This window comes from Balearica regulorum, chromosome Z, assembly GCF_011004875.1.
Source record: "Balearica regulorum gibbericeps isolate bBalReg1 chromosome Z, bBalReg1.pri, whole genome shotgun sequence".
Taxonomy (NCBI): Eukaryota; Metazoa; Chordata; class Aves; order Gruiformes; family Gruidae; genus Balearica; species Balearica regulorum.
The window spans coordinates 60158701-60401588 of NC_046220.1; the positions used below are offsets into that span (position 1 = coordinate 60158701).

At 42.3% G+C, this 242888-nt stretch overlaps 6 protein-coding genes across 11 annotated transcripts; 5 read left to right on the top strand and 1 right to left on the bottom strand.

The window, feature by feature from the left end:
• Positions 1 to 2239: 2239 nt before the first annotated feature.
• Positions 2240 to 128694, top strand: IQGAP2 (IQ motif containing GTPase activating protein 2). 5 transcript variants are annotated; one of them, XM_075741144.1, is made up of 38 exons: positions 2240 to 2317; positions 23467 to 23566; positions 65759 to 65915; positions 67179 to 67256; positions 69004 to 69080; positions 74175 to 74242; positions 74604 to 74717; positions 78453 to 78631; positions 79285 to 79372; positions 79960 to 80123; positions 80648 to 80735; positions 83176 to 83339; positions 83861 to 84021; positions 86498 to 86622; positions 88726 to 88889; positions 97271 to 97361; positions 101636 to 101797; positions 102989 to 103131; positions 104119 to 104289; positions 105831 to 105914; positions 106604 to 106675; positions 106841 to 106910; positions 107227 to 107435; positions 108169 to 108318; positions 109078 to 109241; positions 109896 to 110120; positions 110733 to 110873; positions 111211 to 111295; positions 112877 to 113109; positions 115260 to 115392; positions 118122 to 118224; positions 119114 to 119255; positions 122585 to 122672; positions 123563 to 123775; positions 125176 to 125336; positions 126189 to 126332; positions 127191 to 127299; positions 127776 to 128694. In XM_075741144.1, exons 1-38 carry the CDS (start codon positions 2272 to 2274, stop codon positions 127887 to 127889), a joined length of 4980 nt encoding a protein of 1659 aa, XP_075597259.1. In that variant the 5' UTR covers positions 2240 to 2271; the 3' UTR covers positions 127890 to 128694. The 5 variants fall into 5 exon arrangements, with proteins under 5 accessions (XP_075597259.1, XP_075597260.1, XP_075597261.1 ...); XM_075741145.1 differs by lacking the exon at positions 83861 to 84021 and having other exon boundaries at positions 86526 to 86622; XM_075741146.1 differs by lacking the exons at positions 79960 to 80123; positions 80648 to 80735.
• Positions 90994 to 95270, bottom strand: F2RL2 (coagulation factor II thrombin receptor like 2). Its single transcript, XM_075741149.1, has 2 exons — positions 95049 to 95270; positions 90994 to 93342 (listed from the first exon to the last, which is right to left on the bottom strand). Exons 1-2 carry the CDS (start codon positions 95104 to 95106, stop codon positions 92255 to 92257), a joined length of 1146 nt encoding a protein of 381 aa, XP_075597264.1. The 5' UTR covers positions 95107 to 95270; the 3' UTR covers positions 90994 to 92254.
• Positions 128695 to 134017: 5323 nt separating the features above from the next.
• Positions 134018 to 142708, top strand: F2R (coagulation factor II thrombin receptor). Its single transcript, XM_075740167.1, has 2 exons — positions 134018 to 134284; positions 141256 to 142708. The coding sequence occupies exons 1-2, from the start codon at positions 134197 to 134199 to the stop codon at positions 142449 to 142451; spliced, it is 1284 nt and encodes a 427-aa protein (XP_075596282.1). The 5' UTR covers positions 134018 to 134196; the 3' UTR covers positions 142452 to 142708.
• Positions 142709 to 174434: 31726 nt separating this feature from the next.
• F2RL1 (F2R like trypsin receptor 1) lies at positions 174435 to 180687 on the top strand. The gene is made up of 2 exons (XM_075740450.1): positions 174435 to 174607; positions 178792 to 180687. The coding sequence occupies exons 1-2, from the start codon at positions 174508 to 174510 to the stop codon at positions 179895 to 179897; spliced, it is 1206 nt and encodes a 401-aa protein (XP_075596565.1). The 5' UTR covers positions 174435 to 174507; the 3' UTR covers positions 179898 to 180687.
• A 21345-nt stretch (positions 180688 to 202032) lies between these two features.
• S100Z (S100 calcium binding protein Z) lies at positions 202033 to 204418 on the top strand. Of its 2 annotated transcripts, XM_075741150.1 has the most exons (3): positions 202033 to 202104; positions 202914 to 203071; positions 204260 to 204418. In XM_075741150.1, exons 2-3 carry the CDS (start codon positions 202931 to 202933, stop codon positions 204416 to 204418), a joined length of 300 nt encoding a protein of 99 aa, XP_075597265.1. In that variant the 5' UTR covers positions 202033 to 202104; positions 202914 to 202930. The 2 variants fall into 2 exon arrangements, with proteins under 2 accessions (XP_075597265.1, XP_010301542.2); XM_010303240.2 differs by lacking the exon at positions 202033 to 202104 and having other exon boundaries at positions 202778 to 203071.
• Positions 204419 to 217474: 13056 nt separating this feature from the next.
• Positions 217475 to 226396, top strand: CRHBP (corticotropin releasing hormone binding protein). Its single transcript, XM_010303239.2, has 7 exons — positions 217475 to 217626; positions 218075 to 218168; positions 218787 to 218944; positions 220984 to 221194; positions 222524 to 222672; positions 224039 to 224156; positions 225657 to 226396. Exons 1-7 carry the CDS (start codon positions 217546 to 217548, stop codon positions 225812 to 225814), a joined length of 969 nt encoding a protein of 322 aa, XP_010301541.1. The 5' UTR covers positions 217475 to 217545; the 3' UTR covers positions 225815 to 226396.
• The last annotated feature ends 16492 nt before the right edge of the window (positions 226397 to 242888 follow it).

A 242888-nucleotide genomic window follows, 5' to 3' on the forward strand; every position in this document is an offset into this window, starting at 1 on the left:
GGGCAGAGTAGGGAGAGGACATGTTGCAGGCACAGAGGCTGGGAGACAAGGATGAGCATTTTCTCAACAGCAGTGTCAACGTATGTGCACATGACACCATGGCTGCACACACCCTCATCTTTCCAACCACTGTGAGTGAAGGAGCAAATAAACGCACCCAGACACTGTCGGTTTGTCATAGAGAACTTTTGGGGCTTTGCCAGACAGTTCCTCCAGAAGAGAGGCCACCATGTCTCACAATAGCTATGCACCCTGCAGACCAGGTTGAGTGCTTTTCAAGAGAGAAGTGTTGTGATTTAAAATGTGATGCAGCTCTGTCAAAAACAAGCTCTTAAGGGGGATAAGGCCACTTGATTTCAGTCAGAAAATAATATTTTAAAGAAAACTTCAAAGTGTCTGGTTTTTGCTAAAGAATAAAAGAAATGGAGGGAGAAAATATTCTTAACTATTTTCTTGACCTAGGCTAAGTACAACAGTATAAAAGGCAGTAAAAATGGTCATTTACAGCAAATGTAATCCTTTCAGTCAACTCAAATGCACTTTAAATTGTGGAAGCCAATTTCTTCATTTCCGTGTTGGGTATGATCACTCTCTTTCTTTTATAAGAGGAGAAGCAGGTGGATGGATGATAGTTTAAAATTCAAGAAAGCATTCACAAAGCCAAGTGCAGACTGCAGCTCTGCTGATGCCTGCATCACACACCTTTACAGTAAGTCATCATCCCTGGGCTCTAGGAATGGAGGAAAAGGGAATAGAGAAAATCAAAATGACCTCAAAAAAAGTAATGGTGTTTCCTGTTGGGCCTAATTTTTGTCCTGTATCCTTTCAGTCCTTTGCTCCTGAATAATTCATGTTTTGATTACCATCAGGAGTGTCTCCCGCCCCCATGATGTTTTCAACCCATGAGCCATACCCAGCACAGCCAGAGATAGGGAATGAGCAATGCAAAGGCCTTGCAAGCAACATACAGCCGTCCTCAAACATGTGGAAAACCACAGAGGAGACTCTATAGATCCAGCACTGCTTTATTTTGAAACAGAAATGACTGAAATCTTCCAGACAGTTTGCAAACACCCATCAAGAGTCACCTGGCACCTGGCTATGCATTAAACCACAAGCATGTTCAGGTGCATTGTGTCCCACGGGCTCTGTGAGGCAGGTTGTGGCTGTGCACAGACACTGTTTCACTTTTCTGTCTTCCAGCAAACTTCTGTCAGGGGCTTAGAAACTGCCAGAAAAGTACAGTCCTGCCCTATAATACACCTCCATTTGAGAAATCCTTGCCCCTGCCCATCCCCAGATGCATTTCAGATGTCACCTGGGAGCCTATGACCACAAAACTTGAACCTCTGACCCATGGATTTGTTACTCTGCTGTCTGAAATCAAGCCCTCTCTGAGTGTACCAGGGCTACCCTGCAGGGAAGCCATGAACACAGGCACGTGTCCTGCTCTCTCACAAAAGCCCTTGGAAAGGGGCATCAACATGGGACAGGCCTATGTGGGCACACCCCACTCCAAATTTGCCCTGCAGATTGTGACAGTGTCTTCCTGGCCTGGCAAAAACTCTGTTTGTGGAGAGTGAGAGTTTCTCTGAAGAGCAAAAATTGCAGGAGAGGGTCCTAGGCTTGGTTTGTCATCTCTCTTCACAGCCCGTTCTGCCAAAACGCCAGAGGGGAGGTGCCTTGGCCTTTCACGTTGTAGGATTGGGGTTTTTTAATTGCTTTTTTCCTTCCTTTTTAAATTGCTTTTTTGTAGTTGTTGATGATGATGGAGTTGTATTTTTCCTTTTTTTCCTTTCTCTGCTTCAATTTGCCTTTTTTTTTTCCTTTTTCATTTTTTGGTTTTGCTTTGCTTTGCTTTTTTTGCTTTTTCTTTGCTTTTTGCTTTGGGGACTTCCCCCCCCCCCCCCCCCCCCCCATTAATATCTGGCGTGGTTTTTTCCTTTCTTTTTTTTTTCCCCTTTTTTTCTTTTTTCCCACCTTTTTTGTTTGTTTGTTTCTTCCTTTTACTTTCTTCCTTTCTCCTTGCGCTTTTTTTTTTTTAAATTTTTTTTTTTTTTTCCTTCCCCCTCGCGGCTGTACCTCGCCCGCGGCACACGCACGTCTCCCCGGCGGCGGCGGCGGCGGCGGGGCCCTTCGCGGAGCCGCCCCGGGTGGCCTCGGCCCCGAGCGGGGCGGGCGCGGCGGCGGGCGGCAGCGAATCAGCGGGGCCCAGGCCGCGCATAAGAAGGGCGGGCGGCAGCCGGCGCCGTCCCTCCCGGCGGCGGCAGGATGCACCATGAGGAGCAGGCGCCCCTGCAGCGGCCCCGCTATGGCTGTGAGTGGGGTCGGGGGGGGGCGCGGGAGGCGCTTCGGGCCTTTTATTTATTTTTTTTTTTTCTTTTGGTCCCTCTCCCTTGCTGACTTTCTCGGTTTAATATTAAGAAGAGGGATTTGAGGGAAAATAAAACCCGCCCAGCAAACTCTTGCAGCGCTCCGACTTGTTCTAGGTTAGCTCGCAGCGAGCTCCGGCTGGGTTTTGAACAGGTTTTCATGCGGCTAGGTTTTGTTCAGAAACTTTCTGAATGGATTATGGCTGTAAATTCCGCACTGCAACTTGGGAGCTTTAGTTAGAGCTGGAGCTTTTGGCTTTAACTTTGTAACATGGTGTTATAGGTATCGCTTTGCGTTGTAACTTTATAACTTGAGTTGTGACTATAGCTTTGAGTTGTAACGTTGTAACCTTTGGATTATAACTGTGGAATTTAGGATTATAAAATTAAAACTTTGCTTTCGAATTTTATAACTTTGGCTCAGAACTTTGTAACTTTAAATAACAACTGGGGTGAAGCGAGAAGCAGTGCAGGTGCCAGGCATCTCTTTTCAGATGAGCTGTATTTACTTCCCAAACCTGTATTTAAGAAAAGACCTGAAGCACCTTCTCTCTTCCTGCTGCAGGGCTCTCTCAGCATTGCTATGCCGTGCTGGGATCCGGCACCGGGCTGGATTCCTGTGGGCAGAGCGGTGCAAGCCCTTGGCTTTGCCATTGCTGTAAGAAACTTCTCTGATATTTCAGGCGTTACAAAATGTGAACATGCAAATTATTTGCAAAGCTCGCAACAGCCCTGGCATCCTGCGGTGAGCAACTTCCCAGGTCTTAGCATAGCAGCTTTGTTTAAAAATGGTTCTGAAACCTCTTTTTTGAAAGAAGCACAAAACCGCTTGACAATATCAGGGATTCTTTGACTTCCACCCAGGACAGACAGAAAAGGTGGTGTTTGGCCGTGAGATCTTCAGACTGGAGGATGCCATGCCCTGCTGAGCATTTCCCTCTATTGATGCCTGTCACTTGGGGCAGTCTGTGGAACTTGCCTGTAGATTTCATTTTTCATTTGTACTGCCTAGTAGGTGTATGAGAGACTTTTGAAGGTGTTTTTACGGTTGTCAGTACTGTTAACATTTTTTGGAGTGTTTACTGCAGACATAGGCTGGGTGCCCATGCTAGCCTGTTAGTAAAGGTGAACATTTTGCTTGTGAAGCCAGTCTCCCAGTCAGCTGCTGTGCCATTGCCTGTGTCAGAGCAGCACCTGGGCAGTGTGCTGTTTGGTGCTCCAGCCCCAGGCTGGTGCTCTGTCTGCTTGCATGACATGCAGAAACTCCTCAAATGGATGTGGTGGGCCCATCAGGCCCCCAGCAACAGGGGCTTTCCTGTGCAGATCTGGTCTGGCTCATATCAAAACAGGTGAGTCTGGATGTGCGGCACTTGCTAGTCTGCCATAAAGTCCAACATGGTCAAAGATGAGTCTTTGACTCGAAGCATAGGGGTCATCCTTTGTGCCTTGGTTTCTGCCTGGGCACTGGTGATTTACCTTATTGCCTGAGCTGCTCAGAGTATTTTAAGAATCTCAGGCCTTATTTATTGTGGGGACAGAATGACCATGTTCAGGATGCTGAATACAGTTTTGAAGATATGGTCTGTCCTCTCAGTTTTTATGCTTTGCTGTGATGGTTCAGAGCTTTTTGCTGTGGTTACCGGGGACAAGTTGGTGTTTCCAGTTGTAGCCACTCCTTTGGTGCTTGATCTCCTGTCACAGGGACAGGAGTGGATGACAGCATCCTTCCTGGCTTTTCTGATGCCATCTTTCCTCTGATGCTGCCTGCTTGCTCAGGCTCCCATGGCTAGTCTGTCCTTCCCAGAGTGAGAGGCTGTGGCTGTACCGTGCTGCATCCTCTTTTTCAGGATTTTTTTTTTTTTTTTTTTTTTTTTTTTTTTTTTGCTGCAGAAACCTTTGAGATAACATTCCTTTCAAGGGACTGGGCAGACTTCTCAAACATGCCATGTTGATGCCTACATTTTTAAGAAAATATACCAGAGAACTCCATACACCAAAGAACACACCATAGCCTTATCTGTAGTGATATTACAAATATGGGTGCACACTTGGTTTTTTAACCTGTGTCTAAAAAACCAAATATGCTTCATATGCACTGTATTTGCCTGCCATTTTGGAATAAGGACAGAAGCAGCATCTTAGGGGAAAAAAAAAAAAGGTCCCTAACTAGAAAATTTACAGTAGCATTATCTGAGCTCTTATGAAGCCCATCATAAGTTTTATGTTCTCTGTATACCTAAAGCTGCACTTTGGATCACTGACAAACAGTTCCCTGTGTTGAACACCACATCTACGTTGGGTTTCCTAGAAGAGTTAATAAGTTGTCCAAGTTAGGTTATCAAATTGCTAAGACTCCTTGCTTTAGCGTCCTAGTACTGTTTTAAACATTCAACTTAGCTTGGACTTTTGACTTTGGCTTCATGCTCCTGGCAGAGTTCGTGTGTTGCTGTGAAGAAGGTTAGCATTTTACTAAGATGATTATCTGCTAGGAACTATATGAACCAGTGTGTGGTTATCAGTAACATTTCATTTTGATAACTAGAGAGGAAGACACATGCAAATCTTGGCTACAAAATATAGCCTTGATGGATACCACTGGGGGGAAAAGGTGTCCCTGAGCATAAGACCTTGTCGCACAAAGTGGATAACTAGGAAGACATATCCCAAACTTAAAAACTATCTTTGCACTGTGAGTTTTGCTGATGTAGTAACTCAGATAAACATCTAGAAAAATTTCTTAGAACTGATCATTTCATCTTTGAAGTCAGAAATAGCTGAATGAAATCAAAGAGGAGGATCCATTTCTGGGTCAATGCTAGTTCAGAATGAACATGGTTCTTTGGGAGAAACAGGAGCTCAGAGCAAAGTCTTTGAGCCTTCTTTTAGCCTGTTAGGGCCAAAGCCCTGTGGCTCCCTGGACTGCTTATTGAAAGGTGCCTCCACCTCTACACCCTGTCAATAGCTTAAAAAAGATGCAGAAGAGGTTTCTGTTGGTGATCCATTGAGTCTTTCACATAATTATGTGCAGTACCAACTCAAGTGAGATCATACAAGCACAAGGAAGCAGCTTATACAGCAGAAACCCTGTTAACAGGCACACTGCAAGTGAATTTATGTAGCTGGTTTCCAGTCTGGCTACAGCTGTTGCCTGGTTTATTTCTCAATCCCAGCACAATCAGATGAAGAAGTTTACAGAACTGCAGAGTATTGGGACTTGTAATACAACTCAAGATATGAGCCATTTTTACAACAAAAATGCTTGGTGCTGTTGAAGATTATGAAGACAAAAAAGATAGATCTTGGATGTGCTTCACAGATTAAATGTGAGGTTTTGAACATAGGAAGACAGCAAATCCAGCAGCAGTGTGTCTTTGAGAATGCCTTTTTTTCTAACACTCTCAGGTCCTTTACAGCTCATTTCCCCTGAAACCTGTGTGCAGAAACAAATACTTAATTTTTTAAGAAATGACCGAATGGCTTCACAGCACTTCCAGGAATGCAATAAAGCTACAGTGAGTGAGGTCATGAGTGTCTGGATTTGCAAAGGATTTCAGACATTTCCATGCTCAGAGTAGCTAAATTAACATATGCCCAATGTCCCTGTATGTGAGAGAGAAACTAGATGCTTCAGCATCATCAAACACATCTATTGGAGACTAGCATCTTCATCTCTCCCATTGAAGCTGGAAAGTCAGCTTCCCTGTATTTACCCATCTATGCCCAGTGGAAACTTGACTTTGGTATCCACTAATGAGGGCGTTGCTTGTACTTCTGGTCCTGGCTCCCAGGACTGCTTCTGTTTGGCACTAGGAGCTAGGAGATGAGACAAATAAGCAGCATGAAGCTTCATGAGTGAGAGCTGCCCTGCCTGTGGAGACAGGCAGGGCAAACCTAAAGCGAAATACAGCCTATGGCTCTCTATGAAACTGCACCTAGCTTCTTTCTTTAGCAGGATGTGAAAACTTGCAAACCAGTGGCTTTTCAAAAAGCATTCATCTTCAGAAACTATAAATTTGTCTCCATGTCTATTAGGCACAGGGAAACAAATGTTTTTTTTCAATTTGAGAGGAAAAAAAAAAAATCTTTTTGTAGAAGTTCCAGAGGATTTTTCTAAGTGAAAACAGATGGGGTTTTTAAAGCTTAAAAAAAAAGCTTAACCGTATCCTATGCATATATATTCTTTTGGGTGTATACTTTCTTGCTTATGAGAACACTTTCCTTCTCCTTTTTTATTGATGGGTGTAATTTGGCAACCAAATACACTGTTTATCTCTTCCACTCTTTTGTAGGTTGCTAATAATTAAACTGCTGAATGAGAACTTGAAAAGTTTAACTGCTTTGTTTAACCAAGTGCACATAAATCATTCGGTAGGAGTGGTTCTCTGTGTGCTTTTTGTACAAAGTAGGCTCATCTCCCCTGAAGTCTCTTGGTAAAGAAAGGACAGAGCTATGTTACAGCATGCTAAAAGCTACTTGAACACTGTTGAAACAGGAAATATTAATATTGTGCTGGAAACGGGATTTATAGCACACGCGAGTGTGCTAGGTCAAGTCCAATACTTGACGCAGAGAATAGGAAGTATGCAGATTTGCAGCTTGCCTCCTCTGTTCAGTGGTGTTTCTGTTACGTAGTTGTCCTAGCTCAAGATTTGCTTGATACTGCTGCTGATTTAAGCTGACTATGATTTACTAGGAATAATCTTACATGAAGGTGGAATAATAAAATGCCTGGCAGTGATAAGCAGGACTGGGTCATATTTCAGTGAGATGATAAGCGAGTGTGCTGTCCTGTGCTCTGCTCCTTGCAGGAAATTATTAACCTGCTGTGTTTGTTTCACTTGGTCAAGCTGTTTTGGGGTTTTTGGAACAGGTATCCTTGAACTGCCACGTGTGGAATGAAAGAGCAGGTGCTGGACAGAGGAGAAGTGGTGCTCACCCTGGCCTGAGGATCTTGATTGGGGATGGCAAGGGCTGGGTGACTGCATCCTGGGGAGAGGAGGCAAGCGGGGAAGAATGCCTGCTATGGGCATCTCGTTTGCTGATCCTTGATGAGTTGGGACATGAGCTGTGCCCGCGTGGCTCGTTCATGGATCAGCACTTCCTGTACCTCGGTGCTTGCATTCACCTTCGGAAAACTGTGATGTCCTCTTCAGCCTGGTGCCAGCTGGGTTTTGAAGAGAGTTGTCTGCAGGACATGTACTGCCTTATCTTCACAGCTGTGGGGAAAAGGGGGCTGCTGAGCACCTGGAACAGGGGCAGGTTTGTGCTAGTGCCCAACACCTTGCCCCTGGCACTGCTCCAGTTGTGTTTTACCAGCTGCTGTGGCACTGGCCAAGGGTACCGTGGTCTGTGGTAGTGATGGGCTGGTGGGGCAGGCAGTGCCTACAGGGTGCTCTGTGGTGGCCAAGGGCCTTGGTAGGGTGTCAGGGTGGCCCATGTGGCAGGAGAGGGAGGAGATGGGGCCATGGTCCTTGTGTGGAAGTCTTTGGAGTGGAGAAAAGGGATGCTTTGGTTTGGAGATCAACTTCCCTGGTACCCATCAAGAAGTGAGATAGTGAAAAAGGTGGTGTTTATACAAACTCTGCATGGCTCCCAAATAACTTTTGAAATATGTAAACAAACAAACAGTCATTAAGAACCTGTGCTGGTGGCCAATTTCAGTGTTAAATTACTGATTTGTTCAAATGCATATGCACTAGCAAGAAACACTTACCTGGAGGAATTATGTCAGTTCTTCGTTATCACTTATTGCCCAAGTTAAGAAGTTGGCCAGGTATAAATTCTTCAGCAGTCAGATTCAAGCAGCACCTTAGAGCTCTGACTCACAACTGCTGGCAAAACACTGCCAACCCCTCAGGACCTGCTGCCTCAAGGTGTGGTGCCTGCCCTGCCTGCCAACCAGGCTCCAAAGCTGGCAGAAACTACTGTCCTCATCCCAGGTGCTTCTCATGGCTTGGGTATCAGGGTAAGCAGTTTGCAGCTTCAGCTAAAGTGGCTGATGAAGGATGTGGTCCCTGCCAGTCCTCCCTTGTGGACTCTAACCTGGTTCTTTCAAAGTGCAGTAAAAGCTCTTGTGACATCTAGCAAGGTATTTAAATTGGTTCTTGCCAGGTTCCAAAGTCTGATGGGAAATATGTAGTCATGCGTGCTATCTGTCCTCTACTGACTGTTCCTCCTGAAAATCAGGGTATCCTTCTGCATTTGTGCTTGATTTGTAAAGCTGCTCATTACACTTGTTATTCATAGGATTGGAGCCTCACAGCTTCTAGAAGCACAGCCCAGATTAATTCAGGGGCAGATGGAATGGGAAATGCCCTAACTCTGTACAGAAATGTGCTTCATTAAGGCAACCAATTGTTTACAGGATTGTAATGTCAAACTATAGGCCAGTAAATGTTTTACTTGTGTTTTTAAAGGGACATTTCAAAGGTGTTCTGGGGAATCACAGATAAGTACAGGGGGCATCTGTTTGATAGTTGAAGTGATTAGAAACAAGGTAAAAAGCTTGAAAACTAAACAGGTTTGCTTTGCTGAAAACATGAGCCTGTATCTAGGGTCATCTTCTTTCATGAGAGAAGTTGCTGTTTTTAACTGGTGTTAATTACATTGGGATCCTAGCTCCCACCTTGCTGCTGGCTGTTGCAGCTGGTGAAGTTTCGACAGCCTGAACTTGCTGAGGTGCCTTCAGCTGCTCTGTCAGGCTGCTGTGGTCTTCACTTCTTGCCAACACTCATATGATTGTATGGAGACCTAAGCTGTCAGGAAGCTAATCTCTCCTTGCAGAGCTAATTTGCATTGCCGGATTTGCAGTCACTTCAGGCCTGTGCTGGGACTGGCTGCAGATCTCAGCTGTGCCTGCTGGCCCAAGGCGGGGGGAACTTTCTGGCCAGGTGGGACGGTGGCAGCCAGAATTTAAATGTGTTTAAATTGCTCTGGAACCGCACCCTGAAGCTGTGGTTTTGCATGTTCTTTCAGTCAACTCTGCTGGTGGAAGAAGCAACCTTGACTCCTTCTACAAGATTATTTTTGGCTGGAGTAGGTCCTCAGTCTGGCTCGCAGCATGAACCCGCAGGCAGGTCTGCCAACACGATGTAGTAGCTGGAGCAAGGATGAGCACAAGTGGTTGAGGGAATGGCAGGTTGAGTTGATTTAAGTTGTGTTACTGCTGCATGCAGAGCTCTGGAAAGTATGTGTGCAGTGGGGCAGCAAAATGTGCAGGCAGCACACGAGTGTGGACTGGGGCACATGGGAAGGAGCAGCATGCATGACTGCGGTCTCTTCCCCCCCTCACCCCCCCGCAGCCTCTGCTGCAGTGTGACTGCCACCCTGGTATCGCGCCTGCCTGCCAGGGCTGGGGCTGCTCTCAGGTCTCCTGCTGCCCAGGGAGTTTTGAGTTAGAAATGTTTTTTGAGGGAATTTCATCTCTAGCACTGTAGTTTCATAAATGTGTTAGTATCAGTAAAGGCATGGCAGTGTTCACCAGGCAATGCCACAGCAATAAGAAAATAGCATAAATACTGGACTACTTGAATAAGAAAGAAAAGTAAATGCTTTTTCTAAATAAAGTAAGATTCAAGATGCTTTTCCAACCTTTTTCCTTTGGTAAAATTACTCTTGCAGGGATCTCAAAACTGTAGGGATAAGATGTGATTTGTGGTATGTGCTGTTTATTTCTGGGATTTTTAGTTTTTTGAGCCCATCTGATTTACCCAATGAATAGCTGGCTGGCCTCTGTTCAGTAGTAAAGAAGTCTGAAATTCCATATGTTCTCAATACAATAAAGCAGAATAAATAATGCATTGAAATATCAGTATGAATATGTGCTGGTGTAACTGAAAAGGAACATATTATGTTTAGATGAAAAAGGTCAGCTGTTTTTACAAAACCAGGCATGTGGTAAACAAACATGATTTCACTACATCTGAGCTTAAAGTTGTTTTGAATACTGCTTTTCAGACCACAGCAGAGCACAGATTTCTTCACTGCGATTTAGTGGAGCCTGGGAGATGAACTAGCCTTGGTTTGGCATTGAAGTTGTGTGGCAGTTGATTCCCACTGAAGGTGGGCGGACAGCTTACCTGCAAGGATTGGACATGATTGCCTGCCACTTTGAATTTATATCACTCTGTTTAACAAATGGGTTAAAATGCTCCAGAAAATACACAGCTTTTATCACATATAAAGCAAGCTCTTTGCTTGTGCTCTGATTTTTATCTTCATATAGATCACGAGAAGTAAGACCACATGGTTTTGCTGAAGATTTCACTGATCTGAGCTATTTTAGAACAAAATGAATCAAATTTCTTAGTATTGTGGGTAGCAACAGGCAAAACAAGAGCTGGTGCTTCCTATAACACTGAACCATGGCAATAACACTCAGTAGTCGTGTCGTCGTCCCCCCCCCCCAACAAAATTAAGTAGCTCCATAATGGTTTACAGTGGCTTCTGATAAAAATAGAGGTGAATTTCTGTAACATTCATCTGTATACTTTTTCCTAAAACTATGGTGGGAGGGTTCTGACTGGTAGGCTGCTTCCGTCCAGGCTGCAAATGATGCCCATTGACAGGCTTATCTGGACTCCACAAAAGGGTGAAGAAATGAGCAGTCAAGATTTTTGGGCTCCTATAGCAGTAGCAGAATTGGTCTGCACTAGCTTTCTGGGCACATTTGAGATGCAAATTTACATCTGAGCAAGTTATTTAAATTTAATTTCCTCAAGTTCTAAAGTATAGATTTTCCTGGATGTTGACCATTTGCATGAAAACTGTTACCGTTAGGTAGAAGTATTTTACTTGTGCTCACTCTTGACAGCCTTTAGCATACAGGACAGGAGAAGCAAAAATACAGCTGATGAACAAGGCTTGTTATGACACAGGGTCTCCACAGAAACAGTTCCCATACAGAACAGGAATGGCAGAGGCTCACCTGGGCACAATACTGCTGATGGAGTAGCTATTTTTTTAGACTGCTCTGCTCCCTGTAGCAGCGATAAATGCCCTATTATAATGAGGCTGACCATGGAGCGTGAGCTGGACATCAGGGCAAAGCTTGGAGGAAGAACCATTACAAGTCCTAGCAAAAGTCTTGGTTTTTGAAGTAGTGCTTCAATGAAGAAAACAGACTGTGGCTACACAAAAGATAAGTCATTTGAGCATGTGAAAATCCTTGTTGGGTAGAAACTTCAAAACTTGCAAACACATAGCTTAATTTGATGTTAAGTTTATGGATGTTGGCTGTATATGGTTGCCATAACAGTGACTGAAAGCTAGTTACACTTCCTTTATTTTAGTGGTCTTGGGATTGCTATTTCAAGCAGGATGCTTGTTTTGGGGTGTTTATACAATGCTTCTGATATGCTCCTGATAATTTATTCACCAATGATACTTAGCAGTGCTTTCATCAGTGGAAATGGATTCAAGGCAGTGAGGAGGTTGACCTGTGGTCAGTATTTGCTGCATTAATCCAAACTTTACTTTGGAATGGGCTATGGAGTAGACACAAGCAAATAAACTGAAAAATTAAGTTCTTCAATATGAGATTGACAAAGTTTTGTGTCAGTTTAGAGGAAATATGAATTTAGTAGAACTAATAAAATTATACTTAGAAACTTGTGAGTGTGTGATTTGGGTGAAAACTTATCTTGCGAGTGCAGCTGTCAGTGACTTGTTCTGGAAATGGAAATACTCAGTTTAGTGATAAGTTAGGAGGAACATCTGGCTCACTCCATATCTGATGATTTTGCAGTGATATGTGCAATGGTAGATGTGTCATTGTCACTGAGAGCAGTTTTGAGTCTCAGTATTTAGGTACTGGATTTACTGAGTGGAAGGGTGTGGTTTTGTCTGCTCTTTTCAAACCTTGCTCATGGGTCTGTGACTAGAGACTGAAATCTTTTGCGCTTTCGTTCTATCCTATGGTTCCAGCTCTTCATGATAAAGCAAAAACTAATTCTTATTACTGGGTATGTATGTAAATGAGAAGTAAGGGCTGGAGCTGTCCAGAAGCAGTGTAGGCAATAGCCCCACAAGCAAGATTCGCCTGCCTGTGTACTGTGCTCCCAAAGTGACCTAGCAGGGAGCACTGGGAGGAGGTTACCTTAGAGCCAGTGGTGCCAGCTCCAATAAGTCTGCAAGCACTTGCTTGCCTGTGGTGGAGTGGAGGCAGCCAAGCAGGCTTCAAGTGTCAACTGAGGTCATTGCTGGCATGGGACTGCCTCTGAACTGGTTATTTGTATGGATACACTGAGTTTGCCTTCCTCCTGCTAAAATGTATTGTCTCACCTGTCAAGCAGGAGCAAAGTAGGTGTGTGTCCATTCCCTGTGCCTTTCTGCACCTGTGTGGGCCAGTGCAGTGGCAAGGCCAAGAGGTTTTAGGGTGAGATTCTAGTTTGTGAATATGATGCTGCAATTACATCCTCTTTTTTTTTGTGGTTCCTGCTTGTGCTGGGCCATTTCAGCTGCAGAAAAAGCTGCTGTGCACAGTGGTTTTGGCAGTTGTTTCACAAGCAGCTCAGCTGCCTTCCCAGGGTAGCCAAGAATGTTGGAGGGAGGGCAGGAACTATTCAGTCTCTGTCTCTGGGTGCCCAGGAGTCCTGCTCATCACTTAAACTTACTGTACCCATATGTTGATGTTCTGTATCATACAATATTTCTTGGGAATTTTAAACCATTTTTTGTGTTAAAATTGTCCAATCTCATTCTACGGCTCTGTAGATGCAAACTAAATTTTCAGATGTATTATCCCTAATGCTAAGTTTTTTCTTCCCACTAAGATTAGAAAAAAGCTATTGTGCCTTTAAATCGAAGAATTTGAATTACAAACTTCAAAGATATTATGACTGTAAGAATTATTTAGGAATGATAAACAAGACAGAGAAATGTGTTCTCCAAGTTTAAGGCTGCAAACCTCATGGCATATGTACGTTTCTATTCACATGCTTGTGTTTGTGTCTTGAAGGAAAAATGTGCTGCAACACTTCAGGTGTTTTCTGGAGCTTCTTTCAGAGTATGGAGAGAGTGAAGCAGATCATTTGTTCAGACCTTGGTAGGACTCTGCAAAAGACTGGCTGGGGAAGGAGCAGGAAATATGAATTGTCAAAGGAAGAGTTAAGACCAGATATCAGGGCAGAGTGTTTCTACACTGCAGTCTTTCTCATGGTAATTTCAAATTAACTCAGTGCTTAAGTTATGCTCTTACGACTTTTTCTAGACAGGTGTTTCAGTCCTCCTGAGTCTTATAGTTCAGACCCTGAGACTTAAGTAGTTCTTGCCTGAGTTATTCAGTGACACTCAAATACAGCTTTCTCCTCAGGTTCTCTTTGTCTTTCACTCCAGCATTTCCTTCTGTTCTTTAAGCTACACCTTACCACATTTCTTCCAGCTGGTTACTGTACTGTGAGTTTGCTTGTAAGGAAGCTTTTTGATGTTAGCCTCCCAGTGATCTGAATATTGAATCCATTTGGCAACTGTTCCCTCCCAAACAGAATATCTTGCTGGACTTTTTTTCAGGAGGTGAGAGGGCCTCTTTCCTTCCCCTCTCTCATTCCCCTATCCATGTTTTTTCTAGTCTTCTTCCTTTATCACAGCTAAGAGTAGCCCTTCCTTAACTAACCTCCAGCTAGTAGGGGTTTACTACAAGGGTATCTATAAATCACTGTTCTGGTCTCAGACTGTAACACAGATAAGGTTTTTGACACTTTCAAGACTGAAAAAGAAATTGGACAAGGTTCTGATTTAGCAAAAAATCCTGTGCAGCATTTGCAGGGTGTTATCTTAATTGGTTACAGTTTAAATGGCCATCAGTCTTTTGAATTTCTACTAAAGAATAATGACAGTGACTGAAAACCTCAGTGTTACGTTCTTCCTTGTGGACTTCAACTAGTTTGCCTTTTGTTGAAGCATCAGTAGCTCTTGTCAGACATGCTTACCTTCTTCAGGCCCTAGGGTCCCCCTTTGCCACAGTAAGCCTCATACTTTATTCTGGTCCTGCATGTTGGCTAAGAGGTCTCAAACAACTTAATTTGGGTGATCTTAGCTGCTGTTCACACAGCAGAGCATCTAAACTGGCAGCAGTAGGAGTATGGTAGAGCCGTGGATCAGCATCAATGTGTGTGAACAGATGAAGGGTGGACAAATCTGAATTTGGGTTTCCTGCTGCCACTGTGGCAAGTTCAGTCTGTGCCCTGCCCTTCCTTGTGATGGTGTCCAACCCTCCCTTTCCTGTTCTTCTACTCTGCTTCTGCAGTGGCTTTCTGCCCCATACTTGATTCACAAATGTTTATGGGTGGGGTTGTGGCTACAGGGGTGGTGGTGTGACTACATATAATGAAAGTGGGCTTTGGGGTTCAGCAGAAGGCTGCAGGCAGGTATCCTTTTGCTGTTAACTTCTTGTGGCTCTGCTTCCAGCTCCTTGCATAGGGATGAATGCTTTTCATATGAGCTTTTCTCTTTTTTGGATAATCTTCAGAGTATTTCACCCTCCAAGTCACTCCTCCTTTTATGTAGGTGTGTGTATGCACTTGAGTTATTGCTATAACTGCAATTCTTTTCAGAGAAAAATGAAACAAACTTTCTTGTGCTAGAAGTAAATTTGATGGCACTTGTAGGCAAGAGCCTTACCATTTTCCTTCTGACTAAACCCAATTACAGAGTTGATACTGAGGCATGCTGTAGATGCTATGCCTTTCATAGTTGAGTAGTGTATTTTACTAGCCTGGCAATATTAAACTGTCCTTTTTATTATTTCATTTACATTCTGGTTGTGTTAAGTTGAACTGAGGTCACAGTAGGTAAAATGTAAGGAAATGGAATCCACATGGTAAAATTTTGGCTCTTTTATTGAGGATTGTTAATGTATATTGCTAATAAAAAGCAAACAGGTTAAAGTAATTCCAGTGAAATGAACATAGAAATGGTAAATGTGTCAAAATACATGGAATTTGAATTACAAGTTCCTTATTTAAGAAAGCAGTGAATTTATAAAGCTGACAGAGGAACCTTTCATGCTTTACTATTTGTTTCCTCATGAATTAACCTCTGGAGAAGGAAAGCCTGTTGGAAATTCCTGCTGGAATGTGCAATATTATTTTGAATGCCTCGAGCCTCCAGTGATGTGCTAATCTGACCAACCAGCCTTTTCAGAAAAATTGCTTCTTTGAAAGCCCGCATGAAAAATGTCACTCTTGCTGTAAGCATGTGGAAACTAAGCAAACCTTCCAGTCAGACCGACTACTTACTAGTGTAGCCTTTTCCAAGCTGCCTTCAAGCTTGGCCATGTTAACGGCTTTTGGACTAGACAAGTGCAGATAGGACAGCCTGTAAGGGAAAGAAATAACTTGTAATTGGTGTTCTTCATTTGAGTGTTTTCTCAGGCTTGCAACTTATTCAGGAACATAGACTGAAGGGTTACTAGCAAGGAGTTTTAAGGTCAACTGGGTAGCTCATAGAAAAGAGGTAGAGTTTAAAGGTGTTCTTTGAGCATCTGTACCTTGGGGAAACCTGTTGTGCACTTGAGGTGACCAGCTAGCAAATTATGCAAAGATAAACAGTACAATTTTATTAAGGAGTTATGTGAAGTATTGCTGGAGAGTGAGACTGGCAATTAAATGCAGGTGGAAGTGGTTTGGCAATAGGCTGATAAATTTTATTTCTTGTTTGTAATTGTAGATGGCAACACTTGAAGCTAACTGAAATTGTTTGGAATTGGATTTTCATATACTTCAACTCCATTACTCTGTCTCCTTGTTCTTCCAAACATATGGAACAATTATATTGAAGTTAAGACAAAATGAACCATGTTATTTTTCTGCACAATGTTAAAGGACCCTACTAGAAAAGAGATGGTCATCCTCTCTGTTAGCATTATACAATAAGATGTCAGAACTACTTAATGTCTTTTGATGTGTTGCCTCTACTAAAGTCTTGCTTGATGGTACTGTAAAAAGCCTGAGGTTTAAAAGTAGAGTAAAAGATGTGTATACCTATAAGCAGAAAAATGAATGTTAAACATTCTGGCAGTGCATGCGGTTACTTGCTGAATGCCAAAGCTGTCTTGTGTCTGTGTAGTTAAATGAGACTTTTTCTAAACTTTGTGGGAATTCAAGTGTCTTGAGCCATGTCTGAGGACTCCTACAGCCTTCTGCTGGTGTTGGCAATTGACAGACTGTGAAATTCAGCAGCTTTGACACTTGGCTCCAGAAGCATGGGCTGTGGTTGCTGATGCAGCACTGTATCCTTGGTATGATAGTCTGAAGGTTCGTGTATTATAGTAGTGCTCAGTCTCTGCAAATGGATATGGTTGGACTTTTGTAGTAGCAGATAGAGTGAAATAAGACCTTTTTCAAGGACTTGGGGAGATGAGGACTCAGGACAGTGAATGCATAGGAATAAGTCTCTATGAGAAAGCTTAAGAGAAGACTGGTTCAGCAAACACTTGTATATCAGGCTGCCTTTTTACTGGACTTCAGTACTCCCATGCTAATGGTGTGTGTTTGTTTTCCCTGTTGGCACAGTGTCTGGCAGTGCAATCTGGTCCAGAACAGTGGCCCTGTAGATCCTGTGTGACTCACAATTTGTGAGACCGGGTAACGTCTGTCTGCTGGCCAGAAGATTGTGTATTTCTGTACAAAAATCTGAGCCTGCATGCTTCAGACAATCTGCAAGTAGACTAGGAGATATATAGCTATTTTTAAGGGAAGGGGGGAGTACTTCAATGTTGGAAAGATCTGAAAAATGCCATATTGAAGAGCCTCATAATTTAATAAATCGTATTAGTCTACTATCTCAAGTGAATCTGCCCTCCAAGTTCACAGCTGTGGTAAATTTTTGAGTGCTTGCAGTGTCTGCCTTTGTGCAGAGCCTTGGGTTTTTTTCTGAGTAAATATTCAAGGAATGGACTGAATTCCCTTAACTGGAGCCATAGAAAATGGCTCAGGCAATCTGGTTTTATTGTTGTGGGACATGCATTAGCTGCTTGTGACTGTGCTCTTTGACAGAAGACTATAGAAAGCTGTTTTGATTGCAGCCTTAAAATTTTCATTCAAAAATAAATCTCTTCCAGCATAACAGTAGACCTGTAGGTACTAATTATCTTAACAGAACAACCATTTTTTTAGTAGCCTATTGAATGATCTTTGTTCACATAGTTAAAGTTGGCATATTTTCTTCTGCATATTTAATAAACTGTTGTGTTAGATACCTGTGAGTCAATATTGGGAGTGGAGGCTCGGGAAGGAACTCTTGCCTCTTTAGGTTTTAGCAGTGTTTTTCTGATATACCTGTACATGTAATCCTGTCCACGTATTTTCCAGTTGCCTGGCAGTGCTGTAAGCTCCTGCCTTACCGCAGCAAGGGCAGCTCAGAACATTGCCAGCTCAGACCTGCTCCGGTTACGGGGGTTGGCTGGTGCTGCCTTGGAGCAGGAGCAGCACCTGAACTGCCAACCTAGGAGTGACTGCGGAGCTGAACTGCCCTGGGCAGGCACTCCTGGGGTGCTGGGTACCTGAAACTACAAATCTTACTAGGAATAAAAAAATGACACTGAATTTATTTTCACATTAGGACAAAATAGTTATATGCTCACATATACCCAAATGTTTTAAGTCACCTTGAGCATCTAAAATGCAACTAGCTTTTTCTTGAAACTATAGCACTGAAGTGTGAAGGCAAATGCTTCACATTTGCAGCTTGTCTCATGGTACAGACATACATAAATGTGATGCTGCCTAGAGACCCTTGTACCAGGCTCAGATTTTACCAGGGCTGGATATGACCAGCAAAGTCTGCGGATGGGCTTGGGTGGAGTAAGCAGGAAGGTGTGGGGGGGATATGCTGAATTTGAAGAATGTCTCACCAGTGGACTGGAGCACTGCTTTGCCTTGCCTACTGCATGGCCAGGATAGCACACATCTAGGACTGCCAAATGGGGTTTAGCTAATGTTTCATATAAATAATCTGGTGAACAACTTTTATTCCAGCATTTTACAGCATTTGCTCATGCATCTCTTCTCTCTCAGTCCTGATTTTATGAATTATTTTCTGTCACTATAAGAGGATTTTGTCCTTGCCGTCCTCTGTTACATCCTATGTATTGAGCTCCCCTGTTGTTGTGCCAAAAGCTGCCCTCCTCCTTGTTCACGTCTCACTTTCTGTGGGGAAAAAGTCTTTAGTTGCAGGAAATTGAGCAGGATTGGCCCTGAGAAATAAGAAGTCTTTTGGTACATCTGTGGCAAACACCTTATTAAAGGGTCTGTCTGCTAGAAGAAGCCACGTGCTGTTCTGGAACTACTGCAGTTAGTCCTATGCCTGAGTGTGAATGAATGACCAGGAAACCTTAAACGCTGCTGTAGGTTTTGCACGTTTTTTTCCAGCCTTGGTTTAAGATAATATAAACTGTCTGTTTGGGGAATTGTTATCCCTGAATAACTTAGAATTATGCCTTGTAAATGTTCCAGAAATTAAAGCACATGTTACTTTTCCTTGCATGGTCTTTGGTTACATATTATAGAAGTTTCAAGTTTAGCTTAATTTAAAAATATAATCCATGGGCTCATTTCAAAACTGTTGCAAATTAAACCTATAAAAGACCTCTTATTTCATGTCATCTCAAGTATAAACATACTAATGGGAGAGATCTGGTAAGCACAGTGTTGATGTGGATTAACTCTGTGCCCGTGGGACCTCCAAAATCCTTGCTATGGTTGTGATAAGAGGGTTAACTGAACTTGGGCAACATTTACGCAGCCAGGACTGGTTCTTAAATTCCTGTGTAAACTGAGCATATCTTATGTGAACCTGAAGTTTTGCATCTCATTCCAGTCACTGTTAGTGACTCCAGTGGCCTTTGCACACTTGGGCTAATTACTAGTTTCAGTAATTATATTGCAGGTTCAGAAGTGGTGGCCCTATTTCTGAACACTTACTCAAATTCAGAAGGTTGAAATGCTTTTATGTTTTCTACTAATGCTGCGTCAGACTCAGTAAACGACGCTTGTGCCACGTTGACTGTAGGTGCATGGAGCACCTTGGGTTTTGTTGGCAGCTCTGCAGTCAGCAGCTGACAGAGCTCCAAGTATTTGTCAACAACTGGAGTAGCTGTCTTGGATCAGGGTGCATTTTTTTTGCAATCCATAACGAAACCTCAAACATCCACTAGTCCTAGCTACTGCCTTGCCTGTTCTTCTGCTTCTTCCATGATGGCGGTACATAGGACAAATATTTCAAACAAAGATGAGGGTGGATGTAAGTGCAATATCAGCTGATGGAAGATGCTGAAGTCTCTCAATCTCTGAACGCTCCCTAGTAAAAAGACTTATTTGTGAGAAATATGTGGAATGAGAATATGTAGGAAGTTGCTAATAGAACATGACTTTATTTCTATTGAATCAATTGTATGAAGAATTTACTTAGATAATTCATGCATCATACAGAGTGCCAGTCTGTTCTCATGTTTGTTCAAAATCAGGTGTAGTGATTTAAGCTTTAGCACTGCATGTTGCTCTATGCAGTGTTTTGTACATGCTCTTCCTTTAATGTTTTTCCATGAAGGAATATCTATAATGAGGGAACTTGGTGTCTTAGCACATGTGCTTTGTATGTATTGACTGTTGGCGAACAGGGTGGTAACATCTAAAATGAATTGAAATGGAGAGCTTTAGGCTAGCTATGATGGCACTTTTATTAGTTCTTGTCAGTAGTCCAGACATACTCTTAACTCTTTGAGGGAATATTTGATATTTTTTCCCTCTTTATTACAAATCACAAAATTGATGAATTGAATCATAAGATGCTATTTGAGATGCCTTTTTTCCCCTGTATAGCTTCTATGTAGTGTGCATGTGCCTTGTTCTGTGGTATTCGGATCTTTTCAGCTGCAACATCGTGTCTGCCTGGATCCTGCTTGGCCTTACCAAGTGGGCTGGAGGTCTTCAGGTGAAGCCCAGCCCTGCTTATTCTGCACATAACATCCTGTGTTGCAGCACTCTTTTCCCTTGTGAGTTGAGCGCTATTGAGAAGTTACCGATACAGTAGAAATGAGAAATGTGTTTATTTCATCAATATTCCCAGTCTTCTGACTAATACTTACCCTGTTAGGCAGAAAGACAGATTTCTGTCTTCCAACCAAGCTCATTTGTGTGTTGAAATTGGTGTGACTGGATTGATGGATGCATTCATAGACTGTCTGTGTGAGGTTATGGAAAGCCATATGCAGGGCTCTAGTCATAGACTGAAGCCTTTGCCAAAATATATTATAGTAGACTAGACTTCAAGGGCCCAAGTCTTCAAAGTAGTTTCCTCTGCAGCTCAGTCTCCGGGCCACGTCTATCCTACAGGTTGTCACTATTGTTTCTAAAAGTGTCTGTAACCATTTATTTGATGCGATAGCGCTGTTGCTTTGAAGCCAGTACGTGCTGGAGGGGGAAAGCGTGTAATCAATCTTATCAGAAGCCAGTGTTGCAAGAGACTACTCCCTGCATAAGCGCTGTAGGTATTGGCACTCCTTGTGTTCTGCCTTTTTGGTGCTCAGATATTCAGCCCAGAAACAGCTGCTTAGGCCCTGGCAGGAAAGAATTCTTATTTCCTACCTGTGAGCTGCTGATACAGTATCTTTTCTAGAAAGGATGTAGGTTTTCCACTTTTCAGTGTCTACAAATTACTTGTTCTTGCCTCTTGCCCTTTCCCCTTATTACTGGAGGGTTTCCTAAGCAGAACATTTACTACAATCTCATGATATCTGTCAGTGCCTTCATCTCTCTCTGAAGCAATATTTGCAAATAATTTTAATGAGGGATTTGAGGCTGGCCAGGGCTGCTTGATCTGGGATGTCCTTGTTGCGCATGGGAGGGACCTGTGGATGTGTAGATCCAGGACTAGATTGTAAAGCATTAGTGTTATCCAGGTAAATTCCTAGATTGATACTTATCAAATGGGTAGAGTGGTTTTCTTACTCCTACTTTCAGACAGGCTGCCTTTTTTGCTGCTTTGCTTATGGCTGTGGTGAGTTATGTTTGGAGGGCAGGAGCAAAAGGCTGTTTAGTGAGCTAAGAGGAGCAGGTCATGGGAGCTGTGTCATGGAGGGGGATGAAGACTTGGTCTGGTATTGGCTGTCTCATCCTGGCTGATGGGGCCACAGCCCAGTAGGATGGCCATCTGGACTCCTCTGGCACTTGTCTTCATCTTTGGGCCTTTCATAGCTGAGGGAGATATGATGTTTGAGAAGTGGCCCTGGAGCTGAATGTCACAAGTAATGAAGTGATATATTGAATTTCAGCACAGTTGCTCATCTATGCTTCTCCCTTGCTCTGGGGCACCAGGACCCCTCCACAGCAGAGGACCTGTGTCAGAGTGGGAGCAATCTGTCCTGGGTGTGCTGATGGTGGTGTGGGTAGGAGCAGCCTCCATAGCTAGTTTGCCAGGCTGGCAAACATCTGCATCTCATGTTTGCCTCCAAGCAAATGTTTTGGTTCATAGCAAGTGATGACCTGATTACAGTATCTGAGAACTCAGTGAGTCACGCTTATTGGAGCTACCAGACTTAAAAAGGACTTGGAGCAAGACACATACCTGTTTTATCGGTGTATGAAACTTCTGGGTAATTAAGAGGAGCCATCTTAAAAGCAAAGGAAAATGAGAGATATCAATGCTTGTGGTGATTAAAACTGAAACTATAAAGCTTAAAGCAGCTATATGATACATTAACAAATGTATGGTAGCATCAGCCCAAAACATGGGCGAGTAGTGTAATTTCTTTTGTGTTCTCAGTAAGTGCGTGTGGGATCATTTCTGTGCTGGTTTTCTTGAGGTACAGCCTTCAATGTATGCATGTACTCATAAAGTCCAATCTTCTTGCCTTATTTTAGTATCTGTTATTAGAGTTGCTTGTATCAGCTACCGGAAGGTGTTTACCCACTACATGAAGCAGTTGTGTCAGGAAAACATTGAAAACTTGCTCATAGCATGTACAGTCTGTGTGGCAGTCGAGCTAACAAAGCATCTCAGTGTGTTTGAGAAGGCAAGGGGCCTGCGGTTGGTTTTTTGTTTTTTTTTTACTGAGGATGTGTCTTGATGTTCTCAGCTAACTGGCTTGTAGGCTGCTGCAGAAAGCAGCTGGCCCAGCCCTGTGTTTCCGTCCCCTCCCTTGTGCCTGCACCAGCGTGCCCGCAGATGCACAGTGGCTCAGATCAGGGACCTGATCTTCCTAGAGTGGGTCTCTTCATAGCTGTCACACTCTCGTAAGGGCTGTCCCTTGTTCTGGTTCACCAATGCAGCCGCAGGATTTCCATCTCTGACATGAGAGGTGACAGGAGTATGTGGCTGAGAAACACTGGGGAGGGCAGGGCCAGCTCTTTTGGCAGCCAGTAGCGCAATAGGGTGTCACTTTGGTAACTGGTTTGTGCTGAAGGTTGTTTCCAAAAGCCTCACATACTGTGATTGAAATTCAGCCAGAAATTAGTGCTACTGTATGGTCCTTCAGATTCATTGCTAGAACCATTCAGAAGAATTGCAGATTTGCTCACAGAGGCCCTGTGTACCCTACAAAGAGAGGAAGACCAGTCATGGGGTAGAAGTTAATAATCAGGGTTGTTTGCAGCTGGAGATGTGCGCAGTCATCTTTAATAGGCTGGGAGAGTGCTTTTATGGGAGGTGATGTGGTTGCAGCAGTAAGTAGGGATGTGAATACTGCAGCTTGTTCATTTGATTTATAGCCCTCATCACCCCCATCAGTAGAAGGCAACTTGGTCTGTTGTAGTCTTACAGGTTCCTGAAGCTGCAGCTTGTTCTCAAGTTGCCCTTGAGATACATTCGCAGTGCACTGTTGTCTTCATCTCTACTGCTGAGGGTCTAATTGGCACAGGGCTGCTCCCTCCACTGCTTGCTTTGAGCTTTCACATGGGAGTCCTCACACTCCTCTGAGGATGTGTAAGCTGAAACTCTGATCTAAATATCTTTGTGCACCATGCTATAAAAGGCCTCTTTTGAGGAGGAGGGATAACTGTTCTAATTTCTCTTCTGTAGTAATTTGCCTAGGTTCTCAGCAAAATTGCTCTAAGAATCAACCCTGACTCTTGTGTAACTTGGTGTGGATTTCTGCTTGCAGCTATTGTGGATGATGAAAGGCTTTCAGCGGAGGAAATGGATGAGAGGAGGCGTCAGAACATTGCTTATGAGTATCTGTGCCACTTAGAAGAAGCAAAAAGGTAAGTAAATTAAAGCACACTTATACCTGTCCTTTAAATACAGAAGTTCAGGCCTGTTGTGTTGTTGAGCATTGTAACTTTTAATTCAACATCTGGAATTACTTGGATTAACTTAATGTTGGAATTCTATAACACTTAGTATGAGGAACTAATGGCCAATGTGAAAAGTTTAATCCAAAGAAGGATTTAGAAATAACCAAGACAATCTCCTCAGAGTTAGTGGTGACCATCTTCAATGAAAGTAGGGTCTGGGTACTAAAACCGAAGGCTGTGAGAAGCTGAGTCAGGCTTATGTGACTAACTGGGGAAAGTCTTCTGTTCCTGGCTGTGTGGTTGTGCTAGTGCTTGTGGAGTGACTCAGTTTGCTAAGATGGCAGAAAATCATTTGGGCTCTTACTGAGTTAATGATCCATATCACATGTCTTTCAGTGGTAAGTGGAGGCAGGGCAATAAGATTATCCAGACTCTGCTCTTCCTTTAGTTCGTCTAACCCGTTGGTACTCCTCTCTTGAAGTGACAGCCTGTGATGAAGCACTAATCTGCAAGCGCACAGGATTTTTATCACCTTTGTGCAAATGTACTGTGCAATGTACACTTCTCAAAACAAATATTCAACAATATTCTCATAATCACTAAGCAAGGAAACAAGGTGCAATATCCTCATGCTTTTGAAGTAGCTTGAATAGCTGCTGTTATCATATGTAAAAGCATATTTTACATCCAGTCTGGTCAGAATTTTCCTTTGGTACTCAATTTATAGCCCTGGGCACCACTGGTAAGTATCTTGCTTCTGCTCTGCATTTGTTGCTGATGGTGTTTTTAGTCCTATACTTTAGTTGGATGACTTTCCTAGGAATTTCTGAAACTTGAACTTTGACTAACAGTGCGAGCTGGGAAACATCAGTGTGATGATAAACAATAGGATCTCTAGAATGGAGTAACCCAGTGTACTTCAGTCAGGAATCAACCGTAGAACAGTGCCCTGGGCTTTGTTTCCACACCATTCCCCCTGCCATCACTGTGTGGCACTGACAACTACCTATTTAGCAGTCACAGAGCAGCTAGCTGCCAGTGATCTCATCCTAGGGGCATTGTTATAAAAATCAACCACTTCCTATTCTCTACACTGTCTCGTTTAATGTAGCAAACATTGCCTCCATTGCTCTTTCTTCCTCTTTCCGCTGCAGAGTGGTTCCCCATTCACTTATTTAAGATGGCAAGTGTCCTGCTGTTGCCAGAAAGGACTGTCCTGCTTCGCACACTCCTGCTGCCTCTGTTATGCAGTTGCGAGAGATTGCTTTTGGTCAGCTGAGTCAGCTTGCTACACTGGCAGGAAATTTGTAGCCCTCTTGCTGAGTTTGCTAGTGGTTTGGTGAGCTGATTGGTCTGATCAAGGGGTCAGTGGAGAATCAGTGCTGTCAAGAGGAAGGGGATGGGGTGCAGTCGCACACTTGAGAGCAGGAAGGGAACAGGTCTGTGCCTTGCTTGTTGAGACATTAGATCAACTTCACCTTCTCACAAAACATCTGAGTCAAGCTTCGATTTTACTCAAGATTCCTCCTTGGTTTGTTGCAACTCATCTACCTGCTGGCTTCTGACAAGACAGGAATAACAATTAGTCTCCAAATCCAGCATTTTCTCTTCTATTACTAATTTATCTCCCTGTCTTTTTTCACCCTTCCCAGGGCTACTTGTCACTTTGAATTCAAAGTTTGTTTGAAGCATCTCCCTTGATATTTCACAAGGAAATGTAAAGTTTTTACAATTAATGACTTAAATTAGCATCTGCTATGAGTAACCTCCTCTTCTTCCTTGTATATTTTCCTATGGGTTCATGCCATTAGTAGCTTTCTAAAAGAAACACTCCTTCAGCTCTGCCAGCAGGTGATGGGACTTGGCAGCCAGAACAGTCACTCCCAGGGTTGCAAGGTACCTGTAAGCATTTCTGGATCTCCATTTGAAAAACTGGAAATTATTGGTAATGTTCATGGCCAGTGCTTGTTGCTGCTTGAGGTGGGGATGAGTGCTGCTGAGTAAGGAGCCTTGTGCTTCCCCCACCAAGGGGTTGGGTTGTCATGGGTGGAGCTCATGTGGCAGCCCGATGCTGTTGGATGTCCTCCTCCTGTGCCACAGTGCACCAGCCCCAGCGCTCATTAGGGAGGAAAGGATGGTGATGGTGGGGGTGGTGAAGGCTCTGAGGGGCTTTTGGGCAGACAGAGATGCTGGAAAACAGAGTGAAGGAAACTTCTCCCTTCAGAGAACTCTTGGGATAATTCAGTTGCACTATGGGACACTGCCTCAAGACCGACTCTTACTAATGTGAAAACAACCTCACAACAAACATGTACCGAACAACTTGCAGAAACAAGCAGAAATGCCTGTGTCTCATAGCTGTGTAGGCAGCAGCCCTGCTTCCTCAGGAGGCAAGTAATGATGTCCAGGGGCCTGGGCCGGTCGCAGGGGCAGGCTGAGGTGGCAAAGGTGTGCTGCTGCTTTCTCCCCAGCCCTGACCTGGTGAAACAGCAGCATGAGAACATGCCATATTTCTTCTCACTGCAGAGTTATCACCCTCTCTGTGTACTTGATTAGGGGTCAAACACATTGCTGTGCGGTCTCTGTTCTGTAACTGCATGGGTATAGCATTTTCTTTCTCACAACAGAGCCTGAACAAAAGTGGGGACTCTGGAAAGTGATATAGCAGCCTTGAAGGAAGCAGTGTGGTCATAATTCAAGCTGTGGCAAAATAAGACCAGCACAAGCTTCGAAGAGAGCGCAGGCTAACTCCACAGCACACCGCAGGTCCTGCCCTTCAGCTGTGCTGGGGGTGCAGTTTTGCAGGAGGAACCAGCTGATGGATTGGATTTTTCTGCTGCTGAATGGAGGGTTCACAGCTGGGCACTCACCCCTGCTCCCCAGTGCTGGAGCAGCCCCCGTGGGATGCACAAGACCCCTCCCTCATCTGTGTGCTTGTGGCAGTGGGTCTGGGTTGAAGGAGGCAGGATGGTGCCTTTGGCCTCAGGTGCAGTCACTGGTTGTCAAATTGCCTGGAGCTGTGGCTGCTGCCTGCTTGTTCCCAGCAGTGCCCTCCTGGGTGTAACCTGGGAGTGGGAACTGTCCCTCTGACATATTTTAATTTACAGATGCAAGCTTTCTTTGCTTCTATAAAACCTGAATGCATGGAGAGGATTTTTTAGTATTCAGGACACTATGGGCAGCAATGGCAATAGACTGAAATGGGTAAAGCAAGGTGAGTTTTTTCCATTCAGTTGATAGTGGCTGAAATGACAGCAAATACTGTTTCAGCTGATCAGCGGTGTGCAAACACAATGGGTTTTGGCCCATATTGAAGAGTAATAAATACTGAAATAAACAATAAATAGCAAAAGATTGAGGTAGAGCATTGCTGAGACAGTACTATGGTGGGAGTTAAGTTTTGTAATTGTAATCAAAATAATTTATAGCAGCTCTGCATTTTGAAATACCAGAGTTAATTAAATGGGTAAAGAATGTGTACTTTCAGCTGCTTTTCAGACCATTGTTTGTTCACTTCACTTACTTCCTGTAGCCCAGCTTTAATTAAAACTTTCAAAATTTAACATGAAAGAAGAATCCTGTTGCTGGTAGCTGACGTTTCTTCAAATACCTTCTGTGCTAGGCACAGTACCTTTTATATGTATACAGCACAAGAAATTGGTTTTTAAACACAATGAGCAGGCTTGTAGTATCTGCAGAGGTCAGTAATATTTTAGTAGTGTGCTATATGTGATACTGGAGAAAAAAAATTGTGGTGTTAGATTGCTGACCCCTTTCTCCCCAAAAATCACCCACCTGAGGTTTTGGATGCTTATATATGTTGTTTGATTTATTACTTTTGTCTTTAAGGAAAGTTTATTTTAAAAAGTAGAGAAATATGTATAGTATCCGGTATCCTTGAAATTCTGAGAAGAATAACATCAAGAATAAGCAATTAGGAGTAGGGACTTTCTCACTTCCAGCAATGTAGCCATGGGTGCCTCTAAGAGAAGCTGTCCAGACACTATAGCAACACATTTCCAGTATTAGGAAATTGTCCTGTTAAGTAACAAAGGCTTGAGGTGGGCATGAAGGGCTGTGTCACAAGCCCTAATGTCTTACTGATTGGGTTAATTTTAATAGATAAAATTTACCACAACATCCTCCTTTTGAAAGATTATCTTTGTAATACCCATAACATCAGATTCTGCCTTGAGTTTGGCTTTTGTTGTTGCTTGCCTCTTTGCAGATGTGCAATTGCTATGCTGTAAATGATGATACAGATTTGAGGGGGTTTAACCATGATTGAAGCTTTGGCATATGATGCAAATCTAGTTTACAGTAAATCTGTTGTGGCTGGCTGGGGTTATAATCACCCATAATTAAACAGACACTATTTCTCTTGGCTTCTTGGAAATTATACCTTCTTATGCTAAGCTTGAATTTGAACCATGGAGGCCTCATTTTACCAACCTTGTATCTCTCTGCGTGAAATGGAATACACTTTGTTTCACAAAGTACATGCTGCAATTTCATAACCAGAACTGCCAGCATTTGTCTTATTTCTTTTCACCTTTCTTACTCCGCCATTCAATAGGACAGGAACAAATCTTCAGTGTTAGGACAATGGAAACATAGTGAAGGAAAACTATCCAGGAAATTTATTTTGAGAAGTCATTTTTTATTTTGAAAATGTAAATCCTCATTCTTTTCCCATTTCTTTACAACAGAAAGAAAAGCAATCCATTTTAGGTGCCAAAACCTGTCTCCATTATATTGTTTTTTTATTAAATTGGTTTGCAATGGCTAGTTGCAGTATTGGTCACTGAGGACATCATAGTTGGAAGCTGCTGTGTAAAAATGTACATGCGGTTTAATACACTTAAAAGGTGAAATGCTGAAGTGCTTAGTTGGCTTCACTTAAAGCTAGCAGTTTTGCAGTACCATAGCACAACAGAAAGCTCAAGTTGCTCCACTTGTCAGGATTGTGGGACCATGGAGGGTTGCTTTGGAGCCCACCTCATTCCTAGGGGGAGTATCAGGGTCCTATGAGAGCTTGGTACTACAGGGCAATTCTGCCAGGTTTCATGCTGCTCTTTCTCCATGATCAAAGTTGTGGCAACCATGCAGCCCTGGCAGCTCATGGGTGAATTAATGTTACTCATATGCTCTATTTTAAGTCCATCTCTTTCAGACTACAGGAACTCTTTAAAGTTTTGCGCTTAGAGGTAAGCGCATAAAACTGTAATGTAGTTGTACAACTAGCTGACTATAAGAAGAAAATGTTAAGATACTTCTTGGCAACCTGTTTTGTACAGGTTTGTCAAAAAAAATCATTCTTCTGGGAATGGTAGTCTAGTGACACATTGTAGGTTATGAACTTGAGCTCGTTTCCCCCTCTGTCTGCCTTAAGTCTAATAAAGCACCAGTGAACATGGCTGGCAGCAGCTCTGTAAAGGCCAAATGCTTGAAATTAGAGTGCTTCATAAGATTAAATTCTTGGAAGAATCCTACTTAGCTGGGATATACCCATACCTGAAGTGGCTCAGTCTGCACAGAGGTATTGATCAAGTATACTTGCTGTTTCATGTCTGAGCCTCAAGCATACCTACCTAGCAGACAGACTGTCCGCTATTGAGTTGAAAAGGTTTTTATTTTAGATAGTTATAAAACTGTGCAGATATGCTGGAGTTTTCATATACACGTGTCATTGATATTAATCAATTCAATAATTGTTTCAATACAAAAAGTCTTAATAGCAAGAACAGAAGGAGAGAGAAGCCTTTGTGCTAGTTGCTGTACAGGACACAATGACCTGCTCACTAAGATGTTGAGGTAATTTGTGCACATGTTATGGGTCATTGCTCAGCGCGTATAGTTGTGGAATAATGCTGTTGAGTAATGATGGATGTGACCTTTGTTTTTGGAGACTAAACCATATGATGCTTTACCATAGCATGCAGTGAAACTAACATGTTCACTTCAGAGGCAGTTTTTTCCCAAAGTTTTCCACCTTTCTTTTGGCACCACCCTCTTGTAAAAGGAATTGTTATTTATTTATTTTTTTAATAGAACAGCAAACTTGAAGCTAGTTCAGGCTCTGATGCCCTCATATTGGTGTAGTTTGTAGGCTCAACTTCACCAAGAGAGCACACGGCATATTCATTTCTCCTTTACTTTTCCTTTTGCAATTTGGATTATCTGTGATGCAACTTGAAAGCCTGTTTTACTTTATACTCCATTTGTAAGACTAGCTGCATGTCAGATCAAACTGAAGGCTTCATTCTACTTAATATTACTTAATATTAAGTGCTCTTTAATATTAAGAGCTCCTACTTAATACTAAGTGTAACCTGAGGTGGCCTCCTTAAGGTATCAGCAGCAGCTGAGTTGTTACAGTACTGTATGGAGTACACCAAGGAGTAGGGAAGCAGGCTACCAGGGAAGGCTGTCAGGGATTCTTGCACATCACTGACCAAAACTTTCACATCTGGAAGGATGGTAAAGGAAAGCTTGAGGCTGTGCTGTGCAGGGAGGAACACAGCTGTGGGTATTAGAAGTAGCAGAGGTACTTAAGGTTTGCACCTTGCCTAAGGGATTTGTATGACATTGCTCTTGCAAAGAACCTGTGACAGTAACTGTGAGATGGAAGGACACTGTTTTATCCTTTGCTTAGTGGGATTAAGTGTTGCTCTTAATGTTCTGCGCTGTTTGGACTCTGATCAGTAAGTTGGAGGTGTAGTTCCTATTTGTCTGAGAGCAGCCAAGGCCTTTGCTTCCCTGTGTGTTGATGGAATAAACCATGACATGTGCCAGGGTGCATGTGCTATGTGCCCATGCCACCGTGCTGGACTGCAGTCTGTGTTGGTTGCATGCTGCACTGCTGGTGTAGCTGACTGGCAAGTGGTGCATTCTGCCTGGCACATATCCTGTGGTGCTATAATTATTGTAGCATTCAAAAAGCTTTGTTTTGTCGTCATGGGTCTGTTTGCTCTGGACTGGAGGAGGAAATTACCTGGGCTGATAGAATCAGCTTTTTAACAGCTCCCTTACAGGAGTGTACTTTTCACATGCTGAGATCCTCCTTTCCAAACTGCCATGTCCTGGAGAGCTGTTGATATTTGGAAGAAGTGTTTATTCAGGCTCTTGCAGGCACTGCTATGGGGAGATGTGAATGGCACCTCATAGATCAGAATAGGTGAGGCAGTAACTTTACTTGGTGACCTTTATAGCACTAATTTGTGTAGACCACTGTTGCTGGTGAGGAGCCCACAGGTATGTGCTGGTGGGATCCCAATGTATTGGAAACAGGAAACTGAGTGTTCACAAGAAACGTGCTTCTAGTGCAGGAGGCGTTTTGCTATAGCTTTGTGGATGCTAGAAATCCAGGTCCCTGCGACTTGCTTAGCTACTGCTTTGGGACTAGAGATCTTAAAATTGGTCCAGTAATTGTTGAGATTTGCAAAAGAATCAATGTGCCACTATACATCCACTTCTAGATTGGAAAAACAACCTAGCAAGTGGAGAGGTCAGTGCTCACTGAATGTGTAGGTGTGACCTTGCACCTGGCTTTTACCTTCCAGCTACTGCCAGCAAGCACTTTGTGGGATAAGGCAGCTGCTGAGAGATAGAAGTCTGTACTGCATGGTGCTTTTGATTGCTGTAGGTCTGTTTCATGTGCTTTAAGAAAGATGTCTTTCTACTCACCTGCATTTAAATTCAAGGATCTAATAAGAGGTGGGGTATAGCAGTGTCCCGGAGTTGCTAAGAACATGTATGCACCTTGCAGGAGCTCAGATATTTCTAGGACTACCTCTTATTGATGTTCTAGAGCCACTTTCTTCTGAAGGTCATAGTGTGACAGCCTCCCATACTTGCTTTTGCTATTTTTGTTTATAGATGTAGAGATAAGCATGTGCAGGCTTCTATGTGGGGCCAAGTAAAACCCTCAAATTCTACCTCACTTGAGGTACAGAGGGGTCTGAAAGTAGCTTTCAGTTGCCTCACTGTCTGCTTGTTGTCCACCTGACCATGTTTCTTCCAGCTGCTTATGCACTTTCTGTAGTGCACAGTAAGAGAGATTTCAGGGTAATATCTTCAATCCCAGGTTTAACACTGACAGGGGAAAAGGTTTTTTAAGCCAAACCATTCTTTGGAAAATTTAAGTGATGTATCTGTTTTTCAACTGAGTTCAGGAACCGGGATTCAGTTGTGAATTAGTACAACTTAAACTAATTCAGTTGCATGTGTGAAGAAATGTTTTCTTTAAAACCCAAACAAAAAATATTCCTTACCAAGGCTTTTATTTTGCAGCTCTAAATCACATGAGGTGGTCAGAGCACTTCTTAAATACTGGTGCATGTGTAGATGAGAAAACAATCCATGGAGTTACCTGTTTCTGTTTGTAAAAAGAGAAATGGTAGCCCAAAATATCCTTGCTGTAATTGCCTACAGTGTACGTATCCAGAATTAGCCATGAGTTAGCCACAAAATAGAGGTGAAATAGTGGTTGTCTGTTTCTGCAGTGGCAGCAGGACATACCCTTGAGCGCTTTGGGCAGTGTGGTCTAGTGGAGGGTGTCCCTGCCTGCAGCAGGGGGGTTGGAATTAGATGGCATTTCAGGTCCCTTCCAAACCATTCTATGATTCATGTATTCCACTGTTTTCTACTGCACGCTAGCATTGTTCTTGACAACTAAGGTCTGAAATTTATTTCAGAAGTAGAGGCTGAGAGCTGTGAATGGGTTTTGAGCCTGACAAATTTGAGTCTGGGGGAAGGGCTTTAAATGAACCCTCTCAAGTGAATGAATGGAACTGCTATCAAGCTTGAAGTGCTAGGAAGGATTTCACATGGCTTCCAGTGACTATAAATACTAGGCAGGTTCTGGCTTGGGAGACCTCCACTAGTGGCAAATGTAACAGGTCTACCAGCTTGAAGCGGAGAATCTTGCAGGTGTTTGGTTTTTATTTGAGTTGAATTGAGAACTGTTGACAAGTGAGTTGTTATAGTAGCATCAAGTACAGATTTATTCTGGCAGGATGATGGTTAACTGCATGCATAATTTTTCAGCTACCTAGTGGACAAAGAGCTAGCCTGCCCTAGGATGAGAGCTCATAGATTTGCAATTGTAAAGATGTGCTATAAATGCCTGCAGGGCAGGAGTACCCTACTTGCTTTGTGAGGCAGCAGAGATGAGAGTCTGGATTCTACTCCTGGCTCTTAACAACTCCTGGATTGTTAAAGCTTTTGGGTTATGGGTGGTACGCTTGCCCCACAAGGGAAGTGATAAAGCTAGTCTGATAACTTGAGTTCTTCTGCCATATATAGCACATTAACTATTTCTAAAACTCTGTTACCATCAAAGCGGATGGGAGCATTACAAAGTTTGGTGCAGTGAGTAAGAGGAACTCTTGTAATGAATGAAACTGCCTTAAAACCAATGCTTTTCATTACCCCTGTTGTTCTGTTCCCTAGCAGTCTGCTTATTGTAGGGCCAAAGGCAGAATTTTTTTGTGAAGGCAATAAAAGCTGCAGTGGCTCCTGCAGCCAAGCACCCCTCACTGCAATGGAATTGCCCTGCTACAGTGTAATTACACTCAGGGCACTGGTGTGTTTGTTTCACAGTGCAGGGAAGAGGGAGAAGTAGTGGGAGCAAGGAGACAAAGTGGAATGGTTCACTGGAGTTTTGCAAAAAGTACCCCAGACTGGAGGCTTAAAAGTGGGAGGAATTTATAGAGGGCCATTGAATGCAGGGTATGGACCCTGGCTGCTGTTCCTGGACTGTGAGGTTGGGTGCGTGCATGGAGGATGCCACTGCGTGCCAGCCACGCTTGCACACAGGACACCCTGTCACTGGTCTTACAGAAAGTGTCAGAGCATCAAATGCATCATAAGTGATGTTCCGACAGGATTGCCTTTAAAGCCTGGCTGTCAAACAAGTTGGTCTAAGATGGGTAAATAGCATGATTTACATCAAACATCTATCTACACATTGTGCCAAACCTCCCTCTTTCTGTTAAAGAAAAAAACCCAGTGAAATAATGCAGTATCAGTGGTCATTAAAAGCTGGAACCTCTTCCTTTCCTGACAGCTTCCGAGCTGTGGTATTGCATCACCTCCCTCTCCATGGCCCATGGAAAGCACAGTGTGCTTTATTCAAGTGTGTCTGCCCTTACGGGATGTACAGAGTCTGTCATGTGGGATTTGTGTTGCAGCACGGTTGGGGGAGTGCCAGCCCTTGGTCTCAGCTGCGCTCTCTCTTCACTGGAACAGAGTTCAATGGGATTCGTGACTGAAGTCAGGTTTTAGGGCTTCCCGTTTTTCTGATGAACATCTACAGAATAGGGAAGAGTCAACTTGATACACCCAGTAACACTTGAGGCACACTTTCTTCGGCTGCTTTCAAAAACAGAAATCAAAACTCTTCACTTCTTTATGTTGGGAGAGGAGGGAAAAGTGGTTGTTTTTTTAATAAAGTATTGATGGCACTGAACAGAGTCTTGTGTTTGCAGGTTTGGGATTTTTAATAGCATGCTTTTACAGTATTTTCACATCTCCTGTTCACGATCCCTTCCCCTTGTTTTCCTCCCCAAGAGCACTGATCTAACCTTGTGATTAGCTTAATACTCAATACTGGGATGGCTAGTATATTTTTTGGGAGAGGTTATACTTTCGTTGAAGTCCTAGTAAATGCAAGAGTAAAGTATTAAATGGTATTGTCATATTTCTGTGTTCAGTTTATAAAAGTGGTGGATACTTTTTTAATATTCCTGCTGCTTTCTGTCCCCACAGAAAGAGACCTTGATCTGTTGCTGCTAAATATTTTTATTCCAATTTCAACACTTTCTCCACTTCCTCAAGGTCAAAGTGGTATCACATGATGGTTAGTAGCACATATTGTTTTCTTTAGTGAGAAGTAATAGGAGAGAACATACTTTAAAACACGAATTTATTCCAGAAGTTATTTACTTGTGGGCTTATGCCCTCTTACTAAGTTAAGGAGAAACTAGGAGTACAGGGAGACTTCTCAATATTTTTCTAGCACCTCGTGTTCTTTTTAAAAGCTGTTTGTTGTCAGAGAAGACGAAGTAAGAAAGAAGGTGTCTGCTTGAGTTTTCAGTGCCTGAAACTGGCATGGACTAACCCATTCGCTGTGGTGGTTACTGGCAAAGATTGCAATGGTATTTTCAATGTCAACAGTAATTATTTTGTTTCTTAGGAAAACATGTTAAACAGCATTTTCAGACCTTTGTAGAGATGTCTAAGAAAAGATTGAACTTGTCCACTACCATGCAAAAAAAGACTAGGAAAGCAGGGGTAACTAAGGGATTAACAAGATTGATCATAAATAATCTGACATGCCAAGGAAGAGGCAATAGGCTGCAGCTGCTGAATTGAGACCTCCTCTGAATTCTGTAAAGGGCTTGCTGAGCATTCATTGGAGTCAGCAAAGCTGTTATTTGTATTTGCTCTGCTTTCTGAAAGTGAGGCCAACATCTGTATGTTTGGATTCTGCTTTAGTGAAGAAAGAATTGGATCTGTCCATCTCTAAGGACTTTTCCTGTGTTGTGGCTTGTTGTTAGATTTCAAAATATAGGGTTGAACCCTACTGTTGCTTCACAGGCTTCCTAAAAACATTGATAGATACATTGCAGTGCAGAATTTTCATCAATGCCTCAGCTTCCAGCAAGTTCAAAGATGAAAGATGCATGCAGCACTTCTGACTTGTACTGATGTCAAGATCCATGTGTTGCAAAAGAAGCCACTTTCTCAGGGTAGAGTTCACACGCATCTCCGGTTATTCTGTTTCTGTACTGTGAACTGGGTGTCACGGGAGGAATTATATCTTCCATGAAGATCTGCTTAGCTGGTACTTTGATAATGTGATTAGATCAATAATTAATGCTGAGTGTGCTGTGTTGTCTTTCATGTAACCCAAGATGTGAATAAGCGGGTGACCTGCAGCATAACTAAGGCTCATGGTTCATCAGCAACAACAAAAAAAGTAACAAGAAATTTCTACAATATTTTGTTTTTATATGAGTCTTTAACTTTCTCTTGCTTACAGGAGTGACAGGGACTAGGGCTGAGAGAAAGTGTAAGGACCACTTGGGAGTTTTCAAGGACGAGCAAATTCCTTCTGGCAACTCTTTTCTTTTTTTTTCCTTCCTGGTTGCCTTACAATTGATGAAAATAAAACTGATATGAAAATGGCTTTCTGGCCTTCCAGAAGGCTTTAAGAACAGTATACCAAAACAGCCTTTTTTTTTTTTTAACCAAGAGAGTGACAGAATAAGATGAAGCAATTTTTGTAAATGCTATGACAGCTTCTTGTGCTTTTGGCAGGCATGAAAAGCAGTCCAGTTCTTTGAAGGAAAAAAATTTTGAGCTCTTGACTGATGTCTGTGCTAAGAATGCACCAAAGGAATTACTTCTTGTCTGCTTTAGGTCTCATACTTTTCAGTTTCATATTAAGAGGTGGGTGAACAAAGTTCCTGACCTTTCTCTGCTGGCCACTTTCTTCTTTTTAGCTATTTGTTTCAGGCCAGACAATTGTGCTGGGATGTGCAGCAGTGCAATGGAGTGGGCACCTTGCAGGTGTAGCAGGGGTTTGCTGAGCACCTGTAGCAGAGTAGTGGAAGCAGATAGAGCAGAAGCAGCTGGGGTTTTCCTCCTGTTACAGGAAAGGAACATCTGCTTTTCTCAAGACTAGTCAAGCAAGGATTTGGGAAAAGGATGTGCAAATTCATCAGCTGAACTAGGCATCCAAATATTTAACATGAGGCATTCAGCTTTTTGAGTGCTGCTATTAATATAAGCATGTGTCCAGTGTAAAATGGCTATCACCTTGAAGCAGTGAATCCTTTCACATGGCTGCCTGCTAGTCAAACTGTCTGGGGAGCAGTAGAGCATGCAAGTAAAACAAGAAAACTGCTTTGTTTAGAAGTACAGTTTTGGTAGTGTCTGATAAAGCACTTTCTAAAATAACAGTTGTTAGAGTTTTTGCACAATACTGCTTTCATCCACTTCTGACATTTAAACGTTGAAATACTATTGAGTCAGTGTTGCAGAATGTTTTCGTGATGACTGTATTACTCCAAGGAGTCTGATCAAGAAGCCCAAAAACTGAATAACCTCAGGCATTTTTTCTCCTGCTGCATCATCTATTGGAAAGTTTTTCTCAAGGCATGCATTCAGAAATTGCGATGAAGTACCCTGACATAATGTGTCCTAGAAAGTGGCTTAATGACTTTAAAGTGCAATCCTAACTGGAATAGAGGTCATGTTTTAAAGGTCAAAAGTGCTTGAGTTGGTGATAAAAATGAGCCTTTGTTGTAATTCACTTGTTAGCTCTGCTGGCTTATGGTGCTGCAAGTGAACTGTACTGGGTTTTCCTAAAGGTAAGGTTTCTAACTACAATTTAGTAATTGAAGTAAACCTGTCAAGGCAGATTAAAGACTTATTACTTGAACTGCAGAAGTGTTTTTTAACAGCTGCAAACAATAGGTGAAATAGCTTGAGTCCCACAGTGGATTTTCAGGGTTGGAGACTGGAAGTGTTTTGAATTATAAACTTGGCATACCTGCACGGGAGTCAAAGATGGACTTCTGCCTCTTTCCTGAGTGAAACTGTGTGAGAAACACTCAGCAGGTGCTTTGTAGTGAACCCGACCTGTTCTTCCTCTCACCCTGGGAAAGCGCCGGGATACGTGAGAGGGGACCAATAGCTTTGTTCCGTTTGACTTGTTCGTGTATTCAGCAAGCTTGACAATTTTCCATGATGTGAATGGTAAAGAAACATGCACCCAAGTCACTAAGGAGCCTGTTAACAGCTTCTTTCAAAAACTTAAAAAATGCATTCTCTTGGGCTTAACTGTTTACATGTTCATCTCTGTGCCTGCCCTGTTAAAGTCAGCAGCAGCTCTGTCTTTTCTGGTGTGGAAGAATTACAGCTGGCAAGTCTTCACCCCGATCATGTGTGTTGGAGGGACTAAAATATTTTTAATATAGACCTGATGCTAGCTGCTGAAATATTTCACAATCTTTTTTTCTGCCGCTTCTTTCCTTCCACTCTGTTAGTTTTCATTAGAAAAGTGCTTCACTAACATGGTATTACAACTGAAGATATAAATCTACAGATCAGGAGGACTAAAGGTTCAGACTTTGACATAGTTATTGCAATGATTAAATCTGTTGTGTTTTTTTTTTTATAGGTAGTCACAGTGATTGAGGCTGCCTTTGTCAGGCTTTTTCAGAGCACTCGAGAAAATACTGTATTCCAGATACCCTGTCTGGCAGTGGTGTGTGCAACACTGAACTTCGAGTGACCTATTTGAATAGATTAGGGATGAATACAGTGAATATCCTGTCTCAACCTATAAAAGACATTGCACAGTAAGTAAGGCACTGCTGTAACGCACATGGCTTTCTGCTAAGGCAGGCGGAGAATGAAAACTTTTGAACATGGTGCAGTGCAGATGGCTTACTGCTGTCATTGTGTGTGTCAAAGCATGAGGTTTGAAGAAGGAAATGGCAATACTTAGACTGGATTTGTGTTGGTAAAAAACAGGTGAAAGATGTTTGATGTTCCCTCTGATATTGCAACCAAATGGTTTTGTCAGCAGTGAAGGAGGGAAGGGAAAGATGAAGAGCTGTTCTGGATGTGAGGTTTGATCAGGCCCTTCTGTCCCATCAGCTGGGTCTGAGGGTTAGGAACAGTCAGGTGTCGTAGTTCTCTATGTGCTGTTGATAAAGTCTGCTTCCCAAGTTTGAAGAAAGTTTGTCTTGTTTATCTTCTTTAGCCTCAGAGTCTGTCCTGAGAAAATCAGCTGGCAAAGTTATGAATGGTCTTTATGGCAGAAATTAGACCAGAATGATGTCAGGCAAACTGAAGTGCAAGCTTGAAAGAGAGGAAACAGATGACGAGCAGAGGCAAACATGTGGCTTGATGGTGTGTGGGGGTAGGGATGGCCCACACAGGGACCAGGGGAACAGTTCCAGCAAACTCTGCAAGCCTGTCCCAATAGGATCACAGTCAAGCAGTCCAAGAAGCTGGAAAAGCAGAGGAGGAGGGGATGGGGGCCTGAAGATGGCTTTTAGGATGAGGAGAGAAGCTTCCTCAAAATGCCTTAAAATGGCAGGTGGGAGGTGGATAGACAGGAATGCAAAGCTGTGCTGTTGAGGAATGGGCAGAAGGGGTTGGTGTTTAGTGTGGTGAGACTTGTCATCTTTCCCTACCTGGTCTGCTTGGAGCTGCCATGAATGTGATGGATAAAGACTCAGGGAGTACATGGTGTGCAGGGAGATAGCAGCCTGGAGGACCATCAGGTGAAGCAGGCTTGCCCCATGGGGGGCATCTGGGGGCTGCCAGAACATACTTTTAGTGGAACACTCTCTCAGTTTAGCAGCTGGGGTGGGAATATTTTATGTAATGCTATGAACAGTGATATTCATCTTGGTTTTTTTAATTCTTTGCAGTTTTGGAAATTCTGAGTTGGTACAGTTCAAACATTGCTCCTCCCTCAGAACAAGTGCTAATGAGTGCTCATTTCTGTAGGGATAAGAAGATCTTTGTTCTGCTCTATCCAAATGTTGAGCCATAAACTGTCTACTCACGCTGTAAACAAGGATTTGCATCTAATAATGTAATTGTTAAAGCACACTGTGTTCCTTGCTCTTTTAAAGTAGCCTTTAGATGTGCTTTAACTATCTATGCTAGCTATGTGGTGGTTAGGGGACTCAGGGGAACAAGGTCTGCCTATGCTTGGCATAGCTTGGATTTCTTGGTGTGTATAAGGCCTGATAGTCACTGATCCCTAGATTAAACAACTTCTGAATTTGTCAGATAAAACTGTTCCTATAACCAAGATACCTGACAATCAAGTAGTAATTCTGACAATTAAATATACAGTGTTAATATACTTAATGTAAATGTGCTTTCTGGCAGTGTTTCTTGTTTTGAAGATGTGCATTATACTCATAGTTAATGGCTCAATAGCCAAGACACTTAAAGTGAACAAAAATTTACCAAAATAGCACTTGAAAGACAGACTTCTACCATTTATAGAAGCACAGTTAAAAAGCCATCAAACCAATGAAGTAGTGTGTGAATGGGTAGAGATAACAAAACCTAAGGAGTCATCAAAACTTGGGATAAGGATCATTCTTGGGATGAATGGAGTCTGCTTGGCCAGTATTTTGTAGTGTCCTGGTAAAATCTGTGACCTATGAACTGTCTAAAAAGAAAATTTCAGCCAGATAAAACCTCATGTGATGTATTTGCTGAGTCAGCTGTTCAGGATCACTCATTGCCTCCTGCTTAACTTTGAATCTGCTCCTGATTTGCTATTTGTCATCTCTGAGAAGTGAATGTGAAACTGATGTTCCAATTCTTGTCCTGTGGTTTTTGCCTTCTCTTATTTTGACTTTGTATGGGAGGAAAACTTTAAGCATTTGACTTACTGCAGATGTCTCTTGTGGAAACTCAAGCAATGTTTCCTGAGTAAAACATGGCATTATACCAGTTATTCAGATTATATAAGTTATCCTTAACATTGAGAAGCAGAAATATAATTGGTGTAAGAATATTGAGCATTTCTTCATGCTGTTTCTATTTTTCTCTGCTTTCATTTTAAGAAATTCTAAAATCCAAGTGCTTTGTTTCTCACTTGCCATTTACTAACTGATGCAGTTTTACTCCCCTGTAAGTACAGCATTGCCTGATGTATCCTTACTTCAAAGGCTTTCCCTTCTGCTGTCTCTCCCATCTGCCTCAAATTGGTATGCCTGATCTAGAGCAAGCTGAAAATCCTTGGCTATTTGGGTAGCCTGAGCAATATTTTAAAAGACGCTTGCTAGCCAGTGGCAAGCATGAAAAGCAAAGTGTGCCCAGGGGAGCACCTTAAGAAGCACGCCTCATCATTGGGAAGGAAGGTGGTTGTGGGCATGAAATCTTGGATTTTTTAACAGGTCTTCTTCCCAGCCCTAGGTGAAGGCTAGGTAGTGTCTCTCCATTTTTTGGAGGAGAAAAAAACCCAATAAAAACCACAACCAAAACCCCCCCAAATCCCTAAACTTTCCTGAAGTTTTCTAACTCCTATTCTGCCTCCTCATTTTGGTTCAAGAAAGAGTAGTTTTTCTTCTGGGTCCTTTCCTACTATTCTCTCTTACAGCTAAAGCCAGTTCTTCCCTCTATCGCATCTTCCTTTGCCTTTGGTTTTGGGAGTGTTAAAAGACTTGCTGCCTGTTTATAACTGATAGTTAGCCTCCCACCCTTTATTGGTATTCCCTGCTTTGCCTCAAACAGCTATGAGTCTGTCTTTATCCCGAATGTCAAGAGCAAAAGTGATACTGATTCTGAGTATCTCCCTGGTTTTGTAAAGACAGTAAATGACTAAAGCACCGTAGCATTCTGTCTGCATGCTCAGAAACTTGGTGATACTTTTAAGCTACGTTTCCTTCACATATTAAGCTTTTTGCTGTAATGAGAAATAGTAACTATATATTTTAAGGAGATCTTGAATTCTAGAAAAGTTCATTCCCCCAGGTCAAAAAACTTGTTTCCAAGGGATGGAGGTTTGCCAACATGCTGTGCTTGAAAGCAATCATTGTGCAATATTTCTACTTTTAAGTCACCCTACCCTATAATTGCATGCTATCAACTCAAGAATGCCACTTTTTACATGAGAACAAGCATAATGACACAGAAAACAGATCTGCATCTGTTCATTCTCACTTCATGTTCAGACTGGGGCTTAGTAGGTGCAAAATTTGTCAAAATGTTATCTAGACATTTGGTTTACACCTTGGTGTAGCCTGTTTGAGGTTTTTTCATGCAAATCACACTTGCTACAGCCTAATCCTCCCTGGCCTGAGTAGCTTTCCTCCTCTTTCAGAGTCAAACCCCAGCAGCTGTGATGCAACCTGGGAGAGGTTTTCCTCCTCCTGGCTCCAGCCGCTGGGTCCTGGGGAAGGAAGCAGCTGCCATAGCACAGCTGCAGTTCCTGCACTGTATTCCTTGCTGGCCTACACTCTTTATCCTTGGAAAAGAGAAGTAATTTGGCTTTGACACAGCTCTTCATTAACTTCTGCAGGGCAGATACTATGACTGTGTTGGCAGCAATATATTCTGGCAAGGGAAACACTAAAGTGAAGGTGTAAGCCATATGTAGTCCTCCTTACAACAGAGATGCATACTAGGTTTGCTTCTGTTTGTGCAGTTCCTGTTTCCCTCATTCCTGCTGCAGGCAGCCTGGTGGAGGAGGGTTAAGAGATCTGTGGCTAGTTCTCTGGAATTTATTTTTAGCTAGGAGGTCATCCTGAAATGGAAATCCAGAGTTAAATTACATCTGCTCGTTGTTGCTCCAATGCTCCTTTATATCTGTCCTGTGGATAGATTATTAATCCCTGTGACACCTTTTGGCTCTACTGTGGAGACCAGAAGGGAAGTTTTATTGGTGACTGATTTTTCCAATTGCTGTGCTTGAAGGTAAAAACACCAGACACTTTTGGTTCAGCTAATGCTCTCCTCTGATCCTCAAAGGGTGATTTGATGGTAGCCAGATGTTAGTCATTGTTAATCTTCATCCCACAAGTTTCAGGCATTAAAACAATGATTGCCTTTTATCCTTGAATTTGGAAGCTATTGCAATTCGCTTGGTCTTTCAGCTCAGCATTTGATGTAGGAATGGTGAACGGTGCTATACAGTCAGTGTGCTGGGCAGTGAAGAAAAATATTGCTGGTTGTGCCTTTTATTGCATCTAGAAATTAAATTAGCATTCAATATTTCTAGGTTGTGGTCCCATCTGATTCTCCCCATGGGTGCACATATGCTTAAATCCACGTACCATCACTGACTTGCTGATAAAACATTGTCATGACTAAGCAGGAAGTGTGTAAATAAATCCCAGTATCCATGGCCTAGCTATTCTTACTCATGAGTGTTATCTCAAATAATGGAGAGATGTTTGGCTTCCCTTTTACTGGGGGACTCCATGGTGCTGTGGAGATCAGTACTGGAAATGCCAGTAGTGAGTCAAAGGCTGGTTATAATATGTGGAAAAGCAATAATGAAACTTTATGAAAATAACTTTCTGCTGGACACCAACGTTGTTCCCTAGGCACTAATCACTTGTTTGAGGTTATTGCTGCTTCTGTCAGCGTAGTTGAGGAATCTCAGCAGATGTAGTAGCCTGCTGTGGATCAGAATGGGTTAGGCTCAGTTGCTTTAGTTTGGTTCAGTAACCACACTTGGTCAGAGACAGTTTCCAAGCTCTTTTCTGTCCAAGATTCATTTCCTCTGAAATGGATGTATTAGAGAAGACCTCTGTGCAAGCACTATTGAGCAGATGAAAATTCATCATGAAGGGGTTGTGTCAGGGCTTTGAAAGGAAGAGAAAAAGCCCACCCATACTCTTCTCTTTAATCTTAAATGATTCTAAGCATCAGCTTTGGGTTCTTAGGAAAATAATTCTTGTTTTAAAATTATTCCCATCCAGGTTGCAACTAAATATTACTTAGTTACAAAAAAAAGGTATAAATACAGGTTAAGCATAATATATCTGGTGTGTTCAGTGACAGTGCTGAGCCATTTTATTAGAAAGCAGCCTTTGCAGGTTGGTGTGCTTGTCACTTGAAGGAGTAGTGATAAGGACACACAGCCTTTCTATACTTGTTCTTGTTGCTAAAGGTAGATGGGTTACACAGCTGCAGCCCCTGATTTGCTGTGTCCAGATGGTCAACTTCAGATGCTTTGTATGTTGTATCACTTTTTTTGTTAATAACACAGATATGGCCCATAAATCCCAGGTTAAGAATTCAGTCAATGATGTAAACTTACTTTGACCTGCACAATAGCTTTGCTGGCTCTAGCCATGTGTGCCTTGAAAGCAGAGTAAAGCATTTTCAGACGATTATCAGTATCATTGTCCTCAGGTACATGGCAATGCCCAGGTTTGTAGAGGGGTTGCTAATAGCAAGCATACATAGAGCAAGTATTCAAATCAGGTAAAACAGCTGACTTGTGAATATATCACCTAATGAAACACATTGACCTCCTTAAAGAGCAGACATGTAAATCTTCTTTAAGATGTTGGAGTAATGACCTATAATTTGGTGACAGCCTCTGTTATCCATGGAGCTGAGGAGTTCTCATCTGTTGCACTAGCCAAAAAATTGAGCAGCAGCTCAACTTTCCTAAGGATAATCAGACTACTTCCTCTTAATCATTTGTATATTCTATGTAAATGCACACAAAAACGTCTAGACACATTTATAAAAAAAGTATTGATTGAATTTCAGCCTGACATGGCTTTAACTGCTGTGTTTCAATGCCTTTGGAAGCAAAAGAGTAATTTTGAGTCTTCAGTCCTTGAGAATGGTGCTTTTCTTGTGCACCATCTGCACCCACCTGTGTGTTCTCAAGAGTACAACTGCTGGAATAAATGAATGTGCTCTCCAACAGCTGTTTGAATAGTGTCCAATATTGTTTGTGTGTGAAGAAGCCCAAATTGTTGTCCCTTTAATTTAGAGCTAATGGTACTCAGAACTGAAGCCAGTTACAACCTGCTGTGTTTCTTCAGGCTCTGGTTATACCTGCATCCACAAGTTGTCCATAAGTCTGAGTTGATCCCCTGAAGTAGGTACTTTGGAGAAATGACATGTTTAAAAGAAAATGCTCTGTTTTTCCGAGAAATTGAGACTCAAAGGGTTTAGATACTAACTAGTAGTACTTGCATGTACTTCACTTGTGTTGAACGTGCCGGGGAGCAAAATACGGAACTATGGGATCTGTTATCCAGTCTGTGTAACTGTTACTTCAATTTATATTCTCTAGAATGCTTCTAATACTCAGGCTGTTGTTCATAATGAAGTTTGAAATTAACACAAACGTATCCTATTCAGAAGGCAACCTTTTAGATACAGGGCTGGAAAACTATTTGCTTTGTATTCTGACAGTGTACCTCCCTCTTCCTGATGGCAGGAAGAAACTGCCTTGAATTGGATTTGCTCTGTGAAGTGTGCAGTTAACTTTCACCTTTGGATACCAAGAGTCCAGTATGCTTAATCATAATGACAAACCTTTTTCTGAGACTGGGTTAAGAGGAATATGAAATTAAGATACTTGCTCACATAAGCAGATGAGAACCTGGTCCTAAAAGTAACAATTTCAGATGTAGACAGAAAAAAGTGCTTTTTGTAAGTATTTGGAGAGGATTTAGCAAAGCAGGCAACAGATCTGGCTACTCCAGTGGTTTGACTTGACTACTGGCCTTTGAGTGTAAGACTAAACAGTAAATACAAAACTGTGCAACACTTTATTCTGGTTGACAAGACCCAAAATGGCACTGTTGACTAGCTTTTCTAGGTCTCCAGTTTCTCATCAGAAATACAGTTATCTCCTCTTCTGGTTTTCACTTGCATATAGGTATAGTAGATGTGGCTGATTAGACTCGACTCCCGCAGGTGGGCATTGGTTACAGCTCCTTCTCCAGCCAGCAAGCAACCTCTGGCAAAACTGCTCTTTAATCAAAGACCTGATCTGCCTAGTAAGAGCAGGAATGGTTGCTGCACCCAGATTCAGTGAGCACAGGAACTGGACAAAGCTTTTCCTCCACTCCTTTGAGCCATGCTCTCCTCTCACCTTCTACCACCTTCACAGGTGTGGAGAAGACCCAATTCTTTCCACCTTTTTCAGAAGTTATAAGGCTCATCTAACTTTGTTTTTAGCTTACCATGCAATTTTATTGTGGTAAGGTGTAGCCACAGGCAGTAGTGTTGCATTTTAGAAAAGCAGATAGAAAACTAACCCTGATTTTGTCCATCTTGAAACATTTCACTTTGAATAATGTGATATATAAATACAGGGACCAGTGGGGTTTCCTGGCATTAAAATTAAATGGAGGTTTCTGGATATTAATTCATTTTTGTTAAAAAGCAAACTGTACATTTGTAAGTCTGTTCCACCCCTGCATGAAAACACACCATCACGTTTTAAGGAGTATATTTTTTCTAACATTAAAAAACAGAGCTTTAAAAGCATCTAAGTGTAGAACAGCTTAGATCAGGGAGCCTGCCTAGTGATTTTTTTTAAAAAAAAAAAGTACCACTAATGTAGCATTCCACAAGTCTAGCAAAACACCAGGAGGTAGAACTGAGGCGGAGAGGGGGAGTTGGTAGCTGAACATGATACAAAAACCAGAACATGAAGTCCTCTGTGCTTTCAGTGACTAAATGTGAAGTGGTATTAGTAGCCAGTGGGGAACATTGGGCTGCTGGTCCTGTTGCGATCTGACAGCTTTGCACTTCTGCAGAGTGGTGCTGTGGTTGATGTGACAGCTGAGCGCACGCAAGATTTTTTTTCTTTTATATAGGTCTAAAGGCACAGATAATAAAGCCCTTCCACTGCTCTTCTGCTGTCAGAAGCACAGCTGCAGCAGAGGGGAGAGCTTGGGGCTATCTGGATGATGTCTCAGTGACTGGCGTGGACTGACTCAGGGTAGGGTGGAAATGGGACAGGGCAGAGCTGGCTTAGCACCAGCTTTGCTCCATACCCTTCTGCTGAGGACTTCTTGGCCCATGGAGGGGATCTGGTACATGTGTCTGAATAGAGATCTAGTGCTGCCTGTCTGGGAGAAATCAGTGACTCCATGACTGGAGCCCAAGGTGCTTCAGGATGGTGTGCTCTCTGCTACAGTTGCAAGTATATAGTATAGCTTTGGCCTCTTCTTGACGAGAGGTCAGAAAGGTGAAGTAGCAAATGACTTAAAGTATAGCACACTATACAGTACTGTAACATAGGGACTTTTTAAATGGTAATTGGTTTCTTAATGTTGTGAAGAGCAGAACCACATGCAAAGTATGTAAGTTGGATATAAATTGTCAAAATTGTGGTTAATTTTAAACAGTTGTTACTACTTTAGTGACCAGAGGTAGCAACTTCTGGAAAAAGTCTGAGCTTTTGGTGTCATGTGAAGGGCATATGCAGCAAATTCAGTCACAGCATTTCTGGTGTTTTCAGGTGCCCCTGTTATTTGGGAGGGGAGAAAATGGTGGTTTGAGTCTGAAGTGGGGAGACGTCAGTACAGCAAACCTGTGTCTTGCTCCTGTATGCACCACTGCCTTCAGTGAGCAGTGCTTGTTCTTTCTTGGAGTAGCTGTCTCTTAGGCTTCCCAAACTTAAGCAATTAATAAATCCATCATTTGCATTGCTTAGCATTTAAAGTGACTGACTTAGCATACAGTTACCCTTCCCCATTAGTAAATACTTTAAATGAGACTCTGCAGGTGTGCAACATCAGATGCTTCCAATATACCTTGAAAAGAGGAAAAGAGTTAGCTACAAAATAAAAGTGAAAAAGAAAATAACATATCTTAATGTGCCCCATCCTTTCACGTAGGGACAATGTTTCCAGTGTCTCTGTCAGTTCTGGAGAGGCATTTTAATCTTCTGCCCCCATAGTAACCTGGTTCCCAACTGTGTCAGACTTAGAAACAAAGATTGGCTTTACAAACAAGATCCAATTAGTGACTCAAGAGGAAACATTCTTCTCAGGGTGGATAAGTGTCTGGATTCAGTGAAGAACTGGAAACACTTCTGTGAAAATTAGCATTATTCCTCAAAACAGTCTGTAATGAGAAATTGTTTCCATAGTCTTTTGGGTCTCTTTCCATCTCATTAGTTGAAGGGTTGGACAGGGTTGAATAGAGAAGGCTTCTTGTAGTCCTGTGGCCCTGCCTTGTGCACAGGGCTAGTGAAACTGCTGCTTACAGCTATGGAAACTCTCAGCTGGCAAATGTAGGTAAAGTAACTTGCAGCTCAATATGTGCTCAAATACCTGGTATGCATTGACCATTAATAAACCAATACATGCAAGCATGTGATCACGTAGGTCCAGTTTGGGGGATGTACAATTGTAACTGCCTGTTCGCTTCTTAGAGAAGCTTCTCTTCATTTAAGTCAATAGTGAGATTTTCAGCTGCTCTTCTGTACTGAGCAGGGACTGAATTTGTGTGGACCCCATGGTCTGCTAGAACAATAGAAACCTTTGAATTGCGTGTTCTTCCCTAGTGTGGCTCTCCTCTCGTTTTGGAAAGTGACTCACAGGCTAGGCCTGCCATAGTTGCCAGAAAATGATGTAATTTGGATAATGTAATATCCCACGTACAAACCAAAGTCTATTTAGAAATTGGGCTGATGAGAACAAAAAGGAAATAGCTGCATATCAGATGCATATCAAATTTTAAATCAGCATAATTGTGTGTGTGCTTATTAAATACAGAGGTAGTGCAAAAGGCATAAAGAAAAGCTGCAGTGTTCCTTGAACCATATTTTCAGATGATCGCAGGGTGGGTAATCCTTCTCCTGCCGTCTGCCTTGTGCCAGGAGTAGTTCATGCAGCCAGGCTGTGTCAGATGAGGGAATTGATCTGGTCAAGCACTAACATATGTATCTTGTGGTGTTGCATTAGTTCTCAGCAGGATCAGTTCCCTGGTCATGCTCTGCCCATAGTCCCTGGGGTACTGGTGTGGCCAAAAAGTGGAGGAAAAAATACAGGCAAGAATGAACAGCAGATAATGGGGAGGAAAGAGGGGAAGCATGTTAACTTGACCAGTGACCATCTATCTGTACCTTAAAAGAGCCATGAAATGATGGCCTTAGCCTCACTAGAGTGGCTTGATGTAATTTCACATGCAAATGTCTAATGTATTGACATGAGATGTTTCTTGGTGTCCCATTCCCCACCCTGCTGCATGGAGCAAAAAGCCAATTTTTGCTGATGGCCCTAGTGCTGTTGGTGGGACCCAGGGAAGGGTTGCCCTGGGCAGTAGCTTGCCATCCCCAGGACTCCTTTGCTGCAGCGGCTCAGGGTGGTCTAACCCTGACACACAGCAGATGGGGCTCCTGGCCAGTGCCCAGCACAGGCAGGTGAACTGCTGTGAACCTGCATTGAATAAGACTGGGGCTGAAGTCTTCTCCCTTATAAAATGGCAAAGGCAAAACAGGCCAACAGGTAAGATTTGGTAAACAGTCTTATATGCTCAATTTTTTTCCTTCTCCTTTTGTTCCTATCCTGTCGCTGGCAGATGTATCATCTTGAATTCTGCTGCTTTGGGAATGTACAAGGCATTTCATTTGCTACTAACCATCATGATTTCAGATGTCTGACCCTGGCCTGGAAATATAGTATACAGTGTATCCCCAATATAAATGAACTGAACAGCACGTTTCTTATTACTTCATCTCTGTGTTCTGTATTAAAAACTAAACAGTGAATAAAAACTGGCATGTAAACTGACCCACCTGTATTAAGCACAGCACTAAGCAAGATAAGTCTACATGTTCAGCCTGTGCACTTCATTTCCCTGTGTGATACAGTGCTGGCTCTGTCTCTTAGAGCAGTGTGCATTGCTGCTCCTGCTGCTCCTGATTATTGCAACCAGAATACAAACAGATGTGCCTGGTAAGATTGTTAAATATAGTATTGAACTCAAATTCATAATTTAAAACTATTTCTGAAAGAGGTCTTTGCCTTTTGACTGTCCCTAACCCAGATCACATCTTGGACCTGTAACTTAAAAGGAGTTAGAAGGGGTTGTTATCTGACTGCCTTCCACTTCTGGAGCAGGGTTTCCTATTACACACTGATGTGACAGGTACCATTGGAAAAGATTACTCTTCCACCAGCCTGTAACTAAAAAAGCATTAAACATTGGATACTGTTCATCTCAATTCTGATAATTGTTCTTCAGAGGTCAGAAATGCATTGCCCAAGAGATGTCCACAGTGCATGGTTTTAAACAGGTGTAAAAACCCCAAACAAACACATAAATTAAATGTGTTAGGTATTAGGAGAGCAAAGTACTGAACTGCTTGATACAATTTCTGCAAAACTAAAATGGGTTGTGATGCATTCCTCTTCTCAGTCATTTATTTCAAGCCCTGACCCTGAGTTGCATCTACCTTTGATATTTCTAGATGCTTTTGAGTGTCTGTACACACTGTGCTCTCCCTTGAAATGTATAGTCCCAGCTCTGAAAAGTCTGGCAATGCAAACTCACATGTGTTGAACAGAGCTGAAACAATATCAACACTTCGACTGGAGCTTCACTGCATCAAGATTTGTGGATCCAAAACTGGGTAACTCTGGGGCTGTTGGCCATGTGATGCATGTGCTCGTAAGCGTACATACTACTAATGGAGGTTACTACAATAATATATTTTTAGTCTTGGCAAAATAGCAATAGACAGAGTCAAAAATTCTGAGGGGGAAAAACAACACCACCAAAACTTCTGGCTTTTTGAGAAGATGCAAGATGAAAGCAGTGGCAATTACTGAAAACTAAGAAAACAAATAGGATTAAGATTTGTCATGCAGGTATTTTGTCATAGAAAATTAAGTCATTTGACAAGAGAATGAAGGAGAGACTGAAAAAAACTTACTTAAACCAAAGAATTACAATTCTTTACAAGTTTTTGTTCTTACAGACAGTGCTGCTGTTTCATCTAAATAGCAGAAATGGTTACAATACAAATAATACAAAGGCAGCATTTGAGTTCTGGCTGCTGTTGAATGGTGGTAATTGGCAATATAAAGACAGTGTTTCAGTTTTGCTAACCATCATTTTCTAATAAAACGCCTCAAAGTAAAGGCAGATGTGTGGTTACAGCTATATAGCAATTACTCTGTTGTATGGTGCTGCCCCTTAAGTAAGCAAATATCTTCATTTCAATTAAAACCAAAATTGTGCATGTAAAGTTTATTTGATTAGGAGCCCCATAGAAATGCTGCAAAAATTAGCATATAGGAAGGTCTAATTAACCATAACATCCAACATGAGAGAGATTTGGAGTTGATCATTTGCCAGTAAGCACTGCCAGTAGTAGAATACACATCTATTGAAATTAGTTTTAAAATGTAGTGCATGAGAAAAAACCCACAAAAACCTTTCTGAAAAAATCTGTTTAGTTTCCTTTTAAATCTAGAGTTTCCTTTACTGTTTCTTACTCCACATGGTTGGTGTTTCTCTGTCCAGTTGTTGTAAATACTTCAGCCTGAGATGTGGTGTGCTTGTTGTACTGTGCTGCAGTGACAGGAGAGTATTTTTTCCAAAGCAAGCCAGAATAGAGCAGAGGGGCAGTGTTTACATAAACTAAGCTGTGTGAAAGGAGTGTGCTATAATTCAAGAACAACATACATATTTATAAATGCAGAATTAAGTGACTCCAGGATTTTGCTAACAAGTTCTTTGTATCTTAAGACTACATCTGCCACCAGAGTGGTATTGAAAAGAACAGTATATCTTTCATTTAACATGCTTGTAAAAGAATCAATCAGCAAAAGACAAAATCTTACTTCAGAAGGATAAATGCTTATACTCTTTCTCTGACCAACAATAATGAACACAAAGCACTTCTGTGCAGATATCTAGAAAAGAATAACTTTCAGCTTTCTGAGCGAGGGGGATACTTTGAGTTAGGACATTATGCTGTGTATAAGCTGAGCACATTCTGATATTTTTCAGTAGTGCTAAGAGAAATAAAGACTATGTACTTGCAACAATCAGTTGATGGACAAAAAATCAGTCTGGGAGTTTTCTCAATGCCTGGTTCACTGTCTGTTACTGTGTATAAACATAATTTATGCTTATTGAATAACAACGTAAGCTATAAGAGTTGCTGTTAAATACTTTGGTTTCCAGTAGCTATTGAGTTCATCAAACCTACTGCTCAGGTAGGAGCTGTGCATGTCTCATCCACACTGCTTATTTCCCATCCCTGTTTGGTTCATTAGGTTGAACATATGTTTTGTTTTACTTTCTTAAGCTTCCCTCACCTCCCACTTGAAACTGTCACCTTGATGTGCTCGCAGACTGCCTGCTCCTCCCAGCAGTGCCCAGCAGACATATAGTATGAGTGACTGGGTGGGCAGCTCTTGAATGCCCTTTGCCCAGACACTTGCTTGGCTTAATTGCCATGCCTCAGATACTTGTCTTGTATGTTGGCATCAAAATTCCTCAAATGTATGTTATAGACATTTATATGCCTATATAGACTTCCCACCTAGATTCTGGATTTTAAGGTTACTGTAAAGAATTTGGTAGTGCTGTTTATGGTTTCTTCTGTATGAATTCTTATTAGTTCCTTTCATGAGAAGCCTACTTCTGATAGATCCATAACAGCTGAAATGTTGGTTTGATTTTTTTAAACGAAACTTTTAGCGTGCTACTGCATAGTCTCAGTAGGGCTTAATCTATGGGCAGTGTTGAGGTGGGGGGTACAAGGAAGGATATGTGCACGTATTTTCTGAACACTTTTTTTGAGTTTCAAGAGACTGAACATTTAACACTAGGGTAAACCTACAGTCCTCTGATAGCAAATATGTTGAAAGTAGCTGAATGCTTAATTATAAGTTTGGATTCTGTTGCAAAAGTTTGGTTTGTTTAAGAACTTGATGCCATGGGAGATGGGGTCACTTTGCCTTTGGGCGAGATGTGATTTGGCAACCGGATGGAAATCTGCTTTTCCACTTTGGAGAAACTCCCTTTAGTGTGGTGACAAAAATGCACCATCAATCTACGCAACTTGGAAATGGCTGTCTCCAGAAATGTCTCCTGCTTGTAAGCTGATACTAGAAGCAGATGAAGTTTTAGTGGCTGACTCTGTTATGAGGGAGCAAGAATGGCAACAGGACTACGCTCATTCCCTTTTTTCCATTTGAAGTAGAGGAAAGTTGTTGTGAGGGGCTTTGGGTGTCTTTGCAGCCTAGTGAGAAAAAACAACTTGCATCTCTGCACAGGAAAAATCTGCATCTGTGGACATGATACTTCAGCTGGGCTTTTCATTTCATTGCAAGAACAATTACACTCCTGAAATGCTTAGAGTGTAATGTTCAAAATTAGGAGCAACTGGGCTGTTAAGTTTCTTTGAATATACATATTATTTTTCCTGAGGAGGAAGAGAAGAGTACAGAGATATTTTGATTATGTTGCATCTTTATATGGAAAGCTGAAGTAAAATATGCTGTTTAAGGACTTGGCTGGGTATCAAAGGAAGTGCGCAGAAGTTCTGCAAGACCTACTTTTTAAATCTTAGATGAAGAGAAATGTCTAAGGATGAAGGCACTCTGTGTCAGAGTTAGAACTGTGTTCCTTAGTTACAAGTTGTATCTGCTAGTGTAATTTTTCATGTACTCCAATGCTCTCTTTCAGGCTCTTTCCTTCTTTTTTGTAAGAAATTCTTGAGCAATTTTAGATTCAATGTTTCAGCAAAATCTACTGTGACCACAGGCAACTCCCCCGCCTTGGTCAAACACTTCTTCCAGTGCTCATACCCAGACTTCTGATAATGCCAGATGAGTTGATCTGACTGTATGATCTTGTGCGTTCCTTATAGTTGGGCAAATCTTCCCTTTGCTGGGGTACTGCTGCATCTTGTTCTTCACCTTGGCTAAGGGACATCACCCCCCACACCCTCTTTCAGACCTCTGTCAACATTATCTACTGGACTTTCTCTTCCCCACTGTAAATCTTGCTGTCCTGGCATCCATCCTGCTGGTCCCCCTTATCTGGCTGCTGCTGTGGTTGGCTCTTCCTGCCCCTTTTGCTTGTTGACAGGAACCATGTGGCACAGTGACAGTTGCACTCCTCTTCCTCTCCCCCATGGCAGTTGCTTTCCCAGCACTGGTGAATGACTAGCATCTCCACACTCTCCATTGCTGCCTTGCCTGCCACCACACAGGCTGGTTGATTCATCATTTGTATTGTTTCTTAAATATTCTTGGTTAAGTCTTCCACATGCAGCAGGAGAGACTGCCGTGAAAGCTTGTAGCATCTCTGTGGCCATCTTTTACAGCAGGACTTGTACTGCCCACAGTGATCAGGCTCTGCAGACTGCAACTACTGGTAGCTCAAAACACTCAAGCCCTCCTAAAACCATACAAAAACATGCCCTGCAAATCATAGGAGGAAGTGGGGATCCAGTTTGAGAGTTTTGTGGTTTCTGGCTGTAACTGCAGCAGCACCTTCCCAGCCTCCATGGCCAGCACTGTGCAGGTGCAGTACTTGCTTGGGATAAAATATGGAGAAATGGGAAGAGAAAAGAGAGGAGCAAATTTGCAGGTCAAAATAGCAACCTAAGGCACTTGGGTCTCAGTCTATGTCTGAGAGTTAACAAGCTGGGATGGCTTGCTGATTAACTTGATTGAAGTATCTAGGTCATTAATAGGCTTGGCAGCAAGGTAAATTGACTTAAAATGTTTTTTCACTCAAGTTCATGGGTATAGGGGATTTTTTTGTGTTAAATAGCTGGCTGACTGTGGATCAGAGACCCTGAGTTAACAGCTGTTTGTTAAGAAAATCAAGAGAGTGCTCCTGTAAAGCATTTCAATGTTTGTACTCTCTTGTCCTATTAATTTCTACTTCAGTAAACACAGTTGCACTAAGTACCTTTGCAGGAGTCTCATTAAAATAATGATGTGTCATCTTTTTAATGTGAAATTGCATGGTAGACCCTTATGCCTTTTTAAGGTGGAGGAATCTTTTTGTGGCAATAGTACAGTGAGCTTTACCAGCCTAAAAACTAGTTTCCTAATGAAAGGAGGCTGATCACGATGTATGGGTGTCTAGCCTGTGTTTCACTTCAGCGATTTCAAAATAAAAATGACTGGCACTACTTCCATCTTCTAATACAGAGGTTTTTGTGCTAATTCCTGTGCCTGAAAGCACTTGGACATCTTGGGGGATGTGGTACAGGAGTGTTTCCAAAAAGGGCACAGTGTTGGCTAAGGCAGTTTGCACCAGCTTTGTCTCCACTGGGCTTCTCTGTAGTTTCTGCTTTTCAGAGAAAAGACTTCTATAGAAATCAATGAGCAAGCCATTCTCTAGGGTTCTGAACATGAAGGTTTGCTAGAGGGTTAGAGCAAGCTGACACAGCTGGAAATGCAGTTGTGATAAGCTCCATAACTAGTTTGAAATAGTGTCTAGTACTCGTCAATTTTTAGAGATTCTGATTTTAAATTTCTTATTTATTTCCCCTTCATGTATGAACAAGGAAAAAGGAGTAATTTGTTTTACATTTACCATTTTGTGTAAACCACTGAGGTTTTCTATAAGTAATCTTAAACATCCAAAAGTGGGTTTAATAAGGCTTTTCATGCATATGGCTTCTTGTGTTTAAGCAGTATGACCAGAAATAGCTATAGCATTCTGGCTAGGGATGTGCAGCTGCTGTGTGCAAAACTGTTGGCTTGGGGTATCACTGGCAAGGAGTTGTCTGCCTCTTTGCTTTTCTGCTGGTGGTTGGTGTGATAACACTGAATATCCAGAGGTATTCATGGCTTGCCCTGAATGGCAGCTGCAGTGGGAATGGTGTTACGGTGCAGCAGAGCCTGGGTCAGCTGTGGACCATCAGTGGCGGCTGCGTTACAGGGTGAGTTAGCCACAGCACGTGGGCTGGCGGGGGGGAGTAGGTGCTGATAGCTGATTTGCCCATTCAGATTAGTGAAAAACACTTTTGGGGTTTTTTTTTTTGGTTGGTTGGGGAGTTTTTTATAGGATATAAGAAAAAATATTTTTATGCACTGGTTCTTTGGTCATGTGGCAGTGTGGTTCTTGATTGGTGCTACATGCCTATATAAGCATGTTTGCCTTTGCATCAAGTGGTGTCCGAGTAGCTCATTTTTGCTAATGCCCAATATCTTGTGACTGGCAGGCTCTTAGCTGATTAAGTGTTAATCGAACCTCTTTTACTCTGAGTAATCTGAATACTATGGCATAGATGGTTGATTTTTATCACTTGGTGATTACTCAGATGGACAGGGATATTTCACTGTTTGTTCTTGGAGATGAGATTGTCTCATGTGCACAGATGTTGGGAACGGTGATTTCAAAACCCTTAAACTGAAGTGCTGTCACCAGACACTGGCTATTTGTTGCATGAGATATGATTAATTACACCGTTAAATTTTTACCATTCTGATCACAATCAGTTTTTTCTTCCTAGCCTGAACTACAACCTTGATTTCACTCTGTTCTTCTATTCTACTATTGCTTCCTAAGTGCATTAATGTAAACTGTAAATGTAAAGGGAAGATTTTAGAGTTTTGCAGTTAAATCAGCTTGTTTTAACACTTAGTTTCTCAGGTCCATTTTCTAAAAGGAATGGTTTTGTTCCTGACTCTTAAATACTGTCTAGAAAGATGTGAGATGCCTGTGACTATTTTATGCATCTTTTAGTCATATGTCCTCAATAAAAGTTCCAGCTTGCACTGACAAAATTGTAGCCGGGTCGTCATGAAGACCTCAAATCTACATATTGTAGAGAAATTTCGGGTATCTTCCTTAGCGTAAATTGATGTTAATTGGCTGCCTCAGCTTGCTCTAGAAAACACTATGTAGTTTTGAAACTGGGATAATGGTATAGTCCTGAAGGATCCAAAGCTTTGTTCAATTCTTGGTTTATGTTCTGATGATAAAGGTCAGGCTGCAGAGCACTTGTGACTTTTTTTCTGTTTTCTGTAATAGAAAGGCTCCTTATCTTCACTAGTATAAAGCAATACCATGATTTTCTTGGATTTTAATTTCTTTGTGTATTATTAAATACTGTTATACTACTGCCTACATTTTTCTCATCTACTTCGGGCCTGATTTGTACGCATATGCTTCTCAAAATTTTATAGTTTGTTATCGAGTAAGTAGGCGAGTACTGTCTTTCCAGCCACTGAAAGGGAAAATGATGGAGGAGAGCATTGCTTGCATAACCATGGAAAGAAGAAAACAGGGAAAACAGAACTGTAGGTGCTGTGCATGGAGTTTCTCACCTAAATGCCTTGGTTTTAAATTTGTTCCTCTGTCTTGCGTTTCTTTTTGACATGGGACAAAGTTTAAACTTTGCAAACTCCCTCTTGTTGCTGTCTTGCAGTGTTTACATAACACTAAATGCTTTTAACAACAGTTCAGCCTTTCACAAGCAGGCTCTTTCAGTCTTTTCACTTCTTTAACATCTTGTTCTCTCATCCATGTCTTTCAGTTCCTACTTGGCTGCTGCCCTGCACCTTTCTTTAAGAGTCTTAGCTGCCTGTCTAGTAAACTTACTTCTTGGGTCCTTTTGTTGTTTCTGTACCTGCTGCATACTTGCTGCTAGCTGCTTTTCACAAAAGTAACCTTTGTCAGATGTTACACAGTAAAATACAAATACCCGAATCTGAACCAGTGGACTTGAACTGGTCAAGGAGTCAGAACGGCACCCTGCATTCTGCCATGCTTGAGTTTGGTTTCTTGCTCTGCAAAAGGTCTCCTGTGTGGCCTTGACACACTCTTTAGACTGCACCTCCTTTGGGGGTTTCTGCTGACCCAGCCGCATCAGTTGCATTATCAAGTTACATTAACAAGTAAATATGTAGGTCTGCAGGCAAGAGCTGTGTCCTTCTGTTGCTGGTCTTGAATCACAGACTTGGCTTTAAACACCCACACCACATACAAGCTGAATCTGCACTGGAGGTACTTCCCTGGGTCACTTTTCCACCCTAGAAAAGTGTCAATTAGACATGATTGTCATGTTTATGCCTGTCATCTTACCTGCAAAGAAAGGTAATAGTGTATCCCTTTGGACAGCTGAGGACTAATACTTGCATGGAATGCACTGTGCAGTGGTAACAGGCAAACACATAAAATACCAGATCTTGATGTAAAAATGACTCTGTTTTGATGTTTCTCTAGCTGTCCTCCCATGTGTGGCTAGCTTGACAGCTGCTAGAAACAGCACATCTGGTGATGCAGTGGAGTTTGGGAGACAATGAACAAAAGATGCAGGTTCCCTAATGGACAGGTTTGGTTTAGTTTTAGTAGTAGCTTCATCAAAGTTACTGTTGGATAGATCACTCTGTAGAGACTACAGCTCTGTTTTCTATGAATTGGGGTAGTAATTACTGCCATGGCAGGGTAAAACACTTACTGTAACTGTGGCTTAAGGTTAGTAGGGCTGCTGCACAATAAAACTGTGAAGATTATCTGAAGGATCTGTTATTGGTTATTTCACTGTAACATTTTTGTGGCTTGGCAAAGGCATGTATCTCTTGCTACTCTTCTGAACACGTGGGTTGCTTTGAGGAATATTAGATTATGCCAGGCCAGAACCCTTTAAATTGGTAAGTCTGAAATACCATATGCTGAGTTTTTTGAGGGTGCCTTAAACTGAATTGCCATACTGCAGCTGTAGAAGACATAACAGGGCAAAGCGAACTGTAGTTGTGTGTAGCAAGACAGTATAATGTGCAAATCTAAACTATGGTCTTGGAGTCTGCAATCACAGTGTTTTTCTAAAGCAAACATCTTGTGTTTGGGGGAATAACTAGTCGTCTTCTGCAACATTTCACACCAACACACCAACAAATGCTGCACTGTATAACAAGGCTTTTATCATTGTGTCCACTTCTGTTTATCAAATTAGTGTCTATACAGACTGGCAAAATACTAAGTTTAGATAAATTCACATGCCAAATTTGAGCTTCCCTCCTTTTCACATAAAAGCATTATTTGATCTGTAGGGTTCGAGGGACACCCTTTTTGTTTGCATGTAGGATTTGCTATGGAGCTTGTGTCTGCACTACCTGAAATTTCATTAGTGGTTTGAGTCTGTCATCTGTCTGAAATTATGCTTTCCAGGGGCCACCGAGCCACCACTGCCAGACTAGCACAGGAAAGACTTGTTTCTGCTGCTGTGGTCTCTGCTGCCTGTTGGCTGTTAAAACAGGTCTAGACTCTGCAGCCAAGTGATGCACATCAGTCTGAGTTGTCTTAACTTAGTTGCACAGAGCATGCAAGGTTTTTAGGAGAGGACTGCTCTGTTTCATCTTTTTTCCCCTTTTTATCCAAATGAAAACCCAATTCTTCCTGTAAAAAGGGATACTTCAGACCATACCTTCCCCAGATTTCCTCCCTGAGACATTTGAACACTGACTTAATATTTCCACCTCATTTGCTCAGGTAACCTGTTGGGTTCCGTTCTTTCCAGTGAGAAGAATTAGGTGAGATCTCTTAGGGAGAAATACTTGCTGTGGCTGTTCAGCCTCCACCAGTGTGGCGAGCTGCCCTCCCAGTACTGCTCTCTCTTTGGCCTCTTCAGCGTTTGTCCCCAGCCCCTGGCAGCTTGGAGCCAGGCCAAGAGCAGGGAGATAAGATGAGGCATCCCTGTGATCATCAGTCCAGGCTTTGTTAGCTTTGGCTCCTGCTCAGCACATTGTCTCCAAGAGCAGTCCTCGAGTTTGTGGCTGATACCTGGTGCTAAATCTTAATGTCTCTGCAAACAGAGAAGACAGCAAAACAAATAATTTCTGATTGCGAAGGTTGGGGACTGTCGAGAAACACAGGCGTAAGTGCTGCTGTTGCCTGTTGGGGTGTTGCTGGAAAGTCCATATTCTGCCCCCCCCCCCCCGCCACCCTGCACTGTAGAAGTGCTGAGTAAACAGGAGTTGGCTGCTGCTGGGTGCCCAGCAGCCTGTGATGGCCATGGGGTCGTGCCGGGGCTCCAGAGTGGGTTTCCTGAGCAGCACCTCGCCTTGTGGACTCTAATCACTGATTAACCCACATAAGGGATGATTGGAATAAAACAGATTAAAACAACAAGTAGTATTTGTGCTGCCATCTTGTGAACCAGAATTTTATAACACCTTTAAGGTTATTTTGTAAATATGGCAGTGTTGCCATGGCAGCAGAATTCTGCTGTGGAAAAATGTTGCTGAAGTGATTTATTGCTGTTTTAGTGTACTGTACAGGGTGGGCAAGTTGTCACTGCTGCTCACTTCTACTCATCTCAATTGAATATGATGTGCATCAGAAGGGCTTTGATCAGGGAAACGAATGTTGCAACAAACTTCATGCAGGTGTCCACAACTCAACAAAATGCAGTAATGCACAATATGGATCCCTAGCATTTTAATACCTATGCACAAAGAATCCATACGTGAATGTTTCATAGCTTTCAGTGTGGCTCTTACTACAAGTCAGTATCCTTCCTGGTGAAATCATAATGACAAAAATATGTTGAGATGCTGCTAAATCCAATACTAGCTGGAGGCAAATTCAAATTTGAACTGACTTATGGAAGGGTAAAAAATTATGCACTACAAGTTAACCTAAAATCACTTGCTAAAGGATTTGATGCTCATTTTAAGTGTGGAAGTTCTGAGATCTTGTGTAGCCAAGTGATTCATGGTGTCCTCCACAATACTATTGCCTTGTTCCTTCTATGCAACATAAGCAGAAACTGGAATGACCTGCATCACACTTTCCTTCCCCACACTGCTTTGGTCACCCATGATCACAAAATATTTACCTCTTTCAGACCAAGTATGTTTTTAGGATGGATAAAACTTGAGATTCAGTAGAGACCGTCACTGGAGTATGAATCTAGACCCTCACATTTATAAGACTATTTCCAGGGTGTCTGCCTCCAGGTGTAAGCTGGCAGCAGAGGACTGTAGCACTGAATTGAGCCAAGGCTCCCAACTGTAAGGAAGATTTGGGGCTGAATGCACCAGAATGTATGTATGTGTGTCTGGGGAAGGTCTGAGGAAAGTAGTTTTCTCAGCTGTCTGCTCTGTCACAGCTCTCCACAGCCTCTTAAGTGGAGCCTCCAAGCTTGTGCAGGTTTTCTTGTGTAATGCATACTTTTTGCAGTGATGGTGTTCAAATTGTTTGTATCTATTTTCATGGAATGGCTAGAAACTCTGCATGCGCTTGCACTGGAAACAGCCCGTGGTTGTTTGTGGAACAACATTTTTATAAGGTTTCTAGTTTAGCAGTTGTATCATGCTAAAGCTTGCAGTGTAAGGAGAGCAAATTCCAAAGTTAACCCACAGTCTTTCCTTATAAACAAATCAATGCCACCACCACCACTCCTGCTCAGCCAAGCAACACACCTAGCTTACCTCTGCTACTCTCACCTTCCTTTTAAAGCAATATTTATGGGACTGCTGGTGGGGGGGGAAAATATCTTTTTTTGTATTAAAAAACAGAAGCAAATGAAGAGTTAAGAGCAGAGATTTCTTAACAAATCTTCAGATTCAGAAACTAGAGACATAATAATGTGGAACTCTAAATGGTGAGTTTTCATGCTTCAGATTATTGTATATTTCTAAGTATCTTCAAACAAAAGCTTTGACTTTAAAATAATTCTACCACTATACAGACATTTAAAGTTAGAATCTAACATTTTGTTTTGGGACTGTTACTCTTATTTTCTAGCAACAAGATTTTTTTTTCACCCCTTGTTTGGAATGAGAAACTGTATTGTAATCTCTAGGTCAACAGTCAGTTTCACTTCCCCACAGTATGTGTGTGCTGAACCAGACCGCAAGGCTGCGGTTGTGAGCCAGGGAGGTAGTAAATGGGTGGTAACTTATCTTTACCTTGTCCTTACTATACTCTTTTCATAGCGACACCCAGCATCCTGAGCTTTGGCTCTGGAGTCCTGACTTTGCTTCTCCAAAGGTCTTCTTCCCAGGAGGTCAAAACCTGGTGTCCTTGGATCTACAAGTTGCAGCACAAATTTGAAAGAGCAGGGCAGCGCAAGTATAAATTTTGCTGCAATATCCAGTGTGTGCCAAATATAATGGGTTTTGGGTGGATATACAACGTATTCTCTCCTTTCTGCCGAGCACAGGCTACAGATTTTTGCTGACCACGCAAACTGTCAATGACAACTTCATACTAATGAAGTTCATAGTGCAGCACTGATGCTTCCAGTTCCCTTCACCCTTGCCCTGAATGAGATTCAGGGAGTTTTTTTGCTTTTAAAGTGCAAGCCTGAGCTCACTATACTACCGCTGTTTTGCATGGTGAAGTGTGGAAACTGGAATCTCTTGGTGAGCAGCATGCTGTTTACTGCTTGTGGGTCTGGCACAGAAGTCATCATTGTTATCTTGCCAGAAACTCACTGCTGGACTGCTCTGTGTCAGATTGCCAAGAGTCAAACCAGAATTGAGCAAAGCAAAAGGAAATTGTACCTCAATACTTGCCCCTGACAGGCTTTCCAGTACTATGTATTGGAATTAAAGTTTTGGAGATACATTTCCATAGATCAGGTCTGGGTTTGAGTTTTTGTCTAAGGCAAATCCTTTGTTTCTGTGCTGGCAAGCACTATAGTATTATGAAAATAAAAGCAGACTGTATTTATGCATACTGGTGTATGATCCCAAGTATCTCTCTTCAGGAAAACATCTATTTATGCATGTTTGAACCCAAATGGTAAGACTAAAACTGGCATGGGTAGTTCTGCAGGGCTGTTGTAACGACAGCTAATTTTTGAATTCCCCAGGAATTCAGGGATGTTACATGGTTTGGTCTGCTTCCTGAGATTCCCACACCATGGAGTGGGCTTTGGGCTTAGCTGTAAAGAGTGACCCAGTCAACCATAATGTTCACCCCTGTTGGCAGTTTTTCATGGCATACATCTGTCAGTAAGTTAAGGCTGTTAAAAACACAGTACTAGTTACGGGATTGCATTGTAGAAAAAGAAATGGCAGAAATGCACGTGCACATTTGATAGCTGTAATACTCTTATTCCACAGGCTTCATATTGAAGAAAAACATACCATCAAACATTGAATTACAGGCCCTTCATCTTGTATAGCCATGGTATTAACTAGTTTTTGTGGGGAAGAGTTTCTGCAAAAGACTTAAATCTGATGCTGCAGTACTGTGTGTTCAGGAAAACAGTGTGTGAGCCAAAGGCAATACTGCTTTTTTAGCCCCAAAGAAAAATTAATTGCTCCAAAGGTACCTATAAATCCTTATTGTCAGGTAGATATTCTCTGTTTCACTTACAGAAACAGAAGTAGAAGGATTTCTGGTTTTTTTCAGTTCAGTCTACTCCTGCTGTTGGCACCATGTCATATAATAACTTTCATAAACTCACCGAACTGTGTCTTAAAAAGCAAAACCTCACAACCTTAAAGTAATGCTTCTTTCTGTTTAAAACCACAATTCCCTTTTAATTCAATCAGTGTAAAAGGGACAAAACTACTGTAATTGCAAGCATTGGGGAGAAAAGTGCTACAGATGTCTCAATAAACACTAGGAGAGAGTAACAGAGTTAGGCAGCTGTTTGCATAACTAAAACTTACAAGGTTGTTTGTATATTTGCAGGATTTCATGCAAATCCTGAGGATTTTCCCTCCTCTTATTAAACATGTGCAAGATGGAGTAAATCCTTTCACAGTAGATCTTCTTGTAGCTAAGTTCCACAACTTCCAGACATTGGTAAAATCTGTCTTATTTGTAATACAGCTGTAGCTGTGTTTTCAGTCTTGGAGACTGATTCTCAAAAGCTGTAAGTTACAGTTGCCCTATTGCAGACTGGTCAGTTTTTCTCGAATGGATATCACTTATAGATTTGTAGCTATAAATGGAAAGAAACTCTCTCCATCTTTCAGGTCTGCTTCATTTGCTTCTCTCTGTTTTTTTCCTTTTTTCCACTGAGTTACTAACATTCTCATTCTAAAAAGAGATTTGTTTGCTTGTGTGTTTTTCTTGACTTCTTAGATTCACAACTGTATTCTTCATTACCCCCCCCCGCCTTTTTTTAATTTTACTGGTTTCTTTGCTTCCTCATACAGTTTCCTGTTCGTTCCTCAGTGTATTGCATTTGCCCACTAGACAGGGTAGCCTCCCTATCCAGAACAGAATAGTTCCAGATTAATCTTAAAGGCTCATCAGCATGTTGGAAACAAATCTGAAACAGTTTGTTGCTGAACAGGAGATTTGAAAAGCTAAGGAGTAGCTGTCACCTTTGATTAGCATGTTGTTTAGAGCTTGGGGAATAACTCAATTTTATATGAACCCTTTTATAAAACCAGACCAAACCTACTCAAATGCATCCTTTCCTCTGCCTGCCATTATGAATAGCAAGCTCTTTGTCACTAGAACAGGAATTTGGAGTGTTATAAATTATAAACTAGGCCTGCTCTGAAGGCTGCTGTTCTCTCCTAGTGCCATGCCCAGGTTGCTTTTAGCCCTTTCTTCTTAGCACCAAGAGATGCCTTGCTAGTGATGTTCAGCTGTAGGGCTGTTAAATGTAAGACCTGGGGTACCGCTGACACATGGAGCTCTTTCTGCTGGTCAGCCTCAGTTGTATGTGAAGGAAAGCCCAAGGAGGAGCTGCTTGAGGGAAGGGCAAACAGCAGGGCTTGGCTGGCTTTCAGGGGGAGCTCCTGCACCAGCTGATTTTAGGCCAGGGGAAAGTTGTTAGGAAGGTACCAGAGGCTGCTCTGGGGGCATACAGTTCATCTCACTGGAGATAGTCCTTTGGAGAACAGGGTCAGCTTCAGCTCATGGTGAATACCTTCTGTGGCTCAGCAAGCTCCTCCTGCTAGCCATACAACTCTTCTTCCAGAAGGCACATTTTAGGAAATAACTTTCTATAAAAAGAGCTAACTGGCTCAGGTGAAACCCACATTTGCTGGGAGTACATGTTCTTTCTTTATTCTTCCTTGTCCTCTGTTTGAGAAGACAAATGTTGCAACATTTTGCTTTAGTGTGTATATCTATTTAGTCTATAAAATGTCATCAGTAAGGATGACTTTTGGGACCCTTGGCATGGACCCATAACACGTGAACATGCAATGCAGGATGGAGCAGGGAAACTTGTCAGGGGTAAGATTCTCCTTACCGAAGCAGCTTTTATACTGCAAACTACAGTTCCCTTAATGATACTCGCTCCATGCAGTTTTGTGTGATATTGTCCCAGATTTATGGCTGGTGGTTTCCTGAAGAGCTATTTGGGTAGTCTGTGCTTCAGTGAAACAACTTTCATATGTCTTGTAACAAATCCAAAAGTGTAACGGAGTAGGTCATTTGTCTTGAGTTTTAATGTGAAACAAAATGATGTAGTGAGCTTTTTTCTTCTCCATGGCGGGGGAAAAACTGGCTCATTTTCAACTTGGATCCCAGCTTTCTGGTTTCTGAAGTCATCCCTGTGGAGGTGATGTTAGATTTGTAATGCTGTCTCACGCAGCATACAGCAAGGCTGCCTTAGTGACAGTAAGTAAAGCGAACTAACGTCTTCAGCTTTGTGCTTGTCCATTTGTAATGGTATTAATGTCCTAACAACAGCAGAGATTGCTTAGGAAAGAAAAAACCAAACCAAAAAACCCACCAACCAAAAGACAAACTAACCAGATTTATAGCTCTTATAATGTGATTTAGCTGCTAGAAATAAGAATAATATCACAGGACAAAAACACTTGAACCACCAATGTAAGGAACTTCTGGTCCAGTGATTAGGATGCTTCGGAAGTGCTTTGGTAGCAGTTTCTCTTGGCTACTCAGTGTAAACATCCTGGATAATACAGTTTTATGTCTGTTACTGGGCTTTTGAACTGGTTATGTATTTCATAATTACTGTTTTCTATCTAGTACCATATATATCACATCTAAGTCTCAAAAACATAACTAGCTTACCACCTTGAAGGATTTAGTCACTGTTTGACCAGAAGCAATCTCACCTGTTGGGCAGTGGGAATGTTTCAGTCAACTCACTGCCAGGCAGACCTGAAATACATAAAGCACCTTGGGCTGTTTCAACAAAAATCTTCACTCCTTCCTCCAGCCCCGGTACCATGTGTTTCACAGGTGAACATGGAGAGCTTCCAGGTGTTGTGGGAGGAGGATGAGCTGCAGGAGAGCTCTGTACTGAGATGAGCATTGCTGCAAGCTTGGGTTGCAGAGCACATCGGATGCAGGAATCAGCCTCGCCCAGCACATTGCTGGCCTCAATGCTCTTGAGGTTCAGCCCTGGAATAGCTATCACAGAGATTTATTTTTTTTAAATAAAGACATCAGTAATACCTGGCACTCCATGTTTTCTTCTGGTTTCAGCTTAAATTACTGTCTATTTAAAAAACCTAGTCGTGTTCAAAAGATCTGAGTTAGACCCCTTAGGGGATGTATACTTCAAAGCATGTTGTTTGGTTATTGATGGGTCACAACCACATGGTGCAGATATGATTTTCTAGTCATTTTGATCTCCTATGTGAATGAATACAAGAATTTTCTCCTTAGCCTGCACCCTTTTCTCTTATGATTATGTTGTGGTAATGACATTAAAAGTGTGACAGTTGTGGGTGAAAGGTGTCATTTCTGTTAAAATCACAAATAACAATGGTTTCTCAAATGATGTGTCTGTAGATGGATGGAGGTCTGCTTGGAAGAAGAGCTGCCCCCGACTACGGAGCTGGAAGAAGGCTTAAGGAATGGTGTTTACCTTGCTAAGCTCGCAAAATTCTTTGCCCCTAATGTGGTGTCAGACAAAAAGATCTACGATTTGGAGCAGGCGCGTTATAAGGTAATGACTTTCTCAGTTCTTTCACTGACAAGACAAAAAAAATGTAATGTCTGTCTTCCAACTCTTAAAGATACCCAAGCATGGTTGGTTAACTTTCTGCATCTCTCTTGTAAGACTGTTGGGACTAGATGGAAGAGACACAGCACTAAGAAGCCAGCATGATAAGTTCAAAATATTTTACCTTTAGAAAAAGCATGTTAGTGTCACTTAATATTTTTAAAGCTGAACAAATTACACCTCTGGCTCCAGGGAGTATATGAGACTTACCATTTATACAATTATTTTTCATTAAGAATAGGAGCCAAAAGCAATTCAATAATTAAACTTGGTAACTATTCCAAATTTTCCCCATCTCGTATGAGAGGGCATTTACTTCATTATATCTGTGTGTTTATTTTTCCAAATTTAATGCTGAGAAGCAAAAAAACAAGCTACCAGTAATTAAGCTTAGCTTGCTTCCTGTGTGAGCTGTTTAACTCCAAGATCCTCAATAATATAGAAATATATACATGCATATGCAGTATTCCCACTATGGAATGCATTATCTTAACATGTAGAGGAGACAGAAAAAAATTTGAAATGGACATTTTAATGTGTAATCACTGGCTGTTGTTTAAGAATTGAGAAATTAAGCTGTTCTAGGTGCCATATGGTTAACAGAACCATAGTTAAGAATACTTGTTACATTTAAATGCTTCTCTTGGAAATCTCCAAAATTTGAGTTCAGGCTTCTGTTACCCCCTTTACCCTCCTTAAAAATTAAATAAATAAACCTCCAGACTTTCCCACTTTGCTCTTTTAACTGCTGCTTGCGTAGGTTGTAGGGAGGGTCAGGTATTCAGGTAGACTTGAAGAGCGACTAAGAATTCCTTGTCTGTTCTCTTTCACAGTAGTGTTGAGCAGCATTACCCCGTCTGTGCTTTGGAGGTAGTGGTTCCTGGTATTTGACAGACAGCCCTTGCCACCCAAAGATTACTGAAGGGCTGTACCAATGGCTACTTCAGTCACAGTCCACCCAGATGGGTACAAATCTGGCTTACGTTATGTAAAAGAATGAACTGGACAGCATGGGGTTGCTGATATGTTAGGATGCTTCATTAGTAGGATTGTGGCTATGATGCATTGTTCTCAAAGTTCAAACAAGGGAAAATTCCCTAAACTTGACTTCAGGACATAAAATTGGAAAAAAACCCAGCAGATTCAATAATTACAGAATTTGCTTTATGTGATTTTAATCATCTTTTCCTTCTATGTTTCCAATAGAGATCTGGCCTTCATTTTCGACACACTGACAACACTGTGCAGTGGTTAAGAGCAATGGAGTCCATTGGTCTGCCTAAGGTAAGCCTTCCAAGTTTAGCAAAGAAACTGGCTCAGGCACCGACTCACTGAGATCCCCTTTCATCTGCTTGAGCATAAATGGTTTCTTACAGTAAGTCTACGGGGAAGGTGTAATTCAGGGAACAAATCTGAAGAGAAGGTAATTCTGAAAGCAGTGGGAGTGTCAGTTATGTGCTGGTGTGCATGGGCTGAGGCTGCTGTGGATGGAAATGGTGAGGGTTCTTCTGTGCAAAGACAAATGGGGACACTAACAGTGTTTTAGCTGTATCTTATTGCTAGTACAGTCTCTGCGGGGGCCTGAAAGGAATATGGCTTAAACCAGAAAACTTAAATATTTGCTTCCTTTAGGTTACTACCTCTCATCATGTCTCTTGCTGCCTCTTCCTCTTAATGTACGTCCCAGTTTCTCTCTCTACCCTGTTTCCAGACTGTCCTTGCACGCTCCAGTGCATCTGCGTGGCTATACTGCTGCTCCTCTTCCACCAGCTGTTTTCTTGGGTCACCTCTCATATTTATCTTCCTCCTTGTGGGTCTTCGCTTGCCATCTCCCCCCTCTGCTGCTGTTTCTGGGCACCAGTGAGTCTCTTTCGGATGAAAATTCTTTAAGAAAGAGCTGTGTGGAAACATCTACTCCGCTTGTTTTGGCATTTTGGCCCCCACGCACAGCCTGGGGCAAGTAGTTCCCTACCCAGCCAGCTGCCCTGTGGTACCTGGGTGGGGGCAGCCCCAGTGCTGCCCCATGCACTGTGGTCTGGCATGGGGAGATGCTCAGATGGCTGCCTAAAGGGCTGCAGGGTCTAAGTCACTGCAGGCAAACTCTCTGCAGGTGCCCATAAGCAGAAAAGGGCACCCATGCCTGCCATCAGAAATGCCAGAGATGGTGGAGTTCTGCCTTTTGAGGTCAGGGTTTTTTTGGTTTAACCTGAGTCCTCTGTTTGGCTGGCTGATTTCAACCCTGCCGTGCTTCCTCTAAAAGGTCTCACTTCTGTTGCGGAGGATGGTCATGGCCAAAAGCTTTCTCTAGTCTCCCTCACAAAGCTGTTGTGAGCAAATTATGAAGAGGGCACTGTGCTCATGACTTAGTCTTGTCCCATTAAGTGTGGGACAGCACAGCCCCGAGTGCCTGGCCTGGGCTGGAAGCACGCTGCCAGCTCTCACGGTTAGCTAAGTCTTTTATTTTATTTTTGTGGAGAAACTGTGTTTAGTGACTGGGACCGAGGCCAGGAACAAATTAGTGGTAGAACCAGAATTGGAACTTATGATGTGACTTCTTGGCTAAATTGCTTAATATTTCTCTCTCTGAATATCTTTCTCTGTAAATGATATATTCAGAGTTAGGGGTGCTGGCAATTAGAATTTTGCATTTTTTAACCGTACTTGATAGGTTTGATTTGCAATGAGGTTTTGCAAATTGTTATTGTGTCCCAGGTTTTGGGTGTCTGTAGGAGGACAAGCCCTACTGGCTGAGTTTGTGCAGAAGGACTTTTTCTAAAAATCTTGCTGAAATGCTGTCTGCTTATCTTTTTTTTTCTCCTCTTAAGTAGCTTTTATGCTTTATTAAATCCTTCCGTATGAAAACTATTGATAAAGTTAAAAAAACATCAGAAGATACTTGATTCATAACTGTATAAAAATAAGAGCTGAAATTCCATAAGTTTAAGGTACGGTTCTGCAGAGAGTTCATTTTAGCTACTTTTCTGCTCAGTAATATATCTTCTATTTTAACTGTGTGCTCTTTGGTTTTTAGATCTTTTATCCGGAGACTACAGATGTTTACGATAGGAAAAACATCCCTAGGATGATATATTGCATTCATGCTCTAAGGTAACTGGTGATGGGAGTAAAAAAGTAACTGCTAAATCTAGAAGTGTAAGTCTTGAAATGGCTTTAGGGTAACCAGTATATCAAATTCTGTTAGAATTTACAAGTTAGTTAATTGGCAGTTGGAGATAAAAGTCCAACTTTGTCAGGACTATTGGCCAAATGATTTTCAAAATAGTAATGAAGGACTATTGAATTTAGTGCAGACATGCCCCTCTCAATAAGTACATCCCCTCACAAAGTGCATGTAAGATTTCAAAACACATACTGCAACAGAAACCAAATAAAAGAACAAAACCGTCGCAAAATATTAGTATAACTATGGGGCACATGTGCTGATGGGAGTGAAAATGATGAACTGACATCTTTCTGTCCCAAAAAAGGAGCAAGTAACTTCTGTATTCCGAAGTCATTAATGTAAAAATTAATATCTTCCAAGATTTTAAAATTCTGAGCAACTTGATTTTGAATGTAAAGTCAGGAAGGCTTTGACCACACCACTTAAGGTAGAGCTTAAAAGTCTATGTCCTGCCTTAAGGATTTTCTTGATGTTTAGCACTAAAAGTAATGAACATCTGCCTTGTGCTGTCCCTGGTATGAGGGGTAGAGGGGTTCCCAGGCAACTCCTCCCTCTTCTGCCTCTCCTGGCACATTTCCAGCACATGGAGACCTTTTCCTTCCATTACTTGCTTGCAACTAGGCTTGCAGAGAACATAATTAACTTATGCTCCAAACTCTTCTACTTTCCTAATGGTGTTCAGAGACACATCAGCTGCTCCAGGCTTATAGGTTAGAAACTATTCAATATATGCTGTGATTTTTTTTTTAAGGTCTAATCCTTGAAATGATGTGCCCACTCTTGCAGTCTATGTGCACTCACTGCAAATAAATAAGGCATACCACCAGAGTTCATCATATTTCTTTCAAATGCTAGGTGTTTGGAGTTAACAGCCCTGGTATTTTTTTGTCATCTTTGACAAGTGTTTCCACTTGAAATTATTATGCTTGGTGTAATATTAACTGAACAGTATCACCAGGACTGTTTGCGGGCAGCTCTTGCCTAAAATTCGGTAGTGCAGTCTGTTCCGTCAGCGAGTGTCTTGTGTAAGCTTGAACAGATTTCCTGAAGTGCATGCACGGGGGTCTAATGTTCACCAGCCCAGGCTGACACAGTCGGCTGCATGCCCCTCAGGCCTTGTTATGGGCCAGCTCAGGTGTTTCACAGGGGATGCATGAACACAGTAAGATTTTCTGATATTTGCTTCTGTATGTATGGAGGAGGATTTTCTCAACTGTGCATTCGAATGCTACATGAACAATAAACCCATCAGTTTTATACCTTCTTAAGAGCTGCCTAATTATTGTAATGGCAATAACTCTTTTAATCTTGAACTGAATTTTGCAATGGGTTGACCTTTGGTAGAAGTTTTCCATTCTCCATCTTGACATGCCCCAGGATTTAGTCTGTGCTGTCTCAGCTTTCACTTCCAAGTTTGCTGTCTTTAAATTACTTTTCCTTGCTGTATATCAACACAAAGCTATAACTCTGTACTTACAAGCTATTATTTTAGAAATGGACTTCATATCAAGTCTGTCATGAAGGGGATAGGTCTGCAATGTTTTTGCTTATGAGGCACAAGTGTAGGGCCTTGTGCCTGCATCCCATGCAGGATGTAAGAATGGAAGAAACAATTGTTGACCTTCATTTGTTTCCATGCCTTTTCCTAAAATACATGTTTTAAGTACTCCACTGGACTTGCAAATCGAACTCCAGTGTCAGTATTTGAGTGGTCTGCAGCTTACATTGAAAACAGCCTGGGAAACAACAGAATTAAGGACAGGACACTTGCTTGCCCAGCAGTGTTCCCAGTTGGGTTGGCATCAGAGGAACACTGAGCTGCAGGAGTCCAGTTATGTTCCGCTTCTGCTGTGGTTGTAACTACTGACCTGCTGGCATCTGTGTGCACAGCTCCACATCGTACACCCCACCTGCTCTGCTCTCTGGCTTTGTCAGAGCATCCTTTCCAGGGAATCAGTAACAGGGTTCACCAACTATGGAAAAGTCCATGTCCCTGTTGTTCTTGGTGTCCAGCACCACAACATCTAGAAACAGCAAATGCAAGCAGGTTTTTCACCTTTGCAGCTGTAGCATATGCACATAACCACTATATGAAGAATCACCATTCGGTTTAAATGCTAAATTCTAATGCATCTCGGAGCACAGGCTAAAATTTCAAAGGTTTATAACTTGCAAAAACTGAGCACTTTCTCAGAGAGATGAGGGGTTGACCTACTTCCCATTCTTTCTTAGTTGTTACCAAGTCATTATTCTGAAGCAACAGGATTCTTGAGCTTTCCAACAAAACTATGTAAATTTAACACAAAATGTTTTCTTATTCTCATTCTTGGAAATCCTGAAGCCATCTTTAGTTAGACTTTTGCTACATTAATTCATTTATGCACAGCCAGTGTGCATAATGTAAGTGCTTAAAATTGATAAGATTATTTTTAATTGCCCCTTTAAGAAGCATGAAATAGCCTTAACTGTAGGTAATAGGAGCAAAAAGCTCTGTCTATCCAAAGGGTCTGTTTGACATATGAAATGCTAGCATTTCACAGGGAAAGTATTTGGTTATTTGGGGTTTGGTGATCTTTGAGCTGCCAGAGGGCCTGAAGATAGACAATGACTATAAAGAAAATGGTTTAAATATATTTTTAGGGTACGTCCTGGTTCAAGTCTGAAATGAAGACCATTGCACTTACAGTATATGGAACAACTTGCACTGTCAAATGCAGCACTGCTCTGGCCAGGAAGGGGTGACTTACTAAACAATTTGTAGACTCCTGTTGAATATAATTACCCTCTTGCTTTTCTCCTGTTGAAACATCAATACTTAAAGCCCGACTTGAAAAATACAATGGCATAGGTCTGATTTCTTGCACCATTTATCTTGTGAAAGCCAAATTGGATTTGTTCCTGGACTAAATATGGTTAAGAACTGCTTTATTTAAGATGCTAACAGTGATTCTTGTTCATAAATAGCAGTGCGTAGGAGAGATTTTTTCCCTGAAAAATTTAGTTTTCAAATGATCTTTGCAAGCGGATCACTGCTACATGCTGGACAAACTATCCGTCTAATGCTGGACAGCTTAAAAACATCATTTTCTTAGGAAGCAGTAGAATAACAAGCACATTGATTTAAATCAAAGTGGACTGTTTTCATATCTCTTTTTTATGGCACATTATACATGAGCTGAGCATAAAACAAGACCAGGAGCCCCTGCCTGATATGAACTGCAGTTCTGTGTGGGCAATGCAAAGGGAACTTCACCTGGAAACTGCCCTTTCCCCTTTGTTTCTCCCCTGCCCCTGATGTCTCATATCTAGCTTTCTTAACCCCAAGACCCCCTGCTTTTCATTTTATGTGGGTTCCCTGAGGTTCAAGTTACACTATAAAAGCATTAAACAAGCTGTTTCAAGTGAAATTATACCTTAATACAGAGTAGAAGTGTCTTTGTGTTCCCTGCAAGACTCGAAGCACATTTTCAGCACCACCTGGTGGTTAATAAGTTTATCCAAACAAAGGAGCATAGGAAGTGTAACGCACATGGCTCAATATCCTCCTGGAAGTGCTGAACAGCAAAAATATGAGTCTCTAATGTTCATGCCATTTTTTCCTTCCTCTATCTTTTTATTGTGGTGACCCCCAGAAAAGCCAGCATAGCCCCGTGGTGCTGCTGATCTCCATAACTGTTTGTATGACACCCAGCGCTTCAGCTGGGACTGCATCCCTGTGTCAAACTTAGAGCAAAATCTGTTTAAAAGCCCACAGGAAAAGACTGGCAGGCAGATCGGGGTAACGGAGGAACCTGGTTCATTACTTTAGCTGTGTGGGGGTTTTTCTGCTATAGCTAACTTGCATTTGCAGCTGCTTTCAAAGGTGAGAATGGCGGCAGCGGCAATGATTTTGAGGGGCTGCAGCAGTCAAAAGACTATCAACCTACATGAGATGTGATGTGTCCAGCCAGGTCGTGACAGGGCAGAGGAGTAGCTGTGGTAGCATGGAAAGTGAAATGCTGTTTCTATGTGCTCTGAAATAAAATTGACAGCTACAAATACTTGCTTTGAAATCTCATCCTGTAATTTCCTAATAGCAAAAAAAAAAACCACCCAAAACCCAAAAAACAACCTAATAACAAAACACAGAAGGGAAATGTGCCCCTCTCAGAAAAAACCCTGAAGCCACAATACACATTTGCAATGTATGAAGTTGGGGTGAAGTCATTTGAAAAAGAAGATAAAAAAATCCTTTTGGAGGAATGCGCTCCTGAAGTCTTTTTTTTAAAGTCTACCTTTTTTTATCCCTGCTTGCAAAACTCACTTGTTTATTTAATTTCACTAATGAAGTATAGAAACACCAGTCTCTTGTAGATAAATACCTATCGTGTTTGGAAGATATTGAGAAAATATGGATGTACTTAACTGTTTTTTCATGCTATATTGAAACAAAAATATTAGTTCCTGGATAGCACTTTAAATTGAGCTTTCTTCATTTTTTCAAAAGCTAAATAGCTAATGACATAAATATATTTGAGGCATGCTTGGATAACATGGAAAGATCCTTCTTCCTCTACACTTAGTAAGAAGGGTGTCAGTGACTTGTGTGTCTTCAGCTATTAATTACAGGGATATAACAACACAAGTCAAAACAGTACATAGATCCAAAGCTGTGAGCTGTACTAAAGTGTGTTCACATCTTGATTTCACCCTCCCTGCCCCCCCCAATACTAGCTTTTGAATTTCCTTAAATGTCTTCCACTAAGGTTTTCTACTTGTTTACACAGCCCCTGTGATCTGAAATACATTGACAGTGCCTCTCTTAAAGATGGTTCTTTGAAACACCAAGTCAAAAAACACTTTTATTTCTGTAAGACTTAAAATAACAGCATAAAGAACACTAAGGTTCATTTCTCCTGTATCAGCCCATGAAAGTCAAGGGTTAAAGGATGATCTTCATAAAAGCATTTTTCTCTTGTACAGAAAGCAAACACCTCAACCACACGCAGAACTCTAAATTCTAATTTTCTTCTTTGCAGTTTATATCTGTTCAAACTAGGATTAGCACCACAGATCCAGGACCTACTGGGAAAAGTAGACTTCACAGGTAATAAACTGCTTATCTAATCATACGTTAGCTGGTTTCTTCACCCAGTAAATCTGCTAACATTGTACATATTTTCTATTGTGGTCTTTCTCCTCCTACAAGGTTGTTCTGAACACATCCTAATTAAATAGGTGGGAGGCTGCCATTTTTAATGAATGTCTGTCTCTGAAGGACAGAAGGGAGTGAATTTGCATGGAATACTTGTCATGTCTTAGATTCCTTAAAAACGGGGAGGAAAAACTTCTAAGAAGCCCTAGCCACTAGTGCTTTCAAAAACATTGTTCCCATATTTGTAGGAATGGTGATTCATAATGAAATTCTTATGCTTTTATCTGATAATATTTCTTTTTTATGTGAACAGAGGAAGAAATCAGCAACATGCGAAAGGAGCTAGAGAAGTATGGTATACAGATGCCATCTTTTAGTAAAATTGGTGGGATTCTGGCCAGTGAATTATCAGTGGATGAAGCTGCATGTAAGTGTGGCTCTTGATCTGTTTTCTGCTGCATAATTTGACAGAACACTAACAAAATATTTTCCGTGGTTTAATTCACCTCCTTTGCCACCTCTTAGTGAAAACTCGCTTGCTTTTCTTGTTATTTATTATCACACTGCATCATTGTTACAAGACCTCTTCCAATTTTTCAGTCTGTGTTCTTGAGGACCTCCATTGAACCATAGGAAGTGCTACCAGGAACAAAGATTTCTTACAATCTTTTGCGTTAGTTTAAAGTTTTGGTAACTGTGCCCCTCTAGAATGATGAATTGAGCTCTGTGTGTGCCTCTGCGCTGTAGGGGGTACAACGGAGATGGCCATGGGAACAAGGTGTTTTCGCCTGCTTCCTGTGCTGGCCTCTTGCAGTTTTCCTCAAACACCTGATCAGGTTGCTATGAGGACAAAGCACTGTTCCAGATAGACAACTGTCATGTACCGTGGTGCATATGTGGAGGAACCACTTGCCTCCATAGGCAGCTTTCGATCTGTCTGACTGCTGGTGTGTGACTCACAGCATGGTAGAACCGTACTGGAGGGCATTCCTGCTGGTGCAGGAACAAGCTTTTCCTGTTCAGGGGGATTGATGCACAGTTATGGTCCTTTTTGAGTGTGTCTTGAACAGCTTCCACCCAAAACCAAAATTCAATGCTTTTTTGCTGCCCAAGCCTATCCATCTCTAAATCTGTTTTTTTTTTTTTCTCCATTTCCATTTTTTTTGTGGAATGAAGTGATATATTCAAAATAAAACAAAATTTGCTTGATCTTGAATTATATGAAATTAAGTGTGTCCACTTAACTAGAGCTCAAGTGTGGATTTATTTTCTTCAAAATCCTAGCCTTTTTCAGAAGGGCAAACTGAAGGAAAGGGCTGGCTTGAGTATGTTCAATGGCACAGTGGGTCATTGATACAAACCAGTTAACAGTATCACAGATCATACACGGGGAGGTGGAGGGAATAAAAGCTGTATTATAATTAAGTGCCATTACAACTTTGTTAAACCTTGGAAAGTAGTATAATTGAAACAAGATGATTCACAATGTACTTAGTGTGATGAAATTTCCAGACCTTAATTTAAAATACACTTCCTTACATTGATTCGCATTGTCTATGTTGTATATTTTGGAGCCTGCTATAGCTTAATACGTGCATGCTTCTGCAAAGCTAGCTCTTAAAATACTGTCTTTGGAAGTGGGGGTAATTTGTCTCCTTTTTTTAGCACATTTTCAGAGATTTGGTGACTACCAAGCGCTTTTCCAGGGACCTTCCGTCCTTCCCTGAGGATAAAAGGGCTGCAACTTCCTTCTCTGAAAGCTTATTATAGTTTGTGTAGGATTTCCTTTAACTTCTGAAATGTTTTCAGTCTTCCATAGAAAAGCGGGGTTTCCTGATGCTGGTTTTGTCCCTGTGGGCAAGGAGTGTGCCGTAGATAACATGCCCTGCCCCTGAACAGGAAACATCTGCTATAGGAACCCTCTCACACTAGTGAGGTTGGATGTGGAGATCCTGTCAGAGGAAAGGGTTTACTACCCTACTTCCGAAGTGGAGTAAGCAAAAGGACATATTAAGTGAAACAACTGCTGATGACTCCTGCTGTGCTGTCAGCAATAGTAGAAATCATCATGCAAAGAGTAAGCTTAAGTGCTTTCAAAGCAACTTGTTGTGCAAGTAACCCTCTCTGTTATTCCATGCCTCCAGATTACTCTTTCAAGTCCAATCAGGCTTCTCACTGTTTCTCTTGGTAGGTGCGTTCACAACATCCACCAATACCTGTTCACATCTCTCCTAACCTTGTACCTACCTTTTGACTACTTTTTGCTAACTCCATTTAAGTCAGTGAGAGATTGCATCCTTACTATGTGTTTTGTTAGATGAGGATGTGGGGGTGATACATGTGTCTAAGAGTGGCACAACCTTGAAGTTGATCTGGGTGTTCATAGAGTATCTCAAGTTGGAAGTGACCCATAAGGATCATAGAGTCCAACTCCCTGCTCCTCACAGGACTACTTAGAAGTAAACTATATGACTAAGAGTGTTGCCCAGATGCTCCTTGAACTCTGACAGGCCTGATGTTGTGACCATGTCCCTTGGGAGCCTGTTCCAGTGATCGACCACCCTCTTGGTGAAGAACCTTCTCCTAATGTCCAATCTTAACTTCCCTTGTTTGTAAAGTTCAGTGTCAAAGGAACCAGCATGTGTCTCTGCTTTTCCTTCATCGTCCCAGCTCCTTGTTTCCCATCTGATGCTGCGCTGGACTGAACTAGAGCAAAATAAATTTGGAACCAATTTCTAGCATGAATTTAATGCTAAGCAATGGTCCATCCACCTAACAGCTAGGCAAGTTGTCTGAGTAGCTGCCCTCTTTGAGAACGTGTAGCTTCACTTCACGCTTCATTTGCCCATGTTGACTTTCCCATGGTGTGCTCTTCTGTTCTACTTCCCTAAATTTGTACACCCCTTTGTTTTTAGAAATACTCAAATTTCCTAAACATTGACAAGCTTCTTTCATATACTGAAAGAAACTGAAGGCTCTAAACTCAAAAATATAGACCCTCATTAAACTTAATGCAAAAATGTGTTTTTTTACTGAATACTTTTCTCTACTTTAGCAAAACCATACAAGGCCATATAGCAAGTAAATACTCATAGAATAAGGAAAGATGGCATTTGTGTTTTCCCTCACATATCTCATGATTGCATGACAGTAAATCCCAGACAAACTGTTGTGAAAAATGGGAAGCTGCTGTGTACCTCCTTTGGGGTAAGATCTAGATAAGGATTTTACAGATGTTACTATATATGATGTAATTCCTGATAAATGTTTGAGATGAATGTGCCACCAGACAATTGTTGGGGTCTCTTTGTGGCATGAAGGTCCAGAGAAACTGTAGCTCTAGTGAAAGTCCTTTATTTAGACTGATCTTAGGGCTAGATGTGTGCAGGGCATACCTGGGAGGGGTGTGATAGCCATTACTCTACACCTCATTTTGTACATTCATGTAAACTTGCTGTGTAGAAAAGCAAGCTTTTCTGACACTTAAAATCTTGGAGTAAAGCACTTGCTTAGTATTTGTTTTCTTGTTTTCTCAAAGGGAGTGTTTAACACTTAAGCTGATCAATGGCTGTAGTGAGTCCCATGATGTTTTTTCCCATTTTCCTATGCAATAATGTTTTGGAAACCCTGTCAAGACCTTTGAGTGTTCTTTCCTCCTGTTACATGTTTGCTGTCCTGTGGCTTTGAAGGTGGCTCTCTGGTTCTCCAGCTGGTCATGGTGATCCTCGGTTAGGAAAGGGGCCAGTTCACCCCAGGCAGAATTACAGGCTTAGGTGTGGGGTGCAGGGCACCCTGCCTGGGGAGTCTTAACTATGTTTTCTGGAGGACAATTTTCATGGACTTTGAATTTCCCTATTCTTGTGTAGCATCTTTCAGATACAGTTAGTTTACGCAAAACTGTCATACATCTTTCTGTCAATAAAATAGTAACTGCTGGTTGGGAGAAGGGAGAACATGGAACAGACAGCAATGTGTCACCTTTGAGCAAACATTATGTGCTTTTGTTGCTGTAGTCTAGGGGAAACATTACGAGTGGGATACTCGAGGGGCAATATGCAAACTGTTGAACATATATTAAGCACTCATTTCAAATAAATCAGAAAACAGTAACAGTTTTGAATGTTTTGCTTCCTGAAATTTAGGATTGTGCTTTTAATTTTAGTGCATGCAGCAGTAATAGCAATTAACGAAGCTATTGAGAAGGGAATAGCTGAGCAAACCATTGTAACTCTGAGGAACCCAAACGCAATGTTGCTAAATGTGGATGAGGAACTTGCACTCGACTATCAGAATGAACTCTTTGAAGCTAAACGGAGAAAAGCATCAAATGCAAGACTTAAGGTACTGGTATTTTATTAGCACTCCTAGTATGCATGTTCCTTCATGTTGCTTCTCCTGCTGTAGTATTACTGTTTTAAAAATTAACTTAACTTTAAAAATTAGTGCAATTAGGAAAAAAAACCTAACACTTTTAAATTAAATAAGATAATAATAGTAATGCAACAAGCTGACAGTCAATTTTATAAAAATGATTACTATGAGTATGATGTAACTTAACTTTGACCAGAGGATAAAATATTTGAAGACTAAAACCAAAAAGACTAGTTTTCCTCTATGAACTGCCTTAGAAAAAAACAATTTTTTTAAAAAAAGTTGCAAGAAAATTACACTTTTTTGAGCATAAATTATAACCTCTGCTATAGATCTTTAATGTGAAATTATCTGATTTGTTTTTTTACATGAGAGCTAATGCTTTCTGTAGTTGAAAAACGCTACACTATATTTACATGGCTATTTTACAGGAAACAGAAAATGCTTTAAATACTGCTCGTACAGTTACCATGAAGTGCTAATTTCATTAGTTCATGTGGTATACAAATTATTTTGTAAATATATCCAACAAATTTCAGCTGATGCAGTTTTAATGACTCCTGCTAATAGCTTTTCTCTCTGCAAAGCTTTTGTGTGTACTAGCAACAATTTTATTTTCTTAGAATGGCACAATTTCTGAAGAAGAGAGAGACGTCTATGAGGAGCTGCTGACACAAGCTGAGATTCAAGGCAATATCAATAAGATAAACAGTAAGCCGTTCTGGATCTTTATGGAAGTGTGCACTTAACACTTGATCTCCCAGATTCCAGCTGAATGCGACTTGAATCCACACGAACAAACAAAATACTTCTGTGGAAACTTATAAAATATGCAGATATAGCTAATGTCTGTCTACAACAGTGTTTTTTTTTTTCTTGCTGTTCCTTCTCTACTAATCTTTTGGGGGGCTAATGTCTGCATTTGTGGGTTTTGCTGTAAGGATTTCTCAGTTCAGAATCAAATCACTTATTGCCTGCTCTGTTGCCTTATGTTTGAATTTCTTTTATGTGCAGAATACTGTAAATTTTGACCCCCTCTTCTATATAGAGCCAAAATTCATTCATAAGCTTCCAGGTGGCTGTGGGTGAACTGCTCCTACACAGGCTCGCAGAGAGCCAGAGACTCCCTTTGCAGGACTGATCTTGAAATAGATAATCCTCTGCTGGATACAGTTTGCCATCCTAGCTGGCTTTTACAAAAAGCGAGATGCTGACAGCAACGGCCTTTCCGCTCCCCCCCCCCCTCCCCCGGCCCGCAAAAACGTATTTGCTGTTTATAAGCATTGTTTTCATTTCAGTTCATGTAGCTTTAGTCCAAGTGAATGAGGCTATTGACCGGCAAGATGAAGTGGCACTGATGGCAGGTTTGAACCGTCCTGCTCTGAGCCTACTTGAAGTTCTGCCGCAAAATTCCTCATGGTACCTATTGCAATTGTGTGATTCTAAAGAACAGAAAATGCAGGTAATCGAATGAAACAGGTACTACACATCAGTTTGCATTTTCTTTAGCTGATTTCAATCCACAGACAAATTGCCTGTGTTCTGCCTTCAGCATCACTTATGAAATAGTTTTATAAAGGTTTTAGAATAATTGATGTACTAACTGACACCAAAGTATCTGCATTTACTCTAAAGAGCATGATGTCCTTATAAGTAGTTACTAAGATAAAAGAAGAAAATTTGATATATAGCATGACGCCCCAATACTAACTTTGCTTTGAAAATAAGTTATAACTTGAGTACAACAAAACATAATATCGAATCATTAACAGCAATGAAAAAGTCAATTGGGTTTAAAGGAGAAAATTCCATCATTTTGAGTAAAATAAAAATCACAGGGAAAGATTAATGCTGTTTTTAATGTGACATTGTATTTGATGCACAGGGGATAGTATAATCAAATCCCAGTGTCCCATCAAGGGGTTTTATCCCTTATCTCCCAACAAACTTAAAAGCATAATTAAATCTTTTTTTCTGATCTGTTAGATAGCAGGGGTCCCAAATATGCTCGACAAAAGCGAAATACAGAAAGAAGTTAGTGTTGCCAATGTGGAAGCTGAGGCTCACAAGTTTAGTGAGTAACTGTTTTAATACTCATTTTTTACCATCACCATTTAATTATGTTAAGCTGATTAATTGAATCCACAACTTCTTGCATGTAAACAAGGTTTCTCAAGCTGAAACCATTTGTGTTGCATTTTACTTTTGTAACTGTTCTTCCCAGTGTCATAATTGCCAAGTCACCAATCTGTGCTGCATTAGATATACTCCTATCTGAGGTAGCTAACACTTTTTTCTTTGAATAACTTGAGCCACTGGTAAACACATTGGCTAAAACTGAAGACAATGCATGGCTTGATGGCTTGATCAAATACTTATCAGTGCAATATTAATCATCACTTGGGAGCAATGACCATCCTTGTAGAATTACAATAGAATGATCACATGGAGGAATATTTTGCAGTCACATAGCAGAGGAAAATTATTCCCATTTTTAGACACATGTATCTAAATCTAGACCTGTTCTTAGCCTGCTAAGAATATCACAAGACACAAGTTATAGTTTGTGGAAAAAAATAAAAAATATATAGTTAAGGGGGATCTAAATTTGCAGTGCATGTATTGCTGCTTTTGACTGGAAACCTCTTTGCTAGGAAGTTCAGCTTTGGTTAAATGGCTGTCACTTCATTCTACGTCTGGGCATGGCTTAGCGGCTGTTTTGTCTCTGGTATTATTTCCAATGCTTTGAATCCAGGCTGATTGCTCTTCTAACGTGACTGAAGGCTGTACTCTGAGGTCAACTTAAGCCAGAAGATAAGTTTGACTTGCTACCTCAAATGTTAGTCTTTTAGATTTAGGCATGGTGAGCAGTACTTTCTCTAAAAGACTTGCTCCTTGGTAAAGGAAACAAGAAGGAAAGAAGTGATGTATGAAAAGCAGTAACAGTGATCTGAAGAGCATTCTTTGTTTGGTTTGAAAAGGAAAAAATAGTGGAGTTTGCTATTGGTATGTGAACTATGTAAAGTGTGGTTTGCAAGTTGCATGCGCAGTTCCTGAAATAGAAATCAGTAGCTTGGTTATTGCCTACAGAGCTAGTCCAGTCCATTTGTGGACTCTGACTCTTTTCCTCTGCTCTTTTCCGTAAAAAAGCATGCACGCTGTAGCTTTGAGAGCCTTTCCTTTTTTTAACCTCAGGAACAGCCAATAGAGAAAACCTTCAAGAACAGCATGGCCTCGTGTGACCATGCTTCAGAGTAACTGAAATGAGAGGTGAGGGGCTTGTTTATGTGGGTCTGGTTATTCAGAAACATTTTCAAAGTCTTTGTGTTGTATAATAAGTTCTGAGGGTCACTGCATAGATGAATTGTGGATGGTGTCTGCTATACAAGCAGTCTTGTACAGACTTGAGCAGTCAATGGTGACTAAAAGCATTCCCTGGGTAATAGTAGAGAGAGAAGCCATAAGATAAGGTGGAGGAAATGAAGGTTATTTTGTTGATGGAAATGACATTTACTCTGCCACATAAGCTCTAACATTCAAGGTTGTTTCCCTTTGCGCAAGACCAAGTCCCTTGTACAACATGTTCCTGGGTGCGTCCTGGCCTGGGTTTTTTCAGAGTTGGCTCCTCCAGGTGTGCAATTACGGTGGCTGTGACTAAGCTAAGGGGTGTTGTTAGGTTTCTGCAGCTGCCCATGTGGGAAGTGTTTTCCAGCATTTTTGTGCTGGAGTTCAAACCTCTGCTGAAGTCAGTGCAGCAAAAAGCAAAACAGGCAAGTTGTTCAGGTGCTGAAAAGGGTTACGCTCATACCCCTCTATGGTGGTCTGTTTAACTTGAAATTTGAGCTGTAGAGGAGGAGATAATTTCTAGATGGCAGTGCTTGTGAGAGCTGATCTTCCACACTGTTAAACAAACGAACAGGTGATGACATGTAGAGGAAGTCCTAGAAGCTCTAGCATGTGATTTTCCATCAGTTCAGCTACTAAAAATCCCAACCCTCCAACAAATCTGGCTAATTTCTACTAGGCCTCCTGAAATGGACAATAAAAATGTTGTTGGTGTTGCAGGACAAGTTTGGTCTAGCTAGCTGAGTTAGGTCCTGCCAAAAGGAGGAGGCGAAGGAGGAAATGCAGCACAGAAGGAAAGGAGCATTTGGGGTGATGCAAGACTGAGGTGCTGGAGCTGACATACCCAAGCAAACCCAGGATGGATGCTAGGTCTTTCTCTGTGCCAGGGTGGGATCAGCTCCTTGTTTTGGGTTAATGGTACAATAAACATTCTCTAATATCTAAAAGTTGAGAAACTTTAATGTCCTCCAGTCAATTATTTGCTGCATACCTTTGAATAGACACTATTTTTGCAACATTCAGCAGTTGTCTGAAGATTCTCACACAAATATGTTTTCTCTCTGACAGCAAGTTATATTCTTTGGAATAATCTAATTGTCATCTGCATGGCATAAAGAGCAAAAGGCATATGAAAGTTAATAGGCTTTTCTTTCCCTGCTGTTCTCTAGAACTTATAGCAGTTGACAATATCAATACTGCAATTCGTAACTGTGATCCTAGTAAAACACTGGTTGCACTGATGAAACCGGAAGCGCAGCTACCTGTTGTTCACTCATTTGCTGCTGTTGTCTATCAGACTGAGCTGTTCAACCTCCAACAACAGAATGCTGTGGTAAGAGTGAAACGACCTGCTCACTGATGTTACATAGAAAGAGCACAAACATAGCACATTGTGTAAAATCAGACTTAGTTCTCTTGCCATGGTGTTATATATTGCATGAATGGTTTTGGTTGAATAGGGGATATTGAATCACAGAATTTGTTTCTTTGCACACTTTGCTCCGGCTAAGCTCTTGTGTTGCAACAGATCAACTGATATTTTTTAATAGTTGCATGCTCTTAATAAGGACTAACCCTGTTATATATATTATGAGCAAAAGTAATCCTCTGCTATGAGGATAAGACCAGAATAGATGGGACTGTGGCACAGAAGAAGGAAAGGCTGAAGGGGATGTGTGGCAAACCCAGTAAGCTCTACCACCAGTGTTGTGTTAATCTGACATGCCTGTGACTAGGAAATTTGCCAGGCTTTTTAAATCAAGTCCATCTCCTTGATGGTATCTAGACTGTGTAACTTAAATTCGTTACACTGCTTATTTAGCTTCCTGACTGTGGTACATTATTGTCCTACAGAACTACTTGGCACATGATGAACTGTCTATTGCAGTAGAAATGTTGTCAGCTGTTGTGTTGCTAAACCAGGCCTTGGAAAATAAGGACATCCTAATGATAAAGAATCATCTCAGAAACCCATGCATTGGCTTCAATAATCTGGAGGAGGAAAACTTTCAACGGTAAAGGTTCATTTTGTCTTGTCTGGATGAGACTTGGCAACTTTTGCAAAAGGATAAGTAGGCATTTTACTAGGTAGGCTGTCCTGTGTTGTTGCTATGAAGTCGAAAGACCTGCAAGATAAACATCTGTGTTATAAGTTAAGAAGGGATAATGTGACAATTGCTGAACTAGTTGTGTATCCATAAGTATAAGCAATCACACAACCTCAGATGTCTGAGGGCCAAGGATATGTGAGGTGTAGGGAAAATATCCTCAGAAAGCAAACATTAAGATCTGGCAAGAATTTTTGCAGATGCCAAAACATAAACCAACTGTAGCTGGGAACAGTTAATTAGTAACCTCTCTGCAATACCACAAGATCATCTTTGGAATGAAGTTGTGTTTCATGCCTTAAGGTCCAGGAGGTCCCTGATAATTACAGTTGACCTTTTTTTTTTTGCTTAAGAATTGCAAAGCTCTGAAAAATATAGCAGTCTTGCTTACTAAAAAGCTGAGTAAAATGCTGTGGCACACATGCATGTTCAACATTACTTAATAGCCTTGGCTCAGCTGCCAGCTGCTTTCACTGCCACATGCCTGACATGTCATAGCCATGTGCTGCTACCTCTGCGCTCTTCTGTGTACCTGCAAAACATATCAGGTAACACTACAATTTGTGAGAGACCTGAGCCCCTAGCATGTGGGGGCATGGACTAGTTCTTGCCTTGTCACAGGTGGTAGAAACCTCCATGTGCCGTTTGAAGGCATTACTAGGCAAAACAGACAGCAGTGGCTGAAGATCTTCCCTGGCAGCCTGGTGAACATGAATCTGAGAGCTGCCCTTGCTAGGTGTCTCACCTGGAAGGTGTCTCCAAGCCATCAGGATAGGAGTAAGAGGCCAGTGGTTTGGTTAGAGGGAGCAGAATGCCATAAGGTGGAGCAAAATTAATCTGCTACTTGGCCTCTGCTAATGTAAAGTGATACTTGTGGGCAAGAGAAGCAACATTATAAATATATAGAAATGGGCCCCAAAGTGACCAAATGCAGAATTTTTGGCCGGTATTACTATGGCCTGTGCCAGTCAATACAAATGAAACACTAGGAATTAGTTGGAGTAGAGACTAAAATAAAATTTTATTAATCCATTACATAAATCTGTGCTGCCAACCATACATTGAATATTGCAGGAAGCTTGGATGGCACAATACCAGAAGGAATAAAGTAGAGTCAGAAAAAGTGCAATGTGGGACATAAACTTGTTAGGAATGTGTTTCCTAGAAAAGAGAATTTAGGGGAAATATGACATAGGTCAGCAAAAGTGTGCATGTTGTAGGGAGGGTTAATAAAAGTTGCTAGTTCCTCTTATAACTTTAGTTTTCATTTTTTTTATGAGAATTGGAGGGAGAAGATTGGATACTATCAAACATCAAGTTTAAAATTTACATAAGGAACTGCTATCTCACAAAACACTTAAATAGGAGGACTTGTTCCTCAAGTACATATAAGATTTTAAATTAAATAGATTAATGGAGCACAGCATTGTTTGCAACTATTAAAGTGATCATAGAATGGTTTGGGTTGGAAGAGACCTCAAAGACCATCTAGTTCCAACCCCCTTGCCATGGGCAGGGACACCCTCCACTAGACCACGTTGCCCAAAGCCCCACCCAACAAACACTTCCAGGGATGGGGCATCCACAAACTCTCTGGGCAACCTGATCCAGTGATACGTAGCCTCTAGCTCAGAAAGCACTTAAATGCAGGCTGCTGAATTCTGGAATGGCAAATCAGAGTGGGAAATGATTATTTTTGCCTGTATTTTTTCTGGCAACTGTTAATTTCTCAGGCTTCTGCTGGAAATAGAAGACAGGTATTTGATTGTGGCAGTTGTATGCTTGATTCAGGAATATGAAAATTATTTAACTTATGTATACCTGAGTTTACTACAAAGGTTTCCAGCTCATCGTGATCTGTGATCCTTCTAAGAAGAGTAGACACAGGCTACAGAGCCTGTGCTTGGAGGACCTTCAGTTGTGGGGAGAGGAGCATGATTTTTTACTCCCTTCTTCTGTCCATGGCCCACTATCCTCCACATGGAAGGAGCATGGTGGTAGCAGGAGGTGCTGCTACCTGATGCTAGGGCAGAAATTCTGGTCTTAACTTAAGGTAGCAAGAAGCTGACCATAGTTTCTCCCAAATTTATCTGTGGTGCCATACAGCAATGTGTATGTTCAGTGTATGTATTACCATCACTCCATGTTGCCAGGAAAAGTGCTCTAAATTAGTGTACAGATCCTGAAATGCATGTGTAGAACCAGCAAGGCAGCTTGCATGTCTGATAATTTCTGGCAAGAGATGAGTTTCTCCAAAATTCATTAATTGAAAAAAAAAAAGAAACAACTAGGTACTAAATGATGGATGATAGAGCTGACTAATTTTTTATGGCAGTGTATCTTCTATATGAAAGACACTTATATATTTTATATCTTCTTATAGTTATGCTGATACACTATTGTCTATTAAGTCAGAGGCTTCATCTCAAGGCCAAGATTATTTAAGCTGGAATGATATCCAGAACTGCATTGACATGGTTAATATGCAAATTCAAGAAGAAAATGAAAGTAAGTAATTCTTCCTCTACAGCGCCTGAAGAGATGATAGTATGGTCCTTGGTACATAAATTTCTGTGCTGAATGGACTTGTACAGACACTTTTCAAGAGAGAAGACCATTAAATAATTTTCAATGCCCATTAGTCTTTAAATGTCCTTGAAGTATTCCTGGTTGTGTTTTGGCTGTCTGAAATACGAAGACATTGTAGGGTGCCTGCCTTCTGCAGTGTTACAAATGCCATGGTTCTGCCCACTTGGCAGTATCTGTCAGCATTTGCACTGGATGGTCTCACTTTGGGGATTTTGCAGAAATTGTAAGCAAAGAGCATATTGGGCAAGAAATTACAAGCAGTGTCCTATGGAAAATTTTTTAATTGTAAATGATTTTCAAGCCCTTGATTTTCACAAGGGACTTGGTAAGAAGTTATGCAGTGCAACCATCTGTCCTGCTCTCCTTTTATGTAAGTTGATTTCCTATCTGAGAGTAGCTTTTTATGCCTACTTTTTCTAATATAAATGGATTTAGAGTTTATTTTTGAAGCTGAATGTAACTGCATTGCCCTAAAAGGGTGGTGGTGTCTTAAATGTGATAGCTGGTCATTTGGGCTTCAAAAATGCTAAAGGACCAAGTTTCTACACTAGATATAGAAGTACGATTTTTTTTTTACTAAAATTTGAGGCTCTCAAGTTAGATCTGATTTGCTGGAGCAAGGGAAGGAGAGGTTGGCATTTGGGAAGCAGTCTGGAGTATAATTTGAGAGCCTTTGTAAGGTGCAGGCTGTTTCCAGGGTGTCACTGATGCATGGTGCGTGTGCCCTTCCTGCACTGCCGTCAGTGTCATGTGTGCTACTGTTTCATTACTGGTAAGAGCAGCTTTATATTACAGAAATACTAAAAATGGATTGTTGCTTCCTAAATCTAGTTAAGTGGTTGCCATGGACTCTTGCAGCTTGCTCACAATGCATGCCATCCGGCAGGGTGGGATGCTGGGCAGCTAATTTGACCGACATAATTGTTCTTTTGTCTGAATCTCTGCGGTCACTAGGATTGAAAGAGGCCTTAAGAAAGGTGGTCTTACATTAGGAGAGCCAGTCTTTAGTACTAAAACAGCTCCACTTGTTTTCAGTGACATTGGCCTCTGCCTGGGACATGGTTTTTTGGGGCAGAGAGGGGAGGAAGAAGGGTGGCCTCTGTTTCCATAAGCAAGCCCACATGTCTGCATGGTCCCTCATTTGTGGTAGCACCCTAGAAAAATTGCTCATTCCCAAAACCTTCTGAGGGTATGGATCCATGACTCCACTAGCTGGGCTGCGGTGGGTCAAGGAGAGACTTGGTGAGAGATGATCTGCTGCTGGCAGGGATGGCATCCCTCACAGGTGGTGGGGAAGCCTGTGGCTGGTGGCCTTCTGCAGTGGCTGCAGGGAGAAAGTACCCCGAGCAGCGCGTTTCAGCATTAGGGCTAGGAAGAAATTGATTTTAAAATGTTGAGACCAGTCTGAAGAAAATGAGTTAGAGGTTTTATGGGACCATGTTATCTGCTGACTGAAGTCTTGAGTGCCACTGGGTCTAAACAATCAAGTGATTTCTCTTAAGGTCAATATTATCAGATTGGTTATTTAAGATAAAATTTAAAGAAATGAAGCTAAGTTGCTGTGTAATGTTGTAGCTAGGAGGTCAGTACGTATGTGTTTGTCCAAGTCAGGGTTTCAAGTTATCTGGTCCGAAATCACTTGAAAATAAGTTTTTTCAGCACTGAGCCAGTATGTAGGTGAACATATTTAGATGTGACACCCAACCTTTCCTTAAAGCTCACATAGATACTCTTGCCCTGAAAGTAGGGAAGGCTGTTTTCCTTTTTTCAGCAAGGATAAAATTTGATTTTTATGAAGAGGTAGATTCAGATGAATAAATAACTGTGGCAGAAAGGAAAACTGTACAACTTAATAGCTTCACAATACTTGTGCTAAAATATTTTTAAATCAGCTGCTGTTGCTGCCTCTGCTTATTGTTACTTGATTTTTCTCTTCTTTATGTCATTGCTTTGTTTGTACCTGATATCGGATAAGTTGCATCTTTCTTTGACTATGTGTTTAATAACTTTTCCATTTCATAGGAATCATTGCAATCGGCCACATTAATGAAGCAATTGACCAAGGAAATCCTGAGAAAACTCTAGAAGCCCTACTGTTGCCCACAGCCAAGCTGCAAGATGTGAGACCAGTAAATGCAAGGCATTATCAGGATGTTCTGCACCACGCCAAAGCAGAGAAATGCAAGGTTAGAGCTTGGACTTTTGCTGTTTGTCAGAACTGAAATGCCATGTCTTTTCATCTACATGTGTGTCCCTGTCGTGTTTCCCGCAATGTTAGGATGAGCTGTGCCAATGGCCTTGAAAGTAAGCCAATGACCACAAACTGGCACTAAGTAATTTTTCACTACAACCTATTCTTACTGGCCAAGGGGATTAATTCTCCATGTATTTATACTAAGATATATTCTGCATGTGTGTCACTACTGATTTGACACAACCTTGCTTATTTTTAATTCTACTAGGTTGCTGTAGCTATTGTAAAATGTGGGAAGCAGCGGCCCTGATGTAGTTATGAATTTGTGCAAGGATCTAGTTACTAGACTGTGTCAGGCAAGGACTTACAATGTGGATGGGAATTGAGGTTTCTGCCAGAAAGGAGCTGTAGTCATGCTGAAGGAGTCATGGTGTTCCTTAACAAACCTCTAGGAAGTACTTTGAGGAGTCTGTTGCTTAAATCTGGTGTTTTATAATGGACCTTTGTACGTATTTCTGTTCTGGCTTTATCTAGCAACAACAAGCTGGTTGTCTTGTGTGTGCCTTCAGTTTAAACCTCTCTCAGCAGGATATGGCTATCTGCTTCCCCAAAAGCAGTGCCCTGGTTAGCATCACAGCTCAGGGAAGCGTAAACAAAGATCAGCCTAACAGCTTGCAGGATGTGACTGAACATGAGATTAGCTAAAGCTACTAGCACAGCACTTAAAATGTCCAGTGCTTGGAAAAGATGCTTAAAATTCACATAATGCTTTCCTAAAGTAACATGGTCAGCCGGAGAAAGTCCCTGAACTTGTAGAAATATCTTCTGGCTATCTTGCCACCTCACCTGTGGTACCTGCTGTGAAACTGTTTCTGCAATCCACTACCAGAGTTTTCAAAAGGCGTTTGCACATCTCAATTTCTTGTTTGGGTTCCCAGGTAAGGGCTGGTTTCACCAAGCCCTGGATCCTGAAAAGCCTCCTCCCTTGCCATGTGTGCTGGGGAGGGTTTAGGGCATGCTGACTACTTTACCTGCCCTGGAAGGGCCAGAGTTGGTACTTGCCTGCAGAGAGTGTCCATGCAGGTGGTGGCTGCGCAGTGCTGGCCCGGGACATGCCAGACCCCCTTTGTGCATGTGCAGTGAGGTGGGATGTCCCCGAGACAGAGACCTACAGCCCACAGACACCCATGTGCCTGCACACCAGCCCTGCCCCAGCTCACTCCTGCTGCTGTGCTCCCTGGGTGCAAACCTGGTGTGCCTGCTCCTGTCCCTATGTGAACGTACTGATAGGAAACAAATGGGCGTCTCCAAGTTTTGGAACAAAAATTGTACAATCTCTTTGAAATTTTCTCATGCAAAAATTTGTGATGTTCCTAGAGACTCCCACTGGCCTTTTTCTCCTGAGGTATTTTGTTTTTGCAGTCCTTTCATAACTACTTAAAACATCTCCTGTAAACAGGAGCTCCCCAAATAAATACTCAGATGCATTATTCTCACTTACTTTCTGTGCTGGTCAATCACATCGTTCTTTAGGTGCAGATATATGATTTAGATTGAACTTTCCTTAAAAAAACAGAGTTTAATAGATAATGCAATATCTGAAGTCTGTCTAATCCCCACTTTTTCTGAGCCCTGTTTATATAGCAGATCTGCCTTTAATTGCATTCAGCATGTTTTAAGAGTGAGCTGTCGTAAAAGGAAATATTTGATTTACAAGGATCAGATAGGTCTGCCTGTGAATTTCCTGTGTTCCCCAGTGTCTGGCAAAACATATGGGTCAAACCTGCTCATTTACTCTAACCAGCCTGCTGTCATGTCCCTGTAGCTGTGATGGCTTTGGGGAAGTAGAATTTGCACCCAAATCTCCCAGTACCTGTTACAGTCTTAAGCTCACATCACACCTACTTGCTCCTTGCTTGAAATTGAAAATGCAATGCTGGAATTTATTTATTCTTGTAATCTTAAACCACAGCTTCTAACAGTTCTCAAGGCTGTTTCAAACCAAGTGTATTCAGGCCCCAGTGAAGAGAAACCCTGTGTTTAGGGAGTGTGTTATGGATACCTGAAAAGTTAAACAGATGTGCTAAACTCTGAAATGGTTCCTGTGTTATTTTATTTTTTGAGTGACAGGCACACTGGTTTTACAGTTAGGTTCACATTTTTTTATTTACAACAGTTTTAAAACATCTGGATTATTTTAAAGTTATCTTTAAAATCTGCTGTTGTGCATATTGAGGGAATGGCGTGATTAAAACTAACTTAAATTAGGAGCCAGAAGAAATTGAAGAAGGAAAGTCTTATTCGGCTGCAAATTCTTTGAAGGCATTTTCCAGGGCAAATGATTTTATTTAAGTAAAGTTTTTTTACAGTACTACTATCAAACTGATGTAAAACACTTTTTCTCATCACTGTCTTACACACTGTACTTACAAATGCCAACCACTGATCTCATTTTGTGGGAAGTTGTACTCAATATATATACGTAGCTTTTGAATTTCTGTAAACATAAAAGCTGACCCTTTACTAATGTGGACAATCAATCATAACTAGCTTCAGTGTTTGTAACACTAGGTATTTCCTGTGAGGATGTGGAAATACAGAATACTACAAAACAGCTTCCCTGCTTTGCTTACCAAGCAAGAATAATACATGCCTGGATTCACACTGATAAGGGTCAGCTCCCAGCAATCCTCATGGTCTAGAGGAGAGCAGGCGCTGACAAAGTGGAAGAACAAGTCTCCAGTGCAAAGCTGGTTAAGCAGCCTCATAGGAGATGCTGCCTTGGAAGTGTCGGACTCCATGTCTATGGCTGTAGATTTACCACTCCTATGGGCACTCTGGTTCTTTATTTCCAACATCCAGGGCAGTACTTGCTCTTGGCTATGTGACAGGGAGCTTCTGCAAAGCTCAACAGCTCCTGGGCACGTACAAAGGGCTTTTACTTGTTCCCATTTCCACTGGGCCAAAAGCTTCCTGCAGTGATTGTGGGCTGAGACCTGATTTGAAGTATTTGGAAACCATGAATGGGCCTAAAATTGTTGTTTGGATATTGATTCCTCCTCTGGTATTCAGAGGCTGTGGTGACTGATATTCTGGTTTCTTCTCCATGGCCATGAAAGTTGTCATCTCAGAAGGAAATGGAGGGGTGGAGCCACTTCCCTGAATCTAAGTACACCAGATGTTGCAATACACATGATAAAATTAGAGCTGGAGAAGTGTATTTCTGAATATATTTTACTGAGATTGTGGGGGTTTTAACACCTTTTAATTTTTTAATTGTTGCACCTGAGGTTTGTGGTGGTCTAGGTTAACACTATACAAAACTGTAATTCCAATAATACAAAAATAGAACTAAATTCATTTTTCCCTGGATATTTTAACCATTGTTAGATAAATATTGGATTGACTTCTAATTTTTGACATCAGAAAATAAAGGAAAGGATCAAGACAACTGTTTAAGCTGCTAAGGCATAAAGCAATTAAATAAAAAGAATACAAGCCATCTGTGTTGTAATAGTAATAGTTGATGTGATGGATAATGAGGATAATATTGCTTGGCACAAAGCAAATAGCAAAGATGGTAAGGATTAAAAGACTGACTTTAACGTACCAGAACCATTCATGAGTCTTGAGTGTTTGTATAATTGAGACATAGCAAAAAACAATAATTGCAAGAGGTATTAAAAACCCAAAGATAGCTAAAGAAACATAGTAGTAGAACTGGAAGGAAGATATTGTTTCACAGGCATTGTGCACATCATGGCAGGTATAAATGCCCAGTTGTTTCACATAATAGCTTTGCTGCATAATGCAAAGTGGGAGCATGTACAAGAAGACGATGGTCCACACAGTAGCACAGACTGTGATGGCATAGGCACGTTTCGGCAGGCTCTTGTAGGTGAAGGGGTGAACGATGGCCACGTAGCGGCTGACGCTGATGCACGTAAGCAGCAGAATAGAGCAGTACATGTTGCCGTAAAACACTGCAGTGGTAGTTCGACACATCATTTCCCCAAAAATCCAGTTGTTCCCATTGATGTGGTACGCTATTTTGAAGGGCAGCATGATGCAGAAGAGCAGGTCTGAAACTGCCAAGTTTGTGTAGAGGATGGCAGTGCACACAGACCGGATCCTGAAGAGCAGCATCCACAAAATGATGGCATTAGATGGTACACCCAATAAAACAGCACTGAGGTAGACAGCGGGTATTAGCTTGTTGCTCAGAGAACCAGTTAGGTACTCCAGCGTAGTGTTGTTCACTTCTATTAAAGTGGAGTCATTTGACTTTTTTGAAGAGCATTTGTGTTCTCTGATATGGATGGTCGTTGTCTCCCCTTCTATAGCGTATGGGGGGATGTAATCGTAGTCTCTTGCTGAAATTCCACGGAAAGTCTTGATAAGAGACACCGTTTTAATTGCAGAGCCATTCAGTGAAAATTCTGAAGCTTAAGAAAAATTAAAATTGTTTAAAAGAGCGAACTACTGGATTAGCAATATAATTCACCTTTAGGTACAGAGAAAAGCAAACATATCCATGTGAAAAGCAATATATGTTTAAAAGATTTGGTGGCATTCTTTTTTGCTTTGAGTGTTCATATCAAATGTACTCAAGGACAATCTTCACCTATTTTGTCATCTCACACCCAACCCTGAAAATTTAGCATGAATTTAGCATTAAGGTGCTCTTTCTGCATTTTTGCATGTTTTCAGTAATCTTTGGCAAAAAATATCAGACATTTGTGTAACGTTTATCACCTGTAGAGGGCTTTTCCCAGTATTAGCAATGTTGGTAACTCATTGTATAAGCAGCAGCCTTGGTCTAGGCTTGATCAGAATTTCCAAAGCAAACAGCAGCACTATCCTTGTCACTTAATGGATAAAACTCATGACTGCGAAAGATGCAAAAAGTGCTGTCTTGCCTATGTCAAATTAGGCAATTGAAATAATGCTTAATTTTTTTGGTCTCACATATCAAATTAATGTTATTCTTCAGCTTCTGTCTAAAGCAAACCAGATCTTTTCAGCTTCTCGTATGTGAGGAAGGGCAGTTAGTCTTGAGAACTGAAAACAAATGCTTGGGCTGATATTAGATTAAATTTATTGGTAAGTGAATAAAACTTCTCACGCAGCAGGAAAATTTTTAGTGAGTAAGTATCGCGAGCATGTGGGCAAAGCCAATGATGCCACTTTTATTAATGCCTGTTCCTCAGTCTTTAGTAGAGAACTTTGTAGAGACATTGACACTTCCAGATGAAGCACAAAATGTGTTCAGAATACTTTCTAAACCCATGTGTTGCAAAATAGATATTGCAGAATGAACAGCTGTGAAGTTAAGTTTGTCATTTAAAAATTTTCTTAGCTGTGTTTAAAGAGACTTCATGTAAAACTTACAGCATGCGTCTTGAAACTGGAATTCAGAAGCAAACTGAAATTTGGATGAAAACCTGTGGGTTTTTCTTTTACCCTTCCATATTGGAATAACATATTTTTATCAATGCTCACTGGCAGACTTACGGTAGAATGTTTTGAAATTATAATGAGACTGCATCCCTTTTAGTAATTTTCTGCATTGTTAATCCAGAAAATGAATTTTAATCAGTATTTAAAAGACATGTCTGCACGCATGTGCGTGTATATATATGTAGTGTATATTTACAAAAAAGCTTTTAAAAATGAGCTTTGTTTGAAAATAACTTTAATTACAGTGAGAAAAAAGTAGTGGGGTTATTTGATCATTTCCTTTGGTTATTTTTGTCACAATAGTTATCTGACTATTTCCTTCTAATAGCACCATCTGTGAAGTCGTAATTCTGTTGAATGTTTTAAAGCAGAAAGAACAAGACACTACAGGTTTAAGATTATCATATCGATACAGAAATACTACAGTGAGGGTGCATCTCCAGTAAGCGCAGAAAGATCCCTTAAATAAAATTCCTCATAGAAAGTGACTGGGGGGGGGTGGGGGGTGGGGGTGGGGGTGTTAAGGTGTCACTGAAATGGAAGAATAAAAATCTGCCTTAAGTGAAACTTCCTAGAGTATAGATTTCTATGATGCATGTACAACCCATTTAAGCTAGTGAAGAGCCAACATTATCAAAAAGCTCCTGTTATTGACTAAAATATGGAATAGATACAGAAAGGGGGGACTCACCTGTTGTGAAAAGACTGGAGGCAAGAGAGAGCAGTCCAGTGAAAACCAGTATCTTCATTGTAGTATGTGAAATCCAGCTAGCCAGACAACTGATGCTGTTCTAGTTCATCTCAAGAGGCTCTTTGTTGGGGGATTTTTTCCCCTTTGTAAGGGACTAAAGAAGGGTCGATCTGTCCCCCAGAAGCATCCTGTAGGCATGAGGTTTATGGTAAGGAGCTAGTTTGTTCTTTGTCTACCACAGCAAGAGGGTGTGACGTATCCAAATATGCACACATGACTCAGTTTCAGCCTCTGCCCAACACAGAGATAAAATTGCTTTACAGCAGCAATTTAACTCCTAATTTACCATGGGCCTGAACCCGATGTGGGAGATTCTATTGGAATTTGTACATACGGATACTTGGGGCAAAAAGGTGTTTTCTGGCAAAATCAAAGGGTGTGTTTAGTAAAGCCTCAAGTGTCTCAGCCACAGACCAAAATGCCATGTTGCTGAACTCTGTACCCCTCTGAAGGAAGAAACCAGCCTTGGAGAAGAGTGTGGTGATCTCAGTTTAGCAAATGTAAAGGTGAAAGCAAGCCACACGTACATACAAATATGCCTTAAGAAAACTGTGCTCTGCTTTGCTTCCTACCCGCAGTTAGCTGTCCGTGCTCCTTCAGTCCGGCTGACGGCTCTACTCAGACAGTTCCCACCCCTCCAAAGCCTGCAGCCTCCTTTAAAACCTTTCCCCTATTTACATCTGCTGTTTTGTTGATCCCTTCCTTTTTCTCTGCCTGGCTTTGTTTTTTGGGGTTTTTTTTTGGTGTGTATTTGTTTTTTTAATTTGAATGCCAAATAACAGCTAGCTTCAGCAGACAAAATTAGCCCAAGTCTTGGTCTTGCTTCCAAGCTAGCGGTGAGGCTCAGCATAAGCTGTACTTGGCTCCAGAGCAGTATTTGTGTCTGTTCTTGTATTTAGTATGTAAAAGCTGGACACCAAATACGGAATTCTTTTCAGTTTCTCAATCCTTTTCTCAAAATTGTCAGCTGTAGTTTGGGAATTTAGTATACACTCTCTCAAGTGTTAACTCTAACTTTCTTATTAGAAAAACTTGTGGTCTGTGTCCACTGTCAGGATATTGCATGACACTAATTGATTTTATTTAGATATTCAGCTACCTTGTTTACATATATGATGCAAACTGAGGACTCTGTCTTTAGGGTTTTTTACCCTGTTTTCTCTTTGTAATTTCTGCGGATAACAGATTTATTGAATTTTTGGCCTTGAGTTGGGTGCAAAACCAGGCATGTTCATTGTGAAGCTCGTTCTTTGTCTTCACTGTTTAGCTTGAGAGAGTTTCTGGTTTTTTTTTCCTGAAATACTTGTGCATATATACTCCTAGATCTTTATCAAATCACTACATTCCAGTTTCTCTCATCATTAGTCTTTTATAGACCTGGCAATCCTATTTCCTCTTTAGAATGAATTTTGTATCCCCACCTACTGGATTAGATTTTAAATGTCACTTTAGCTCCAAAAACCTATTTTCTCAGTTGAAATGTTGGTTTGTCTGTGAACCTGGGCAGCCAGAGCAGGGTTGGTTAGTGGGGATGCAGAGCCCACTTTCCTGCACCTTCTATTTTAACTTGGGTTTAATGCCATGCACTGTTAGCCTGTGGGAAGAGTGAGACCTGCTCTGCTGCTTAATTCCTGAAACATTTACCCCCTGAGCTAAGTCATCATTACTAAGCCTGAGCTGTCTTTCTATGTCAGTTTTTGCTGTTATTTACTAATGTGTTAGGTACTCAGGTGTACATGTGGAACCTTTTCCAAATAAGGGATTCCGAAAGAAAGCCAACTTCCTGCAGTCTTCTGCTTTGTGCTCTTTATACTACTGTAACAGTGCTGCCTCATAGTGTGGTTTTATTTGACACTCAGGTTACTTTGCCTATGCATCATGGAAATGAAAATGTTTCTCGCTCTGCTCAAAATTTTTATTTATCTTTAGCAGGATGGTGTCTTCTATACATGAAAACTTTCAGAGCTTTGTATTTGAACACGAGTTTATTCAAATCAATAAATAGAATATGAACGTGTTTTATTGCTGATTTTAAACAGTCAAATTTTTTAGTGTCCAAGGGCTTCACAAGAGGAGATTCTATATCTGACCTCTATCAGTACGTTCAGACAACTTTTGTTATAATTCAGGCTTTTTCAAGGCTTTTGTCTATCTTTTTCTAGGAATCTCAAGATGAATCAGCACTTCTGTGGCTGGATGAAATACAAAAAGGAATCAGTGATGCCAATAACAATATAAAAGAAGCAGCAATCTGTAAGCATTAACCTGCATCTTCATTGCTTTTTTTTTTTAAGTCTAGAAAAACTGAAATAGGTAATTTATTTTTTCCACTTCAGGAAATTGTGGCAACCCTTTAAATAACATCAAAAGAAATGAATGCATGTTCTTTGTCATACTGAAATTAGGGTGACTTAGATCTCCAGGGATCATGTTGGTTTTATCTAAAGTGGTAATCCTTAAGGCTTGGCTAATAATTTAGTGGATTTGGTTATATAGGTTAAAATCACGACCTGGATTTCTAGTGTCAGTGTATCTTCACATAGCTGGCAAAGAAGGAGGATATGTGAATGAGAAGGGATATGCTGTTCAGGAGCTTAGTTTGCTTGTGTAAGACTAAAATCTTGATGCACGTTATAAGATCAAATTCCTATGTGTTTACAATGTTGCTTATTCCTATTTCATTATAATTCCTTTTATTAAGTGCTAACAAACAAAGGACAAAAATGAGGAACATACTAACTTTAAAAGTAGTGTAAAAAGAGCACTCAGACTTTTTGGAGAAGTGCATGCTCTTCCAATTGTGTAAAGAGGAGGAAATTTGTAGGAAAAATGCTGAGGCTTATCCTGTCAGGGCATTGTGTACCAGATGCAGTCAGTACCTCCTATCAAAGTTTAGATTGAATTTAATAATTTCAGAAAAATATTCATAACACATATTAAACTTTGGCAAATAATGTAGAAGCAAGTGTAGCTGGGTGTACGGGGCATGCCGGAGAGCACGGTGGCATCCCTGCCTGTGCCTGTGGCCAGCGCGGACCAGCCGAGGCCGTCAGCTTGTCAGCGGGTATTGGTTCACCTTCTGCTTGACTTGGCTTTGGGTGAGTCAGTGTCACCTTCTTTTGCACCCTAAGAGCTTGTGAATACAACTGCTGAAGTCGGTGCATTCCTGCAGCGCTGCGTTGAGCCGTCGTTAGCGCAGTGCGGCAGCCTGTTTACTTATAGGCAGGTTATGTCAGTAGTTAGTGCTGGGTAAGCTGGGGGTGGGAGAAAACACACACAGCTAGCTATTACAAAATCTTCTATGCCTGCTACAGAAACATTGCATTTAAGGTTAGTGTTACTTCAGAATTTATTTAATCAATTAATACAGTCTTAAGGTAACCAATCAGATACAGTGAAGACACTTGAAGTATTTTCGGAGGTCATGAATCTGCAGTGAAAAGCACCTGGCTTGAGTTTTCTGAGACGGGGTCAGACGCAGACACATTGTCTGAACCGAGCCCTTGTACTTAGGAGTGCTGATACCTTCTTTTGTGGACAAAACCAGCTTCCCATCAATGCCACCCAGAGGCATGAGGAAACATCTGAGCACACAGAAGGGAAGGAAATGCATAGCTTGGATATAAATTAAAGCTAAAGAGGGACTTGAAAACAGCCTTGTTTGTGTCCACTGATCTAAAAGCATTAAGAATACATCTCATAAATGGCCTGCAGATATTGGCACAGCACTAGCCAGATACCAATACCATACAATGCTGGTGATGATAGGCCACTGCTCCATCCACTAGCTAGTTGTTGTAGTAAAATCTTTTAATATAATTTATTTGTAGCAAATGCACAGCTTTTCACAATCAAGTATGACCACCAGAACTGTTTCAACAAGTCACTTGTGGAAATAACTACTATCTCCTGTACTCTGCCCTCTGGGTTCAAAGGAAGCAATGTCAGCACAGCACATTCTTTAGAAGAGCTCTAAGGTTTTGCAGTTAAAAACTGAGATTTAAAAATTTCCCCACGGCACAGAATCTGATACTTCCTATAACAAACACATCCTGTCTCAGGAAGTTAGCATGTTGTGTTCACGTAGACTAAACTTATGATCACAACTTCGAAATAAACTTTTATTTTGATCCCTCTGAGATGCTATTTTTGAAAGGCAAACAACTCCCCCACATCCCACTCCAAAAATTTTGCAAAGCATCAAACTTTTATTTTTCAGTCAGAACAAAGTGTATTTTTGAGACTGCTGCAGGAATGGCAATAAATTAAGAGAGGGCACTGACAGCTCTACTGAAACAGTCTTGATCCCTTCCAAACTAATTTTTATAGCTTATATAAATATTAAATACTACAGTATAAAAATTTTAAAAGGCTTTTACAGACTCTCTTCCCTGTCAGTCAAGGAGCCTGTATCTTCATTTGGGAAAACAGCAAATGCTGGTGCACTTCCTAATTCTTAGTGGTGTTTGCTGTGCAGTTTGCATCACTTTGCTTCACTACTTGAATCAGTTCAACCATTGTACTCCCTATCTAAGTGGAGGACAGAATGAGATTGGCCAAATACTGGCTGCATAGCCTTCAGGAATAGACACCAATACTGACCTTAGTCTTACACGGGAAGAGTCCATCTGTCAAAGCAGCATCTGTCATGAGTCCGTGTTACAGGACAAAGCTGATCTTTGCCCCTGTTGAGAGTTCAGGCTTATCACACCAGACAGCTTCATATTTGTATATCATAGCTGTTTGAAGGGAGGATGGTCATGGAAGTGTGTCGATCTGGTAGTGGCATCCCAACTGCTGCAGAAGCAGACTGGAGCCCACAGTTCTCCTGCAGCTGGGGATGCCTAAGCTCTGTGTAGCTTATAATTTTACAGGGTTCACATAGCCCTTCTTTAGAGCAACAGCCACAGTATTAATTGCTAGCACTTCAATAGAAAGGAATAATTTCTGTTGAATTGGGTTTTTTCCCTTCTAAACATTTTTCTTTCATTTTACTTCAAAAATAAAGGCATAATTAATTAAAAGATGAGAAAAAGCCAGGCAGCAGGTAATGTGTGGCTTCACAGTTTTTCCTGCTTCCTCGCTGCTGAGGCTGGATGCCTGGGCATCACAATATCACAGCTGTGGTACAAAGTCATCCTCCTTCTCATGGGGAGCACGTTTGTGCTTGGCAGGGATCTGTTTCAAAGCACAGAAAAATAGCAGGATGCTATCTGGTAGAAATCCAGACGATGGTGGTGTGGTGTGCATTCACTTCATTTCTCAGCTGGCTGCCGATGTATTTGGAGTTTGATCTGTTGCTGTCTAGCCAAAGCTATCCATTCCACCTTAGTCAAACTAACCACAAAGAAAAACTGTTTCTCTTGCCGAACACCCTCCTGCTAGCTCAGTCTCATGCAGTGCCTCCTGTATGTAGGCTTTTGATACTGAGCCTTCTGGGTCAGCTCTGTGTAGACAGAGCACTGAGTGTGGGGAGGGACCGTTCTGTATTGATCTGGACATACACAACGCAAGGAAAAGTGGTGTTGCAGCGCGAAGCACAGCTGTGGGATGCAAAGGTAGCCAGGTTCACTTAAGCCAGTATATAACGTATATGTTCTAGCCACATGTCTATTCACTTGTTCCTCTGTGCATGGATCTTGAATTTAGATGTGAAGGAACACCATTAAAGACCAGAGCAGCAGTTTCTAAAGCAGCATATGCCCCTAGTGTGTAAGGCACTTTGAAGCGTTGTGTGCTGCTACATGCTGTCAAGTGTGTTGGTATCAGCTCCTTCGGTGATGATGGGACCTGCACAAAGCACAGAATGCATAGGAAGTCCTCAATCAGAGTATGGGTAATGTCGCGTAACCTCATAGTTTGAACACGCTTCACAGCATCACCTCTCAGGGCATTTTATGTGCCCTGGAAGCAAAAGCTGCATCTCTGCAAACTCAAGGGCATGAATTTGCTGCATCAGCTTTAAACAAGCTCCCAGGGGGTGAGGACAAGAAAGGGTCACTTCAGGATCCCAACTAGGATGCTGTTAGTGTTGCAAGACTTTGCTCAAGGCAATCAGGTTTTATTCCCATTTTGTACAGTAAAAGTGAATGTTAAGGTTTACAGCTTGTAACCTAATGACTTCATGCATCTCTAGAAGTCTCCCAAGTGATCAGCAGATGACGGCCTGTCTGTTGGGGGGGCGGGGGGGCAGTACCTCCCACCCACAACCCTTGCCCTGGTGTCATCTGGTGTGCCACTTGATGGGGGAGCAGCTATGCCCTCAGACCATTCTCAGTTGTGCTGTGGTTTTACCCCAGCCTGGGCAGAGTGCGCGCTTTCTGTCTAACAAGCTTGCTGTTCTCTGAAATACTTGTCCTTACAAGCATGAAGGAGGCTGCAAACGGGTGAAACACTGCATTGCTGTGTATGCCATGCTGTCTGTGTGTGCCAGCCTTAGAAGTCCGTTGTCAAAGTTGCTGGAGGCTAGAGTCGTGGGTACGTAAAGTAGAAACCACTTAATTTTCTGTGTTATTATTTTACCCTAGTGGCTGTTGGAACATCAGTGATTAACAAGAGCTTGGAGAAGGGTGAGTCACAGCCAATCCTGATGATACTGCAGTCCAAGTTTGGATTACGTGTCATTCCTGAGTGTGCTGAAACCTACTTCAGGAACCTCTCTGAAGCCAAGAACCTGAAAACTAGAGAAGGTAAAAACCTTCCTGAAAAGGATAGTTCCACATGTCTGCATCACTGAGGCAACTACAAAACTAGCACAGAAGGCTTATGTAGAATCACTGTAAACTAAGGAAGACAGTTGCTGGTTTTAAATCTTTTTAGAAACATTATACTTGCCCAAGTGCTTTCTACGTGATACTGAACTGTTGCACATATCCAGACCACAGTCCGTGCTGAGAAACAAGTCTAGCTATTTCCAGAGTCTAGCTAAGACTGTCTCGAGTCTCAAATTAGCCTCTGAGTGAATTTAGGGCACCTTCACTGACTGTCAATAGACTAGTCCATCCTCTCAGAAAACCATATTACTCTGATATTTTTTTTGTTAGCTGACGCGGGGAAGGGTTAGGCTGCACACTTCAGCCTTATGCGTTACTGTCAAAGACCAATCCAGGCTCTACCAGAGTGTCCATAGCCCATGTATAGTCCCTGTGTGCTGCCAGAGCAGCAGGTATCGGCAAAAGCTGGGGCTACAATCTGCCCATAGCAAGATGATGGGAAGTTTTGTCATGTTAGAGCTGCAAGCTGGCCACAGCTAATGCAGACAAGATTTTTTTTTTAAAAAGTTACCGTCAGTGTAGTACACTCTTACAGTAGATGGGCATGTTTCATCCTGCAACATGAGTTTTGAGAGGGCATTTTGCACAACTGACCTTATCTGCTTTACCTTGTGGCCTTTTGTCCATGAGGAAATGAGGCTTTTCCTGCCTGTCAGGATACAGCCTTGTTTACAAAAGCACTAAACAAGACAATGAAGTGGATATAGGAAATGTCCTGTATAAGCTAAGTGTCAATAAGGCCAGTGTTTGGATAGAAGACAAGAACAACATATTTTATAAATGCAAACTCAGTTCAACTTATGTGAGTGATGATGGAAGATGTAGCGCGCGCTGTTTCAGAAGCAAGCACTAACTTGGCGCGTTGGGGTTTGGAGAAGCTGGCAGATCTGTACTAACCTCATAGCTGTTTCATTCTAGAACAATGATCCTGATCCACCTAACAGGATGTTCTGAAAACATCCTTACTACAAACTAGCCCAAGAAATTTAGTGACTTTGCATGTAAAATGGCTTCATAGCAAATGCAGAGATGGGAAATGGGAACAGAGATCTGTAATTTATCAGTAACAGGGCACAAATGTGTACTAATTGTATGTATTGCTTTTAGATTCTAATGAAAGTCCATGGATTAAACTTGTAATGAAAAACATGTATGATTACTATTACAATGCGGAAACTGAGGAAGGTACCTGCGTTGCCCCTGAAGGAATTGTACCAAAAACTTCATGGCTAACTGGTGAAGAAATCCAGGTAGGTGGCTGAACACTTGCTTTTATTGCAAATGCAGCATAAACATTTAACAGAGAGCGATAGCAAGACATGGTAATATCAAGGGGAAAAGCTGTGCTGGGTGAGACTGAAGAGACTTTAGTTCAGTATCTGCTTCTGGCAATAGCAGTAGCTAAAGTCTAAGCAGAAAGCGATAGCACAGCTTCCTGTCTGATGTCTGACAACGATTCAGGGACTTCCTAAACAGATGTTACAGCATTCCTTTTAATGGCTGCCAGTAGACACCAATGGAGGAAAGCCTGATTGCTTTCATATCCTTTTATATTTTTTGGACTTCACATTGGCCTATGACAAGGAATTTCATGATGTATTTGGGGGCAGGTGGAAGCACCTTTTTATGTTTAAATCTAATTACCTGACAGCATTCTTCTATCTACAATAGGACGAGTGTGACACTTTAACTCCTTTACTATAGAGGTTTTGCATTAGCATGAAACATAACTTAGAGCAAAGTAGATCATGCAAGCTTCTGTGCAATTTGTTTTTTATTCTGATGTAGCCCATCTAGGTTACAGGTTTACTCTGCTGCACAAACAGCTCAAGCCACAGTGTAGGTCCTTCAGAAATTCGAACAGTAGCAATACTTGACTGTGCTTCTCTATAGAGATCTCCCTGATTCAGTTAGTATTTCTAGACGTCTGACTTATATCAAAACCTTGTAAGTATTAGGAAAGCAGAACTCTCTTAAAGTATAAAAAAAATCTTCTCTTAAAATAGCATATCCATCTGAATAACTGAGGCTTGGAAGGAGTTCAGCTACCCTTGATATAAAATTCAGTGGTAGCAAAGTAGCTCTTCCTTCATACTGATAAAATCTCGGGGTAAATCAGGGGGGCTTGGATGAATGTAAGCTGTACAGATGATGGAGAGAATATAGACCAAACTCCAGGATGTTTTTGGCTTGAAGTTTTTTGCTTTTAATGAACTTTTTCTATGATCTCTTAACAGAGCATTGTTGGGCAAGTTACAGCAGATTACAATCGAGAGCAGCTGTGGCTTGCTAACGAAAATCTAATTGTTCAACTGCAAGCCCAAGCAAGGGGATTCTTAGTCAGAAAAAATTACCAGGAGAGAAAAGCATACCTTCAAAACCAGGAACCATCTGCTGTCAAAATACAGGTATTGTTCTAGAACAAGAAGGTAACATGGTTTGGGCAACTTTCTGTGTGTGACAGGTGATGTGGCTGATTTACTACCACTGACAAAATTCTCAAATAGGTCTGTCTCCCTGTTTTCATTAGCAGCAGTTCAAACTTCTACACCTGAAATATGTTCCTGTCCTCACTGGAGAAATTGTGCATTTAAATAGCAAATACCCAGTTTTAAAAGAATGGATTATATCCACCTGCAGTCTAAGTTATTTCAGTGAAAGAAGCTCAGAAATACATAGCCCTGTCTTTATTCTGAGGTGCTCAGGTTTTGCATAGTCCACCTAACTATGCAAGTACAAGATCAGAAGATATTTGTTGGGTATTGAAGCAAAAATTCCTTGGCAAAGCACGACTTATGAGAAACATTCCTTTCTAGACTATCCCCAGTTGGAAGTGGTTTGCCTCTGCTCCATGAAGTCATAGCTGGGTAGGGTGTGGCAGCTGCCCTGGTGTTCTCAGGCTCTGGCAGTATTTCTTGGATGTCTTCAGTTTGCTGAACTCTGAAAGGAATATAAAGGAAACTCTCTGTCGAGGGTGTGATCGCTGACAGATGCGTGCACGCGGTTTTTAAATGGTGAAATAGCCATCTCCTGGTAGAAGCAATTTATTCCAATCTTAAAAAACAATCAATCAACCACCACCACCCAAAAAATTATAGAAAAATGTAAAACTGTTTTTTTTTAAATCTATAGTAACTTAATTTAACAATTCATGATGATAAATACCTTTACCACTAGCAGCTGTCATTGGGATTGGCTTTTCATTTTCTGTCATGGTGTCTGAGCCCAGTAAATTACTGTACTGTTCTTTGAGGAATTCAGGGTCTGTGAACAGGTTCAAAACTATAAAGAAATGTAGGTAAAGTTGTTCTCTGATTGTTTTCTATGTGCATTAAAATAGAAATTACTTGTGAAAAGACAGCAAGTAGAGGACAAGGCTGGTGTCACTGGCTGGATAAAGATGAAAGGCAAAATATGGTAAAGATGGTGAGAGTATCTGTGTTATTCCTGTCATTGCATTCCTTGCCAGAAGTTTGCTTCTGAGCTAGTAAAGGGAGAGCCAAGTGAGGGAATGGGAGGTTATCTGTTGTACAAGATGTTCCTGAGTGACTCTGGAAGACCAGAGGCTTGGGAAGGAGGCTAGGCCAAGAACAATGGGGGTCCAGCTAGGAAGGGCACAGCTTTTGGATGTAATGGGCAAGAGCTGGCAGAGTCTTCCCATTGACTGGGATGCTAAAGGATGTGGATCTACTGGTGATAAGGGTAAGGATGGCTTTGGAGGAGGAAACGGCATTGGACAACAAAGGGTTTTTACTGTTTGTATTGGCCAAAATTAACATGAAATGTATCAGGGCACCTTAAAAATAAGGAGGCAAGCTTACTTACACCTTAGTTAAAAAGTTTTTCTCTGAAAGATAAACACTGTTTATGATTTTAGTGCATACATGCAGATTTTAAAAAATACTAGTTTCTTATTAGTCTGGTCTGTCTCCTGCCTTTTATAAAACAGGCTTTCTGGAAAGGATTCAAACAAAGGAAAAGTTATGTTGACAGATTAAGGGTCCTTCAAGACAATGTTGCTGCTATTGTTAAGGTAAGATCCCACTGTGTTTTGGGTCTGAGTATACTTTATCCCTTGGCTTGGTTCACCACCACCTGGGAATAAGAGACAAGGAACACAAACTGGAAGGACTTGGGCTCCAGAAATTTGCATGGTGTTGAAAATTGTTTAGTTGACAGCTTAAATAAATTGCTTCTTGGAAGCTCTGAGTTTGACTTCTATCAGGCTTTGCTGAACTTGAGTGGTTCATTATGGAGACTTCCTTACGCTTCCCTTTCTGTAGTATTAAATTAGAAAATATTCGAACTGACAGTGTGTTATTTCATTAAAAGCTGTCAAATCCATCTGCCTGAAGTGCTCACTTTTCTGAGATGCTAATGGGATACTATGTCATGAGTAGATTGCAGATGGGATATTGATCTCCTGTCTCTGAAGGAAACTTGTTTATGACTGAGAGCTGAGACTTGAAGGTAGAAATGACTTCTAAAGACAATGCTACACACAGGTGGTAAAGCCCTGAACTCAACTTGCTATTTCAGTCAAAGCCCATATTCTGGTCATCAGATGGTAGGAGCCCAGTGGTACAGTCCTCTATGGCCCCGAGCATGTGAGAACAGCATGCCTGCAGAAGAGGACTGCCAGAAGCAAGTTTAAAACACACGCACATGGAACAGTTTCTGTAGTGTCTGTTAAGTTTTGATTTAATTTTATTACATTTTCAGATTCAGTCATGGGTCAAAATGTGGCTAGCAAAGAGAGCTTACAGGAAGCGGCTGCAATATTTCAAGGATCACGTAAGTCCTTTTTCTCTGCTTTGAACATGAAGCATTAAAATAGGGTAATATGACTGCACAGGCAGTTCTGGGAACCTCAAGAAAGAGGGTGCGGATTCTGCAGTGTGTTCCTGAGCACAAATGTGTCATAACTAGATCCTTTTGCCTAATCTTGGTCCCTTCCAGAATGATGAAATTGTGAAGATACAAGCATTTCTGAGAGCAAACAAAGCCAGGGAAGACTACAGAACACTAAGTAAGTGGTAACAATTGAATGTTGTTTATCTGGGAGAAGTATGTTGCTGTGTTCAGTCACTTTTTCAAAACTTTCACCTGGGATTTCTTAGTCTCCTATTCTCCTTCAAAAACAGATGCAAATGGCTGTAAACCAATTGTTTTACAGCTGAAACTATTTAGGATAGCTGTACTTGCACATTATGAAAAAATATTGGTCTAATTGGCATAAACTTCTCTGCAGTTTCAAAATTTTCTGCACAGTGATCAGTTTCATGAGGGGTTTGGGGGGTGTTCAGTATTATGTCTACTAACAAGCATATTTACTTCAATTATAGTTGGTGCTGAAAATCCACCCTTGACCGTCCTGCGCAAATTTGCCTATCTCTTGGACCAAAGTGACTTAGACTTTCAAGAAGAGCTAGAAGTAACAAGGTTAAGGGAAGAAGTGGTTACAAAAATTCGATCCAATCAACAGCTGGAGAAAGACTTGAACTTAATGGATATAAAGATTGGACTGCTGGTGAAAAACAGAATCACTCTTCAGGTAAGCAGGCTCTGTTCATTCTCCCTTGGTAGCATGCACTGAACACTTTGTGTTGAAGGAGCTCAGGATTACACAATCACAGTACAGCTGAGGTTGGCAGGGACATCTGGAGGTCAGCTGGTCCAGCCCCCCTGCTTGAGCAGGGCCAGAGCAGGTTGCCCAGGACTATGTCCAGATGGCTTTTGAGTATCTTGAAAGGTGGAGACTCCACAACCTCTCTAAGCAACCTGTGCCAGAGCTTGGTCGCCATCAATTAGTTAAAATACTCTTGGTAAATTAAGTTATTTCTTTGTGTATCTTAAGTAATCTGGTCAAAATACCTTGTGGTAGAGGTTGTTCTGTTGTCCTGAGTGGTACATCAGTTTGCTACTGAATGTCTCTGCTTTGCTACTTGTAGACAATAGTAATTCTTCGGCAGATTTTAACTATCTTTTCTGTGGTAGAATGCAGTAGACTTCTGGTCATATTTGAAAGCTTGTTCATTGTTAACTATATGAGTTATGAATGAGTCTGTACATCAGATCAGATTTCCCAGATGGTTGTTTGTGACCCATACTGGTGCCAAGATAAAGATGTTTAAAAGACTGGTTAGTAAATAGAGCAGTAAAATATACAACGCTGCTAATAAAGGCCCTTGGAGGAATATTGCATTTAACATGGTTGGGAAGATGTTAATTTTTCCAATTTGTTTTTTATGACAATATAACCTAGACTTTTGATCATCTGTCTGCAGGATGTGGTACTGCACAGTAAGAAACTTAACAAAAAGAGCAAAAGTCAGCTGGAAGAGATGGTTATGGTTGACAAGCAGGGTATCAAAAGTTTGAGTAAAGAGAGAAGAAAGAAACTGGAGGCTTATCAACATTTATTCTACCTTTTACAGGTAAATCTTCATGTAAAAATTAACATGGCAGCAAATTTCTATAGAAAAACTATATTGCTTGCTTTTAGTGATTGTAGTAGTGATTATGAAAAGATTTCTATAGTAGTATGCAAACTGCAGCAAATACTATGATCAACTTCTATACTATTTCCTGTAACTGAGAAAATCCTTGCTGTCTTTAAACCACGCAATAAATATAGCTGATTTTTTCTTGTACTGAAGCAAGAGAAATGCTTTACTCCATATATCTTTTAGTCCACGTAAATTACTGTCACTATTACTGAGCATTATATGTGATGGAAAGGAAGTTGTCTGCTATGCAGCTGACAGCATATAACACATCTGTTCTTGTGCTCTTTTTATCTCATCTCTCTGAAGTTTTTCTGGAAGAATTTTAGATCTTCCCAGGGCAGATGCCATCTAATACTGGAGTGGACATATAGTATGCAATGTCGTCTTGGTAAATAGCCATTGTCATTTGGTAAATTGTCATTGCATACCTATGCCTGATGCACAAAGGTACTGTTCAGAAGCTACAAATGAAATTCTTACTGGTGCTACTCAGATATCTAATTGTGTAGTATGCAGTGTTTCTTATGCATTAGGATTTGGGAAAAAGTAAAGCTAGTGCGGAAAAGTGACATAATGAGAATCAACATAAATGCTTTTGCTGTTAACAGAAATGTAGAGAGGACTGTCCCCCAAGTGGGGGTAGTTTGTCCTGGATGATAGTATTTAAGTAATTTGTTTGTTTTGTAGACTAATCCCACGTATCTGGCAAAGCTGATTTTCCAGATGCCACAAAACAAATCAACCAAGTTTATGGATACGGTCATCTTCACTCTATATAACTATGCCTCCAATCAACGAGAAGAATATCTGCTTCTCAAACTCTTCAAAACAGCTCTAGAAGAGGAGATAAAGTATGTGCACTCACAAGAAGACTTTAGTTAGTTTGTGTTGCAGACAGTTTAGTGTATACTTCATATCTAAAAGAATTTGATGGTTAATCTTAAACTGCTGTAAAATTGTATATATATTTTTGTTACTAGATAAATTTGTTTTCATGGTAACTTATTCACTAAATCAAGCTATTTCCAATTTAGAAAAAAAAAAAATCTTTCTATGGTGGACAACAGTTTTGTATGAAAAAATCACTTGAAAAATATAGACACTAGGGTTTCTTGCTTTTGGGCTTGAGTATTCAAGGGTGGAGAAAGTCTTCTCTTTCTCTATGTAAATGTATGTTCTGTAAGTGGAAAATGGTGGCTTATCTTGAAACAGTAAAATCTTATTATATACCCTTAACAGGTATTTGCTGAACAGGTATTTGGACTTGAAACAGGTATATATTAGCTACCACTAACTATGCTATGTTCCAGGGACAATATTATAACACATATAGAATTCAGGTAGTAGTTTCTATAATCTTGTTTTATACGAAAGCATAAGAAATAGACTGTATAAACATGTTTTAAAATAGAAATAAGATAATTTAAAAAGTATGGGTTTTGAAAACATGGATAAGTCATAACATACATAAGTCAGATCTGAGAACTCTTCTGTTTTTGATACAGCTCTAAGGTAGACCAGATACAGGATATCGTTACTGGAAACCCCACCGTCATTAAGATGGTTGTCAGCTTCAATCGAGGTGCTCGTGGACAGAACACTCTGCGCCAGCTCCTGGCCCCAGTGGTGAAGGAGATCATGGAGGACAAGTCCCTCATAATCAACACTAGTCCTGTGGATGTGTACAAGGCATGGGTAAACCAGCTGGAAATGCAGACTGGTGAGGCCAGGTGAGTGAGGAAGCTGGACATATCGTACCATTTAAATACTTGAGGGATCCAATCCCTCAGTTCTGTTCTCCTTTTCCTTCTCTGACAAATGGCACTTGTGCCCCTGCCTCCCCTCCCTATCTTCCTGCAGCACAATAAGAGTATTTGGGGAGATGTGCTTGAAAAACAGGTACTTTAACCTGTTCTGAACAAGAAAGGGATCACTTTCTTGGTCATGAACTTCAAAACTTGATTACTTATTCTTTACAATTGTAGTAGACTATGTCATGGGAGAATCTATAGCCTTTTTCCCAGGTTTTATAACAGTGTAGTATTAGTATTGTCCCAGGCTTTTAAGGAGCTAGTCTGGGATGTGGAGATGCATGCCTTAAATTTGGATTCCCCTTTTGTAATTAAGGGAAGGTACATGATGACATGTGCACCCCCATCTAAACAAACTACGCCACTCCAAAAAAAGGAAGCTAATGCATCTGAAACTTCTGTTACTTAGCCAACTTCAACTGTATTTTTTTCTGATGGTTTTTACTGTTCACTGATGGCTCTTATGAAGAAAAAAAAGATATTTCATCCTCAAATACATTTAGCCTTGTTTAATATCTGTTTGCTTTGCAGCAAATTGCCATATGATGTAACCACAGAGCAAGCATTAACACACACAGAAGTGGTCACTAAGCTGGAATCATCGATTCAGAGTTTGCGAGCAGTAACTGACAAAGTTCTCGCGTCCATATTCTCTTCGCTCAATATGATGCCGTAAGTGCTGAGTTAGGACTCTCCAAGCTGCAGTTCACGTGCACAGTGAAGCTTCACTTGAAACTCAGCGATAGAGGTCCTTTCAAATTGCATGGCTTGTGTGAAGTGCCTCTCAAAAGACTTCTCCAGCAGAGGGAGTGGTTTCTCCACTACTACTCTGCTTTAGCAGCTTTGTGAACACCTCCCTCTACTTGAAGCTTTTTGTATTTGCCATTATCTTGTTTTGTGTTTTAAGTGGCTGGGGGTAGGAGCCAAAAACCTGACTGACTAGAATGATTGCTTTATGTTTCATCTATGTCTTTCCAATATTTTTCCCTTTCATTTGCTCTACATGTAGTTACGGAATGAGATATATAGCCAAAGTTCTGAAGAGCTCACTCCATGAGAAATTCCCAGATGCAACAGAAGATGAACTATTAAAGGTAGACTTCTGAGGGACAACTGCCAGCAGCTTGTTCTTTTAATGACAAAGGGGATTTTTAATACTGCTAAGCATTCTAAGGAACTAAGAACACCAGTATTTACTGAAGGAATTTGGCACTTCTTGGGTTGCAAAGGGATGGTGAAAGGGGAGCAGAAGGGGACTCAGTTGCCACAACCTAGCTATCTTAATCTGAGTGCTCAGCAATTCTTACAGAAGACAGTGCTTATCCTGTTTTGCATAGTAACTTTTCTTAGAAGTTTGGAGTTTTGTCTGAATCATCTTGGGTTTTGGTTTTGTACTATGGTCCTTACCACAAGCAATCCTTTCATGGAGAACACTGTGGTCTTCATTTATTTCTGCCCCCCCACTATGTTAAAAATAACATATTAAAAATGCATTAATAATGTAATTTAATACAATGAGGAAGGGCTCTAAAAACAAATTGCTAGTAGTTGTTATATTACACTTATTTGTATGGACACTTGCACAGACCGAAAAGTAATGGGTGAGTGATAAGCATACGGTACCAGCAACACTGGCTACTGCTGACCTACCACAGCCATGGCTCCTCTTCAGATGGCTTGGGGGAATTGCTCCATGAGCCTTCCAGCCAGCTGAGGGATTGACAACTCTCTCAAATTAGACCTATTTGCACTTCAATAAAAATGCTTTCATTAGCGTTTAATGAAGTGGTTCTAAAATGACAAGCTATTCATTTCAATAGGACTTCCCTATTATTCTTCAAAAAGATACTATTCAGTGTTTATACATATATATCTCCTGGTGCCTAGAGGAATTCAGACTCCTCAGCTTAAAAATTAATTCCGATTTTGTGTGTGTTAACAATCCATTGGAAATCCTTGCAAGCAGCATTTATGGGGTACTTCTGTCCATCACTCCAGCAATACAGATTAAGGCATTGCTCAATTTACCAAAAAAATTAAGTAGCAAAAGGAGCATAAGGCACCTAACTGAAGGCCTTTAAATGTGTGAGTTGGAAGTTCTGCAGGTGGCTACACATAAGCTGAGGCAAATTGCAGAAATAAAAGTCCTGCCTGTTTCAGAGATCTGGAATGATTTGAAGCTACTGTCTCCACAATACAAGTTACTGTAACATCGTTATAGAAATTGCAGTTTGCAAAATCTGTTCTCAAGTCTTTTAGTGCTGCGTGCAGTCCTCATGAGAAACAATGGGTCCCTTGTCAATGAATGCATTAAATGCTGGCAGATATCTGTAGCACTGCAGAGAATGAGCCTCTGGAGCTGAACCTTGCAAAATCTAGGAGAAAGAAGAGTTTGTCTTTGTGTTTCACTCAATGTCTCGCATTGAGCTGACCTAAAGCCAGCACCAAATTGAAACGTGGTTGTAAAAGTCCATAACTAATGGACAGAGGTGTTGCAAGAGGCACATCTTACAAAAGACCACAGGCTCTTTCAGTTAGCCACATAAATAGAATGTGTGTCTTAAGGATTCTTCTAGCACCGATTCCTATGGTCTAATTCAGAAGTAGAAATGATCATGTTTTGTAAAATGTAATTACTGTATGCAGATGGAAGATCTCTTAATTTTTTCTTTCAGATTGTCGGCAACCTCCTGTACTATCGCTACATGAACCCTGCCATTGTCGCTCCTGATGGTTTTGATATAATTGATATGACTGCTGGGGGCCAGATACACCCTGACCAGAGGAGGAACCTAGGCTGTGTGGCAAAAGTCCTTCAGCATGCTGCTTCTAACAAACTCTTTGAAGGAGAAAGTGAACATCTGTCATCTATGAACACTTACCTCTCACAGACGTACCAGAAGTTCAGGCAAGCAAAGCCCTCACAAACACCTACACAGTAAAATCTCTTCTCTAGGATAAGTAAGGCAGATGGACTCCTTATTTATAGGAATTGCCTGCTCAGAGTTAAAAATGTTGAGTGATTTGCCATAGAGAAATTCTCACTGCTGTGAAAGTTGAAGCAGGAGTAACAGTTTGCATTTCTGCTTGAGCATTACTTTAAGAACTGATCACCTCTGCTGGCTTGGCTGCAGTAAGGCTTTCTTACTGCAAACACTGACTGTGAGAACAGTGTGGGGTGATTCATTATCTAGCAGAAATAATGTGTTCTTTGGGTCGGGAGGACAGCTGAATGTTTTGTTTGAGGAAAAAAAACTTACTGGTCAGGAAAAAGTTGTAGGTTTTGTTTTTATTCTTTCATCTTTGAGAGATTCCACGCAGATGTTATTCTTTCATCTTGCACAGTCATAGGAAATAGCATGTTTTGTTACACTCTGGGACATAAGTTCTTTGGGATTATTGCCCATTTTTTGGGTGTTGCTATTATTAGCTTGAAGTGTTATTGACTCTTGTGACAAACTCACTTTCAGAACTTCTATTCTTAGCGTCTGCCCTTTATGAAAGCAAATGCACTGTACATATAATGGATTTCCTTGAGAGATCATCCATGAACACAAAGATATTTAAACTTAGTCATTCTGTTTATTGAAGTATTTAAGGGCATGACATAGACATGAAGAAACAATAGGGTAGAAAGTGTTAAAGCAAGAATAACAAACGCTAATGAAAAAGAACCTACTCTAGTTGGCCCTTTGATCACTACAAAAGGAAGAATCCCTTTCCTATATGCAAAATTGAGTCTCTGGGTGACTGCACCCTGTATGTCAAATAAACCCTCCTCAGACAGCAATGGTGGTGGCTTTCAGCTGCCTGTTCCCTTTGTATTCACCCAGCAACTGCAATTGCAGTATTAGCTATGCCAAAAGCTACCAGCCTTGCCTAGATCTCTTACTGTGCATTTATGAATTTGTGCAGGAATTTGTCCAAACCTTTCTTAAGCCTTTGAGATCATCTGCCTCCACAACCTCCTCCTTTAGCAATATTCAGAAGTTCTCTACTTGTCAGTTAAAATAGTGCTTCCTTTCGTTTATTTGAAATTAATATTGTCCTGCTAGTTTCATCACATACCCCCTTGTCCCATTATTGTGGGATTTGATGAATGATTTCTACACCCACCTCATGCAACACCGACTGATTTTTCTGCAAGTTGATCATCTTCCTCAGCTTTTCCTCTCCAAACTGAGCTATCCCAGACCTTTTTTTTTTTCCTTCCTAATGCGAACTTAAAAGGTCCTCTGAGCCTGAAACGTGCATCCTCCTCAACAGCACAGGGCTGGCACAGTGAAGGCAGGATGGATCCTGCAGCATCCTGTAGGCATCATCTAAAATCCTGTTTCTTCCAGCTGCTCCAATTTAGGTCCTCTCGTTTTGGAAAACAAAGTGGTCCTCTGACAGGAGGACCTTGCTGTTTCTTGGTTGTCTGTGCATATCCCTGAAGCTGTCGGTAGCATGGAGACACCCCCACTGTCATCTTGGGAAGCAGGTCTCAGGTCTCCATATACATGCTCGTCATGTCAAAGTAATGCTTCAACCATACTTTGTGGTTTTTTCCTCTCAAAATTCTTGCATTTATACCAACACCACATTTTCTGTTATTTCGAGCAGCTCAGTTTCTGAGTAACAGTTTAAACATTTGTAGACTAGTAATTTTCTGCAGCTATTTGAAATAATTTCTTCTCAGCACACTTCATACTACAAAGTGCCTTCATAAAATTGGAATCTTTCTATGGAAATTCTTTTGTAACTTCTAGAACATTAAACACAGACTTCTAAGTGTTTAAAATTTACCAAGCTATCAGTCTTTGAATAAGGACAAAATAATTTACCTTTAAAACAATCTTTCACCAGTTGTCCAGGAAAGATGGAATACTTTGTCATTTGTTTTAATGTGTAAACTTTTTGCCTCCAGAAGTTTCCTTCAAACACTAAGTGTAGATTGCAGTTTATAAGAGAAATATATTGTTTGTCAAAGATTTTACTGTGGGGTTTTTTTTTACAGGCTAACTAAAGTGAGTTTATGGGGGGGCAATTATTGAAGTCTTTCTCATTTTCTCTCAGGAATTTTTTTCAAGCAGCATGTGATGTTCCTGAACCAGAGGAGAAATTCAACATTGATGAGTACTCTGACATGGTGACTCTTAGCAAACCTGTCATATATATCTCCATTGAAGAAATTATCAATACCCATTCAGTAAGTCAATAAAAATACAGTAGTCAACAGACTAAAGTGTATGGATTACAAAATACTTGTGACAAACAGTCTCTGGGGAAGGCTTAGTGTTTGTTCTTCCTTTTGAAATAACTTCTCTCAGTTCATCTCTGAAATGTCTGGAATTGAGTATAAGATTGCAGTTTTCCTAGAACACTGCTTCCATGTAAAAGCGTTATCTTGAATAACAATTAGAATATAACATTTTCTGATGGGAGGGAGGAACATTTTTGTTCTAATCTAGTGTGACATTTCTAACTTACTTATACTTAGAAATAAATTCCTGTCTTGACTAAGAAAGTGACACCAATTTGAAGAAGCTCTTTTGACTCTGGGAATAGAGGAAAATTCAGTGTATTTCGTGACTGTGGCATTCTGTCATATGTTTTGTTGGAAGCAGATGCAAACATTTGATTGAGAAGGACTGAAGCTGTGGCATCCTGCCAGTTCTTTATCGTGGGTAAAGAACAGATTAACTGCAGTCTGTAGTATGACTCATTAGGGTGTAAGTTAAATGTCTACCACATGGTCTTCCTAAAGCTGGGATATTATGATCTGTTTCCTGGCTTGCAAACTGTCCCCTGCCCCACCCCCCTCTCCCACCCCCAAAAAAGCCCACAAACCCCACAAAGAACCTCCCACAAATGTTGTCAGATACACTATGGAAAAGTTAGAATACCCAGCTCCCAGTATGCCACATTACAAGTTAGCTTTATTCAAGTGAAAACTAATAGCCTAGTCTGCTAAAAACGTATTTGCTGGATTGTCTTTCTGCCTATTCTTTCTTTTAATTTTTAGGCCTAGACCTATGCCTTCATGTTTCTGATCGGTGGTTACATTTAAACACTAGTCTTGGTCAAATAATCCTTTTAGTGGGTCTGTTGCACATCTAATATGTTATTTGGTCCTAATGTGACAAAGTATTACTATGCAATTTTATATTAACTGATAAAATAGGCTACAAAATATGGAGTAATTTAATGACAGTAAATTGCCAAATAAAGGAGGTTAAGTGATGGTCTTTTTTGATAACATGACTATGCACACCTGCTTGCCTAGAGGAAGCAAGCAATTAGGTCTGAAGACCATACAATATCTGCACGCAGTATATTTACCAGATGATCTTCCTTGTCCCATACCACTTCTTCCACCAAACCTCCTCTGAGAGCTTGAACCTTTATAGGAGTTGACTTCTCTCACTGCACCTTCCTTGCAAGTGGAAATTAAACTCTCCACTCTGGTCAGACAGCTCAAAAAAAAAAAAAAAGTTTGAATAATAGAAGATGCATAAACATTTTGTCTGTTGTCATGTGTAGCTCAGCTTCAGAAAAAGTTCTCAAATCTGCCCTCTGTCGTCGTCTTCTGTGGCATTTGCCTAAGTTTAATTTTCACTGCACACCTCTGTAGGATGTAGCTCAAATGAGGGATCTGTTGCAGTCAACAGCTCTGGTTTTGGTACTTCCCCATGTATCTCTTGCCTTCATCCCAAAGAACTTGTCCTGTGAATGTCTTTTTCATTCTGTGTCTGTATGACACCAAGTATGTTGGAGTTTTAATCAATACATAGTATTCCTCAGCAGTTCTCACGGTATCATAGTCAACATTACCTACAGTGTGGGATAGCTGCTGCACATGAGAGAAACTTCTTTTAAACAAGTTAATGGCTATGGGCTTACAATGTTCACTTCTGTCTTGTAAGTACGTCTGAAATGCTTTTCTTTTCCGGACATAAGCTTTTTAGCTGTCAGTAAGTTTCTAGTAACCAGTAACTTTTGACTGACTATAACTTGCAGTGTTTAAAATACTTAGAATCCTGGAATTTTTGCCTACTGTGCATGCTTTGTAGCTAAATTTCAGTAAAGCTTGGTGACACTAGGTCTTTCCACCAGTCCTCCAAGTAAGGAGTATTACTTCTATTGGGAATGGCCTGTTGAATCTAGCAGTCACTAATGCTGCTGGCTTTAACTCAGCAGGAGTTACTTTTCTCACGCATAGCAAGAGCCTGTTTTCAAGAAAATGTTACTGCCTTGTTCATGCTCTCTATTAACTTGGCTTACCAGTATTTTTGTGGCTTAAAGATTTGAGAACGTGCCCAGATGCAATGGAAGTTATTGTGAATATGTTCATAAATCTCCTGCAACTTCTGAGTCTATTTGAAATTGTGCAGCAGCTGCTGCATATCTGGTTTCTCACTTAGCTTTCAGAAATGACTGTATCTTCTACCATTGATGCTATTGTGAGCTACTAGAATGGATATACAGAAAATAGATATCTTTCCATGGACCACCAATCCTGCCTTCATTCCTTTGTGTGCTTAGTTCAGGATGCAGCACTGAAATGCTCTGCTTGGGATTATTGCACTTCACTCTGTGGTATTTTGTTAGTCCTAAAGGCAAATCTTAAACTTCTGTTCAGCTGTGATGTTCAGCACTCTGGAGATGATGGCCGGGGGGGGCAGAGCAAGCTGTCTTACAGCAAGAGCAATTCTAGTCCAGAAATGAGCACACTTCCCCCTCGGGTCCTCTATAATCCTCATCATACTAGGTCTGTGTCTTTCAGCATTTAGTCTCCAGATTTATTTACAAGTATAAAGACACTGAGAATGGTTGGGTTGGGTTTTGGGGTTTTTTTTTTTGGTTGGGTGGGGGGTGGTTTGGGGTTGGTGGTGGGGTTTGTGGGTTTTTTATAACTTCATTTACATTTGTTTATAGCTACTATTAGAACATCAGGATGCCATTGCCACTGACCCGAATGACCTGCTGAATGAACTGCTGGAAGGACTGGGACCTGTTCCTGGTGTAGAGTCTTTCCTTGGTATACTGTTCTTTGCCTTTGCTCTAGGGGCAGAATTAAATGGGGGCTTGATTTAAATACTCTCATGTCTCTCATAGTGACAGCTTCTTCACTTACTATAGAATTCTTTTCTGAACACTTTTTGTAAGATTTCTCCCTCTAGCTGAACCTTCTTCTAACTGCAATATTCAATATAAAGATTAAGGATGTGATTAAAAATCCAAACATTAACAATGTTTTGAGCAGAATGCTACAATTGTGCTCAAATTGCAGATAGAAAACCAGTGATTTTTAATAACCTGATCTTAAGATTTGCTAGTGTTGGCTAGAAACTTACAAAAAGTGCATGGAGAATTCCATGCATTCTAGTCATTTTTAATTTTGACGCTTAATTATCCAAATAAAAATGAAGTCTTAAAATTATGCAAGTTTGTTAGAAAGTTATAAGGAATAAATGTGACTGATTTAATTTGCCTTAATTGTAGTAAGATGTGAACTGTTTAGAAAGTAACTAGGATGTCATGGATAAAATATCAGCTTTGAAGTGAATAGCTTGTTAACGTAGCTGCTACTCTTTCATTTTTTCACTATCACTGCATGTTAGGACAAAGGATGTTAAATTGTTTGTATTCTTTGCGAAGACAACATGTGAGTCTCTTGCACATGAGAAAAGTAAGAATTGGTGGCATTTTCCAGAATACTCCAACTAGACTTATAAATAGTTGGTTTGTGGTTTAGTTTGTCCAATATCAAAAAAAAAAAAGGACTGTTTCTATATGCTAGGAATGGGTGTGCTATTTAATAAATATAATATTTCTGATTTACAGTTATTTATCTATGCTCTTGTTCGCTTCATGCATTGAATAGTGGGAAAGTTGACAAATTTGAAGTAAAAGATATTTCCTTACAGGGGAAGGAGCTGTTGATCCCAATGACCCCAACAGGGAAAGCACATTGAATCAACTTGCAAAAACAGAGATTTCACTGTCTCTAACAAGCAAATATGAGTTACGAGAAGGTGAAGATCAGGATCTCAAAAGCCTGATGATAAAGTAAGTTTTGCTCAAAAACCTATATCCTGGCAATGCTGCTTAAAAAAAGTTGCTTCCACCCAGCTGCCCTGCCTAAGTGCGTTTCCAAAGTCCTGCGTGCACTCTGTTTTCAAAAGCCGGTTTGTGTTCAGTCCCACTCAAACTTTTGCAAAAGTGAGAGAAACTGCCAGTTCTTCCAAAAAGCTTACAGAAAGATAAACATACTGCTATTTGTGGTTTGGACTGTGACTGGATCATTATTTAACCTAGTAAGTGCTTTTCCATGAAGTTGTAAAACCATTCTGCTTTACAACACCACAGCCTTGGGAAAGCAGAGACGAAAACCTGTCTAGCCTTGTAAGGGACAGACAGTAAGTATCACACTGTCCCCTCCTCCCTGTCAAAGGAAAACACTTCCCCTGACATAGTCCCATCAGGCATCTGAACAGGACGTGACTGTCGCTTCAGCAGGAATACTGCAGGCTTTTATCCAGGGAAGTAAAATTGTTTATTCTATTTCGTGAGCAAATTAAGAAATGGCTTCTGGGATATGGGCTATTTTATAGTCAAAAATATTTTTATAAAAGTGCTTAGTATCAAATCATTGGCATCCCTCTTTTGAAGTTATTTCAAGCTATCCAGAGTCAGGACTGACTTATCTAAGATCCTGGTGCTTCCTGAACAAGGGCGAGAATGGGATGCTGCTCTCCTCTGCTACTATGCTTATCTTTACCCCACAGGTGTAAAGGACAGAAGTTCACTTTAAAGGGAAATACAACATAAGGCTTTTACACTTTTGCAAGCACTAGGGGTGTAGATACAGGCTATAATTCAACTCTAATCTGTCAGTGGTTTTTTTCCAAATCAAAAATCAGTAAACTGAATTTATTAGGTAATATGCGAAGTCTTATTTCTGAAGAAAGTTCTTAGCTATAATGTCTGTACTAAGTAGTACAATTTCTATAAGAGCCATGAACACCTGTTTAAAATCGGGTGGTGGTGGGGGATATCTAGTTTTAAGTGCAAGAAAACTCTTACTATTTATCCTAAAAGGAAGAGGAGTTTTTCTCCTGTAATTGTGCATATTTGATCTGAATCTTAAACTTATAATTAAATATAATTTGAGATCTAATGTAAAGTGACTGCAATGCCAATGTCAAATCAAAACTGTGTTATTCACTTGGTATTCCAGAGACCAAGGATCTAGAGGTGTTCCCAGGCTGATTTTGTAATAAGGATATGCCTGCTGCTGTCCCTTAAAAAAAAAGTGCTTCCTGTCCTTTTTTCCCTCTGTGTGGGAGTAAAATGCTACCCCCTAATAGAATCTTTAAAAATATGCAAAATCAAGGCCAAAAGAAATGTCTTTAATATTCCACAGTGTGGAAATATGTTGAAACAATAGCATGAGAATTAACAAAAGAATTTAACTTCTCTATTGCGTAAGTGCTTGCAAGTAATAATTCTCATATTGTGAGAATATCTGGAGAAGAGTAATTAGCAACCTGTGTTAAATTGCAGCAATATCAAAAGTTAAAATACTTACCACCTTTTACACAAGAGACGTATAAATACAGATGCTTAGCTTTCCTACCTTAGTTACAGAGAAGTCTTTTATTGCAACTGTAAAACGTTGGGCACGTGGCTAAAATTCAAGTCACAGCTGAGTCACTGATATTCCTTGCCTTTCTGCAAGTGATGTGCCTTTTCTATAGAAATACTGACACATTTGCTTTTTAAATGGTTTTGTGAAGGCTTCTGTGAATTTGCTGGTATCCCTGTCTAGAGGATGCTACGTAAGGTGCCCGGTCTGTGTGGTTTGAGTGTGCAGGTGCTGCATGCCAAGTGGCAGGTGAAGGGGGAGGCATCCCAGCCCCAACTGGGGTATTTCTGGAAAACAGCAGACCTGAGCAGGCTTGGTACTTGGGGAGAGGAAGTGGAAGTCAGTCTCCTGTTTTATCGGCCAAATCAGCACCTGCTTCTAAGGCAGTGCATAAAATGATAATCCCATCCTATGTACATTAATGTAAACTGTGGTGGTGACCACCAAGGACTACAAAGGCTGTGTCAGGCAGAAAAAGCCAGCAATGTGTTGATGTAGCCCAAGTGAACCAATGCTAGGAAGTCTTTCTGGTTTGGTTTTGTTATGTTTTTCTTTGTTTTGGGTTTTTTTCTTTTTCCTGGCAAACTGGAGAGGATTCCAAGAGAGTTTGTGAAGTAAAAGTACATTTAGCAGCAATTGCTCAGAGGCTGTTGAATGTGCTAGAACTGCTCAGTGCAGTTAGCAGCAGCTCTGGATGAGTAAACTAGTTTCCAGGTTTAGCAGGTTGCCTCCTAACATGGAAGGAGCACTGCTTGAGGTCTGCCCACACTGCCAGTCATTCCTACCCTGCTGCCCCCTCCGTGCAAGCTTGGCTCGTACCCAAAACCACTGAGTGTTTGGTTAACGTTGCCTGTATGTGGGTAAATTTTTGTCCCATTTCATTGCATTTTTGAGAACTTCTAGTCCTGAAAACACCAAAAACCCCCCAACTTTACATAAGTAAACTATAATTTTAAACCAAGGCATGAGGTTTTATCACAGAAGCCTTGATCACATTAGACATTTTCCTGGGAAAATTAAGCTGCATCTTCAAGTTTCTGTTAATTTTTAAGAAAAATGAGCTCTATCTCATTTGTAACCATGTTTGCTAAAATAACAGAATTCGGTATCAGAATGTTCTTGGAAATATTATGGATGAAGAGGCAGCAGGAATGAGATAAATTTTTACCAAAAAAAGAACTGGTTTACATATCAGGGTGTAGCAGCTTCCCTTTTTTAGCAAGGAAATGGTCCGTGTCCATTGCTGCTAGAGAAATATCTGCCCTTAAGTGGTGTGCATAAATGCACTGCATCCGATGTAAAACTCCTTCAGAAGTTCAGCAGGTTTGAATGCATCTGCACTTTATTCAGTAAATATGACCCTTAATGGAACTACGCATAGATCAGGCTTTGCAAAGATCACATTCTTATCATGAGTGACAGGATTTGTCATGATTGTAATTAAAATCCACATGTGAGTTGTTGCTTGGATTTTTATTATGTTAACAGTAACTGTTTTACTGTGCTAGTTGGTTAGCTTTTCTAAAATAAAAAGGAGGAAAGTATACATGTATTTCTCTATTCAGACCTATGTAGAAGCCAGAGGTTCAACATAATTAATGGAAGCTCTGAAACAAAAAGCTAGGAAACATAAACATTATCAAGTATCTATAATATAGGGGAAGCTTGCTAGTTTTACTGTTGAAGATATGAAATGCACAAGTGATCCAGTGACAACTGTTTTGTAATACCCATGTATCCTTTTCAAAAGGACCAAAAGACTTATTGTGGATGTGATACGAGCACAGCCAGGGGATACACTCTTAGAAATACTAGAAACACCAGCCACTGCACAACAGGTAAGTGCTATACTGTGCCTGAATAGGGAAGAAAGTACATATTTTATTACAGCTATTTGAAAGCCTTAACAGATGTCAGACAGATTTTTCCACTGCTTTATAACAATGAAATTACTGTTGCTGGTTTTAGACTATTCAGATCTAGAGACTTCAAAATGTGAGACTTGCAAACTTTATTTTACTGTATAATCAGTAACAGCTTCAGAGGAAAAGAAAAATTAATTCTTGCTGTCAAGTACCACAACTAGAGTAATATTTTTTCCTTTACTTTTTTGTAAACAGGGTCTTTCCTCTCCTATGTTATAATACAATCAAATAGCCTGAGGTGAATCCTTGTGCTAGATTTTTTTCTCATGAACTTCAGTATCTTAACTCAAGTTCCCTCATACCAAGTTTATTTGCTTAAGCAATAGAAGCAAACATCTGCTTGGGGAGCTACTGCTATCCTTGGTATGGGAATTGAGTGGGAAGAGCTCCCAGTCGAAGACTTCCCTCTAGATGCTGACACACAAAGCTACATCTCAATAATACGCACGTTTTGCCTTACCTCTGTGTGTGCGTATGTAGGGGACACCTGTGAGATCTGGACAGTCTTCCCACAACTGAGTGAAGTCATTGAGTCATCTGGCTGATTTTTAGATCTGTTTTGAGTAATTGAAATACTTGTCTAGGTGTTGTGTTTAGTTACTTAAGGTATGTCAAAAGGCACAGTAAATGGAGCACTTTCAGACCATGTGGTACGAGGATATAAATAAAGCCTGCACCTTGATTCTTGACAATCTTCTCTGACAATTCAATGTACTTGAATACTTGAATCATAGGCTGGAAAATAACTGGTTTGGGTTTGTTTTTTTGGGGGGGTTTGTTTGTGTTGTGTTTTTTTAATGCAGGAATCTGAGCACTTGAAACTTGTAGAAAAACGTGCCATCTTAGACTCCAAAACTCCAGAGAAAATGAAACACAGTCAGTCTATTTTCGAAGATGGGCAGCTACCAATAGAACAAAAGAAAAGGAAAATTCAGAGAAATCTCCGGACATTGGAACAAGCAGGGCTAGTGTCTTCAGCAACTAAGTACCAGGAAATTATAAATGAGATCGCCAAGGTAAATGGAACATGCTTCTCTGTATATTGATGGGGTTTAGGCATCTAGGCTAAATCCATTTCAGCTAGAGATGTACAAGATACATTCTCCAGAGAATGCTATGCTAAATCACTGAAGTATCCACATAAGAAACAAATAGTCTTTGCTGACAAAATAAGTGAGACAGTACTCTCATGCATAACTACCTGAACTGAATAACATACAACTGTAGCGTTGTTATCCAAATTTGATAATGATGCTGGTTTAACTTTTCCAGTACAACATGTTTCAATATGGCTGTTTATATTTCAAAAGGAATCAGAATTACCCATCAGTGTTTCGATTCATAATTAATGTAGTCTTAGTAAGGTTTAAAAAGATATTAAAAAGCCCAAAACATTCTCTGACTGGTATTAACACTGAGCTGCAGTGGCTTGGTAGGACACAAGGAGAATAGTGGGCTAACGTGGTGCCCATTCTGAGGCTGACAAAGCACCTGGCCTGATGTGTACAAATATACAAATTATACAAACAGGAAAATCCTGTTCCAAGTCCACAGCCAATAGTGGCTGTAAGAATCTTAGTGTATTGGATTATCTTTACTCATGAGTAATACTGGATTCTCTTTAATTATGCATGAGTAAATTACTCATAGCTCACGAGTGACTCATGTATTATAAATATGTATTTTTTTAAGTTGCAAATATATTTGAATATATAAATGAGTAAATTGCTCATGTGAGTTAAGTCTCTAATATAATTATGTCATGTTGCACCTACTCTGAAGTGTCATTTTGAAGCCCTGCTTGGTTCAGGTGTCTGCATCTGCTTCTACTTGAGATAAAACCATTCTACATATGTGTTCAGTGCCCCATTCTTTTTTATTTCTCATAGATAAGCCCAGATGCTTTGTTTTGAGCTGTTAAGGCAATCTGAAGATTGGGATGAGCCTTAGGACTAGAAGCTGCTTTTATTTTACTTTTGACTATCTCAACTCAACCATTACCTTCAGCCCAAGCTCTAGCTTAGCAGTAGCTAGTTCTTACCACGCAGAAGCCCAAGCTCTCATTTCTTAGGCCTCTCACCAGAAACTAGCTGTGAGAAAGCTTCCATTTATAGCACGAAGATGACGTCTTCCTTATGACTTCTGTCTGTCACGCCCTGGAGACCACAGCAGCGTTCAAGATAACTACCACTTGTACACATGAGTAGCAAAGTGATTGTTGCCTTCTGTACAGTCATTTAAACTGTAATACTTGCTACTAGTACTGTGCTTGTGAGTATTAATGTGACAGTTCATGAGTTCATGCTTTCTCCCAGTAATTAAGTCTGGTTGTATAATTACAGATTTGAATAGTAATAAGCTGAGACTTTTTAAAATATCAAATTAATAAACCTATTGCATTAATAAATTTATTTAGGATATCCGGAATCAAAGAAGATACAGACATCATCGAAAAGCTGAATTGGTGAAACTCCAGCAGACTTTGAACGCACTTAACTCCAAGACAGCATTTTATGAAGAACAAATCAATTATTACAACACCTATATAAAAACTTGTTTAGACAACTTAACAAGAAAGTGAGTTGAGTCTTCTTGTCTTTTAATATTTCAGTGTGTTTTATCAGGAAGGACAGCAGGTGTTAATCTGCTCTTGAAAGTTTTGATTGCAACAGACTGACAATCCATGGATTAAAAAAGTTCATGGGAGTTGTCACTGTGACCTGAATCAAAACCTGGAAAGTAAACTCTTGTATTTATTTAAAGCTGCCTTACAGAAAGAGGCCTGAGATGTGTATGTGTTTGCAATATATTTAATTAGTGCTACTTTGCAGATCCATTAGAATGCTTTGAAGTCATGCAGCTTTGGGAAGTAATTATTGATTTTCTTCCTTCATTAAAAGGATTCAGTTTTGTCTTTAGAATGGAAAAGGGAGAAATAAATGCCTAAAGAATTTTAGTTTTCAAGTATGATGCAGTTACTCGAGAACAAGCCATCTGCCAATGCCACTGAAGTGTCAAAATGAAAACACTTTATTGACATAAACAGGAGCTTCCCCAGTGCATACCTCATTGATCCAGAAATGAACACTAATGGCCAACTTATTTAACACCTATGTCACTCTATGCTTACAAATTGCTATTTCAAGTTGATGATTGTGGACTCTTCTCAACCAAGGTTGCATTTCACAATAGAGTTTAAACAAGTGCTGAAAAATGTTGATTCAAAATCATTGCTAAAATGTTTAGACTACTCACTGTATGTTAAATATCCCTCTAATTCTTAGGTTTATTTTGAATGTTAATTCTGTTCACTAGTAGGAGTTCAAGAAGGCAAAAAGTGAAGGAAAGCTAAATATGTCTAGAAGATTAGTTGAAGTATGAAAGACCTGATAGATCAATCAAAAGTGATTTTTCTTGTTCTTTTCCCAGAAATTCACGGAGGTCAATTAAACTAGATGGAAAGGAGGAGGTGAAGGTAAGCAAGAAGCTGAAGCAGGCCTCGTTAAAGTACACAGCTGCAAGACTGCATGAAAAAGGTGTCATCCTAGAAATTGAAGATCTTCAAACCAACCAGTAAGTGTGGTATAAAACAATTCAGAGCATTTTCTAATCAATAGCTTCTTAAGAGGGCTAGCTTTTCTTAACAAATCTTTGCAATTTCCTGTGCCACACCTAAAATTACCTCAGACTTTCACATTCAGAAGAATGATAAAACCTAATTGTCACAATTTGTTTTTTCCCTTGTACCTTGCTATATGATTACCTTTGGAAAATATTTGAATAAGCCTATTTTGGCATTAGCTTAGATGAAACCAGTACAAGTTTGTCAGCACACACTCACTGCTAATGACTGACTTGTTAAGCAGTTGTATCAGGTTTGTTTTCGGTGTTTTTTTTTTTATTTATTGACCAATCACTTTCATATAACTGAGTAAACACCTGGTTTTCTGCATTTCCTCACTACTGCAAATGAATGGATGTGGTGGTTTAACATCCCTTTTGTATCTCTCCATTTTGAGTCCACTGTAGTGAAAATTTTCCATCCTCTGCATGGGAAAAAAAGTTTTCCAGGTTGCAATTTTTTTCCAAGTGGGCTCATCAGGCAGAGGAAGCCACAGGAGGCAAACTGAAACCAGAGAAGAGTGTGTATGCACCTGCAAGGAAACACTCAGGCGTGACAGAACAAAAATCTGGCTGCCCTGTTCCTGTGCTGTGGACGCCTGGTCATCTTTGTTCCCTGAACTTCCCATAGACCCCCCCCCAAAATAAGACTTGAGAGCTCTGTATTCCACGCTATATGTATACCAGAAAGTCTCCAAGAAGACATTGCGGTAGAGATGGAGTGGTCCAGAGTTCTTTTGTGTTCTGTAGGCTTTTTCCCCAAAACTGTATCCGGACAGTATACATAATTAACCTTCTTTTTGTTTTGAGGTTTAAGAATGTGATGTTTGATATCACACCTGGAGAAGAAGTGGGTGACTTTGAAATCAAAGCAAAGTTTTTGGGGGTTGAGATGGAAAAAGTGCAGCTCCATTTCCAGGTAGTGTTTTAATTTTGTTACTTTGCTATATAGTCACAGTTGCATTTCCTCTAAATATAAACTATTTCAGATTTTTTTTATATGTATTCATGAGCTCTTTGAGCACAGAGCAGTAGATCATGTGGGGAATTACTATATAACTTCTGCAGGATGCTGGACACAGACTTGGGTTAATGTTTATATTAGGGCAACTATATGAAACCGAATGCCACATCATTTCAGTGGCAAGGAGCAAATACCAAGAGAAAATATACATACATAGAAAACGGTATTTCTGCTGATTTGCTGTTACTGACAGTCTACAATGTGAGATCCAGAGGACATTTAATGTTTTTTATACCTACCCAATAGTTGCTTGTAACTGTTTAAATGGTAAAGGACCTGGAGTTTGAGATAGCTATCACATGATGAAAATGACGCCATCTTGTTGCTGTAAGGTATGGATTAGAGACTAATGATTTTATTTCTGATTACAGGATTTGCTTCAGATGCAGTATGAAGGTGTGGCTGTAATGAAAATGTTTGATAAAGCTAAAGTGAATGTGAATTTGCTCATATTCTTGTTGAATAAGAAGTTCTATGGAAAATAAGTGTCTTCAGATACCATGGCCTGCATCCATCAGTGGGAAGTCCATTCAGTATTTTTTGCTTTTAAACATTTGTTTGAAGTTTGTTGGATGCTTTTTAACTTTTAAAAAAAATAAAATTAAAACACCAAATGTTCAGAGGAATGTACGCAGTGCCTTTTCAGCATTGATAATGAAACCGAAAAATAGGAAGTAGTTCAAACAGTTCCAGATTTCATTGGTGTTGGTACTTTCAAATCGAAATATTTAGGACACTCAGCTATTGTGGTTGTATGGATTTTAAGGTAGGCAGAAATTGAATTTAGTTGAATATATAAACCTCTTCCTATTAAAACATTATTAAATGCCCTCAGATATATAATATACTTCTTATTAGACTTTAAGTATTTACCAAAAGAAATTCTAATTTGTTTCTAAGGGATAGTTTGGGCAAATAGTTACATACTGAGCCTATTTTCTGGCAGTTGTCAACTGTAAAGCAAACTTATTGTGCAATTCAAAATTTTTATAGGTAATTATAAAGCGACAGTAACGTCTTGCTGTACAAAAATATATTTTGTGATTCATTCCTGCTAAATGCACTACTGCCTCGTGTAAAACGATGTTTTCTACTTTCACAGCCTTTGGAGTGGCATTGGGGAAATCTGAATAGCAAACAGTTGTTGTTCAGTTTGAAGTATTTGAATACGTAAATTGTGCCTGTCTGTCTTTTTTTGTAAGGAAATAAATGCAATAAAATCAGTATTTAGATTTTTTTAAAATATTCTTTGGAGATTGTTCTATGTAAAATAAACGTTACCTAATTAAACTGGCTTGGTTCCTAAATTTCATTTAAAAGAGTCAGTAAAATAGCAACCTAGATGGTAGTAGTGAAAGAAGTTCTTTCACTGCTTTTATAAAATTGAATCTAATTAAGCTTGATGGTCCTCACAGTACACTTTGAGAAGGTCACTCAGTAGTGAAGACTTAATGGCCTTTATGCCACTGAACATGATGATGACTCTGCTGATGAACTACCAATTACATCTGCAGACCAAATGTGTGCAGAGTAGGTAATGTGATAAATATATAAACTAAGAGAAAATATTTTCTACTCTCACTTTCCTTGTGACATATATTTTAAAAGATGAAAAGTGAGAGGTTCTGGAACGCATTGTAAAAGTCAATATTAAGAAATATTAATTCTGAAGGTGGAATGAAACAGTATAAAGTCAGTGGTAGATATATAAACTGCAAGTTTAGTTGGTATACTGACCCGTGGTATTATACACACTGAAAAAATGATTACACCTACTAGAGATACTCATTTATGCATGGCATTAAATTTGAACACTTGACTACTTTAAAACAGCTAATATCCCTAATTAAAAGGTAAACAGCTCCTATGTGCTTCCATTTTTCTTCTAGCTAATTATGTATATGCCATTTCAATGTGACATAAATGCTGCAGTACTAACTCTGGCTCACTTAAAGTAGCTGGATGGGAAGGTTAAAGCAGCACTTATTTCCAAAGGAAAGAAGTGAATCGTATATGATTAAATTCACACTATTTTGTTTCCCCTTTTTTTTTTGTAATGAACTTTTTGACAAATTCTAGCTGAGCAGGTAGGTCTGTATACATGGGATGTTAATTATAAGACCAGTCCTTCAAGGTAATGTGTCAAAAGCCTGGAGTTCTGCTGGTTCTCACACCAGAGCCCCACAGCCATTGTTGTAAGTCACTCCTGCATATGCCTTTGTGTAACGCACTTGACACGTCTAGTGACCGCTTAGTTCCAATGTGAACAGTGTGTTCCTCAGTTATTTCCTGATGTATGCAAGCTTAGGAAAGCTTATTTGGTTCCCAGGTAATGACTCATGTGAAAGGTACAGTCTGTGTGCTAGCACTCACCTTTTACAACCATTTCTTGGACTTCCTGTTCTTCTAGTACACATCAAAGAGTAACTTCCATTTAATTTCTTTAAACTCTTTTTGAAGCTTTTTTCTTAACTAGTTCAGTTTAGGGCCTTGACACTAAACAAACAATGTTCCACAATGATTCCTATGTGAAGTTTGCACCAAGTACCATGCAAATGAGCAAAGTAATTCTGTGCCCACCCACTGCTGTCCTATGCTGCGGACAGCTATTACATACAACAACAATAAAGACTTTTTGGATGCTGCTGTAGGGGACAATTTAGGGTCTTCAAAGTTAGATAGCACTTGATGAAACCAGTTTCATTCAAAATTGTGGATAGTTTGGCCAAGCAGACAGAAACACTATCACAAGCAATAGTTTTGTTCTGTTTCACTTTGAACTTAACTGCAAGCCTTTTCTTAGTGTTTTGTTTTGTCTTTAAGAATACAGGAGCAACACAACAAACTTTCATCTAACAGCAAATCTGAAGTATGACAATTACATCTGATTTCAAAAAGTTCATAAACAGACAACCCTCTTCCTGGAGGACTGATTTCACCTCTGAGATACGCTTCTAACCTCATCCTCTTTGAGCGGTAACTAGCCACCCCAGGCATGCACCAAGGTAGAATCATAGAATCATAGAATGTTTAGGGTTGGAAGGGACCTCAAAGATCATCTGGTTCCAACCCCCCTGCTGCAGGCAGGGACACCCTCCACTACACCAGGTTGCCCAAAGCCCCATCCAACCTGGTCTTGAACACTTCCAGGGAGGGGGCATCCACAGCCTCTCTGGGCAACCTGTTCCAGTGCCTCACCACCCTCACAGGGAAGAATTTCTTTCTAACATCTAATCTAAATCGACCCTCCTTCAGCTTAAACCCATTACCCCTTGTCCTGTCACTACACTCCCTGATAAACAGTCCCTCACCAGCTTTCCTGTAGGCCCCTTCAGGTACTGGAAGGCTGCTCTAAGGTCTCCCTGGAGCCTTCTCTTCTCCAGGCTGAACAATCCCAACTCTCTCAGCCTGTCCTCACAGGAGAGGTGCTCCAGCCCTCTGATCAGCTTCGTGGCCCTCCTCTGGACTCACTCCAACAGCTCCATGTCTCTCCTGTGCTGGGGCCCCCAGAGCTGGATGCAGTACTCCAGGTGGGGTCTCACAAGAGCGGAGTAGAGGGGCAGGATCACCCCCCTCGACCTGCTGGTCACACCTCTTTTGATGCAGCCCAGGACAGGGTTGGCTTTCTGGGCTGCAAGCGCACACTGCCAGCTCATGTTGAGCTTCTCATCAATCAATACCCCCAAGTCCTTCTCCTCAGGGCTGCTCTCAATCCATTCCTCACCCAGCCTATAGTTGTGCTTGGGATTGCGCCGACCCATGTGCAGGACCTTGCACTTGGCCTTGTTGAACTTCATGTGGTTCACACGGTCCCACCTCTCCAGCCTCTCAAGGTCCCTCTGGATGGCATCCCTTTCCATGTCCAGCGTGTCAACCACACCGCACAGCTTGGTGTCATTGGCAAACTTGCTGAGGGTGCACTCGATCCCACTGTCCCTGTTGCCGACAAAGATGTTAAGCAGTGCTGGTCCCAGTACCGACCCCTGAGGAACGCCACTTGTCACCTTTCTCCACTTGGACATTGAGCTGTTGACCAGAACTCTTTGAGGGTGACCATCCAGCCAATTCCTTATCCACCGAGTGGTCCATCCATCGAATCCATGTCTCTCCAATTTAGACACAAGGATGTCGTGCAAGACAGTGTCAAATGCCTTGCACAAGTCCAGATAGATGACGTCAGTTGCCCTCCCCTTATCCACGGACGCTGTAACCCCAACATAGAAGGACACCAAGTTTGTCAGGCACTATTTGCCCCTAGTGAAGCCGTGTTGGCTGTCCCAAATCATCTCCTTGTTTTCCACGTGCCTGAGCATGGTCTCCAGGAGGGTCTGCTCCATGATCTTGCCAGGCACAGAGGTGAGACTGGCTGCCCTGTAGTTCCCTGGGTCTTCCTTTTTTCCCTTCTTAAAAATGGGGGTTGTGTTCCCCCTCTTCCAGTCGGCGGGAACTTCGCCAGACTGCCAGGACTTCTCAAATATGATGGCGAGTGGCCTGGCCACTTCATCTGCCAGTTCCCTCAAGACCCGCAGATGCATCTCATCAGGCCCCATGGACTTGTGCACCTTCAGGTTCCTTAGATATTCTTGAACCTGATCTTCTCCTGCAGTGGGTGGTTCTGCATTCTCCCTGTCCCTGCCTTTGCCTTCTGCGACCTGGGCAGTGTGGCTCAAGCATTTGCCAGTGAAGACTGAGGCAAAGAAGTCATTGAGTAGTCTGTATTGAACAGCAGAAAGATAGCTCCTTCCCCAAATAGTAATGTAAGCAATCTTATGAGATCATTATAGACTTTTGTGGTAAATCTAGCATGTTTAACAGGAAAGAAGTTTTGTCCTGTAACTTGCTTCTGCCAAAAAACAAAGCTCTGAAAAAGGTGCAAGTAGAAGAATTAAAAAGTAGTAACTGGTAAAAGCTTTAGAAGTCATGAACTCTTCACCTCTATTACAATCGGTTTTATTTAGAGAAAGTAGCAAGCTGACTTGTGTAACTATAGGATACAAAAATTAAATTTGCTTCCCATATGCAGACAGGAAATTTAACAAACATAGGGTTGGGGGGGGTTAATTCACTTGGCTCTGCTTATAGTAATCTCATTTACAAAGATGAACCCTATGACTGTTGTTACATCTGCAGCCAAGGTACTTCCTGCAGATACAATCTGAGCTTCCCTTTGTATCTTTCACAAGCTCTGTAGACTGGTTTATGCTTCAAGCACTGGCTCACTGGTTAAGGCTTCTTGAAACTTACAAAATATAAATATTGAAAATGTATGCTTTTCCGAGGTCTGGTATAACATTTACAAACACACTTATTTTAAGAAAGACTGATACTTAGTTCACTTCTATTTCAGGTTTAGAAATTTTTAACTGTTATCTTTGGGTATGTTTATAGAGCTGCGATACTACAGGGATACCCAAGAATAGCTTCACTTTCTCTTCCCAAATAGATGAAATTATTTCTAATTAAGGTCTTTTCTAAACAGATGAAGAATAGTTCATGATTAAGTATAAGGTGCTTTGGGTGGGTTGCCTAGTGTGTTTGGGATGATAGAGTTGTAGAAAGGCTGGTCAGCTGTAAAACTTGTATTTATTATTTGCCCTTGCTCTACACAAAGTGGAGTCAGTCATAACAGTGCTATAACATAACGAGTCTTAGGATTGTGGGAAGAACATCATGGAGACATAGCACTTACTGGGAACCAGTACTTGCCATGAGAAGTATGTATTTTCCATGGTTTTTAGTTAAGAGTAGAGGTCAGTGCTCTTGCAGTAATAAAGGCACAGCACGCATGCTTCCTCCCCCCCTGTCCCCCCCCTTCTTTTTTTGTCTATATTGTTGTAAACAGAAGGACATACAGTTGAGGATGGGACATCATACCCTAGCAAACCAAAGAGCGTCCACTTGTAAAGCTTCTGATTATGTTACAGGCCTAAGAAATACAAAGCACCCAAACCACCAGTGGAATAAGTATTTTCAAAGAAAAGAGCCTAAATAATAGCTGCAGAGTTACCAAAATATTTTCCTCCATAGCTTTCATATCATTTTCAGTTCGACCGGCTCCTTGTCCGTGCGCAGCTCTGGAGGACAGAACAGGCTTTCCTGTCCAGGGCACGTGCCACCACCACTTCCTCAGCGGTCTTGCAAGAACAGGCATGAGGACTGCAAAGCTGGGTCGTGAATTGCTTATAGGTTGTCCTGTATTTGTAGAGCAGTCAGCTTACTGAACCCATGCAACACAAGCAAGCTTTGATGTGGTCTACTTCATACAAAGCAGATTTATGTATTAAAGAGCCTTTCTGAATGAGTGTGATCTTTCAGTTATGAAAAATCCAGAGACTTCTACCGGCCTCGTAAGCATGCTCCTGCGGGGCATTAGCAATTTGGATTCTACAAAGCAAATCTGGCACTTAGCTTAGAATAATTCTTTGAGAATAACCCTTTGTTCCGCACCTCCTGCCTTCTCACCCTGCCCGAGCCCACAACCCCTTCCCATTTCTCAGCCGGGTGCCTGTGCTTTCGGCTGCCGGCCGGGCGGTCGTGCTCCGGGGGCGGCAGCCCGCCCCCCCCCCCCCCGCCCGCCCGCCGGAGCGGCGCGGCAGGAAGGCGCCCCCGCCTTCCCTGCCGCCGGAGGAAGCCTCGGCGGCCCCGGGGCGGCCCTTGTCCAGCCCCAGCCTGGTTACCAGCCGCCGCGCCTCGGCTGCATTCGCGTCCCGCTGCGCTGGCCGGACGGACGGACGGAGCGGAGGGAGCTCCCCGCGGCCCGTCCCCGTGTGCCCCCCGCCCGGCGCGGCGGCCATGGGCCCGCGGTCGCTTCCCGCGCTGCTCTGCGCCCTGGCGATCCTCGCCCGCCCGCGCCCACCGCCCGCCGCCGCGGCCCGCGTCGGTGAGTCACCGCCCCCGCCCCGCGCCGGGGAGCTGCCGGGGCACGGGAGGGGACGGGAGGGGAAGGGGGTCCCCAGCCCCGCCGGGCCTGAGCGGTCCGGTCCCCGGTGGGTCCCCTGGGAAGCGGTGGCCGGGCACCGAGACAGGAGCCCCCCGGCCGTCCGGCGAGCTGCGGGCGGCGGCACCGCCGTTTGCCTTGGCAGCGGGGCCGGAGCTGTGCGTCTTGGCAGAGGAACATAAAACATGCCTTAGCGGATAGCGTCGTTGGGCTGCACGTAGCCGGGTCAAGGGCCTCCCGCTTTGAAGTTTTAACTGGAGCTTGGGATTGAGTTTTCTTTGGCATCGTCAAACGCTGCTCTAGGTTTGTTCTCATAGCAGCGGCAAGAGAACAGGCTAAAACATAAAGTTAGCCTGGGAAGCAGGGTCAGAGAGATGTTTTTTGAGAACTGTTTGTTTTTTTTTTTTAATAAAGGAAATGTCATAGATCTGAAATGCATAGATCTGAGAAAGACACAATGCCACAGGTAAGGCTGTTGATGGTGAAGAATGATTTACAGTGGTCCCACAGCTAAGGAGGTGGCCAGGCAATAGCAAGTTATGATGGAAAGAAGTGACCATGCTGTCAAGTTGTGCTGGTGGCCTTCCTTAAAAAACTGGCATTGCCTTTCATTAACAACTTCAGAAGATAGAGTGCCAGCTGAATTTTTAGGTAGCGCAAAGTTTGGAAGATCTGCTAATAATAGTTCAGAATATCCACCCCAAGTAGACGACCTTTATGGTTATTCAATTAGAAATAGCAACTAATAGCAACATTAGTGCTGCAGCTGGTGAGACCATGGATCCATCTAGCTCAGAGCTTTTCTGACAAGGCAGATGCTGAGGGAAGGAAGGTAAGAGAAAACATGCATGCAGGTAACCTCCCAGTTTCTGGTAGACATACAACAGTACAAAAGGCACGATTATGCACTTAGCGATCAGCAGCGTTTTCTTCTGTAAAATTCAATTTGACATTGCTTTCAGTCACATAGTGATCATAGTGCGGCTGTACAAATAACTTAGCCCCATGAGATGCCTGGTGGGAAGACTCAGTTCAAGCTCTACATACAGAAAAGGGCTGATTAGAGGAAGAGCTAAAGGGAAATTTCAGAGCGTGGCATACTTTGACTACTAAAATGAAGGCTGAAAGGGGACAGAGCTAATGTTTGTAATTATGCTGGGAGGGAAGTATCAGAGAGGGCAAATAACTTTAAACGACTTTTTGGCACAAGGACAAGTGGGAATAAAGACATCACACAGTCACGTTCGTATTGGAAGTCAAAGGAAAATGTCCTTTAAAAAAAAAAAACAACTGGTGGTGTAAAAGACAAACTATACATGTTAATGCTTGAAAGATTGTACTGTTGGGTGCTACTCTTCCAGTTTATGGAAATATTCAAGCTTCGTTTGCCTTTTGCAATTATAGTCTTCATTAACAAGCACCCCGGATTACACTATTTGCTGCTTCCTGAGGAAATAATGATTGAAATAGTTACGGTATTACATCACTTGGAAAAGAAAAATTCAAACAAGTTACTTCATGCGCAGTAGAACTAATAAACCCTGGCCATCTGAACATGTCCTGTTCTCTCCTTGTCCTTGCTCCCATTGTAATAATGTCATTTCCCCACTGTCCCAGATAACCTTCCCTGTTTCCACCACAACGTACTTAATTCCCATTGCCTCCGCAGTGCTGTATCTCCAGGTCTGCTCTGCCCTTGCACCTGCAGCTTCTCCCCTGCTTTTCCCATGGTCCTTCAGTATCCACAGTTACCACATTACTGACCTGCACTGGTCCTGTGGCAGGTGAAAAAGCAACAGCTTGGCAGTGGATTGGCACTAGGTGCTTGCAGATTATCCGACCAAGGTGCTGCCGCGGTGGCTGGCTGAGGTCTGAACCTGCCTGGACCTTCCTGCCTTGGGACACTAATAGCCAGATAGAGAGATGTTATCATTGCTTGAAGCCAGCGCCTGTGGTGAGATAGATTTGAGAAAGGAAAGCAAAAAGGAGCAGACATTAGGTTGCAAGAAAACAGTACTTTAGGAAATTGTGTTCAAATTGTTACTACATCACTCGTGTAATACAATAATGAATTCTGTATAAACAAAGATGTGGGCTAAAAATTTTTTTAAAAACAATATGGTGTTTATTTTTACAAAAACAAATAATTGTAATCTGTCCTACAAGATTGTGTACCCTTATTTTAAATGTGTCTGGCAGGCACTACGCATTCTGCCTGTGAATACCTAATTTATGGGCCACTGAGTAATTTAGCTTCTAGATGCTTATCACTGTGGATTATACAAAGGGGAGATAAAAGAAGCAGATTTTTTCTTATAGGCCAGCAGTATGGGTGCAGCTGTCATCAGTAAAGCCCAGAAATCAGTATTAATTGTTGTCCAGCAGCACACAGGGAACATACTTAATTGGCTTGAGTAGGAGCCTGTTCTTTAGTTTTCCACCTCACAAAGATATCCCTTGGGACATGAACATTACCAGTTTGTAACATCATGTCCAGATTTATGGGTTTTCAGAAATACTTTGAAATTTTCTTCTGGAGCTCAAAAGTGCTTTTTAAGATTGGTTGAAGCTGTTACCTTTTTTTGCTTTCTATTTCTCCTTTCACAGAACAGTATGCACAGTAGCCCCTTGCATATGAAAGTAGACATAAAAGGAAATTATAAAATATCTCTGTGTAAAAAAAAAAAAAAAAAGCAGTGTCTGTCACGTAAGCCAAACATGCATATGCTGATCGTGAGACCTACAATATGCAATACTTGATGGAAAACAGCACAGTATAGATTATCAAAATCAACAACCCCAAACTTACTGAGGCTTCTACATCATTTCTCTGTGTCCTTGTTGGAGAATCGGTGCAAAGACCACAGGCAGTAAAAGAAAATTTCACGCAATTTGAGTATCATACTGATTCTACATAACTTTTGCCTTTCAGAGTCCTTATTGGAAGCAGAGAAAAGACTGTATGTATGGTGTTCAGTGTCCTCACTGCACACCATGAAGATAAAATCTCAGTGCTTTATCCTGCTCTTTCTTTGTTCTTAGTTTCTTAGTCCTGTTCTTTTATACCTATTTATATTTTATGAGTACTTTGATACAGCTGTTAACTGTCATATCAGCAATGAGAATACGATTAGTCATAAAAATAGTAATCCACCAGGTCTGACCTCTTCCAAAAGGATCAAATGACAGCCTAGCAAAAATAGGATGACTGAACATCTATGATCATTATACAAGCTTTACCTCTGTTTTCCTAACAGATTATTTGTATTACTAAAAATTACTTAAGCTGTAGTGTTTTAGGCAAATTATATCTACAGCTTTAAAACAGCTAGAAAGCAACAGCTGACAGATTCTGGTATAGCTGTAGCTATGTAAGAGTAGTTTTAAAATATTTCCTGTAGAGCTACTGTATTGGCTGTCTTGTACTATCCCAGCTTACAGGTAATGCCCATTTCCTATTACTGACCTTTATGTTTATTGTCAAGGTTCATTAAGATCTTTTGAAATAATATGACATCATTTCGTCCTGTTCCCTTCTGTGAATAAATCTCCGATCATCGGCTTTTTAAAATAAACACTGACACAAAAGGAGTCCAGAACCTCAGGGCAGTAACTCTCTTCCTTTCTGTTTCAGAAAACACGAAGTGCGCTATTGTTTTTTCTAATAATACACAGACACTGTGTCACACAAACATACAGGTAGCTTTGCAAAGGAAAAGAACTGATATGTGGCTATCAATCTTTTAAATAAAAATTAAATTGATTTTCATCAAGAAAGTTTAAATTCCCATTCTGTATATCATTGAGTGGCAGAGAAATAGCAAGTTTGAGGTTTCATTGCATTTTTCCATAGAGCTGGCTTTCAAGTAGTGCCTCATGTCATCTAAGTTCAAGGTGGAGATGTGAACTGAGCACAGGACGCAGCATGGAGGTGTTGTTAACAGCATCAAAGTTGAATTCAGCCCTGAACTTAAGAAGTCTTTGCTTATACAAAGAACACATAGTTTACACCAAGTTAAAATACCATTCCAGAGAATTTTAACTAAACTAAAATTATTTATGAAATGTTTTTGTCCTGAATTATTTTAATAGGATTCTGCTTTTAGAAAGTTTGATAATGAAGTAATGCAGACTCTAAATCCTTTCATCTAAGAAAATTCTAAGTTAGCTCCAAGAATTCAGGATATAATTAAAATTATTCGCAATGTTCAAGTAACTATAAGTGATAGCTAAGACAAAGGTCAGTAGTTGATAAAAGATAACTGGCCCAATCATTTTTTTCCTTTAGTATATTTTCATACTGTTCTAAATTAGGAGTCACTGACGACAAATGGGTCAGGTTACCACCAAGGGCTTCCACATTAAGTGACTTAACCTCAGTCATTAAAGGTCAGTGACTCTGACAGGTTTCCTCGCTGGTCCTCCGAAAGTGAGGCACTGCAGCACTGCTAGCTCGCGTGAGGCAGCACACGCAAAGCCCTTCAAAGTTCAGGGATACTGGGATGAGAGAGGTGCTTGCAGGAAGCATCTCAGTTACCACTTCATGCAGAGGTCATCTTGTGATGATTCATACAGTTCCTGACTCCAGACACAGGTTTACCCTCCCTCTCATCAATTCCATTTATATCTGTGTTCCCCAAAAAACATGCGTTCCTCACGTGAAACCATGTCACCTCTTCGTTTGGTGTTCCACACTATTCTTCAGTGGTGGAGAAACCGGAAGGACATGTAGACCTTCGGGGACTAGGATCATCATTGTCTTCTGTTTCAGAAATTTTCTGCTTTAGAAATGACAGTGGAAAACTTATATATTCACAGCATTTAAAGTCTTTAATTCATAAAACTTGTATGTACTAGAGATACCAGAGGTACTGTTTAAGATTTTTTATCACTCTTAGCGATGCCTTTATCATGGAGACAAGCCTCTGTGCATGAGAAATTAGGGTTTTTTTCATTCAAGTATAATTACAATCCTCCCAAAAGAGATTAATACTGATGGTGTCAGTTGTGACAGATTTCTGTTGCAATGATCATTAAGTACCGGAAATAACAGAACTATTTGATGTCAGCCACAAGGTGAAGTTAGAGGTGATAAATACAACTTGTGCTGGACCTGAACTGAACTAGGAGCTGACTCCATCCAACTGCTTGGACTAAACTTTTAGAGTAAGGTTAAAGATTAAGGATCTATAGTTTTGCCTTTTGTTGATGTTCTCTTTTAGACGGCAGAATATTGGTTTAGTGCCCTCTGTGGAAACACTGAATCTCACGTACTTCTGTGCATTTGTGTTTCAGTAAAAGTACTAAATTGTACCTACTTTAGTCTATGCAAAAAGCTCCCAGGCTGAAATTCTCATCCAGCATCTTTTTCCTGGCCTGCAGAGGTTGCAATCTAGTCACTTTGCATACGAAAACCATTATCTCAAACACTTCCCCTCTTTTGTCCCCTCTGCCCTCAAGAGTGCTGCTTGTGACACAGCATGATACATACAGCACAGCAGCTTTAAAAAATCTCCAGATTTCCCTACCACTCCTCTGATCTCCCCCCCACATTCAAGTCTTAATTTCACCAATATTCAAGCTGGGCAGGGCCCGTCTCGCACAGCCTGTGCACAAAGGGAGGTAACTGCCTGCTTAAAGCTGCAGCCACTCCTCTCTTTGCCATCTGCTTCCTTCAGATGCTTTTGTTCTCATCTGCATTAAAAAAATGGTTTGAATTACTGTAGAACAAATAATTGCTTCTAATGAGTAGCATCTTAGACAGGTGAATCATGCCTATGTAGTTTCAGCTCATATATTTAAGCTAACACACCTTCATTTTTATTTTAGTTGTCTAGGATTCAACAAAGGATCAGTTGCACAGCTAAGTGGATTAGTGTTTACTTAAGTAGTACTAACTCTGTCGCTTCTGTCTGCCCATAACTAGATTAAGACGAAGCTGAAAATGACAGTCTTCCAAAATAAGTCTCCATACAAACAACTTTTCTGAAATAATGTCTGAAGTAGCTTTTCTCATTGTGTTTGGGTTTGGTTTTTTACATAAATAAACCCATACCACACATTAAACACTTTGTAACGCTAAATTACTAACATGTTACAGCTACATTCAAAAAGCAGAGATACCCTGCCCTGACACTTTTCTTCTCAGTCACAGCCACCCAGCCATGCTGCAGAAGACACTGCTGTAGAGGAGACACTAGTGGCAGGTTTCAGAAGTGCCCCGAGGGCACACTGGGCACACTGGACACGTGCTGTCCTCGATGATGCACGTGGTGGGGTAGGACAGGTAGAACCGGGGAAGTGTTTCAGTGCAATCTGTGGCTACCTGTCTGATACAAGTCAAAGGTTGATCCATGTCCACCTTGAAAATTGCATGCAGACTTCTTCCATCTGTCATGACGGGGTCCATCGCATTGAGTAAGATGTCTCCAGAGCACAAGGGAATATTCCAGTAACTTGATGTTTTAATTGCACTTTTAACTTTGTTATTTTTAGTATGAGTACTTCTAATGAGAATTTTGTGTATGAATACTAGTATTTATCCCAGCACTTCATTTCTTACAAACTGTATGAAGGGTCTGGCAAAGACAGTTCAAGGGTGGCAAATTTACTGTTGTATTTGTATTAAAGTAGCCCAAAGAGGACATAGATGAGATTAGGTCCCTAAGCACGGATAGAGTTCCTATCATAAAAAGCTTCCAAGCTAAGAGATAGGAGACATAGGAGGACATCTCACCCAAACTTGTAATGGGAGCTAAAATAAAAAGGGCTGGACTAACATCTGTGGGCTGTCTGCACTTTGAGTCATTTTGTGTTACTAATATGATCTTCACTTTCCTTTTTGAAAGATGTTTTCACTTCCCCATAGCATGTAAGCATTTGCTTATTAATCTTAATATTTTCTTATTTTTCAGCCTTCCCACATAATGGCAGCATACCATGGGTCAGAACTTTTGTATACTCTTTTGTAAGTCCGGAGAATGACCCTATACCTACTGACGGTGATACTGAACATGACGTGGAAGCTGGATCAGGAGCCACCAATCAGACCAGATCGTTCCTACATGAACACGGAACAGTGTCAGCGCAGACAGAAAGATACCTCACTAGTCCATGGCTGACGCGTTTTGTTCCTTCAATGTACACCTTAGTGCTTGTGCTGAGTCTCCCTCTGAACATTACAGCAATACTCGTGTTTCTGAAAAAAATGAAAATTGAAAAGCCAGCTGTAGTGTACATGCTGAACTTGGCCCTTGCAGATGTCCTGTTTGTAAGTGTGCTTCCTTTTAAGATTGTGTATCACTTTTCTGGAAACAACTGGGTTTTTGGACCTCATATGTGCCGATTCATCACTGCTGCCTTCTACTGTAACATGTATTGTTCAATAATGCTTATGACAAGCATAAGCTTTGATCGCTTCTTGGCAGTGGTGTATCCCATGCAGTCTCTTGGGTGGCGTACGTTAACACGTGCCTCACTGATTTGTTTCATCATATGGCTTGTAGCAATAACTGCGGTTATACCTTTTCTCATCAGAGAACAAACGCTGGAAATAGCCAAGTTAAATATAACAACTTGTCATGATGTGCTAAGAGAATCTGAACTTCGCGGCTTTTATCTCCGTTTCTTCTCCATATTCTCTTCTGTGTTTTTTGTAGTTCCATTTATAATTTCTACTGTCTGTTACGTGTGTATCATTCGATGTCTAAGTTCTTCTACCATTGTTGAAAAACAAAATAGGAAGACGCGTGCCTTGCTCTTGTGTGTGGCTGTTTTTTCTGTTTTTGTTATTTGCTTTGGACCAACAAATGTCCTCCTATTAATTCATTATATCCATTTTTCTTATGACAACAGCTTAGAGTATCTCTACTTTGTCTATCTTCTCTGTGTTTGTATCAGCAGCGTTAGCTGTTGCATTGACCCCTTTATTTACTACTATGCTTCTTCTCAGTATCAAAGACAACTTTGCAGTCTCTTCAGTTGTAAAAAGACTTCTGATCCTAACAGTAATAACAGCAGTGGCCAGTCAATGTCTACCACTAGTAGAAGGGCCACATGCTCTACTAATGTGAATAACAGTGTCTACAGGAAATTACTAGCAATGCATTGAGATAATGTGTATTACACATGCTTATTTTTTTGATAATTTTGGGGAAAACAAAACTGTATTGTATCCAAGAAATGCAAAACCTTAAACCAGTTGTTGTACAATACATAGTTCTACATATTCATTATAGTAATGCACAATTCCAATTATAACTCTGTATATGTATATATGCAGTATATGTAAATAGGTTAATGTAGAGGGGAAAAGTAATTTCTTAATAGTTGAGTGTTTTTCAAATAAATTCCTTGTTTTCAGAGAAATCCTTTGCATTGTTAGTTCAGTTTATTGCAGGGGTTTTATGAAATCCCATTTTAGGATTTTGAACTGTATCAGGTTGATTAATTTCTTACTTATGAAACCATGAAACCACTTCATCTATCCAGTAATTCCTGAAGAAAGTGAAAATACCTTTCCAGGCTTTTTTTTTTTTTTTTTTCCTATTTGTCATTATTTCTGGAATTATCTGTAAGCTTCATTTTCTTAGCATTATTTTGCATCTTGGACACTGAAACTGTTTGTTTTACATTTTTATATATTCCACTTCAAAACAGTCTGTATGGTTTTAGGAACATGAGCAACTGAAAACTAGCTATAGATTGGTGCAGTGTCACAGGAGATAATTCTCAGCAGCTCGAACTAGCTTTTCTTTTGGTGTTCCTACCATCAGTGTGTGCTAGGCATCTTGGTTAGGAATGTGGTATTGTTCACAGTTAGTTTCACAGAAAAATGTGAAATTTTATTTCACAATAAATCAACGTTGAATGGCTCTCTAGAAAATATACTGAAAAAGCAATATCCATCATCTTGTTACGCAGTTTTATTGTGGTTTAACCCAGCTGGCAGCTAAGCCCCATGCAGCTGCTCACTCCCCCCCCCCGGTGGGATGGAGGAGAAAATCAGAAGAGTGAAGGGGAGAAAACTCATGGGTTGAGATAAAGACAGTTAAATAAGTAAAGCAAAAGCCGAGCACACAAGCAAAGCAAGACAACGAATTCATTCCCCCTCCCCATGGGCAGGCAGGTGTTCAGCCATCCCCAGGAAAGCAGGGCTCCGTCATGCATAATAGTTACTTGGGAACACAAACACCCAAACGTGTCCCCCCCCATTCCTTTTTCTTCCCCCAGCTTTACATGCGAGGCATGACATCATATGGAAAATCCCTTTGGTCAGTTGAGGTCTGCTGTCCCGGCTGTGTCCCCTCCCAGCTTCTTGTGCGCCCACAGCCTACTTGCTGGTGGGGTGAGAAGCAGAAAAGGCCTTGACTCTGCGTAAGCACTGCTCAGCAGCAACTAAAACTTCTCTGTGTTACCAACACTGTTTTCAGCACAAATCCAAAACACAGCCTCATACCAACTACTACAAAGGAAATTAACTCTCCCAGCCAAAGCCAGCACAAGTTGGCAAATGTGTGCTCTTGTGCACATGGTTAATTATCATGTACGTGTTTACGACTTGGAAATATCCTTTATCCCTGCCAAGTCTGGATGTTTTTTATATTTCACATTGTGTCCACATCTACTGAAATTGCTGTGGTATAGAGCCCAATCGCTAACTTCACTCTATGTAGCATTCTTTTACTGCAAGGGATGCTAAAGCCAAATAACAGGAATTCAGTTTTAGAAATGAGTGTGTAGGTAATAGGACTGTACACAAAAATAGAAATCAAATTAAGTAGGAATTTGGTTCATATAGGATTTACCATAGGAATCTACCAGTACAGCAATGGATAAAAGCTGTCTTCAGTCCAGCAAAAGTGATAAGAAACCTAGTATTTCTGCATACAGTGTGATGTTAAGAAATGCCTTTCTAACCATGATCTCTTGTTGGTTTGCGTCTCTTCCTTAACAGACTTAACCATTTAATGATACACGCGTAGGCATCCTACTCATATTGATGCTCTGCAGGTGCTTCTAGCAAGCTTCTTGCGAGTTTGCAAATCATAGAATCATCATAGAATCATAGAATGTTTAGGGTTGGAAGGGATCTTAAAGACCATCTAGTTCCAACGCCTCTGCCATGTGCAGGGACATCCTCCACTAGACCAGGTTGCCCAAAGCCCCATCCAACCTTCCCTTGAACACTTCCAGGGAGGGGGGCATCCACAGCTTCCCTGGGCAACCTGTTCCAGTGCCTCACCACCCTCACAGGGAAGAATTTCTTCCTAACATCTAATCTAAATCTACCCTCTTTTAGTTTAAACCCATTACCCTTCGTCCTGTCACTACGTGCCCTTGTAAACAGTCCCTCTCCAGCTTTTCTGTAGGCTGCCTTCAGGTACTGGAAGACTGCAATAAGGTCTCCTTGGAGCCTTCTCCAGGCTGAACAATCCCAACTCTCTCAGCCTGTCTTCATAGGAGAGGTGCTCCAGCCCTCTCCTCATCATCGTGGCCTCCTCTGGACTTGCTCCAATGGCTCGATGTCTTTCTTGTACTGGGGAACCCAGAGCTGAATGCAGTACTCCAGGTGGGGTCGCACAAGAGTGGAGTACAGAGGGAGAATCCCCTCCCTTGACTTGCTGGTCACACTGCTTTTGATGGAGCCCAGGACACAGTTGGCTTTCTTGGCTGCACAAGAAGTGGCTTTCTTGAGTGCACATTGCCAGCTTATGTTGAGCTTCTCACCCACCAACACTCCCAAGTCCTTCTCCTCAGGGCTGCTTTCAATCCATTCTCCCCCCAGCCTATAGTTGTGCTTGGGATTGCCCCGACCCACGTGCAGGACCTTGCACTTGGCCTTGTTGAACTTCATGCGGGTCGCACAGGCCCACCTCTCCAGCCTGTCACGGTCCCTCTGGATGGCATCCCTTCCCTCCAGAGTGTCGACCACACCACACAGCTTGGTGTCATCGGCAAACTTGCTGAGGGTGCCCTCGATCCCACTGTCCATGTCCCCAACAAAGATGTTAAGCAGTGCCGGTCCCAATACTGACCCCTGAGGAACACCACTTGTCTCCACCCAGACATTGAGCTGTTGATTGCAACGCTTTGCATGTTTCTGCTACATATAGAGAGGTGATTAACACATCAATTGCCACACAGCATGCTTTCTAAAACAAACTTGAAATACCACCTTTTCATAGCAAATGAAGCATTAACAGTTATTCCTTCTCTTAAGCTCCCACAGCTGGTGTCACACCTCTGCTTTGTGTTTCTATTTTGTTAAGGCTTCAGCCTGCAAAAATAAGCAAACTGCTACATGACTGGAGGTGTCTCTTAGCAAGGCAAAGGCAGCTCAGCTCTTGCTGAATTTGGCATTTCTGTGCAACTGGTTAGTTGGAATGTGCTACAGTTCCCAGTGTCTGCTTTTGCTGCTGTATTTGATAGCAAGAAGGGTAGGACCTGCCAAGCAGTAGCAGTTTATGGAACCAACCTCAGGTACAAACAGCATTTGCAAAACAGGTTATAACTGCTGTGCCTGGCCAGGCAGCAAAGCACGATGTGGTAGCCTTTTGAGGAAACTGAAACAGAGAAGTGCTGCAATTTAGACTGACATGCTTAAAGCTAACCATGTCTTCATGCTTGATGCACCCTTGCACTGCTAGCTGAGAAAGAAAATGAATGATGACTTCTTTCAGGGGGAAGTAGTGACAAATCTGACCAAAAGAAATGAAACCCAGCGATGTTACATGCTGTTTCACCCATATTTTCTCCTCTTTGTTCTCTCCCCCTCTCCACCCCCCATAATGTCGAGGTTAAGCTGCATCATTTTCTATATTAAGCTAGCTAACAAACTTGTGCCAAATAACATTTGGAGATGAAGAGGTGTCAGGCACCAAGCATGTACAAGAAAGCTTGCTCATGTTCCAGATATGCCAACTTCATGTTGTGGCAATATTGGCAAGGGCAAGATTTTTAAACAGCGTGGTTTCTGTTGGCAAAACACCTCATACAGTGGCTGTCATTGGTGTAACTTATTTCACAGGGGAAGGTTTACTTAATTTAGCATGGCAAGGATTTTGCAGGGGTTGGTGTGTTCACATTGGAAGCATTCTATCAGTTAATGCCAAGCGTGCACCTGCCTTACAACCTGCTCCCTGCAGCTTGACTGCAGACAAAGTATGGTCTGCTGGCTGTTAGCTCTGTCTCCCTATTCAGTGGAATCCTAGTCAGAACTGTGAGCGTGGCTGCAAAGCGTGTTCATGATGTTTAGCATCAGGCAAACTTGATCACTGGATCTCTCCTTTCTTGAGATGGGATCCAGAAACAGAAAGCAAAACTAGCCAGCTAGTAGATCACCAGCTATGGCTTTGCCTTGGAGCTCTCCAAGAGCTGGGGGAGGAAAGAGAAGGGCCTGGTGTGCCAGGTGCAATATTTAAGCAAATTCCTGGGTAAGGCCTTTTTTATTGATCCTTTCAGTCTTTTTTTATCTGATCACAGTTTGATCTTGCAAGATGCTGAGCAAATTAAAAAATGAATGAGACTTCTCACACATTTAAAGTTAATGACCCACATAAGTGCTTTCTAATGGCATTTTGCATTTTGCAAGTACTATAGAAATGGTTTAGTGATAGCTAAAATAGCTGGAGAAGCTGAACAAATAATATGCTATAATCCAAGTCAACACTAGAGAGCATTAAAATAACTATGTATGGCTGTTGTAATTTGCCTTGTAGGGGAGGAAACTATTAGGAACCAGATCTGAACATCATGCTGAACTGCAAAATACAGCTTAGCCCTCTAAACAAACATGTGGATTTGGAAAGGTGAAAAAGTGTTGGAATTGTGTTGGAAAAGTGGCTGACTTTATTTCAAACAGAACCTGTAAAAAGGTTTGGCAAAGTTTTGGGGGAAAATTTTTGTTCTCTCTCTGTCACCAGCCTTACAATAGCGGTGCCTGTAGCACACAAACGAGCCTCTCTCCTCAAAAGCAAGGCCTGACATTTAAAGCATGGCACTAAGCTCAAATGCATTGCACACAGTGATGTAACTCCATCAAAGTCAGAGCTGATACAGTCAACCTACACTGAAAATCTGGCTTGGTGTTCCCTCACCAAAATAAAAATGAATGACATCATTGAGTCAAATTCATCTTCATTCCGTACTAAGCCTGATAAAGTCACTGTCCTTGACTCTGAACAGTTTTGGGGTTTGTGCTAGGAATTTAGGGTCTTTGAGGGGTTTCTGTGCCACACTACTACATTCTAGAGGCGGCAATCCTTAGGAAGTTCTCATGTATGGTTTTTCATCCCCCCCCATGGATGGGGCAGCATGCGCCCAGCCAGCGGCGAAGGTAGTGCCACAGGGCCTGGGCTCAGGGCTCTCCCCGCTCGTCCTGCCCTGGGCTCGCAGCCTGCTCACGCTGGCTTGCCATGTTGCTCCCTTTGACTCAGCCAGAGATGGCAGGCAGGACACTGCTGCTTCCCTCAGAAATCTAAACACAGAAAAGGAAAATAATTTAATAGACTTTCAGACCCAGATTATCTATAAATATATTATAATTATTGGCTCCTTAGAGTATTTTTTTTTAAATATGTATGTTTAAATAATTCAATTTTTTGGCTTATAAACAGGAAAGACCAATCACCATATGGGATCTTAGGATGCTAAGACCAGACCTTTCAAACCTCTGTTTCAGCCAGACACTGAAGTCTATATACTGAGTTTATACTCCAGTGGGTGTGGAGCCTCCCTTGGACCCTGTGTACCTGCTAGAAGGGGATACGGTAGTACAGAAGCCAGTGGTACCACTGACAGGAAATTATGCTGCTCAGCGCATGCAGTGGGAGTCTGCTTCCTTTCCCACAGAACAGCACTTAATTAGAAACAGGCGTCCAGGTCCAGAGGGTGAGTTTTGTCACTGCCCCCTCCTACTAAAATGTCCAGTTTACTGAAATCTCCCTAAACACTGAGTGCTTCTTGTTTCTTGTGCAAGACAATACCCTACATGGTTCTCCTTACCACTTAGACAGCAAGGTGCCTTGGGGAACTACATTCAAATCACATGGGTGTAAAGACAATTACTCATTACAGCTTAACACGCCGATTTAAATATTGTCACTCCTGTGATTTTCCTATTCTCTATTCTCTTTTCTCTTTTACAATGAACAATTTTTACTGCCTATTCCAATCTTTCGTTGCTCATTAATATTGTGTCAAAGCCAAATAGAAGTAGATGCATTCTTGCCTGCAGCAAACTTGTGGATTTGTAAAGTGATACCACTCACATCTGACATGTTTTCCAGTAACCATAAAACGTGAGAAATTTGTTAAGTTCAAAAATCAGGTCAGGTAGCATAACTGGAGTAATTGCGTAGCATAACTGGAGTAATTGCATAGCATGTATGTGGCTATAGCTTTACAGCTGCCTAAAGCACATAGTACTGAGAACTCAGTCCTGGATGGGGAAGAGCAGAGAGAGGGAGGGAGAAAACTTTGCTACCCAAACTTTTACATTTTTTTATCTGCCTCTTCAAGTGTTAATAAATGTTCCTCCTTCAAAACAATTCCAAGAATATTTTTCTTGCATGCTTGTCCTATAGGTCACATAAGGAATAAACCTGTATATCAGTGCCACTTGTAGAATTTTTTTCAATTTGTTTTCACACTTTTTTTTGGTCTCCACCTTTGCTGACTCTAAGAGGTACATGCAATTCTGCCCAGCAAAGAATATAATACATCTAGTTAGATATCACAGCTTTAATGTTCAAGGAAATGAAAAATATGCTGAAGATTTCTGCTATCACTCAAACACAAGCTAGGAGTGACCAGCAAAACAGTACTCCTTCCACTGAAAATAATATTTACAGAAGCTCTGAAATTCAACTTAGATCTCTTACTTTGCTTTAGTATTTTTTTTCCTAATTTTAGTTGCATATTATCTTTAGTAAAAATTTTTGAAAGGAGGGACTTACTGCACTTCATTCACTAGGTGAAACATATTTGTAAATTTGCTGTGAACTGTATGGACATTTTTCATTAAATGGTTAAATTAAAGTATTTCTAAGGCTTTTATACCTCTGCATCAGAGATACTGAGTTTTATTCCTGAAAATTCTTTCAAAATTATATTTAAAATGTTAAGACTGTTTAAGAGGCTTGTCTAAAGGTTAGCCCAACTGATACATTGTGGTGGGGAAAAAAAAAAAAAAAAAAAGACGACAATCTTTTGGGTACTTTAAACCATTCTGGGTAGATTTCGAGGTTTGTAATTTCTTACCTTAGTTTCTAAACTAAGATCAGTAGTGCAGCAGACTGTACAAATTCTGACATGTTCTGTTAAAGCAGTGAAAATATTTCCTAACCTGAAAATCAGTTATCAAAAGCTATTGCTATTTTGAGCAAAATATTTTATCTTTGCATTATTTCCTCTTTGTAATCTAATGAAACAAGATGTTTGGTTGTTTCTGGTTTTTTTTTTCTTTCCTCACAACCACCTTCCGGACTAGCATGTAAAAACCAAACTCAGCTAAGGGCAGCATCAGGGAGACGCTACTTCTCCATTCAGTGCTATTTTTTCACACTGAGCGTAAACTTAGGTCTGTAGAAGCATTGCCCAGAAATGATGGTTACAGTTCTCTTATGAATATATGGGAAACTATACAAAGATATTAATAGTGTCTTCTTTTAAACTTTTGCGTGCTTAGCCAGGTGCTCATAGGAGAGAGAGGTACCTGTAGTTGCTAGGTAGTGATACTGGAATCTAAATGGGATTTCGAATTTTCTGTAATTGTCATGATTTTCAAAACCATTAAAGAAAGGCCCATCTATTCTTGCGAAACTAGTGAGATGCTTCTCAGCAGAGCAGGCAGACAATTTGCAGCTACGCTGAGAGCTTTGTGTAGCCAGCCCAGCATCACCCAAGCTCAGGCTGGGGACAAGCAGCCCCCAGGTCCCTGGGGACAGCTGGGTCGGCAGTGGGTGCCCCTGCAGCTGGGGCTGGGCTGTCCCAGCCCTCCCACACCTTCAGTCGCCCACCTGCCCAACTCTCATGAGCGCAGTCGCACACCCAAACTGAGAAGGAGGAGAAGGGGCAGGCAGGATGAAGGCAGCCTTCACCTTCCTCCGTCCCCATGGCTGAAGCTCTCTGCTGCAGCCTGGGCTCTCGCATGCAGCTGTGTAGAAGCTCTGTAGTGGATAGCGAGCAAGCCTGTGCCTCACATTTTTCTGGGGCTCAGGAGCTTGCCCAGCCTCTGGCCCCAAGCACAGGGAGAGTCATGCCTGAGGGCACTTGGGCCAGGCAGAGCCTGGGCTTCCTCTAGCGTATGCAGAACAAAGATTTTTGCTGCTGCCATTAATAGGCAGGTGCCAGTCTTGCCTGTGCCACAAACGGGGCATAGGTCTTGAGTTTTACAAGTCTTCATTAAGATTTTTCTGTCTCTGGTGAGAGGAACAGGACTTAGCTTAATGAGACAGCAAACAAGCTTCTTCACTCTAAAATTGTGTGGGTTTGCCCATGTGATCGACCTTGGATAGGATAATTTAGGACTTCACTTTGAAGAATAACCCGTATGGTCACGGTGCCCAAGAAAAAAAGCCTAGCTGCCTCCAGCTTTCCCTCAGCATCTCATCTTCCTGCAAGAGCAATGTACAAACAGCTCAAGTTTAGTCCTCTCCCAACAGGAACAAGACCTGCATCAGACCTTATAGTGGGGGAGAAGAAGGAAGGAACCACATGAGGAGGGTGGGACCATGGAGCTAGGGGTGACATCACCCTTGGGTTAGTGCACTGGCACAGCCTCTCTGCTGGCCTGGGACCTGTGGGCACGTGGGGTTACAGAGCAACCTCACCCCACCCTGAGAGCCCCACGCCCAGCATGTATATGTGTATGTATAAGTTACTTATCAGAGTTTTATTTTAACCCATTGCCGTAACTGTGACGGCAGCGCTCTCAAGCAGGCATTTCCTGTGTTTCCTTCTCAAATACAGAAACCAGAGGTTTTATGAGCCACAACCAGAGTCAATCACTTCTTACAATGGCACTGATAAAGACATCCAGCCCCAGAGACTAAAACCAGGGCTTCTCTAGCAAACCACAAGTTACATTCTGCAGCAATGGGATTGCACGCAACACAGGAAAGAAGTTTTTAAGAATGATCCTCCAATACAGTTCACGGGGAACAAATGTCACATGAAAAAACATCTGGAGCTCACTTTTATAAGCAAAGTTGGAATACCATGTGTGAGGGTCCTTGCAGGTGGTGGTAGCTCCTTAAGCCCGTCAAACAAATGCTTTGGAATAATAGGGACAAATAGCATTGCTGTCCTTTGTGTAGGAGTTTGCTCAGAGTTTTTTACTCTGGCTTGTTGTCTTGGACAACAAGCTACTATAGTTGTAACATGTTTTGAATGGAGCATAGAAAGAACAGCTTGATTTGTGCTATGACCAGTGCAGCTTGTTACAACAGCCCTGGTTTTGTAACCAGCTCTCAGCATACAGTACATTTGCTGCTTATTCTAAGACCCTACTGAGCGTTGCGAGCAGCTCATATAGAAAGGTGCAAATTATGAAGTTGAATGTTTACTGTGGCAATTCTGTTCATTGCACTAAAAATTTTAATTGCACAGAGATTGAAGGTATTAGACAGAGAATGGCAGGGCTCTCTTTCTCTGCTCACAGCTCCTGTTGTTGTGTAGTCAGTGTTCAGTCCGGAAAAGCTTCCTAGGCTTTGTTGCTGAGGTTTCTGTTGGAGTCACCACTCACAAGTTTTGCACGTATCTTGGTTTTGCTATCAGGGGCTTCTGTGTAGGGTGCAGCAGTCAGTTCTATCAAGTATAACTGTTTCTTTAATTAAAGGTAAGTTGTTACACCCTGCAGTTTCAGTGAGATTCATAACAACCCAGACCAGAATTGCCAAGTGTGTCACAAGTGCTCACTCTGTAATAGCTACTGTAAAATTCACTGCTAGGTAGAAAGCATGATTTCATAACTGTCCAAACACTAAGCAGTTTTGCAGATTATTTCCTTCCACATGTTATTCTTGCTGTGTTTATTGTCACTGTATTATGACTCCACAAATAAGCAGTCTGGGGAAAAGTTGATAATAGAGAAACAGTCTCTATCAATTCATAAAATAAATTTATCTTTTGATCTAAATAGAGGATATGGTAATCATTAATAACCATGAGATTGTCACCCTTTCACAAGCTTTCACTATTGCATTCAAGGGATTTTCCCTTCTTTTCCCCAGTCTCAGGCAGGACTGCAGAGCCTTTTACCTGCTGAAGGTCTGCGCTGCTTTTACCCATGTGCTGAAGCACAGCTCTTACAGGTTTCTCAACTGGTGCCTCAAACAGACTCTGCTCCTAATTAAATGCACAGACCCTGGGCAGCCTGTCCCCAGGTTGGAGCCCAGCTTAGTGCCCTGCACACATCTCAAAGTCCCTCTATAATCAGGGTGAAAGCAAAAAAAGCAAGTGTGCCTCTGCTGATGGGAGAGATTTAATCATTTAGCCCATTCCCACTGAAGTTGCTGGAAGCAACCAAGATGCCTAAACTGAAGAGGACAGTTTGACTGTTGACAGTTTGACCCCTCTTTGACTGTCACCATACACTGGTTATGGGGAGTCCTGTTCTCTTTCTTCTCTTTCATCATGCACTCAGGAGGCACACGGGAGTACAATTTTTTAAGAAGCCCTCCTGTCTTCAAATGCTGTAGGGGCAAGTCCACATTCACAATGCTGTCCTTATTTTATTGTCTAGACAAATATCAATGAACTCATCTGTTTTAATAGTGTTGTTACACAGAACATGTACAAAATAACTGGCTTGCTTACTCAGACTATGTGTAACAGCAGTTGTCCTAATGAGTCAGAAAAGCTATCACTCACATGTATGGTAACACAAGAAAGTTAATAGGCATGAAAACCTTTTCCTCTAAAAAATGCTTAGTCACCCTAGTTCTATCCATATTGATTCCTGGTTCTGGAGCCCAGCTTGTTTAGAAATGTCTAATTGCCTACAAGGCAATAAATGGATCCGTAGCTAGGTATGTGCTTTGAGCAGGGTCAGGAGGTAGAGACCTGCGATAGCCAAGGGATAGGTTCAGCTATTCCATTTCTGTATCCTCTATGGCAACGAGAAGCACAGAAGAAGAGTTAGGAGACAGATAGACCTCACAAAGACTATCCTGGCATCTCATGGCAACATGCCCATCTCAGCAATTAGGGAGTGTAGAGGAACAATAATGTTCATGTGCTAGTCGCTATAAACAGGATAGAAGGAAGGCTCTTCAGGAAAGCATTTGTCTAACAGCTTGCCACAAGACAGGATCAGCTGTCCCTACATCATGACTCATCAATGCTTGTCTAACCTATTTCCAGAAACCTTCAGTGATGGAGACACCACAACCTTGCTCAGCATTTGATGCTGGGCTGTTTATTTCTTTTTTTGTTTGTTTGGTTTTTGCTATTATCTTTTGTGTATTTAAAGATTTCTGCTGGTCTTCTCATTTCTAGATTAAACAATTCCCCACCTTTCAAACTGTCTTTAACAGATTGCTCTCTAGATCTTGCATTCTCCTTCCCTAGCGTCTCTGTTCTATCCATATCTTTCCTGACACATGGTGCTGGCACAATACTCCAGCTGAGGTTTGTTGATGCTGAATACATTGATGTGGTTCATCTCCCAGTTTGTGCTCTTCTTGCTACACCTACTATCGTGTTTATCTTTTATTTTTGTAACAGCATGACATGGCTGAGCGATTATCAGGTTTTTTTTTCCTCTGCATTCCACTCTGGAGATGATGCTAACTGGGACTTGGAAGCATAGAGGGGGAAGGACTAGAACTGTCAGTACAGACGGCCCTTTTGATGAGCAGCTCTGTAGCCTAGCCAAGGCTCTTATGTACAAGCATCATTGTGAGAAATCCAGCTGCAGTAGGATCCAGACCCAAATTAACTATCAGTTCCACAGATTTTCTTAATACATCTGCCTTAAAAGAAAGTCGATAGTAGTTTGTAACAGCCTTCCTGTGTGCTGTTAGTGATCAAACAGAGGAATCAAACTATGCTGATCTCTCTTGATGATTGTCTGCCAGCAAAAACTAGTCATTTAGTTTCTCTGTCTTGCTATTCTATTTGTTGTAACAACAGTGAATAGTATTACTAAGACATCTTTCCCACTGTAATTGTATTGTAGCTTCTTCTTACAATACAGCTACTTCCAGTGGCTGCTACAATAATCAGACTGAGCACACCACAGGCTTAAAAAATAGTGGTGGGAAAAAAATGGAGGGGGGAAACTTGTGAAGTATCTTAACAGACTTATTAAATCTCTTAATCTCTATGTTTGGATTCAACATTTCACAAGCATGAAATCAACTGCATTTTAAAAAAACCCCGTATGCTGAAAGACTGGAACTGTCCTTTTGAACTTTTGGGAGGACAACAGACTGTTCAAGGTCTGGATGCATAAACTGGAGCTACTGTTCATGCTTTTCCTTTTTTTGTTCTGAAGTATCATATTCAGGCTTATGTTTCCCAGCCAAATTCTGTCCTTTTTGTTTTTTTTAAAAACAGTTCTAGTCATAACTGTTCACTCTGGTAAAGCACATGATGAAATGAAATCCATTAAATCCCCCAAAATATTTCATCAAAATTTTTATCGTGTCATATATCAGAATTTAGTAATGCAAGGTTTTTCTGAATTATCTGAAAGTTAGTATTTTTATTTTGTGAAGCACTTTGAGACAACTGTCTTCCAATTTAAGCACAATAAAATATCCTTTTCAAGCCCTTTGAAAGCAATTAATAGCTGCAATGTGTGCCACTTAATCCATAAGCCTCAGTTCCCTAGAGGCCAACTCCAATAAAGGATTAAGCATGACATTTTCATTCCTTGAAAGTTAGAGGAAAAAAGTCCCATTAGCCAGGTTCTCAATCCCTATTTCAAACATAGTTATGATGAATTGAGAATATATGGGCCACAGGAAAAGCAGATGATGGAAACTACCCATTAATGTCTACTGGAACCTTACATTCATTATGAAAAAACAGTGAGACAATAAACTATTCTGAGGAATAACACTAACTACAAAAGATTTTTCTTTTAAATCTAAGAATTTACAAATATAAATAAAAGAAGTGCCTATCATAGAATCATTTAGGTTGGAAAAGACCCTTAAGATCGAGTCCAACTGTTAACCTAGCACTGCCAAGACCACCAATAAACTATGCTGACAAGCGCCACATCTACACATCTGTTAAAGACCTCCAGGGACGGTGACTCAATCACTTCCTTGGGCAGCCTGTTCCAATGTGTGACAACCTTTTCAGTGAAGAAATTTTTCCTAATACCCAATCTAAACCTCCCTGGTACCACTTGAGGCTGTTTCCTCCTGTCCTATTGCTTGTTACTTGGCAGAAGAGACCAACACCCACCTGGCTACAACCTCCTGTCAGGTAGCTGTAGAGAGCAGTAAGGTCTCTCCTCAGCCTCCTTTTCTCCAGGCTGAACAACCCCAGTTCCCTTAGCAGCTCCTCATAAGACTTGTGCTCTAGACCCTTCACCAGCTCCATTGCCCTTCTTTGGATGCACTCCAGCACCTCAATGTCTGTCTTGTAGTGAGAGGCCCAACACTAAACACAGTGCTCAAGGTGCGGCCTCACCAGAGCCAAGTACAGGGGGACAATCACTTCCCTGGTCCTGCTGGCCACACTGTTTCTGATACAAGCCAGGATGCTGTTGGCCTTCTTGGCCACCTGGGCACACTGCTGGCTCATGTTCAGCCGTCGACCAACACCTCCAAGTCCTTTTCTGCCAGGCAGCTTTCCAGCCACTCTTCCCCAAGCCTGTAGCATTGCCTGGGGTTGTTGTGACCCAAGTGCAGGACCTGGCACTCAGCCCTGTTGAACCTCGTACAGTTGGTCTCGGCCCATCGATCCAGCCTGTCCAGATCCCTCTGTAGAGCCTTCCTACCCTCCAGCAGATCAACACTCCTGCCCAGCTTAGTGTTGTCTGCAAATTTACTGAGGGTGCACTCGATCCCCTTGTCCAGATCATTGATAAAGGTATTAAAGAGAACTGGCCCCAGTACTGAGCCCTGGGGAACACCTCTTGTGACCAGCCCCCAACTGGGTTTAACTCCATTCATCACAACTCTTTGGGCCTGGCCATCTAGCCAGTTTTTTACCCAGTGAAGAGTATGCCTGCCCAAGCCATGAGCAGCAAGTTTCTCCCGGAGAATGCTGTGGGAAACAGTGCCAAAGGCTTTAGTAAAGTCCAGGTAGACAACATCCACAGCCTTTCACTCGTCCACTAAGTAGGTCACCTTGTCATAGAAGGAGATCAGGTTGGTCAAGCAGGACCTGCCTTTCATATACGCATGCTGACTGGGCCTGATCACCTGGTTGTCCTGTATGTGCTCATGATGGCACTCACAATGATCTGCTCCATAACCTTCCCTGGCACCAAGTTCAGGCTGACAGGCCTGTAATTCCCCAGATCCTCCTTCCAGCCCTTCTTGTAGATAGGTGTCACATTGGCTAACTTCCAGTCAACTGGGACCTCCCCGGTTAGCCAGGACTGTTGACAAATGATGGAAAGTGGTTGGGTGAGCACTTCTGCCAGCTCTCTCAGTACCACTGGATGGATCCCATCTGGCCCCATAGACTCGTGTGTGTCTAAGTGGCATAGCAGGTCACTAACCATTTATGGATTATGGGGGCTTCATTCTGCTCCCCATCCCTGTCTTCCAGCTCTGGGGGCTGGGTATCCAGAGAACAGCTGGTCTTACTACTAAAGACTGAGGCAAAGAAGGCATTAAGTACCTCAGCCTTCTCGTCATCCTTTGTCACTGTGCTTCCCCTGCATCCAATAAAGAATTGAGATTCTCCATTGCCCACCTTTTGGTGTAAATGTATTTGTAGAAACATATTTTACTGTCTTTTACAGCAGTAGTCAGATTAAGTTCTAGCTGGGCTTTGGCCCTTCTGATTTTTCTCCCTGTGTAGCCTAATGACATCTTTTTAGTGCCCCTGAGTTGCCTGCCCCTTCTTCCAAAGGTCATAAACTCTCTTCTTTTCTCCTGAGTTCCAGCCAAAGCTCTCTGTTCAGCCAGGCCAGTCTTCTTCCCCGCCGGCTCCTCTTTCGGCATAGATCGTTTAGTTGTATTTGACTGTTGAAAATCATCAGAAGATGCAGATAGTGTCTTCAGGCACTGGGTGAATTGAGAGACCTCAAGTCCTTTCTTTTAGCACTGTCCAGTGGGGAAGGGATCCTGTACCCTGTGCAAGGGAAGATACGGCATAGTATCATCTGACTCATTTTACTGTAACAGGAATACTTACTTACACATGGGTGGGGAACAGAAAACAGAAAAGAGAAAGGTATACGCAGCAACACGTATCCCAGTTGCGTTCCGTGCACAGTGAGCTTTTGTGCCAACAGCTCAGTGTTGGCATCAGCGCACACTGGCATCACTCCAGGCTACCTTCCTCATTTCTTCACTTCAGGCTGGGTTTTTCCTTTTAAGCGAGCTGAATGTGTATTTTGATAGCACCTAGAAAACTCAAGCAAAAACACTGCGCCTACTGAGTAAGCCACTATGCAATCCTTGCCCTGAAGAGCTGACAATCGCCATCCAAGAGGCATTATTATGAGGGTTGTAATTACTGCTTTTTTCTTAAAGTTTTAATGCTGAACGTAGTTACATGAGAATCCAGCTTTTGTTTAAAATAAAAAAGTCTTGAGTTTCCCAGAAGAAATAAAAATCCTTTAAAAACGTGACCTGTGTATAGCCAAATGGCTCAAGCTATAGACAATAAATGAAAAGCTGATGCTTATTACTTGCAAAGTAATAGGAACCTGGATGGGGACTGTCAACACCTTCTTTTTAACTCGACTACAGACACGTTGTTACCACTATCTAGTTTTCAACAGATGTGATTTTTTTCCAGTCGCCTAGTATGTGGTAGTGTTTTGTGAACTGAAGAGAGAGGCTAAAAAAACCCAAGGGAAAATACATATTAGTTAAAAAGGCATAAACTATCAAGCCCAAACACAAGGCAAGCATTATTCTACTGGTTCACAACCAAGCACTCTGAGACATGTTCGTCCTGTGTGGGGATGTCATGTTTGCCATTATGTTACAAAGTCAGTGATGAAATAGGGGAATTCAATGCTCTTGGGGATGAACCTGAAAATGTTCTGAAGTTTTGGTGCATGTTACTAGTTCACTTCATTGTTGTAGGCACTGAGAATATAGAAAGCAATGCAGAGATCACCCCTTCGTGGTTTTATTTCACAATTTTTAAGATTTTGTGGTGTTAGGTCACACCCTGCCAGGTCACTTAGTAAACAAGATGCAAAATGCCAGTGTGCCAATGCACCTAAGTACTTTAAGCAAAGTGGATTAGTTTCAGTAGGAGAAAACGAAAATGTCCAAGCACTACAGTATCTTTTAACTTGGAGGTAGGAGCTCTGTCTTAGGATAAAGAGATACATTAGCTGAAAGCCATTTCACACATTGATCCTAGATCTTCACAATCCTTAAGGTAATGGGTAAAAAGGGAGTGCTGTGCCTCTTCCTTCTCTTCCTCTGTAGATTGTCTTTTGGAGAGAAGAAGGTTGAGAGCAAGGAAGAACTTTGTTTTGCCACATCCCATGGCGAAACATAAACAGGATTTTCTGGATTAGACACCTGATGTCTCTTAGGCATGGGACAGGCTGCTCCCTTCCCCTCAGCAGTTTCCACTTGAGCCTTCCTCTGTGCCTGCAGGAATCCCACTTCAAAGCAATGGTGTCTTTCCTGCTCTTCTTTTTTTGGCAGTCAGGTGTTTGGGTTTTTTTGTTTACTCTGGTGTCAAGCTCTTACAGAGCAGAGACAGCAGGACATGTTGTCCCCCGACTCCACTCATACGAATTGTCTTGACCTCCCTTCCACAAGAGTGTACAGACAACTCCCATTGAGGCCAAGGGAAGCTATTTTTCTCTGGCAGGGACAGCCTGCAGTTCACCCACAGGTTACCAGCACTCATGTCCAAGCTCGCTGGGGCTTCCTCCTGCTGCTCTGCCCAGCGTGGGCGGCTGGCAGGAACAAGGCTACACTTCTTGCAGGGAGTCACTAGCCACATACCACAAGTATTAGCTCTTTGGAACACATCTTCACCCTGAACCACCTAATTATTCCTCATAAATCCTTCAAATCTTCATACAATACTTCACTGTAGTCTCTTATGACCTGTGCTGAATGTTTAATTACATATTTTAAATGTAATTTAATCTCTATAGGTAGAGGTAATTTAATCATATTTCAATTACTTTTGTGTGTAGGCCATGATATATGCTATAATGCTATTAAAAAAAAAAAAAACCCAACAAAAAAAAAGAGACAGATCTTTCACCAGGTCAGGAAAGGTAACAAAGTAATGACTCCATCCTAGAAAAACCAGATCAACCAGCTTGCCTGCCAGAGCATAAACAAATCTAAACACAGTGTAGAGAATAAAATCCAACATTTTCTTTCAAATCCCTGGTACTGCAGTAGACAAAAACAGGTAGAAAAGCATCATGTTTAGTTTTGCAGAAAATGCACAGCAATAAAGCCAGTGTTGAAGCTGTCATCATCAAGTGATCTGTTAACTAAATATGGGCAATTAACCTTTGCGACCCTAGGAATATAGCTTTCGTTGAGCAAGCATTTGTGGAACATTTAGACTTTCTTAATTCTCACGCCCACACTCCTAGTTAAATTGCCATCAAACCCAGTGATGATAGCTAACACACGGAGCACCTGTAACAACCACACAGAATTTTTACGCAATTAAAATACAACAACTGCTGCTTTCGCACCTCAGCCTTTCATACTGTTTTGCAAAAAGACATCCATTGACTGCTAGAAGACTATACAGAGGTAAGATTACATTGTTTAAATGTAAAATTATTAACAGTAGTGTAAAAGGATTTACTTAGATGTAGCAAAGGAACCTGGTGGGTGTAAGTTCATGACCAAGCCCGAGGGAGCTTTGCCCACCTGTGGGGGAATCTGATGGGAGATCTCCGACCTCATCCTGCTGGAGCAATGCACAGTGGGCAGGGAGGGAAAGGGGAAAACAGCTTCTTGCTCAGCAAGAGGCAGAATCCGGAACTTAGTTGCCGTAAGCGCAGCAGGAGGGATCCAGGAGGAACTGTGCCTGCAGAAGCTAAGCCTGGGCTTACAGCGGACACTGAGCCAGGACCTCAGCAGGAGCAGGGACCCGGACCCTCCGTAAGAGGTCCTGGCTGCTGCCAAGTACACTACCGCCTGGGAACTGGGAACAATTGGCCAGCACAAAAAGAGGATTTTCCCCTCACTAAAAACAGGTGAAGGACCGGCTCTTACTGAGCATTGTTATGCCTGTGGCTTGGGGTGAAGCATCTCACTGCAAGGAGCAGCCATCTGGCCACCAAAGGGTTGGAAATTGCCTGGTACTGGTGCAATCCAGCATAACTGGAATAAGCACAATTGTCAGAAGAAAATATTTCACTCTTCCTGAAGGAATTAACTTCTTCCTCACAACATGAGGGGCTGATTAACAATCCAAACCGTGCTTCTACCTTGTGCATCCCTCAAAGATACCAAATGGGTTTAGGCAGACAGAGGGGAAAAGGAAAGGTTTCCTGATTCTGTGCCTTGCAGCAACCGCCCCCTTTTGTGGTGGGCTCCTGTACCGCCGTGCTGTGCTCAGGTGATTAGGGTAGGGCTGTTGGGGTACAGTCTTGTGTAGGATCACTTTGCCCTGCCACCTGCAAAGGAAGCTTGGGAGGGAGCAGGGACAATGTGTCATCTGGAGGCTGCAGCAAAGTTCCTACATGGCCCTGCAGCAAGGCAGAGGGAAACATCTTTTTCTGTCTCTCCCATCCTCTTACGGTCTTTCCTCTTTAACAAAGTGGCTGCTGTGCACATGCAGCAAATAACTTGCAAATCTTAACAGTTCTGTTCAGTTCTCTTCTAAATGCACATTGACTAAGCATTTTCATAGTCAGCATCTAGGTCAGACGAGGCTGTTATGTGCCTGGAGTTTAAATGTTTGACAAGTTTCAGCTAGGTAGAAGAATAACAATTTTTCTAAATGTGAATAATAATTGCAGCTATGTAGTTCATTAAACTTAAAAAGAAATTAAACAATCCAATCACAAATCAAATAATTCGATCACAAACAGTTATTTTGCAAAAATAGATGTCCCCCCTCAAAAGGCAATGATGGAATAATAAAATTATTTTGTGTCATAACACTAGCTTTTTTGATAGTGTGATGGTTCTCAATTATGGGCCAAATAACTGCATCTGATCTGATAAAGATTTTGTGGTTTTCCGCTGATCGTGCAGACAGTGGGGGAGGGATGAGGTGCTGGGGAGGGGATGAGGCTAGATCCTGCCACACTGAATAAACACTGCAAGAACAGACAGGATGGCTGTGTGGAACGTGCGTGACTCAGCACGGCTGCACGGATCTCCCCCTCATGTCCTTTCTTAGCATGGGGAGTTTCCAATAATTTTTTTAGAGTCCTGGCCAACCAGCATACTTTTTCCATTAAACTCATTTCTTTGTAACATTGGGCTCTGATCCTAGACCACAAGCCGGCTGATAAAATCATTACATAAATGGTTCCAATCGCTGTGCTTTTTAACAAATAATCCTAAACAGAACAAAAGCAGTCCCGTTTCACCTCAATGACAAAGATGGCAGGAATTCCCCAAAAGCCATTTGCAAACCACTTGAACTACAGTAAAACAGCATTTATTAGAGCTAGAGGGAGAGGTGACATCGAAACTATGAAAAGACCACGTATGCTCAAAACCAGAGAGACACATCCCTTCCATGTCAGAGAGCAGGAAGATGCCCGGTTTCTAACGCAGATATCCTTTCTCCTTCAGCTTTTCTCATTCTCCCTTCCCCAAGCTGCAATTTACAGTATCTGTTCTCAAACGAGTGGTAAGGTGTGTCACAAGGCAGAATGGACAGACCTGCCTTACCTTTCCTCGGATAACTTATGATGTGGGGAGCTCTGCAAAAGCAGGTTAAGAAGTGCCAGCACCTCCCTCGAATTGTGAGCTTCACTGCAGTCCACTGCTGTGGGATTCAGCTGTGCTTGCCCAGCCGTGCCCACGGGACTTGCTGATGCATGACGCCATTGTTCTCCCTGCAGAGCACGGACCTGCTCCAGGAGTCCTCTCAACCAGCAAATTGCCAGGTGCGCGGGAATAAACACAGAAAAACACTGGAGGACATCAGAGTGGAACCTAAATGACGTCCATAATGCTGCATGGCCATATTAGCAGCCGAAGAACTGGCTAACTCAAGTTTAACCTACATCTCAGAAAAGCCTGAGAGCTGAAGCAAATGACCATGCTATTAAAGGAAGGCTGGATACCAGCACCAACAGTGGCCATAAGCAGATGCACAGGGAAGAAACAGAAGACGACAAACATAAATGGTATTTCCCCAAACTACACTCAGCTCAGGAAAATTCCCAAGTCAGTTATGGTTTGTCTATTTAGTAATTCTCAATGGATCTCTCTTCCAAGTGTTGCCCAGTTTTCACTCACTGGGAACTTATGGAAACTTCCTGTATCCCCAGCATCCTTTGGCAAGGAGCTCCACAGGTCTCCTACACGCTGGGTGTCCTTTGTGCAACATTTTTTTTACGTTTGAACCTGGCTCCTGGTAGCTGAGTAAATGGTCCCAGCCCCTTAGCTTCATTTTAACTTATCGGCATAAAACGACAACAGGCAAGATATTGGTTCCCGTCAAACCAGGCAATGCCAAAATAATAAATCCTTCTACTTGTCATGCTGCCTCTTGAATTCTAATGCCATGCACTATTTAAATTGTCATAAACCATGAGGCAGGACTGCTGCCACATGAACTGCCCGGCCTGCTCAGTGCCCTTGGACTTTTGCACGTCTTTGAAACACTCCCTCTTTTACATTGACACCGGCATGCCATCAACTAACCTGGAGAACTGATCCTGTTAAAATTCTGCCTCTTTCTGGATGAGTCTCCCGTGATCCCTGTGCAGTTATACCAACCTATGGGCCAGCACACAGGGGTGGAGCGGGATAGGGCAGGTTCATGCACATGCTGAGAAAAAAGAAAGCTATGGCCTTAGAAGTGTTTATCTTTTCCCCTTTTTACTCCTACCAGACAGCTGCTGCAATATCTCATTATCATGATGACTAGAAGAGTTATAATTTTTCAGATTTTGTTTAGATCACTGATAAATTAAGAACATATGGATATAACATGCATGAGACTCCAGAACACATCACAGACACCAAAAGATCAGCTAAATGGTCAGGGCAAATGCTTGAAATGCAGTTCATGGTCAGAAGTGAATAAATGCATGACTTCTTTGTTAAAATTTCCACAATTAGTCAGAAAACATGGTCAAAATTCCATATTTCATACATGCAACTTATAGAGCAATTCAGACTAGCAGCATATCATAAACTTACAATGAGAATTACAGAATAAAAAAGGGGAGATAGAGTGATACTGCAGAAACCTTATATTAAGTTCACTTTCCGTTTAGGAAAACTGTGTTGTGATGAAACAAATCATATTTTCTTCTCTATTAAAGCAGTTATGACTTTTATTAGTTATTACAAGTGCCAATTTTCAAGGAAAGGTAAAAGAGACAGGTCCTAAAAATAAAGATTTGATTAAATAAAGACAAATGTTATTTAGAATAAGCAGCTTTTCAGATCTAGAAATTTTGTTCTTCAGTCCTCTTTTACTTCACAATGCTGGAGTTGTTAATGTATTTTTTGCATCAGTGAGCACTGTTTTGAATGACTGTCACATGTCTATCTGCTCAACTGAACTAAAAGCTTGGCACAGAAGCCTTCTCTGAAGGTCTCAGAATTTATTTCCATTTTGTTTTTTGCAAATATCAATTGCAATCTAAAAAGACACCCTGATTAGACAGATCCCAGCATTAGCAAGTGTTCAGTGGTGCAGGCAGGATCTCACTGTTGACAGTAAATAACTTCTTGGATGCTGACTCTTGGCATCCACTCACAACTGAGAATGGCATTACTGCTTGGGCAAATCTTGCCTCAAGTTCCTCAGGAGCCATCAACAATTCTCAGTCAGAATTTATCCACCCCTACAGCTGTCCCAGGCCTTATCTGCACCAAGGTGTTTACATAATGTCAGTAAAACAGAGGTAATCAAAACCAACGCCTTCTGAAAATGAGATGGGCAGAATACAGAATACACTAGCCAAATCACAGCTCAAATTATACTGCCTGTTCACTTCAGCAGTTCTGCATATGTGAAAGCACCCCCTGCCTTTTATTGACTATGGTTAGGTTAGAGCAAGCCTAGAGCTTTAACTTGGTGTACATTTCATGAGACTGTTTCAAGGAAGACAGCTGTTCCGTTCAGACAACTCTTCCTCCACTCATCCCTACATCTCCACATACACTTTTCTCCTTGGAGAATTTGCCACAGATTTACTTAAACACTGCAAAGTATGTTTTAATTCTGGTAAGACCTCAACAGATGAAGGGATCTTGAGGGAGAAAGAAAAAAAAAAGTATTTCCAAGTCACCACTGATAAATCATTGGTTTTTTCCCCGATTTGTGGATTCCTTCTCCATAGGCATGCCCTAGAGATGAGCTGGAAGATGGAGGAAAAAAATCCTCTTCTGAGAGTGTTTTGGGAACCATGGCATGAAGAGTAGTTACTATGTGGTAGCAGAACAACACTACAAAAATGTGCATGCTTCTACTAAACTGGTAAACGCAGAAGGGCCAGTGAAAGCAGATGCATGAGGTAGGCAATCCTACTCTTCAGGCTGGCAGGACCAAAAGAAATAATGCAAATGAACAAAGGCAGTAAGGAAGCCAATAGTCAGGCTAGCAACTGCATTAGCATATCTGTAGGTTATTTCTACTACGGGTTACTCTTACTACAGATTGCTAATAATCTGAGACATATTCCCACCAGGCAGAGAAAGAATCAGTTCAAAAACGTCATGATACAACCAGGAAATTGTCATACTCCAGTTTGCTTGTGTGGTGTTCTCCCAATCTGAAATAGCTCAACACAGGCAAAAGGACCAATCCTTAGAGATTGCTTTGTAATCACATTGCTTAACTTAAGAAAGCTGGAAAGGAACTGTTTACAAGGGCACATAGTGACAGGACAAAGGGTAATGGCCTTAAGCTGAAGGAGAAGTAGTTTTAGATTAGGAAGAAATTCTTTACTGTGAGAGTGGTGAGGCACTGGAACAGGTTGCCCAGAGAAGCTGTGGATGCCCCATCCCTGGAAGTGTTCAAGGCCAGGTTGGATGGGGCTTTGGGCAACGTGGTCTAATGGAGGGTGTCCCTGCCCGTGGCAGGGGCGTTGGAACTAGATGGTCTGTGAGGTCCCTTCCAACCCAAACCATTCTATGATTCTATTCTATGAATTATTTATGCATTTAATCTTCCTGCCCAGAAAGAGAGGGTAGAGGTTATAGTATCTCTTATATCCCTTAAGTGCCCTAATAACCACTTTGTTTTTAGACATTTTTGTGTTTTAAATGCAGGAGGAGTGAAAGAAACACACACACACACAAATTAACACAGACGCCCCCCCCCAACATACTGCCTATCCCTCTGGGGAAAAACATAAGTCACATAATACTATGATCACAGCTGGTTTGTACACAGGATTAGTTTCTTATAAACCTCTTTTTAGTCAGATGACTATCAAAATGTCTGGCACCACTGGCTGCCCATGGTCCCCTACACAGATTTCGATTTATGTCTCCCCACTTCCAAAACTGGCTATGATTTAGTCAGCTCCCAAGTCTCTGAGACCACGTCTTGATGCTGCTGTTTGAAGCTGACCAGGTGTGTGGTTCAATGTTACTCTCTTCATGCTCTTTATTTATCTCAGACTCACAAAACACAGTTCCCAGTGTCCGCCAAACACTGTGGTTCATGACTGGCATTTTTCCACACCTGTTGTCTATCTCTTCAAAATGGGTACAAATCCCATGGCATTTCCTAGAGGTCTACTGCCGTCCTAAAATCTGGCTGCTGTTCTTCTCCCTCAGTGCCCCGCCTGGAGGCTTTTCCCTCTTGGCTCCTGGTCCTTCTATTTGGTTGGAAAACTGCTGTCATCTGTGTGGTGGGGAAGCAAGAATGCAGAGGGGTTTGAACAAGTTCCTTTCCCCAGAGGCAAAAACATGATGGATCTCAGCAGGACCCTTGCTGTTGCCTGAGTCATGATTGCTCAGAAATGATGAGCATGACCTAAGGATCTGAACTCTTCGAGAGCTAGAATCAGATAAGCCAGGGCCTAGAGAGTATTTCAGTAGCATTTGGTTTTGAACAGAGGTACATAAGCGTAAAGCCACTCAGGCTGACTCACAATGTAGGACACCACGTCAAATCTTATCATATTTGGATCCCAAACAAGACTAAGACCACTGAGGTCAGTGTAATGAAGAATTGGGTTTTTATTCTGCTAGGAACATTGTTGTAGAGTCACTAACAGCTGGGCTGAAAGAGGTACTGTGTTGGGTTTGCATGGCAAGGTTTTGGTAGTGGGGGGGCTACAGGGGTGGCTTCTGTGAGAAGCTGCTAGAAGCTTCCCCTGTGTCTGATAGAGCCAATGCCAGCCGGCTCCAAGACGGACCTGCCGCTGGCCAAGGCCAAGCCAATCAGCACCTCTGTGATAATATACTTAAGAAGGGAAAAAAACAGTTAGAGAGAGCTTTTGCAGCCAGAGAGAGGAGTGAGAAGATGTAAGAAACTCTGCAGACACCAAGGTCAGTGCAGAAGGAGGGGGAGGAGGTGCTCCAGGCGCTGGAGCAGAGATCCCCCTGCAGCCCGTGGTGAAGACCATGGTGAAGCAGGCTGTCCCCCTGCAGCCCATGGAGGGAGGATGAGGGGGTGTAGAGATTCCACCTGCAGCCCATGGAGGACCCCATGCCAGAGCAGGTGGAGGCACCTGAAGGAGGCTGTGACCCTGTGGGAAGCCCACGCTGGAGCAAGCTCCTGGCAGGACCTGTGGACGCATGGAGAGAGGAGCCCACACTGGAGGAGGTTTGCTGGCAGGGCTTGTGACCCCGTGGGGGACCCATGCTGGAGCAGTTTTCTCCTGAAGGTCTGCACCCCGTGGGAGAGACCACACTGGAGCAGTTCATGAAGGACTGTAGCCTGTGGGAGAGACTCACATTGGAAAAGTTTGTGAAGGACTGTCTCCCATGAGAAGGACCCCACGCTGGAGCAGGGAAACGATGAGAGGAGTCCTCCCCCTGAGGATGAAGAAGCAGCAGAAACAACGTGTGATGAACTGACCACAACCCCCATTCCCCATCCCCCTGTGCCACTGAGGGGGGGCGGAGGTTGAAGCCGGGAGTGAAGTTGAGCCCAGGAAGATGGGAGGGGTGGGGGGAGGTGTTTTAAGATTTGATTTTATTTCTCATTCCTCTACTCCGTTTTGCTTAGTAATAAATAAGATGAATTCCCTCTCTAAGTTCAATCTGTTTTGCTCGTGACGATAATTAGTGAGTGATCTCTCCCTGTCCTTATCTTGACCCACAAGCTTTTCGTTACACCTTTTCTCCCCTGTCTGGTGAAGGAGGGGAGTGATAAAGCGGCTCTGGTGGGCACCTGTCCCCCAGCCAGGGTCAACCCACCACAGTTACTCAAGGCATCACCTACTTCTCCTGTCAGGATGAACTACACATACCTACATAATTTCTGTTTGTCTAAACTGCTTTAAAACTACCAGTGATGGAGGTCCCACAGATTCCCCAGAAAGTGAGAGCTCGATAAAACTGGTGCCAGTTGTTAGAACCTTTTTCCTAGTATCTAACTTTGCTAACATTTCAGCCTACTCAGTAAACATGGGAAACATGCTGCAGCTTTGGTCATACTTTAAGAATGTCATCATGTCTGTCCATGATCTTCTTTAGACCAAACAAAATTAATTGCTCCTAACATTCTCCAGATTGTTCTAATTGTTCACATCTCCTCTCAACTTTGTCCAGTCTTCTTTAAGGAAGATATAGACTGAGTTAAACATAACCTTCAACAAATAACTTACTGGTAATGAATGAAGGAAGGTCGTCTTCACATACATTACAGACAACAATCCTATTTGCTGCAAGACAATACTGTTGAGTCTTATTAGGAAACAATGTATCATTTTGTTAAGTTATTACATATTTTTATCCCAGCTTAATATAATGATGCATTGTTTCATTTCCTCAGCACAGGTAACAGAACATTCCCTATGTAAGGCAGATAGATACAAACTCAGCCTACACTAGTGATAGCACCAGTTGAAAGCAACCTGCACATCCCTTTTCTGCGTTCCTGTCTATGCAGGAAGAGTACTTCCCCAGTTTACAACGGTAGCAGGATAAGAAGTCAGTACTAGCTAAACGATGGTATCTTGAGTGTATCTATACATGTAAGTGGAGGTGTAAGTACTTGAGATTATCGGTTTATTCATGAGCACACTCCATGCAGCACACCACAGAAAGACTGGATATGATGTTATAACTAAACCCCTTTCACAATGCATATGCACAAGCACAATGAATTATGATTGCACAAGAAGCCCACATTATAGCATTTCTTAATTTTCAATTGCTTGATTTTGGCAACTTAACATGCTTTTTTTTCATCTAGCTGTAGGTGCATTTTAAGACAGATTTACCACAGGTTAAGCAACTGTCAACCCAAGTGCAGAAGCACTACTTTATATTCTGCTTAGACCAAGCGGTTTTGTTAAATCTGGATGTCCTCTATTACAGCAAGCTTATGGTGAACAGGAGTCATAGCTATACTTCCACTTGGGCCATCTATGTTTCTATCCCCCAGGCACTGGGCATACCTAACATTTTGTTCTAGACCTTTTGCCACTTCTCTGTCATGCCTCCAGCCCAAGCGCTGGATCTCCGTGCTTTTGAGAAAAGTGAAAATACAGAAAAAATTAAAGGCCACACATCAGGAACAAACACACAAAACTGCTGACACATGGTCAGAAAAAACAGGATGACACCCAATAACCCTTAAGCGATCACCTTAAACAACCCATACTACCTATCCCTTCCCCCACAGTGACTCCAAAATGCCATGAATGAATATGCTACCCACACTGGCACCCCAAGTAGTAACAACACAATAGCACATCAGCATGACATGCTCAGAAACCTCATATTTGCCACGGCCAGAATTTCCAAAAACTGCAAGGATCTTAGGGAAGATGGTGTAAGAGGGAATGGATGTGAAATAAACCGGGTCTTTGCCACCAGAGAAACTGAAGAATATACAGCTGCTGTCTGTGACCCCCTCTCGTTTCCTAGGGTCCTTGTTGGACACACATTAGTGACAGTCATGAGTACCTAACAAGCCTGCCAGCAAGTCCAACAAGAACTAAGTAGGAAATAGAGACACCTGTTCAAAGGCTCAGGAAAACAACCCAGAGAGACTGATTAAGATGGCACAGGGGCTTTTATGAATGAGAAACACAAGGAGGAAGGATAGTGGGCTTCATTATACCCAGGGACCTGGTCTTGCACTGCAAAAGCAGAGCCTTGCAATAACGTGGTGCCCAGGTACTCTCCTAGTTTCTAAGATGCCAGCTAGCTACCCTGAGGATAGGTTAAAGTACCAAGAGATGATACATCAGCTTCTTCTGAATAAAAAACTAAATTAGTTTGTAAAATTAAATGATTCACATTGTTTCATTTGAACCAAATTTCACCCTCCCTCCTTGAACCCTTGCACTAACTGCATTGTTTGAAGGATATTTTAAGGGCTTGTGCCATCACTACAAGACATGTTGATTTTTAAAGTCAGGAGATTTTTATTTCCCCTCCCTTCCAAAACCAAGCTGCTCTTGCACCTTAAAAAAACCCAAAAATACATATATTTGTGTAAGACATGTGGCACAAACAGCCATCTCTTCCCTTCTTCCCCAACAGACACGTGGTATGATTGCAATAAGCCACACACTGAAAACACATTTGCCATCTGGATTCAGAAATTCTCAGGGAAGATGTAAAGCACACAGAACAAACTGTGTATTGAAAATGCTTCCACCCATTTATCCTAGCACAAACTACATGAGTACTGACAAGTGCTTTGCAATGAAACCACATCCATTTCTAATTTAATAAGGAGTACCAAATATCTTTGACAGTCAAATATCTTCATGATTATGTCACATCATTATGCTGTTAAAAATTAATCGAGGCCTAAGAAGTATACCCTGGAAAGAACTCTTTGGAGCCTCTGTGCCAAACTATGTTAATAGCACCACACCCACCAGCTCCTCAAACTGCAAGGGAGAGCATATTTCCAATGATGCCCTTCGCTCAAAGGTGCACGAGACTTTCCTGATAAGGTGCCCCAGACAAACATTGCTAAAGCAGGGAATTATGAGCTCATGTTCACTTATCTTTTTGACAGTTTTGGGTATGCTTTGGTAATCAATACTGCCATAGCGTCAAGGATATAAAAGTTCAAAGCTCCCTTCAAGCCACCATATATAGCAGCAAAACGATTCTTCTCAATTCATTATGGCATAATGTAGCATTATATATACATTCATTATGGTATAATGTAGCATTATATATACATACACACACATATATGTGTATCTATTTGTAGCAGAAAAATTGTATAGCAGAAAAACAAGAAACTACCGATTTGTAATGGAGAATTTAGATTTAATAAGCATCTACAGTCATTTATTAATTCTTCCTGTGGCAGTTGTATTTATTGCAATTATTTTCCAATGATAAAGGGTGAACAAGAACCTAATTGTTTTGTGCTTATGTACAAGTTGTTAAATTTTCTTTCCAAACTGTTTGATAAATTGCACACTAGAACTGTAAACAGGTTTGACAAATCAGTTGTCTTCAATAAAGGCAACTAAAAATTACAAAAGCTTGACATTGCTCTGTAGAGAGGTCCCAGTGATTTGAGAAGAGGCAAGACCATTTCTAGTTGCTATTAAGTATTTTGAAGTCATGAAACAAAAACTCATTTGTAGACTATAAATGGGGAATCTTCCTAACAAGCATTATACCTGCTGAAGATTTTATCTAGGAACACTAACTTCTACAAAAGAATAAAACAAGAATAAAAGCCTTGTTGGCAAGGCACAAATGCAGCACCAGGAACTTCTGCTTCTGCTTACAAGTGCCAAAGACCACTAGTTTGTTATAGAATCATAGAGTGGTTTGTGTTGGAAGTGACCTTTAAAGATCATCTAGTCCAACTCCCTGCCACGGGCAGGGACACCCTCCACTAGGCCAGGGACCCCCTCCACTAGGCCAGGTTGCCCAAAGCCCCATCCAACCTAGCCTTGAACACTTCCAGGGAGGGGCCATTGTCATGGTTCAGCCCCAGCTGGCAGCTGAGCACCACGCGGCCACTCACCCCCTCGGCCCTGGTGGGATGGGGAGGAGAATCAGAAGAAAGGCAAAATTCTTGGGTTGGGATAAGGACAGTTTACTGGGACAGCAATGGGAGAGGAAAACAGCAACAGTACTTACAACTGAATATACAGAGTGGGTGATACACAAAGCAATTAGCTCAGTGCCCTGAAAACCCAAGCCCAGCCCAGCCCAGAGCAGCAACCCCTCTCCCCGGCCAGCCCCCTCTATATAGTGAGCATGGTATGGAATATGCCTTTGGCTAGTTTGGGTCAGCTGTCCTGGCTGTGTTCCCTCCTAGCTTCTTCTGAAAATTATCCCAGCCAAAAACCAGGACAGGCATCCACAACTTCTCAGGGCTACCTGTTCCAGTGTCTTACCACCTTCATAGTAAAGAATTTCTTCCCAATATCTTACCTAAATCTACCCTCTTTTAACTTAAAAATACTCCCCCTTGTCCTATCACTACAGGTTCTGGTAAAAAGTCTCTCCCTATCTTTCTCATAAACCCCCTTTAAGTACTGAAAGGCAGCAATAATGTCTTATAAGGCAGGTTGATAGAGTTCTCTGGTATTAAAGTGGCCTGACATGGGCTCTGATAAGCTCAATTTTTAATTGCTTGGGAATTTAATGAATTGTTTATAAGATTTTGAAGGAAGATCACCTTCACATCAATTACATGTCTCTGCCATCCCTGTGAAAATGCAGCCAAATTATAAACCTCTGTTAACACAGTTTATTCACACTCAGAGGCTAAGTCCAGAGCTGCATTTCCAGAAGATGCAGCTGCCATGACTCTTGCTTCTACATGCAGCCACAAGCCTTCTCCAGCTGCAGCTCTGACCTGTTCTAAGACAGCCTAGAGCAGATTTTGTTTAGTGGTAGCAATGAATCCTTTTCCCTTACGTTCCGAGTCCCTTCTAGTGTTGCTGGGTTGACGCAAAGGAGGGAAGGAAGTGTCTGCTTTGACTGTAGAGGGGACAAAAATATAGACTAGGTGGAATAAATCAAGAGAAAATAAACAGTGGAAACTGGGACTGGGTGCTAGCAGGAGAGCACTGTCTAGAGCAGAACCGGATGAGAGAAAGACTGGCCACTCCTTAGTACTAGAGACCAGAGAGGAAAAACACTGTAGAGATCGGTAGGCAGCACATATGTACATGCCTGTTTGAAAGGGAGATTAGATAACGAGCCAGATGAGAAGACTACAACTCACTGGACAAGGTGATTAGGAGCAGGAAATTAAGTACCCATGAAGCAGTTTGTGATGATAAACACAACAGCACTGCAAGTGAGACAGAAACAGACAGGGAAGGGGTCTGGAGGGATGTGGTATGACTTTCCGGGTGCTTAGCAAAGAGACTGAGTCTATGATGAGAAATCTGTAAATAGTCTTAGCTAGTTGCATGACAAACAGGAACCACACTCGGAGTATGGAGTAACCTATAACAAAGAGCTGATAATAGAGAAGCCCTTGATATCGACTTGGGCACCCAAAACTTCCAAGTGCATTTACCTTCATCTCTCTGTGCTCCATTTTCCATCTGTAAAAGGGGAACAATACAGATCTTCTCAACTCACAGCCATATTTCATGACCATCATAGAAAGCCCAAAAAAAGAACTCTTTTCAGAACAACATAGAACAGAGCATATTCATAACATATTTATTCAAAATAAGAAAAGAAAACCCAACTAAACAGACTGATGGAAGCAGAGGGAGCATCACTGATGTAACCGGATGACCACTTACATGTCTAGAAGTGTGAACCAGGGTTGAACACGTAGTTTTAATTTTGGAATTTGATAAATTGTGTGCTTGATTTTACAAGCCTAAAAGCATTTCTTAAATTCATATTTGCGTGGATAAATGGAAAACACTACTGGCATTCCATTGTGCTTAATTTTGTCCTTGAAATCTCTTGCAAAAAACCAAAAAGAAACTGGTGTACTCTTGAGCGTAAGCGAAGCTGACAAGTGAAAATGCCCATTTCTTTGCCCATTGCTTACCCCAGGTCATGCCAGCACAGTACCACGAATGCTTCAGCGTTAGGCAGACATTATGCATTTTTCTGCCCATCTGTCATACCACAACATAATGAAGAACATTAAGAAACCCGGCACACACAAAGCAACACGTTACAACCTAGCAGGAGTAACGCTGTCCCACGAAACGCCCCTCCAGCCTGTTTCCTCGCCAGCTTGCCCCGGGCCCCAGCACGCCTGCCTCAGCACCAGCCTGCTCCCCTCCAGCAGCAACTCGCCGTGAACCACGACCACCTCTGAATACGCGGCCGCTCAAGCAGCGCGCCTCGGCTTTACCCAGCTCCGACCGGCTAACAGGGCACCTGCCGCGGGCAAGAGCCTCCCCCGCCCCGCGGCCGGGCTCCCACGGGTAGGCTTGGGGCCGGGTCACCGCTGGAGGACCAGCTTGAGCGGGAGGGAGGGAGGGGAGGGCCGACATCCGCGGCACCTGCTCAGCCCCAGCAGCCACAGAGCGGGGATATGGAGCGTGAAGCAAGACGCCACACCAACCGCTCCCGTAAAGGGGGAGAAGAAGGGGTGCTCCCGCCATTTCGAGGCAGGTGCAGCGGACCCGGCGGCCACGCTCGCCCCGCCATTTTAGGGCCAGCCCCCACAGCCCTTGGGGGTGCGGCCCGGCCGGTACCAACCTAGCGACGGGCGGGTCCGGGCCAGGCCGCACCTCCCGCCCCCTCCTAGTTCAGGTATCAGGTGAAACTGGTCAGATGTGCGGGAGAGGCAGTGGTGGCCGGAGGATGGCGGGGTGCCGTGGGCTGTGTCTGCTGCTGCTGCTCTGCGCGCTGCTGGGAGCCGCCGCTCCCACAGGTGAGAGGAGGAGGGCGAGCTGCCGCCGACGGGTACTAGAGCCGCCGGCTCGGCTGGGATCAGCTGGGGGCGGCCGCGCCCTCCCAGGGTTCCCCGGGTGCCGCGTTGGTTGCTCGGCACCCCTTGGCTGCGGGCTGGGCTGAGGAGCTGGGCTGCGGGCCCTGTGGCTTCAGGCGGGTAGCGGTGCGGGGGGCACGGCTGGGCTCTCGGCGGGCGAGGCGCAGGGCAGGGCGGGGCTGAACCGCGCCGAAGAGCAGGTTTCTGGCCCCTGGCTGGGATGCGGGGAGCCCGGAGCGGACTGGGCGAGGTTCCCGGAGTCGAACGGGTTCGGAAGACTTGTACCGGTGGCTGTGAGGCTGCTGAGACCCGCGGGGACGGTGCTGTCAGCTGGCCGGCGGCGGCAAGCAGCTCGACGGGCGAGCAGCCGGTGTCGGCTTGCAGCCCCTGTGGAGCTGTGGGGCGCACGGAGCTGGGGGGGGCTGCAGGTCCTGCGCGGGCGGTCCGCGGGAGCTGCCTGGCACGCGTGGCCGGGCTTCACCCGCGTCGGTGCTGTACCTAGTCTGCTTCTCGGCTGGCAACCTGCCTGAAAGCTATCTATAAACGTAAAAAAACCCCTTGAAGACGGTGTTCTTTTTTTTTTTTTCCCCCACAACTCTGAAAAGCTAGGTTGTTGGCTTTTTTTTTCCTAATCCTATCTTTGTTAGTTTATATTATTGGTTATTGAATGTTCTTACTAAGTGCTGTTTGGGGAAAAAACCTCAAGTCATTCAAATTAATATTTCACTGCCTGAAGGTTCATGTTTCACTACCTTTTATAGTAAACCTCATTGCCCTATCCACGCATGCCTTTGCACTGTGTCCTTCTGTATTTGTTCATCCTGGGCTTATATACATACTGCAAGTATATATGCATAAAGATTATGTACGTATCGAAGCCCGGCTTACGGCAGGTCCTATTTTCTCAACAAATAGGTACTAGATAGCTACAAATTTTGTTGTTCAGAGCGAAGTTTCTGAAATTAAACTGCCTCATAATAGCCCAGTTGTCTGACCTGGGCGGGGGGAGGAATTTGGAATCATTGGGGGAGGTGGGGGAGTAGTATGTTTAAAAGTTTTAGCTGGGTGCTTGATCTTCTGGAGTAGGGAGGTGAAGTTGAGCTGGAAGTGCCATCCCATCCCAACCAAGGGAGATGCACAATAAGCCAGGGGCTTGTCGTGGCTGTTTTCAAACACGCTAATGCCACGGCGAGGTCGTGGTGAATCTGGGCTGCAGATCCAAGAACCAGGATAATTTTAACCTTAGTCCTGTGTGGGTATTACTACCGTGACCTAAGCTAGTTAATTTGGGTACTCTGTGCTGCTGTCCCTTTTGTGTCTGCAGGGTAGGCATAATCCTTCGTTTGGTATGCAGTGGGATATATCTTCTGGACAAACGGCAAAGGTGTTGAAACATTCTTTTGTTGTGGGAGGAGAGTAAGTTTTTCCCGTGATGCCAAGGAAGCTTTTCCCGTGGGCAAATTAGCAAGTCAACTGCATTCTCTGTATGTGAGTCAGGCAGGGTGAAACTCGGCTTGGAAAAGAACTCCATTGTTATGGAAAACTGCAAGCGGGGAAAGAGTAAGAAAAGGATGTAGCAAATGCACATACCTAACAAAGGATTGGTTGCTCGGTGAGGGAGTGTTAAGACAAACAGGACGCTGAACTGTCTCCCTATGTGGGTGCCAGTTGGGCTAACAAAAGCTGCCCAGTATCAGCAGTCAGAACTTTCGAGGCTGAAACTACTTAAAATCAGCAAGACTTGGTCTCTGAAATCACCCGTTTAGCTTGACTGCGTCTTCAAAAATAGAATTAAAAACCCCCTTGTCTGTATTCTGCCACTCTTGCAATACTGTCTGTGGTTTATGTGTCTGTCAATCCACTTTATTATAGATCTTACTCTAACGTGTCACACTAACACTTTAGGGCTTTTTCGTGAGCATTTTTTATTTTTTTTTTTTTTTTCAACCCAACCTATGAACCTCAGTTGCAAAACATTGCTTTATATCTGATCACAAAACATTGATAAAAGAGGTAGTAGTTGCTTTTCCAGTTTTCTACAGTAATTTAAGTCTTTGGAATGGCATGCAAATACTATGACTGCAATTTGATAATATCAACTACTTACTGATGGACAGGTGCTTAACATAGCACTGTACATTGTGCTTTATTACAGTACTCTGAGAACTGCTGTCAGCTTAGAATAAAGGGTCTGCTTCCAAGCACCTCCAGGGTTTTTCTCAGCTAAGCTAAGAGGTATTGCTTAGCTAATTATCACTTACATTATCTGATATCTATGTAAACTGTGTTCTTCAAGCTGGTTTTATGGCTTCTATTAGTCATGGCTCAGGTTAGGGACTTGGGTTTTCTGTATTATACAAGTTAACTTCACAGACTTTAACAGTATTGCTGACATAATCATGTGGCTTGCAGATCTGAGAGCAGGATTTGTGTATTTTGCCCTGTTGGAATTACATCATGTGTAGGCCAAAATAAATGTTTGGCATTTGAATTCCTTTTCCTAGGACTGTTGTTTTGTTGGCATAATTTAGATTGCAGTCTTCATGCAGTCTACTGCAAAGATTTGTCCATGCCATTGTACTGGCAAAGAGGTTTTTTACACCTCAGTTTTCCAGTGAAGCCTGCCTGTGCCAGGAGCTTGTCAAATACTTGTTAGGTGGAGCTAATTCAAAACTCCAAAGACCACCAATATATGCTGTGTTTCTGTGCACAATATATGTTGTATTTCTGTACACCTCTTTAGGACGTCACACAGTCTAGACAGGATGCTATATGTCAGCCTTTTGCAGTAATAACTTGAAAGCAATAGCCATCTACAGTTGTGCTACTTTTGAGAATCTATATTAGAAAACACACACACTTGTGTATTTATGTATTTCTTGTGTGAAAATTCTTTTCTTACACTTTAAAACGTAAGTTGTAAGCATTTTTCATTCTGGAACTGTATCAAAACTCTATTTACCGAGTAACAAAGGAGCCATCCTTCAACACTGTTCGTGGCTTGTTATACACAAACCTGCTTGCTTAAAAGGACTCTCCTTTATACTCCAGTTGGGGGGTTTTGTGGCTAAAATAATCTACAAATATTGATTGAAACTGAGATAAGGTTAAAAATAATTCTCCCACAGACAGTCAAGTTCCACGTCCGTACAGTTTAACTTGGTGTATGTCTGACTTTTTGGAACAGTGCAAGTTTATGGACAGTATCTGCTTGTGCAATTTAATGTGTTGGCAGGAGAGGACTGTGTTGGGTCTGGAGGGGTTCTGAACCAAGCCATCTGAAGGCTGTTGTACAAGGCAGAGCAGCCAGGGGTGGCTGGCTTGCCTATATGGTTTGTATGTTCCTGTGGTGTTCCAGGAGGCAAGGCAAAACTTGAAGTGATAGCTGTCTTGTGCATGAAGCAACCATAGCTGTCAGCTCTACTACCTAGCACTTTGAGTAGAAACTGTAGAGGTCAGCTGACCATCTTGCCCGTGAATTAGATGGAAATCCTAGATGCCTGGCCCTGTTGCATCTTCATGCACAAAGTTAATCTGTTCACATTTCAATTCAGATACGGTGTAACATGCCTCTTTCTTTCCCTAGAGATCACTTGTGCACAGCTTTTGGCATTATGTTCTGAGTTTTCCTTCTAGCTTGTCTGAGGGCAGCATGCTCTTTTTTTAATGCATACCTGATTTTTAGGCCATCTAAAGTGAGGAAACTTCTACTGCAGTTATGTTAGCCTGCTGCAAAGTTTTATGAGTCACAGCACTCAGGTAATCTGGCACTGCCATGTGAAAGGATAATGATGCCCTTAGGTACTTGAAGCAGTTTCTATTGTAACTGTTCAGATGATAGGAGCACCTGACAGCCATTTTAAAGAGGTATTTTTAATATCACTGGTGACGTGGAAAAGCATTTTCATTGCTGATACAATCCTTGAATAGGGATAAAGGTTGTGTTTTTGATAATAAAACAAAGTGAAGAAAAATTGCCAAGTGTTTGAAAACCTTAACCTTAAATTTTCTGTTGATGAGGCCCTCTTTAATTCTTCAGAGTAAATCATGGCGCCTAGTTTATTTTTAAAAAGGACAAAAAGTCTGTACTTCAGTAACAGCAACTTCTTTTTTTTTTTTAATTTTAGAGAGTAGTGGAAACAGCAAGTCAAAAGGAAGAAGTTTTCTTGGCCAGAAAGTTCCAGATACAACTAATGCCTCTGAAGCACCATACAAAGTGGATGAATTTGCAGCAAAAGCCCTCACAGGAAAGCTGACTACAGTTTTTCTTCCCATTGTCTATATCATTGTCTTTATCATTGGTTTGCCTAGCAATGCCATGGCCCTCTGGGTCTTTTTTTTCCGAACAAAGAAGAAACATCCAGCTGTGATTTATATGGCTAACTTGGCATTGGCAGACCTTCTTTTTGTTGTCTGGTTCCCGCTGAAGATTGCATACCATGTAAATGGTAATAATTGGCTATTTGGTGAAGGTCTCTGCAAAGTACTTGTTGGATTTTTCTATGGAAATATGTACTGTTCCATTCTCTTTATGACATGCCTCAGTGTGCAACGGTATTGGGTTGTGGTGAACCCCATAGTGCACTCCAGAAAGAAATCTGAAATTGCCTTGGGCATCTCCCTTGCTGTGTGGTTACTGATTTTGTTGGGCACCATTCCATTGTATCTTGTTAACCAGACAACATATATTTCAAATCTTAACATCACTACCTGCCATGATGTGTTGCCTGAAAATACTTTGGCTCATAGTATGTTCAGTTATTTCCTCTCGCTTGCAATTGGATTCTTCTTAATCCCAGCTCTCCTCACTGCTGTTGCTTACATACTAATGATTAAGACTCTAAGTGCTTCCATTTCAGATATAAGTGCTGGGAAAAAACGGAAAAGAGCAATCAAACTCATTATTGCTGTCCTGTCCACATATCTCATCTGTTTTACACCTAGCAATGTGCTGCTTGTTGTGCACTATTTGCTCCTCAAAACCCGCAGTGAGAGCCATCTGTATGTGTCGTACATAATCGCGCTGTGTCTTTCTACTTTGAACAGTTGTATTGATCCATTCATCTATTACTATATTTCAAAAGACTTCAGAGACCACCTTAAAAATGCTGTTCTTTGCCGAAGTGTGCGAACTACACAGAGGATGCAAGTGTCTCTCTTATCAAGCAGATACCCCAAGAAATCAAATTCTTTTTCTTCAAACTCAAATGGGACCACTAAATCAACCTACTGAGTTTAATCCTAGAAAAGGGAACTTTTATTGCTACTGGTGAAAGGATGTAAGTGACAAGAGTTATTTTGTACAAGAGAGTCTGAAGAAACATCTCTGCTTTTTAATTACGTTGAAGCCCGGATTTCGGAACTGTCAGCTGCTGGCCCTGTGTAGAAACTGTAAGCAGATAAATCTTCCTACTAGACTGGAAAAAAAAAATCATGACATTTCAGATGCTTTGCAAAAATGCTGCTGACCTGGAAGTAAGTTGTGGTTGAAGACATTTTTGTTCAATATCAAAGGTTTTAAAAAGCAAAATGTCACTGGAATGTTGTGTAGTGTTGGAGTATATTTAATTAACAGAGAAATCTGTGTTGTTTGGCTTTAACTGTAATGTATTAAACAGCTGAACAGACTGTGTGTGTAGGAACATGTTCTGTGTACCTGCTTACACTGAACATTATTTGAAACTGTAAAAAGAAGGAAAGGAGAATCCATTTCACCGTCTTGGTGTAGACTTCTTATTATCTTTAGTATAATGTAATTTTATGTTGTTTACGAAGTTATCATGCTGTAAATACTAGCATGGCAGAAGCCTGTAAGGTTATCCTATTGAGTTGACAAGCTGAACTTGTTACCAGCTAGCACTGAGATAAAAAGTTAGTTGAGATTTATACGCTGTTACTTAATGCTTGCCAGTACATAATCTTAAATGGGGCTATTTAACAAAGTTTTGATGAATAGCTATTTGATTTTTGTATAATGTGCCTTGTATTTTTTTAAGATACATAAATAAGATTTTTTTATAACACATTTGAGTTGGGTGCTTTCTTTTATGTTTTTACATAAAATGTGTTCTTCAAAATGCTTAGTAGTTCAACTTGACTGGCTTCAGGGCACAAAGATATTATTCCTAACAGTGAATTAGAAGTCTGACAACTGTAGCTGTAATGTCTAAATGGGTTAAGTAAAATTTACCTAATGACACATTTCATTAGAGCAAAACTGTTCCCTTATTAGTAGATAACTAAAACCAAATGGTTCAGTACTGTGGGGGAATAATGAGATATAAATAAACACATAGCAAACTGCAGCCACAGTGGGTTTCTGAAATATCTTAAGTCCTCTTCCCTCACCCAGAATATGGAATCGCATTTACTTTAAATCTGAATAGCTGATGGCTGTATATTTGGTGGTAGGATTTAAATGTATTTTTTTCAAATCTTGCAGTCCTGATACATTTCACCAAGTTGTACACAGAACTTGCAGCCAAGTGACCTAAGACTTGGGCATAGCTGGGTCCCTACAAACACAAGCAAATGGAAAAGCCCTCAGTCCAAAATGTACTGAGATAGCTGGTGTACAGATAGGAAATAGTCACCATTTCAAATATGGAGAGTAAGGAAGGGGGTAGATTGAACTGTGGCAAGAATTTGAGCAGTCTTGTACAGCTTAAAGGCCATAAGGTTTTGTATAATAAATTACTTACTTCTGTGGGCTAGTCTGTTCCTTCCCTTGTCTTGTTCTTTGGTTTCCACATTCTAACAAGTTTTTTTTTCCCCCCCATACATAATAAAGACTAAGAGGTTTGTTTAATGCATTTGATCTCTCATCTCAAGGATTAATTAAGCTCTAGCTCTCCTTCTATCTGTTGCAGCCTTGTCTACTAACTCTTAGCAGGTGTTTAGCATGAAAGTAGGATGTTTTCTGGTGATATTTCAGAGGCCCAAGCTAAAATAGCAACTTATATTAACAAATGTCTCATTGAGGAGCAGAGAGTTTAAAGCCTTTTAGACGATATGGAACACAAATGCTTCTCAGGCATAAACAGTTTGCTCTTCCTGTTTCCTGACAAAAGTGCAGGCAAATAATTGCTTATCTGTTGAAGATGTAATGCAACATCCTTACTGGAAAATAACTGTATGGAAGACGCCGTGGTTCACTGGAAGGATTTGGGAAGAAGGCGGTTGCACCATCTGCACAAACCACCATTTGAACGTGTGTGATAAACAGAATGAATGTTTAGCCCATGTGTGATAAACAGAATGTCCTTTATCTTGCTGAACAGCCTCGTGTGTTTCCTGCTGTGTGTACAGTGGTGAATAACATGAAGGAAGGGTATCCAGTTTGTGTGATTACAGCACTACCTGTGTTCTGCCAGGAGTCCAAGGGTTACAGATGGTACGTTGTAAAGATGATGAATTGTCTGTGTGTATCTATGTAATGCCACAGTGATATTGCTCATGATTCATGGATGACTGTTAACTTGCTGAAAAATAATATGCTTAGTATAGCTAGTCTTCTGGGGGACAAGATCTATTTCTTGTCGTTATTTAATCAGAAGTACACCAAGTAATGCTTGTATCTATATTCTCACTCTGTTCTTCCTTCCTTTCTTGTCACTGATGGGATCCGAGTTGGGGACTCTCAAACAATCAATCGGATCACTCCACTGCAGGTCATCTGAAGGGGAGTGCTGATCCTCTTGACTGCTTCTCCCTTCTAGCCTTCTTCATCTGTGGATTGACAAACCAGGTTGCAAGGAAGAATCTTTCATCTCTCACCTGCAGCAGCAGTAGAGGTCTACCAATGACATGTGGAAGAGTTAGACATTACTGCACTGTTGTCAAAACTTCTTCTCAAAAAATTTTCAATTAATAGAGTGATTTATTTTAAAAGGAGGTGGTACTATGTGTGACCAACTTTGGAGAATACTATTCAAGGACCCCACAGTCATCTAAGTGGAGCTTATTCCTTCAAGCTGTGCTCACTGAGAGCTGAAAAGATCTTTTAAGTATTGTTGATTTTTTTTTTTTTTAATAGACTACTACTGTCCTTTCTGCCTTTTCTTCACTGTTTTAGTGATACTACATGGGTTCATGTCTTTAGTGGAGGGTAGGGAGGGGCATCCCTCTGCATCTAACTTCTGTGGTTAGAAGGGGAAGAAAAGGTCTGGTACTCAGAATTTAATCAAGCATCCAATTGCTTTTACGATCCGTACCTTCTAGATATACAATGCTGCAAATGTGTCTTTGCTGCAACCCAAGTGCAATGAAGACTAACCTAATTTGTAGATAAAGAAGAACCTTTATAAAAATTGTTTTGCTTTGTTCTTTTATTTGTCCTTGAAACAAATTTTTTTCCATGTGTAGCTGCATTGCAAATCTTCATCCTGAATTTAGTATGTATTACTTTGCTCTGATTAACAGAATAGGTAGACCAGGCTGATTGTTCAATCGATTTGAATCAATTCCTTGAACTGACAATTGTGTGCCTGTATAGCCAGGTAGTGATGAGGCAAGGACATGCAGCCCAGGAGCATGGAGCTGGCTGCTTAACATTTAGGGACTATCCCCTCAGGCAGGATTGAATGGTATAAAGGTGAGTCGTCTTAGCTGATAATAAATATATTCCTGAACAATGCCAACTTTGCAATTCAAACACCAAGAGATATAAAGAACCTCTTCCCACCTAAAAAAACCCCTCTTCTCACTGACAGGAAAAGGGGAGCATAACCCCCATTTTTAAAAAGGGGAAAAAAGGAAGACCCGGGGAACTAGAGGCTGGTCACTCTCACCTCCGTGCCTGACAAGATCATGGAGCAGATCCTCCTGGAGACTATGCTCAGGCACATAGAAAATAAGGAGGTGACTGGGGACAGCCAGCATGGCTTCACTAAGGGCAAATTGTGCCTGACAAACTTGGTGGCCTTCTATGACAGGGTTATAGCACTGGTGGACAAGGGAAGAGTGACAGACATCATCTACCTGGACTTGTGCAAGACATTTGATGCTGTCCCGCACAACATCCTTGTCTCTAAATTGGAGAGACATGGATTTGATGGATGGACCACTCACTGGATAAGGAATTGGCTGGATGGTCGCACTCAAAGAGTTGTGGTCAACAGCTCAATGTCCAAGTGGAGAACGATGACGAGTGGCCTTTCTCAGGGGTCAGTATTGGGACCGGCACTGCTTAACGTTTTTGTTGGGGATGTGGGATCGAGTGCACCCTCAGCAAGTTTGCTGATTACACCAAGCTGTGTGGTGTGGTCAATACGCTCAAGGGAAGGGATACCATCCAGAGGGACCTTGACAGGCTTGAGAGGTGGGCCTATGTGAACTGCATGAAGTTCCACAAGGCCAAGTGCAAGGTTCTGCATGTGGATTGGGGCAATCTGAAGCACATCTACAGGCTGGGGGGAGAATGGATTGAAAGCAACCCTGATGAGAAGGACTTAGGGGCACTGGTGGATAAAAAGCTGGACATGGCCTGGCAATGCCTGGTCAAAGCCCAGAAAGCAAACCCTATCCTGGGCTGCATCAGAAGCAGTGTGGCCAGCAGGTCAAGGAAGGTGATATTGCCCATCTACTCTGCTCTGGTAAGACCCCACCTGGAGTACTGCGTCCAGCTCTGGGCTCTCTAGTACAAGACAGACATGGGGTTGTTGGAGCGAGTCCAGAGGAGGGCCACAAAAATGGTCAGAGGGCTGGAGCACCTCTCCTGTGAGGACAGGCTGAGAGAGTTGGGGTTGTTCAGCCTGGAGAAGAGAAGGCTCCGGGGACACCTTTTTGCAGCCTTCCAGTACCTAAAGGGGGCCTACAGGAAAGCTGGAGAGGGACTCTTTACAAGAGCATGTGGTGATAGGACAAGGGGCAATGGCTTTACACTGAAGGAGGGTAGATTGATACTAGCTAGTAGGAAGAAATTCTTCCCTGCGAGGGTGGTGAGGCACTGGAACAGGTTGCCCAGAGAAGCTGTGGATGCCCCCTCCCTGGAAGTGTTCAAGGCCAGGTTGGATGGGGCTTTGGGCAACCTGGTCTAGTGGAGGGTGTCCCTGCTCATGCCAGCGGGGTTGGAACTAGATGACCTTAGAGATCCCTTCCAACCCAAACCATTCTATGATTCTATGGCTGCCTTAATGTTTGGATGCCTCAAAAATAATCAGTGCAGCATCCATAAAAGCATTGGGAAGTTGGAAATCAGTGTAATTTAAGTGTACAGTGTCATGTTTTCACAAACAGCTCAAGCACGTGCTGCAGCTAAAAGAGGTAGACTAGTCTTTCCCCTACCCTGACTGCTTGATCACACTGTTACCTCATACTGTCACAAGCATGTGTGACCTTGAGGTGGATTGGATCAGTCCTGGGTTAAAGTTAAACCAAGAAGAGGGAGGAGAGTTTACTTTTGACTTGGAACAGTGTTTAGCTGGTTTGCTGGATGAGCTCTTGTCTCAGCACAAGGAAGAAAGTCAGACCACATCTTTCACCACCAACACCAGTTTGCACTGTGCAACTACAAAGCAAATTGAAGCACGGGAGCTGCAAGCCTCTGCCTAACCTCTAAGCACTAGGGAGCAAACCTCCACCCATGACTGTAGAAAGGGCTCTGCTGGCTCAGACCAATGGTCCCTCCAGTTTGGACAGGGTAATCTCCTCACCTGTGCCTCTGGTGGTTAACAATACAGCAAGGAGTCAAGGGACATGTGAAAAAAACCGGACAAAGTCCACAGAAAGTAGGACTGCTGCATGAGGCACCTGGCCAACATACCAGATGAACAGAAGATGTGGCAGGGGAGTTTGTTGCTTTGCACCATGTGAGTGCTGTGCTATGGAACTGCTGAAATGTGCACTGAAGTTCAGAAAAAAAGGAGACAAATGAAGGCAGGGGGAGCTAAGCTCACTGGCATCTGTGAGGAAAGCTGCTGCTGAGAAGGACTAATCTGTAACTCAAAGAGCATGTGTAATAGCAATGAAGACAAGTTACAGACAGGTACCCAGGGAAGAGTAAAAATAGTGCAGGCATGTATCGTATCCCCCCCAGTACTCTCCCAACATTCAGCTATTTTCAGCATGAGAGTTTCCTCAAGTCTGATTTGGCTGGTCTAACTAGTAATACCTGTTAGGTATCTCCCTGTGAAAATCAACCTCATTGTATTTGCTTTGAAGCAGGATCCACCATCCTCATTTGATGGCCCCTGGTTCCTAAAGGAGAAGAGGATGTGAACAAATCCCTAGCTGCCTTGTCCTGCCACTTGCAATTTTGTAGCCCAGTATCATGTTCCCTCTCCCTCAGCTAGGTTGAGGAGTCCTAGCCAATTCAGTCCTTCCAGCACAGCCACTATTCAACACGTGATAATACCATTTTCTTTCTCAGAGGCCTAACCACTCCCATACAAGGTCACCAAGCTATGCGCAGTATTCAAGCCATGGATGGTACAGTGATGACTTCTGTTTTGTTCTCTGTTATTTTCCCAACAGCCCCTAACGTGCAATTTTTATTTTTTTTTCCCTGCTCCTAAGCATTGAGTTGTTTTCATGCAGCACATCTCTCTCCTGAGTAGTTACGGTAATTTTGCAAGCCATAATTCTTATGGCAGGATGTTTATCCCTCATGCACCTTGCTTTACAGTCATTTATTCTCAATTCATCCACCAATTCATTGCTCAGTCAGTCTTACAAGGTTCTTCAGCAATTATTTGCAGCCTGCCTAAGTCCTTACTGTCTCGACTAACTTTGTGTTATCAGCAAACTTTTGTTCCTCACTGCTCAACCTTCTTCAGACCATTTATGAATATACAGAACAGTACAGGTCTGGCACCATACGAGTGAGTAACTGGCATTGTGAAAACTGACCATTTTTCTGCTACCCTGTATTTCTTTTCTTGTAATTAGTTATTTTTTCATGAGAGGACCTTCCCTCTTATTCCATGGCTGCCTGGTTTTCTTTAACAGGCTTTGATCAGGAATTTTGCCTTTTGGAAATCCAGGTAGACTGGATCCTCTGGATCACCCTTATCTCCACATGTGTCTGGCCTCTTCCAAGAGCTCCACAAAGCTGTTAACACCAGACTTATCTTTACAAAAGCCATGGTGGCTTTTGCCAGAAAAGTCCAGAGGTTCCTTAGTGATGTCCCTTCTTAGACTCTTCACTAATTGCTCAGCACAGATCTTACAGGACCATATTTGCCTGGACACTTAAGAACCTTTGTTTAATTATCGATTACAGCATTGGCTCCCAGTATTCAGGTATAATTTTGGCAAGAGGTAACACACTTCTGTTACTAATTCAGCTAGTTTGTCCCTGAGTTTTCTCAGAACTCCTCAAATACCATCTGGGCCCACCAACTTTAGCATTCATTTTGTCTAACTAACTGTGGTGTGGTGACTGAAAACACACAGCACACATCTAGACATGTAGCTGTCCTGGGAATCAAGCAGCGTAGTGCCTACCTATCAGAACAGCCCTTTGGGACCCAAGTTTCATTACGAATGTGTTCTGATCTGTCATGGGCATGTTGAACATGGTTAATATACAGCATCAATGTTCAATTCAACATGAACACAGTAATCTTGGTCATTTAGATTCAAAAACAGCCAGGAGAGTATGTGTTACCTACATTTTTTCTCAGGAGTGATAACCTTTCGTAGGCTTGCAGATAAACATTCTCCAGGCACTGTTTGCTGGCAGGACCAGTACAACAGGCTGACTACGTAGTCAGCTCTCTGTCATCTAGGCCAAAGGAGGCAGAGATGCTTCAGATAATGGAAAAAAGGCTAGTGACAGTGAAGGATGTATTGAGTGCTGTGCAGAAACACTGTGACAACTCCCTTAGATCCATCAGGACTCACTGATTCGGTGCTAGCTTGCGTGACTTGGGCTTCACTGTTGTTGAAGTGTGTCTGCAACCAGCTTCCCCGGTGGATCAGCCAGCTCCTTGGTGGCCAGGGAAGGGGGGAAAGGCATGTCTGTCTGTGTGGAGGTAGGTAGGTTCATAGCTGCCTAGGTCATAAACCACCTGGGATTGCTCATGTGGTGCAAACACAGAACAGAGCCAGCTCAAGGGTGCCAAGGTCTATCTTCTATTATTTCTGATGAAATTCTGTCAGAGCCAAGCTCCAGTGTCTATGATTCAATATAGAGGCTGCATTCCCAAATGCAAAGATAATTAAAATGTGTCCACTCCCATCTCTCTGGGTACCCTGCTTTCCTGTCACATACACTGCCAGCTGTTGAATGTTGGGTGCTACCTGTGTCACCTTAATGCTCACCTGGATATTGCATTGTGCCACGGCATAGAGCACCCATGGGAGAGAACCGGTGCAATCTGATCACCAGAGCCATGTCAGCAAGAGTTTGCTGGTTAAACTTGCTCCAGCTGGTATCCATGGGATTATCATGCTGGTTGTAAAGCACAGTCCTGCTGCTAAGGTGATGTATGCATTTGGAATGCTTTACCAACGCAGTCTGCTGGTAGCACACTCATCACATGGACTAAGCCTTACTCCTTTGTTTTGAAAGTGTTATTAATATGCAGTAATGAGCAGTAATGAGCACTTGTGTTATGAAGCAAGACAACAAAGTGTGGGAGGAGAAGAAAAGCCTACATTTGACCAGACTACATTTAGGACTTAAGGAAAATACTCCAATAACTACTCTCAGCTCTAACATTTGGTCACCTCCATGTATTGCATGCACCATGACGTGTCAGTTAGCGCAGACAGCTCTGTGGATACAGTGGACAAGAGGGATGTTGTCAATATTATATGTTCTGAAAATCAACTTATATTAATTCTTAAGGTTGGCAGGATTTTAATTGCCAAACCTTGTGTACATCAAGTGACAAGTGCTCTGGCTGAGACCGAGCATAAGCTGGCACATGAGTGGATCTCTCTGCTACAGTTAACAGCTATATTTGGTTTGGCAACTGCACTCTGGCTTTGTGCCTCACCTTCGAGAAGCAAAATGCTGGGAATTGAGTGTTCAGCATCTTTGAGTTTGAAATTTTAGAGCAGTTTATCTGATTCCCCCCCCTTCCCCATTATTGTGCTTGCCAGCTCTCAGCTGCTGGAAAGAAGTGATGCATGGATGTGATGCAGAGCGGAACGCCATCAGCATTCATGCTTTCTCCGCAATGAGTCTGAATTCAGGACGGTATGTACTCCTGGTGCTGTGGTTTAGCAGCTGGGCTCACGCTTCCCATGGCTGAATGAGGACTGCAGGATGCGGGGAGGTAGAGGCTGTTTGCGGGGGGCCTGCGTCTGTATTTCTGAGCACTTGGGAAAATGGAGTAGTTTAACATGGGAAAACAAAGGATATGCTATTTCTTTGGAGAGGCTGATCCGCTGAATAAGAGGAAATGAAGGAAATAATTAATCTGTAGAACATAAATAAGTAAAATAAGATGCAATGGGCAGAGGGAGTTTCCTGAAAGTCCTGAAGAGTCTCCTGTGTCATGTATTTACAAAAGCCGAGGGGATATGGAGAAAACACAAGAAGCAATCGATGAGTCAAAGCAGGAGTGTCGGCTGGGGACGGGACACCATGCTCTGGTGCTTGCTGGATTTAGCTGGCAGTGACTCAGGACTAGCGCATAGTTTCAGTTTGACACATCATGACCCCTTGACATTTCATTTCATCTTCAAATCCCAGTCAGGCAAACTCGTCTGGCTCTCTGTGAGTGGATGAACTGAGCAACATGGTTCACAGTGTAAAAATATGGAGGGCGAGCCATTAGCACTAGTTTGGGATGGGTTGGAGGCAAGTGGTGCTGTATCACGTTGAAATGAAGGTGCCTGCTTTCAGTCAAAATCACTAACCTCTCGCCATTAACTTCAGGAGTACAACTGGAAATGCTGGAGGTGGCTGTATTGTGGTGATGCTATTTGTGAGCTGGGTGGAGGGTGCCATTTCTGTGAAGAGTGATTTGATGGTAAAATGCATATGGAACTACTGTGTGTTTAAATTGGTAGTGTCATGAATACTACAATAGTAGCCAGTAAGAAAATCCTCAGTAAATGTCTGAGTTGCTGCCAGACCCTGAGTGAGTAGCCAAGACCGAGGAGCCTCACTCAACTCCCAGAGTCCACCAGCATGAGTTTTTGGTTAGCAGGGCCAGTAATGGAGAGGACAAAGGAGCTCTCTAAAGGTGATGGCTGGTAAACTGTTCATCAGGGGGGCTGTTTGGTCTGATGTGTCTGAAGAGTGCAGGTGGCTTTGTTTGGGTTTACCACTAAAGGATGTAGAGCTGGCTCCAACGTTGACAAAATTCAGCCCAGGGTGAGCTCAGCAGAATTAAATTCTGTGGCAGGAGTTGAGAAGAGGCTGGAGAAGGAGAGATGGCAGGAGAGTGGGGGGAAAGAGAGAGTCCTCCCACAGCTACCTTCACTTTGGTACCTGTGTTATGGCAGGACATGAGCAGGTGGATAGGGAAGGTCCCAGCTCAAGGACATGGAACAACACAGAGTGGAGATACCTCTGCCAGAAGTGGGGAAATGGCAGTGCCTGACTGCTGCTAAGGTCACAGCTTCCACTGCCTACACCTCAAATCAAGATAGCAGGGCTTTAGATAACACAGATGTCAGCAGCCCTGTTTCAAGATCCTTTTGTCTTCCATGTGTGGTTTAAGTTCAAACAACCCTTGGTACGAAGCACCCAAAGACACTGAACCAGACCTGTCATGCAATCAGGAAGAACAAGGGCTCCACAGGGCTCTGTGGCCTGAGGACTTGTCTGCTTAGTGGGGTCACTGTAGTGTGCATGTGGCATGTATTCTATGCCAGCTAATGCACAGTTTCCCTTAGTATGAAGTCATTTCAGTACTACACAAAGCAGTAGTGCTTTTGTGCTGGGTAATTCATTCTCTCTTCAAAGGAGAGAGAGCTCCTCACAGTTAGTTTGCACTTGAGAGGGGAGTCAAGACACACATCTCTGCTTTGGTATCTAGGCATCCTATATGGGTAAGTAGACATCTGTGGAGGGTAGTTCAGCATGTCCAACCTAGCAGCCTCCCTCCTTCCTCCCAGAGCATCCACTTCTCCACCACTTACATGCAGAGCCAAAGCCACTGTGTTGTCAGAGATGCAAGCATCTGCTTGGTTCTTGGTGTTTCCATGGAGTGGAGCATCCACCTTCAATTCACATCCTCACTTTTGCATATTAACATCCTAGCTTCAGGAGGTCTTCAGTACGTGAAATGGTACCACCTCAGCAGACAAGGGCACAAAGCATGATGCCAGGAGCATGACTTCTCAGCAAAGAGGCAGAGGTAAAGTGTCACGTACCAAGCAAGCCGTCTGCCCAAGCCCAGGGAGACTGGTTGTATGCAGGAGCTGGCTGAGGACTCTATTCATCAGTGAAGGAAAGAATTTTACATATAGAATCATGTTTTGTTTCATTTACTGAAAAAGAGCTGATATTGTGATTAATGGCTCCCTCTTCTGTTTCTAACTGCTATTGCCCATTTTCTTTAACATACAAATGTGAAAGACTTAATCCAGGTTTCCCTCTGCTGCGCAAATAGTTTTGTAATTCCGCATTTCAAAGCACACATATATATCTAATGTTAGAGAAGGAGAAGGACTTAACAGATGATATTAAATATCCCTGCTAAGCTTGGGATCAGGGAAGCAAATTGCTAAGGAGAGATGCAGGGCTCCTGGAAAATATCTTTTGAAGCAAAATAGTCTCACAATATCTTCCAATCTCCTTCATTTTTCTTGGATCTAACCCACTGTTAAAACAAAGTTTTCCAAGCATAATCTTATCTGGACAAGAAGATATGTTGCTGTTTATCTCCTGTAATCCCCAGGTTTCCAAAATAGTATGATATCCAGAAGTTTACTGTCAGCGATTGCTGATTTTTTTCATTATTTTTCCGGCGTCTGAGCCCATGTGAAGTTTGCCGCTGTGGAAATGTTGCTTCACCTGCAAATGTCTGTCTGTAACTTCATGCATATTTACCATGGCCATTGTAGCTACAAATAACTTTGTGCTGGTGAGGGGTCTGACTCAGGCCACTTCACAAGAGTGGACTTGAGACATAAATGTATTTAGGTAAGAAATGAATCTTCTCCACCCTTTGAGCAAAGGCAGGGTCCCATTTGTACTGTTTTGTACCAGCCTTTCATCTTAGTGAGGAATTCTAATACTCTTGCAAGATGCTGCAGGTGCACTTCTGTTTGGTATCAACGGCAGGACTGAGGCTGGGATGCAGCTCTCAAACTGCAATCCATCATGTCAGGAACAGCTGAGAGTGCTGGACCTGTCCCATCAGTGGGGCTGCATCGTTAGAGGAGATGGTGAAGGATATGCCTTTCATTTTACCACAAACTTCTCTTGACTGTGAAATGAAGAATGAAGAATGAGGAATGCCTGGACTCAGTCCCCTGACAAAAAAAAATCTAGATACTTTGTAATATCATCATTTAGGAGCTTTTCATGGGTCAGCAACATCTGTAATTTTGGTTGTTGGAAAGTAATTGCTCATTTGCTCTCTGAGTGGCATAATTTTACTTGAATAACCCTTAGAATAAAAGACATCACTGCCTGTTATACTTCTTGTTTCAATGACCACTAGAAGACACAATATGTGCATGTAATTAATAAAGGTACCATAATTAAGGGCTGTACAGTTAAGGCAGCAATCACTACTGATATGATACTCATTTCTGCCATACTTCTGCCACAGTATGACTCCAAGGGGTCTTAACACCCTCAGGTGTTTGAGATTGCTTCTTTCTATCTGAAAACACGGATACTTACACTTTTTTACCAAAATGAAAACATTTAAACACCCAATTCAACACAATGGAAACAAGATGGTAGCATGTACATGCTCCTGAGAACCTGCCAGCCTTTTGTGTCTGCCAATTACCCCAAGAAACAGAAATTCTCTAGAAGAAGAGAGGAAGGAAGGATGGATGGTGATCATGCTTTTTAGTTCAGGGCTGGCAGTGCTTTGTGTTGTCAAAAGTACATCTGAAATCTCATTTAATATCAGTCTCAGCATTTGTGTCAGTGTATTGTCCTACTTTCTCTGGAAATACCTGAGGGACAATGAACTTTTAAAAAACCTTTAAACAATGGCAAAAGAGTTAGTTTGAAAAAGAATTTTGGTAAAGGCAAAATGTGATTTCACTCTAAAATCACTGCAAAAAAGGCAGAAAAATACTTGCAGAGGAAATAAAAGCTTAAATTAAAAAAAAGTTGTACGTGATATCAGTCACTGACATTCTCTTTCTCATAGTTCAGGGTTTTTAGTCAAATATCTGAAAAGCAAATAACAGAAATTCATATAGTTCTGATTATGAAGGAATTTCTTTTCACAGAGATGTATGTCTCTTAGAAGGTACAATATAAATGTTATTAAACTTAGGGATAACGAATGTAGAAAGCTCATGGGAATGAGAGAGTTTGAATGCAACCTGTGCAATGTTCTGTGGCTGAAAAAGGGTTTAAACAGTGTTATGTGGCTCTTTGAAGTAAAGAGAAGACCCGCTGATCAAAGGTGGAATATTGTTTGGCATGACAGGGAGGAGATGAGAAGGAAGCTCTGTGAATGTAACACCAGGTCTTTCAAGGCTTTGTTATAGAGGTACTTGGAAAATGGGGTAAGAGCAATACAACATTACTTACCCTTTTAGAAGACAACAAAGCAGTAAATTTCTAAGTGGATTTGTGCACAATCGCTCTGTTTTCCACAGCAGACATGATGACTATTTTTAGTGGCACATAGACAAAGTAGATAATTGCTTTGTGGGCTTTCTATCTGTCAAAACTTTTACTCACACATTTTAACTCACTTCAGTGATTTTATTCCAGTTTATTTCCAAATTTTGATATTGTATTTTAACCGTGATGTGTATTGGTTGAGTAATAGTTCTGCAGTCACTTGTGTCTACTACTTCTCTTCCAACTGCTATCTAATGTCTTTGTTTTTACTCACTAGAGGTGTTGGCTCAAACCATTTCCATTCAGACTACTTCTTTGCATCTAATATAGCAAACTTGAAAGTAAGCTAACTAACTGATCAGCCACAGAGAAGAGGCTTCCCATAGCAAGATCGTGCAGCCTCGTAAGAAAACGTCAAGCTGCAGAGCGAGACGCGATGAGGTCTGCTGGGCCTGAGGGAGTCCCGTCCCGCAAACGCAGGGGCTGAAAGACTGCACAAATGTTATGCTTGGGAGGTGAAGCAAGGATAAAAACAGCAAGGAGATGTGAAACAGGAATCAGAACAACAGTCCACGGCAAGTGTTGGCAAAGGCTGGAGAATGGGGTTTGCTGTTGTCTGAGCTGTGTCCAGGGACACACAAGTGCAAATGTATTCTCTGTCACCATGCTGGGCTTACATCTAGCCTCTCAGCACCTTACATCTTGGGTGGCATAGGACTGTGGCATGAGACAGGAGAGTGTGTGACCAGGGAGTGAGCCAGGAGACCAACACGAAGCCCATGGGGCCATCACATTGTTGTCTACCTTGGACTTTTTAGTGGATTTTCTCCCTATTCCAATATTACTGGGACAACCATTTAAACTGCACAGTACCAAGGCTGGTACTTCCCCAGAATACTAACCTGGTCTCCTGTGATTTGGTTTTGGAGATGTCTTGATGACACATGCTTTCTTATTGAGTAGCTCTCAATAAGTATTTCCCAGAAATTTGTCAATTTCTGGTTGAAGCAAGCAGGTTGAAAACATTCTTCTGCTTGTTTTGAACTAGGCTGGTTGGGGGTGGGGGGTGAGGGTGGGGTGTTCCACCTTATTTTTGAATTGGAAAAGACCATGAATAATTAATTCTTACTCACCTTCTCCATGCCACTCTGGAATGTATGGACTTCTTTCATATCCCCAGTTATGCTCTTCTGCAGACTGAGATGCCTTGTGTATTTAGCTGTTTCTAACACAGAAGCTGTTTCTTTGCTGCTCTTCTCCTTATCTCTTCAAATCTTTCCATACTGTTTGTAAGATGAAGGTAGGAGGACCACCATGATATTGAAAAGTAGGCTTCTCTTGGACTTATTTAGTGGCATAAAAACATTTCTGTTTTTCTATCTCTTTCCTAATCCGGTTTGTTTTCAGGTTCTTACTGGACCAACATTTTTGCTTACAGTGACCTTAAGATCTCATTCATGAATCCTAATAGTCAACTCAAAGCTCATAGCTGTGCACAGAAAACTGATTTTCCCCACATCGCTGTGTGTTTATCTGTTCTGAATTTATCTGACACTATATCACTCAGTTCCATGAGGTCCTTCTGCATTCTTCACAGCTGGACTTAAACTTCCTCTCTCTGTATACTTTTATATCAACAAAAAATCTTATCCCTTCATTATTCATTCCTTTTCCCAGATCACCGATGAATATGTTGAATATCACTGGCCCCAGGACAGATTCCTGTGGGACCCCACTGATGGTGTCAGTTCGCTTCTAAAACCCAATAATTTATTCTTTATTTCTTATCTTTCAGTTAGCTATTTACTGTATGAGTCTTTTCCTTGTATCCCATGGCAGCCTAGTTTCTTTCAGAGTGAGGAATGCTTTCTGGGAACAAGGTGGACAAGTAATCAGGGAGGTCACCCATCATGGACTCCTTCAGGGAATGCCAGTAGATTTGTGCTATGGCTCCCCTTTACTCCTTCCCAGTGTACTGTGTTTAGTCACGTTCCCATCCCTGTAGTTTTCAGGCTGGTCTCTACATCTTTACCCAATACAGACAACAGACTTAATGTTCAGCAGCTCTCTGGACACTGCCTGGCACCTCTCCACTTGGCATTGTACCTGCTAGGTTTCTGTGCTGTGGTCCTGAGGCAGATTTCAGCCAGTGGCTCCCATCATTCTTCCACCTCAAGTTCCTCTGGAGCTCCAGGGTGGATACCACCCAGTCCTAGCTTGTTACAGCCTGTTTTGAGGATGTGCCCTACAATATCTTCTACCTAGACTTCAGTCTGAGACAGATCCTTCAGCATGTCCTTTTCTCCATCCTGTGTGAAGCTCCCCAAGCTCCACCATAGTGAAAACACATGCAAAATATTTATTTAGGTTTTCTGCTAGTGTCTTATCTTCTTTAAGCACGCCTTCCACACCCTGACCATCTACTGGCCCTCAATGCCCTCTTCAGGCTTCTTGATCCCATTGCATTCAGACAAGAATTAACAGCTATTTGCAGATTGCTCCTGTGACAACTCTGGAGGAGATTACATTACTCTGGTCTTTTCTTCCATTTACCCTCCAAACAGTGGCATTGGCCTTAAGTGCTTCTGAACTTCCTTTCTCCCACAGCAGATCATAAGTTTGGGATGTGTTATTAAGGGCTATTAGTGGAATATACAGCCTTAATTCAGCAAAGCAGGTGCCTAAATCCCATTATTTTAACACTGACCTGTGTTAAGCACTTAAACTCTCTGCAGAGTTTATTGCTCTAGCTAACAAGCTGTGGGCAACAGGTATTTCTTTTCTCTGTAATTTTCAATGATATTACTTCTCATTTGGCTTGTTGTTGATAATGCAGACCCTTATGCAGAGCTTGCTTTAGTAATGCAGTGGTGAAACATCTATGTGTGTCCTGGAGCGGTCAGGTGGGAGTCTGTCTCCCTAGGGCCCTGCAGCTTTGGAAGTTGTTGCTGGCATGAGGTCTGGAAGCAGCAATTCTTTAGCAGGACACTAAGGGGCAGCAGCAGACCAAAAGAAGTTTCCTCATATTTTTATATACATACAAACTAAGAGAAAACTTTATGTGCCTCATTTTTCTATATTGATTTAACATCAACAGTGCCCACGAATATTGAATCAAGTCAGTCTGGAGTGTTTTGGTAGTTATTTATTTCGGCTCTGGTGATAAGGAAGGTGAGTTTATTTGCCCGTTATCTCAAGACGGGCCCACTTGAGCACACAGCTCACAGAGCAGAGGGGATGGAAAAGCTCTGCATCTGGAGCCTTGGTGGCCACCCACACATCATGATATGGCCATGCGCACGTACAAGCATGTAGTTGTATGGGCCGGGGGCCTTTGCTGCTCAGAGGCACTCCTTGCCACCAAAGAGCTTGTCGTACCAGCCCTAGGAAACCCATTTCCCAAAGTAATAGCAGCTGTGTGGATAGTTGGAGACCTGGAAGAAGGAACTGAGGCAGGAGTCACTCAACAACCCACCCAGGACCAGGGAAAACCTGTAGAAGGTTTTCCTACCACTACAACCTGGTAGGTCACTTGGCCACCATGCTGTGACACAGGATCACCCCCTGCAAGGTGGGGTCCCAATAGTTATGAAGCATAACCTGAACCTAGCTGCAAAAACCTTGTGGAAGGAACTGAACATTGAAGTGCATTAGGACAAAGGCTGCTGCACATTGATACAAGTTCAAATTAGAAAGAAACATGAGTCAGTCAGAACCAGCGTGTCTCAGAAGGGTGGATTTGCCTTATCAATCAGTGGATTTAACACAAAGGGAATTACTGTCTTGGCTTTTGTTTGAACAACCCCCTTGTTCAGAAGGGGATGTATTGCCAAACACTAGCTGTAACGTGACCTACCAAAGCCAGCTGGCGCTGGGTGCGTGTTCTTTGGTTACGGAGCAGGGAGGAGAGCTCCTCTGTAACGGGTCCCCCTGCTGCTACCTGAAGCAGAGCTGGCTCCGACTCTGTGTCTACACTGGGGTATTTTACACTATTTTGGTATCCTTCCTTGGTGTAGACAGACTTCATCAAAGTAATAAATGGCTTGTCTGATACTCGGCTGGATAGATATATCTGTTTCAGAGGCTTATGAGGAAGAAAGGATTCCATAGCCAGAATATCACTTCAAAACTGATAGGGTTAATGAAGGCTTTCTAGGCTATTTTCCAGATAACAATACATTCCTGTACAACTTGATATTGCCTTCACAGGCTAGTAACAGGTGGTTGCTCACAGAGGGAGGAAATGGTGGCTGATTTTCTGAGAGAAGGGAGCAGTAGATGGTACCCCAAGTCAGTACGTCAACTACAGACAATGCTCCAATTTCTCTCCTAAACAAGTATCACAAGAGAAATGACTGCTATGGGAACAAGCAGAGTTCAAAGATCTGGACATTTCAATGAAAAAGTCATTTACTTATTTGGCAAAGAAGTGTACAATCTTGTCCAAAACAGGACTCAACAGAGAATGATATCAGGATACACTTCAGTTGGGCAGCTCTTGAAGTGTAACCCATTAAAAAAGCTTTAATAGCTCTTTGCTATCCTGCTGCCTGTGGGATCACAGCCGTTAAAACAGTCTTGAAGATGTGAACCAGAACCTGTGGGGAAGGGAGACATGCCTGATGTAAAGGGATATATCAATCAACCACCCAGATACAGAAAAAAAACACAAATGAAAATGCTAACAATCCTAAAAAATGTAAAAGTGCTCCTTATAACTTAACGAGAAATACTGATTCAAATGTAAGTCTTCTATAAGCTCTTTAGCCTAATTAGGCTCTAATCTAATGTAAACTTTTTAGTGTATAGTGTATCTGTCCTTCTGAGCCTTGCAGTGTTCCCTGTTGCTTCCCATCACACCTTTTGCCACTTTGGGGGTACAACATTGATTCAAAACACGTGCATCCCAAGAACAGTGTGAGTTTGGGAAAAATAAATAATGACAGGATGTGGGTGGGAGGCTGACTTGCCTTTCCCAGCACAATAATTATTTGTGAGAAAATATTCCCCACGTGCATTCTGGCAAATGTTGAATACCAGATGCCCTAAGTATCAGATCCTCCCACTTAAGCTGAGCAGTATTTTACTGTGGCTTAGACTGTCACTTTATAGGCTGCTCTGGCTTAAAGGCATCCTGTGATATGTTGCCTCAAGAAGAGAACAAGGAAAAATCCTATGGAAGAAGCCAAAGCTGCTTCTTCCCAGCTGTGGAGGAAGAAGGCTTCTGACCTATGTGAAGAGCTGACTGCTTTCACACAGGACAGAACTCTACTCATTTTTTTGATGAACAGAGACCAGCAATAAGATTTTCTGCCTGTGGTCTGACTGCCCTGTCTCCATGTAGGAGGGGAGGAGTGACCACGTAGAGCCTCCCAGCTAGATGTACCTCTACATGACCCCAACTAAAATTAAAGTAATCAGTCATAGTGGTTGGGTCCTTTCTTAGGTTTACAGGGCAAGGAAAAACCTCTCTCTTTTAGCAGCCTCCAGTGAAATCAGATGGCTGACTCATTCTGTAAGCCTAGCATCAATTATCGCTTGAGCAAAGATGGCAGAATTCGGCCCTATAGCGTATTTGTGCCATGCCCCATGAAAAATCTGCCCCTCTGCTGCTGACAGACATTGATTTTGCAGGGCACACATTATTATTGAAATACTCATTAGGAGAAGGGCACAGCTGGAGCAGCCTGCAAGGGACAAGCACACAATGTGAAGGGGACACTAAAACATGGAACTAGATTGGGCAAGTCAGGGGACAGGCTGCTTTCAACTTTATTTTTGAGTTTGAGTGAGGAGCCAAGACTATTTGAAGGGAATTTATAAAGTCAAACTCTTTGTGGTAGTGGCCACAATTGCAGCTTGGGATGCGGAAATTTGGTATCTTCCCCAGGAAGGTAGTAGAGCACAGAGCAGGTTATTCAAGAACTTGCGAAATGTCCATCCTTGGAGATTTTCAAGATTTAACTAGACAAAGCCATGGCCGACCTGGTCTGGCATTGGTCATCATCCCACTTTGAGCAGGAGATAGTACTAGGCACCTCCAGAGGTCCCTTCCCACCAACACTGCCATGATTTGACAGGTTGTGATGGACAAAGTTTGGTCATGAATGAGGAAGGCACCAATTTTCACCATGTCTATGGTCATGCTGCAGTCCTACTCCCTCTGTCAACCACACGTCTGGTGCTGCTCCTGTGTTTAGTCCGGTAGAAACCAGAGTGCAGGGAAGGATTGATGAGGGAGTGGTGGTTGCTGTCACAGAGTCGGGTCTTGCCCGTATACAGAAGTGCTCGCAGGCTGCATTGACTTTACTTATCTTCAGTGCCCATTAGATATCATACAAAACCAGATTGTGCTGGAGTTTTGGATGAAGGATTGAAAACAGTTGATTGATAATCATGAATTTTGAGTAGCCTCTGGGACCTGCCCTCTCAGGAGTTAGGACATGTCTACTGTCACTGGAGCCACTGGCAAGATTTCACTAGCCAGGGAGGAAAGGGATGGACACAGCAAATTGGACGGACCTTTTAACAAACAAACTCAGTGTAGCCATTTCCTGTGTACCTGTAATCCACTAGCATGGAGCAGAGAGTTTCTTACACAATTAGCTGGAGTGAAAGTAGCTATTGAAAGAGACTGCACAGATTATATCACTGTATAAATTATTGAGCTGATGGAGATGACAGAGGAAACCCTTCTTTCTTCTGTCCTGAGGATGGCAGCTCTGAAAGTTTATACCTGCTTCCTGGAAGTTCTACCTCCTGTAGACTCTGCTTAGATAATTAATTTGCAATATTCATCAGCCAGAGGATCAATGTAATATATAGACAAACATAAGGATTTTATACTTATGTATTGACTCAGCTGTGGTTTTTTTCTGAGTGTGGGTGAAACTGTTGCTGAATAAAAACTCCAGTATTTTGGTGTTTATCTGGTTAGTATTTCCAAGCAATAGTTATAAGGACTAGTGAATCACAGGGAAGACATAGCCCTGCATGGCTGTAGCTACATAAGAGACTCTATCCTTTTTCTTAGCATCTGCAAAGACACAGAGAATGCCCAGGATCTGAGTGGAAGAGCTGTGCTGTGCCTGATATCACCCATGTTCTTCATCCATGTGCTGCATATGGTACAGCTAGATTCCTGTGCTTGCTGGAGCACAGAGACTCCCTCTGTACAAAACCAGGCACCCATTAGCTATCCCCAAATACAGGAGAGATATGGAGAGCAACTCTCCTTCCCAACTCTCCGACTCCAGGAGGGATTAGGTTCTTCTCACATATCAACATTTCCCGGCTGGCTTCCACCTCGACCTTTTCTAAAATTTACCTGAGCATTGGCTCCCCCCATCCCTGGTGAGCGCTCACCATCGCAGTGACGGGAGGTGAAGGCGTACGCCCTGCGCGCAGTATTGCACGTGTCCGCAGGGACCTCTAACCAGAAGAGCCTGACTGCTGTTTTGGAAGCAACGCTTTACACACAGTCACCTCCCATACCACGGGGATCCAGCATTTTTGTGTTGCCCCCCACTCCCTCCCCCTTCTCCCAGAGGCACAGCCGAGACCCCTCAGGTTGTGGAGACTTGTCATAACCGTGCAGATGGAAGAAACGTCACGTCTGGAGGAAAAGGAGGCAGGCAGAGGTATGGGCTGAGATCTACTGTGGCACTCAAAATTACCAGTGCCTGGAGGATTTCAGAGCTACAAACAATGCCTGTTTCATTTTCTTTCCCCCTGGCTGGAATAAAAGAGAGAAAGAGCTGCAGCTGTGTGTCCTCTTGCAGTTTATCCGCACAGTTGTGCTCCCTGGACATGCGTGTGCAGCAGGTGCAAGGCTTTATTGAGGGAAAGCAAACCCAAAGCAAGCAGTTTTCCATTTCATGTGGCTGTATTGAAAACTGTAGTTATTTGGTATTTGGGGTGGTAAGCAGGTGCTATCATGGTGAAGCTGCTGTTTCCTGCATCCCCCAGCCATCGCCCCTGGGGTCAGCAGGTCCCTGGGCTTGAGGCAGGGGAAGCTTTCCTGGGGGGAAGATCACTTACTAGAAGAGAGATGCTGAACTGCAGTTGTTGTGCAGGACTAGTAAAAAAGAAGCCAAGCCTTTTGATCGGTGCACACTGTAATTTCAGGCACACCTTCCTCTGAAACTGGTTTCCTTGTTTCCTCCTGAGGACACATGTGCTACAGCAAGAATTTCATTTAGCAGGAGCCATCGTTTCAGGCTTATGGAGACATCTGATGATACAGGCAGATGTCTCAAGGAATTTGTGCAAACTCACCTACAAGCCTGCCCCTAAGTACCCAAGTATGTTTGAACACTGGCTGTCAGTGCCAAGGCATGTAGACTCCCAGCTGTAGAAGTGCAGAGAGACAGATTAGAGAGTTCTTTTGAAAATGGGGAATGTTGTTTTATACTGACTTGGTGATTGCTAGCATTTTCTAATTTTGACCTTTGGGGACCTAGGTGGCCATATTTGTAAAAGGTCAAATGATAAAAAAATATCTTGTATGTTCCACACACAGCCCTCTGCTCTGCCTAGTGAATATTTTAGTGACCCACTTACAGCCACTGGCTTTTATGGAACAGAGCAGGCAAATGCAGAGGGAAACTGAAGCCCCGTCATCCTCGTGACAATTACACGTCTGTCTCTATTTGTGTAATCCACTCCCTCAGCCTGATAAACAAGAGCCTATGCAGGAGTTTTGAAAGGACGGTGACCATCACCTTCTGTGATCTGAATATTTTCTTGCATACACCTCAGCTAGCCTGTAAAGCAGGTAAGTCTTAGCCTTTGCATGGTGATATTACTCAGGACTCCAGTCTTACCTTGAGTTTCATTCTGGCTTTTTAATCTCTCTCCCAGGGCTTAATCAACATAATGTTTCACTTTTACCTGATCTCCATTTTTAGTTATTTTTTTAGTCAGCTACTCAGCAACTAATCGCATTTCCATCTTTTTTTCTTGGTGGTGCTTCCCTGTGTACCTTCTTACTGCATGCTAGATGAAGCAAACCCTTGGGGCTGCCTAGCTCACATTTGTTTATTCCAAAAAAATAAAAGGTCACCCCAAGCAAACACGACCAAATAAATTGAAAGCTGATGCTTCTGTCCTTATTACTGGTGACTTTCCTCTAATGACCTAAGAAACTGGTGTGGAGCCTTCTGTATAAATGCACATCCACTTCGGTCACTGTTATTTGTTGATCTCATTTTCTTGAGAAAACTTTTGAATGAACAGGTAGGGGGAGTGTGCCTTCATTTTCCCTGTGTTTTCAGCTATGGGTATGACAGATTTCCTTTTACAGTAGCTTTGCAAAATGGATGCATAGTAGATCGCTTTCTTAAATAAAGGCCTTCCTTTCCCTTTACCGTTTCGAAGTAATTGCTAGTGAGTTCGGGACAATGTTCTATTTTATAACAGTCTAGCCTTGTTCACACATAGCTGACAGGATGGACCAACTGAAAACCTGTTCTTTCAGCAGTGGTAACAATTCCTCTCGTCAGCTACCTCTCCATCCTTTCCTTGAGACCAGACTTTGGTTTGGCTCCTGTGCAATGTCACTGACTCTGGATCTTTGCCCTGCAGCTCTTCCATTCACTGCTATGTCCACACCACTGGAGGACGCAATGGACAGCTTGATCAGGATTTTCCATCACTACTCTGGCAAAGAAGGAGACAGATACAAGCTCAGTAAAGGAGAACTCAAGGAGCTGCTCACCAGTGAGCTCACTGACTTCCTTTCAGTAAGACGCAGCTCCTGAACCTGAGTTGCTTTTTCATGGGTGCGATAAGGAGCTAAAGTTCAGGAATAGAGTGTCCTTCTGCAAGGCACATACTGCCACAGCCTCTCAGATGACAGTTGCCTTTGTGGAGCTGGACAGAAGGAGATAAGATCAAATGTCCCCTTTGAGAAGTGTGTTTTCAGAGGGTGGTCCAGCCCCAGTGTCCTGCCAGGTGCCACCAGCAGCAGAGCCACGTACCTGTGCTTTGCTTCCTCCTCTGCACTCCTGAGCAGAAGGGCAAGGGCAGCCTAGAAGCGGTATGAAAATCAATGCTAAATCAGGCTTTAATCAGGTTTTTTTTTGTTCATTTGTTTTTAATAATAGGGCATAGATAAATCCTTCAAAGAATTAAATCCAGCAACCGGTTCTCATGAGACAAGAAAGTAGCTTGTGCACAATGGCCACAGACACAGTACAGCTGCTTGTGTGCCCTGCAGAGACATGCTAAGAAAATTCTTTTATTGATAAGCTGCTGATCTGACTATCTTGTTGCACACTTGTTATGTTCTACATTACACAGCATGGATGCTTTTTATGGAATAATGACCAGATTCATAGTGTTTGTCTTAATTGTAAAAATTGTTGTGGACCCTAGCACCATCAGCAGGATTTTTTTTATGTTGTATTCATTTCCTTGAATTAGATTTCCTTTAATCTTGGCTATTGATTCATTATTACAAATTCACTGTTCTTACTCACACTGAATAGGATGTGTTTGCTAAGTAGAGATCTTCTGAATGTGATAAATGGATGGATAATACGACCACATACAAATAGCCGGTTGAAAATCTAAGTGCTGTTGTTAAGGGATGGTACAGAGAAATGCACATTATAGATCCATCTTGTCAAAAGAAATCAGTGCTTATCAGCTCCTAAAATCTGTTTGATTCATTTCAGTGCCTATTTAGTACCTGTAATACTTCTAAGAGCTGCACTGTCTTTGGTTTCTGTTGCTGTGCACTTTTGGGACTCCAGACCTATGTTTTCAATTCTGTAGCTAGTGGTACGTTACTACTCAGGCGCATATTTCATACAGTCTTTTATTTAATAGCATCGGGGCTTGTGAGATAGCTGGATGTTCCACCACTGGGTGTATCAGACTTACACATTCAAGATCTGCACAGCTAAGTCACTTTTCTTTCTCTTTAGGGCGAAAAGGACCCCCTTCTGGTTGATAAGATTATGAAAGATCTGGACTCCAATAAAGACAACGAAGTGGATTTTAATGAATTTGTCATTCTGGTTGCTGCTTTGACTGTGGCATGCAATGATTTCTTTGAAGAACAGCTAAAGAGAGAGGAATTTTAAAAATGCTCAGTACAATCAGTCTCCTGGCTACAAATGCAAGCAAAGCACACCTAGTTAGGTAGCCCTCATCAGCATTTAGTGAACGCAAACCATCATCCCTCCAACTGTTACTGCTGTAAGACACTTACGGGGCAGATCAGCAGCTGGTGTAAGCTGGACTAAAGCCGGTTTACACTACTTGAGATCTGGCTTTTAATATTTTCAGTCTTTGGGCTGCATGCATTGGTAACATGCATTCATCAATTGCCCAGGTTAAGGGCTTGGGGTAACAGATCGTTTGGCAGGAGTTGAGACTTACACTTCTTACATGTCAGTGGCAAGTAAAAGGCACAGAAATGCTACTTATATACTTTATGAACTGGAAAATTTGGAATGAGACATAAAACTTGCAATTTAGTTTTCAGTCATTCTATAACAACCATATTTTTGCAGGTCCAAAAAAGCAGCTTGTTTTTTTGCTCAGCTCTGCTTATTCTAAAGCCCTTTTCAGATGCTGCTCTGTACCTCCCCACACTGTCGTATTTCAGATGTGGTCACAGCTGTCTCCCGCCACCTGAGCAGACAGTAACACTTGCCATTGTTACAGGTTCATTTCCCCCACTCCCCAGCTTCAATTTTGTTGTGTTGGCATTGCTGCATCCCAGTAGTCCACCTCTTCATTCGGCATAAATGAATTTATTCATATGATAAATTATTCGGATACATAGAAGATTTAGTTAGCAAACTGCTCTGAGGGCTGATGGAAGGACTGGGTCTTCAGGGGAAATATAAATGTCTTCTGCTTTCACTATTCTGGCACCCTTAAGAGGAGGGCTTTTAGAGGATCACTTGTGGGGGATTTAATGACGGGATCCCAGGGTACAGCTTTGTAATGTGAGTCATCTTATGGAACAATGATTTCATCTCATGCTGATCCAACCCACAGCATGGAAGTGGTGCAAAAGGGGCAGTGCGACCCAATGGCCAGGCGTGGAGAGAGTAGGACAATCCCTTTCAGTGTTAACCTGCTCTTTGGTTGAATTAAGGGTACTTATGCACTCCTATTTGAATTAAGCCTACTTCCAAAGCGCTGTGAATCCTCCATGGCAGGGTGTTGTGGCCTTTTTCTTGCACAGAGCCCTCTCTTTGTTCCCTGTTATTTTGTTGGTAACTTCAAACTATAATAAAAGGTGTCCGAATTAAATGAAGATTTTCTGTTTGTGTAAGAGGTTAATAAAAAAAATCCTCCAATGAAGATGTGCCCTGCTAGGCAATGTTTGAAAAATGTGTTTCACTTGTTTCTCCTCCCCACACCCCTGGCAATCATTCCATAAAGACTATAATATTTGTATTAAGCAGATGTAATTTATCATAAGAAGGGGATTCTATAGGGTCTACTAAATATGAGAAGGAGCAGACATAATCCTAAGAAAGGGACCACCACCAAATATCATTATCCCAGAAAAAAAGACTTTTTTTTAATTGAGGTGGTGGCAGAGCCACAGCGCGCTGTCTCTAACTCTTCAGTGACAGAAGTTATGTAGGATTCACAGAAGATCTTCTAAGGTAACACAGCAAAAAGTATTAAAGAAACCTGACAACAATTGCACAACTTTTTGCCCCCTGCAATGTCATGCACCTCAATATCATTGCAGTTGTTGGACCAGGATGGCAGGACTATCAGCCAGAATAAGTAAGACTGCTTTTATGGTTTCTGCATAGGTCCTGCAGGCTGTTGCGAGTCTCCAAGCCTTTCCCCTTCCTCCAAGGGGAAGGGAAAGAAGAGCAGCTAAAACTTCAACCCCAAGATAAAAGGAGTAAGATTGTCCCAGTAAAGACCAGTTTCTTCATTATGACTTTGGAGCAAGAGTTTTTTTTGGAAACAAGCTCCAGAAAGTTCATAAACCCTATGCTCATCCCTGATGAGCCCCTGGACACGTAGCAGCCCATGTGATGAGCAGAATTATGCTAAGTCACAGCTGGCGGCAGCACCGTGCCCCAGGGTCAGGCAGCGAGAGCTGCTGCCGTGATGGAGAGGGTAAGTGGAACCATCTCATCAGCTGAATTTACCAGGGATTGAGTGCAGCCTAATTCCTCTGCAGAAGGAGCTTGCTTGCAACAAGCTATGGGTGAATCAGATGAGAATGACTCAAATGATCTTTATTCCAAAAAAAGTTTTATAAAATCTCATACATCACCCTTTTTGTCTTGACTGGTTAGGGGTTTTTTGTTGCTGTTTTAACTGCAAGGACAACAGTTAAACTCTATCAGCTTTAAAGAAGAAACCTTTCGGCACAAATACTAAGACCAAGCAGAAAAGTAAGAAAACGCTACAAAGCACATTCAGATGCTCAAAAATACAAAGCCTTGGCACAATTTGGGGTCTGGGGTAAGGGATTTGCCATCCTATTCTTGGGCTAACTGTGGTCTGACCCACTGCACCAGTGGGTCATTCCTCTGCTGTTCCTCTCCCACAGGAGCCAATTACTGCTGCATTCGTAGATACCACTTCCAAGGAAGATACCTGATGATCACCTGAAAGTTTTGAATTGCCTCTGAACACGAAAAAGCTGTGAGCAATCCTCTTTTCTGTAAGCAATGCTCAGGAAGGAGAACTGCATTGAAACCACTAACATGGGCTGTGCAAGATGGTGCTTGCATGGCCAACCTCACTATGGCCACTTTGTCCTGCAGATGTGAACATTATGATTTTAGCTTCTCTCAGAAGGGAAAAATGTCTCCTTCAAATATGAAGGCAGTATTTTTTTCTCATTGTTTACTGCCACTTTTCCTGCTGCCTTTGAGTTTGCCTGTAGTTCATGAATCTAGGAAGCACTTTGAAGTTTTACATGCAGAGGAAGCTTGCTGTGTGGCTTTCTCCAAAGTCGCTCAGCTTTAGGAAGGATGTCTAATTATAGGCATTTTTTTCGTTTGTGTTATCAGGCTGTCTGAAAAATCAATAGAAAATTGAACACCACAATATGGCCTAATATTTTCAAGTTACATTAAGGACCAATAAATATGCAGCGATGCCAGACAAGATCTTTTCTAGCTATTGTGAAATTGTTTTGCCTGACATCTAAAAAGCAGATTTTTAGAAGATAAATTACATTATCTTGAAAGCCTCAGCCTCTTCCATTTGGTGTTATTGCAGTTCAAAAGAGACTTTAAGTGCCAGTACAACTGGGTACATGAAACTTGATGCACTATCAGTAAATAAATTTATAACCTCTTCAGATTCGGTATCCAACTACAGATCTCGAAGAGCTGCCTATGACACCACCATGATGACAAGTGCTTTGCAATGGAGCCCTCCCTCCAAGCTGTGACTTACCAGCCAGGTCCACTACGAAGGCACCACCTTTTTCACTCAACAGCAGTGTAGACGGTATCAAGTGCAATGGGATAATCATCATCCTACAACATCAGTTCTTCCTCACAAAGATGAGAAACAAAAATTGCCTGGGGTTGTGGGAAGGGAGAGAGAAATGACACTAGGAGACCCCAACAGAACATGTGATGTTTCCAGCAGCCAGAAATGTCATTAATTGCTTTCCACCAAATGCCACTCGAGCAAGAATTGAATGTTATTGCCAGTGATGATTTTATATTTACAGATACAAATCTGGTGCTGCACTTACAGGAATGCCTTGAATATGTGGAGTATCTGTGTTAACCTGCACAGGAAAGGTTAGCAAAGGAAATCCAGCACCTCCAAAGCCTGCCACAACTGCTGGGCAGGCACAGAGCAGCGCAGGCAGCATGTGCGACACAGCCCAGAGCTGCTCAGGGCAGCACAACAGTACAGCAGTTCGATGTGCCTGCCTGTTTCATCTGGGAAACCTGGATGGGGCTGCCTTTCAAATCCCAGTGGTGATTAGTGCATTTACCTCTCACCCTTGGTGCTCTGATGCACAGGCTGGCGAGCTCCCTGGGCTGTCAGTACGGTGCCTGCTCTGTCCAGGCGCACACATTTTTCCCTTAGCAAAGCAGATATTTCTTCCTAGGACAAAGACTACAGGGTCTCTCCCAGCACAGCAATCACTGCCATGGGTGCATGGCCACAGCAATGTGGTGGGTGTACGCAGAGTGCACGGGACGGACTGTATCAGTGAAGCACAGCTTCGTGATATCCTGAGCAGCCAGGTGGTACAGACAGGACAGAAGAAGGGGGAGAAGAGCTGTAGAAACACAGATCCACCCCATCCCTCCAAGGCAAAGCCCCTTTCTAGGGTCTGTGCTGCAGCATAAAGCAGAGAGTGGCCAGGAGGGAAACTCTTAGGGACAGCCCAGAGCCCGTCATCCCAGCTCAGCGGCACAGAGAAAATATTTAGCTCTTCCCCAGTTTCAGCCCTGAAGAAGTTGGGTAAAAGGTCAAACACAAAACTTGCATCTGAAATCAGAATAATCTTCATAAAGGTTTTTGACTGGCAGGAAGATTTGTTAGACTGTGATGTGACATCATGTGCATGTCTAATAAGGGTTTTGATCGACAGGCCAACAATTATTAGATGTGTCTTTGGGGATAATTAAGTCTGTGTAACAGCACAGTATTATTTGAAGAAAAAAGGAGTCACATCTTCAATTTTATCTTTTTTCTGCCACATGATAGGGCATGAGAGATGATGTTTCATTTATGATCTGGTAATCTATTTTCTAAGCTAGCTCCATCCATGTCCTTTTCTCTGAGTTGGGGTATGGTGGGTTACAGGCCCTGGGCAGCCATCAGAGAGAGCACATGACTCAACTTCACCAGATACATTTTAAACACCCCCCCCCCACCCCCCCAAAAAAAAAAACCAAAAAAACCCCACCACCACAAAAACTTGTACTTTTAAAATACCAACTCACAGCCACCTGCAATCAGTTGTGTATGAGGGGCAACTCCCAAGGAAGAGAACTGCAGCTGTATCCACTTATTTTGCCCTCACAAGTAGATTCTCAGCTGATGTAAAATGACAGAGCATATTGCACTTAGTGGCATAATTTCACAACAGCTGAGAACATGTGCTTGAGACTTTAAATTAGCCTTCAATAGAAAGCTGTGTTTCTGTTAGCTGCTTGGCTAAATAAGGACATGTCTGTAAAATTGCAAATGTTGCAACAAGGCAGCTAAGAGAAAGACAGGAGGAGTGGTTGTTCAGGGCGTAGGTATTTGGGGGGAAATCAATGGAAAATGCTCCTCTGATACATCTACTTTAAATTCTAAGCTGTCCTCTCAGGTCCCAGTTGACTTCATGGGTTGCAGAGCCAATTGTTGTAGTGTTTTAAGGCAGACTCTGATTCTGCCTTCTGCTACATTCCCAGTATTTGCATGAACCGAGAAAAGTGCTATGTGGAAACACAGACTAAAGCTATGGCAGGAAAAAAACCTGTGGGTTAGAACATGTTGCAAAGAGCAGCAATGCAACTGAACCACCCAGGGTGTTAGTTAAGGTTGTGTTTTGGGAGCTGAAAAATGTCAAGAAGTTGAGAATGCTGCAGAAAGATGCAGGTTCCCCAGCTCCAGTTGGGGACATTGAGTGGCAGCAGCAAATGGGACCCTGTGGCTGGACAAATGCAGGGTTGGAGAGCCCCATCCCATTAAACCATTAATGGAAAGAAGAGAGGGGTGGGTGTTTTTAAGACTTGGGTTTATTTTCTCCTTACTCAACTCTGATTTGATTGGTAATAAATTAAATTAACTTCCCCAAGTTACTATCATTTCCCATGATAGTAATTGCTGAGTGATCTCTCCCTGTCCTTATCTCAACCCACCACACCGATCAAAGTGTTTGGCACTGCGGCCTGTACGGTACTGAGGATAACTGGTAAGGAATCACACGCATGTGAAAAATAAAGGACTAAGTGGTAGGAGCAGTTGAAATGATAAATATACCATTACACTGGGAATCTCTTGTCAGACTCATATTGACTAATTGAATTGTGTAACACTCCACAGTGTTTCTGAAATGGGCCCATTACTGTGATGCCTAATGCTACCAGAGACGATCGTGTTGAACAGTGAACAGTTTTTTCCCAGATGAGAAAGACTCAATCAAAGGCATAGTCACTTCAGTTGAGAAATACTTGTCCTTGGATAGGAAAAACATCTTAAAATAGCACTTATCAAAGTGGTGTTTTGTCAAAGATGAAGGTTGTTCTTCATAGTGACCCACATCTAACTAGTTTGGCATGTGATGTGTAAATACTAAGATTTCTCAATACACCTGAAAACTATATTCTGCATAATAAGGTGACCTCAACATTGAAAATAAAGTGACAAATGTTTTAGAAACCCAGAGTTGAACAGGAAATTTAGGAGAGGAGTAACAGGAGCTGTTGCTTGGGGCAGGGTCACTGGGAGAAGGCTGCAGTGGTGGAAGAGGCTGCAGCACCACATCCTCTGCAGATCCTGCACAGGACCCAACCTGGGCCACAGGGGGTATGCCTCCAAGCAAAGTCCAACCGCAATAACTGTGCCATGTTTTGGAAAGGAGATTGTTCTTCTGCAAGGGCACTGGGACTGATCAGAGCAGGAGCTGCAACTGTCAAAGGCCAACACAACCCACTTTGGTCCATAGACATGGGAGCCATGCTGACATCTGCATGTGGCTCTGGTGCTGAGGTCTTCTTGCACCAGCCCTTGAGAGGGGAGGTACCATGTGGGGGATTCACAGAGGAGGCAGGCCCAGGCTAAAATTCAACAGCTCCGCGAATGTCCGGTGCCTCTCAGCAAAGGGACACGCCTTCGCCAGTCACCCCCTCCCACATCTCTTCTTTCCTTCCTGGGAGAAAACTTTTCTCTGCTCCCACTTCTTGGCCCTGACTGCCTTGTGTAGACGCTGGGTTGAGTCACAGGCAGAGCTGGTAGTGATAACCGCCCTCAGGGTAATCTCAGTGTCGGAATATAATGTTTGCTTGATTATTTGTAACCTGCTAAACTGTGAGCTTCACAGTCCATGTTCTTATTCAATGCCATAAATAGTTTTAATGCAACACTTATCATCAAGCCTGCATGATGCTGATAGGCTTTCAGTTCATAAATCACATGCGTTTGTCATTTCTCTAAACCATTCAACATGACAAATCACACATCTCTTGTGTCAAACTGCCCAGAGTTAACAAGCTACGCTCACTTCACCTTATGGAAAGTTCAGCTCTATTTAAAGCAAATTTAGACGCACACAAGGAAGTAAGAGAAGTGTTGTTACAGAGAGATGTATGGCAGAGTTTGGAAGAGGCTTGCCATACCCAGCACAGAGCTGGAGCAGACAGGTAGCAACAGAAGTCAGTGATGGAGATGCCCACTGACCATGGAGGCAGGAGTCTGGGGCTCAGGCTGGATCATGGACTGTTGGGAAATCTGCCTAATGCTGAAGCCAACACAAGAGTCAAGAAATGAAGCACAGAATGTGATATCAGACGTGGTGTTTCTGCTGCTGGGAATGCTCTCCTTCAGCTTTCATTGCTACTCTGATTGGGTTCCTGTAAAAGGAAATACCAACCGTTGACCAGGCGAGTTTAGTTAACTTTAGTCATGTTGAACTGTACCTTTCCTATTGTATGTCCGTAGCCTCACTGCTTAAACTGTGTTTCCAGTAGTTAGCTGATGTGTTTTGTAGAATGAGCAGTTACCCATCGATAACTGCCACAGCAACAATCAAACGCATTTCTCATGTGCCACAAACAGTCCCCAAATGTGGTCCCGAGCAATCTGGCAGTCGCAGTTTGAGTGCTCCAGATAATGGGACCTTTGAAGATGTTAATAAACTCCGCATTTATTTTTCTGGATCTGCACTATGGGGTGTCTTCTGGCTGGGTCCTGGGCAGAGCAGCAATGCATTGCAATGGAATGAGGTGGTGAGTGTGTGTGCTGGATACACAGGGGGATTTGGCAGCAGGTATCTTGATAATTAATTTGCCCTTACCAGCAATGATAACATGAAGCATGGTGTAATCTCTTAGTGGAGATGGAACCTAATGGTTACTGGTGGGATGTGGCTGCAAAGTCCCTCAGGACTCACACAAAGTATTTGGTAACAGTTTGCATATACTGAGTATGGATTTAGTTACCCCAATGTTTTCTGTGCTGACTTATGGGATGAGGGAACCAGACCAGAAGCAGGAGCTCCGCACATGTTTGGCTCTAGCTTCTCAATCTCCCAGTTTTTGAAGCAAAGTCTTGTGAGTCTGCTTTGAGGATATGGTTTCCTAACGACCTCCATGTGATTTGCCATACAGTCTCACCTTTGCTTCCTTTTCTGTGGTGTTATTTCAGAGCAATGACTGATTGCTATCATATAATCTAGCAAGCATGGGACCAAAAAATTAGCCCTTTCTGTAGCATTTGTGATACTTCAGAGCCACCAGATTTCTTTCTCGCTTTAATCTGAGCTAACTGATCCCACTGTTCAGGAATAACATACCGAAGAATTTGCAACCAGTTGAATGGCATAGGTGTATAATAAAATACAAGTGATGTACGGCAATCCCCTACCCTGCAAAGACAGAGACATCGCTGTGAGACCTGCAGCCACATGATAAAAAGCAAGGACTAGCTATTACTAAGTCTCTCAGACACTGGAGGGGGTTGGGGGGGAGGAAAAGCTAATCGCTGAATTAATTCTGAGTTACAGTGGGGATGAGCGTAAAGGAAATAAATGTAGCTCAGCACAACATTTAGCACCTGGCATGATAGGAAGTTTAAAGTCCAGCCAGACATCTCACACTGTACATTACCCCACACCACATCTCTTCAGCCAGCGCTGAGCAGCAATGAGAAACCAGCATCAATATCTGAGGATGGAATGCCCAAGGCAGGAGAAATCCTCTTTGCTTGAGCAGTTGGTGGTGTAGGACTGCAGACTGGCTTCTGCTCCTATCGGTTGAAGAAACCACCAAGCAGGGACAAGCAGAGGGACCCCCGTGGGACATGCTGCAGCCACGCTGCTCCCTGTGGCGTGGAGTCAGAGCCTGCATGGGGTTGTGTCTATATATGAAAATTAACTCTTGTTTAAAGTGCCCAGTTTGGTCTGCTCTGGCTGCTTGTGCCAGCAGTCAGGCTGCAGCTGAAGAGGGAGGTGCTCCAGAGGGGAAGAAAAGGTGGGTTTAAAATATGGCCTGAACCAGAAGACTGCAGTTTTCAACAAGCAGCTGGTAGGAAGTCCAGGAGCTGTGGTTTGTACAGGCTCTCCAGAGTCAGCAAGCCTCAAGATTTGTCCCTCTACCTGTGTGCAGGGCAAGATGTGCTGCAGGTGAAATTTCCATGTTGAGTGGAGGGAATGGGGGCCACAACCTGCAGAGTGTTTGTGGTGAAGTGAGTGCTGAAGTAAAATTATCTTTTGCAGGAATTAAAGCATGGAAGGGTGCTGTGTTAGTGAGCTGGACAATCAAGGGACCCTTTTGGAGAGCGGAATGGGTTCATAACACCTGGCCCCTCTTCACATCAGGGAGGGATCCCTAAGGAGTGTCTGTAGCTCAAGCATTGCTCACTAAGAAATCTCACTACCAAGAGCATCATCCACAATCTTCCTGTACCAACTACTTCACCGCTGAGGGGAAGAAACTGCATTTACTACCTGTATTATAGCACAGAGCACTGCTTGATCACCACGGGGGAGGGTAAATGGGGTTTGTTTCATTAGTCTCTTTATTCAGCTGTATTTTCTCCACCTCTCACCGCAGCTGGCATCTCTTCTCTGCTATAATAGCTGACAAGACACCTACAAGCTCTGAGGGTGAGGTGGAGGATTTCCACTGTGAGGCAGGCAGGTGCTCCCGAGCACGTCGCTGAACAGCGTAAAAAACCCACCCACAAGCACTGCTCTAACAACCTGAGGTTCTGCAAAGGCTGGTGTGCCCCAGTAATACCCCCCTGCGCCGTAGCAGAGTGCACGCAGCCCAGCCTCTAGCCAGCATGATGGCATCCCGTCACTCCTGCCAGGGAAAGGGGCTGCTCCCAGGGTGAGTTACAGCTGCTAGCAGTTGCAAGGTGTCATAGCATGAGAGCAACTGCATTTTTTAGCCCCTAGCAGGGACAGACTGGGAATGTGGTTTAGTGTGTTATATAATTTGATATTGATGAAAAGAATTGTCCTACAAAGTGTTAACATGACTCAAGCCCAGGAAAGAAAAATTACACTTTCCTCATTTGCCCAAGGGTTTGTATCACATTGAAGGTGCTTCTCCCTTCTGAAATGCTGCAGGGGTGTTTTGAACTCTGTTTAAACTGCTGATTTTTCTTTGCTTTGTTAGTCGCAATCTGATCTGAAGAGCTCAGTCTCTGCCACTGCTTTTAAACAAAAGCAGCATTGGAGTGGGCAGAGAGAGGTGCAGAGGTGAAGGGGTGATACCTGTAATACCCTGCAAAGAGGCAGCAGCGTTGAGTGAGGAGGTGGTCGCCCATCCTCTCTCACCCTCTGACAGCCAAGATGTAGCCTGGGAGATGAGCCCCTCTCCTTCCCCCGAGACTGGTCCCCTTTGGGGGATTATCTGCCCAGGCTCCACCGCAGTCAGGTGTGGAGGCACTGCAGGGCTGCACCTCTCTGTACGTGGTTCCCTGTCCCCATCCCAAATACTTGCCTTCCACATGCATTAGAGCTGCACAAAGAGGAGCATATAAGAGTTTGGGGGCTGAGGACAGCCCTGTATGTGAGGGCACAGAGAATTACCCCAGGCACTGGCAGGCTTTGCGATGAGGCTGGGAAGGACGTCATGGTGCTTCATCAGCTCCTGCTGAGCCCAGAGCCAAAATGCAAAGCAGAAGATGATGCAAGGTAGATGACAGGTTGCTTTAGCACCTCTGTGAAAACCAAGCTCCACATCCACAGCAAGGGGCATCTGAGTTTAGCTTTTGCAGCATTATGCAGAATATTGGTAATGCTCAAAGCAAACTTCTGCAGGTGTTACATAGAAAATGCAAAGCTGCTGTAGGTCCCATGTGAGTAAGAAATTGCAGCAGACATGGAGGTGGCTCCTATCCTCCCTCCCACTATCTTGTTGGTTGAAGAAGGGCAGTTCCCACACCTCATCTGCCAGGCTGTCCTCCAGCCCCTGGGGCTACCTGTTTGTCTGGGCATCTCCACCAGCAAATGCAATGCTAGCCCAGATCTCAGCTATCTATGGGAAAGACTTTAAAATATGTTGACATAGCAGTCGGTATGTTTTATTCTGAGTAGGTCACCTCACAGATGCTTTAATAGACAGTCATACTGATTTAGCTGCAGTGTCATTTGTCCTTCACCCGTTGTTGGAGCTGAATTTAACCAAATCTTCAGTAACTGGTCGAATTCTCACACAATCAAACACTCCCTCCTTTACTAAGGACTCAGCATATGAGTTCTAGGTTGGGGTCCAGCAGGGCAAACTGGGACACCGCAGCCAGAATTGGGCCTGGGTTCTGCAAAGTGCCTCGAAGACAGAGGGTGCAGGGGTCATGCTACAATTCTTCATCTCTTCAGAAGGTAAGCCTGTAATAAGAAAAGTGAATAAGGCTGGGCTCCCCTGCGGCCCTTCCTGGTCTCGCAGGATCTCAGCATCTCCAGGGCACCTCTCACCACCCTGATTGATTAACCTCCCAACCATCCTCTGATGTTGGGACAAAATGCTGCAGTTTTCCAACAAAACTTGTAATTCCCAAAGAACTTCAGTGGATTTCAGATTCCAAACTCCCTTGGGTAATCCTCTGATAATCCTTACTTAAAGTCACAGTATTTCAACAATTCGAGGCAAGTACATAAAGACGAATAAATTCAGTCTTGGTTTGTGCGGTAATTAACTACTCAGTTCTCCAAAGCAGTTTTAACAACCTTTGAATGCAACATGATGTCAAAGTTCAAAAATAATGTATTTCATTTCCTTAGTATTTTTTATGCTCCTGAAACCCACACAGATTTGGCAAATTCACAGAAGTGCCATGCAAATATGGAACAATATTATAGTTTACATTAAAGTAAACCATAAGAATAAGAATTACAGCATCATACAGTCAGAGTCACAGGTGTATAGACAGAATAAGATTTATTTATTTATTTGTTGTCTGACCAACAACTTGGGTGAAACAGCAAGCAAATTATTCTGTCCATAAGCCCTAACAATTAAATCAGAAGAAGCAAACTTAAAGCTTTACAAGTCTGGATCATATTATTTCTAAGTTTTGCTGAACCAGTGTGACAATTTGACAGGGAAGCATAGAGCAGGAGACATAGCAAGAAGCCTGAGATGGAGAAAGGGTAGTTACTGTCTGCAGAGTATTGATGGTTCATCCCAGGTCAGGAGAAAACAAGAATATATCCTAAAACTAATATCTCTCCTGAGTTCCTGATTTTTAGTACTATGCAGAGTTATGAATTTTTATTCCCAGGTTTATCCTTTCAATGTCTTTCTCAGGTTTCCCTTGAGGATCAGGGCTGGAGTAGTATCAGCTGTTCTGTGGGGAATATGCCCTTGGAACCCTAAGTTTTCCCAATTTCTGTTTGAAAGCCATGTCTGGTGGGGAGAGCTGTCTGGTTTTGCCTGTGTACTTGCTACAGATCCCTTGTGCCCCTGCTGCAGGCACAGGACCTGGAAGCCAGCAGGTCCCCCAGCCCTGGGGGGATGCTGGCCCCAGGTTGTAAGCCTGGCTGGGATGCAGGGGTGCCCACCCAAGCCTGGCTGGTGGCAAACACCTGGCACAGGTGCTGCAGAGAGCTGCATGTCATGGAGCAGCAGGAGGGAGGCAGGGAGCCTTGCAGGTCTGAAATGCCCCGGGACTGGAAAGCAGGAGAAGAGGAGGAGGGAGAGATGCTCCTTGTTCCTCACTTTGGAGTAACTGGAAATAAACACACTGTGAGTGTCCCAGCTGCATGGGGACGGGCTCTCCTTCCCAGAGCTTTTCAGCTCCACCAGACAGCTAAGTAGAAAAGACATCTGTTAGTGAGGGGAGTTCGACCGGCTTGAAAATTTGTGGCTGTGATTTGGACCCTCGTCATGCCCACATACTGTGTCACTGCGAGAGGAATTCAGTTACCATGGGTTACCCTATCAGTACAGGGACCAAGTGCCTCCCCTCCCAACAGCTCTATAAAAAGAGTCTCTCCAAGATACTCCAGCGGCTCCTGCCTACCGGCGCAGACCGGGAGAAACTTGGCTGTGGGGAGAGAGGGAGGGCCGCCAGAGAAGGTGTCAGCATGCCGTCTGCTTTCCAGTTCCAATGCCACTTCATTCTCATCTTCCTGGCAGCCTCCAAGGGGGAAACCAGATACCTAGAGGTGAGCAATGGGGCTGATGACTAAAGCACCTTGCCGTGCTTTTAGCTGCTGTCTTCTAACTTGTACTCCCAGCTTTCGAGCATCGTGCTTTTTCCTCTCTTGCCTCCTATGCCCATTCCTCCTGCATTAAATCTACACCTGGGTAATATTAATGCAACAATCCTGTCCCTGCCCCACCTCTCCATTTGTTTATCCTCCCTTTTCTCAAACTTGCATTTTTGCTGAGGATTTAAGAGACTCACTCTGCACTGAGCTGCTGGGCTCACCTGTTAGGTGCCAGATTTGTTCCCCTCTACTGCAGGTTGGCAGCTTTCTGACTGAGCTCTTCCACAGCTGCACTGTTTCTGGAGGAGGGATTTAATCTGCGGGTGCCTGTTCTTGAAAGGTGCAGGGAAGGAGCTGCATTTCACTTTGCCCCAGCCTCTTCTTGCCCTCTTTCCTTGACCAGGTGAGGGATGCTGGTGAAGATGAGCCTTTCTTACTCCTCAGTGAAGATCTGAAGCGAGAGCTGTCTGCAGGGCAGATCTACCGGCGGTCACTCCGTGAGTTTCTTTGGTGCTCTGGTGGGGATCATTAGTGGGTGTGAGAGTCCTGGGGGGACCTCAGGGCTCAGGGAGGGGAAAGGGTCTATTTGGGGGTGACAGAGCTGCGGGCACTTTTTGCAAGGATGGAGAAGAAGGACAGTGTTAAAATCTCAGAAAAACTGTGGTTGAGGCAGAGGGATTGAGACAGGGCTCTGAAAAGAGACTGGAGCTCAGAGCTGGGGGTCCCCAATAATGGGAGGAGGACAGGAATCATCCACTCATGTGCCTGGGCAGGTTCACATCTCCAGGGATTGGGGCAGGTGGAAAAGCTGTGATTAGAGAGAAATCTGAAGGAACAGGGTGTTTGTGCACTTGTGCACATACAAACAGGCTTTGACACGCCATCCCCCTCTGTACCTCCCTGTTGCACTCTTGTGCTCACACCTGTGTGTTACTATTCATCCTCTGATGCTCAGCAGGCTCCTAATTGCTTCAGCTTGGTCTCCCTCTCCTCACTGCCAGCCAGGTCTCAGTGTGGGGGTCTCTCCTCGCCCCCCACTTCCCTGAGCCATGGGAGCTGGCACTGTGTCTCCCTCCCCAGCAGGCTGAGGCAGCAGCCCGTGTCTGTTTCTCCAGGGTGTATTGACATGCTGAGTATAGAGGGGCAGTTCACCTTCACTGCAGACCAGCCGCAGCTACACTGTGCGACCTTCTTCATCGGGGAGCCCGAGGAGCTCATCACGATAGACTATGACTTTGTAAACATTGACTGTCAAGGGGGCGATTTCCTGAAGGTAAGAAGCTGGCAAGTCCTGCTGCGCTTCCCATTCCCTGCTCTCATCTGACATGTGGGATATTTGCTATGTGTGGAAGGGGCAGGCGAGCATGTATGTGTGTGTGCAGAACACAAGGCAGTCGTTTTCTGGGACAGCTGTTCCTCGTCCCCGAGGCATGTCCTCCTCCATCACCACCCCCCTAAAACAAAGTCAGATGCAGGCTGAGAATATCTCTTGAAAGTGCCACGCTGGCTCTTCTGAACTTTTCCGGGAGTACCTCTACTGAGTGTCCACACCTGGGGGATTGACAGAAAAGTTTGGTCAGTACGAGTTGAGCCCTTCAGCCCCATTAGGAGGGTTTTCTCATTGCACTGTGAATCACGTGAGCCCTGCAGATAATGATACAGCTCTCTGAACAGCTCAGAGATCTCCGCTCACAGGTCACTTAGCATCAGCTTATTAATGAGTGGATCGTTGCAGGATTTCTTTTAAATGGCCCCGCTAGAGCTTTTCAGGACGCTGGCTCTGAACAGAAGGAGGTTCATGATGCAGAGCTGTTTATATTCCAATATAAAAAAAACTTTCCCAGCACATTTTGCTGGCAGACAGAAGCATTGACCAGGATCTGAACTCGGTACAGGAGAGAAGAGGAGGCTTGATGGCCCCTGGCTGCTCTCCCCACCTTGCGCTCTGCACTTTGTGCTACAGTGGTCATGCACAGCACAGACCCCATCCTGCCCAGTGGCGAGCTGAGCTGCGGGGAAGAGGAGGAGGAAAGCTGCCCTTCAGCCCTTTCCTGGTCTCCCTCTCTTGGAGAGATGCTGCCCCCCTGCTTCCTTTACCCTGGGGAATCCTTTCTCTCCACCCCATACCCTTGGCTGGGATTTCTCTCCATGTTGCTACAGAGAGACTGATTTCAGCTTCTTGTGGGTCCAAGGATTTTGTACCTAGGCTTATAGCCAGTTGTGGAGGCTAGAAAAATGCCTAGAGATCTTTGAGGCTTTACAGAAGTTTCCTTCCTTTGGTCATGAGGTCCCCAGTTTCTGCATTATACTATTGTATTTAAACAGACAGCTTTTTCCTGCTGTAACTTTAGCACCCACATCTCATTACTTCAGAAAATTTACAGTTCTGGTGAATCCAGAGACTGATCCTGCAGCTTTTCCCTGAGGAAGTCCCACACATACTCACATTAGGATTACTCACTGAAGCAACTTCAGGGTCCAGTCCTTGGATTTTCAGAGTATTGACTGGAGAGTAGAAGTGTGAGAGCAGCTAGGAGGGAATTGAAATAGCAAGGCAGGTAACTGCTTGAGTTAATACAGATTTCTAGTTCTGGCACTTTTCCGACACATTTTCCTGAAGATGCTGAGGGTAAATTGTTGCTATTTTTGTTGTAAAGGAAAGATTTGTAGAGGCTGCTGCTTAAGGTCCAGCCAAGTAGCCAGCATTTGTTCTGCTTTCTAGTGCTTAGGATGAACTGAAAGAAAAGATGCAAGAGAGAGCAGTACCTCTGCCAATAATTCCTCCCTGAAGCTTTATTGTATTCCAATATCTCTGGAAGGCCTCTGGGCCCATTAATGACAAGCTGCAAAACATGGATGGTAGAAAATTACATGCCAGATCAATGGACTTAATGCCCAGAGTTTGAGGGTGATTTATGTTTCATGTGGCTTCCAACTCAAGCTGGTCAAAAACTTCTCTTAGTAACAACGAAATTGCAATAGAAATAAATTTTTTTTAAAAAATATGCAAATGTGATGATGCTGGAGCAAGAAGAGCTGCTTGCCTCAAAAAAGGTCACAAGGATTGTCACCCGAAGAAAATAAAGACATTAAAATTTATATGTATTGCTTTCCTAAATATGGATTGAAGCTTGAATAATTAGTTAAATGCTAGGAAATCAATACATACAAATAATTTTTGGTTTTAATTGGTGGCTTTGAACAAGCCATCTGGTGTCAAAATAAAACAGTGTCTGTAATACTTCATGTTTCTTTTCCCTGCTAAGAGAATGATAACCAAATGCCTTGTTTTCAATTATCAAACCCCTGCAGGTATTTGATGGATGGATACTCAAAGGAGAGAAATTTCCCAGTTCCTTGGACCATCCCCTTCCCACTTCCCAAAGATACATAGACTTTTGCGAGAGTGGCAATATTCAGAGGAGCATCAGGTCATCGCAGAACGTGGCAATGATCTTCTTCAGGATTCACCAGCCAGGCAATGGATTTACCATCACAGTCAAGAAAAATGCCAACCTCTTTCGTAAGTCTGTGTTTTATACCATCAAATGGGCTTGTGTTTGGGGCAGGGAGCAAAATGAACATGTTGGTTTGCATTGAATTCTCTCGCTGGCATTGTCTGCACTGACATGGCTCCAGTAATGCCAGTGGAGCCATGCACACCTGCATGCCTGAGGATTTAATGCAGGCTCAGTGTGTGTCTTAAAAAAAAAAAAAGTGAAGTGTAATAGATAACTTAGGCATAGCTTCAATATTTAGGACCAGAAGGCGCTCCATTTTGAAGAAGATCTCTTCCAATCTAATGTCACGTTCCAACTCATTTGGCTAGAATAAAGAGTATTAATGTAGACAGTTTAATCTCAGCAATTTCTAGATCTGGGTGAACAATGAGGAAAAAATATTTGAAAAGGTTCCACAGCAAAACTAGTGTATTGAATAGTTATGTGAATAGTTATGTGATAGTTAGGAGTGATATATGATCCCAAGGATCTATTTGCAAGTTATTTCCCTAAGCCCATGAGCTGGCAAGGTGCAAATAATGGTCACTTGCATCTTTTTTCCAAGAGGGGACTTTTAACAATTACTGTTCAGGCCAATCTGGTTTATCTGCCTCACCATGCAAAGGATGAAGACGATGGCATGTCTGCCCAATCCTAACTCAGAGTTGTTCAGACACAAGCCTGCAATCCGGGTCTCCACGCTGGTGTGGCTTCATGCTCATGAATGTGATTATTGTGTGCAACTGCTGGAGGTGGCTTGTGTCCTTCATTAGCCTGCTGAACCAGCTGCAGACCTCTAGGTCTGTGTGTGGGATCCCTCGCACAAGCAGATGATAAGCTACTCCCTTACCTCAACTGTTAAGTTTGAACTTTAAGATAAAATCAGCATGTACCTGCTCTTGTTTCAATGGGATGTCTTGCAGGATAAGGAACTCCAGTGAAGAGGAGCAGAATAGGACTTAGTGTTTTGCTGGCAATATCAGGCAAAAAACACTCAAAGCTAAACAAAAGCCCTGCATCCATATTTAGCCTCCTTTAAACTGGGAAACAGTACGAGCCTCCAACGACATCAGTCCCTGATGTATGGATTTGAAGTGAGAGTTCTTCCATTGACAGCTTCACTGTCAAGTTTTGCCAGACATCATGCTACATGGTAACCAATGGGCAGGGAATTTTTAGGGAACAAAGGCTGTGCAAGAACCCCAGAAAATGCCATATGTGTTTTTTTCAGCATTTGGTTGTAACTCTCAGTAATTAAATCATCTGTTCTTTGTTAGTACTGAAAGTACATCGTTTTGCTAGATGCAGCGATGACTGCACAAGTAACTCTTGTACCTTCTCCCGTGCCCCAGCTTGCAATGTCATCTCTCAGACTCCCTCGGGAAGGTTTACCATGGTCATTCCTCATCAGCACAGAAACTGTAGCTTCTCCATAATCTACCCGGTGGTGATAAAAATATCTGATCTTATCCTGGGACATTTAAATGGCCTCTTTTTAAAGGTGAGTTGTTTCCTAAGAGATTACTACCACATGCAGTTTTCCTGAGCATGGGGGAGGGAAGGGGGTGCAATGGGGATAGCCCGTGGCACTGGCTGCCAAGGCTGGTGTGCTCCAGACCACGTGTGAGCACACTGAGGGCTCTGGTTCCCCCCCCGCAGAAACAAGAGCTGGGTCTGTTTCTGTTGCTATTGTCTCTGTAATTTTGCAGAGGCAATCACATTATGCAAAGTGCCGTTAATGCATGTAAATATTGCTTGCCATAACAAAGGGTAAGAATTTAATTAGAAAGAAGGGAGTGCTCTCCCAGAGACCTGCCTGTCTGTATTTAAACTAATGAAAGCGGCAACCACTCTGAACAGAGAAAGGAGACACGGGTTAGATAGTGAGGTATTAGCATGGAGAAAATACAAATGTGCTCACAACTGATTCCCTGCTCAACATGCTGAGCATCCTATGCTCTATATGCTCTGATGCACAGCACAGGGACAGGGTTTGGTGGCAGCTTTTGGTGCTTGGTGACAAGCAGACAGGAGAGGACAAGAGCTGTTCATGGCACCCTGTGCCTGGAAGGTCTAAGAAGGTGCAAATTCCAAAATATCCAGAAGGATAGGAGCAAGAAAGTTTGTTTTCTGCTGCCAGTGTGACTGGCAGCCTTGGCCCTTCATGGTCACTGCCAGTGTCTGAGCAAACCAGGCTTTGAGAGATGGGCAAGAGTTGGCTTATTCAGCAATGGGCAGAAAAGGGACAACAGCAGGACGATGATAAAGAAATCAGACACTTACACAGCAGCATATGTGTGACAGCACAAAGGTGCACCAGGTGTCCATGCAAGATATCTTTGGCATTATTTTTCAGGAAAAGAACACTTGTGGGTGTAATATACAGTGGGCCATTGTCATCATACAAAACTACTCTTTTGGTCAATTCCTACTTTAATTAAACTTTGCCAGAATAGCACATTTTAGCAACACTTATTACTTAGGAATAAGTATGGTATAGTGGAACTTAAGTTCCTGCTTGCCAGCTGAGTGTGGGCATGTGTGCAGCCCAAGCCTGTAATAACTTGGTTACATGTCTAAGCATCCAGAATCAGATTGCTTATCCACACTAAAAGCCGTTGAATCAATACCTTAACTACTTGTCAGTAATTTTCAGAGCCTACTTAGGTCTTTCTTTGGAATCCCTTAAGGAAATTAACTGACTGATGTCGAATAGAAGTAGTGTTGTTCAGGATGAGAACAGCCTGATTTCGCACAGGTTTGAGCACAGAGGACTTCTAAAACATACTGTTGATTCCAATCATGTTTGAAGAACTGCTGCCTTAAGAAGATAAATGATAAATAACTTCTAATCTCTGCCTTTTTAGAAACCATCAGCAGGCTGTGCAGGAGTGGGAGATTTTGTAGAGCTGCTAGGAGGAACTGGCTTAGACCCATCGAAGATGTTTCCACTAGCTGATCTCTGTCACTCCTTTCATGGGTCTGGTAAGAACTCCTTCCATTTACCTCCACATGATGAAATAATTAACCAGATGGAGTGATGCAGAGCTCCCCTAAACCCAGAATTTCTGCTAGACTGGTGAACTTCGCATGTAGCAGAACATGAGAGCTAAAGCTATTCGAGCATGTAGCTGGGCAGCACATCCATGACCATCTTCACCTGCCCCTGCAGTAATCATTATAACAAGGTTAAGTTACACATACTTTTAAAATGCTTGTCCTGTGACATATATGATTATTAGAGTGTCAACAGATAAATGAACCTGGAAATTCATAACAAATGAAGGCAGAGCAGTTACATTTTCCATTAAGGACCTTTTGCTTATTTACTGAGTGTTTCCAAAGCCTACATTTCTGCTGCAGGAGTAACGCATACCCCAAAAGCCTCAGAGCTCCCACTCTCTGCTTTGAACCCAGGAGGAGCTCTGAACATATTTCACTATCATGCCAAGTTAGTGACCTCTTTCTCCCCATAAAAATAGGAATTCACATTTTCCCTGATATTCAGCATAGCAGAGTACAAAGTGTTGTGGTGATGTGACAGACTAGCCCTTGGCACATGCGTTGTTGTACCTGGGGAGTATGAACAGGCACACCGGAGAAGAGACATTTCTGCAGGGCTGGAGTACAGGAATGTGCCTGGCACTTCGCCTCTGTGGTCTCTCATGCTTTTCATCACACCACAACTTAGTGGTCTAGGCACTGTTCAAATCTTTAGCTGGCCAGCACTGGTGCTGAGGGAATAGTGAGCACTGTGATGAGATTAAAATGTGCTTTCCTGGCAGTATGAAGGAAAGGAAATCCCATCTTAGCAGCCCATGCTCTCCCAGTGACCCACCAGATTTTTCCTCCAGTGAGGAAGGTGCTCCAAGTCCTCCAAATGAAACAGACTTTGCCAAACCCCCACTCAGATGGCTCATCTAAAGCAGTGGTTAGTGATACGCTTGATTTCCCCCACATTGAGTCCATATGCTGGGTACTGCCAATTGAGTTTGTCTTGGTGGGATTCTCACGTGCCTTTGTTACTATGAAGAACCTCCTTACACACAAAACCACTCATCTCTCTAACAGGAAACATTTCAATATTTTTAATTTTGGATATCTCCAGGATAGGGTGCGGTTACCCTTACCCATCGCTGCTGGTACCTAACAGTAGCATACCTTCCCAAGTGCAAGGGTGTACAGACCTCTGCGTCATGTCTGTCTATGCATACGTGAGACAGCAGGTGGATGGGAAGTGAGTGGCATTTGCAGCTACAAAATTTGATCAAATACACAAGCCATTGTAAAGTAAAACTAACAAATACAAAATAAAGTATTTAGTCAGCAATACTACCGCTGGCCGGTCACTACTACAGAAAAATTTGCTTTGTTTCCAAAATTGTATGTATCGGTGCTTTGTAATTCCCAACACTACACCTCTTTTCTTTTTCTCTCATATAAGTGTATAGTCATTTCTCCTCTATATCTGTTTTCCCTAACTAGCCCAAATGAAGATTGGCTGTGAGAATACCGTGCTGCGAATGGTCTCCAGCGGCAAACACATCAACCGTGTGACGTTTGAGTATCATCAGCTTGATCTGCAGGAAACAGAAAACAGAAAGGAGAATAGCATTGAGGAATTCTGCTTTCCTAGTATCTGAGACACTAGGCCACAAATTTTCACACAGCTAATGAAAATAAGGTTCTGGTGAATTAAAAAAATGTATTATTCCTTTAACCAGCTGGTCTTATTGAGCCTTTCTACAGTACAAGTATATTTCTTTTTTCATATGAATCAGTCATTCCCATGAGCAAGCAGGAAAAAACAACCAATATATTAATCTTTGTTATTATATTTTTTCTGCAGTATTTAAGCTCATTTACCACATCCAAAATCAATAGCAAGAAGAGAAGGCTATGATTCCCATATAAATATTATTAGGAAAACAGACACAAACCCTCTGTGTATCTAGTCTGAGGACACATGAAACCCACAATATCTATAAACTTCATGCAGCAACTTTATCATTTTATATCAGGTATAAACAAAAAAATTAGATGGTGGAATACACTTCCAGTTTTGTAAGAGGAAACCTAACATTAGTGTGTGTAAAAACTACTGTTTTGTTTATGACTATAAATGTACTATTTATTTCTAATGACATGTTTTTAATAAAAATTTATAGCATGGAAACTTCCTTACACAAATCCAAACATAAATAAATACATTCAAAGAGTTGGCAAAACGTTATTATGTTGTATTTTTTTGAAGAGCTCTTTCAACATTCTGGTTAAACTTCCTAGGTCTTGTGCAGTTCTCTGAAAATGATAATTTTGAGCATATGTTCCTGTAAAACTGTGGACTGTTAAAGTAACATTATGGGAATTTTGTTTTGCCGATGTTGCATACACCTTCATGAGGAGTACATTCCAGCTGTACACTTACTGGCACCTTGCCTGTTTAAGGGTTTTTGGTCAGGTGTCCTGCTGACTGGTGCAGACAGGTATATATGAATACAGGTTAATTTTTTCCAAACTGTTGGTGACGAGGTGTGTAAGCCTGGAGAGCTCTAGGAAGCCCAGTGCAGCAGAGGACCAGAATTATGTCCTAGCTCAGAGGGAGGCACATGGACTGATTCGTATGTTGTCTGGAAGTGCTACCTGGCAATAACGAGAGCAAACTGTTCTTCCTCCAATCTTCAATTCGCAGTCAACACTGATTAATCCAGCTGCATGCTTGAGATCTTCAGTGCTCATTTCTGGCTGTTATAGTCAGTCACCAAAAATCAAGTGTTTTGAGTATTCAGCAGCTCTGAAGTTAACTTTCCCCAACAAGAGTGGGTGAAAACTACAGATGCCTCAGACTCCCTCTGTAGGGGTTTGGGACCCCAGTTTTGGTGACTGATTCATGAATAGAGGCATGTGTTTGGCAGCCTGGTCAGACTTGGGCAAGTGTGTCCACCCTGCAGGGCTGTGTTTATGGAGAAGGTGGGGATTGTGGGAATCTTTTGCTTTGTTAAAAAAAAAAAAAAATTAGACAAAACTGCTGCTGGCTACCTGGAGGCATGGAGCAGCCCTCGCTTAGGGCTCTGACTGGGGGGGGGTCCTTGGCCACTGCATCCCTGCTCCGGCCCCGTGCGATCCACCATGGGCTCCCTGGGCCCCTCAGCGCGGTGCTGGCAGTGCTAGCATGGCCACCCAGCACCGGGGATATCGAATCAAGGAAAAAAGATCAGGACTCAACAAAACAGCTTTTTTCCTGAGGAAATTTGCAGTGACAGAGGATCTTTGTCCCCCAACATCCCACTCAGCTCATCCTTTCTGGGTGCCTGTCACTGTAAGGATGGCCCTAACTGCATCCAGCCCCAGCAGCCTTTCCTGGGCACCCTTTGGTGAACCAGGGCAGGTTTCTGGGCTGAGCAGTTTGGGAACAAGCTCAAGGGCTCCCATATCAGACCATACCTATCCACATACCTACCCTCAAACTGGAGAGAGGTAGAGGTCTTTAAAAAGCTGCTCTTTGGTCACTAAGAAACACAGGAGGAGTTGAAACATTAACAACAGATTTCAGGCCCAACATCTCAGGACTAGACCACCAATGAAGATAAACTCACAATCCCTTGCTTAGTGCAGTTTCATAGTGCAATTTCCCACCTTTCAGCTTTATGTGGTACTTTTTTCCAATCCCAACGTGACTTAAATACCTCCAAAGCATCAAGACCTTATAGAAAAGATACTTAAAGTTCAGAGATTTGAGATTTCTCCTTCCATAGCATACAGAAGGGGATTCTATTACTAAGTAAACTTACTGTTACAGGCAAAGGAGAATGAAAAACAACACTGTGTGTAGGACAGCATTGTCTATTGCTATTGCTCCATGTGTAATACTCAAGTACATGGTGGTTTTCTCAGAACTGGTTGTCACTTCACCTACTCCTTTTAATCAACATAAATTTAGGCAGCACCATCAATGACATCACCCCACTCTGCTGTCTTGGAAAAACTCGGACTGCAGCCATCTAGTTATCCTTTGGTCTGTGCTTTCAGCTCTACCTCATACAAAAAATCAACAGTTACTTCAATCTGTGTACCTGCATTTATGGAGGCCCTCATCATTTCAGGAGTTGCAGAACTTCAGTCACAAGAAGTCAGCTCATAGATGGTAAATGTCACAACTCCTCCAGGGTTAAGTTCTGGAGAAGTAAAGAAATAAGTATCCTTGTGAATGAAAAGAAAGGAAACCAATGTAATAAAAGCACTGCAAGGAGGGGGAAAAAACAAAAACAAAAGCCCACCAAAAAAACCCAAGTGAAACGTTGTAAAAGGAATAAAAAGCAACTAGGATGAGAAATATGTGAATAACATGCATATTTGTGAAAAGAAGCATGAAAAGAACTTATCAATTAACAAGATCATACTCTGGAGACTTACAAAAGCTGGAAAGCCTTCTAAGAATAAAAAAAAAATCAAGGTCCTAACAATAAAAACGGAACAAAAGTCTTTGAAGAGGCACTGTATGGAAATGTTGGCTTTGAGAAGAAATTGTATGACAGCTGCCATTGTAGGCAAAATCACCAATACTCACAATTAACGTTAAAACCCACAAAATTGTCAAAAGAAGATGTGAGTGACAGACTTAGTGCAGACTCTGATGTCCAAGAACCACTTTTTTTTTCATCTTTTTGATTTGACATCACCACTGACCTTCCCCTACAGAAGTGATGTAAAAGGTAGTATGACACCACAACAGCATTACACAGCACAGGAGTACCATGCTAGATTTTGAAAGAAAACCACTGAACATGAACTGATGGATCAGCCAGCATTCAAGCAATGACTGAAAAACTCTTCAGCACCACAAAAACTACAAAGGAACCTATAGTTAAAAATTGTTTGCAGGGACAGCGAAAAATCAGCAATTCTTACTGGAATCTCAACCTTGGAAGACGGATACAGGACATGAATCAACTCCTGCATTTCTGTACTAACATGACATCCAGGGTGGCTGTTCAGAAAAAACTCATGTAGTGAATTGCCCAGAGGGAGGCTGAATTTCCCACCTTAATTAAGATGTAACGATTAAAAGTCTTCTACTTAAAGACCATGCAATAAATCTTCAGCTTAAATGTTATTTCCATCTTTGCCAGGTATAAATGAAATAAATTCATAACAATTGCAAAGATTTATCGGAGAGTGGTAAGTCTTTACCGTTAAAATTACCCAGAAGAGAACTACTCTGGAGGTAGTGTGAAAAAAGCTAGAGCACCTGTCCCTGTAGAAGTATCCTTCGGCATCTGAAAGTATTAGTCAGCTGAAATAACGTTTATCAAGACTTTTCTGACAATAGAAAGGGGAACATTTTAATGGGACCTACCAATATAAAGCATGTGCCAAGAGTCATTAGAATAGATCTTGATACAGGCATAGATACAGACTTGTTCAAGCTCTTTGGGATTTTTAAGAGAAAAGAAAAAAAAAGCTGTTCAGGAATTAAGGATTATTTTAAATAAGTAAAGGTGCAGTAGAAATGTTTTATTAAAGCCAGAATTACTGCCTTTGGAGGTAAAACCTCAGTGGAACAATTTTAACTTAGTCTGACAATAGTGAGGTTTTACAATGATTTCTTGCTTTGTGAGGTGACCATTTGTTTCCAAAATTAGATTCTTTGTTCTTAAAGCAGTGACAAAAAATCACAGACTGCTTGGCAGTAATGTGCATCTACCTGTAATAATATGCAATAATTTTTTTAAGTTAGAGTTGTTCTGCTAAACTAATGTTTATTTTTACCTTTCACGAATTACAATGAAAATAAGTGCTCAGACCAAGACAACTGAATGGTAGTCCAAATTACTCTTAAAGCACCTTCTGAATATCTGCTCTGCTAACATTTATTCTCCCAAATCATGCTCTGCTTTCTCTGTGATGGAGTTTTGATCAATAGTTAGGAAGGTATCACCCAGAAGCTGAATAGTAAGGAAAGCAGATTTGCATTAGGTGCTTGATCATATAACCTGCTTCTCACTGAATATCTACTCCTACAAATCTAAAATACATCTTCAGGGCCATCACACTGCACTGGCTTCACGTGCCAAGTGGATTTTATGCTACCTACAGGGACACCACGTTATTTTTTGCACATAGGGTACAAAAGGCTCTGAACTCTGTTATCCCACGCTGGAATATATGCAGCACCAATTATGTAACAGGGACCAAATAAATTTTTAAGAGCTTAAAGAAATTTCACTTGCCTTCATGAAATGCACACTTCTTAGGACCTCGTTGCTGTATTTACTCAGTTCTAAACACAAGCTAAATTATACTTCAAGGAAGTGATTCATTATAGTCATTTTTATTCAGAGCCTCATTACTTCTGGTATCTGAGTAACTTTCTTGTTGATAAATTGACACAGTTTTCACTTTTTTTCCCCACTTTGCTTCTTATCTTTAAAGATCAGCAACAACTAATCATAGCAACTATGGATTTTGTACGCACATCATTTCCTATTAAAGGAAATGCAGTGTATTACACGTGAGTCACTACAAAATGAAAAGTTTTCATTATCTGTTCTTTTGAATAAAATTGATATTCATGGTACCGTGCTGCTGCAAATTACCATCAAACCATCAATTACAGTGTTGACTAATAGTTTTTTTTATAACTTTGCCCCTCAACAGGAAAGCAAGCAGTTTTATAACTAAAATTTGCCTTTCGTCTGTACACTGGTACTCAGTGCCCCTCATCAGGACTCACACAGCATTTTGAAGGACCCAAGCGTGTCCTTCAGGCCAAGCACATACTGCCTGCTTCATGCAGGACACACTGCTCACTAGTGTCCCACCACCCACTGTCCCACCCTGCGGCTGGCGGTTGAAGGTTTCCCACAGCAGCGTGGTTCTCAGCAGCACCACCTCCTGCCAGGAGCTGAGACTCGCAGAGCTGGAGGAGAAAGAACTTTGGTCTGCAAGCTCACAGGTACAGCCTCCCAGCTCTCCTTCTTCCCTGCTGTCACATCCCTGGCTCTACCTTGCCCAGGCTCCTGCAGCCCCATGACAGGGGACTACAGCGTTACAGTCTCCTGCTCCCCAGTGCCGCTGGTGAGTCTGAGCAAACTGTTGTCAAGTGAGGGCAATCTCGGCTCCTCTCCCACCGGTGATGTCCAGGCTGAGCCTCCCTCTGCCCTGGGACACTTCCCATTGCTGGTGTTGAGGAGGTGTTTGGGGAGCGCTCTCCTTTGTGCGTGAGAGCAGCAGAAGCTGCCCTGTCATCCAGTCTGGCCATCAGGGCCCGCTGGCCACTGCATATACCTTGGGCATGCGCAGCTACAGGCAGGCACTGGCGTATATTTAAATAAAACCTTATGTAAAGCTCGGTTATTAAAATGATCTGAGGCCATAGTAAAGGATATGACTGAGTATTTATCACACAACAAAAATAAAAATTACAGAGTGATCACAATGGCTGGTGATAAAAGATCATAATAATTTGTCTGAAGAACAATTATTCTGCCTTTGGAAAACTCAGCTTTAATTAACTGACAGATATCGGCAAATACCTCCTGCACAGTAGAGCTGGCTGAATTCAGACACAAAAAGTGGGTGAGGATGACTCCTTCTGACACCTTGTTCAGATGCCAGAGTTTCAGTTAGGCTGATGGGGGAACTTGCTGAGTCTCAGCTGATCCTACCTTGCTGGCCCCAAACCACTTCTGGTGGTGAGAAGTCACACGAGGTGCCCAGCCCAACAGGAGCTGGAGATACGCAGCTCCACAACCTGCAGCTACCACCAACTGCAAGCCAAACCAGGCACCTGCTGGTATCAGATGTAGCTGGACATGGAATTTACAGATCCCAAAGAGCCCTTCAGTATGGAGCTGGGTGTGGGGGGAAACAATTAAAAGCTAACCTCGCTGGGAAGGTTTCACAAGCTTTCGAATTAGGAAGTCTATATTTACAAGGTAAAGATACTCTTCCGATGAGTTTTGTGGGCCCATGGACTACATCTAGCAAAAAAATACAACGAGCAGGTTCAAAGCACTTTGTTGTAGCTTCTGTGAGGATATAAGACTTGACAAAATGAGCGCTGTCTCTAAGTAGCTCTTGGTTTCAATCCCCGTCAAATTTAGGTGCTTTGTAAACTAAGCTTTAAATTGAGCACCTCTTGGAGGAGGTCTGAACACAGACCCAAGTTTCTGGTTTATCTTAAAAATGTTTTTGTTTGGAAATCTGGATCTTTTGCAAGGCAAAGGAAATTGATAACACATGCTTCTAACTCTGCCATAATGTGAGTTACAGTAATTCTCCTTCAGTCCCATCAGACACACAGCAATTAATTAGAAGCCAAAATGAAGTGTCCCAAATGAAGAGATAACAAATGGGGTCTCTAACTCTTTAATCAGTCAAGCTCCAGCCTCACCCTGGGGGAATGTGTAGGCAGTTTCTTATCATACAAAAGATCCTGCGTCTTCATGCTGCTGCAAGCTCCTGAGTTGAGTTGAAGGTTTGAGAAGCAGCAACATTGCTGGCATTACTGGTGAAAAAAGAGTCCAGTTAAAGTACACTGAATTACTTTAAGTAGGGGAGATGATCAAAACTAGGAAAAACAGCTTAGAGGCAGGAAGAGTTGGATCCTCAAAATAAGAGGCAGAGAAGAAGTAAATCTGGGAAGCTTTACAGAGCCACCCTCTCATAACAGAGTCCATTCTTAGTGCAGCAGATGCACATATTTATCATCTCATTGCATCAAAACATGTAGCTATCTTTGGAAGGAGATAGTTTTTGGCTGATCCATTTGTCACTACAGCATTGTCAGCCCTACCTGTCCAAATTAATATTTTTTATGTTAGAAATAAATTCTTCACAAAACATCAAAATTGCTGTGTGTTTACTATCATGATTCAGTTAGTTTGAACACAGATAATGGGGATTACAAAAATAAGAAACCTGCTCATTCTCAGCCCATTAGAGCTGTCAATCTCTACAGTCAGTGAATGGTACAATTTTCTAGAGAGCTGAGGATGCAGTGGAAATGCTGTTTAGATGATTGTTGGCGTTGGTGGACGAGAAGCTCAACATGAGCCGGCAGTGTGCACTTGCAGCCCAGAAAGCCAACCATGTCCTGGGCTGCATCAAAAGAGGTGTGACCAGCAGGTCGAGGGGGGTGATCCTGCCCCTCTACTCCGCTCTTGTGAGACCCCACCTGGAGTACTGCGTCCAGCTCTGGGGGCCCCAGTACAGGAGAGACATGGAGCTGTTGGAGAGAGTCCAGAGGAGGCCACGAAGCTGATCAGAGGGCTGGAGCACCTCTCCTATGAGGACAGGCTGAGAGAGTTGGGGTTGTTCAGCCTGGAGAAGAGAAGGCTCCGGGGAGACCTTAGAGCAGCCTTCCAGTACCTGAAGGGGCCTACAGGAAAGATGGTGAGGGACTGTTTATCAGGGAGTGTAGTGACAGGACAAGGGGTAATAGGTTTAAACTAAAAAAGAGTAGATTTATATTAGCTGTTAGGAAGAAATTCTTTACTGTGAGGGTGGTGAGGCACTGGAACAGGTTGCCCAGAGAAGCTGTGGATGCCCCCTCCCTGGAAGTGTTCAAGGCCAGGTTGGATGAGGCTTTGGGCAACCTGGTGTAGTGGAGGGTGTCCCTGCCCATGGCAGCGGGGTTGGAACTAGATGATCTTTTACATCCCTTCCAACCCAAACCACACTTTGATTCTATGATTCTATGATCCAATCTAAAATGAAGAATGGGCTAGACTGAATCCTGGAGGATTTGCCCCAGTGTTTTTGGCTTGTTCTTATCCCAAACCAGCTTAATGCAGGAACATGATCCATCAGAGTTTGTTCCCATCTCTTGGCATTTTTGGACAGTTGTTCTCACTGTCTTAGCAGGGAAAAGTGGAGCAGGAGGGGAAAGTTTTGGCAAGTGTGTATTTGCATAATTTACAGAGGACACATCAAAGTCAAGTAGACTGTGGAGCCTGCATGCATCAAATGCAAAAGGAAAATCAATTGGAAAAGGCCAGGCTGGTTCACCATAATGCAGGGGTATGAGTGTATTACCACACAGATGCAGGAGACCCACTGTTGAAAAGTCAGCAGTTCTCCCACTGACTTTAAAACAACTGCCACAAACAACTGGAGCACTGCTTAACTCTGGATAATAAGATCACACAAAGAGATCATACATATGCTCACATTTGTTGTACAACTGATTAATTGCTGTGCATAATTAGTTATTGATTACTATCGGATTAACTACAAATTCCTATACAATTTACTATTACTATTAATTACTGCTATTTTTCATATTGGGATATAGTTTCTTTGATGTTTTCTAATTCACAGAGGTGTAGTATAGTATGCAGTAAGCTTACAAAACTCAAAACTGGAGTGAAACTAAAAGCAGGGTAACTTCACCAAAAAACCGAAAGCAGACACCACAGCTAAACGAGCATGTATTTGCTGTAAAAGCAAGAGAGGAGCAGCCCGATCTAGCAGGCACAGTGCACGCTCTGTGTAGATTGCATACTGGTTTTCCAAACACCAGCAGAACATCAGCAGGGGAGATTAGTGAGAAGGTTCATGATGGAGCAGGGAAAGAGCAAATCACAGCTACAGAGAAATCCTGGTTCTTCATTTAAGAAAAAGGGGAACCTTTACTCTCAGTGAGATGGGGTCAGGTGCAAATGCCGGCCCCTTGCTGGGGGCCTTGCAAGGATGTCTGGACCCATGGACAACAGCTGTGTGCTCACTGCAGTTCCCAACCTCACATAATTGTTCTTGTTGGAGAGGACTTCGGCAGATCATTTGGGCACTTGCTTCACAGTTGCACCAAATTGCTCAGGGCCTTGGCCAGTGGAGGCTGGAGTACTCCATGGACAGAGAGGCCACAACCTGACTGCTCGGCATTATCCGGTTCCTCCAGTTGCTTCCTAGGTCTAAAACACCCTTTCCATCAGAAGGGGACTGGGGGACCAGTGAATGAGGTAGGCACCCTGGCCAACACCACAGATCCCACCAGATCACTGCCATCCTGGCATCAGCCTACCATCAGAGAGTCTCAAAGCAGATGGGTAGTAGGGATGCTCCTGGGGAGCAGCAGCTTGCTTAGCTTCAACATGAAGGGAGAGGCAGTCTGCCAAGGGGGGTTGGAGAGGCTTCTGATGCAAACATAATGAACATTTCAGTGGCATCTCAACATTGCCGTCCTGATGCAGGATGGGAACCAGATGCAGACAGTCATACTGTCACATTACATGTTGAGCAGAGGCTGTGGGAAGGGGTTTCCCATCTGTAGAGACCACTGGAGTGATGCCAGGGCTGGGAGATATTGCTCTGAGCCAAGACCTTCTCAAGATCAATCTCACCGAATGATCATGTAATTGAGGCCATGCATGGTGTCAGGGCCCTCTTGCTGTTCAGCAGGGAGAAGTGGTGCCTGGCAACTGCGGTTCAGGTCTCCCTGAAGTAGGCATCCAAAATGCATCAGGTCCTGTCTGTTTGGCTCTGCTGACCAGGGGGCTCAGGATCATCAACTGAGTTGCAGATGTCCTAGTTTCTTCATGTGCTCTGAGATGCTACTTGATAAAGCCACAGAGATGTTTCAAATTTAGGCAGCAGTTGATAAGTAGCCATAGTAAATAAAGGATTTAGCTGTCATTTCTCCTACACAAACTCACTTTCACTGCTTTAAGGAAAATTATTCCAGATGATTGAGATTTTTGCAAAACACTGCCTGGGTCAAACCCTACAAGTGAGTATTGAAATCTCCAAAAAAAGGGATGGGAAATGCTGCCCAACCTGTGACTGATACACTGTCTATAGGAATGGAGGGTTAACAGTTTTCTGAGAAGAGAAACTTAAAGAAAGGGCATTGCGCATACGTAGAACAAGAGAACTTACGTAAATTCAAAGCGATGTTCTATTTTTGCTGCTGTTAATTAAATGTTATCTTGCGTGCTTCATGCTTACAAATCACTTCAGCTATTGTCAGATCTCAAGTAGCTTCCCTTCATTTCTTCTTCTTCAATGAAACCAATTCGAAAGTCTCTTTCAGTGATTTGCTTTTAATTGGAAAGCACTCCCAAATGCAAGACTGAACAATGTGGTCACTGATGTGCATTGATACTGATAAAGCATTATTTGTCATGTCTGTGTTTAAAAGACAACATCTGACTGGAATCTGTAGCATGGTTTATTTTCTCCCTTTTGCTTTTTTCCCCCAAGATTGGGTAAACCTCAGGAGCAGTATGAAGGCAGGCAAGCACTGGGACTCTGCCGGGGAGCACTGAGACCCCAAACCACACCAAGGTGAGGTGCTCAGACCCTACATAAACACACCAGCAACTGAGGCCAGCAGGTGACTTTTGTTCATCTCATCATCATCCTCTCAGGATGGTGGAGACAGGGGTGGAGGGAGGGTCTAAAGCTGTTTCCTTGTCCTCTAGAAATTAAAGCCAGGAGACGAGCAGGTGCTGACTGCTCTGCTGAGCTGCAGAGGGTGTTAGTGACTGAGGCTGGAGTCACACAGCTCCCCTCCTCCTCTGCCTCCTCTTCCTCCTTCTGCCTTCTCCAGCATATGTCCAACCCTCTCCTGTGCCACTTGCCTGGCTAACACGTCACATCAGTCCTCTGCTGAGCCAGGGAGACGATTCAGACAGCGAAGGACCCAGTGAACCACTGCAAGTTGGGTGCAGGCGCAGGCAGCTGAGGCTGGGAGAGGGTGGAAATGCAATCTCCCTGTTCTGGCAGTGGCAAGTCACTGGAACAGCTGGAGCCTTTCACAGTTTGTTGGGAAGAACAGGGGACAACAACTAATTAACCATCCGATTGCACTTTGGGATCACGCAGTGGGTAATCTTTGCTTTCCAGGGACAACCCATGAGACAGAAGGTTGTAAATGGAATATGTGAAAGGAGATGACTTCCCTTTGAAAGCCTCAGAGCACAGTCTGGGCATTAGCCATCCCTCTGTTTTTGTTTTCTTTGGTATTAATATCTAGAAAAAAGACTAAGAATCAACATCCCTCTCATTGTGTATTTATGTGGCCTGCTCAGGAAAGCTGGAGAAACAAGGAGCAACTTGAAGCTGTAAGCTGCAGATACCGTAAGGTGAATGGCTCCACTGACAAATGGCATATTAACTCTGTCCTGATGCTGCACAACTTTAACAAGAGCTATCAAGTGGCATGATCTTAATTGAGCATTGGAAATAGGTCTCTTGTTCTAGCTAATGTTGTTTCTGGATTAATAGCACTCTCGAACAGGTTATCTGGCCTTTCAAAATAAATGCATAGTAATGATTCTTTTTCTTTTTTGCAGGACTGCCATGGAGTATTTTTAACGCCAGTAATACATTGCTCAGTGATAATTCTAATTACACAGATAGCTAAAAAGCCACTTGGTCAGTTTTCATCAGAAATCAAAGCAGTCCCTTCACTTGTCTTCTGCAAATTGTCTTTACTAGTCTTTTATTGTCCTCATAGGTTGCAGTGCATGAAGGACTCTGCTTGCGTAGGTCCTGCCTGCCTGTAGCAACAGCTGTCACAGGAGCAGGAGAGCTCAGCTCCTCACAGACGTACTCAGCACCCAGTCAGACCTTGCCCTGCCTGACTCAGCTTCTATTACTCACTCCTCTCTGTTAAGGGATTAGTCCTACCTCTGGTTTACCACAGAGTTTTCCCACTGCTACTTACATAAACCATTTTTTATCCCACTGGTATTTGTATTTTCAACATTGTCTGTTAAATAATGAAAAATAAATTGGTCTTTAATAGTGACCTTGGCAAGGGTCCAAAATCTCCCACCCTTCTTCCCTCCATGCTGACTTAAAGAGAAGGAGCCCAGGGATACAAAGTGAGATCATCTTTTAGCTGTAATGGTATCAAGTTTTTCAGTCCATTTATTTTTGGTGATACTTGGATAAAGTGGAAGGAGCTAGCACTTTAAGATGTATGTAGGAACTGGAATCCAATGGTACAGGACTTTGATTTAATAGCAATGAGGTTTCAGATAGGTAACATAGAATTAATCCAAGCTGAAGCCTGAGTTCACATCCATCAAGTTAATCGCAAGATGGGAAAATCTATGGGCCAAAACTATATGCTGAAATACAGCTATTCCTTGGTGAGCAAAACACAAAGAAGCCGTTATGTGATATGTGAATGGAATGTCATAGATTTGTTATCCTGAATGTTGACTCTTGGGATTCACTGGCAATAGTTATACCATTTAATAAGAGGGTGCCAGGGACCGAATGCGGCTGATGAGCCACTGACATGGTTTAGGCCCAGCCGGCAGCTGAGCGCCACGCGGCCGCTCACTCACTCCTTCCCCAGCGTGATGGGGAGGAGAAGTTAACAAAAGGCTTGGGTCGAGATAAGGACAGGGAGAGCTAATTATCATCACGAGCAAAACAAACTGAACTTAGAAAAAGGGATTCATCTAAATTTATTACTAAAGAGAATAGAGCAACAAAAAAACCAAATAACATCAAGCCTTAAAACACCTCCCCGACCCCTCCCCCCTTCCCGGGCTCAACTTCACTCCCGGCTTCAAACCTCCTCCCCCCTCAGCGGCGGGGGGGGGGGAATGGGGGGAGGGGGAGGGGGGTTGCGGTCAGTGCAGCGCACGTTGTTTCTGCCGCTTCGTTGTCCTCGGGGGGGAGGACTCCTCTCATCCTTCCCCTGCTCCGAAATGGAGTCTCTCCCACGGGCTACAGTCCTTCCCGAACTGCTCCGGCGTGTTCTCTTCCATGGGGGTGCAGACCTTTAGGAGAAAACTGTTGCAGCGTGGGTCCCCCACGGGGTCACAAGTCCTGCCACCAAAACCTGCCCTGGCGTGGGCTCCTCTCTCCACGGGTCCACAGGTCCTGCCAGGAGCTTGCTCCAGTGTGGGCTTCCCACAGGGCCACAGCCTCCTTCAGGTGTCTCCACCTGCTCCAGCGTGGGGTCCTCCACAGGCTGCAGGTGGAATCTCTACACCCCCTCATCCTTCCTCCATGGGCTGCAGGGGGACAGCCTGCCTCACCATGGTCTTCACCACCGGCTGCAAGGGGACCTCTGCTACGGTGTCTGCAGCACCTCCTGCCCCTCCTTCTGCACTGACCTTCGTGTTACATATTCAGCCATAAAAAAAAAAACTTCCCCCCTTCTTAAATATCTTATCACAGAGGCGCTGATTGGCTTGGCCTTGGCCAGGGGCGGGCCCATCTTGGAGCTGGCTGGCATTGGCTCTATCAGACACTGTGGAAGCTTCTAGAAGCTCCTCACAGGAGCCACCCCTATAGCCCATGCCCCCACCCACTACCAAAACCTTGCCACACAAACCCAACACAGCCACCTGCCATCCACACTGGGAAGTTGTTGACCTGCTGTTGCCCTCTGTTCTGGACCAGATCTGTCCAGTACAAAACTTGGGCATGTTGCAGAGGACAATTTCTTCCAGGGACCCATCCCCCCAGACAGCATGTACCAGCCTGCATGGAACTAGCTTACTCTGGCAAAGATCAGTTTCCAGCAGCATTTGTAACCTCAGACGTCCCTCAGACACCACCTTTGGGAGCTGTGAAATCATGTTATGATTGCAGGCCAGACTAGCGTGCCCAGTAGTAAAACAGAAAGCAAACATGGCTGAAAGCTATCATCCAGCTGAGGTCAGTGAGAGGTGCTACTTCCATGCTGTCCCATCTCTGCTGTCTCCTTTATACCAGCCTTGCTGAGAACGCTGCAGCGGCTCATGTCACATGCTAAAACATGTAAAATGTGGGGGTGGAATACCTGGTACACTCTGGAGAAGTCACTGGGCCCCAAGATCTGGAAACCCAGGTGGCCTGCTCCGGTCTGAGGGCTCCCAGACCAGGAGTGACCAAACAAAGCCACCCAGAACTGGCCACTGCAGTCAGCCAGATGCTTCCAGCTCTTCAGGAAACAGCTGTGTCCTCAACAGGATGGGAGATCTGAGTCGCTCTCCTCCTCACAGATCTTTTTTCTTTATCACATTGCATTTTTTTCTGAGCATGCCCTAGTCTGTATCTTTTGCTAGTCAGCTGAGAGCCTGTGACCCAGAAGCCCATAAAGTGGGTGACCTTAAAGCTCCATATGGTCTTGTGAGATCACAGAAAGTCTAATAGGATTAAGTGCTTTATACCTGAATTTTGCTTGCAATGAAGCTGAGAGTAAGACACTCATCACCAGAAACAGAGCTGGGGTTTCTGTCTTTGCTGTTCTTTCCTCTCCCAGTCTCTGCAGGTTTATCTTGTATCAGGCTTCATGGTCAAAATGATGCATCAGCTGCTTCCCTAATCTTTCCTCCAAAACCTCCTAGTATCACCCATACTGCCACTCTGGGGAGTGGTCGACAAGACACTGCTCCTTGCTAAATCTCTCAACTCAACTGATGAATAAGTACAAATGCTGATTAAATGAAACCAGTTCTTGACATTTCAGATGCCTTTTACTGCATTGGCAGAATAGGCAATGGGAATGAAAAGTGTTTTGTGTCTTTCATAAGAAAGCTGTTCATTAATAGCAATTGTTTTCAAATTACAAAGCTAGTAGAGGTCTCTACTCAAACCCCTAAATCTTACTTAACTTTAAAAGGAGGTAATCATGTCAGGCTAATTTATCTTATTGAAAGATTTGATTGTGTCTTGCCCATTACCTGGCGAAGACAAAGCCTGGGATACAAGAGCAGAGACAGCTGACTGCTGCACCAACATTTTGAGTTCCTGAATGCAATTACTACTACTCTGTTATGATCAGAGCTATGACCAAAGTGGTTTTTTAACCAGCTGTGAATATGTTTTTATTTTAAGGAGCAAGAAAGTCTCAGGTTAGTACCTAACACTCCATATCCCTGCTTGTGAGTCAAGGAAATAACTGTTTCTTTTACTGAATTGGGGTGAATGAGCTCCAAGCACGTACAATGAGCAGTGTAAACAATGAAGAACATTTGAAACTTGTGTTTCTTTCTAACCACCCCTCAGTGAGTTTCTTAACAAATGTGGTTAAAAGGCACATTCATGACATTTGAACAAATACTTTTTGTGCGCAGGAGAAGGAAGGGGGTTGGTATTCAGTGCATCTGAAATGTTACTTCAAATTGCTGAAAGATATTTCATGTTCAGTTAGCTCTAATTTTTTTCAGTTGAAAATATTTTATTTCTAAATTGGCTGTACATGATATTTCAGTGCCCATTTATTGTATTAAGTATTTTAGGCAGAGTTGGAGTTAAAAAGCCAACATAAATCATGTCTGAATTAAAACATTTTCAATTAGATCATAGTGTAGTACCTCTGTAGTTAATAGCCCCATTTTAAAGCCACTAAGTCACTAACTGAGCACCAGAAACCACCATTATAATAGTTCTAGAGCAGACACAGAAAAGAAACAGGACATAGATAAGCCATTCCCCTAGAACAGGAAATGTTAGCTGTGGCCTCACTATTAATGATGGCAAATCACTCATTTTATCCTCTGTCTGACCTACACCTCATCTTCCTGGGTTTCAGACCAACCTTTGTGCTTAGTGGAAAGCACTTGGTGATGGAGAGGAGCCAGTTTTTCTGTTTCAGAATCACGCTTCCCCAGGTAAGGCAACTTCAGGCACCTGCTACCTTCTGCATCTAGGACAGATCTTAATATTAGATACACTTTAAGGTTGAATAAAATGAGCTTATTGAACAGACAGGCAAGGCTTAAAAAAGTAGGGATGGTATTTGGAGGCAGCTCCTGAGTCCTGAGAATCACTGCACTTCCCAGCTTCTTCCCAGCCTCGCCAGGTCCCTGGGAGATTCCTGCCAGCTCTCAGAAAGAAGGCAGGATCCTGGCTTTCAACTTCAGTGCCCCCACAATCAGCACAGCTCCCCAAGCTGAGAGCCCCTGCCTCCCTCCACATGGCTACAGATGTAAATCCAAATCCTCTCCCTTTTGGGGAACATAAGCATACTCTGGGGCTTCCCGCAACCATTGGCTCTGATTATTGGTCCAGCCACATACCTGAGCTCCTGTCCAGCTGCATCACAGCAGCAGCAACTGTTAGGGCAAACCATTTTGAAATCTCTATTTTCTGCTGAGGGGTGGATTGACTGAGTTCATCACCCTTGACACAACCCTATAGCAGTAGCAGAGATCTCATCTGGTTACTTCCCACCACCCAGCTGCACTGACACAGGTTTTCACTGTACAGCAGAACAGGAAAATGGGGCAGGATAAAAACAACCTTTATTTTCTAGCTATTGCCAGAAAAGATTGGATAGACTAAAAACAAGGGGGTGGACAATGGGATGGTAATGTATGGCTGCATGTGGAACGTGGAAACGTTTTATGCTGGCATTGCAGCAGAGGTATCGTTGGAAGCTATGACTGAACCAGAAAGTCCTTCCAAAATTCAAATTAATCACTTAGCTGTGCGTATGACAAAGCCCTCAGATCCCAGCTGATGTCTTTGCATTCTCTGAAGTATCAAGAACTGATGAGGACTGAAATGAAAGAACATCCTGTAAATATAGTATGAGACAACTTCTCTGACATCTTTTCTTGAATGCACCCAAATGTTCATGACGGACTAAGTGTTCGTGAGTTCATAGTGTTTGGGGTTTTTTATATCTGCTTCTTTCCTTAGGTGTTAAGACAAAAAAACTAAATCAGACCAGTATTTATTGATATTCAGGCATTATCAGTCATCAAGGTGTACTTGAAATTGGTCTATTCAGTTTTAGTTCCCTAAAGAGCCAAACAC

Bases quoted from the DNA above. Each gene is read 5' to 3' on its own strand.
- CRHBP (XM_010303239.2), top strand. From the start codon at position 217,546: ATGCCGTCTGCTTTCCAGTTCCAATGCCACTTCATTCTCATCTTCCTG. The intron at 218,945-220,983 runs GTAAGAAGCTGG...AAACCCCTGCAG, and splicing joins AAGGGGGCGATTTCCTGAAG to GTATTTGATGGATGGATACT. The intron at 221,195-222,523 runs GTAAGTCTGTGT...CCCGTGCCCCAG, and splicing joins GAAAAATGCCAACCTCTTTC to CTTGCAATGTCATCTCTCAG.
- F2RL1 (XM_075740450.1), top strand. From the start codon at position 174,508: ATGTGCGGGAGAGGCAGTGGTGGCCGGAGGATGGCGGGGTGCCGTGGG. The intron at 174,608-178,791 runs GTGAGAGGAGGA...TTTTAATTTTAG, and splicing joins GGGAGCCGCCGCTCCCACAG to AGAGTAGTGGAAACAGCAAG.
- IQGAP2 (XM_075741144.1), top strand. From the start codon at position 2,272: ATGCACCATGAGGAGCAGGCGCCCCTGCAGCGGCCCCGCTATGGCT. The intron at 80,736-83,175 runs GTGAGTAACTGT...GCTGTTCTCTAG, and splicing joins AGCTGAGGCTCACAAGTTTA to AACTTATAGCAGTTGACAAT. The intron at 106,676-106,840 runs GTAAGTCCTTTT...GGTCCCTTCCAG, and splicing joins TGCAATATTTCAAGGATCAC to AATGATGAAATTGTGAAGAT.
- F2R (XM_075740167.1), top strand. From the start codon at position 134,197: ATGGGCCCGCGGTCGCTTCCCGCGCTGCTCTGCGCCCTGGCGATCCTC. The intron at 134,285-141,255 runs GTGAGTCACCGC...CTTATTTTTCAG, and splicing joins CGCCGCCGCGGCCCGCGTCG to CCTTCCCACATAATGGCAGC.
- F2RL2 (XM_075741149.1), bottom strand. From the start codon at position 95,106: ATGAAGATACTGGTTTTCACTGGACTGCTCTCTCTTGCCTCCAGTCTT. The intron at 93,343-95,048 runs GTGAGTCCCCCC...ATTTTTCTTAAG, and splicing joins CTCCAGTCTTTTCACAACAG to CTTCAGAATTTTCACTGAAT.
- S100Z (XM_010303240.2), top strand. From the start codon at position 202,778: ATGGACCAACTGAAAACCTGTTCTTTCAGCAGTGGTAACAATTCCTCT. The intron at 203,072-204,259 runs GTAAGACGCAGC...CTTTCTCTTTAG, and splicing joins AGCTCACTGACTTCCTTTCA to GGCGAAAAGGACCCCCTTCT.